This window comes from Phacochoerus africanus, chromosome 8 (assembly GCF_016906955.1).
Source record: "Phacochoerus africanus isolate WHEZ1 chromosome 8, ROS_Pafr_v1, whole genome shotgun sequence".
Taxonomy (NCBI): domain Eukaryota; kingdom Metazoa; phylum Chordata; class Mammalia; order Artiodactyla; family Suidae; genus Phacochoerus; species Phacochoerus africanus.
In genome coordinates this window covers 69,625,607-69,841,303 of record NC_062551.1, presented here as the reverse complement: position 1 = coordinate 69,841,303, position 215,697 = coordinate 69,625,607, and the positions used below count along the sequence as shown (strand labels likewise).

Sequence of the window (215,697 nt, the reverse complement as noted above, 5' to 3'; positions counted from 1 at the left end):
CTGGGTAGCTAAGTGTTAACCTGAAAAGGCCATTGATCCCCAGGAGATGAGGACTGAGCAGGGGCCTGAGAGCATCTTCCTCCAGGAGGGGCAGTGCGGGCACACACACACACACTGACACACACACTCACTTCTAGCTCAGCGGCCTGCAACTCCAGCAGAGCCCCTGGGGAAAAGTGAGTTTTTTCACTCTCCCCCCCCCCGCCCCCCACCAGGCTGTAACATCTGTTGTCAGGCGGCCGTGCTGGTGTTGCCAGCTGCCCCCTCTCCTGGTACCTGTAGGTCCTATAAAGGACCCATGTCCTAGCCTGCAGTCTATCTATCCCTGCCCCAGCCTGTCCTTGTCAAGGTCATGGGCCTCCCTCTTGTAACTGTGATGGCCCTGATCTGTCTCATCTTCTGAAGGAGAAAAGTAAAAATGTTGCTGTGGCTTCATATTTCAACTAAAAATATATCTGTTGGAGGGAAAAAAATTAACAATAAAGATTTTTAATAGTTTGGCGCGTGAGCTGAATTTCTTCTCATGCAGCGTTGGGTGCGTTCGCTGATTGCCTGGCATCATCTGGTCTCTGCCGCTGGGCGCCCCCCCCTAAGAAGGGGCAAAAGCAACGTGTTTGCTGGTTGAATTGTCTGTGATCTGGAGTGGAACTTTGGGCCTGGAAGAATGTCTCAGATCGACCCACCGGAGCTGACATGTGCGGGAAGGCTGAGCCCCCCTTCTGACCTGAGGTTCCAGGTACCATCCTAGATCGGGCTGAGGTCAGAAATGGTCAGATATGACTTTCCACCCCCCACCCCTGCCTCGCCAAACTCCTGAGCACATGCTGAGTGCCCCGTCTGTCCTAGGTACTCCAGCATGATGTGTGAGGCCAGTGGTCCAGAGTGTCCTTCCCTTCCATCCTCCCAGAAACAAGATTTGTTGGCATTCAGCTGTATATTCAAGTCTGGAAGCTGAAATCACTTCTGCTTTAGGAATTTTTGCTTTGGAAGCGTTTTCTAGAATTTTCCATTTCTACCCTTCCCTGTCCTATTTTAGGCCTTCTTTTTTTTTTTTTTTTTTTTCCTGCTTCCATGAACTCATTGCTTCTCTTTCCTTTTCAAAGATGTTTCACTGGGTGCCAAGTGCTATGAGGTTTGTAGAATCTGGGGCCTGATGGCACCACTGGCATCATTAAATCTTAGGGCTGGAAGAGGTGCTGGAGGTTGTCTAGCAGTCCATGGAGGAGCTAGATGCGTGAGTCCCCTCTGAAACATCTCTGAAAGGGCTTGTGCAGCCTTTGCTTGAATACCCTCCAGGACTGGGGTCTCACCACCTCATGCAATAGCCCATTCTCCCTTCAGGTAATTTATGCTCAGCCTTACGTCGGCCTGCCCTTCTCTGTAGCTTCCTTTTCCAGGAAGGAAAAGAAAGGCAAAAAGTAAAAAAAAAAATAAAAAATAAAACCCCACAAAAAAACAACAGGTTATCCAGATGACATAGAGACACGTATCAAGGGGCTCAAGTTAAGGAAATTATGTATAGAATCTCCCCGCCCCCAGCCTGTGTTCCCAGTGGCAGTCAGTTTGTTAACCTTGGACTTAGTCGGCTCTTCTAAACTGGGCGTTGTGCAGAGGGAGGGGTTGGCTGGCCCGGGTCCCACCTGCCCAGCCCCCAGCAGAGAGCCTGCCCTGGAGCCCCAAGTCTAATGGAAATTAGTGTCCAGGAGGAGGATGAGTCGGGCACTTCAGCAGGTGAGGGGAAACACTGGGGGCAGGACCAGGTCTTTCAGGGTCCCTCAGCCCCCACAGCAGGCCACCTTCTGGGTAAAGGGGCACAGGGCCAGTAAAGACCCCAACAGCAGGATTGGGACAGCTGGGGGCTGGGCTGAGCCTGGGGGAGCCCGGGATGGGCTGAGGAGGGAGGCTGGGCACCCTGCCTTTCCTTGACGTTTCCCAGGCCTGGGGGGAGGGTGGCTGAGACTGAATGGAGGTTTGTGTCCCTGGCTCCCTCCCTGGCCCGCGGCGGCGCAGGTGAATAACACCTGTGAGAAGCCAGGCTGCCTCCAGCCTTTGAACAGGGCCCTTGTAAGCAGGAAAAACAATCCCACTGTGACACCTGGCTCAGTGGTGGCAGTTCCGGAGAGGGAGCTCTGTGAGTCCCCGGGGACGGCACCATCATCCACCTGCCCTCTCCCCTCCCCCTCTCCCTCCCTCTCTCTCATGGATGTTCACTCCTTTCCTAGAGAATGAACTAGGCCCTGACTAACGTGAGGCCATGTTTAGAAAACACTTCTCAGAGTTCCTGTGGTGGCTCAGTGGAAACGAATCTGACTAGCATCCATGAGGACACAGGTTCGATCCCTGGCCTTGCTCAGTGGGTTGAGGATCCGGCGTTGCCATGAGCTGTGGTGTAGGTTGCAGACGTGGCTCGGATCCCATGTTGCTGTGGCTGTGGTGTAGGCTGGCAGCTGTAGCTCCGATTCGACTCCTGGCCTGAGAACCTCCATGTGCCACGGGTGTGGCCCTAGAAATACCAAAAAAAAAAAAAAGTGAGAAAGAAAGAAAAAACATTTCTCATCCAACCAAACAACTTACTCTTCTGGGGTAACGATTGCTGTTCAGAAGATCCGGGGGCCTGAGGCACCGTGGCAGCTGGTCCCGACTGAAAGAGAGGCCTCCTCGAAGGACAAGGGCAGTAAAATGCCTTTGGAAAATCAGCCAGCACCTTGCCTCCCTTGGAACTGCCCCTTGGGGGTGGTCTCCTAGGGCCAGGAAAGTGGGACGCCGTGGAGCCCCACCCTGCCTGGCCTTCTTCCTGGGTCCCCAGGGAAGGAGAGAGTGCAGCAGGTGGCCTCCCTAAGGGCACACCTGCGGGAGCCCCCAGCCCAGCCCCTGCACAGCCCCAGAGCCTCCAAGAGTTCCGCCTCTGGGCCCTTGGCCTTGGCAGTGGAAGGAGGTGGGTTTTCTGCAGGCGTCACCATGTCCCAGTCTTAATAACACTGAACGTGTATTGAGTGCTACGTGTGTGCTGGTGCCTCGCACGTCATCTTCGCTGTCTTCAGTCACATGTGAGCTGTGTTATTATTCCCATTTTACAGATGAGGAAGTGGGGGTTGCATGGTTTGTCGAAGGTCAGCGTGGTACAGCCAGACCTTGGACCCAGGTTGTCTGACCCCAGACACATGCATATAGCCTCTACCTCCGGCTTTGGCGAGAGGGGTTGGTGGAGATGGAGAGTCAACCTTGCCCAACTGGGTCACCCTGAACCTTCTCCCAGGCCAGCTCTGGGGCCTCAGGGCCAGCCTGGTGTTTGCCTCTGTTCCCCAAGACTTTGTGTCTGACTACAGCCAGTTGTTAACACAGATTTTTCAGGCAGGGTAGCCTGTTGCTGGGTCCTCGGTCCAGCCCTGTCCCCAGAAGGAAGCTGCTGTCCTCCTAGCCTACACGGGAAGCTGGTGCCACAGCAGCATCCTGACTCCCGCGCCTCGCCTTTCACTCACTCTGCTGCCTCCTCCTGTGGACCTGGCCATTCTCCAGGCTAAGCAGGTTTTTCTAGAATAAGTTCCTCTTCCACTTTGCCCTACCTCTTCCTCCTCATGGCCCCCAGCCAGCATCTGGTGGTCCAACCTTGAAGCACACCTGAGCCCAAGTGAGGTCAGCGAGAGAAAGAGCTCTCGAGTTTGGGGACAGGCGACCGGGTTTAGAACTCTGCCTCCCCAACTGTGACCTCTGTATATGTGGGCAGGTCTCAACCTGAACATTCTCATCTATAAAATGGGAATAATAATAGAAACACTTGCAGTTCCTGTCATGGCTCAGTGGCAATGAACCCCACTAGTAGCCATGAGGACACAGGTTTCATCCCTGGCCTGTATCACTGGGTTAAGAATGCGGTGTTGCTGTGAGCTATGGTGTAGGTCACTGACGCGGCTCGGATCTGGCATTGCTGTGGCTGGGGTGTAGGCCGGCAGCTACAGCTCCAATTCGACCCCTAGCCTGGGAACTTTGATGCGTGCTGCCCTAAAAAGACAAATACTAGTAATAGAAAGCCTTGTACCTTTGACAAACTCTGCACAGAAATGCTTTGAACCCAGCATCGTTCTCTCCTGACCTCGTTATGCTGTTTACTCCCACCGTATAAACCTTTATGTCTTCGTGTATTTGGGGGGCTGGGGAGACATCTCGGTTCAGAACAAGACCTCTGGAGGCTGCTTGGTGGAGTTGGAGTCTGGATCTGTCACTTGGCAGCTGTATGGCTTGGGGCAAATTATCCACCATTGGAAAAACAGGGGGGTGGGGGTGGGAGAGCATCTATCCTATAAGGCTGTTGCTAAGAATTAATGAGATAAGGCCTATGACAAGCTTAGCTGAGTGACCTGCCCACAGGGGGTGGTCAGCACATATGGTCACCATGAAACTGCCCCCCCCCCATCCTCCCTGCTTCTAAATCATGCTGAGCATGGCTGGGGCTGCAGCTCCTGGTGTGCGTGGGGGGAACAAGCTTCGAGTCCAATCAGGTGATTGTTAAACGCTCTTTTGATGAGGATGAAAGAGCCGAGAGGCTTCCTCGTTGAGGCCAGAGCTGCCTCCTGCTCCCCCCACCCCCACCCCCAGCCCCACCCCGGGCCTCCCTCTCTGCTAAGCAGCTTTGCTCAGAGAAGAGCGATCATTAGAGCGGCGTCCCTTGGCCTTCTGGAACCTGCAGAGCTGAGGGGGTCCCCCAGATGGACCTTGTCATGGCTGGACAGACAAGGAGGGGGCCTCACAGAGCCCGGGGGTGAGGGGAGCTCCGCCAGTGTTCCAAGGACCCCCAGCTCACGAGCTGGTGCTTCAACTCCAAATAGAATCAGAGCCAGCCAGGGAAGGGGATAAAATTAAAGCCTTGATCATGATCAAGTGGTTAAAAAAAACCCATCACAGCCAGAGGCTCCTTCCCGCTGCAGCCGTTCTGCCTCTGAGCAAACAGGAGGAGGAGGCGGAGGACCGAGCTGCCAGCTCTGAGCGCCCAGCCCCCTCCCTCCCTCCCTCTCCCTCCTGCTCCCTCCCTGGTCACAGATCCCAGCCCCCCAGGGCCTGAGGGTCTGTCCATCCCCCAGAGCCATGGCGTGGAACAAAGCCCCTGTCTAGGCCTCCAGGGTGGCCACTGGCAGGGGAGGCCCTCCTGGACTCTGGCCTGAGGAGCCGCACAGATCCGGGTTCCAAACCAGACTCCACCAGTCACGAGTTGTGTGACGCAGGCACATCCCAAGGTTTCCAAGCCTCTGCTTCCTAATCTGGAACATGGGGAGAGTGAAGGCACCTGCCTGGTGGCTGCGGTCTGCATGCAGGGTGTGACACCAGCAGTGACGTGCCCAGGGTGGGGCATCCCAGGGAGCAGCCTGCCTGGGGTCTGGTTGGCCAGAGAGGATTTCAAAACAGTAAAACTGGCTAAAGGTCTGGTCTGCATTTTTTTGTTTGTTTTTTAGGGCCACACCCGCCACATATGGAAATTCCCAGGCTGGGGGTCCAATCGGAGCTGTAACTGCTGGCCTGTGCCAGAGCCACAGCCACACCAGATCCCAGTCGAGCCCATCTGCCACCTACACTGCAGCTCACAGCAACGCCGGATCCTTAGCCCACTGGGCGGGGCCGGGGATTGAACCTCAAGGATGCTAGTGGCCTGTTACCGCTGAGCCTCAAGGGGAATTCTTTTTTGTTTTTTTCTTTGTCTCCACGCACCATCATCTCAAACCCTGGGACTGAGGGGGGTCTGCCTCCAACCTTTGACCACCCCGCTCCAGGTGGGAGTCGGGCTGCTGCCTCTGCTCTGGGGCCTCTGCTAAGCAGGCCATGGGTCTGAGGGGGAGACTCAGCCGAGATGCCCATCCAGGCGATGGGCCTCCCAGGCCTGGCTCTGGCGCCCTCAGTGCACTTTCCCCAGCCTCACAGCCACCATCTGCAGCCCAGCAACAGCCGTGCCTGTCCTCAGCCCTCGGCCTGGCCTGTTCCGAGGCGCTTGCCCCGCAGGAGACACGGTGGCCAAGCTGCTGGCACCTGGTAGCGCGTGTGAGGAGAGGGGCCGAGGTGCACCCGCGCAGGGAGCTTGGACGTGGAGAGGAGAAACAATGAGGGAGTAAAAATAGCCTTTTGTTTACCATCAGCTGCACATCCTCCTGTGTCCTTGTTCAAAAGCAAAGCACAGACCACCCTAGGGGAGCCGGAGCCGGGGCAGCACAGGCCTGGGGTGGGAGGGAGCCAGGCCATGAGTGGGGAAGGGGCCCTCATGAGGGGGAGGCCAGGCAGGTCCCAGGGGGGCCAGACTTACCCTCGGCTCGTTGCCTAGACCCTCCCAGGGCCCCCTCCCCACCCCCTCAAAGCCCCACACAGCCTCCACCGGGCCTCCCCGGCCTGGGTTGGCCACTCCCCGCTAGGCCTGTTGTGCAAACCACTGTCCCCCAGACTCAAGCCCAGGGGAGGCCTCGGGTGGCTGGCGGGGCCTGGCTGCCCCCTTCTCTGCCAGACTGCTCCTGCTGCTTGCCCCTTTGGGAATTCGTCCTGGGGACAGTCCAGCATCTCAGGGCAAGGTGCTCTGAGGGCTTTTTTCTAGTTAAATCACCCCCTCCCAACACCCCATCTGAAACTGCGGGGGCTGCAGGGAGGCCAGACCCTGGGAGAAGCAGCCTGAACTCTGGCCCCACCCGGTTTCTATCCAGAACCTTCTTTGGTGGCCCTCACAGGTCCTCCCAGCTCAGGTGGCCCTTCCAATGGGGAGCCCTGAGTCATGGGCTCGCCCGCAGGATGTCTTCAGACTTCTGAAGAGTTAACCCAGCCTAGCTGCCCCAGTTGGGCCCCTGTCAGGAAACAGGGGCTGAGAAGCCACGGTGCGCGAGCTGGAAGGTAATACGACAGAGACCCAGCCCCGCCCTGCGGTGGCCGGGGCCGCTGGGACAGACCGATTTGGAAGCAGGCCACAGTGCAGTGTCCTGGGGGAGCGCAAAAGCCCTGATGGAGGAGCCGGATCCGGAGCTGGCGGACTCAGGCCTGTGGCCGGGAGCCCGGGGCTCAGGAGGGACGCTGGGAGCTCCGGCCCCGGCACCTGCCCGTGGGGATGTCTTCCTTGGGTCATGGGGGCCAGGATGGTGGCAGAAGCCTGAGGGTCCACAGGGGCTGCTGGTCCCTGGCTCCTCTCCAGCAGCCAGACCCAGAGAGGGCAGCGGAGGAGCCCAGGGAAGTGCTTCCGGAGGAGGAAACATTTGGGGGGATGCGTCAGGGCAAGCCTGGCAGTTGCAGGAGAGCCACGGGCGCACCGTGACCTGCCCAGCCTGGCAGATTCCTGCCGCTGCTGCTGGCTGGGCAGCTGCCAGCACTAGCTGGGGCCTGCTCTGGCCACACCTTCTCCAGGCAGCAGGATCCCACTCAGGGCCCAGGCATTTGTCCTGGGGGAGATGATGGGTCCTTGAACCCCATCCCTCCTCTGAGATATTGGGAGGAGGAGCTTGAGCTTGTGGGTGGAGAGCACCGCTTCCAAGGTTAATCTCTTAAAGGTCATTGGGCAGAAGAGAGAGGCTGGGGGCGTGGGGGGTGGGGAGGATTGCAGAGAGAACCCAGGACCACCACCAGGGGCTCTGTGTGTGTGTGTGTGTGTGTGTGTGTGTGTGTGTGTGTGTGTGTGTTGCACCTGTGATCTCAAGCCTTTGAAGCCGTGTGGCATCCTGACTCTTGCTGTATCAAGGAATGTTCCATTCTGCTCTCTGCCCAAGAGCTTCCCTGAAGGCTTATGTCTGGGTGCCCCGCCTGCTTTTCTGGGACCTGAGAAAACACACATAAAGCTGCCCACATTTCCATTCTGAACCCTGCCAGGCAGCGGCTACCCTTTGCACACAGGATCACGTCTCCCCTCCCTTTCCTAGGCAGCCCAAGGCCCTGGGGACCTGGCTCCCACTAACCTCTTTCACCCTCCCCTGCCCTCCTTTCATCCCTCAGACACCCTGAGCCTGCCCCCACCGAGGGCTCGGGTGCAAGCTCTTCCTTCTGCCTGCAGTTCTCTTCCACACGGTTGAATCCTCAGTTTTCAGATGTCAGCTCAAATGTCACCCCCTGTCTTAGTCTGTTCAGGCTGCTATAACAAAATACCACAGACTGGGTGGCTTATAAACAACAGCTATTTATTTCTCAAAGTTCTGGAGGCTGGATGTCCAAGATCAGGGTGCCAGCATGGTCAGGTTCGGGGTGGGGGGCCCTTTCTGGGATGAAGACAGCCAGCTTCTCACTGTGCCCATGAGGTGGACCGGGGGGGGGGGAGGGGGAGGGGAGAGCACTGCAGGGTCTCTTTTTCAGGAGCTCTAACCCCATTCACGAGTCTCCATCCTCACGACCTGATCACCTCCGCCATCGCACTGGGTGTTAGGATCGCAGCACCTGAACTTTGGGGGAGGGGGCAGGCCCAAACTTTCAGGCTACAGGACCCCCTCAGAGGGCCTCCAACGACCACCCTATTTTGCTTTCCACTCCCTGACATGCTCTACTCCATTGTTCTGTTTATTTTTTTCATCCGAAATAATCTTACTTATGCATTTCTTTGCTTGTTTATCTCTCATTCCTCCCACGAGAAGGTAAGCTCATAGGAACAGGAACAACTTGTGGCCTCTGCACTGCCGTGTCCCCAGGACCTGATATATTGTAGGCTCTCAGTAAAGTTTTGTTAAATGGATGAATAACCTTGACCTTGAAATGACTGCTCTGCTGAGCCCTCTGTGACCCATGGGTACAGTGACCCTGTTTCTGCACTAAAAACAAGGAAACCTAGGGTCTATGGAGTAGAGGGTATTGTCTGTTTCTCTGGCTGAAGCCTTGGGGCATGTTTGGGGGGGGGCTGGGCCATGGCACACCCCCACACATGGGCCTGTTGGACCCATCTTGCTTGGTAAAGCGATCCCAGGCTATGCAAGGGGCTCAGGACTTGCCATGGTCAGGACCTTCTGACCTGCAGGCAGCCAAACCCCATCTCCAACTGGCTCCTGTCACTGGGGAGGCTCTTGGGGCAGCACCCAGGATGAGGGCAGTGGCTGCAGGAACGAGGGCCTCAAGGACCGGAACTGGAGGCTCAGTGCTTCTGAGAGGACCCTCTTCTACATCTGCCTCTGCTTGTTTCCACTGGATCTTGTCTTTGGGTCTCATTATTTTCAGACTGACCTTGTCCTCTTACAGCTGCCTCAGTGCCCCAAACAATCCCTGGGACATCTCTGATTGGCCCTGCTTGGGTATTATGCCACCTCCTGGACCAATCACAGTGGCTGGAGCATTAGCCACACCCCCTTCCTATGACCGGGGTGGAACAGGCTATTGAGAGTGTCATCACCACCAGGGCCGCAAGTATCAGAGGAGCCTAAGGGGAATGATGCTATGTGATTGGGGACAAGCTGTCCACCACTGGGCTCTGGTGTTGGCTGAACCCCAGGAGGTAAGAAATCCCATGGTGACATCAACCCTGGGTACTCAGCTCACCCACCACGGGGGTGGGAAGGGGACCTGCCCCTTGAAGGCGGAGTTTTCTTCTTCCCCATGGACACCTGGTTTTGCCATCCTAGGGAAGCACTGTGCTGTCATGCAGCCCTGCCTAGAATGGCAGGTGTCCCACAAAAGTAAGAGAAGGCTGGAAAATGCTGCATGCTATAGGCATTCTTTTGGAGGGTCACAGTAGACTAAGTTTCTGAGAAGGCCTGCAATAAAAACATGCATTTCATTTTATCTTTTCATTTATCTTTTCCCTTGTCTACCTGAACCTAGAGCTCTTAAGTTCTGAGCCCTACTGCTTGTGGGTGGTGTGTGACTTCTCCAAGCCTCAGTTTCCCCCACCTGCGAAATGAGTGACAATACCAACCCCCACTGGGTTGTCCTAAGTGTGGAATGGAAACCCCCAGAGGGTTCTTGTAAGTGTGGATACTCTCCTAAGTAGCTTGTGAGCCTGAAAACACTATGCAGATACCCTACCATTTCCTGGTTTAACCCAGGAAATAATACATACCCTGCTCACCTTGCAAGGTAAGTAACCCCCTGTCATCAAGATTAGGGGTGACAAAGGGAAAGGAAGTGACACATCCAGGATTGGCCAGCCAGATGACTAATTAGAGGTGGGTGCAGAGGGAAGGAGGAGTTCCAGCAGCAGTGCTATGGAGAACAAAGGCCCAGGGCCAGAAGAACAGAGGCCACAGTGATGAGCAGTCACTGGTGTCCCCTCCCCAGGCCTTCCTTGTCCATCCCAGGAAACTCTGCCTGGGACCAGAGGGAGGGGGTCTATGGGTTTGCTTGGGCTGCCTTAACAAACACCATAAGTGAATTACCAGAAATTCAGTTTCTCACAGTTCTGGAGGCTAGAAGTCCAAAGTCAAGGTGCTGGCAGGGTTGTTCCTTCTGAGGACGGTGAAGGAGAAATTCGTCCCAGGTCTCTTTCCTTTGCTTGGTGACAGCTGTCTTCTCCCGCGTCTCTTCCGCATCCTTTTCCTGCTCTGTGGCTAAATCCCCCCCCCTTTATTTTTTTGTCTTTTTGCCTTTTCTAGGGCCGCTCCCACGGCATATGGAGGTTCCCAGGCTAGGGGTCTAATTGGAGCTGTAGCCAACGGCCTACACCACAGCCACAGCAACATGGGATCCGAGCCACGTCTGCAACCTACACCACAGCTCATGCAACGCCAGATCCTTAACCCACTGATCGAGGCCAGGGATCGAACCCGTGACCTCATCGTTTTCCTAGTCGGATTTGTTACCCATTGAGCCACGACAAGAACTCCTAAATTTCCCCTTTTTATGAGGACAGCAGCCATACTGGATCAGGGCCAAGCCCATGACCTCATTTTAACTTGGTTACTTCTGTCGCGACTCCATCTCCACGCAAGGTCTCATTCTGAGGCCCTGGGGGTTACGATTTCAACATACACATTTTGGGGAGACACATTCAACCCCTAACAGTGGGCATTCTCCCGAGTGGGACTCTCCAGCCCAAGTCCTTGGCCAACAGCATGTGGACCATGGCCTCCTGGAAGAGAGAGCGAGGCCGTGATTGTGTTAATTGCCACAGTACCAGATCTACAATTAATGTGCCATAGGAACAAAGAGCAAATGCACTAATAGCATATAATTGGACCTAAACTACACTCTCGGCAGGGCTGTGCAACTGAGCTCCACTGTTTATGCTCCTTTTCAAATTAGCAAAGACAAGCAAATTAACATCCATTTCCCCCTCACCCCACTCAGAGGGGAGCTGTGGGGGAGCCTCGGGGATGGGGGGTGCTGGCGGGAACCTGTCTGGAGCCGGGCCCCCAGGCTGGTCTTTGGATCTGTGGGTAAGAGGAGACATTGAAGGAGTGAGGAATCCAGACCTTTCCACAAGTCCTGACACTGGGGCCTTGGTAGATCCCGCCCCTTAGGGCGGCAGGGCTTCTGGTGACTGGGGCATGTGTATGATTCATGCGCAGGTGGCAACTATTTGGGGCCCAGGGCAGGACTGGTTGGGATTTAGAAAGTGCTGGGACCTCACCTCTTCCAGGTGGTGGAGGTCAAGTCCAGGGGCAGATCGCAGCCCCCTCAGAAGAGCACATAAAAGCTTCTTCTGCCCTCTCAGTATGCAGGCCTGACTGCCCTGTGTGTCCACGGCCCTGGGGACAGCGGTCTGGGGCCTGCCACCCACGCTTGCCTCCTCTAGCTGCAGGGCGCCCTACTCAGGCCTGGAGGCACCTGGCTTGAGCTTCAGCCCCTGCCCGGCTGGTGCCAGCCAGAGCCTCCCCACCCCCACTGTGTGACTGGGGCTCCCCATCCATCCTCAGCCACCTCATCTGCCTCCTCCTTCCTCCTCCAGCTCCCACGTCTTTCCTCAGACACACAGGGATGGACGGAGCCTGTGGTTCAGGTGGTCTTCCCTGGCCCACCTGTCAGGGCTCCTAGCTGGGCCTGTGCAGCAGGGGGGTCCCCAGGGGTGGGAGTGGGATTAACAGACCCCGTGGAGTTCCATTGTTGTTCAGCAGTAACAAACCCAACTGGTAGCCATGAGGATGCGGGTTTGATCCCTGGTCTTGCTCAGTGGGTTAAAGATCCGGTGTTGCCATGAGCTATGGTGTAGAACACAGACACGGCTCGGATCTGGCGTTGCTGTGGCTGTGGCAGAGGTCGGCAGCTGCAGCTCTGATTCAATCCCTAGCCTAGGAACCTCCATAAGCTGAGGGTGAAGCCCTAAGAAGAAGGAAAAAAAACCCAAACCCAAAACAAAAAAGCAGACTCCTCAGCTGGGTCCCCTTCCCTCCCCTCCACGCCACTAGGGTGCCCTGCCTCCCAGGGCCTGGGCAGAGGGGGAGGGAGGCCCTTCTAATCCAGTGCCTTCCTGAAGTTGGCCTGCCTGCCCTTCCCAGGCTGCGCAGGGCCTCCTGTCTGGCTCCTGCTAAGCCAGCCGGCAGGGCTCACTGAGAATTCTTGGGTCCTCTCTGCGGTCGGTCCACGGGCTGGTGGCAAGAGACTGTCTTCCTCTGACTGGCAGCCTCCTCATGTGCATCAAGGCCCTTGAATGATGGAAGCCCAGTGCTGCGGCTTCAATGGGGCTGCAGTGGGGAGAGGAGAAAGGGCTTACTGCTGCTCCTTGGGGCTCTGGAGGAAGTGGAACAAGAGGCCCTTGGGAGTCTACGAAGGGACAGGAGCACAACTCCCTTCCTAGGTAAGTGTTCTTCCTGCCTGCTGGCTGGAAAAGGGGCAGCGCCAGGCCTGTTGCCGTAAGGCTTGCTGAGATGCTCCAGGCCCTAAAGACGCCTAAGCCCTGACCCAGGACCAATCCTGATCATCTCCCACGCACTCCCAGAGCTGGAAGAGGTATCAGACAGGACGGAGATGAGCCAAGCCGTTCTCCCATCTTTTGTGTGCGTGTGTGTGTGTGTGTGTGTGTGTGTGTGTGTGTGTGTGTGTGTGTGTGTCTTTTAGGGCTGCACCTGTGGCACATGGAAGTTCCCAGGCTAGGGGTTAAATCAAAAGGTGTTAAATCGGAGCTGCAGCCGCCAGCCTATGCCACAGCCATGGCAACGCAGGATCAGCTCACAACACCACCACATCCTTAACCCACTGAGGGCGTCCAGGGATCGACCCTGCATCCTCATGGATACTAGTCGGGTTCGTTTCCTCTGAGCCACGGCGGGAACTCCCTGTTCTCCCATCTTAATACCTCTCCGACTTTTCCTGGCAGAATTAACCATCGGAGCCGTTTCTAGGCGATAGTAATGTGGTGGGTCAGAGCTTCAGCTGCAGGCCAGACAGATCTAAGTTCAAATCCTGACTCTACCACTGAGCTTTGCGACCTTGGGCAAGTCACTGAACCTCTCTCATCCCCAGCATCATCTTCTGTTGAAAGGGGACAATCGCTGTGCTCAACGCCTATGACTGCTGCTGGCCGTGAAATCAGACAATGCACAGAACGGCTTCCTGCTCTGCAAACACTCACTATGTAAGTTGGGCTTGTTAGTTCTTGATCTCTGGGGGGTGATTAATCCCTGCTACACAGATGAGGAAGGAAGAAAAAATGTAGCCCTGAAAGCAATTAAATGAGCTGGAGGCTTGAGCAAGTGAGAAATTCTGAAATCTGGCTCTTGATTTTTATTGGTGTTTGTTGGCCTGGGGAGCTTCAGGGTCAAGGAAGTTGTGGCATGGTGGGTTAAGCATCCAACATCGCTGCAGCTGTGGCACAGCTTTGGCTTGGATTTGATCCCTAACCCAGGAACTTCCTTATGCCGAGGGCGTGAACCCTCCTGTCCCCGCCCCCAAAAAAACCTATGAAGGGGGAGTTCCTGTTGTGGTGTAGCAGAAACAAACCCAACTAGGGACCATGAGGTTGTGGGTTTGATCCCTGGGTTCACTCAATGGGTTAAGGATCTGGCGTTGCCGTGAGCTGTGGTGTAGGTTGCAGACGCAGCTTGGATCCTGTGTTGCTGTGGCTGTGGTGTAGGCCGGCAGCTGTAGCTCCAATTCGACCCCTAGCCTGGGCACTTCCGTATGGCCACACCTGCCCTAAAAAGAAAAAAAAAAAAAGAGGGAGGTTGTTGCAAGTCCCAAATGCGTCAGATGCCCTTGAGAAAGGACGTACGCTAAACAAAGGTGAGGTCTAGAGGGCTGCCTGCGGTAGTTATTGTAACCACCTTCGACTCCTTGGACATCTCGAGTGCATTCATGTGTATCATCACCGTTGCCAGAATTACCCTCTTCCTGGGAGCACTTTCCACTAACTGAGCATCTGCAATGGGTCTTAGATTGAACTAAACTTTTGTGGGGTTTTTTTTTTGGCCACGTCCATAGTATGTGGACATTCCCTGGGCCAGGGATCAAAACTGCACCACAGCACTGACCTGAGCTGCTGCAGAGACAACACTGGATCCTTAACTCGCTGAGCCACAGAGGGATTCCAGACAAATGGCAATCTTAAAGGGGCAGAAAGGACAGAAAGGAAGAGGTAGGGATGGAACTAGACTTCCATGAGCATCTTGCTTTCTAGATTTGCCTTTGGACCCATGCAAATATTTAATATTACCATACAACAAGATTAAATGGAAGGAGTTCCTATTGTGGCTCAGTGGGTTATGAACCCGACTAGTATCCATGAGGATAGGGGTTCAATTCCTGGCCTCGCTCAGTGGGTTAGGGATCAAGCGTTGCCATGATGTGGCTCAGATCCTGTGTTGCTGTGGCTGCGGTGTAAGCTGGCTGCTGCAGCCTGGAAACTTCCATATGCCACAGGTGTGGCACTACTGAAAAAAAAAATGGAGTTCCCCTTGTGGCTTAGCGGGTTACAAACCCAACTAGTATTCACAAGGATGCAGGTTTGATCCCTGGGCTCATTCAGTGGGTTAAGGACCTGGCATGGCTGTGGCTGTGGCATAGGTTGGCAGCAGCAGCTCTGATGTGACCCCTAGCCTGCTGCAAGTGCGGCCAAAAAAAAAAAAAAAAAAGATTACATGGAAATTTTACAAAAGGGAAGCACTCCTGGGCATACACCAAGACGCAACTGTAATTTGAAAAGATGCACATGCACCCCTATGTTCATTGCAGCACTATTTACAATAGTCAAGACATGAGAACAACTTAACTGTCCATCAACAGGTGAATGGATAAAGAAGATGTGCTTTAGGAGTTCCCTCGTGGCTCAGTGGGTTCAAGATCTAGCATTGTCACTGCTGTGGCTCAAGTTGCTGCTGTGTCAGTATCATTAATGTAGCCTAATATTGTTCAGACCCTAGAAGTTCCCATGTGGTGCAACAGGTTAAGGGTCTGGGGTTGCTGCAACTGTGGCGCAGGTTGCCATGACAGTGCAGGTTCAGTCCCTGGCCGGGGAACTTCCGCATGCCAAGCGCGTGGCCAAAAAAAAAAAAAAAAAAGATGTGGTAAACATATGCAATAGAATACTACGTAGCCCTAATAAGAATGAAATGCCATTTGTAGCAACATGGACGGACCTAGAGATTCTCCTACTAAGCAAAGTATGTCAGACAGAGAAAGACAAATACCATATGATATCACTTATATGTGAAATCTAAAATAGGACACGAATGAACATATCTATGAAACAGAAACAAACTCAGACACAGAGAACAGACTTTTGGTTGCCAAGGGGGAGGAGGATGAGGGAGGGAAGGACTGGGCGTTTGGGATCCGCAGATGCCAACTATTATATATAGAAATGGATAAACAACAAGGTCCTACTGTACAGCACACGGGACTATATTCAATATCCTGTGTGTGATAAACCATAATGGAAAAGAGTCTGAGAAAGAATATATACACATGTACAACTGAGTCACTTTGCCGCACAGCAGAAATTAACACAGCATTGTGAATCAACTATACTTCAATCATAGTTTTTTTAAAAAGTTATAAAAGGGAAGGAAGTGGATAGATATGGGTTTCACTCAGGTCTGTTGAACCAGAGTTTTTGCTGCAAGCACACATCATCCCACCCCTCATTAAGCATCCCTTCTTTTTTTTCTTTCTTTTTGTCTTTTTAGGGCCGCACCCGTGGCATATGGAGACCCCCGTGGCCAGGGGACCAATCGGAGCTGCAGCTGCCAGCCTACACCACAGCCACAGCAATGCGGGATCGGACCCTCTTCTGCAACCTACACCACAGCTCATGGCAACGCCAGATCCTTAACCTACTGAGTGAGGCCAAGGATTGAACCGGTGTCCTCATGGATGCTAGTCGGGTTTGTTAACTGCTGAGCCACGATGGGAACTCCAAGCATCCCTTTTAATAGCAATGGAGTGACCTGGCCAGAGAAGGCAGAGATGGGGCCAGACCCCAGGGGCTCCAGGGGACCCTGGCAGTGGTGCTGGGGACTGTGGTTTTAGTACTTTCTGGAATTTGTTATCAGTGGCTCCAAGAGTGTCACAACCTTCTGCCCCACAGGCCTGAAGTGGGTTTGCCCCCCAACACATCATGAGGAGAGCAGCCACAACCATGGCTTACCTGCCTCCAGCTGGGGTCTGCAAACACTGGCCCAGCAGCACACCCTGTGTGAACAGCGATAGCTTGCTCACCAACCAAGGGCTTGGTTCCCAGGCAAAGAGCATCCTCATAGCAACTCTTGACCTGGGAAGGAACAATCATTGAGAAACCCCAGCCTGGTTGTGGACTGCCTCCCATGGCTTCATACAGCCTCAGGGTCTGATGTGGTGGAGCAGGTGGCTCCAAGCTGTGGGATCCTGTGCAGGGCATTTTTTGTTTTTTTTTGGTAGCTGGGGTGTAATTTCACATGGGGCAAAGGCAATTGTGTGGGTTCAGATGTGAAATTGAATCTCAGGTGTCCTTCCTAGCAATGAGTTCTTGAGCAAATTTTACATTTTTCTCACCTGGAACCATAAAGTACCTTCCGGAAACAGTTACTGGAGGTATAAATGCTATGTCACTTTCAGGTAAAGAGCTTAGTACAGAGGCTGCTGTTATTAGCTAAAGTCATTTCAAAAGATGCAGTACTGGAATTCCCTGGTGGCCCAGTGGTTAAGGATCTGGTGTTGTCATTGCTGTGGCTCAGGTTCAATCCCTGGCCCAAGAACTTCTGCATGCCATGGGCATGGCCAAAAAAAGTTCAAAAAGTTGAAATCTTCCTTGCGTGGCTGATAAAGCCACCTCTTTATTCTCTCAGTGGCCCCCTAGGGATGGGCTTGGGTGGAGCCTCTCCCCCCCCCACCCCCTTTCCCCTGCAAGGGAAGCTCTGGAAGATGCCTCTCAGTCAGCAGTTGGCTAGGCTCAGGCTAGGAGCCTTCTCTGCCACCCAGAGCCAAAGTCCGGCTCCATCCCCACTTCAGGGTCATTTTGAGGATGATCTAATCCGTCACGTGGAGACCTTTGAGAAGTCATCAATAGGGCCTAGGACGCTTTTTTTTTTTTTGGTCTTTTTGCCTTTTCTAGTGCTGCTCCCTCGGCATATGGAGGTTCCCAGGCTAGGGGTCTAATCAGAGCTGTAGCTGCCAAGCCTATGCCAGAGCCACAGCAACATGGGATCCAAGCCATGTCTGCAACCTACACCACAGCTCACAGCAATGCTGGATCCTTAACCCACTGAGCAAGGCCAGGGATCGAACCCGAATCCTCATGGTTACTAGTCGGATTCGTTAACCACTGCGCCACGACGGGAAATTCCCAGACACCAAAGAGCTTTTGTTTGTGTTTCTCACAGAAATGAATACATTACATTTTTCCTCTTGGCATCAGCCTGTTCCTTCAAAACAACAGTTCTGAGATTATACCTTTCTGATTTTGTGTTTTTATAAATCTCCAAAGTCCCTGGAAACCTACAGGGTATGTTATTGAGATGTGATCTCCATAATGAAAAAAAAAAAAGAAACAACTAATACAGCAATTCATTTAGTTCATCACCGAGTATGTATTGAGTCCCTACTGTGCATTCAGCAGCACCCACTAGGAGCTCAGAAGCCTCCTGAGGGAAAGGAGAAGCGATCGTACATTTAGATCTACTGTACATGAGCAGGCACTTCAATTGCATCATCTCATTGAATTCTCACAACACTAGGAAATAGGTGTCATTATCCATTTCACAGGTGAGGAAAGAGAGTCAGAAGGTTCTGTAATTTGTCCAAGGTTATTTGTAGTAGCAGGAGCCAGAATTCCCATCCAGTGCTGTCTGTCTGTACCATCTGGGTCCTTTCCACTAGAATAGTGTGGAAGAGAAAAGGACATGCATGGAGTAGTCAATCGGCAGCACCAAGTAGCAGATTATGAAGCCTGGATGGTTGGGTTAAGAGCATGTATGTTTGGGGAGAGAGGACCTGATAATCTGGAGGACTTCCTGGAGGAGGCATCCCCAGAAATGCACTGGTAGGACCTGAGGCTCAGGGCAGAGGCTGGGGACGTTGGACCATGGGATGCTGGACCATGGGAAGGAATGAACTTGAGCTCAGAGAGTGGTGAGATAATGGGCTCTGAGGTCAGCTGGGTGGTGCCCAGGCATGAAGGGTGGGAAGCCTAGCAGGGTTGTCTAGACTGGACGAGGTTGCAGCAGGGAGCCATTGGGAACCTGGGAGGGCTGGAAGCAACAGCAGTGCCTGGAGAGGATGACTCTGCAGTGCTGCCTGGAAGGAGGGAGGGTGTGTGTGGCCTGGAGATGGCAAGGGCCAGGCAGGTGCCTTGGGAGGGGTCCACCCAAAGGCTTCTAGACCTCTTGGACCGAGGGGAGGGATGGGCAGGGGGACTGGAGGTGAACCTTTCGGGCTTTGGTGGAGAATGTCTTTGAGGAACAAAGGACAGGGAAAAGCATATTCATCACTGATTGCTTCGAAACCCTCTCCAAGGTTATGTCGTGCCTCTGTTCACTGCTGCTCAAGGTCCTCTTGTGGCCTGCGGGATTAGGTCCAAATCCCTCATCCTGACATTTCAGGCATCTCACAATGTCCTCAACCTACCTTTTTGGGCTTCTCACCCACTACTCTTCTAAATAAGTCCTCTGCTCCCCACAAAGTGACTCATTTTCCTCCCAGCCTCAGAGGCTGCCCACCCCCCTTCACCCCACCCCAAGCTGGTCTCCACAATTCCCACCAGCCAGCCGGGCCCTCTCAGTAAACATCAGAAGGACAATCATTGTGCAGTGAATCACCTTTGATAGCTCTCCCAGCCGAGTCCTGAATAATTCACACTTTATTGTTGTTTAACTTTTCCCATGGGTGTCTCCCTAATGCCAGCCTGGTCCTTGAAGGCTGAATTGGGGACGTCATTTGGCCTTAGTTTTCTTGTCTGCACAATGGAGCTAGTGAGGTCAGCTCACCCGCACAGTGCCTGGTGCCTAGCAGACCATCCCTAACTGTTCTCTGGCATAAGGTGGCCCTGGGGGTTGGCGGGGCGGGGCGGGGGTGAGGCTGGACAGGAGGAAAAGCAGAGACCCAAGAGCCCTGAAGGGATCCTTCTCCAATCGTTTGGATTTCTGCGTTAGCATCACAGTAAGATCTAGAAAGGGCACCTGATCCACCCGCCTTTAAAAAGCCACGAATGGATTTCTTCAGTAAATGCAGGGATCTTGGGTTACAAATTCAGGACCCTGGCGGGGAAAAGCAAGTCCCCTCCCTGGGCCAGAACCACTGCAGCACGTGCTGCGCAGCCCTTGACTGTTTACAAAGCGCTGACCGCGTCTCCCTAAACACCTTTCACAACCCCGCAAGCTCCCTCTCATCACCTCTACGTGGTAGAAGAGGACACCGAGGTTCTGGGAGGCGACGTGACTCGTCTGAAGTGGCACAGGGTGTTGGCACTCAGGGGCTCTGGGCTGCACGGTCCGTCGGGGTCTGCACTCCCTGGGGGCGGGGGTGGGAAGGGGAGAAGGGGGAGGCACGGGCCCCAGGGTGCCGCGCGCTCGGCTCCGGAGCCTGGGAGCGCGCGTGGGGATGAGGTGATGCTCTCGGCTACCTCAGCGGACCGGCGGTGCAGCCCCCGGGGTTTCTTTCAGCCTCTCGGGAGCCACCCTCCCCCGGCGCGCCCCCGCGGAGCGCGCTCCGGGCTCCGCCGGCGGGTTCGGAGGCGCGCGCCCCGCCCCCACCCCACGCCCCGCGCGCTCCCCGGGGCCGCCGCGCGCGCGCCGCGCCGTCGCTCCCCTCCCCGCCCCTCCCGCCGCCACCCCGCCCCCGGCCGGGTACCCTCGCCGGACCCGAGAGAGAGCGCCGCCGCCATCTTAGTTGCTGTCGCTGCCTCCAGCGAAGCGCTGCCTCCGCCGAGGGGAGGGCGCCCGCGGCCCAGCGTCACGGCGGCGGCTCCTCCTCGGACCCCGGTGTTCGCCGCGGCGCCAAGCGGCCGGCCCCGGGTCTCGAGAGCCCCGCTCGGCGCCCCGCGCGCCTCCCTGCCGCTCCCGCCTCGGGCCGGCCGCGGCGCCGGGAGCCGGAGCGATGCTGCGCCGCCCTGCGCCCGCGCTGGCCCCGGCCGCCTGGCTGCTGCAGCTGCTGCTGGCCGGGCTGCTGTGCGGCGGCGAGGTCTGGGCCGCGCGAGGTAAGCGGCAGGGCCGGGTCGGGGCGCGGGGAGTCGGGTCGGGGCGCAAGGGCCGAACGCCAGGAGCCGGGTCGGGGCGCCGGAGGCCCCGGGCGCGCGCTGCAGGCGCAGCGGGAGAAGCCAGGCTCTGTCCCGGGCGCGGCACCACGGCCCTGGCCGCCCCCATCCCACCCTCGCCGGGGTGGTGGCTGTGCGGATTCAGGGGCCGCTGCAGACGAGCCGAAGGGTCGGTCCGCCTTCCTCAGCAGCTCGGCGGGCTGGGGCTGCATCCTTGGGGTGAGGTGCCTTGTACGTGTGTTGTGTGCTCAGATGTGCATCAGGCTGGGGGTGCACGCACCGTTTTTTGCTGTATGCTTACATAAGAGCCCACTCCTCCGCATGCCTTTCCCAGATCCCGATTATCTGCTGCTGCAGCTGCACCGCGGACGCGGCATCTTCGCCCTTTTCCACCTCCTCCCAGGGTCTTTTAAACCTCGTTTTCAAACGAGCCAAGACTGAAACTTCTTGCTCCCTTCCCACCTTTTCACCCAAAGGTGAAATTTTGTTGGGGTTTATGACCATGGTCTCACCCTGTGTTAGAAATCTTCCTCTCCTACACCCCCGACGCCTTAGTGCAGTTTTTCTGACAGTAATTTAGATCGTGCCAAAACGAAAAACCCTTCTTTGGTTCCTTAGGGCCGAAATCATTTTATGGTTACTTGGCAAACAATATTTCTTAGTGAATCAGTTTTGTTGTTGTTTTAACCTTCAACCACTTAACCTTTTAAACGTTACTCGCTCTCTGGTATTGACCGATCTTGCCAACGAAAAGCTTACGCATTGCAGATATATGCTTCCGAGTGGATCTTGGAATCGTAAACATTTTCCTCGGCCTTGGAGCAAAGTAATCCAGGTGTAGTCTATAGGGTACTTGGATCTACTTGGATCTATTCTTCTGATTTTTTTTTTAATCAAAAAAAATTCCGGAGGGTAGGGCCAATGGATGGCGAGATGAAATGGTAATATTTCAATTTCGCCAGCTCTTAAAATACCGTGTTCACAAATTAAAGGGCAGGAGAGGCAAATGCATCTTTTGTTCCTTTCTTCACATCGAAGATGATCAACTTTGAATACTTCATTTATTTCATGTCTGACATTCTCTAGACTCTGTCATATTCAGATCTTAGTCATTTAAGTATCTAATTGCTCTCACTTTGATTTTTAAAAGTTACATCAGGCTAAGTTTGGAAGGGTCTTTCCAGATGTGGGATGGAGGTCTGTAAGTCTAATATATCCACGAAAAAAAAAATGTCAAAGTTTACTTCTCTTGGGGAAAACCCACACAGCTTAAAAATATGTGCTGGGATCGGATATTTGGGGAAACAGTTCAAGTATATTTAGTCAGTGGTAATATTTCTTGTTGGAATCCGTATTTTCTTGTTTGTCCATTCACCTACATTTGCTGTTCATTATTGAATTAGCAAATGGGCTAATTAATTAATTAATGGGCTAATTAATTGGTTAGCCCATTAGCAATACTGGAATGCCAAACAGTGTGATTTCAGCTGTCAGATATCTTCGTTATGGGCAACTAAACAGAACTCTCCTGTGAAAGAAACATTAAGCACTTGAGTCCTTTGTAGTTTACTAAGTTTCCCTAAGCTTTTCTGGGTGTATTTATAGCACTTAAGAGTTCTTCATCTTCAAAATAAAAACACATTTTAAATATCAGCTGTTCTGTTGTGTTTGTTCTCTTTTTTCTCAGCTTGCAAGTTAGACACTGTCATCATGAGTGTTAGATGAAATGCTAATAAAGTGATTTCATTTTCAGATGCTACAATAAATTTTGTATGTAGATAGCAACTTGTAGAGACACTTTCTATGGGCTCATTTTACTTAAAAGAGAATTGGGAGTTCCTGTCATGGCACAGTGGAAACGAATCCGACTAGGAACCATGAGGTTGCAGGTTGGATCCCTGGCCTTGCTCAGTTGGGTTAAGGATCTGGCATTGCCGTGAGCTCTGGTGTAGGTAGTAGTTTGTAGGCTTGTAGTTTGCACACAGACTCCTCATTGGGCCCTCTCTTCACCATCCTGGTTGAAATTTCATCTCTCTGAACCCCTGAATCCTCCTTGTACCCCTTCGTTTTTCTTTTCTCCATGGCGCTTAGCCCATTGTAACACGATTTACTTACTCTTTTTTTTTGCCTGTCTCTTCTCCCTAGATCCTACCCAGCGTGGCAGGGTATCTGGTCTGTGTTGTTCACATGTGTGTCCTGTCACGGGCACACAGCAGGCACTCGGTGTTGTGTGAACAAATCGGTAACCGCATTCCAGAGTAGGCAGCATTGGGTCTTCACATCCTCATTCTCACCTGATGGGTAAATGTTACATACTGAGAAGAGCGTCACAGACGCGGAGTGCAAAACAGCTTAAATCCTACAACATGGATATAAAAATTCATTAGTAGATAATTTCTCAAAATTAGCTCTGTGGCTAACACTTTGAGTTCATTTCTCAAAAATACTGTAATTCTTGGAGTTCCCATTGTGGCTCAGCAGGTAACAAACCTGACTAGTAACCATGAGGACAAGGTTCGATCCCTGGCCTCGCTCAGTGGGTTAAGGATCCGGCGTTGCTGAGAGCTGTGGTGTGGGTCTCAGATGCGGTTCGGCTCCCGTGTGGCTCTGGCTGTGGCTGTGGGGTAGGTGTAGGCCAGCAGCTGCAGCTCTGATTCGACCCCTAGCCTGGGAACCTCCATGTGATGGGGGTGTGGCCCCCAAAAGACAAAAAAAAAACAAAAAAAACCCCAAAAAACTAATTCTAAGCTTTTTGGAAAAATGGTTTTGTTTCTCTTTTCTTTTTTTCTTTAATTTTCACCTTTTATTTATTTATTTATTTATTTATTTATTTATTTTTTCCCCACTGTACAGCAAGGGGATCAAGTTATCCTTACATGTATACATTTTTTTCCCACCCTTTGTTCTGTTGCAACACGAGTATCTCTCTTTTCTTTTCTTGCCTCATTCACAGCATGCAAAATTTCCCAGGCCAGGGATCAAACTCACACCACAGCAGTGACCCAAGCCACAGCAGTGATGCCAGGTCCTTACCTATGAGCCACCAGGGAACTCTGGGAAAATGGTTTCTTAATTTGTTACCTTGTTTTTCAGAAGCAGCTTTGAGGAAAAATAATTTTATTACAGAATTCAATTTTATATTTAATATTTTTATTGCTGAAAGTAAATATTTATTTCACATAAGAGACCTATAGAAAGAAATAACAAAGTATTCGTAATTCTGAATGTATTCCAACTTAAGAGCTGTAACGTGATTAACTGGAACCCTCAGCTAACTGGAATCCAGATTTGGGCTGCATACTACTTTTAGGAAAAAAAGCATAAAATAAAGCAGTTTCCTAGAAATTCTTTTTCATAAGGAAGTTTTAGGCATTCTCATTATGTATTATCTGGGTCAGTACTATTTCATTTTTGAGCCAAAAAAATCAATCAGGTTTTAGGTATGAGGAATATCACCTATAACTGATTTTCTGTGAAACATGATTACTTTTTATTAAAACACGGTTTTTGTATTGAAATTAGAAAATGCTGTAATTCCATGACACTAGTTTCAGAACTCGGTTAAGTTTACTAGACTAAATCCTTTTTTTTTTTAGGTTTCTGTTTTTTCTATTATAGTTGATTTACATTGTCTATGTAGACCAATTCTTAATGTTTAAAATGAGGAACCCGAGGGATGTTAAATATTTAAGACATGAAAAAAAAAGGATTGAATTATTTTTATTATTGCTTTCTAAGACAGGAGAATGTCATTTTTTGGATAGAGTTTTCATTTATAAGTGTTGAAACAGAATAGATTTGGCTCTTCTGAAAATCACCAAGAGTCCTATTTCTCACCCATTCTGGTTAAGTGAGGTTTTAAGTCATTATGCTTTTTAAAATATACCTTGCTTTTTCTGTGGTGGTGATTTGGTAAGATACATTAAGAGATGTATCTTTTCTAACTGAAATTGAAGATACATTTGAATTGATTTGTGACAAAATACAGATTTTAGTAGAGCTTCAGGAGTTCGAGGCTGGTAGAAATGATTTACCCAGTGTCATGTCCTGGCACTGTTAAAAACAACAACAGCAGTCTTCAGAAGTGACATTTTGACCCCACTGGAGGCTGTGCCAAGGCTGGAGTTAGAAACCTTCAGACTAGGACAGCCCCGGCCCCCATGTCTGGCTGATGCAGGCACCTGTTTTTCCGTAGAGCTACCAGCACCTAGGAGTTGGGGGCACAGCATTCAGTTGTCCCCTGTTTAGCAGAGCCTTTCTTTTTTTCCCCTGTTTTAGAGAGATTTTTGTTCATTTTCTCATTTAGCTGTAGGATAATATTATTATTGGATTAAACATTTTCACAATCTGTTGCTAAGGCTTTTTTTGTTTTTAAAGTTCTAGGCAAAGATTCGGTTACCTCAAAGTCCCTGAATGTAGGACATCCTAAAACACCTGTAAGACACACCTGGAAGTTCATGTCTTTCCATTCCAGAACCCCAGTGAGAAGTGTGTGGTAGCATAGTAGAAGAAGAATCTTGTTTTTCTTTTTTACCTTTGGTCAGACAGGCGTATGTTTTGAACCAGTCTGATCCTCTCGTGACAAGAACTCCTCTTAGGTCTGCTGCTTTTCGAGTCTCTACCTTGATCTGTACTTTCTGGAACGTAATTGTTTTAGGGCAAAAGAAGACTTTGTTTTCTTACATCCATTCCTTTTCAATTTTTTTTTTTTTTTTAAATGGTGCACCCGAGGCGTGTGGAGTTCCCAGGCCAGGGATGGAATCTGAGCTGCAGCTGAGACCTATGCTTCAGCTGTAGCGGTGTTGGATCCTTTAACCCCCTGCTCTGGGCCAGGGATTAAACCCAAGCCTCTTCAGTACTTGAGCCGCTGCAGTCAGATTCTTAACCCACGTGTGCCACAGCAGGAATGCCTACTCTTTTTTAATTTTTAAAACAAGTTTATTGAAGTAAAATTCATATATCATAAAATTCACACTTTTAATGTTTACAATTCAGTGATTTTTAGTATATTCACAAAGTTGTGCAGCCGTCATCAGGATCTGATTTTAGCAAATTTTCTTCACCCCTCCCCCGCAAAATCCTATGTCCCTTAGCAGTCACACAAATTCCCCTTTTCTCCCACCCCATGGCAAGCACCAATCCACTTTTTGTCTCTATGGCCTTGCCTGTTCCGGACATTTCCTATCCGTGGAATCACATAATATGTGGCCTTTGGGATTAGCATCTTTCACTTAGCATGATGTTTTCAAGGTCCATCCATGTGGGTATCAGTGCTTCATTTCTTCTTGTGGCTGAGTAATATCTGCTATAGGCTGAATGTTTGTGTCCCTTCAAAATTCATGTGTTGAAACCTAATCTCCAATGCGATGGTAGTTTGAGGTGGGGGATTTGGGGAAGTGATGAAGCCGTGAGGCTGGAGCCCTTGTGGCTGGGATTCGTGCCCTCGTCTGTTCTGCTGCCAATGGGCACGCGGAGAAGATGACCGTGAGGGAAGTGGGCACCAGACACCGAATCCACTGGTACCTTGATCTTGCGTTTCCCAGCCTCTATGATTATGAGAAATAAATTTCTGTTATAAGACACCCAGTCTGTGCATTTCGTTACAGAGCCCAGAGTAAGACAGGAGTCTGTGCTGTGTGCATGGACCACGTCTTGTTTATCCATTCATTGGTTGATGGCCGTTTGGGTTGTTTTCCATTTTGTGGCAACTATGAATAATGCCGCTGTGAACATTTGTGTGCAGGTGTTTGTGTTCATGTATTTTCAGTTCTCTTGAGTGTGTGTGTGTGTATGACTGAATTGGAATTGCTGAGTCTTGTGACTCTGTTTAACATTTGGAGGAACTGCCAAACTGTTTCCCACAGTGGCTGTGCCGTTCTCCATTCACTCTTGACCTCTGTAATCAGTCCCAGGAGCATCTTTCTAATCAGACACGTGTCTCACAATTGTCTAAGAGTGTTCTTATGACAGTTTTAAGCTGATGATTTCCCCCCCCCTTCTCTGGGGATAAATTGGCATCTCATCGACCCAGCTCCTTCCTTCCCCACTATCTCCCATCTCATTTCTGCCCGGGACCTTAGACTTTGAATTGAAAGGAACTTTGAAAAGTCCATCCTCTGCACCTAAGTAGGCTTCCCTGTAAAACAGACATTTCTTCACACGCCCCTGACAGGTAGTTGGTCCTTCAGCCTGGGCACTTGCTCATTCACCACGCAACCCTTTTCTTCCCAACACTGTTTGGGCTTTCAGTCCGCCTTCCTTCGGACTGGATCTCATCAGCCCTTCTAATCCTTCCCGGCGTCCAGCCCTGCAGCTCTCGGTTTTTGCCACTTTAAGAAAGGCTGGGAGCATCTGCGGCCCAGCATCCACCCCCCAGGCCCTAATTTCTGCCCTTGATCTGAGGAATGAGCCAGTGCAGTGTGCAACCCTCCCCGCCCCCAGGCCCAGGCAGCGTCAGTATTTAAGGCTTCACCCTATGAAAGGGACTGTGAGAAACTCTAGAATTTTAAAACTATGACTAGTTTACAAAATGACATTTCTTCATTCGTTACATTTTTGTTATGTTAATTGGCTGAAAAGAACTCTTAAAGTAAACTATTTTGTCTGGTTCTTTGATTTATTTAATTAACTATTCGTTATCTAACCAGCCTCCAATCAGGATAAAACACTCAGAAATATGTCTTTAGATTGAAAGTGAATTTTAAAACAGTAAAAATGAATATCATCTTTGTTTAATACACTGTTTAGCGTGTAGTGAAGGCATATTTATTCTGAGCTCTTCCTAAATCTTAAAAATGCTTTCTTACTACAGTACCTTCTTTTTAAGGACGACCAAGAAAAAAAATTAAGGGTCATAAACTTAAATCGTAGATAGTGTAAAACTTGAGAATGATTTGTGCGAGGTTGTCTGTTAAGTGGCTTCTAAAAAGCAAAATTCATTCCATCTGAAATGCAGACTCCAGGCACATTTAATTTTGCATATTTCAGGCGTAGTTAATGATGAATATTGATAGGACCAGCTGCATAATCGAAGTGTGGGGCTCCTTTGTTCAAAAATTATTAGGAATTTCAAGACGGCAGCTGAGCATTTAAACCAAAGCGTGGGGCTTGGCACACCCAGGGACCTGGTCCTGCGTATTGATAGGCTTGATATGGCCAAGGTATCAATAGAATGGGCCTGACCCTGAGATTGTAGCCAGAGCCCTCGGTCCTCTGGGCACCCTCTCAGATGAAGCAGCAGACCCCCCCCGCCATGCCCCTCCTCTCACTGGAAGGCTTCTGTTCTCTGGGGGCCTCAGGGAGGAGGCTGCGCTGCTGTCTGCTCTGTGCCCCAGCACCTGGGGAAGGACAGACTCTACTGGGTTCAAGATAAACAGCTCGGAGGTGGAGGCTGATTGAGGAAAAGGGGGTTTGGGTTTTGGGGATTAAAGCCTTTGTGTCAAGCAGATTTACGTTTACCTTTAAAACGCCTTGACCAATTCATGCCAGCTTCCTATTACTCGTGGCATTAGTAACAAGGATGACAGAAATGATTAAAATTCTTGAATAATGCCTAATCTTTTTTTCGCCGTGTGATTCAGAGTGGCTAGTAAGTAGCAGGATGTGCTGGCCTGAATTCAGTTTTCTCCTCAGGCTGCTCTCACTTTGAGCCCCGGTTACTAAGAAGGGTGGGAAGGCTGAAAGCAGGCAGCAGCCGTTCTCAGCATTTGGGCACCTCCAACACTGGTGCTGTATTAACAGCAGGGTCCCCGATACTCCCTCCACCTGAATTACAAAGCCCCGAATTGGTGATATTTCTGCTCTTGCTTCTGAGTTGTTTATAAATATCCACTAATATCTGCCCATGATTCCTGAACAAAGCACTTTCATTTGGCAAGAGTTTTAAAAAAAGTCCATGCCCAAGTGTACACAGCCTTCTCTTGCTTAATTAAGAGAAGCAGCTTATAAGTATCTTAGAAACATTCAAAGCCTAGAATAGAAAGTGAATTAAATGCTTTTTTATACAAAATCTGACATTTTAAAACCTTTTCTTTTTCTTTTCTTTTTTTTTTTTTCTGGCTTTTTAGGGCTGCACCTGCAGCATATGGAAGTTCTCAGGGTGGTCGAATTGGAGCCGTAGCTGCCAGCCTACACCACAGCCACAGCAAGGCCCCATCCAGAGCAGTGTCCTCGACCTACCCCACAGCTCATGGCAACGCTGGATCCTTAACCCTGAGGCCAGGGTCGAATCCACATCCTTGTGGATACTAGTTGGATTCGTTACCCCTGAGCCAAGACAGGAACTCCTTAAAACCTTTTCTAATTGGAGGAGGATGTGCCAGTGGGATAATTTAATAACATAGCATCTCCTTTCCCCCAGTGATGACTTCAGTTAATAATAACTGCAACGTTAATATTTGTTTGATGAACTGTTTTACAAAGGTCACAGATGCCAGTAATGAATATGTATTTCCTTATTCAGTCAGTGAAGTTTATGAACCTGGTTTTTTCTAGACTTGGTCTATCTGAGTATTGAAAGCTTTGATATACTTATGCATAAGGCAAATGTGTCTTCATTGCCCTTTTTCCTTTTCTGTTCAAATGGTATGTGCTTATGTGGTTTTCAGTGCCCACGGACAGAGTGGAGCCAGGGACAGTGAGAAAGCACACCTGGGCCCCTCGGGCCAGGCTTTGGTGTTTAAGCCTGGAGGGAGGAGGCCCAAAGGGTTTTCTGAAGTTTCCTTCTTATCTAGAAGCTCAGCTCAGGGGGGTGAGAGAGCAGATAGGGATGTAGAGCGAAAGCCCTGCCTTGGAATGGAGCAGTCCTGACTGTGCCTTCTTATCCTCTGGAAACCCAAGTATAGACAGGTGAACTGAGGCAAGCTGGTGCAGTGGGCAGTGATGGAACCCCGGCCTCTGAGAAACCCCCAGTGGCGGCTAGCAAAGGTCAGTCCGTGTCTGGTTATGGTGAGATTGAGATCTTGTCTCCTGCAGTGCTCAGGCTTGTTCTATTTCCCTGCGCTCAGATTCCCTGGGTCCCGTGAACTCACCTGAGCTGAGATGCCTTGACTCAGTTCTGTGCTGTTTTCTCGTGCCCTCTCTTCAGCTGCCTTAACCCACAGCTTTGCCTTGATGTCTTGTTTCCTGGGACCTATTTCTGATCCCCAGATGACCCGAAAAGGCAATTCCTGTTGCTCTGTTCGGGATTCACACTGGAACTTCAGTTTTATTTTTCCCCAGACACACATTGTTACAAACTCCTTGGGCTCCATAAGTGATGGTCAGAAACCTGTTTAACCCATCATGAAGGGAAACCAGGCAAGCGTGCAGGAAAACACAGCACACACACCATTGTAATATTAATAATCATCACATAATCCAGTGATGACGTGCCAGTTAAAGTTTTGCGATAAGTAGGTCTTGAAATAGTAGAGTAGCTTAAAAGATTTTGTGGAGTTCCCTGGTGGCTCAGTGGGCTAAGGATCTGATATTGCCCCTGCCATAGTTCAGGTATGACCTCCAGCCTGGGGACTCCTGTATGCTGCTGGCAGGGCCAGAAAACCAAAACCCGAAACCCAAAACAAAACAAAAATACTGGATTAAAAGTAAAGTTAAAAAAAACCCAAAAGTATTTAAAAAAACAAAAAAAACAGGCTGTGAGCCCCCCCCCCCCCCCCCCGGCTCAGCCGCCATCCGTCATTGTTTGGCTCGTGCCTGGAATAAAGAGGAGCCTGAAGGAAGAGACAGGTTGAGAGGAAGGAGGAGCCCGGTGATCTGAGTGACCCAGCCTGCAGGAGGAAAAGCAGGGAGTGTGTGGCCCATTCACTGTGATCCTGAAAAGGAAGAGGGGCGGCCGAAGGGAGGAGACACGGGCCAGCCAGCCCCGGTGCCCAGGTGGCAGCACGGCGGATGCGGTGGGGGAGAGGCTGGGGGGCAGCTGGTGCTCTTCGGCTTGCATGTCGGCCACGCCAGGAACTGCCTGCATGTGCAGGTCATGCCTTCAGGGGAATACTTCCTGCCTCACATCATTTAAAGGAATGACTTACGGTCCCATCACCAAATTTTTTTTTGTCTTTTTGTCTTTTCTAGGGCCCCACCTGCAGCATATGGAGGTTCCCAGGCTAGGGGTCCAATTGGATCTGTAGCCACCTGCCTATGCCACAGCAACTTGGGATCCAAGCCGCATCTGTGACCTACACCACAGCTCACGGCAATGCCGGATCCTTAAACCCACTGAGGGAGGATTCATTAACCCCAGAGCCTCGATGGTAACTCCAGGAAATGCTGTTTAAACAGGTTCCACTGCTGCAGGACTTCCCAGTTTGTAGTCACGTGTGTCAAAGAAATTGCTGAGTGGGGGTATAATCAACATTTATCAGGAGTTCCGGAGTTCCCGTCGTGGCGCAGTGGTTAACGAATCCGACTAGGAACCATGAGGTTGCGGGTTTGATCCCTGGCCTCGCTCAGGGGGTTAAGGATCCAGCATTGCCGTGAGCTGTGGTGTAGGTTGCAGATGCGGCTGGGATCCCACGTTGCTGTGGCTGTGGTGTAGGCCGGCGGCTACAGCTCTGATTCGACCCCTAGCCTGGGAACCTCCATATGCCACGGGAGTGGTCCTCAAAAGGCAAAAAGACAAAATAAATAAATAAATTAAAAAACCCCATTTATCCAACTCCCTTGACCACGGCTCTTCCTGGAGCATGTTGTGGCACCAGTGTTCCAGGGAATACACTTTGGGAAATGCTGCTCCAGGTTGTCCCCCAACCCTACTCCCTTCCTGTAGAAAATGGAAAAGGCAATTTAGTACAAAAAAGAAAAAGTTAAAATGACCTAAAATACTGTGTTTATGCGATCCTTAGTCTTGAGACTTGTGTGTGTATCTCTAGATTTTTTTTCCCTGTAAAAAATATATCTAAGGGGGGGAGGGGGGGAGTGGGATGGACTGGGAATCTGGGGTTAACAGATGCAAACTATTGCATTTGGAGTGGATCAGCAATGAGATCCTGCTGTATAGCACCGGGAGATATATCCAGTCACTTGTGATGGAGCACGGTGGAGGATAGTGTGAGAAAAAGAATGTGTATATATATGTGTGTGGTGTGACTGGGTCCCTTTGCTGTACAGTAGAAAACTGACAGAACACTGTAAACCAACTAGAATGGAAAAAGTAAAAACCATTAAAATACATATATATATCTACGTAGTGAAGGTTTTAAGCAAAATGAGTTTATTTTATATAGAGTGTCTTGTTACTTTCTCTGTGTCATTCACTAAACATATGTCCCAGGTATGGTGGGTCTAATGGTCCATTAGCAAGATGTAGTAGGATCTATTTCACTAATTCTTTAGGATTTCCAGACTGTTTGGATTCAGGACTCTTGTGTTCTCAAAAATTACTGAGGACCTCAAAGAGCTTATGTTTATGTGGATTTTTTGTTTTTTGTTTTGGGTGCTCCCATGGCATATGGAAGTTCCCAGGCCAGGGCTTGAACCCGAGCCACAGTAGCAGCCTGTATTGCTGCAGTGACAATGCCGGATCCTTAACCCACTGCAGCACACTCGAATTCCTAATAGAGTAAATATTGGTTGATAAAACCTACTTTGGAGTTCTCTGGTGGTTCCTCAGTAAATTAAACATAAAATTACTATCTGATCCACCAATCCCATTCCTAGGTATACACCCAAAAGAATTTAAAGCAGGAAAAAAAAAAAAAAGGGGGAGTTCCCGTCGTGGCGCAGAGGTTAACGAATCCGACTAGGAACCATGAGGTTGCGGGTTCGGTTCCTGTCCTTGCTCAGTGGGTTAACGATCCGGCGTTGCCATGAGCTGTGGTGTAGGTTGCAGATGCGGCTCAGATCCCACGTTGCTGTGGCTCTGGCGTAGGCCGGTGGCTACGGCTCCAATTAGACCCCTAGCCTGGGAACCTCCATATGCCATGAGAGTGGCCCAAGAAACAGCAAAAAGACAAAAAAAAAAAAAAAAATTTAAAGCAGGTACTCAGGGGGTTTCCTTGGGGCACAGTGGGTTAAGGATCTGGTGTGGGTTTGAGCCCTGCCCTGGGAACTTAAACATGCCGTGGGAAGACAAAAAAAAATTTTTTTTCACTTTATTAGAAATTAAACTGAGAACCTATTAAAATATTTAACTATTAATTTATTTTTGAATAGCAATAATAACCCATTAAGTGGTAACTTTATTTTTTGGCTGGACCCATGGCATGCAGAAGTTCTTGGGCCAGGGATTGAACCCGCACCACAGCAGTGACCCAAGCTGCAGCAGTGACCATGCTAGGCCACAAGAGAACTCTCCCCTGCTTTCGTGAATGTAGGTGGTGGGAGTGGCGTTGTGGCCCTCGTTACTGGCCTCTTGAGAACTGCGTGGTCTACTGCCGTCACCTTCCAAGTATGGAGTCAGAGGCTTGTGAGCGTGTGCATTATTACTTTGGTTTTCTTCTTAATTTCACTATAGGACAGGGTTCCCGTCATGGCGCTGTGGTTAACAAATCCGACTGGGAACCATGAGGTTGCGGGTTTGATCCCTGGCCTTGCTCAGTGGGTTAAGGATCTGGTGTGGCTGTGGTGTAGGCCGGCAGCTATAGCTACGATTAGACCCCTAGCGTGGGAACCTTGATATGCTGCGGGAGTGGCCCTAGAAAAGGCAAAAAAAAAAAAATTCACCATAGGACAAATTTTTAATGAGGGAGAAGGCAAGACTAGGTGAGAAAGTATAAGCTGATGTTAAAATCAGATTTATTTGGGCTTTTTTTTTCTTTTGAAAGTACTCATTAGCACTTTCTGTGGAATGAGATCTGGGGGAAAAATGTCTTTTTAAAAAAGGTTCAGTATTCTAAAAAAAAAGTTACTCTTTGTTTTTCCTCACAAGATGGCCCCTTTGAGACCTTTAAGTGGCTGATTTCATTGTAAAAAAAAATTTATAATTACCACAATCAAAGGAGTCTGTTTTGCTTTATTTTCCTGAAAAATCTTTTGGGGTTTTCTCAGAACCTAGAGTAAGTTGTGCATGAGCATGTACACCTCCCGTTTGTCCTGATGGGGATGGTGAGTTTTTTTGTTTGTTTTGGTGTTTCCTTTGATCACCAGTGAAAACCAGCTGGTTCTCAGCTCGGCTATATTCCATAAATCCAGTTTCCCCTTGAGAGGTCATCTGATCCTTTCTCCCCTTTCATGATAAAATACTTTACTTTTAAAATCTGGCAGTTTGGAGTTCCCATCGTGGCGCAGCGGAAACGAATCTGACTAGTATCCATGGGGATGCACGTTCGATCCCTGGCCTCGCTCAGTGGGTTAAGGATCTGTCTGGCATTGCCATGAGCTGTGGTGTAGGTCACAGACTCGGCTCGGATCTGGCATGGCTGTGGCTGTGGTGTAGGCCGGCAGCTGTAGCTCTGATTTGACCCTTCGCCTGGGAACTTACATATGTTGTGGGCGTGGCCCTAAAAAGCAGGAAAAAAAAATCTGGCAGTTCGTCTTCTCACTTAAATAATCTCTGATTACTTGAATAACATTGCATAGAACATTAAGTATTTTTATTTTATTATTTATTTTTTTTGTCTTTTTGCCTTTTCTTTCTTTCTTTTTTTTTTTTTTTGGTCTTTTTGCTATTTCTTGGGCCGCTCCCGCGGTATATGGAGGTTCCCAGGCTAGGGGTCCAATTGGAGCTGTAGCCGCTGGCCTGTGCCAGAGCCACAGCAATGTGGGATCATTAACCTGCTGAGGGGGGCTAGGGATCGAACCCGCAACCTCATGGTTCCTAGTCAGATTCGTTAACCACTGCGCCAAAACGGGTACTCCAACATTAAGTATTTTTAAACCACTAAATTAAAAATATCTCCTAATCTATCTAAAAAAATCAGCTGAAAATCAGCTGAATTAGTATGGCTAGAATTCTAGGAAATAAGGTATTTTAGAACTCATTTTGTTTACTCAACCCATTTTATCGTAGAGGAATCAAGTGGAGTTGTTATTCTTGTCAGTATGGTATATATATATATATATATATATATATTTAAACATATATATTATATAGAGAGCATATATTTTAAATTTTTGTTATATTTTATATATTAAAAAAATATTTTGTCTTTTGTCTTTTTAGGGCCGCACCCACTGCATACGGAAGTTCCCAGGCTAGGGGTCGAATCAGAGCTGTAGCTGCCAGTCTGTACCACAGCTCACAGCAACTTGGGATCTGAGCCACATCTGCGACCTACACCACAGCTCACAGTAATGCTGGATCCTTAACTCACTGAGCAAGGCCTGGGATTGAACCCATGTCCTCATGGATATGAGTCGGGTTTGTTAACCACTGAGCCATGATGGGAACTCCAATATATATATATATTTTTTTAAGTTTTATTGAAGTATAGTTGATTTATAATGTTAGGGTCATTTCCACTATGCAACAGAGTGGTGCAGTTACACACATACACACATCCATTCCTGCAGTATGATGATTTTGTAGCTCAAAATAGGAAACTTAGGAAACAGTGGAGACCAGTCAAGAGTATCTTTAACCTGCTTCATTCTGTAATAAATAATACTCAGAAAGTGTAAATTTGAGTAACTTGTTAGGAAACGTTCATGTTCGGTTGAGTGGGGAGAGATGATAAAATTGGAGTAGAGTTTTCGAAGTTCTGCAGACAGGGTACATTGTATGACAAAGGGATGTTCTTGGACGTTTTGTAGCACTTTTTACGGGAACATCTCAGAAATCTGCACACTGTGCTGGAATCAAGTTTCGGAGCTGACAAGAGCTTTAGAAATGACCTTGTGTGGCTCTTGATGTGACCTTCCCTGGCATGGGTTGCCCTGTCCCCACTGGAGTCATCTGATTGGGGGACTCCTTCCATCTCGGAGGGCAATGTTCCTTGTCGGAAAGTCCTTGTTCTTCCTTCTGCCTCTGATCCCACAGGGTAAATCCTGGTGCTGCAGGAGTTGGTGGATTGAACCCTGTGGCCAAATGGCTGGGCTTCGCGCCCCAGCTCTGGCTCACCAGCCGGCCCCTTCATCTCTCCATGCCTCATTTCCTCCTCTGTAAAAGGGCCATAGTAGTACCTGTCTTACAGGCTTGTTAGGATGAAACAGATTTTGTTGGTTTTTAGAACACTATACATCTTGTGTTTGCTGGTTTTTTTTAACTCAATTCCATGTAACCCTCCCCTCCCTTTTTAAAAGTCGAGGTGACATTCACATAGCATGAAATAAACAGAACATTTTAAAAAAGTAATCAACTTGATTTTTTTATGCCAGTTTGGGGTTCATAGCAAAATGGAATGGAAAGTACGGAGAGTTTCCATCGACCCTGGTCCCCACTCAGGCACAACCCCCCACTACTGATATCCTGCACGTGGTGGCACGGTTATTAAAACGGAGGGACCTACGCTGACACGTCATTGTCACCCCAAGTCCTTGTAGTTCCTTCTTCAGTGTTGGGCATCCTGTGGTTTTGACAAATGTATGACCTGTCTGCCGTCGTGTTGCCACATGGGTCGTTTCTGCCCTGGGTCTTCTCTGCTCCTCCCTTCACCTCCTTCCACCCGACCTCCTGGCCACCCCTGATTCTTTAAACAGTCTCCATGGTTTTGCTTTTTCCAGAATGTCATATAGTTGGAATCACGCAGCACCTAGCCTTTTCTTTTTCTTTTTTTTTGTCTTTTCTAGGGCCGCACCCAAGGCATATGGAGGTTCCCAGGCGAGGGGTCGAATCGGAGCTGTAGCCGCCGGCCTATGCCACAGCCACAGCAACACGGGATCCAAGCTGTGTCTGTGACCCACACCACAGCTCACAGCAATGCTGGATCCTTAACCCAGGAGGCCAGGGATCAGAACCCGCAGCCTCAGCCTCATGGTTCCTCGGCGGATTCCTTCACCACCGGTGCCATGACGGGAACTCCACACATAGCCTTTTCACTTAGAGTAATGCATTTAAGTTTCTTCCAGGTCTTTTCATGGCTTCGTAGCTCATTTCCTTTCAGCACTGAGTAATAGTACCCTGTTTGGGTGCCTTGCACTGTGTTTATCCGTTTGCCTCCTGAAGGACCGCTTGGTGACTTCCACGTTTGGAACCATTTGGGTAAAGCTGCTATAAACATCTATGTGCAGGTTTTTGCATGGACCTATGTTTTCCACTCCTTTTGGTAAATACCTTACCAGCAGCATGGTTGCTGGCCCACATGGTAAGCATCTCTTTGGTTTTATAAGACGCTGCCAAACTGTCTCCTAACGTGGCCACACCATTTTCCTTTGCCCCCAGCAATGAATGAGCGCTCCTGTTGTTAGACAGCCTCACCATCATTTGGCGTTTTGGAATTTGGCTGTTCCAATGGATGCGTGGTGGTATCGTCGTCTTGATTTGTAATTCTCTAAAGACATTTGATGTTGGTCATCTTTTCCTTGCTGTCCTTCCATCTGTATATCTTTATTGATGAGATGTATCTTCAGATCTTTAGCCCATTTAAAAAATTGTATTGTTGTCTTATTGTTAAGTTTTAAGAGTTTTTCTTTCTTTCTTTTTTTTTTGTTAGGGCCGCACCCATGGCATATGGAGGTTCCCAGGCGAGGGGTCGAATCAGAGCTGTAACCACCAGCCTACACCACAGCCACAGCAACGCCAGATCCTTAACCCACTGAGTGAGGCCAGGAATCAAACCTGCAAGATCATGGTTCCTAGTCCGATTGGTTTCTGCTGTGCCACGACGGGGACTCCCAAGAGTTTTCCATATACTTTGGATAACAGTCCTTTATCAGACTCTGGTTCTGATGCTTGTTCAATCTCTTAAAAATGTGTTTTTGGTTTTTAGTATGCCTTTTAATTTTTTGTTGCAAGGTAGACGCGATGCACTGGGGGAGGAACTGTGGTAACTAGGTCTTTATCGATGCAGCAGTACGTGTGGGAGAGGCAGTGTTCTGGAGACCAGTGATTATTAGGTCCTGGTCTTTCGGTGAACCTGTGTCCTTGGGCTGTGACCTTCACCAGGGCTTCTTAGGCCACCTCCCATCCTGAAGTGGGAGGAGTTGGGTATTTCCCTTCCCGGGTAGGTTAGGTTCCTATGAAACCCCAGTAGGTTAGGCTCTGGTTAAATAGTTAACCTGTTAAGAAGAGAATGCTTTGGAGTATTTCACAATTGTTCGTTTTTCCCTCCCCCTTGCTGGAAGCACAAGGGTTTTTTCCCCACGTATTCACCTTAAGGTCCTGGTAGGGCTCCTGGAGATAAAACGCACAAAAGTAGGTGGACCCCCAATGTCCTGTCCCCCCCTCCCCCGGAGTTTTTAGCTCTGAGAGTTGTCTACACCGAGCCTCTAGCAGTTCATCACTTTACAGTTTAGGTTTTCGTACCCTGGCGCTGGCTCCCTGGGTTCCGCCGCTGGGTTCCTGCTCTGGAAAGTTGTGATTCTCTGCGTTGCCCTGCCTCTACCATTTTCGGGGCAGCAGTTTGCCCTGCAACCTCACTTAAGTTGTGTTGTTGATATTTCAGTCTCTTCAGCTTTTCCCCTGTTAGCATGGAATAGTGGCTGCTAAGCTCCTTACATGCTGGACTGGAAGCCAGAAGTTCTCAATATACCATTTTAAAGTATATGGATAATTCAGTGACTTGTAGCCTGGTCCCAGCGTTGTTGTGCAGCCACCAGCTCTGGGTGGTTCCAAAAGATTTCATCACCAAAAAGAAAACTTCGTGCCCATTAAATAGTCAGTCCCCACTCTCCTCTCCTCTAACCCCTGGCAGCCACTAATCTGCTTTCTGGGTTTAAGTGTTCTGAATATTTCATGCAAGGGGAGTCGTACAGTATGAGACCATTTGTGTATGACTTTTTTTTAATGATTTTTATTTTTTCCATTATAGTTGGTTTACAGTGTTGTGTCAATTTTCTGTTGTACAGCAAAGTGACCCAGTCTCTCTCTCTCTCTCTCTCTCTCTCTCTCACACACACACACACACACACATTCTTTTCTCACATTATCCTCCATCATGTTCCATCCCTCTGCTATAGCAGGACCTCAAATGAACCTTTCCACAGAAAAGAAACACATGGACTTAGAGAACAGACTTGTGGTTGCCGAGGGGGAAGGAGTGGGATGGATTGGGAGTCTGGGGTTAATACATGCAAACTATTGCATTTGGAGTGGATAAGCAATATGTATAGCTTCTTTCACTTACTGTCTTTGAGGTTCGTCCCCATTGAAGCCTGTATCGTGTTTCGTTCATTTTTATGGCTGAATAATATTCCATTGCATGTGTCGGCCACATTTTGTTTATCCTTCCATCTGCTGGTGGACATTTGGGTTGTTTCCACCTGTTGACTATTGTGAATGGTGTTTCCATGAATATTCACATACGGGTATTTGAGCACCTGTTTTTTGTTTTTGTCTTTGTTTTTGGCCACACCTCTGTGACATGTGGAAGTTCCTTGGCCAGGAATCGAACCCATGCCACAGCAGTGCAGTGACAACACCAGATCCTTAACCTGCTGTACCACAAGGGAAGCCCCTGAGTACCTGTTTTGAATTCTTTTGGGTGTATACCTAGGAGTGGGATTGTTTGATCAGATGGTAATTCTGTGTTAATTTACCGAGGACCCACCAAGCAATGGCTGAACTTGCATCCCCGCCCACAGCAGGAGTTACCATCCCCTCCCCTCCCCACACCAGCTTTTTTTTTTTTCTTTTTCTTTCTACGGCCATACCTGTGGCATATGGAAGTTCCTGGGTAAGAGTTCTAATCGGAGCTACAGTTGCTGGCCTTTGCCGGAGCCATAGCAGTGGCGATCTGAGCATCTGCGATTTACCTCTCAGCTCGCAGCAATGCCGGATCCTTAACCTGCTGAGCGAGGCCATGGACTGAACTCGCATCCTCACAGAGACAACACTGGGTCCTTAACCTCCTGAGCTACAGCGGAAACTCCTTTTTTAAAACTTTATTTTTTAACAATTATTTTAATTTTTTTCACACCAACTTTTTTGTACCAACTTGTTCTTCATGTGACATTTCCCCGGAATCCCTGCCAGCCTGCCTCGTTTTTTCTCCTTAGGGGCTCCAGGGTGTAGATCCCACCTTTCCGCCAGGGCAGGACGTTTGGTGGAGTTGCACGCCCAGGAGCGGAGTTGGGGTGGCCTGCGGCTGGTGCCCCCCACTCCTGTCTAAGCTTCTCAGCTGATGAGCCCAGCCCCCCCCCCATTGGCGGGGGGCCCTAACCCGACACCCTGTGCTGCCAAAGGTGTTCACAGTCCCGTTCACGATGGTTCCTCGGGCTGCAGGTGCCCCGCCTCTCGGGGCCGTGGGGCGGTTTGGAATCCTGACTCCGTCTCCGTCTGTCCCTTCTGGCTTCACAGCCTTCTCCACTTTGATGTGAAGGTTGAAAGGTGCCGGCCAGGAACGAGCCTTTGAAAAGTTACCAGGGTCCAGTCCAGGTTGCCCGGGTGCATCTACTCTGTGCCCTCTTTTCCTTTTTCCCACTGTTTCCATCTCGCCGTCTTGTTCTCGGTCACGGGGGAGTGAGAGAGTCCTCGTCAAAGGCCTTTTCAAGGTTTAATACACTCTTTCTCGAGGTTCACGTAGATTGAAGTGACCTGTTTTTCAGGGTGCTTCCTAAATCGTAGCTGATGTAATTCTCCCAGATGTCCTGTGTCTTTCCCAATAACCCTCCCAAAGGAGAAGATGTTTAATGCCTGGTTCTCGCGAACCAGGCACCCGCTCATTGTGATTTCCGTCCTTCTCTCAGGGCACAGCAACCAACCGGGAATTTTGCCCATGATCAGTGTCAGACTCATTAAAATATCATTTAAAATGTCCATCTTCCCATTTTTGATAGTTTTTTTTTTTTGGACTGCGTCCATGGCATGTGGAGGTTCTGGGGCCAGGGATTGAACCCTAGCCACAGCAGCAACCCAAGCTGCTGCAGTGACGACCCCAGAGCTTAACCTGCTGCAGCACAAGAAAACTCCTGTGTAGTCTCTCTCTGTCTTGTTGTTGTTGTTGGCCCTGCCTGCCACGTGTGCAAATTCCGGGGCCAGGGGTCCCCATCTTTCCACCTTGAACCAGGTATTTCAGATCCTTGAGAGACTCCTTAAAGATCAGCCATGGTGTAGGTTAGCGGTTCTGTCTGTAAGTTTTCTCAGTACCCCGGGGTTTAAAACCCCCCGAATAACTTAGGGGAACCATGTCCTTGTCCTCTTTCTTCCTGTCTCTCTCCGTCTGGGGCTTTAATTCTCTCATCATTACACTGATTCTCCTCTTCTTAACACATCTATGCTTCCTGAGAAACTCAGCGGCAAAAGAAGATTGAGCTGTTTCATGTTCTGTATTTATCACACACCCTTGACATTTATTTTATAAATAATGTAAGAACTCTATATAAAAGCCTTCATCGTGCTAGCATTAGTTTTGTGAGAATGTAAGGTATAAAGGAGCAAAAAATAGAGAAGCTCGAACAGAATCTTGATTTTATTTTTTTTCTGATCAGCGACCCTGGATGTATTAGACAGCTAATAAATCTAGTCTAGTCAGCTTTTGGCACTACTTGGGGTAACAGCTGTTAAGAACGTTGCATTTGATAGTGAATTTCAGAAGGTCTTGAATACTACTGTGCGGCCTTTTTCAAACTGTATATGATAGGAGTTCCCGTCGTGGCTCAGCAGTAACGAACCCGACGAGTATCCATGAGGACAAGGGTTCCATCGCTGGCCTCACTCAGTGGGTTAAGGATCCAGCATTGCCTTGAGCTGTGGTGTAGGTCGAAGACGTGGCTTGGATCCTATGGGCTGTGGCTGTGGCTGTGGTGTAGGCCAGCAGTCGAAGCTCCAATTCTACCCTTGGCCTGGGAACTTCCATGTGCCTTGGGTGCAGCCCTAAAAAGACAAAAAAAAAAAACCCAAAAACCATGTATGATAAAGTTTCCCATTGTATATGAAGGTCAGGAGACTAAAAAAAAAAACACATAGAACTTGGAAATTACCACTGGACTATTATGTTGTGATTCTGGTCAGCGCCCTGTCCTGTTTTAATTCAAGACAAATGTGATAATGATAAAGAAGAAAGAAAAGGGCAAACCTGGCCTGTATTTTCTGATAACATTGCAAAATATGAAATTGAAGGAAATCATGGCATGTGTTTTTTTTGCGTAACTAGATTTTTGATTGACTTGCGTCGTAAGAGTTAACTGATAAATGGATGTGTGCACATCAACAACTTGAAATGTTCTGAGAGTGGTTTGGCAGTAGATTTGTTCCTGTCATGCTAGATATTTAATTCTGTAGGAAGTTGCATAAAAATATATGTACTCTGAATAATTTCCATGCACAGAAGATGCGAACTGAGAGGCGTTAAAGGGCTCTGTTCCAAAAATATTTTCCTCCACCAGCTGGGTGGCTGCCTGCATTTCTTACCTTAGTTTCTAGTTTTGTATGAAATCATTGAAGATCTTTGCAAAATGCAAGCGTGGGTATCTTGTCATATCCTTCGTTTGAACCCCACTCAAATGAGTTTCCCAGACTAGCTGACCAGTCCTGGCAGGATTGGGAGGAAATGGGGAGTTGGAGTAGGTAAGTTTTTGATTTGGTGCAAATGAAGAGGTCAGGCAAATCTGGACACGTACACGGATGGGGCGGGGGTGGGGTGGGAGGGAGGTGTGTACCCTGGAGCCCATGGCCTTCCAGGGGAGGCTCTAGGAACCCAGTAGCAGCATTTACAGAAAGGCGGTGTAGTGACCTGAAGATGAAGTTCAAAGTTCTACATTGCCTTCCCCGGGAAAAATGCTGTTCATTACATTTCAGAGAAGTAAGTCATGCATGAGATGCATTGCTTAATAAAGAGGGCTCTTGTGCTAAAACAAAAGCAGTAGCCATAGCTGATACCCATTATAAGTATCCAGAAGCGAAGCCAAAGACAAGCCCCTACCAAAATGGCTCTCTAGGGGGTGCGGGTGGCTCGGGGTTAGGTGGGTGTACAGAAGGCAAGAAAGCATTTAAGGGAGTTCCCTATGTGACTCAGTGGTTAACTAACCTGTCTTGGATCCATGAGGATGCATGTTCGATCCCTGGCCTCGCTCAGTGGATTTAGGATCCGGCGTAGCCGTGAGCTGTGGTGTAGGTCGCAGACGTGGCTCTCGGATCCCATGTTGCTGTGGCTGTGACATGGGCCAGCAGCTCTGGCTCCAATTCCACTCCTAGTCTAGGTGCTTGCGTATGCTGCAGGTGTGGCTCTAAAAAACAAAAAAGAGAAAGCATTTAAGAGAGCAAAAGTGAAAATTGCCCAGATCTCTTAATGAGGACTTTCCACGCCTCTGTTCACGAGCCTCATCCGATCTGCTTGTTCATTGCTGGGGAGACTCTCCTGGGTGACATTCCGTTCCAGACCTGCCCAGCCCCAGGTCAGTCTGCCTGACTCAGACCCTAGGCTGCGGCCTGGGGGTGTAGCTGGGGGACGAGGTCTAGAACATTCTGCCCCGCACCGAAGCCATGGAGCAGGGCTCTGGTGCGTGAGTTGAGGCATATTCTGTGCCCTCTGTGGTTTGGGTTCCTTTCCTCTGTTAGGAAACTTTTTTTTTTTAATTGGAGTATAATTGACTTACAACATTCTGTTAATTTCTGCTGTATGGCGAAGTGACTCAGTTATGCATATACGTGTATGTATACACACATATATATGGATACATTCTCTTTAAAAAATATTCTTTTCCCTTATAGTTTATCATAGGACGTTGAATGTAGCTCTCTGTGCTGTTCAGTGGGACCTCGTTGTTGATCTGTGTGTAATAGCTTACACCTGCTAACCCCAGCCCCCCACGCCATCCCTCCTCCAACCCCCTCCCCCGGCAACCTAAGCCTGCTCTCCTTGTGAGAGTTCTTTTTCTGTTTCATAGGTAGGTTCTTTTGTGCCATTTTTTTTTAGATTCCGCATGCAAGTGCCATCACATGGTATTTGTCTTTCTCTTTCTGACTGACCTCACTTAGTATGATAATCTCTAGTTCCGTCTGTGTTGGTGCACATGGCATTGTTTCATTCTTTTTTATGGCTGAGTAGTATTCCATTGTGTGTATGGACCACATCTTCTGTGTCCATTCATCTGCGGATGGACACTTAGATTGTTTCCCTGTCTTGGGTATTGTGGATAGTGCTGCTATGAACATACAGGGCACATGTGTCTTTCTGAATTATAGTCTGGATCTTTGCCAGGAGTGGGATTGCTGGATCATGTGGTAACACCATCCTTAGTTTCCTGTGGAACCTCCATGCCATTCTCCAAGGTGGCTGCACCAACTGACATCTTCATCAACCGTGTAAGCAGGGTCCCTCTTCTCCACATAGGATACTAATTTTAATAAGTGGAGTTTCTCCAGTTTCCCACCTCTTCTTCCCCTCGCAAAGCTGCGTTCTGAAATACCTCAATATTCGTGCATTAACAGCTACCGCCAGGGAAACAGAGGTTGAGAACAACTCATAGGACCCCCTGAATCTCACCTGAGCACCTGTCTGCGTTTGTCAGAGAAGATCCAAGTTCCCTGGGATGTGTGCCTGCAGACACCCTCACGCGTCACCTGGGGGGTGGGGGGGGTGTGAGGTTCAGGCCAGGTGCCTCCTCTTTTCCCAGGGGTACTGTAGCTGAGGGCGGACGGAGCTCCCAGCACAGGGGTCCAGGGTGGCTGCAGGGGCTTGGTTTCCAGGACCCGAGATGAGCCCTGTGACTCCGGAGCTCTTCCACCTGGACCCCTGCCCACGCAGATCCCGAGGGAGACCCCTTATTTCCCAGAAGCTTAAGGACTGTCCGCCCTGTGCACTGTGCTCGCTGCTTCTGGAAGAGTTGGTGGAGAACTTTTGCCATTGGAAATTATGTTGTAACTGGACACGAGACTCCCACACTGGGGTGGCTGCCACGTCACATTTGTGACCTTCAAGAGGGGCTCTCAGTTACTGCCTGAGATAGAGGATGGAACACGGCTGTTGGTGACACCTGCAGGTTATGTTTGGGTTGGAGCCTGGCCTGTTCCTTCGAAGGGAACTCCTAATCCTAATTTTAAAAGCATGTTTGTATTATCACACCCCGATTTCTCAAAAATAGCAATGTGACTGTTGCTGTCACCTGCGTCATCATGTAGCTGAATCTTTTAGAAAGTCAGTCTCAGGGGACAATGTAATTGAGCAAACACTGTGCCCGGCCTGTAATCAGTCCTCAGGAAATACGGGTTCTATGTGATACTGAAATTACAAAATTGGATATATTCAAGCCAGTAGAATTTTCACAGGAAGCAGAAGTGAATTGAAATACACTGACAAATTTTTTTAATGACAATCTCAATAAACGTAACATAAAAATCTTCAGTAAAACATCAGCAAATCTAACCCAACAATGTGTATCGAAACAATTATGCACCATGATCAAATAGAATTTATTCTCTGTGCACAAGACAATTTCAACATTCAAAAATCAATAATCCCCTATATTGGTAGGTTCAAGAAAAATCATATGATTATATCCATTAATGCAGAAACAGCATTTGGTAAAAATCTAACATCCTGGAATTCCTGTCGTGGCTCCGAGGTTAATAAACTCTACGAGTATCCATAAGGATGCGGGTTCGATCCCTGGCCTCACTCTGGTTTAAGGATCCGGTGTTGCCATGAGCTATGGTGTAGGTCGCAGACGTGGCTTAGATCCCGCGTTGCTGTGGCTGTGGTGTAGGCCAGTGGCTACAGCTCTGATTGGCCACCTAGCCTGGGAACCTCCATGTGCTGAGGGTGTGGCCCTAAAAAGACAACAACTGCAAAAAATCTAATATCCATTCATGATAAAAACTCCAGCAAGTTAAGGATAGAGGGAAACTCTGTGGACCTGACAAAGAACGTCGACAAAAACCCTACATAACAGACATATTTAATGGTGAAACAAAACAGAACTTGAGAAGTTGTGGAAACCATTAAAGCATTACTGCTTAAGGGTGACCAACGGTGTTAAGTTTTTTCTTTCACAGCAGTAGAATTCATGATGAAACGTCACAAAAATGAGAGATATATTGAGTTAAATTTATTTCTTTATTTTTTATTTTTTTTGTCTTTTTGCCTTTTCTAGGACCGCTCCCGGGGCATATGGAGGTTCCCAGGCTAAGGGTCTAATTGGAGCTGTAGCCGCTGGCCTACACCAGAGCCACAGCAATGTGGGATCCGAGCCGCGTCTGTGATCTACACCACAGCTCACGGCAACACCAGATCCTTAACCCACTGAGCAAGGCCAGGAATCAAACGTGCAACCTCATGGTTCCTAGTCGGATTCATTAACCACTGAGCCACGATGGGAATTCCAAGTTAAATTTAGATATACTAAAACAGTCAGATAAATATGAATCCTATATGGGTATTTGATGATACTAAATAATTACTCTGAATTTTTCGGTGTTACTGCCATTGTGGTTAATTTCCAAAAAGAGTCATTCTCTTTTCGAGATGAATGTTGACATGGTGAGGGGTGAAGTTATATTGAATTTGGTAGTAGGAATGGGAGTATGTAAATCAAACAAGATTGACCCTGTGTGGAGAATTGTAGTGGATGAATCGTGGGTCTGTGGGGTTCTTTATTCTCTTCTGTCTGCTTTTACGTATTACTTGACATAAAAAGATAAAATTGCATGATATAAAACGTGATCGGTCTCACCTATTAGGATGGCTGCTGTCAAAAACCAGAAAGTGGAGTTCCCTGGTAGCCTTGTGGTTAAGGGCAGGGCATTGTCACTGCTGTGGCTCAGGTCCCTGCTGTGGTGTGGGTGCAACCCCTGGCCCAGGAACCTCTACAAGCCGTGGGCATGGCCCCCAAACAAAAACAAACCAGGAAGGGAGTTCCCTTCGAGGAGCCTCGGTTGTTAGTGAAACCGACTGGTATGCATGAGGATTCAGGTTTGATCCCCGGCCTCGCTCAGTGGGTCGGGGGATCTGGTGTTGCTGTGAGCTGTGGTGTGGATCGCAGGGTTGCTTGGATCCCACATTGCTCTGGCTGTGGCATAGGCCAGCAGTTGTGGCTCCAATTCAGCCCCTAGCCTGGGAACCTCCATATGCCTTGGATGCGGCCCTGAAAAGCAAAAAAAAAAAAACACCACCAAAACCCCAGGAGTAACAAGTGTTGGTATGGATGTGGCGAAATGGGCACTCTGTGCATTGGTGGTGGGAATGTAAAGCCGTGGCCACATGGAAAACGGTGTGGCAGTTTGTCAAAAAATAAAAAAATAGAATGACCGTATGATCCATCCATCCCATTTCTGGGTGTGTAGCCAAAATAATTGAAAGCAGGGTCTCGAGAAGATATTTGTTCGCCCACGTTCATGACAGTATAATTAATAATGTCCAGAAGATGGCAGCAACCCAAGGGTCTATTTTTTTTCTTTTTATGGCCACACCTGCAGCACCACATGTCTGTGGATGGATGCGTGGATAAACGAAAGTGTGGCGTGTACATACAGTGGGATATTATTCAGCCTTAAAAGGAATCCTGACGTGTGCTACAAGGTCAGTGACCCTCGAGGACATTATGCGAACTGAAACAAAGCAGTTAGAAAAGGACAAATAACTGCTCATCTGAGGTCCCCAGAGGAGACAGGTTCATAAGAGACAGAAAGTGGACTGGTAGTTCCCGGGGGCTGGAATGAGGAAGAATGACTGTTTCATGAGGAGAGGGGTCCAGTTAGTGGGACGGAAAGAGTTCTGGAGAGGAATGCACTTAATGCCATGGAATGGTATATACTTAAAAACGCTTAAGGTGGTAGATTTTGTGTTGTGTATTTTACAACAGTTAAAAAAAAAAAAAACTTGTTTGGAATCGGAGGAATATGAGAAGGCCCACTTTAAGCTGGGAAAAGTTGGAATCATAGAGGGATTTTGCTGCCTTTGCAAATACCCTTGCAGAATGTGCTTCAAATGAATATTTCCCTCAACCATAAACTCCGTGAGGGTCAGGAGTCTGTTCATTCTCGGTTTCTCAGCACTTAGAAGACTACCTGGGGCTCAGTAAAGATAGATGGATGATGGATGGGTGGGTGATGGATGGATGGATGCCGATAGAAGGAAGGGAAGAGAAAGAAGCTCCGTTCCCTGGATTCTCCCAGCCCTGTGTTCCCTCCTTAACTGGGTCCAGGATGGAAACAGCGTCCTGTCTTCGGTCACACGCTCCATCAGATCTCTCCCTTGCTTCTGTCTGCATTGCCTCCCACCTCGGCATTTGGAACTTGGGAGAAGGGCACTAAGGCTCCTCCCCATTTCACTCTTGCTTACTCTCTGGTCTCACCTCGTGACACGCATCTTCTTCCCCAACACGAGGAACTACGGGTACCACGGGCAGGTCACCATGCTCTACTCTTATAGGATGGCACCACTTATAAGGGCGTGCATGTTCAAGGCAGGTGAAATGCTTGTCCTGAGCAAAGTAAAGAAACACAAGCTGCGTTTCACTGTACCATTAAGGAGATGAATGGCTCTTTTGCTTAATTTAAGAATTTATTTTACACTGAGATACGATTTCATTCTGTTTTTATGTATTTATTTTTTAGGGACGTACCCACAGCATATGGAAGTTCCCAGCCTAGGGGTCGAATCGGAGCAGCCGCTGCCGGCCTACACCACAGCTCACAGCAACGCTGGCCAGAGATGGAACCGGCATCCTCATGGATACTAGTTGGGTTTGTTACCACTGAGCCATGACGGGAACGCCTGATTTTATTTTAAAGATAAAATTCGCATGGATGTAATTCACACAAATTGTAAAGTTGGCTGTTTTCGAAGTCTTCAGATGATTTTGGTATGGACAACCTTGGTTTTCCTTAACGAGGTGGATCTTAGTCAGTGGCTGTAGGGGAGCTGGTGGGGTCTTGGCGGCGTCTGGAGACGTTTTTGGTTGTCAGGGCCAGGGAGGTGCTCCTGGCGCTTAGTGGATGGAGGCCAGGGGTGCTGCCGAACATCCTGCAGTGCGCAGGGCAGCCCCCACGTACAAATTATCTGGCTCAGAACGTCATACCTAATACATACAGCTTTTTCAAACACTTGCACATTAAATTTATTTGGGATTTTGATGACAAGGCCCTTAAACCTGCTTATAATTTGTCTAGAGACTCTGTGGAAGAGTTCAGTATTAGAAAAACATGAATAGGTTTTTTGGGGTTTTGGGGTTTTTTTTGGTTTTTTGTTTTTAATTTTTTTTTTTTTTAGCTGCACCCAAAGCAGATGGAAGTTCCCAGGCTAGGGGTCTAGTCAGAGCTACAGCTGCCAGCCTACACCACAGCCACAGCAACTCAGGATCCGAGCTGCGTCTTCGACCTACACCACAGCTCACGGCAATGCTGGATCCTTCGCCCACTGAGTGGAGCCAGGGATCAAACCTACATCCTCATGGATACTAGCCGGGTTTGTTACTGCTGAGCCACAACGGGAACTCCAAAGAGCAGTTTTAAAAATGTATTTTACAGAATCAGAGGAAACTGATTAGCCAAGTATATTAGCTATATTAGCCAAACTCATGCCCAGGAATAACCTCAGCTGAAAAGGAGAGCTGCTGTTGGTTGATTTCATGCAGTGTTGCTTTGGTTGATTGACGTTTCCTATTTTGGTTAAAAACTAAAAGCCGTTTTTTTGTTTGTTTGTTTGCTTTTTGTTTTACACATAACAGTATCATCACAAGATATATAACACTACTTCTGTCTTTTGCCAAAGAAAGGGGATGATGTCAGGGTCTGCGGCCTGGGGGTTTCCTCTTGCTGTGGGTTGTATTCCGGAAGATGAGGATGGGAAGGCCAGGGCTGAGTCTCCCAAGCTCTGGTCTTTCTGCCCTCAGTTATGTCTAAAACAGCTCTTGCTTATGATTCCTTATCTGCAGGGAATTGTTGGATGCCCTGTGACAGGCCGGGCGGCGGGCCTTTCACTTCTGCCCTTTCTGATCCTCAGCACAAGGTTGTGGCCGGTGGTCTCCTTCTCCACTTATGAGGCAGGAGTGGGCACCTGCCCCTCGTTGCAGAGCGAGTGGGCAACAGAATTCATTTATTAACTGAGTTCTGCTCAATCCCAAAGTTTCTGCCATTTCTGCCAGACCACACTGTTTATAGCTCTTAACAGCTTCTTGCTCTCCAAGGAATCGCAAGAGCGCCCTGGTGTAACCCAAGAGAGGGCGGCTCACCGCTTCCCTAAGGAACAGCCCAGCCCCTCTCTGGCCGCACCTCCTTATACTCCAGAGGCTTGTGTTTGTCAGTCTTGTTAGTCCAAGGATGAACCAGATATTTTTCTACCTTTATACTTTATATGTATTTTTTAAAAATGAAGTGTAGTTAATTTACCGTGCTGTGTTAGCTTCAGGTATACAGCAAAGCAATTCATATATATATAGAGAGAGAAGGAGATAGATGCATATCTATCTATATGTTTTTTCATATTCTTTTCCATTATAGGCTATTACACGATACTGAATATAGTTCCCCGAGCTGACAGTAGGTCCTCGTTGGTTATCTGTTTTATTTACAGTCGTGTACATTTTAATCCCAAGCTCCTAGTTTATCCCCCCCACCCCCTTCCCTGTGGCAACCATAGGTGTGTCTGTGAGTCTCTTTCTGTTTTGTAAATTTAAGTTCATTTGTACCATTTATTTTTTATTTTTTATTTTTTGCTATTTCTTGGGCCGCTCCCGCGGCATATGGAGATTCCCAGGCTAGGGGTCTAATCGGAGCCGTAGCCATCAGCCTACGCCAGAGCCACAGCAACGTGGGATCCGAGCTGCGTCTGCAACCTACACCACAGCTCACGGCAACGCCGGATCGTTAACCCATTGAGCAAGGGCAGGGACCGAACCCGCAACCTCATGGTTCCTAGTCGGATTCGTTAACCACTGCGCCACAACGGGAACTCCCCGAAAAAACGTTTTAAAGAGAAAAACCTCTTTACATTCTTCCGCCCCTTGTGTGTCCTGTCACATGATACATGTCTTTGACTTCACTTAATATGATAATCTCTATTTGCTGCAGATGACATTATTTCACCTTTTTTTGTTTTTGTTTTTGCTCTTTAGGGCCACACCCTTAGGATTTGGAAGTTCCCAGGCTAGGGGTTGAATGAGAGCTGCAGCTGCCGGCCTACACCACAGGTCACAGCAACTCAGGATCCCTGACCCACTGAGCGAGGCCAGGGATCCAGCCTGCATCCTCATGGGTACTAGTTGGGTTCGTTACTGCTGAGCCACAATGGGAACTCCACATTATTTCATTTTTTATGGCCAGTGTTCCATCGTGTGTATATATGAACACCACATGTTCTTTATCCATTCATCTGATGATGGACATTTAAGTTGCTTCTGTGTCTTGGTTATTGAAAATAGTGCTACTGTGGAGTTCCTGTCATGGCGCAGTGGTTAATGAATCCAACTAGGAACCGTGAGGTTGCAGGTTCAATGCCTGGCCTTGCTTAGTGGGTTAAGGATCTGGCATTGCCATAAGCTGTGGTGTAGGTTGCAGACGTGGCTTGGATCCTGCATTTTTGTGGCTCTGGGGTAGGCTGGCGGCTACAGCTCTGATTCGACCCCTAGCCTGGGAACCTCCATATGCCGTGAGAGCGGCCCAAGAAATAGCAAAAAAAAGCCAAAAAAAAAAAAATAGTGCCACTATGAACATTGGGGTGCATGTATCTTTTTTTCCTTTTGGCCGTGGCGTGCAGTGGATTGATGTGGAATCTCAGTTTCCAGACCAGGGATTGAACCCGGGCTGCACTGGTGAAAAAGTGCCAAGTCCTAACCACTAGGCCACCAGGGACCTCTCAGCATGTATCTTTTTGAATTAAAATTTTGTCTGGATATATGCCCAGGGGTGGGATTGCTAGATAGTATGGTAATTCTATTTTTAGGTTTTGTTTTGTTTTGCTTGGCTTTTTGTCTTGTCAGGGCTGCACTGGAGGCATATGGAGGTTCCCAGGCTAGGGGTCCACCACAGCCACAGCAACGTGGGATCCAAGCCGAATCTGTGGCCTACACCACAGCTCATGGCAATGCCGGATCCTTAACTCACCGAGTGAAGGCAGGGATCGAACCCACAACCTCATGAGTTCCTAATCGGATTTGTTTCTGCTGTGCCAGAACGGGAACTCCCTATTTTTAGTTTTTCGAAGAACACTTGTATGTATTTTTCTTCTGTTTAAAATATCCCCTCACACCTGAGAAACCTGTTATCCTTTAGAGGTATCCCTGGTGGCGGGGTGGGGGTGGGGGTCTCCTCTTGTTTCTCTAGGTGGTCCCTAGAACTGACCTCAGGTTTTCCAGCTCTCCTTTCCAGCCACATGCTAGACCTGCACTTCCCCTCCCCAGGAAATTGGGATGGGGCCGTGGGACTAGTTCTAGCAGAAGTGACTCCAGTCCCTTCTGGGTGGAAGGTTGAGCTCCCACTGGGAGACCCTCCGGAGTTCTCCTTCCCTCTGACGGGGGCGTGGCCACATTTGGGTGGGTGGCTCCTTGTTCCTCTTGCTGTCTGCTCACTGATGACGTCCCAGCCCCGGGTGCACTGTTCAGCAGCCCATCTCCTAAGCCCTTGGTTCAAGCCATATCATTTAGACTGTAGAGGGTCAAGGACATGTTTGTTCTCCAGGAGCCCAGCACCTTGCAGCGCGCTCATGCCTAGTAGGTGTTCAGGGAAGGTCTCTTGGCTCAAACGCCAAGTCAGTGATGAAGTGAGGACCTTTGCTGTGAAGCTGCTGTGAAGAACCAGGCATGGTCTGAGCTAAATAAGACTTTATGACCAGGCGCCATGCCTAGAGAGTCCCAAAGACCATATGTATGCCTTTTATATTCAATATAATACGTATATTAATATTTTATAAAATTGTAAGTACAAATATGTTTTGGGGGATTATGAATATTTTCTAAATTGTTTTTGAGAAAAAATCAGCTGGAGATTTTATAGTCATATAATTTAAGACACTTTTCTATGCATATCATTTTTAACAAACGGCCTACTAAGATGAACGTTCTGCTGCTTTGGTCAGAAAAGAGCTGGATTTTTAAGTCAAAGTCTGGAATCCAAGGCACCTGTCGCCACCTAGTGGCGGTGTTCCTTAGTTGCCGATTCTTTGGATGGACTGAGGTTAAACATTCTGTCTGCAAACAAAACGTGTCACATCATGTAGGATTTACCAGTGAAATGTCTACAGTCTGTCTCCCCTGCTCCCCCCTCCTTTTTTTGGCTATGGAATGCAATGGCTTGATGTGGGATCTAGACCAGGGATTTGAACCTGGGCCACAGTGGTGAAAGCACCAAGTCCTAACCACTAGACCACCAGGGAACTTCCCAATCTCTTATAATGTAGTCTCCTGTCATTATTTATTATGGTGTCAATGTTGGCCCAGTATGACCAATCTGGGGTCCTGGAATGAGGAGAGGCACACATCAAACAGTGGTTTCTGAAAACAGTGGGTTTCTCTGTATAACCAAATAAGAAAGGAATTGTTGGTGGTGCTGGATTGATGTCCAGGCCACCGTGCACCTCACCTTGCCTGGGGCTGTGACTTATGTGACTTGGACAAGGGGCCATCCCCTTTTTAGTCCAGGGAGCTGGGATGTGCTAGGGAGATGTAAGTTTTCTTTTCTTTCTTTTTTTTTTTGTCTTTTGTCTTTTTGTTGTTGTTGTTGCTATTTCTTGGGCCGCTCCCACGGCATATGGAGGTTCCCAGGCTAGGGGTTGAATCGGAGCTGTAGCCACCGGCCTACACCAGAGCCACAGCAACAAGGGATCCGAGCCGTGTCTGCAACCTACACCACAGCTCACGGCAATGCCGGATCGTTAACCCACTGAGCAAGGGCAGGGACCGAACCCCCAACCTCATGGTTCCTAGTCGGATTCGTTAACCACTGCGCCACAACGGGAACTCCGAGATGTAAGTTTTCTATCTCAAGTTAACCCTGAAGTGAACTGTTATATTCTTTTCATGTTGATTTCTAAATTGGTGGGAATTTCTAATGATTAAAATCTACCACAACCTCAAAAACTAGCCAGGTCCTAAAATAATAGGGATATACCCCAGATATAACCTACACTCGGAGAAGGTTTGATTGCTAGCCTTGCTATTCTCTGGTTTGATTTAATGCTATGCCATTCAAAACTTAGTTGGCTTATTTATGATCCAGAATGTGATGAAATGAATCTGGTAAAGACTTTGAACATGGGTGACCTGCTTCTAGACTTCTGGCCAGCAGTCTCCTGTCTTTATTTTTGATTTTCTTGGGGGGGGGAATGATTATAGAAACATCAGTCACTTGTGTTCATAAATGTTTTATAATGCCAATTGAATGTGATGAAATATTGAAAATATCATTGATTAAATATTTAAAAGCTCAGCTTTCGGAACTGGCCAAATCTCTTCATTCTCCTGCCAGCTTAAGGAGCAATTTAGAAATCTTGAATTATAAAATTAGAATCATGGGGGGGAGAATAAAAGAGCTGGGATGGTAGCTGTTCAGTCATTATTCCCCTTGAACCATTAGCCATTTTCAGCTGCAGGCCTTTCCATTAGGGTGGGCAGAAATCCATCACAGATTTTCTGCAGTTTGCTTAGCCTGGTATTTCTACTTTCCTGCTGGGTTAAGTAAATCCTGTTTGCTAGAGTCCCATGAGTTTTATGGGCTCACATACTGGAATAGTCTCCTTCAGTTTTTACTGCTTATAATTTTGTTAATAAAATCTTAAATATGATAAAAAAATTGAAATTGAATATGGCTGTTAATAGTCCTTTATTAATAGTGAATTGCATGAGTAACCGCTGTGTTTTAAAATAGATTAGGAGTTCCCACTGTGGCACCATGGAATAAGAATCCAACTGCAGCAGCTTGGGTCGCTGTGCAGGCGTGGGTTTGATCCCCAGCTGGGCACCGTGGGTTTAAAGGATCTGGCATTGCTGTGGCTGCAATGTAGGTCACAGCTGTAGCTTGGATTCAACCCCTGGCCTGGGAACTTCAATGCCATGGGTGTGGCCATAAAATAAACATAAATAAATAAAATGAGAGGTTAGAGGAGTTCCCTGGTGGCTCAGTGGATTAAGGATTCAGCATTGTCACTGCTGTAGCTCGGCTCACTGCTGTGGGGTGGGTTTGATCCCTGGCCTGGGAACTTCTGCATGCTGCTGATGTGGCCCAAAAACTAAAGATAAAATGAGCAATTATTATCAAGTAATGGAGGCTTTGGAGTACTTTCTTTAAAATGGCCTGTTTCTCTGTTTAAGTGCTACACCTCCTGGCAGTGTTCCAGCCTATCCCATAGCACAGTTTTAATAAGACACCTGGAGAGGATGGGAGTTTCAGCAATTAAGTAAAACATTCGGGGTTCCCGTCGGGGCTCAGTGGTTAACGAGTCTGACTAGCATCCATGAGGACACACACTTTATCCCTGGCCTTGCTCAGTGGGTTGAGAATCCGGCGTTGCCGTGAGCTGTGGTGTAGGTCGCAGACGTGGCTCGGATCCTGCGTTGCTGTGGCTGTGGTGCAGGCTGGCGGCTACAGCTCCAATTCGATCCCTAGCCTGGGAACCTCCATGTGCCGCGGGAGTGGGCCTAAAAAGCAATAGAGAAACAGATGGATAGGTAGATAGATAGTAAAACATTCGACCCGACTGCAAAGTGTGTTGGCTGCAACCCTCTCTGATCAAAGGCCACAGCCAGTCAGATGACCCTGCAGGGCACAGCACCAGCTGACTCCCCACTGGCCTGGGGGTGCTTCTGAAGGAGACGGGCAGATGGACCACAGCGTCTGAATTCTCTTTACCGAATCTTTTGTCCCCGGAGCAGTGTTTGTGGGGGGAGGAGACGTTTTTCCGGACGAGGCACTGAGCTTTTGGTCTTTGTGACCTGGGTTTGGTTTCACATCCGTTCTCTGCCCAGTCCAAGCCGGGCGCACCTTTCCAGACAGACCCTCAGTGTTTTCAAGCTCGCAGTGTCTCCAGATTCTCATCGCCTTTGCTTGGATCATCCACCTGCCAGAAACGAAAAATAAAAACATCTTTCCAGTGTCTAAAACACCAGCTTGTACCTTTTTTTTTTCCTCCCCCAGCTCTCAGCACCAAAACTTTCCTTTCTGTGAGAAAACTTATAAACCGGGGCACTGATTTTTTTTTTTTTCTTTTGGCTACACCTCCAGCATTTGGAAATTCCCAGGCCAGGGGTTGCACTCAAGCCATAGCAGGGACCTGAGCCACCGCCGTGACACCAGCTCCTTAACCCTCTGAGCCACCAGGGTGCTGATTTTATTTGTACTGCACATGTGGTTCCTATATACTCGCCAGATGGTTCCTGAGGGGTAGCGGGAATGAGCAGTCAGTCACCAAAAGGCCATGCTCTGGGAACCTCTTTTGGCACCTGTCCGTGCAGGAGGAGAAGTCACAACAGCACAACCCCTTGTGGCCTCTGCTAAGTGCCTGGCCCTGTCCGGGGTGTCTTATACATGCCTGGTTTGGTCACACAGCAGCCTGTGAGGAGGGTGTAGGAGCTGTCCCCAGTGACTTGAGAGGAACGAAGTAACCCCAGGTCCCAGGCTGACTGCCCTTGGCGGTGGGGGTGGGGGGTCACAGAGGAAAGAGGAGGGAGGTGGGGCAGGGCAGAGCCGTGGACGCTGTCGTTAGTTGGAGGAGGGGACGAAGTGGGGGACCTTGTCAGGACATTCGAGAGATCAGAGCTCTTTGAATGAGACTGAGACGGGATTGGCCTCTTCCTCCTTTTCTCTCGAGCGTACAACAGAGTTTTCTGGAGACGGTGGGATGTGTACGAACGCAGGAGCATGTTGGCTGCAGCAGTGGTACTGAGAGCCCCCCCTGCCTGCTACTGAGCCAGGCCCTGAAGGGATTTGTAAAATTGTAAAACATTGCCATCCTTCTTAGTAGAATTTATCTTTAAAAGGGGTTATTTTCTGAGTTCCCAGGTGGCCTCATGGTTAAAGGACCTGGTGGTGTCACTTTTGGCTCAGGTCACCACTGTGGCGCAGGTTTGAACTCTGGCCTGGGAACTTCTGTATGCTGTGGGTGTGGCCCCCCCAAATAGTGATTTTCCTTAAAATATTTAAGGAGTTCCCAAGAAGGCTCAGTGGTTAATGAATCCGACTAGGAAGCATGAGGTTGCAGGTTCAATCCCTGGCCTCGCTCAGTGGGTTAAGGATCTGGTGTTGCCGTGAGCTGTAGTGTATGTTGCAGACGCGGCTCAGATCTCGCATTGCTGTGGCTGTGGCGTAGGCCGGTGGCTACAGCTCTCATTTGACCCCTAGCCTGAGAACCTCCATATGCTGCGGGAGCAGCCCTAGAAAAGGCAAAAAGACAGACAAAAAAAAAATTAAGTTACAGTGGGTTTGTGTTTTTAAGATGAATGAATAAACACTAACATTTTTCTTGGTTTTAATTTCCAGTACAGTGACTACTAATGGATGGATCCCACGTGAGCCAAAGCTGTTTGGGGTCTTCAGTAATTTTGGTTCTGAGAGCACAGGGTTTGAACCACCCCTATGTTAGAAGCATCCCACGGCCGCTTTGGGAAGAGTCCATATAGGAGGCAAGGATGAGGCTTTCTTAATAGGCCTAAGTGGGCGGCAGAGAGGATGAGAAATGGCTGTGTCTGGGTTTATTTTGTGGGTGTGGATTTTTCAAAAATGTCGCACATTGCATATAACATAAAATTTCCCATCATAACCATTTTTAAGTGTGAGCAGTGTTGAGTTCATTCATTTGTGCTGTTGTACAACCAACCCCTGGAACTCTTTTCATCTTGCAAAACCAAAATGCTATGGCCATTCCTCAGCGCCCCGTGGGTCTGGGTTAACTTTGATAGTGAAGGTGGAAGGATTTGCGGTTGGTTTGGATGCTGCTTGTGTAGAATGAGGCGTCATTCATTCGAGAGAGGGTAGCTTGTTTCTGCATGCAAACCTAGGCCCACGCATGCCTGTTGGTTCAGAATTTCACACATGTAAGTGCAGGTGAGGGGGGATGCTTCTGAGCCTCACCTCCTGTTGTCCTATAAGGGCAAAAAAAAAAAAAAAAAAAGTATCACATCACGGTAACATTGTACTAAAGATGCTGAAACATTTAAATTTAGTTTCAGATACTCCTGGTTTGACTTACCCTTAGGGAAGAGACTCTGGATAGTTCCCTTGTGGTGCAGTGGGTTAAGGATCCAGTGTTGTCACTGAAGTGGCTTGGGCCACTATTGTGGCACCACTCGATCCCTGGCCTGGGAACTTCTACATGCCTTGGGGATGCCACCCCCCACCCCCCGCAAAAAGAATAATAATAGGAAAAAGAAATAGGCACTGAGATTAAGTTTGAAATAAAGTTTCATAAGTTCCTTTTAATCACATCATCCATGATTAAGGGGTAGAGACATACCCTGAGTTGAAATTCCAACACTCAGAAAGTGAAAGGAAAATGGAAGAGTTCTAAGTGTGAGATGAGCCTAAATGGGCTGGTGGATCCAGGAACCCGGGGGAGGGGCTGGGGAAGTCTTAGCAGAGACCCCTGGGGAGAGGGGGCAGGAGCCCTGAGCAAAACAAAAGGGACCAAAGCTACTAATGCATTTTCTCAGGGAAGCAGACTGCCAGGCCAGCAGTTCTTACCTTAAAAACAGAGGTAGCCATTCTCGTGCCCCGATTGTCTCGTGCCCAATTGAGAAGAAGCGCCACTTCTCCAGCCATCCACCCCAGCCCCTGGGGGTTGTGGGGCATGGCTGGTTCACAGAGGAGGGGATGGAGGTCACGAGGCCAGTCACCTGCTCCAGGTGACACGGCCCCGGGCTGGCCTGACCCCAAAGGGGCAATTGTCGAACCCTGTGTTTTCAGACAGGTTTTCCCCAAGCTTTACGTTTCGTTTTCTTTTAATACCTTATATTTGTGTTTTTATATTCAAGTCTATTTGCCTCTTTCTTTTATGTGTTTGCATGCTAATTTTATTTTTTTTCTTTTTTCTTTTTTTTTTTTGTCTTTTTGTCTTTTGTTGTTGTTGTTGTTGCTATTTCTTGGGCCGCTCCAGCGGCATATGGAGGTTCCCAGGCTAGGGGTTGAATCGGAGCTGTAGCCACCAGCCTACGCCAGAGCCACAACAACGTGGGATCCGAGCCGCGTCTGCAACCTACACCACAGCTCACGGCAATGCCGGATTGTTAACCCACTGAGCAAGGGCAGGGACCGAACCGGCAACCTCATGGTTCCTAGTCGGATTCGTTAACCACTGCGCCACGACGGGAACTCCTGCATGCTAATTTTAAATAGGTAATTTTATTGTACTGTTATTGTTGTAAAGAAGTATCGTTAGGGAGTTCCCGTGGTGGTGCAGTGGTTAACGAATCCGACTAGGAACCATGAGGTTGCGGGTTCGATCCCTGCCCTTGCTCAGTGGGTTAACGATCCGGCATTGCCGTGAGCTGTGGTGTAGGTCGCAGATGCGGCTCGGATCCCGCATTGCTGTGGCTCTGGCGTAGGCTGGTGGCTACGGCTCCGATTAGACCCCTAGCCTGGGAACCTCCATATGCCGCGGGAGTGGCCCAAGACATGGCAAAAAGACAAAAAAAAAAGTATCGTGAAAAATTGAAGTATAGTTGATTTACAATATTATGTTAGTTTCAGGTGTACGACATAGCGATTCAACATTTTTATAGATTATACTCCATTTAAAGCTATTATGACATAATGGCTCTATTTCTCTGTGCTCTAGTATATCCTTGTGGTTTATCTATTTTATATATAGTAATTTGTATCTCGTAATCCAAGAAATACCATATTTTGATTTGTAACTTTTCTAGGATAGGCTGAAAAAAGCAGAGGTGGCATGAGTGTGTCTAAGATACTGCCCATAACCACTGGTCTTTTTCCTTTCTTTCAATTCCTAGAGCAGTTTATTGCATGTTTTTGGTTACAGTGTATTTATTTTTGAACTCAGATAATTTCTTCATTACCTACTCTAGAATTTAGAATTTGATCCCATTTGGGTCTTGATACCAACTTATAGCAACAACAACAAAACCACAAGCGTGGCCTCCCAGACTCACGAGAGTTGTATTGTTTGAAAAGTGGGTGTGTGTCCTCAAAAGCAGTTGGGTGGAAAATAACCATTCTGACTTGGCCCCTGGCCCTTCTCCTTCTGTCTTTGAACACAGTTAACAAGCACAAGCCATGGCTCGAGCCGACGTATCACGGCTTAGTCACCGAGAGCGACAGCGCCGTGCTCCTCGACCCCCCGCTGATCGCCCTGGACAAAGACGCGCCGCTGCGCTTTGCAGGTAGGCTCCCTGTCTGAGTCCACTCCCCGTGACTTTGGCCTGGGGGGAGGCACCTCACACATCCTGTTTGGGTTGTTTCTGAGCCTTTCTGAGAACGTGTTGACAGCTAAGGGTGGTTTGTGGCCCCCGTGTGCCACATTTTAGTTGTAAGAGTTGGAGTCCCTGTCCGCCTCCCCCCCAAAAAAAGCCTGTACTTGTAGGAAAGCAGAATATTTAATTGCATCACTGTGTTCCTTGTCTTGATGTAACCAGAGAGAGAGCGTCTAGACCAGTGTGTCTCTGCCTCGAGGGTTCGTGCAGAGCATCGGGGATCGTATTAAAATGCAGGCGTGGATCCAGTGGGTCTGGGCGGATGGGGGATTTTGCCTTTCTGACCTGTTCTCTGGTGCCCCTGGTCCCTGAGTGGCAAAGACCTAGGTACTCACAGCTCAAGATTCTCCTTGTACAACCTAGGTTTCAGTTACCTGCAAAGACTTCCTTGGAGACATGGAGCAATCTTTTATAGATGAATTCTTTGGGCTTAGATTTTACGTTCAATAAATTTTTAACTTGAATTTATTTTATAAGATTGCAAGCTCATCGCTTATAGAGATGCATTTCTAAGGTTGCTTTGGAGATTTTCTGCTTGGCTAACAACCTGGCACGTTCCAGATGAGAACGGTTCTTGCTTTACATCAAGGCCTTAACTGGTGGAGGGAGGCGCTGCTTCACCCTGTCTTTGCCTCAGAGTCAAAATTGACCTTGTGAAGTTATTTATTTATTTATTTAGTCTTTTCTAGGGCCACACCGGAGGCATATGGAGATTCCCAGGCTAGGGGTCCAATCGGAGCTGTAGCCACTGGCCTACACCACAGCCACAGCCACACCAGATCTGAGCCATGTCTGCAATCTATACCACAGCTCACAGCAACGCCAGATCCTTAACCCACTGAGCGAGGCCAGGGATTGAACCTGCAACCTCATGCTTCCTAGTCGGATTTGTTAACCACCGAGCCACGATGAGAACTCCTAGTTTTTTTTTTTTATTTTTGGCCGCAGCTGTGGCATGTGGAAGTTCCCGGAGCCAGGGATCGAACCCATGCCACAGCAGTGACAACGCTGGACCCCCCCCAACCTGCTGAGCCGCTAGGGAACTCCACACTTTTAGATACTAGTTTCTGCATGCTATTTTTCCAGGACAAAATTTCTTCCTATTAAAATAAAGAGTGCTCTTTTGCCTAAGGACAAATGAGAAAAATCTAACTAGCCCATATAGATCATACCATACATGAAATCGCCTGGGACACAGAGGAGGAGGTGAGTGAGAGGCTGTCTCTGAAGAGCAGTTTTAAAAATGAATCCCTTCTTCATTCTACTTGAGAGCCGCATCCCATTTCCAGAAAAGAAACCCGAGAACCATCTTGGGCTAATGGAGTCAGTGGTGGAGACAGACCTTTCCAATTAGTTTTACTTGTTTATTGGTTTTTAGAGAGAAATCCAATTAGGTGGTGGGTGGGGGAAGTGCTCTGTGCGAGGAACACACAGCATTTGTCCAGTAGCCAAAGTGCCTCTTTTTTTTTTTTTTTTTGGCTGTTACCCCTCCCCTGATTTAAAATTATTTTTAGCATTGCCTGTCAGTTTTCCCTGTGCATTTCTGATTTTTGAGTGTTTGCGTGCACATGGACACACGCTTTGCCCCTGATGCCTTCGGCTATTATGTACGCGTCCCCCTTGAGGGTGTGCCGTTTCAGGGCCGTGTAAATAAACTTTGTGGGGTTATCGAGCCCGTGTTTCTGAGCGGACTGCACGGTTCTGACATCGCATGCGTTATAAGGCGTGCTTGCAGTCAGGAGTCCCTCAGTGCCCTCTTTACTGTACGAACATCAGGGATATCAGCCGTCTACAGTCCTGTTGGTGGTAGAGCTCTGAGCTCCCACGAGGCTCACGTGCACAGCGCTTACAGCGCATCTCGTGTCCCGCTTGCTGTTCTAAGCGCTCCGCAAATACACATCAGTGTTTAATCCTCAGCACCGTTTGAGGAAAGTATGCTCCCTGCCATCCCCATTTTAAAGAAGGGAGGCTGGGGCACAGAGCCGTTAACTTACCTGCTCATACGTGACACAGGCCAGGTTCCAGCCCAGGCAGGATGGCTCTTGACGGTGATGCTGAGTTAGGCACCACGGGAAGTTACAAAGGAAGGGATGTAGGAAATGAAATGCATCGAGTACTGACTTTGAAGGGAAACGTCGTATTAATAAAGTGTCCCTTATTTTTTCTTTCTCGATGGATTTAATTTTGTGTCATTGATCACAAGTTAATGTATTATCGGGAATGAGATAATACCTGTAAAGTTTGATGTTTTCAGAGATTCTCAGGTTTTTTGTTTTAATTGGTGGGCAAAAGTTATATATTGGGATTTTTAATTTTATTTGTTTTTTTTTATTTTTTTGGTCCTTTTAGGGATGCCCCTGTGGCATATGGAGGTTCCCAGGCTAGGGGTCAAATCGGAGCTATAGCTGCTGGCCTGCGCCACAGCCACAGTAGCGTGGGATCCAAGTCACAGCTCACGGCAACGCCAGATTCTTTTTTTTTTTTTTTTGTCTTTTGCTATTTCTTTGGGCGGCTCCTGCGGCATATGGAGGTTCCCAGGCTAGGGGTCCAGTCGGAGCTGTAGCCATTGGCCTACGCCAGAGCCACAGCAACACGGGATCCAAGCCGCGTCTGCAACCTACACCACAGCTCACGGCAACGCCGGATCGTTAACCCACTGAGCAAGGGCAGAGACCGAACCCGCAACCTCATGGTTCCTAGTCGGATTCGTTAACCACTGCGCCACGATGGGAACTCCAACAACGCCAGATTCTTAACCCACTTAGCAAGGCCAGGGATCAAACCTGTGTCCTCATAGATGTTAGGTTCATTTCCACTGAGCCACGACGGGAACTCTTATATTGGGATTTTTTTAAAACCTACATAGAGAAGCAGTTTAGAGCCAGGCCTAGTGTAACTTGGTTGTCAAAGTGGACAGAAAAAGCAAGTCTTTTCCTCGCAGAGATTTTCATGGGGGAGCACAGTTGCTCTTACAGTCTTCCAAAAAATAGAATTCATGTACCATGAAGTTTACAGTTCACCGGTTTTTATTAACATTCATTCAACCACCAGCCACTAAGTTGAGAACATTTCACCTCCCCCCAGAGAAACCCGTGCACCTGTGGGCAGTCACTCCTGCTGGCAACCACGAGCCCACCATGTGTCAGTGGATTTGCCTGTTCTGGACGTTTCATATCTGTACAACATGTGGCCTTTTGTGACTAACATCTTTCACTTAGCGTGAAGATTGGAAGGTTCCCCCATACTGTAAACGTGTATCCATCCTTCATTCCTTTTTATTGCTGAATAGTATTTCATCATACGGATGGACCACATTTCGTGTATTCATTCATTAGCAGTGGGCATCAGAACTGTTTCCATGTGGTGGCGATTGTGGTTAATGCTGCTGTGAACATTTGTGTGCGAGTCTGTGTGTGGATGGTTTTTGGTTCCCTTGGTTACACACCAAGGGGTGGAACTGATGCTCATCTGCACTTGCCTGGAGCCTGGTCCTCACCCTACCAAAATGAGTAGCTGCACAGCGCAGGGAAGGAAGTACCTCTGCCCCCGCACCCCCTTTCTGTTGCCATGGTACCTGTCCTGCTACCCACCCAGCCACCACACAGAACACTGCCCCCGTGAGCCACAGCAGACAAATACATCAGGAACACAAACCCTAGAGCCAACCAGCTTGTGCTTAAATCCTGGCTCTGAAACTTATTGGCTGTGTGGCCTTAAGCAAATTACTTAACATCTCTGTGCCTCACATTCATCATTTGTAAAATAAGGATAATGACATCACATACCTTATAGACTTTGGGGAATTCAGCTTGTTTCTAAATATGAAGAGCTTAAAACAATGCCTAGTACATAGTAAGCGCCATATACAGTGTTTATTGCTACTGTTATGAATCTTTTAAAAATAACCTTTTTGGGAGTTCCCGTCATGGCTCAGCGATTAACAAATCTGACTAGGAACCAAGAGGTTGCGAGTTCGATCCCTGGCCTTGCTCAGTGGGTTAAGGATTCAGCGTTGCCGTGAGCTGTGGTGTAGGTCGCAGACACAGATCCTGCATTGCTGTGGCTCTGGCGCAGGCTGGCGGCTACAGCTCTGATTAGACCCCTAGCCTGGGAACCTCCATATGCCTCAGGAGCAGCCCAAGAAATGGCAAAAAGACAAAAAAATAAAAATAAAGATAAAAAAAATAAAAATAACGTTTTTACCTAACATTCCATGAAGACTATTTTTCCATCTTTCTGTAATGGTCTTCAGAGTGTGCCATCTTCCCACCACGTTTCTTAAAGAATTTTTGAGTGAAACAGAGGCCAGATCTGGAGCCTTATTTTGATCTGAGGTTGGTTTGGTGGTGACATTGAGTTTAGTTTAGCGCCGTGATGATGCTGGCGGTGGTGCTGGCATCTGGCAGTCGTGGCGCTCTCACAGGGCAGCAGGGGGTGTTCTCAGGGCTCTGCGTGCTCACTTTATCTGATTCCTTCCAGCCGTCACATGCGCTAGCTAGGTGCTCTCACATCCCCATTTTCCAGATGAGGAAACAGAGGCTCAGCAGCTTGACTGCCCTGCTCTCCACTTAATTCCCAGTCCCTAGTCTGGCATCTGGGGCCAGTCGCTGCTCCATAAATATTTGTAGAAGGAGTGAATGAGTCTGTCCAAGATCAGAGTGCACAGACGGTAGGGCTGCCTTTAAGCCAGACAGTCTGCCTCCAGTGCAGTTCTTACAACATCGTAAGCATCCTGGTTCACTGTCTTAGCCCATCCCAGGACCTGCATGTGGGCCCCCACCGGAGATCGCTCATCCGAGCTCCGAATAAATACCCGTGTCCTGTGGGAAGCCTGGTCACCAAAGTGTGCTGTGCATTGTCACTCATCAGACATTCCTGTGGGACGCACAGGGGCTGGCCCAGGCTGCTTTCTTAGAGCGAAGCTAAGAAAACGAAGTCTTGCCTGTATCACAAGCTCAGCACCCCTCACCCCTCCCCCACTTTTTTGAAGCTCTTCCCTTTAGTAGGTGGTTCCAGAAGCATTCTTTTCCCTCCCTTCCCAGAATGAGTCCCAGTATTTTACAAGATTAAACACATACGATAAGAATAGAATCCCAAAGAAATTTCAGGGCAAGAACAGGAACTTACTTTTTTTTTTTGGTCTTTTTTTTTTTTTGTCTTTTCTAGGCCCGCACCTGCAGCATATGGAGGTTCCCAGGCTAGGGGTCCAATCGGAGCTGTAGCTGCCGGCTGCTGGCCTACACCACAGTTCACAGCAACGCCGAATCCTTAACCCTCTCAGTGAGACCAGGGATTGAACGCGCAACCTCGTGGTTCCTAGTTGGATTCGCTAACCACTGAGCCACTACGGGAACTCCAGGAACTTACTTTTGATATTGATATTTCCTTAGGTATTTAATGGCACAACTCAGATCTGTGCTATTTTTCTCCATATTCTTTGTAGGTTATGGGACTCACAGCCCTGAAGATGGCTGACCAGGTTCACTACCACACATCTCCGCCCAGTTTTGCTTTTTCAGCGTGTGCACTTGGGCGGGTGTTGTGTTTGCAGCAGTGAGTTGGATGTATCAGGTTAGGCGGCATGAATTTGCCATTTTTGTACGTTGAAGATGTCAAAATATCTGAAAAAATGGAATGTCAGAAATTCCATGTGATTCAGCCTCCTCTAAGGCAGTAGTTGAATAGCAGTTTTAAATAAGTAAGGATCAGATGTCAGGACAGAAACGTCCTGCTGACAGTGACTGCCTAGAGTGAGCTCAGGTTAGAGGCCTTTGCTGCCAGGAAAGGTTTGAGATCAATAATCACTAAATATTCCATAGCTTTTCTAGGTCTTCCAGAGGATGCAGCACAGAAACGTTGGTCCCTGTTCTCAAAGCACTGATCCTCCAGGTGGGGAGGCGAAGCCAGCACTGACAGAGGTAGCCGGGGTACCAGGACTTGTGTAGTTCAGGGCCAGCTGAACGTGGCAGGCGGTGGGGGTAGAAGAAGGCAGGAGGTGATTGCCCGAGGCAGGCTCCATCCAGCTCCCGCTCAGGATGGGAGATGCCAATGGGAGGAGGAGGGCCAACAGGGCAGAGGCTCCGGAGGGTCCAAAGTCGGCTCCTGCTGCATGGCGCGTCTGTTGCCAGGCTGAATGGACAGGACGTCACCTCATGGTTTTCCAGCACTGTGTCCAGATGGTTCTGGGGCCCATCCATTGCGTGCCGGTTCCTGGGTTCCACTCTTTGCTGTTTGCGTCTGTGCTTCCAGGAGTACAGCTGAAGACACCTGCAGCCAGCCCCTGAGGTTTGGAAACCACTGATGGGCCAGTTTCTCTAATGCAGGCCGCAGCCCAAATGCATCAGAGCTACCTGGCAGGGCTTGTTCAAAACACAGACTATTAGGCTCTGCCCCAGAGCTGCTGAGTGAGGATTTCTGGGAATGGGCTTGGCAGACGGCATGTTCAGCAAGCTTCTCAAGCAGTTCTTGGCACACCGACATTTGCGAGCCATTGCGGTCGTTGGCTTGGAGGGGATGCCTGGGCTGTTAGGGTGTGTGCTTTTTGTTACTGGATATTTAAGGCATCTCAAAAAACTGTTGTGATTAGAGCCACACGTGAACTTGTCCCAGAAACCAGCCTAGACCCGTGGGCAAGGAATTCGAAGTCACTATAAAGAAGGGTCAGCCTGGATGTCCCGCTGTGGGCAGGAGTGCCACGGCAGGGAGAAGGAAGTGGGTCCACAGGGGCCTTTGTTGTGGACGCTTGCTGCTCAGGCGATGGCCATGGTCGCCTAACAGCCCCTGGCCTCTGACCAACTGGGTCCAAATTGGTGGGTCTCCAGCGGAGCGCACGCACCACCCACGCCAGGCTGACCAGATGCTCCCTCCTGGAATGTGGACAGAGGTGCTGATACCAGCTGTGGTCGCATGCCTTCTGTCCAGGCCCTTTTGCCAGGGGACTCCGGTGACTCCTCCCTTGCTGGTCTCTTGAGCTGCCTTGGTTTCTCACCGTCTCCAAGTCCCTTTCTCTGGCCTGCAGTCAATTCTGGGAGTTCCCGGTGGCTCTTCAATGAAGTCCCTTTTGCCTGAGGGACCCTCAAGTGTTGGAGGGGTTGCTGGTGACCTCCCTAGGGGTGTGGTATGAGGACACAGGACCACGCCTGAGCCTTGGAGACACCCCTCTCATCTGGGGAAGAGTTTGTGACCAAACTCAGATTTGGAAGAAGACAGAAAGAATGCCAAGCCAGCCGGCAGCCAGGGGACAGAGGAGGAGATGAGGGCCAGACACTCTCAGCTGAGAACTCTGGTGCAGCTGGACATCGGGAAGTCAGGTCTATACTTTGCTGGGTTCATTCCTTGTTATATTTTTATGTTTTTCTTTTTAAAAACATCTTTTTTTTTTTTTTTGGCTGTGCTTGTGGCACATGGAAGTTCCCCAGTCTGGGATCAAAGCCAAGCCACAGCTGTGACCCGAGCTGCTGCAGTGACAATGCCGAATCCTTAACCCACTATCCTACCAGGGAACTCCAAAAAAAATCTTGTGGAAAGTTCCTTTTGAGTACTTAGGTGATCCGAGGGAAATGAAGAGTGGAGAGAGAGGGGGAAAGGTTTGGTCCATCCCGAGGCGAGCAGAGCTGGAGAGGTTGCGGGGGAACCTGGTGGGGCCTTTCAGACGTGGCGAGAGCAGACTCGTGTGGCGGAGCGATGGTGCATCGTCTGAGCTGAGAGGTCCTTCCTTGCGAGTCAAGGGAAGGCTGTGTCTAGGAGGGCAAACTGCAGGCAGAGGTGCTCTTTCTTTGTTGCCACTGTGGTGTAGCTCCACATACATGTAACTGCTGTGTAACCACATGTCTGTAATTATCACATGTGTCACTAGTAGAAGGGGACATCCGGGTATGAAGGACAGGGAAGAGGAATAAATCAACGACAACTTTAAAAGCTTAGAAAAATCAGCTCCTGGGAGACCGAATGTTAAAGAAACGGGTGCCCGGTTTGGAGGAGGAAGATCCTAAACTGAGTGTAATTTCAGAGGCAGTAGGATATTCACTGTGAAAACATCTGAAGAATTATTGTTGGAGTTCCTGTCGTGGCGCAGTCGAAACGAATCCGACTAGGAACCATGAGGTGGCAGGTGCGATCCCTGGTCTTGCTCAGTGGGTTAAGGATCCTGCGTTGCTATGAGCTGTGATGTAGGTCACAGACACAGCTTGGAGCTGGCGTTGCTGTGGCTCTGGTGTAGGCCGGCAGGTGTAGCTCCGATTAGACCCCTAGCCTGAGAACCTCCATGTGCCACAGGTATGGCCCTAAAAAGACAAAAAAAAAAAAAAAAAAGAATTATTGTGAGTTTCGTTGGCCACATGATACAGTATAAAAGGTCATTACCTGTATCCAGTGAGTTTTGTGTGGATGAAGCAGATTAACATCTGGCTTTTAAGATCCTCCAGCAACAAACAAGCAAGAAGTTGTCAGGGATAAACAAACCAAACACCTGACCCCATCACCTTCTCCCAAGTCTTTGCCACTTTTATCTGCTGTTAGTTCCCTAAATGACAGCGTCAGCTGAAAACCGAGGGGTTACTCCTGCCTCTTTTTTTTTTTTTTTCTTTTTAGGGCTGCATCTGCAGCCTGTGGAGGTTTGCAGGCTAGGGGTCGAATCAGAGCCATAGCCACTGGCCTACATCACAGCCACAGCAACTCGGGATCCAGGCCACGTCTGCAACCTGTATTGCAGCTCGCGGCAACACTGGATCCTTAACCCACTGATCGGGGCCAGGCATGGAACCCGCATCCTCATGGATACTGGTTGAGCCACGACGGGAACCTCACCCCGCCTCTTTCACATTTTCCATTCAGTTGGTCACCAAGTCCTGTCCTGCTCCTGAAATCCCTTGGGTGTTTCCTGCTGACATGGCTTTAGTCTGGCCCCCGTCATATCCCACCTGAAACATGGCAATCATTTTAACTTGTTCACTCGCCCCTTGCCCGCTCCAGTCTCGGACCCACCTCCCCCAGTAAAATTGGGGTCCCTGTTGAATGGGTCCCAGAAGTGGGTGTACCGGCTGGTCTGCAGACACGGCAGAGACATGCAGGGCCGTGCAGCTGGTACCAGAAACCCAGGTCTGCCCGGCGTGAATTGGCGCTGCTCCTGGTGGTTTGGGCTGCCGCCTGCCAAGATGCTTTTTAAGTCATCACAGGCAGAAGGACCCAGTTGATCTAGCTGTGTGCTGAGCTCTTGTGGATTTGAGGCACTAAACCCTGTGGGTGCAGCTCACTCAGGCAGCAACTTAAGTACAATTGGTGGGGTCTTCAGAAAAGATAAATGTGCATGGTTTTGCTGCTCTCAATTATAAATGGATCCAGTCAGAGAGCAGCCCGGAAATATGTGAATGTCAAAGTAATTGTCTATTATTTTAATTTAAATTTAAATCTTATATTTCATTTGTATTTATTTATTTGGCTGCACCCATGGCATCTGGACGTTTCTGGGCTAGGGTTTGTATCCAAGCCACCGCTGTGATCTATGCCACAGCTTCGGCAACACTCAGTCTTTAACCTCCTGCGTCGCAGCAGGAACTACTAAATTTTTTTTTTTTAATTTTATTGGCGTAGAGTTTCCTTTTAATGTTATATTAGTTTCAGGTGCACAGCAAAGTGAATCTGTTCTACATATATATATATATGTCTATTCTTTTTTTCCCATACGGGTTATTGTAGAATATTGAGATTTTCCTGTGCTATGCAGTAGGTCCTTGTTATCTATTTCATCCGTCTTGTTAGTTACCCATTTTATACATAGTAGCGCATGTGTTAATCCCATCTCCCTGATTTATTCCTCCCCCAATAATGTTTATTCCTTTTTTTTTTTTTTAAATCTTTTTGCCTTTTCTAGGGCCACACTCGCGGCATATGGAGGTTCCCTGGCTAGGGGTCGAATTGGAGCTGTAGCCACTGGCCTCTGCCAGAGCCACAGCAACACGGGATCCGAGCCACGTCTGCGACCTACACCACAGCTCACGGCAACGCCACATCCTTAACCCACTGAGCAAGGCCAGGGATCAAACCCACAACTTCATGGTTCCTAGTCAGATTCGTTAACCACTGAGCCATGACAGGAACTCCAATAATGTTTATTCTTATATTAGATAATCATTCCTTTGAGATGTGATTTCATAACAAATTGTCATCCAGACATATGTTCAGAGCAAATGTACAAACTCCCCTTCCTTCCTCCCGCCCTTCCTTCCCCAGTTTCTCCCATGTTTGCTGCAGGCAGCATCATTCTTGCCGTTCCTCACTCATAATCCCTCAGCCTTTGCCTTATTTTCAACCACACCCTGCATCTGGCCACTTCTCACCCTTCCATGTGCCTCTGGTTCTGTCCTTCAGCATCTCTATCTGGATGCCTCTGGTATTGTCTATGCCCTCTTCACGACTTACTTGCAGCACAGCAGTCAGGTGATTTCTTTGAGAAGTTCCCTGGTGGCTCAGCGGGTTAAGGACTCCTCTCCATTTGCCTTGCTGTGGCTCTGGTTACCGCTGTGTCTCAGGTCTATTCCCCAGCCCGGGAATTTCTGTATGTTGTGGGTGCAGCCAAAAAAAAAAAAAAGCGAAGTCTTTCAGAATATAAGCCGTATTTATTGATTTTTCTGCTCAAAACTTTCCAGTCATCTCCTTCTCACTTGGAGGAAAAGTTGCAATGCTGTAGTAGCCACTGTAGCTGCAGGTTAGTTGTGTGTGTCTGAATTTCATCTCTTGTTCCTCCACCCCACCCCCGCCTTTGCTCAGCTGCTCCAGCAGACAGGCCTCTTTGTTCCTGAGCTGGGTGAGGCCCTGGTCTGCCTCAGGACCTTTGCATGTGCTGTTCCTTCTGTCGAAACTTCCCCAGATGAGCACGTGGTTTGCTCACCTAGTTTCCTGGGTTTCTGCTCTGACATCATCTTACCAATGTGGCCTCCCCCAAATGCCTAAAGTCTAAAGTGGAAACACACCAGTCCCTTCCTACCCTCCGGTTCTCCCTCTCCCTCCTCCCAGCCTGACAGCTTGAAGGGAGCCATTGAAGGAGTTTACAGCTACTGGCAAACAGTTCCATCCCCCCTATAATCTCATGGTTGGGAACAGTCTCAAGGACCCTGCCTGAATGGTGAGCGTCTTTAAACTCTTAGCAACGCACCCTGTAGGCGGCGTTAATCAGATCAGACACTTTATCCCAGGGTCTTAAATCTCATTTCCCTATGCAATGGCCTTGACCTTGTCAGGAGAGCACATGCTGTCACTCTGAGTTACGGGGGAATGGCCTCACCATTGTCTCTTCACAACAGTAAATTCCAAGTCAAAAACGAAAACATTTTCTCAGAGTTAAAGCTGGGCAGCTTGATTTATCTTTTCTTTCCTTTTTTTTTTTTTTTTTTTTTTGGTCACACCCGCATTGTGTGCAAGTTCCCAGGCCAGGGATCGAACCTGCACCACAGTCGTAACCAACACCACAGCTGCAGCAACGCCAGGTCCTTAACCCACTGCACCACAGGGAACCCTCGAACTGAGTTTTTGATATGACTCACCTTTAGTATGAATTTTAGTTCACTTTTAAACAGCCCCACGTGGCTAGTGGACAGCACAGGTCTGGACAGAGCCAGCGTGTGCGCCCAGGAAGCTCAGACAGAAAGATCCACAATAGCCTTCTGTCCATAGACGGCAGGATGCTGGAAGGACGGCGTGTTCACACAGGGGACTATCAGTATGGTGAGAGCCGGCGATCCTTGAGTGCTTTCTTTACTCTGGGCAGTGGTTTCAGCTTGAACTTGAACTTGACATGCATTAACTCATCAGGTTCTCGGTGTGTGTCGCATTGAGAGTGGATGAATTCTCTAGCTGCGTGTGCCAACAAAGACGAATGACTCTTAGACACACATGGTTGGGAGAGGTTGAGTGAGAGAGCAAGCCGCAAAGATTGCCACCATCGGGTGCTATTTTTTAAAACACAAAACCAAAATGAAACAACACTGTTCAGGGATATATAAACATGTGGTGAAACTTAAAAAAAAAAAAAAAAGGCCAGGAATTCAGGCTGGGTAGCCTGTTGGGGAGAGAGGGTTTCCCCAGGGAGGCCACTCTGAGTCTGGGGAGAGGGACTCCTGGCCTGGTTGTGGAGCGAGAGGAGCAGGGTTTCTATTGACTGGGGAGAACAGCTGTTTTCCTGAAATAAAAACGATCTGGTAGATCCCTACTGTGAGTATCAAATGTGGTTTCAGTTCACGTTTAAGCAGATGTTCCATTAAAAGAGGCATTTGTAACTGTTGCCTTGGTTGAGCAGTGGTGTTGAGAAAACATTGCTATTTATTCTGCTCAGGAACTAAGGGTTAAAATAAAACCCTTTGTTCCAACTGTTTGGTTAAATCTAATGATGAATTGAATGTTACCAGAATCTAGCCCTGAGAATTTAGCTTGAAATGAACATCCCAAACCTGGAAACTAACAAGTAAACTGTTACTTATAAAGGGTTATCATCAAAGTATTCATTAAAAAGAAAAATCCCTGTGACACCTGAGGATGTGTTAGGAAACTTTATAGCAGTATTTCCTCCCTAGGCTAGAGTAATTCCTGGTAAGTTGGGTTCAGAGAGACACTTTGTTATCGGAAGATCCAGTGTTGCTATAGCAGTTCTAGCAACCGGCTACTGAGTTTATTGTGAAATTATGTCAAGCTTTTGTATGTAATATGTGCATCTCTGACTTTTTTTTATTTTCTTATTGTTTTGGCTTCATTCTTTCCTGAATTACTGACATGGGTTTATCTTTTCTCCCTTTAGAGAGTTTTGAGGTGACAGTCACCAAAGAAGGTGATAAAGGGTTCTTTCTATCCCTCTTACAAACATTAACCCACTAACTTTGTTTATAAAATTGGGAATCAGCCCTTAAACAGAAGAAACTGTCATGCTCTTTTTACCCCTATTTATTCTCCTACTTTGTTTCTATTTTTTAGTATATGGATGGAAATTGTATGTAACCAAACCCTTGGTTAGAAATATCTGGAAATCAGACATCCATTTGAACTGTATGGATAATCCCGTTCCTTTCCGTAAAATTGAATTTGAGAGATTGACTTCGTAACCGTTTTCTACTAGTTGTCATTTTGGAAGAATTCAGTTTCATTTTTATGTGAAATATATTCTGTGAAGCTTTATAGGCACATCACAATATTCGTATGTCTTCTCCCATGGGAAAGAATGGAAACCTAGATTTTAACTCCCGATTAAACTTGTAAAACCAACTCGGATGTCCTTATGTTCCCAGGCAGGCTTCTTTTTCAGGTTTGATAGGGTTAAAGGCTGACACAAAGGCAAGTCTAGCAAACCCCTCCCCGAGTGGAAACTGCATCTTAATCGTAGATGATAGCTGTTGAAATGGATGCCTGAAAAGTTGGTATTTCTACCTTTTGCTCATTCAGTAGTTTGTTTTGATTCCCTAATTTTAGCCAGGCTCATTGCACAGGAAGACTTGTTTCTTCGATCTTTTTTTTCTTTTTTCTTTCTTTTTTTTTTTTTTTTGGACAGACTCTGCAATTATGGTGCTGAACCTGTATCTCACACCTCTTCCTCTCTCAATACTTAACTGTGCCTTGTAGCCTCCTCAGTGGTCCAAATCAAAGTAGCTGCCCAGCCCTCCCAGGAAGCTGGGCAGTCTCTCTGTGTTATCAGGCCTTAGCTGTTTGCTAATAAAACTACTTGACCCTGGAGCTCTCCTAAGTACTCCTGTGAAATGCCTGTCTATGTTTTCTCTTTCTCTCTTTTGTATTCCTGCATGAATGGATGCAAAGTTAAACAAGTTGCTTGGAAAGCCAGAGCGTGCTTCTTTTTTACTAAAGCCCCAGAACTTACCCCCCACCCCATCAAAGCACAGTGCCCTTGCTTTGTCCACAGACCCTCTAAACCCCTGGCTGCCGAATTGTTGTCATTTATTTTCTTTGGGGGAGGAGGGGAGCGTGTCCCGGGTTTATGTGGCAGAACCTCTAACCCACACTACTTTGACTCCCCAGGTGAGATTTGTGGATTTAAAATTCACGGGCAGAATGTCCCCTTTGACGCAGTGGTCGTGGATAAGTCCACTGGCGAGGGAATCATTCGCTCCAAAGAGAAACTGGACTGTGAGCTTCAGAAAGACTACACATTCACCATCCAGGCCTACGACTGCGGGAAGGGACCAGATGGGGCCAACGTGAAAAAGTCTCATAAGTAAGTGAGCTGGACAGAGAACCTGTGCTAAGGACATAGTGAGGGCTGCCGCTGTCCCCACAACTTCCTGTTTCTGAAACGTGAGGCAGAGGATAGGTCCCGATCGTCCCCAGGGAGATCATAAGCTCCCTGAGGTCAAGAGTCACGACTGTGTGCTCGCGTGTGGCCCCCAGCAAGGGTCTGGTGAGTATTAGGTGTTGAAGAAATGAATGAAGGAGTCATTTTGTCCCACCAGATACTTGAGAACCAAGAGCCTTACACTGAAAATTCGAAAAGCTTCCTTTTTCCAGAGGAAGATCTTTCGTCGTTAGGTTTATCTTTCCTTCTGTAAATGTTAAGGACGTGAAATGCTTTTGAGCTGATGGAAGAAAGCCGTGGGGCTTCAGCCCACCACCCGGCTTTGTTCACAGGCTGCCCTCCAGTTGAGGGCTACTGGGGGAGAAAACTGAACCAGGCGGAGATCAAGCACACGAGTCCTTTCTCCGCCACTCACTAGCCCTTCCACGTGGGGCAAATTTAAATTTGTTGGGTACTCATTTTCTGCTTAGTGCATGGGCCAAAGAGAGAGGGTGCACGGGTGAGGTGAGGTCCTGCAGCCGTCGTCGTTCTGAGGGTCAGGATGAATGGGGAGCGTTGGGTGTTGGGGTCTTGGTGAACCGCAGCAGGGGGCCGGTGCGCAGCAGGGAATCCCGCCTCACCTGCTCCCTACACGGTGATGTTACTGTTTTCCTTGAAAAAGACCTCCTATCAATCAGGGGCCTTGTCTGATTCAGAAACACACCCTGATCATTAGCACTTGAGTCTGCCGGTTTCCTTTTTGTCGGCTGGTCTGTTGATGCCCTAGTTTTCTGGGGCCCAGGCCGGGGAGATGGGACGAGGCTCCCAGGAAGGGCAAGTCCAGGCCCTTCCCTTATTCATTGCCTCGCCCCTGGGTGGCCTTCTGGCACAGGCACCGGGTTACTCATGGTCTCGAGTCCTTAGAAGCAGGATGGATCTTGTTTTACTGCTCCTCATTTCCCGTCTCCTATTTCTGCTTCCTGAATTTTTTCTGGATTTTGCAAGAAAATATTTTTAACTTTTTGATTGGAGAGCAAACATGTTGGATAGAGTTTATCTCCCTGCTGCAGGCCCTTTTCCACACTGTCAAGAAAATCCCAAGTGTCCCATTTCATGTCACTGCCTCTTTTTTTTTTGGCCACGTGGTGCCCGTGGCATGCAGAAGTTCCCAGGCCAGGGATGGGACCCACACCACAGCAGTGACAACGCCAGATTTCTAACCCCCTGAGCCACCAGGGGACTCCTACGTGATTGCCTTTGACCCGCTGCCTTACTCGCTGGGACTTGGAAGAAATAAACCCACATTTCTGTTTTAACTTTCTGCTGTTTCCACTCCAAATTAAAAACAGTGGGATTTCCCACTGTGGGGCAGGGGGTTAAGAATCCGACTGTAGCTGCTCAGGTCACTACAGAGTAGCAGATTTAGTCCCCAGCCTGGCACACTGGATTCAAAGGATCCGACGTTGCCACAGCTGTGGCTCAGATTCATGCCCTCACCTGGGAACTTCCATGTACCATGGGTGCTAGCATTCAAGAAGAATCACAGTAAAGTAAAAGAAAACGAGGTAGCAGCAAAAGGACATTTAAGAACAGGGGAGAATTTTATCCTAAGGGTGAAAAAAAAAAAAACAAGCAGAAGGCACAGCTTTTTCCCCCTCCTCCTTCCAGAGCAACCGTCCACATTCAGGTGAACGACGTGAATGAATACGCCCCCGTGTTCAAGGAGAAATCCTACAAGGCCACGGTCGTGGAGGGGAAGCAGTACGACAGCATCCTGCGGGTGGAGGCGGTGGACGCAGACTGCTCCCCGCAGTTCAGCCAGATTTGCAGCTACGACATCGTCACGCCGGATGTGCCCTTCACCGTCGACAAAGACGGTGAGAACCCTGGAGGGAGCCCTTTCCTCACCACGGGTGGGGCGGGGTGGGGCGGGGAGCTCCCTCTCTGCCCCTGAGCTTCAGCCCAAACTCTGTCTGTGCTTCCGTGAACCTCACCGTCCGTCCGTTCAGGCCGCTCTAATGAAACAGCATAAACAGGGGGCTACACCCCTACACACTGACTGACACCTCCCAGGTTGGGAGGCTGAGAAGTCCAAGATCAAGGTGCTGGATTCATTGTCACTGAGGACCTGCTGCTTACTTAGATCTGGCGTCCTCTCACCTCGCATGCACATGGCAGAGAGTCAGAGCTCGAGTCTCTTCCTCCTGTAAGGACTCTAATCCCATGCGGAGCACACTGCCCTCCTGACCTCCTCCACACCCCCCAGCTTCCAAGGCCCCACCTCCTAGTACCATCAAGACTTAGGACTGCAACCTAATATGGCGGCAGCGGGGGGCAATTTAAAAAAAAATTTTTATTTTTATTTTATATTGGAGTTAGTGGATTTACAATATTGTGTCAGTTTCTGTGTATAGCAAAGTGATTCAGATATGTGCATAAATATATCTCCATTCTTTTTCAGATTCTTTCCCCTTATAGGTTATTGCAGAATATTGAGTAGACGTCCCCGTGCTATGCAGGAGGTCTTTGCTGATTTTTGCATTTTATATATGGTAGTGTGGGTATGTTAATCCCCCCCACCCAACTTCTCCCCTTGGGCAACTAGAAGTTTCTTTTCAAAGTCGGTTTCTGTTTTGTAAATAAGTTCATTTGTATCTGTTTTTTGGATTCTACTACTTATAAGTGATATCCCACAATATTTGTCTTTCTCCGTCTGACTTGACTTCACTTAGTATCATAATCTCTAGGTCCATCCGTATTGCTGCAAATGGCATCATTGCATTCTTTTTTATGGCTGAGTCATATATATGCGCCTCATCTTCTTTATGTCTTACTCTGTTGATGGACATTGAGGTGGCTTCCATGTCTTGGCTGTTGTGAACGGTGCTGCAGTGACCATTGGGTGCATGTCTCTTTCTGAATCATGGTTTTCTCTAGATATATGCCTGGGAGGGGAATTGCCAAATCACATGGTAGTTCCATTTTTAGTTTTTTTTTTTTTTTTTTGGTCTTTTGTTGTTGTTATTGTTGTTGTTGTTGTTGCTATTTCTTGGGCCGCTCCCGTGGCATATGGAGGTTCCCAGGCTAGGGGTTGAATCGGAGCTATAGCCACCGGCCTACGCCAGAGCCACAGCAACGCGGGATCCGAGCCACGTCTGCAACCTACACCACAGCTCACGGCAACGCCGGATCGTTAACCCACTGAGCAAGGGCAGGGACCGAACCCGCAACCTCATGGTTCCTAGTCGGATTCGTTAACCACTGCGCCATGACGGGAACTCCCCATTTTTAGTTTTTTAAGGAACCTCCATACTATTCTCCATAGTGGTTGTACCAATTTATACTCCCACCAGCAGTGCAGGAGGGTTCCCTTTTCTCCATAACCTCTCCAGAATTTATTGTTTAGAGATTTTTTGATGACCATTCTGACTGGTGTGCGATGATACCTCATTGTAGTTTCGATTTGCCTTTCTCTAATAATTAGTGACACTGAGCATCTTTTCATGTGCTTTTTGGCCAACTCTGTCTTCTTTGGAGAAATGTCTATTTAGATCTTTGGCCCATTTTTTTGATTGGGTTGTTTGTTTTCTTGATATGGAGTTGTGTGAGATGTTTTTGTATTTTGGAGATTAATGTCTTGTCGATTGCTTCATTTGCAAGTATTTTCTCTCATTCTGTAGGTTGTTGGTTTGGTTTGTTTATGGTTTCCTTTGCTGTGTGAAAGCTTTTAAGTTTAATTAGGCCCCATTTGTTTATTTTTATTTTCATTACTCTAGGAGGTGGAGCCAAAAATATATTGCTGTGAGTTATATTAAAGAGTGTTCTGCCTATGTTTTCCTCTAAGAGTTTTATAGTATCTGGTCCTACATTGAAGTCTTTAATTCATTTTGAGTTTATTTTTGTGTATAATGTTAGAGAGTGTTCTGATTTCATTCTTTGGCATGGGGCTATCCAGATTTCCCAGAATCACTTATTGAGGAGTCTAGCTTTTCTCCATTGTATATTCTCACCTCCTTTGTCATAGATTAATTGACCATAGTGCATGAGTTTATTTCTGGTCTTTCTATCTTGTTTTATCCTGTATTTCTGTGTGGTGTGTGTGTGTGTGTGTGTGTGTGTGTGTGTGCCAGTATCATACTGCTTTGATTTCTGTAGCTTTGTAGGGTAGTCTGAAGTCAGGGAGCCTGATTCCTCCAGCTCCATTTTTCTTTCTCAGGATGGCTTTGGCTATTCAGGGTCTTTTGTGTGTCTATACAGATTAAAAATTTTTCTTTTAGGTCTCTGAAAAATGCCATTGGTAATTTGATAGGGATTTCATTAAATCTGTAGATTGCATTGGGTAATACAGTCATCTTGCCAATATTCATTCTTCCAATCCAAAAACATGGTTTCATCTTGAATTTCATCTTTGATTCCTTTCATCAGCATCTTAGAGTTTTCAGAGTGTAGATCCTTTGCCTCCTTTGGTAGTTTTATTTCTAGGTATTTTATTCTTTTGTTGTTGTTGTTGTTGTTGTTGTTGTTGAGCTGCTGCAGTGACAAGGCCAGATCCTTAACCTGCTGCATGACAGGGGAACTCCTTCTTCTTTTTTTTTTTTTAATGGCTGCACCCGCAGTATATGGAAGTTCCCTGGCTAGGGGTCAAATCCAAGCCACAGTTGTTACTTATGCCACAGCTGTGGCAATGCCAGATCCTTCACCCACTGAGGGGGGCCAGGGATCGAGCAACCTCATGGTTACTAGTTGGATTCATTTCCACTGCACCACAACGGGAACTCCTGTAGTCGGATTCTTAACCCACTGCGCCATGGTGGTAACTCCAGCTCCTTATTCTTCTTGATATGGTGGTAAGTGGGATTGTTTCTTTAATGTTTCTTTCTAATCTTTCATTGTTAGTGTATAGAAACGCAAGAGGTTTCTGTGTATCAGTTTTGTATCCTGCAAGTTTACTGAATTCATTGATGAGCTCTAGTGGCTTCCTGGTAGCATCTTTAGGATTTTCTAGGTATAGTATCATGTCATCTGCAAACAGTGGCAGTTTTTACTTCTTTTCCAATTTAGATTCCTTTTATTTCCTTTTCCTCTCTGATTGCCATTGGTAGAACGTCCAAAGCTATGTTGAATCAAAGTGGTGAGAATGGGCATCCTTAGAGGAAATGCTTTTAGCTTTTCGCCATTGAGTATGATGTTAGCCCTAAATGGTCTTTATTATGTTGAGGTAGGTTCCCTCTCTGCCCACTTTCTGGAGGGTTTTTATCATAAAATGGATGTCTAAAATCCTCTTTTCTGGCACCAAAATCTTGTGTTCCTGTGTCAGACTGTCCTCTTTTTTTCCTTTCCCACCCAAATCTAATAAAGATCCTGCACCTCTGGTGTTTTTATTCTTTTTTAAATGTTCCCACCTTTCAACCAGTGTGCATCTGAATAAGACTGCCTTTTAGTCAGTCTCGCTTTCTATTCTCCCTGAGATTTGAGTCTTCTGCTTCAACTTGAAGATGCTGTCGCCAACCCCCCTTCTTAGTTACCGAGCAAAATTAACTTATTCTGGAGCTCAACTTCTTTATTAGATCATGGCTTCTTGATGATGCCGTTGTGTCTCCATTGTTAGCTCATTGTGCAGTCCAGAATGTTCGAGGAAATTATAGACATTGCAAATGCTTTGCAGACAGCTGCACTCAGGTTCGAAAAGCAGGCTTCTGTTCTCCTGGGTGAGGGTAGGAAATCTTTCTCTAACAAAGTAAGTTTAAAACCATAAGAATAAATGGAGGTTGACTTGTGTAGACTCATTCTTCTGCTTAAAGGTGGATTCAGGGTGTGTTCAAGTTCAGGAAAGCCAGGCCAAGTGTTAATTATCTTGAGCATCAGGGTGTTTCTATGTTAGTATTTCCAGGGCTGAAAGCATGTGCATTCCATGTGTCAGCACAGGACGACAGATGTTAGAGACAGCAAGCGTTTGAAAATAACCTGAAAAAATATATATATATGTATATAACGGAGTCACTTTGCTTTACACCTGAAGCGAATACAGTATTCTAAATTAACTATATTTCAGTATTTTAAAAAAAAAACGTCAGGAGGAGAAAAGTGGCATGGGTTGGGCGGCTCACTGTTGTTTTTCCCCCGGAAAGGCTACATAAAAAACACGGAGAAGCTGACTTACGGGAAGGAACGCCAGTACAAGCTGACCGTCACCGCCTATGACTGCGGGAAGAAACGGGCCACAGAAGATGTTCTGGTGAAGATCAGCATCAAGCCCACCTGCGCCCCCGGGTGGCAAGGTGAGCCCCCCTCTCCCGCTCTCACACCCGCCCTCACAGCTGGCTCCCCAAGACCCCTGACAGGCGTGTCCTCCTCTCCCCCCTTCGGTCCGTGGGCCCCGCAGGATGGAACAACAGGGTCGAGTACGAGCCTGGCACCGGCGCTTTGGCCCTCTTCCCAAACGTCCACCTGGAGACGTGTGACGCATCGGTGGCCTCGGTACAGGTGGCCGTGGAGCTGGAGACCAGCCACATAGGGAAGGGCTGTGACCGCGACACCTACTCCGAGAAGTCCCTTCACCGGCTCTGTGGTAAGGAGGGACCCTCCCCGCCAGAAGTCCGTTTAAAAGGTCCTGTTGTGTATGTGTGCATTTTAGGAACCACTGATTTGAGGCCAGTTCTTTTTCTGACATATGTTGAGAGTCCTCGAAATAGGGGTTATGTAAGCTGAGTGAGTTTTAAGTGAAATGAGATGTTTATTTAAGGGCTGATTTTTTTTTTTTTTTTTTTGCTTTTTAGGGCCACACCTGCGGCATATGGAGGTTCCCAGGCTAGGGGTCCAGTCGGAGCTGTAGCCGCCGGCCTACAGCACAGCCATAGCAACGCAGGATCCGAGCCACATCTGCAACAAACACCACAGCCCACAGCAACATTGGATCTTTAACCCACTGAGCAAGGCCAGGGATCGAACCTGTGACCTCATGGGATACTAGTTAGGTTTGTTACCACAGAGCCACGATGGGAACTCCTAAGGACTGAATTAAAAAACAGCAACAACCCATCAGTAATGCACTAGCTTTTGTCAGAGGTGAAGTGGACAATCAAAACTAAGGAAGCCACTTCTCACTTATAGTCTCACAGACTTTATGTCCCCGAGACCAGGGGAGGAGGTGGCACAGCTGAGAGACAGAAGATGGCGGAGCTGCCCCAGGGCCAGCTCTCCGTCTCACCTCTGTTCGGATGTGTGTCTGGTTTATCTCAATGAGGTAAAGGTGAGGTATGGGGGCCCTCGCAGGGAAAATGCCGAGGAAGGGTGTTTTACTCTCCAGTGGTAAAAAGTGGGAACGGAAATGGCCTCTTCAGGATTGGGAGGGTCTTTCGTGTTTCAAGAGCTTCTCAGCAACAGCTTTGCAGGGAGTGTTTTCTGATGGTCATCTGTCTTTTCCGTAGCCTGACAAAAACAATTGGATCCAGACAAAGGGTATTCTTACCTCATTGGCAGTTGTTACCTGGTAACTAAGTGAAAGGGAAAAAGTATACTCTCTGCTGGCTCATCCTGATGGCGCATATGCTTCGGTATTTTATGGCTCTGAGTCCAAATACTCACAGTCTTGTACCTAAATAGATGGAAGTTAAGAGATCCAGAATATTTCCGATTTTAAATTCTATAAGTGTAGGGCATAAAACTTATTTTCTTGTAATGCCATTATTTTTTATGGTAGCAAATGAACAGTTTCTCAGCAGAACCGTTTAAAGGTGGAAGGGAAAGAACTCCATGTTTGAGCGCTTACTGTATGCTGGGGACCTCCACATGTGTTATTTCATTTAACCATCCCGTCAGGTCTGCAAAGGCGGTAGCGTTGACCTTGTTTTTTTGGAGGAATTAATTGAGGCGGAGGGAGGCCGAGTTGCTTGCCCTAGGTCACACGTTTAGGAAGCGGCCAAGCTTGGATTTGGACCAAGATCCTAGGATATTTGAAAGACCAGGCAGTTCCAGCCAAGACGGGCTGCCCCCGGGAATGGAGAAGTTGGGAGAGGTTGCAGAATCTTCTGGGGACGAATTTAAAAGAAGGTCGAGCCTGGCAATGTGCAACAACAGTTGTGAAAGTGTTTTATGTTCTTTGGCTTAGCATTCCATTTCTAGGAGTTTATCCTAAGGGAATAATCACGGAGGCACGGAGGTCATCATCAAGGCAAGGCTTAATCCTGAGAAAAATTAGGGATGAGTCAGTGGGCACAGGACAAAATCAGTGAATAAATTACAGCATAAATTCTATGCAGTGAAATGCTGTGCAGACATTTTAAATCATGCTATGAAGAGTTTGAATGGGAATATATGAATATAAGTACATAGCAGGACTCTTTTTTTTTTTTTTTTCTTTACAGCCACATCTGCTGCATATGGAAGTTCTTGGACCAGGGGTCAAATTGGAGCTGCAGCTGCTGCTGCCTATGCCACAGGCACTGAGCAAGTTGAACCTGCATCCCTACAGACACTGTGACAGGTTCTTAACCTGCTGAGCCAAGGCAGGACTTCTGTGGACTCTTTTTGTAATAGATATTTTCGTATATATTTTGTAATATATATTCCTATGTATTAAACATTTTACAACATGTATATATTTGTAAAGACAGGACTAGAAGTATTTATACTCAGATGTTAATAGTGGGTGTATTTGGATGGGATCACAAGTAATGCTTCTTTTTTTTTAACTTTTTTTTTTTTTTTGCTTTTTAGGGCCACACTCACGGCCTATGGAGTTTCCTAGGCTAGGGGTCCAATTGGAGCTATAGCTGCAGGCCTACACCACAGCCACAGCAACGCAGAATCCAAGCCATATCTGTGACCTATACCACAGCTCACGGCAACACTGGATCCTTAACCCGCTGAGTGAGGCCAGGGTTTGAAGCTGCATCCTCATGGATACTCAGTTAGATTCGTTTCCACTGCACCACAATGGGAACTACTCTTTTTCTTTATTTTATTTTATTTTTTGTCTTTTTAGGGCTCCCGTGGCATATGGAGGTTCCCAGGCTAGGGGTCGAATCGGAGCTGTAGCCGCTGGCCTACGCCACAGCATCAGCAACGTGGGATCAGAGCCACGTCTCTGACCTACACCACAGCTCACGGCAATGCCGGATCCTTAACCCACTGAGCGAGGCCAGGGATCGAACCCATGTCCTCATGGATGCTAGTTGGTTGGGTTCATTAACCACTGAGCCACGATGGGAACTCCATTCTTCCCTTTTTTAATTGAAGTGTAGTTGGTATACAACATAGTGATTCACAGTTTTTAAAGGTTATATCCCCTTTTCTTCTTCCTTCCTTTTAGAATAATCCATGTTATTGATGAATCTTTTTAAAAACAAAACCCCTGCTTTTTGAAGACAAGTGAGCGAGAGCTAGCAAATGGTTAGGCTATGGATGGCACCTTAGCACGGGTTCGAAATGCTCATACTGGGTTACCTTCGTCACGTGATGCCTACAAAATGTGGCTGTGTTGTTTCAGGTGCCTCGTCTGGCACCGCAGAGCTGCTGCCTTCGCCCAGCGGCTCCTTGAACTGGACTGTCAGCCTCCCCACCGACAACGGCCACGACAGTGACCAGGTCTTCGAGTTCAACGGCACCCAAGCCGTGAGGATCCCAGATGGCGTGGTTTCCATCGATCCCAAGGAGCCGTTCACGATTTCCGTGTGGATGAGACATGGGCCGTTTGGCCGGAAGAAGGAGACGGTTCTTTGCAGCTCAGACAAAACAGGTAGGTGAGCTTCACCGGCCCTGGCGTCCGCTGCAGTGGTTCCTGGAGGCCAGCGCCTCGTCCTTCCCACAGAGGCTCCCGTGGGCTGTCGGTGACACACATCGTGCGGTGACCAAGGTACAGCGCGGGATTTGGGCGTTTGTAGGTTTGACTCCGTGGATCGGGCCCCACTTCTTAGAAAACCCGCATCTGTTCATTTCTACACCCTGCCTCAGCCCGCCCCGGGGAGTTCACTTAGGCTGGTAAAACTGTCTTCAAAATCTGTTAAAGAAACAACTTTCAGCAGTTCTCTGGTGGCCCAGCGGGTTTAAGACCCAGCGTTGTCCTTCCTGTGGCACGGGTTCGACCCCGGGCCCCCCCAACGTCCCCAAGCCACGGCAAAGAAAGAAACAGCCTTTATGTCTCCTCGAGGGCTTCGGCTGGCAGTTTAGCAGTAGAACTTCTCTTTGCAGACATGAACCGGCACCATTACTCCCTGTACATCCACGGCTGCCGGCTTATTTTCCTCCTGCGTCAGGATCCCTCCGAGGAGAAGAAATACAAACCTGCGGAATTCCACTGGAAGCTGCACCAGGTGAGTGAGTGGAAGACGCACTGATGATGGATTTTTCAGAGAGCTTAACGAGGCACTGCAACCTTGCACAGGGCCCGCTGTTTATGGGGAGGGTGTGTTTAAGAGTGTAGGATTTCGGATGTTCCCGTCGTGGAGCAGCAGAAATGAGTCCGACTAGGAACCATGAGGTGGCAGGTTCCATCCCCGGCCTCACTCAGTGGGTTAAGGATCTGGCGTTGCCGTGAGCTGTGGTGTAGGTTGCAGACGCGGCTCGGATCCCGCGTTGCTGTGGCTGTGGTGTAGGCTGGTGGGTACAGCTCCAGTTCGACCCCTAGCCTGGGAACCTCCATACACCATGGGTGCGGCCCTAGAAAAGGCAAAAATAAATAAATAAATAAAATTGCAAGGCACCACTATTCGTGACGTCTTCCCAACATCACATGAACTCCTCGCTTGTGGACGTGCACAGTTTCAACATCAGATCCCATCACACTCACTGTGATGTCGTCCTGTCTTTGCAGAGCCGATTTCCTAAGGTCCCCATGCTGTGAGTGTGGCCAAAAGGAAGGAAACTTTTGGCCTGAGCTTAATTTATTTGTCTCACGGAGTTGGTAGATAAGAGCCGTGGCGACATAGTGTAGATGTGGCTGCAGTCGGTCAAATACAACATTGTCTGAAGCAGTTACAGGGTCCAGACGCAAGAGCACCCACGAGAAGGGAGACGAGATCACCACCATCCGTGCAAGGATGAGGTGACTGTTCCTAGCTGACATTTGTATTTACATCCATCGGTTCTTTTTTTTTCTTTTTTTTGCTATTTCTTGGGCCGCTCCCGTGGCATATGGAGGTTCCCAGGCTAGGGGTCAAATCGGAGCTGTAGCCACCGGCCTACACCAGAGCCACAGCAACGCGGGATCCAAGCCGAGTCTGCAACCTACACCACAGCTCACGGCAACGCTGGATCCTTAACCCACTGAGCAAGGGCAGGGACCGAACCCACAACCTCATGGTTCCCAGTCGGATTCGTTAACCACTGCGCCACGACGGGAACTCCTACATCCATCGGTTCTTTCTCAGAAACCCTTACAAGTTTTTGCAAGACACTAAGAAATGTGTTATCCAGGAAAAAATGCTTTGCCACGTAGGTAGATGTGGTAGGTGCAGTTCTGTTTTCGTCACCATAGTCGGTATTCACACATGGAGTTTCTCCTGGTCACATGTTTTAGAAACTTTATGATGGAAAATTTCAAACATCTGAACACATAGAGTCGTGTAAGGAACAAGCCCACACACCCTTCCCCTAGTTCAGTCATTATCAACTCTTGGTCAGTCTTGTCTTATTGTTACCTCCCATGTTAATGATTTTGTGGTCTCCATCCAGTGGTCATGTTGTCTCATAGATTTTTGTGTTCACACTTTGTTTGTTGGCATCAGAATCCAAGTAAGGGCCATACATTGTAATCAGTAGGTCTTTTGTGTTTCTTTCAGCCTATATAGGTTTTTCTCTTCTTTCCTGGCATTTACTTAGTGACAAGATCAGACTTTTGTCCCACAGAGTTTCCCGTAGTTCAGATTTGGCTGCTTACTTCCCAGAGGGGTCATTTAACACGCTCCTCTTTCTTCTTTATACCTTGTAAATGGGGTGTGAGCTCTACAGGCTCCACTAGGATGGGGTGTCTGTGATTCTGATCTGCTTGAGCTCTGTGTCTGCTTTGTGATTTAAGGAGCTGTCAGTGGTCAGTGTCACCATCCTTGTAGCACTTGATCTTTGGTCATTTGGATCCTAGGAAGTGTGTTCCCAGGAAGGGCTCATGGCAGCAGTTAATGCCTGAGTTCTTACCTGTTGTTTGAATATTGTCTGTGGCCTTTATATGAAGGTCACTCTGGCTGGATGTCACCTCTCGGGCTCAGATTTAAGGTTTCCAAGAACAGAAAATTTCTCTCTTCATTGACTTCCTTAAAATGTTGCTATTGGAGTTCCCTGGTGGCTCAGTGGGGTGAGAATCTAGCATTGTCACTGCTGTCACTGCTATGGTGTGTGTTCAATCCCTGGCCTGAAAATTTCTTTGTGCTGAGGGTGCAGCTAGAAAATAAATGTTGCTATTAAAAGCTGATGGCAGTTGACACAACACTGTAAATCAACTATACTCTGATTAAAAAAAAAAAAGAGTGACAGTTACTATGGCTACCTTCTGAGAAGCATCGAAGATTAAAAATAAGAACATTTTTAAAAGGTTAAAAAAAAAAATCTGATGCCAACTCGATTCTCTTTCCTTAATGAAATGCTTAGTCTTTTTGTTTGGATGACCGTAGGATTTTTTTTTCTTTTCTTTCTCTCTCTCTCTCTCTTTTTTTTTTTTTGGCCGCACCAGTGGCATGTGAGAGTTCCTGGACCAGGGATCACACCTGCGCCACAGCAGTGACCTGAGCCACTGCAGTGACACCCCAGATCCTTAACCCACTGCACCAGCAGGGAATTCCATTTTTTTCCTCCTTTGTTTTAAGGTTGTTTAATTTTTAGGAATATGTCTCTGTTGTTTGGCGGGAGGTGTTTCCCAAATACGTGGTCTGCCCTTTTGGTATAAGGTTTCAAACAGTTTGGTGGTTCAGGATAGATTTTGTTGGAGTTTTCAGTATTCTCTTTTCCTGTCTGGGGACGCCTTTTGTCTTTTGTTGATTTTCTTCATCTGTTTTCTGTATCTGTCTCATCCCTGTGTTTTGTCATCTCATTTCTGAGTTGCTCTAATTATGTACCAAGTTCTTTGCTGGTTTATATCATTTTCCCACTGTCTTTTAGCATGTCTTGATATCCTAGGTTATCGTTCTTATCTCTTGTGTTCCCTGTGTCTTTCAGGTATGTTTTCATTATCCGAAGGGATTATTCCCTTGGAGGGTCCTTTTCTTTTTCTTTTAAAAACTCTGTGGGGAGTTCCCACCATAGTGCATTGGGTTAAGAATCTGACTGCAGGAGTTCCCATCGTGGCGCAGTGGTTAACGACTCCAACTAGGAACCATGAAGTTGTGGGTTTGATCCCTGGCCTTGCTCAGTGGGTTAAGGATGTGGTGTTGCCGTGAACTGTGGTGTAGGTTGCAGACGCGGCTCAGATCCTGTGTTGCTGTGGCTCTGGCGTAGGCCGGTGGCTACAGCTCCGATTCGACCCCTAGCCTGGGAACCTCCATATGCCTCGGGAGCGGCCCAAGAAATAGCAAAAAGACAAAAAAAAAAAAAAAAACAAGTTCTGGGGAGTTTCCATAGTGGCTCAGTGGCAACGAACCTGACTAGTATCCACGAGGATGTGGGTTTGATTCCTGGCCTCGTTCAGTGGACTAAGGATCTGGCATTGCCGTGAGCTGTGGTGCAGGTCAAGACAGGGCTCGGATCTGGCGTTGCTGTGGCTGTGGTGTAGCCTGGCGGCTACAGCTCTGATTTGACCCCTAGCCTGGGAACTTTCCATATGCTGTGGGTGCGACCCTAAAAAGAAAAAACCCAAATTCTGTAATAATAAGCTCCTTCAGAAAGTAATTTATATTACACCCCCAGCTGGTGTTTTTTTTTTTTTTTTTTTTTTGGCCGTACCCATGGCATGCAAAAACGCCTGGGCCGGGGATCAAACCTGACCCACAGGAGTGACAATGCTGGATCCTTAACCCACTAGGCCATCCGGGAACTATTCCCAGTTTTTAAAAATGTTGCAGGTTTCTAGGGTATTAGTAGAATAACACTGCATTTATATGTCAGTAGTATTTGGTCAAAATCCATGAGTATATTCTGAGAATTTCTGCATACTATGAGTATGGCCAAAAAAAGAAAGAAAAATTAGAGTTAGCATAATTTTCTTGAAAACATGGTGATTCGGAGAGTAAAACCCCAAACCACAGACAACACCCACAACAATGCTGTTGGCAGGGTTAAGTACGTGAAAGCTGAAAGTCAGGTGGAAAAAAGCAACAGGTTCTAATCCAGGAGATACCAGAGGGTGTGAGGCCACATTTTTTTTTTCAACACTTTATGAAAACAACAAAAGGGAGAGATGGAAACCTAAAGCCGGGGGGGAAAAATTTCACGTTGACCAACTTTCTTTGCCAATTGTAGGAAAGCCAATTCCACGTAAAACTGAGGGAGGAGAGTTCCCGTCGTGGCGCAGCGGAAACGAATCTGACTAGTATCCATGAGGACGCAGGTTTGATCCCTGGTCTCGCTCAGTGGGTTAAGGATCTGCCATCGCCATGAGCTGTGGTGTAGGTGGCAGATGCGGCTTGGATCTGATGTTGTTGTGGCTGTGGTGTAGGCTGGCAGCTACAGCTCCAATTCGACCCCTAACCTGGGAACCTCCATATGCCGCCGGTGCGACCCTAAAAGCCAAAAAACAAAAACAAAAACAGAAACAAAACTGAGGGGGGAAATGACTGCAGCTCAACCCCCCACAAAAGTTTGGGGTATTTTGTTTGTTTAATGGCTGCACCCTCGGCACACAGAAGTTTCCAGGTCAGAGACTGAATCTAAGCCATGGCTGCAACAGCGCCGAATCCTTTAAAACCCAATGCACTGGGCCAGGGATCAAACCCGAGCTGCTGCAGTCAGATTCTTTTTTTTTTTTTTTTGGTCTTTTTTGCTATTTCTTTGGGCCGCTCCCATGGCATATGGAGGTTCCCAGGCTAGGGGTCGAATCGGAGCTGTAATCACTGGCCTACGCCAGAGCCACAGCAATGCAGGATCCGAGCCGCGTCTGCGACCTACACCACAGCTCACGGCAACGCAGGGTCCTTAACCCACTCAGCAAGGGCAGGGACCGAACCCTCAACCTCATGGTTCCTAGTCGGATTCGTTAACCACTGCGCCACAATGGGAACTCCCCCCAGAACTTGTTTTAAATAAAGACTTAAACTAAAGTTAAGATCTTATCTGTCCGAAGTGAATTACTGTACAATTCCTTTATTTAGAAATATGTGATTATACATTTATATACACACGTATTGTTCGTATGTGAGAAACATATTTGTAATGTTAGAGGTTTGGATTTTTCCTCAAGCTCATAGGGAGCAATTTTCCTTTGGTAATTGCTTCATTCATTTTGATGTCTCTGGTCTGTTGAAGCTCTCAATTTCTCCTTGCTTCAGTTTCTTCGAATTTGGAGGGAAATTAGGCAAGCTTTTTGGAGATAACATTTTTAGAAATGTCATATCCCAGAGCATCCCCTTCTCTGCCTGGCCCTGTTCTTGCCCGCCTGCGTCTTTCCCCAAAGCCAGCAGTCAGGGAATCCAGACCCGACGGGAGCCTTGGAGACTGCAGCCCCCCACCCGCAGCCTAGCACTCTTCTCTAGATAGGGCAAAGGAGGGTCTGGTCTGCCTCCGGCTCCGTGTGCACCGGTGGTTTGCAGGGGGTCTGTGACGGGATGCTGCTCCTTTGTGATGGGAGAGGAGCGTGGTTTCATTTGGGCATCTGCACAGTGTGTCCTATTTGTCTAGACCAGCCATCACCTTTGAACTGAAAAAGAAAATGCACCTGCCCCAGTGGGCCCCGCTGTGAGGCTGGAGGCCTTTTGCATTTTGAACCAGAAGAGGACAGGCCAGCCCAGTGGGTGGCGTCCCTCTAGCCGATGCTTGAAGTTCCTGGGGCCCCACCCTTGGCAGAAGAGCTGCCTGTTTGGGGCCTTGTCACGTGACCCCCACCCCCCACCCTGGGTCGGAGATGTCCCCGAGATGGTGGTGTCGCCTCGGCCCTTTGGGGAGAGATGTGCGATGGATGTTGTCCTTGTTTTGAATCTTTTCGTTCGTAGGAAGACGGAGATTCCTCTCGGGTGCTTTTCACTGTGTCCAGTTGTGTGGCTGTCATTGGGTGAGCGGGAAGGTGACATTTCACACTTATGCCCTTGGCCTCGTAGGTCTGTGACGAGGAGTGGCACCACTATGTCCTCAACGTGGACATCCCAAGCGTGGTGCTCTACGTGGACGGCACTTCTCACGAGCCCTTCTCTGTGACTGAGGATTACCCGCTTCACCCGTCCAGTATTGAAACGCAGCTTGTGGTCGGGGCTTGCTGGCAAGGTACAGTCATGGTCACTGGCCCTGGGTTGCCCTCGGGTCTCAGGAATCCTGTCACTCGTCTCTGCTGTGTTGGTGCCAACAGGCTCTTCCGAGCATCTCCAGTGCACTCCCCCACCCCCACCCCACCCCCGCCCCGCCGTCCTGTCCTCTCCTTTATCTTTTTATCCCCTTGCCCCGTGCCTTTCTGGGGGCACTGCTACTGTCTGGCAGCGGGGCAGCTCTGGGGAGCCTTGCAGAGAGGGGACAATGTCACAGAGGAACTGTTCTTAGGTTAATCTGTTTGTTGGAAAGTTTACAAAAACAAAGAGGCAGCCCTCAGGCACAGGCGTGTGAGTTGTTTGGGTCCTGAGGGCTGGTCCGAGTACTGAGCACTCGATCGTCTGGTGGGAGCACCTTCACCTGCAGCGAGGCCTGCGATGGGGAGGGTCCCACAGGCGGGGAGCAGGACCAGATGTGACGACAGGCACCAGCGAGATAAGACCTTTTATTCTTGTTTTCATTGGCAGGCTGTGTGCTGATGACTTTACTACGCACACTGTCTCGTTAAGTCTAACAATAAATAATAAATCCGTGGGCAGAGCTGAAAAGCTAAGGAGCAAACCACGTTACCCGCTGGGATTTGAACCCGGGCCGATGGCCCACCGAGCTGGGGTGTCGACCTTTTCTGTGCCATGGAGCCATTGATTGGGACCCCTTCTCAGGAAAAGTTCTTATTAATCTATAAAATAAAACATAGAGGACTTCAAAAGCATCAAATCAAATGGAAATACAAGTACAAAGTACTAAATTTGTAACCATAAAAGACCCAGACTTGCCAAAGCAATCCTGAGGAAAAAGAACAAAGCCAGAGGCATAGCCCTCCCAGACCTCAGGCAGCACTACAAAGCTGCCATCATCTAAACAAACAGCATGGTTATTGGCACTAAAGCAGCCCTATGGACCAATGGGACAGAATACAGAGAGCCTAGAAATAAATCCACACACCTGTGGACAGTGACTCTTCAACAGAGGAGGCAAGACAGTCTCTTCAGCAGGTGGTGTTGGAAACGCAGGACGGCCACATTCCTGGAAATCAATGAACCTAGAAAACACCCCACACCACACACAAATATAAACTCAGGGAAGTTCCCCTGTGGTGCAGCAGGTTAAGGATCTGGTATTACCACAGCTGTGGCACAGGTTGCAACTGCAGTGCAGGTTCGATCCCTGGCCTGGGAGCTTCCACATGCAGTGGGTAAAATAAATACATAAAATAAACTCCAAATGTCCCAAAGTGCTGAATTTGTAAAGCGATAATAATACCTGTGCTGCTTTATTAGCACATGAAGATCCGGCAAGTCCATCACCTGCCAAGCGTAGCGAGGGCCTCTGTGACAGTGCTTGTCACAAAGATGGGCAATGATCTCTGTTGGCAAAGTCAGTTTCTGCTCCTAGTCCTATGGTTTGCAGCTGGCATTTATAACCAAGGGGAAAGACTAGATTTCGATAGTAATTTTTCCCATCCGCGTTCACGGACGTCTCGTCTTCCCTCAAGGTTCGTGGGCCTCCCCTCCACCCTTGCCCTTGACGCTGCATCGGGTCCCTTCACAGTGTTGCCATCACTGCATGCACCTGCTGAATAGGCCTGCTTTCTCCCTTCCTATGAAAACATTGTACTTTGTATCAGGTTAGAAATTGATTAAAGAGCCGAATTTCCAAGACAGCTTTGCCACTTTTAGAATTTGAATTTCATCATGTTCTTGCAGGTCCTTTTAAATGAAAGGGAATGAGACAGCATTTCACAGTGAACCACTTGAACGAATTTCCAGTTTTAATTCTGGTGGTGGTTCACCCATGAGAAAGTAGATCGTGAGACAAGGAATGAGGAATAAATTATCAAGCACATAGGAATTTTTTAGTTGTTATTCTTTTATTTGATTATTTTTGGCCACACCCAAAGCGAGTTCCTAGGCCAGGGATTGAACCTATGTCATAGCAGTGACAATGCCGAGTCCTTAAACCACTAGGCCACCAGGGAATTCCTTTTGTTGTTGTTCTTAAAATTTCAGTTCAGGAGTTCCCTTGTGGTGCAGTGGGTTAAGGATCCACACTGTCACTGCAGCAACTCAGGTCGCTGCTGTGGCTCAGGTTTGATCCATGGCCCGGGAACTTCCACATGCCATGGGCACAAACCCCAGCCCACCCCCAAAAAAGTAAAATTTCAGTTCAAATTAGCTTCCTAATTTACATAATGATTTTAAAAGTAAGAATAAGAATACAAGGGTGAAGGTAACTGTTGTTTGGGGTTCTGGGAATTTGGCTGCATGGCGTCGCATAAATCCCCATGTTCCATCCTGCCCCCCCCCCCTTCAGGTCACAGTGTCTCTGCTGGCAAGTGGCAGCTCCTTTCACCCCCTCTCATCTCCTCTTCCTACCTCTGCCTCTCAGGATCCTTAGCCAGAAAAATATGCCTGCACTTCCAAGCCAAACACAAGTTTATAAAAATTTTAAAGAGGAGGAAGGTCTTGCTTCTCCCTGTAGCCTGGGCCGTAGGCCCCACTCAGGGCAACAGCTACAGCGCCAGTTCTGTGTGTGGAAGGGACGTAGGTGCCGCGGGCTCTGGGCTCACCTGCGCCCGCCTGGCCTCGTCCCCAGCACGTCCCCACGAGGCTGCAGCACACAGTGGAGAGGCCTGTGCCGTGGGGCTGGAAAGTAGAGAATCTATAACCCATCGCTGGGCCGTGCCTCTGCCCAGGACATGGGGTTGGGAGCCGCAGCCCCTGTGAGACTTCGTGTCCCCAGGCCCGTCACCAATTGAGTAGGTTTCTCTGGGTGAGTTCCTCAACCCCAGACTCTCCCTTCTTGTTCAGAAAAAGTGGTTAAAAATGCCTTCTTTCCTCTGTCACTTAGAGGTCAAAGTCTAGACCGATGTGAACTCGTTTTGAACCTTCAAAAAAGACACACCTGTTCACTCCATCCCAGGCTCTGGATGCTCCCACATGGGTCCCGTTTCATTGGTATAAGGTCTTCCCCTTGCTGTGGCCCAGGGTGGGTGAAGCTTATGCCGGGGACGTCGGCCACCACCTCGAATTGTCCTGCCTGACAGCACAGGCTGAGGAGATCAGTACATTCAGTGCCAGCTTTTACTCATCTTGTTTTATTATTATATTTAATTATTATTATTATTGCTTTTTAGGGATGCCCCTGCGGCAAAGGGAAGTGCCCAGGCTAGGGGTCCAATCAGAGCCACACCACAGCCACAGCAACGCTGGATCCTTAACCCACTGAGCAAGGCCAGGGATCAAACCCCGCACCCTCATGGATACTAGTTGGGTTCGTTACTGCTCAGCTACAACGGGAGCTCCCTCCTCTTATTTTAAATCCAACCTGATGGAGTTCCTGTTGTGGCTTAGCAGTGACAAACCCAACTAGCATCCATGAGGATATAGGTTTGAGGCCTGGCCTTGCTCAGTGGGTTAAAGGATCTGGTGTTGCTGTGAGCTGTGGTGTAGATTGCAGATGCTGCTCGGATCCCGAGTTGCTGTGGCTGTGGGGTAGGCCGGCAGCTACAGCTCCGATTCGACCCCTAGCCTGGGAATCTCCATATGCCTCGGGTGCAGCCCTAAAAAAAAAGACAAATAAATGAATAAATCCAACCTGTGCTTTGGCAAGGAGGCCTCTGGAAGGTGGAATAAAAGGAGGGAAAGAAGCCTGGGTGTGGTGAGTATCTCTTCGGGGAAAGGGTGACCAAGTCCAGGCTCTATCCAGGTCGAGTATGTCCCCAGGAGGGACGAGAGGGGACCTTTTCTCTTTGTGTTTGTGTTTGGTAGCTTTTCAAAACTAATTTTCAAGGTCCAGTTTGAAGAGCCTAATAACCTCTTGGTCCTTTTCTATTGTCTGTCTTGCTTTTCTACAGAATATTCAGGAGTTGAAAATGACAATGAAACTGAGCCTGAGCCTATGGCCTCTGCAGGTTCCTGGACTTTTTTGCCTACGGTTCACTATTGTGTTTCATTTAAAAACGAGACATCAATTCATTGCACATTTCGCATGAGATGCCCACATTGCATTTTGGTCCCAGACTCTGTTTGAGCTGCTGCTTTGCCTTATGCTGCCCCCATTGCATCGTGGGATTTCCCTTTTCTGCCCATTCTGACCCCAGTTGAAGTGTGAGCGTCTGATGCGTTAACGCAGTGCACTAATGGGAATCTTTTTTATCCACATCAAGTTTTACCCCATCCCACTGCCTGAGGTACCCCCCTGACATCTCATGGCAGGTTTGGGAGGCCACCTCCTGCTTCTCATGTGTCTGAACCACGAGACAGGAAAAGATTCGTGTCTGGATCGCCTGTCCTGACTGACGATACATGTTGAATCGTGTTTCTCAGCCGTCTCGATCCCCAGCGGTGGGTTACTGTCCTCTGTCCTTATCAGGACTGGACGTGCTGCTAGGCTTCTCCTCCTTCCGTGTACAGACAGCCTTTAGTTCCACCTGGTCTTGGCTCTTCGTTACCGTCTGTCAACGGCCCCTTTTTTGGGTTTTTCTTACGTCTTCACTTCCCATTTCTCCGCAGCGGTGGAGACAGGCATGCTGGGTCTCCACAAAATAGCCACCTGGGCGGCCGTGACCTGAGGTTCCTAAGTGCAGGGTGGGGCTTGAAGCATCCCTTTGCCTCTCTGGTCCTGTGTGTGTGCTTGCCCCGGGTTTGTATGCAGCCCCAAGTTAGGAAAAGCAGCCCAGCGCCTGACCTAGCTGACTGTCAAGGCAGCAGTTGAGGAGGCTGGCACCGGTATAATGTCACTTGTGCATCATAGTGGCAGGTGCAGCAGAGGCCACCCTTACCAGGGACACTCATGGGGCCTCTTAGCTTCTGGGCTTTGGGCGAGGGACCCCCAGCTCCTCTCTTCTCTAGGCCACATGCATGACCATAAACCATTTAATTTCCTCATTGTGCTTTCATGTCGATCGCAAGCCTAACAGGATCTGGTAGGAACTAACCCGCATGTCCACCCATCAAGCTGCCACCACCGGTAACACTGCATTGAAAAGTGACGGTGAGCGCCACCCTGGGCTGCGCTCATGACTGCTCTTCCCTCCCCCCAACCCCGTTCTGAAGGTGGCGACCTGCACATGACCCAGTTTTTCCGAGGTAATCTGGCCGGCCTGACAATCCGTTCCGGGAAGCTGGCGGATAAGAAGGTGATTGACTGTCTGTATACCTGCAAAGAGGGGCTGGAGCTGCACGTCCCCGAAGACAGCGGCAGAGGCGTCAAGGTAACAGCCTCTAACCTGCTGCTGTGCACTCACCTGCCCGGCACCCACAACTCCTTGACCACAAGAACAATGGCTGTTGGCACAGGCTGGTCTGTGATGGGTCCTGAGCTCTTTTCACTCCCAGCTCCTCCAACACCACAGGTGGGGTTTTTTCCTGCACCCATTCTCCAGCTCTCTGGACGGCAACTCCTGGAGCGTCCTGCAGTCTCGTTCAGTCCTGACACTGACGGGACACCAGATCCCACTGCCCACCAGACACCTGCCCCTCGGCTGCCAGCTGCAACTCTTGAGCCCCCAATACTCACACTTCCGTCCAGCATGGCTGAAAGTCAAGGGTGCCCACAATCCCACCCTCTTTTCAGGTTCAGTCTTTTGTTAAAACTGCTCTGAAAACCCCAGAAAACACTTCACTTGCTATTCCTGGTTTATTGTAAAGGATACAGCTCAGGAACAAGCAAGCAGAAGAGGTGCCCCGAGCAAGGGGTGCGGGAGGGTGCACGGGGCTCCCACACCCCTCCACATGCACCTGCTCCGGGCAGCTGCGTGTGTCCTGCAGTCCATCGTGTAGATACTGACCAGTGTCTCCATCTCCAGCCTCTCTTCCCGCCGCAGAGTTCAGGGCGTGGGGCCGAAGGGCCAGTCTAACCATGTGGTTGGTTCCTCTGGCAACCAGCCCCCATCCAGAACGTATCGAGGGCCTCACCAAGGGCCACCTCCTTGCGGTAAACTGAAAGGAGCTTGGGGGGAATAACAATAGATGCTCCTGTGACTCAGAAAATCCCAAGGGTCTTAGGAGCTGTGTGCCAGAAACCAGGAACAAAGACTAAATGAGGTATTTCTTACTCTATCACAGACGTGTTTGCACCTTAGGTGTTCGCCCTCGGATGACAGGGTCACCGTCGCTCGAATTATATGTGCTCTTCTTCTCCAAGTTGCCAGTTCCAGTCAATCCCAAGCTAATCCTCTCTGCCAGAGGGTTTGTGGTTTTGAGCTTCTTGCCATGAGAACCTTCTTCCTCTCCTCTCTTCCTCTTTGGCACCATTTCAGATCCATGCCACCCCCAGCCAGTCAGTGTTGACCTTGGAGGGAGAGGACGTCGGGGACTTGGATAAGGCCATGCAGCACATTGCCTACCTGAATTCGCGACAGTTCCCCACCCCTGGGATCCGCAGGCTCAAAATCACCACCACAGTCACGTACGTACCGACGCTTAACAGTAAACCTGACTTTGCTTCGTGACCCCGGGGAAGAAAATGTGTGTGTTTAGGTTTTTAAGACAGCCCAGCCTTCCTTCTGTAAAGCAAGGTCACCCATCACTACCTACCAGAAAGCCTGAGTGGTGCTTATTAATGACGTCTGGGGAGCCTGCCGACACCTGCCCACAGGCAGTCGTGGAGCCCCCACCCTCCCCACTCCACCTCCATGCACCTTCGCCTGCGTGGCCTGCGCAGCTGCCTCCTAAAGCCCGGACCCCTCCCCTCCCTTCCTGGTTGGCAGGTGTTTCAGCGAGGCCACCTGCATCTCCATCCCCCCGCTGGATGGCTACGTGATGGTCTTGCAGCCGGAGGAGCCCAAGATCAGCCTGAGTGGCATCCACCACTTTGCTCGAGCAGCTTCTGAATTTGAAAGCTCGGAGGGCGTTTTCCTTTTCCCGGAGCTTCGGATCATCAGCACCATCACGCGAGAAGTGGAGCCCGAAGGGGAAGGGGACGAGGACCCCACAGGTACCAGCCCCTCTCCCTGGGATGGCCACCTTTGCCTGGGCGTGAAACTGGGCACCCGAAACCCCCTGCCGCCACTGACCCCCTGGCCCCTTTCCTCTGTGGTGTTGGAGACTTGATTGCTGAACGCTGTTCTTGGGTCTGCTTCTGGACTCTGACCTGTGGACCTGCGTTGGCATCTTTGGAAACCCACCTGGAGGGTCCTTTCCTCTTTTTCCGCTTGACGGCAGCGTCTAGGATGATCTTGTGGGTGGAGACCCGGGCAGACGATGCTGTCGGGGTGCTCCTGCTGGCTGCGTGGCCACAGCAGGACAGGCGCCCCCTCGCCCATTCCCAGGCCTTCCCAGCGGCCATCCTCCTAGACGCTTAAAGCACCCCTGCTTCTGGAAGGCGACGGTCCCGCACCTCTGTCTGTGGTCCCTGAAGGGGCTCTGAGTTGAGGCCGAGCAGGTGGGCCGGTGGCCGTGACCTGTCTCCCTGGGCTCCGCAGTCTCAGCTATTTCCCGTTTGGGCCTTTTTGCAGTTCAAGAGTCACTGGTGTCTGAGGAGATCGTGCACGACCTGGACACCTGCGAGGTCACGGTGGAGGGAGAGGAGCTGAACCGTGAGCAGGAGACCCTGGAGGTGGACACGGCCCGCCTGCAGCAGAAGGGCATCGAAGTGAGCAGCTCTGACCTGGGCGTGGTCTTCACAGGTGAGTGGCCGAGCGGCCAGACCTGGAGGGTGAAAGCCCAGGCTCTGCACGTCTCCTGCCATCACAGAGCCTGCAGAGACCCTGGAGCAGGTGGGAAGGGGCATGTGCTGGCTGCCCGCCCGCTCTCCCAGACCAGACAGGAAGGGGTCCTGTCTTCAGAAGAGGGGTGGTTCCGGCGTGTGGCCGGTGGCTCTGGGCCAGCCTGCAGCCTCCCTCGGCCGGCAGCCAGTGCTCCGGGCCCCAGCCACGGCGTCTTCCCTCCTGCGCAGGCGTCGACACGATGGCCAGCTACGAGGAGGTCTTGCACCTCCTGCGCTATCGGAACTGGCACACCAGGTCTTTGCTGGACCGCAAGTTCAAGCTCGTCTGCTCCGAGCTGAATGGCCGCTATGTCAGCAACGAATTCCAGGTGGAGGTGAGTGCAGGGCTCGGCTGCGCAGGGCCAGCAGCACAGGGCCGGGCCTCCCCGACGGCCCTGAGGCTGGCAGACGCCAAGTTTTCGAGCATTCGTGGTGGCTGCCGTTTGGGTTCATCCTGGGGAGGGTTGCCTTTTCTAGCCGAGGGGCTGCTCCAGGTCAGACCTGCAGGGGTTTGGGGTGACAGGTTCTGCCTGGTTGGGCTGAGGCTACAGGGCAGTGCCCCCCTTTTACTGCCTGCCTCAGCCTAAGAGGGGCCTTTAGAGGGAGGCAGGCAAGAGCACGTGGCAGGCAGTGCCCCGGGGGGTGGGGCGGGGCAAGGTCACTTCTTGAGATTTGACGCTGCTTTCAAAAGAGTGGCACCCAGGGAACCAGGGGTTCTTCGTAGATGGCTGGCCCTGCTGTAAACCAATCCTGGGCCCGGGGCGAGGGGCGGCTGGCCCCTGAGCCTGGTCACGGTGACTCAGGCCATGATGGCCAGAGGGCACTCGTCCTGCTCTGAAACCTTTCCTGCCACCCAGAGCTTCTGTGTCGGGGGACGTGGCCCCAGGGTTCTGCTCGGCAATTGAACGCTCCACTGTGACCCCGTAGCAGCAGGGCGCTGAACTCAGGGCCGAAGCATCCTTGAGTGTTTGGTTTGAAGCAAAGGGTGGCCGATTGGAAAGCAAATAGAGGCCAAGCCGCACCCTCTTTCATGCGGCTGCGCTGTGGGGAAAAGGTGAAATGGTCTGTGTCTGGGTCTTTCCAAGGGACCCGTGGTGGTGACGGGCCAGCGGTGGTGCTGGCTTTTCTCCTCCCATCTGTTGCGGCTGAGTTATTTGATGAGGTACAATAAAACTGAGCTCTGAGGACAGCGGGGCGTCTTGCGGACAACAGGACGGTTGTCACCACAGTCTCCTGGGCTTCTCCTGACCTTTTCCCACCCACGAGCAAACCCACTGCGGGGGCGCTCGCCCTGTCAGCGGCTCAGGTGCAGTGCCACCTCCCGGACCCACGTAGGCTGCCCTCTGTCTCTGCCCAGGTGAACGTGATCCACACGGCCAACCCCGTGGACCATGCCAGCCACATGGCCGCGCAGCCGCAGTTTGTCCACCCCGAGCACCGCTCCTTCATTGATCTCTCGGGTCACAACCTGGCCAATCCCCACCCGTTCGCAGGTAGGACTGTGGGGAGAAGCCCCGTGACCTCTGCCGTCCCTGCAGGCGACGGTGGACGCCCCTCCCCCCTCCGGCCAGCCTGGCTCTCCCTCCACATCACCCACAAGGCAACCGAGGTGCCGGCAGAGGGCAGCGTCCCTGACCCCCGGCCACAGGGCAGGGAGGGCCCGAACCCACATTTGCACCTGGGCTGAGCCTTTCCCTGTGTGTCTGCCTGTTCCCTGGGGGCGGAGGCCGCGATCCGTGTGCGGGGGCGGGGGGGAGGACGTCGGGGGCCCACCGGGAGCCCCGGGTCAGGGCTTGCTGTCCCAGCTGTCCCGTCCCCTCCTCCCCGCAGTCGTCCCCAGCACCGCCACAGTGGTCATCGTCGTGTGTGTCAGCTTCCTGGTTTTCATGATCATCCTGGGGGTGTTCCGGATCCGGGCGGCCCACCAGAGGACCATGCGGGACCAGGACAGCGGGAAGGAGAACGAGATGGACTGGGACGACTCCGCCTTGACCATCACAGTGAACCCCATGGAGGTAGGTGCAGGCGGGGGACACCTGCAGGCCCCCTTCACGCTCCTGTGCGTCGCGTGGCCCGTCCGCTGACTGTGTGGGGACACTGAGAACCCCGAGGACCCGGTTCGCCCTCGGTGAGGCCAGCAGACGCTGCTGGGTGGTGAGCCGGGGCAGGGGCTGGAGTCACCGGCCCCGGGGCATTTCTTCGCCAGACGTACGAGGACCAGCACAGCAGCGAGGAGGAGGAGGAGGAGGAGGAAGAGGAGAGCGAGGACGGGGACGAGGAGGATGACATCACCAGCGCCGAGTCGGAGAGCAGCGAGGAGGAGGAGGGGGAGCACGGCGACCAGCAGACGGCCAGCAGGCAGCAGCAGCTGGAGTGGGACGACTCCACCCTCAGCTACTGAGCCGGCCGCCCCTCCGTCCCCCCCTTTCCTGCTTCAAGAGACTCCGCTGTCATCTCTGCGCTCGCCCCGAGGGTCCACGGTGTACAAAGTCATTCTGGCCAGTCGGTCTGCCGACCCGCCCCCCGCCTCTGCCCCCACTTGGTGTGTAGGACTGTAGGCCCCCCTGCTCCCGCCGCCGCCGCCGCCGCCGCTGCCACCACCCCCAGGTCTCTTAAGTTATGTGAGGAGCTGACACTCCCTGTCTCGCCGCCGGAGATGCGCGGTGCCTGGACTCCTTGACAAAGGTTTAGAATTGCTCACTCCCACCTGCTAATCCTTTTTTTCCCTTTTTTTTTTTAAAGAAAAAGTTTTTATTTTTTCCAAACTAGTGCATGTACAAAATGGCAGAATGGGGGTTCATATGTAGATGAACTGACTTTTTAATATTTTGTAAATAAATTGGGACTCCTCGTGTCTTCTGTGCTAGTGTAATCCAGGGCTGGATGCAAAGTGAAGGGGCGACACTGAGCCTGGGAGGGACCAAGGCCCCTGCCCTCTCCGTCCCCCGCGGAGGTGAGGAAGGGGTGCGTCCTTCTCACAGCCCAGTGACCTCCTGGTCTCGGCGTCGGGCCTCGGCATGTGGCCGGGCCAGCAGGGGCGTGCACATCGGTGTGCTGCCTGGCAGGACGGGACCAGATCAGGGACCCTCTTGGGAGGCTGAGATGGCCAGTCTTTTCTTTGGGATTCTGCCCATTCCTGCCTTGGCGGGAGGGGAGAGGGGGAGCTGGGGTCCCTGGCCTTGTTGCTCGCTTCTCCGAGGACTGGCAGCTCCTTGTACAGGAGCCTGGACTCAGGTGCAGCCTGGGGCTTCACCCCGAGCCCCTGTCCACCTCCTTGCCGTGGGAGCACACGGCAATCTCACAGTCAGTGCAGACCCTCTGAGCGCTTGGTTTGGAGACGCCAGCAGGCCTGAGGGATCTGCAGATTTGCTGAAACGACACCCCATGGCCCCAAGGCAGTGCTCGACTCCCCGTCCTCCGCAGAGTCCTGGGGTCAAGCCCACGCCCAGCAGGTGGGGTAGGGCAAGGGAAGCTAAAACCCCTAAAGCCCTCGGGTTTTCAGTTACATGTAAAACTTTAATTTCTAAAACGGGGGGAGATAATTTTGAACACTGTTCTGTGATCATAACTGCTAGTTTCGAGGACACTGCCAGCTGTCCTGCATCCTGTGTGGCCATCCCCCCATGTGCTGTCGCTGTAGCTGCTCTGTTTAGACAATGGGTAGACGCTCTGTGGAGGCGGGCCCGTCTATAGCCGCCGTGGTGTCACTTTTCAGATGTGTATATTGATGATAGGTCAGAAAGTGTATACACTACAATAAAGTCTGGTTCTAACTCCAGTGAGAGAGTGGGTTGTTTTTTGCCTTGTTTTCTTTGTCTGGTCCTACCCATGGCACATGGAAGTTCCCAGGCCAGGAGTGAAGTCCTGGTGACGATGCCAAATCCTTAACCCCCTAAGCCACCAAGGAACTCCCTCTTGTTTTTATTTTATTTTATTTTTTGTCTTTTTAGGGCCACACTCATGGCACATGGAGGGTCCCAGGCTAGGGCTAGAATCGGAGCCACAGCTGCCGGCCTACACCACAGCCACAGTAATGCCAGATCCGAGCCGCGTCTGCGACCTATACCACAGCTCACAGCAACCCGGATCCGAACCTGCGTCCTCATGGATGCTCGTCAGATTCATTTCTGCTGTGCCACCTTGGGAACTCCTTGCTTTCATTTTAACCCTGTCCTCTTACTCCCTTGTTTCTTTTAGAGCCAAGAACATAACATACAAAGGCTTTTATTTCTTTTAATCCGTTTTGCCTTCTCTTTCAAGGTTTTTCAGCGTGCCAGTCTCAACCTATGTCAGTTATGTTGAACTGGCCTTTCCCATACAGAAACAGCAATGATTTAAAAAAAAAAAAATAGAAAACATTCTTCTCGCCAGGCACACAGGCTGTGCGCACAAACCAGGAATTGCTGTGTGTATGCAGCGTGCTGCCCATTCCGAGAAGCACAGGCTCATTTAAATAAATAACAGACATACCCTCGGCTTTTCCTATTTCCAAACAGGTGAAGTGGGCCTGATGAATGGAGCAGTTGATTGGGAACCGGGGTGGCCCGTGGGGCTCAGGATGGCAGGGATTGCTCTCGGCCATGCCCCTTACCCAAAAACAGTTGGCCCCTGGGCTTTTCTGCAGGCCATGCACCTGGGCTCAAGACAGCAGCTACCTCTGGATCTGCTGAGCCCCGCAAGGCCTTGAGAGGTAAACCGTGTAGCTCGGGGGAGCCTGAGTCGGCTGCTAATGTGGTAAGCTCACCTGGGGGCTTCTGCAAGCCCAGATCCTTGGCCCCATCTCCAGAGTTGGCTTCAGAAGGCTGGGGGAGGCCCGGGAAGTTGCATTTCTCAAGCTCAGATGCACCTAAGGCTGAGCCTGAACCACTGCAAGCTAGTTACTGGCAGAGGAGAAGACGCCACCTCACCCCCCAACCCTCACGCTTCTGGTACGTGGGTCCTTGGGGCAGGTTCTCAAAGGTGAGTGGGAGAGAGTGGGTCCTGCACCACCTCTAAACCCACCTTCAGAGGAGGTTACTCATAATTGCACAAACTACTCGCACCTGTCTGCATCTTGCTCCGCGACCAGGATGAGCTCAGTCAAGTTCAGATCTTTTTCACGTGTCTCAAGGACCAGGGTGCCCTGTACTTGACGGGGGCTGGAGCTGTTCTCCTTAGCCATAGAGGTTGAATAAGTAGTTCGGCAATTTTTTTTCTTACCCGCTATAACAAAATCGCTTTACAGCAGAGATGAGAGAATTCCCGTACCCAAGAGTCCCTTTACAAGTGGAAGCATCCCTGAATCTAGAGGGTACCTGGGCATCCTCCAGGAGTGGCGAGAACTCAGTCAACAGAGGGCCCAGAGGTGGAGGGGCGAAGACGCGTGGGCGCCCTGTCTGGGCAGAGGCACCAGGTAGCTGCCAGGCCCCAAGACCTGTGTGGTCCAGCGGGAGCCCGGGGAAACTCCTCCATGGGAGAACAGTCCTTGCTGGCTCCAGATCCACCAGCTGGAAGACTTGAGGTTACAAATCCTCGGCAAGATGCAGCTTCAAAGTGCCCAGGGCTCCGACGGGGGACAGTGCCCCTGCCCTGCGCGAAGGGCGCGTTTCCGTTTATGGCTGTTGGGTTCCTGAAACGTTTCAAGTCATAAATAAATAACCAGTGTAAACAAAAGGCGATTGTGTAGGTTCTTTTCCAAGGATGCGGTTCAGGCTTTTAGACCCCGGAGGGTGGCTGAGGGTGCCTGGCTCCCAAGACAGGTGGCTTGCATGTCTCCGGACCCAGGGCTTGGAGGGGCTGCTACTGCCTGTTATCTTTGGACACGTTGTGGGCCAGCCAGTTCACTTTGGTTTTCCAGCTCTCCCGGAGGGCTTCGTTAAACTTCACCCGGAAGTGCTTTAGCGCCTCCTCCTCCGTTTTCCCCAAGGCCAGAGAGTCCTGAGGCAAAATCAAAGCAGTGGGCGTCCACACTGAGGGGCTCCACCGGGACCCCTCCTGCCCCCCTGCACCTCCGCCCTCTGGGCAGCTCAAGCTCCGTCCTCGCAGAACCGCACGGAGGGAGACAGGTGGCCACGCAGCAGCTCCCCTGGGAAGAGCTCGTCCTTCTGCTCCTCAACCAAGGCAGGCCCCTGACCCATCCTCAAAATAAGATGCCAGCTCGTGCCAAGAGGTCTTGGCCCTGTGGTGGACGGGCAGCCTGGCCTTCTCCTTTGGAGCTGGCAGGAGGGGTAAGTGGGGAGCAGCTTCATCCCAGGACCTGGGCTCCAAAGAGGACACCCGGCAGGGGCTGCGGCCTCCACCCTCACTCCCTGCCCGGAGTCTCACAAACTGAAAAGATGCAGGAAGGAAAAATGTTTCCTTTCTGTCTTTCTAGGGCCACACCGGCGGCTTACGGAGGTTTCCGGGCTAGGGGTTGAATCAGAGCTGCAGCTGCCAGCCTACACCACAGCCACAGCAACACAGGATCTGAGCCACACCTGCAACCTACACTGTAGTTCATGGCAGTGCCAGATCCTTAACCCACTGAGCGAGGCCAGGGATCGAACCTGCGTCCTCATGGATACTAGTTGGGTTCGTTAACCCCTGAGCCCAGACGGGAACTCCGGGGATAAACATTATTTAACCTTGGAGGGAGCCCTAGTTGAATCTGGCCTCTTGTACAACTGGAAACACCCATGGCCTGCGGTGGGGGGGTGAGGCGGGGTGGGGCCCATCCACTGCAGAACCGGGGCTCGAACCCCCCCAACCCAGGTCCCAGGCTGGTGTGAGGACGTGCGAGTCACGAGGGACATCTGGGGCCACCTGGTCTCCTAGCGGGGCCCCGCCCTGGCATTTACCTTGAGGTACTGGATGTCTTTGGAGCAGCTGAGCTCAGGCAGGCCTGCTGCCCGCATCAGGGCGAAGAGGTGGAGGAAGAGCAGCCCGTGGCGCCGCAGGATGGCGTAGGCTCGTTCACAGTAGCCCCGGAACCTGTGGTGGAGGCAGCGGGAGGGTCTGGGTCCTCCTAGCTGCTCCCACAGGGACCCGCCGGCCAGCCTGCCCTCTGCCCTGGAAATAGCCCTGTGCCCAGAGCCCTGGCCTCGCTAACTGGCCCCCCACTCTGCCCCCTCCGGGGTGTACTTTGAGCTGAGGCCCGTCCCTGCACCCAGTCTGGGGCTCCCCTGACCAGGCAGCATCCGGGAGCCTGGGGCACCCTCACCTTTCAAATTTCTCACTATTATTCGTCTTCCCCTGCTGGATCACGTGGACAAAGTCATAGGTAAGGATGAACGGGACTCGCTCACGGTTGATTCCAAACTTGGTTTTGAAATTTCCCAGGAAGTGGCCAAAATCAATGTGGAACAGCTAAGGGGAGGGAAGAGCGGACTGAAGAGGAATCGGAAAGGGGGGCGCTGGGGAGGGAGAGGACACCGGCAGGGCTCCGAGCGCTGCATCTGCGTGCAGCGCGGGAGGGCCAGCGCCGCCCTCGTGGCAGCCCCCGCTCTGCCCTACCTGCCCGTTCTCGCGGATCATGATGTTGTCGCTGTGCCGATCCCCGATGCCCAGCACGTACGTGGCCACGCAGTAGCCAGCGCATGACAGGGTGAACTCCTCGATGGCTCGATCCAGAGCCTCCCTGGAGGGCGGGACAGAAACCACAACCACACCATTTTGCAGCTCCTTCTACCAAGGGCTGGGGTCCTGACGGCCCCTCCCCTTGAACCCGGCCTTGTGACCTGCTTGGAGCAACAGAACAATGGAGGAAGTGGTGCTGGGCTCCTTCCAGAGCCCGGACCTTAAGACGCCTTGCAGCTCCCGAGCCTTCCCTACCGCCACGGAGGGAAGCTGAGGCCAGAATGGAGGCTGTGGGCAGGAGCAGCAGCCCTCCAGGCCCAGCCAAGCGACCTGAGGAGGGCAGCTGTGTGAGTGGTTCCAGCAGGAGAACCTCAGCAGAGCCAGCTCAAGCAGCAGATTTGTGACGTAGGCCCCAAAGTTCAGGGGGGGTGTTACTAACTAACTGACTGACATGTGGGGGGCCAGAGACCCGACCACCCCTCAGCAGTGCCTGTAGGATGGTCCTCGGCTGAGCCAGGAAGCCACGGAGACTGTCACAGGCCCGCTCCTTGCTTTCGGCTCCCAGACGGTAGCTCTTGGGAAGGCGAGGGCGTCCATCCCTCGGGCCCGCCACCTACCCGGGGTTCTTGGACTTGAGCCAGTTGAGCAGAGCATCCTTGTTGAAGGCTGCCGTGGCCGCCATGTTGCTCTTGTTCAGCTGGATGTTGGCGATGGTGTCCGAGTGGAGCACCACCTCGATGAGGCCTGTGCGGTCCCCGGTGGAGAGGCAGCCGTAGGGAGTCATCCTAGCCAGGGGGGAGGAGGGGCGGGCGGGCACAGCGGTCAAGGGCTGTCTCTGAGGCCGCCTGACCCCGAGAAGCAGAACCCCAAAAAGCCACTGGAGATGCTACTCAAGTCACTGAAAAAGAGGAGACAGGGGCTGGGGAGACAGAGCCCTTGACTCCGAGGGCCCCACGGAAGGCCCCTTGGACAGGTCGCACCAGCATCCAAGATGCAGAGAGGAAAACTCCGAGCCTTGGCTGAGCTTCTGTTTGCTCAGAGAGAACAATCTAGCTGGTTTGGAAGACGATGGGGAGCAGGAAGCCAGGGATGCTTGGAGCGAAGGAGACAACGGCGTGAGACTGGCTCAAAGGGCCAGGACTGGCTTTTGCCGCCTTCATTCTGCCGCTCTCACCTCCCTGACCCCCAGCTTTAAACTGGTCACTGCTCTTCTTAGAATGGCCAGTCTTTTTTCCAGCCGAGGTGGAAATGTCAGCTTCGACAGAGGGTCCCCCCAAAGGGACCGGGTCCTAGGCATGGCGCAGGCACAGATGGAGGACAGGAGGGCCTCTCACCTCAGGTCCAGCCCCTCCTGCTTCCACAGAACATCCATGAGCTGGATCATCTGCAAGGTCAGCATGTCCTGCCGGAGGTCTGTGCGGCCAGCCCAGTGGGGGGAAAGGATGCGTTTCTGGTGGGTCCTCCAACCCCAGCCACGCCCGTGCCCCTGCGTCCCAAGACTCTGCCTTTCGTCAGCTCACCCTTCAGGAGCGGCCGTCCCCAGGCCCCCCCCCCACCCCAAGGGCCATACAGCATGATGGGGGGAAGGGAAGCCAAGGCCCGAGTGGCCCCTCCCTGGGGCCCTCCCTGGGGCCCGGCTGGCTCACCGTCCCCGTTCTTAAAGATGATGCCCACGCTGCCGTCACTGCCTGCCTCCTCGTTGCTGTACATGACCCACAGCGGCTTCATCTTGGAGTCCATGAACGTGCACTGCTCCACGCTGCCGGGCGCACAGCTGTCAGCGGCAGGGCCTCCGCAAGGCCCGGGGTGCGGGGAGCCCTGGCGGGGGGCCCCGGGGGCTCACCAGACTTCAGCCAGCAGGATGCTGGGGTCAAGCGGGGACTGCAGGTGGGAGAGGGCCTCCAGGTAGGTCTCCTGGCGCATGCACAGGTGCATCAGCTCCTTGGTCTGGGGCTTCGTGGTCTTCTGGGAGCTCACCTTGACGACGTCATTCAGGGCCTTCAGCTTGCTCAGCGCTTCCCCCTGGCGGGGAGGATGGGAGGGCAGTGTGGGCAGGCGGGGAGAGGCAGGCTCCGAGCCTCGGGCCAGCTCCTGGGGGTTCTGCCCGGCCTGGAAGCGGGGCCCTGCACCTCACCTGCTTCATCAGCACCTTCATGTGGTGGGTGCTGCCCCTGCAGTAGGCCTCCATGATGAGGCCGAAGCGCAGGGCCACCGACGGCACGTGCATCTCGGAACTGGAGGGAGGGAGAGGGGGCTGAGCCTCGCCTGGGGGGCCACACAGCCCCTCCCGGCCCGGCTGGACCCCAGTGCCGGGGCACCCCGGAGGCCAGCCGGCAAGAGGGTCCTCCTCCCCCCGGCCTTCCAGGTGAATCCAGCTACCGGAGGTGCCAGAAGAGGAAGTGGCCGATCTTGCGATTGGCCAGGGCCCGGTCCAGCAGGAATTTGGTCAGCTCACAGTCGAGGTAGGACTCGTACTTGAGCACCTGCACCAGCTGCAGCAGGTATTGGAAAAGCTCGTCGTCCCTGCAAAGAAGGAAGGCCTTCCGGCTGGGCAGGAGCTTCATGGCTGGTGGGGCGGGGGGCTCTGTCACTGGCCAGGGGTGGGGGGGCAGGGCAGGAGCGGGGGGGTGAGGTGGCGCCTCACCTGAGCAGGCCCCCAGGAAAGGCCGAGCCCCCCACCCAGCACCCTGGTCCCGGGCTATCAGGCCAAAGCTGCCCTCTGAGGATAAGCCAGGCCCAGGGACTCACGTCAGTTTCCTCAGGGACTTGATGGCGAAGGAGCCCACGTGGCGGTCAGGGAAGCTGAAGTCCAGCAGCTCCAGGGCACTCAGGACGGGCAGCTCGGGCCAGGAGCACAGCAGATAGAGCATCTGGGGGAGCAGGTGGTCAGGGCAGGGGGCAGGGGATGTCATTGCCATCTGGCTCCGGGTTCTGCCCCTCCCTGGGCCCACCCTTGTCACCCACCTGGGCCACGTCCTCGTGCCTGTTCCACTTGGTGACCAGCAGCAGCCGGGCCAGTGCCTCGGGGAAGTGCTCCTGGACCTCGTGCCGCATCTTCCACACCAGGTCCTTCTCGTGCTCGTACAGCTCCCCGGACCCCCGCCGCTCCAGGATCTCCCGCAGCTGCAGTTGCTGGAGGGCGCAGGCGGGGGTGAGGGCTGCGGCCGGGTCCCCACCGCACGGCTGCCCATGGCCCCCAGCTCACCTCCTCCTCCGTGAAGCGCCCGTGCTCTCCGTGCCGCCCCAGCTCCAGGATCTGCAACAGCAACCCTGCTCTCAGAGGTGCCCCTGGGGACCTGGGCCAGCCTGGCAGGGCCCCCAGGGCGGGTGTGAACACCCTGGCATGGCTGGCCTTGTGGGCCAGTGACTCAGTGGTGGGGACAGTCCCCCACACTGCAGGGCATTTAGCAGCACGCCTGGCCTCCACCCCGATGCCAGGAGCACTTCTCCCAGTAGACGTGACAAAGGAAAATGTCTTTGGACACTGCCCGAAGTCCCCTGAGGGGCAACGTGGCCCCTGGTTGAGAAGCACTGCTCTAGGGCACATGAGGACTCCAGGGTAAAGGAAGCCCCCAGGTGTGCCCAGCCCCCAGGTGTGCCCAACTCCAGGGTCAAGGAAGCTCCCAGGTGTGCCCAGCCCCAGGCAGCTCACAGGGTGCAGGGACCAGGACCTGGGGGGCCCCCCGAGGCAGGATCAGGAATGTCAGCCTTTAGCTTCAAGGTTTCTGGGAAGGGTGGGTCCTGGACATTTGGGAAGGTCAAGGGGCCCCTCACTGACCTTGTCCAGGGAAGGGTAGTACACAGGGTGCGGGGCCACCTCGGGCAGAAAGATGACCAGGGCAGCCGCGCTCTCAGTGTTGGGGTTACTCCGCACGGTCCCCGCGGGGTTCAGTAGCTCGCCTTTCTCATCTGGACACAGACAGATGGAGTTGCAAGGGGAATGGTACCATCCATGTCTGGGACCCCAACCCCCCACTCACCCCATCCCCACCCCCGGGGCCTGGGCTGACCTGGGACCGAGGGCCACATATAGAGGCAGCGCTCGCCTGTCTTGAGCTGGTCCTTGTAGTCAAACAGCATGAGGTTGGCCCAGGCGATGGGGCAGTCCTAGGAAAGAAGCCAGGCAGGTCAGGGCCCGCCGCTGAAAAGCCTCAGTTTGCTCATCTGCAGGATAGGCCCAGCCAGGCCAAGCTTCCTTACCCTCGCCCAGACTCCCCACGAGACAGCCAGCAGGGCCGGCCACCCCTCAGCTCCCCTCTGCTGCCGGACACATCCCACTCTTGGCTTCTTAAGAAAGCCTCAAACAAACCGCGTTGGCCCCAAGAGCCGGCCCAGCTTGGCTGTGAGTGAGTCAGCGTGGCTTGGGGGCCAGTCACATCCTGGGCCCCGTGACTCAGTGGCCGACCACCACTCGGTCCCCAGTTGGCTGCTGACTCAGGCCACCTGCTCCCTGTGAGGACACCGTGTTTGTCCTCCCACCCCAGGGAGCTGCCTCCAGGTTCCCGTGAGGACCAAGGGCCCCGTGGCCCAGCTATTCTGGGCCATCACTGCTCACGAGCCCAGGAACCCAGCACTGTCCCGGGCAGGGCGGAGGCCAGCATGGGACGGGTGGGGAGGCTGGGGTCCGCAGGCCCTCCTGGACGCCGTCCCCAGGCTGCATGCCTGCTAGGACTGGGGGAGTGGGACAGGCAGTGGCCCCGGGGGGCTGTAGGATGGGGTTGGTCCGGCACAGGCTGCCCGAGGTCCGCCTCCCAACCGGTGCCACACACCGCCTTCTTGGACTTCTTCTTGGTGGAACGAGCCTTCTTGGCCTTCTCAATCACGGCGTAGAGGGCGAAGCAGAGGCGGGCCATGCGCGGCAGGTCGCAGACATTGATGTCGAACTCCAGCCTCTGCTTCCAAACTGGGTCCGAGCACACGCTCACCTCCGAGCTGGACACTGTCTTGCACAGCGTCTCGTTGCCATGGAACAGCCCGGCCTGCACCACCAGCTGGGGAAGGTGCGGGTGCGGGTGACAGGTGGCCGAGGCCCAGCCTCCCTCTCCCCTCCCCTCCCAGCCGTCCTGCCCAAGGCTCGAAGCTCCTGCAGAAACACCCTCATTTCATGGGGATCTGAACCCCACTCCCCGCCTGGAAGAAGGCAGTCCGGTAGAGGAATGGATGCAGGGGATGGGGGGCCCCTGGGGTGAAGGAGAGGGCATCGAGGCGGGACCCCAGGGCATGTCCCTCCCCTGCTCTGGGCCTCAGTTTCCCCATCGGGGCTCGGGAGCTCCAGGGGCCCTTCTGGCTCAGGCACCCAAGCGCTCCCGCATGGCTGAGGATCATCTGAGCCGCGGTAAGGAGGGAAGGATTTAAGGTCGCCTGCATACCCTGCCCTGCCTCCTCCAACTCCACCGCATCACCTAGCCGAAATCTGTCTCCATCCAACCCTCCATGATTCGTCTATGGGAAGCCAGACCTGCCCTGCTTGTGAAGTTACCCCAACAAAAAAACTGCTCCCTAAAGAGCCCTAACCTCCTCGGACCCTGTCCTGCAAAAACTTCCTCAAATCAGGTCATCTCGAGGCCAGAGGAGGTGGGTGCGTGAATGACCCAGAAGTGGGCTTGGCCCCGAGGCTGAAGCCTGTGCTGCACACGCCCCCCGACCCCAGGTGCTCCCTGGGAGCTCCAAGGCCCTTGGCCCAGCTGGAGCCGTGCCTCTTCTGCTCCTGTCACCTCCCAGACTCTGTGGTTCCCACATCCCTGGGCTGGGCCCGGCCCCACAGCCTCCACCAAAGTCAATACCCAGAACTCACTGGGCCTGGTTTCTCCGAATCGGCTCCCTGGCAGGCCGGTCTGCTCCCTCCCCGCTTCCTGTTTTGAATCAGCTCACAGCCACCCCAGGCAGGGATGCTGGGTAATGTGGTCAGGTGGCTTTCGTGTGACCCCCCTTCTTCCTCTGCCACCCCCCCAGGCCACAGCCACCGTGTTTGTGCAAAAAACACACGTCCCCGTCCCCTTCCCAGCCCAGGAGCCCTACCTTCATCCGCTCGTCGGCATTCACTTTGCTGCCCTGGATCAGCTCGATGCAGAAGGGCTGCTCCAGGGACCACAGGGACACGGAGGAGGGCTGGGTGTGGAGGTGGACAGAGAAGCAGGGCCATTGAAGCAGAGGAATTCTGAGGAGGCTGGCCCCCGTGACAAGGCCCTTGGTCATGGGGGGGGGTGGTTTTGCAGGTTTACGGTAAAGCTCTGTAGAGCCCACAACACCAGCGGTTACCGGTAAACCTGCTGCGCAGGTGCCCGAGGGGTCCCGAGACCTCTGAGCTCCCCAGGGAATGGAATTCTGCTAATCCTGCAGGAAGCAGGTCCTGCGAGGAGAGGGGTGGCCTGAGGGCCCCACCCCCGCACACCAGTGCTGTTGGCCACGGATGCTCAAAGGCCCGACTCTGAACATGGACCAACCAAGGGGCTTGGGTGAGGGGCCCTGGCCCTGCCCCTGGCCCCGCCCCTGGCCCAGTGTGCTGCCCAATAGGCTCTCGAGTTGGACGACAACGGCGGGAGGAAGGGCTGGAGGGGAGAGGAAGCGCGAGGCGCTGGCTCACCTTCTTCATGGGAATGGGGGGTGGTTTGGTGCGGGGCTTTTGGACTTGGGGGGCGGGGTTGCTCTGTTCGTCCCGCATGGCGAGGATGGAGGAGGAGTGCACCATGGTCAGGTGGGGCGTCAGCCCGCTGTGCAGGCAGCTGCAGATGTACTGAGATGGGGGTGCAGTGAGCAGACCAGTGGGGTGGCCCCAACTCTTCCAGGACCGCTGGCCATCCAGGGACTCCCCCAGGCCGACCACTGCCTATGCCAGGCCTTCTGGGGTCTCTCCTGCCCCTACCCACCTCCCCGTGCTCATGGGGAGAGCCTCCCCAGCCAGGGGACACTCTCACTGTGACCCACAAAGTCCGGCTTGGGGGCTCACAGGAGGCCAGGGACCAGCTTCCCTGCCCCAACTCAGGCCCCCCGGGAAGGGCTGTGGGGAACCCCGGCGCCCAGGGCCCCTCCCAGCCCCTGGCCCTCACCTGGAACTGGCAGAGCGGGTAGCTGCCATACAGGTACTCATGCTTGCCGTTCACCTGTAGCGTATAGTCCTCCGGCTGCTCCACCAGCGGCTGCCGGAACACCGTGGCCTTCTTCCGCAGGGCACAGGCCATCAGGGCCAGGGGCACATCCTTGGTCGATACCTGGAAGGTGAAGCTCTCCTAGGGGAGGGGGAGGGGAGGTCAGCCCTCCGTGGCCAGAGCCCACAGGGCTCTAGGGCACAGGGGGTGGGTTGCCCATCAGCATGATGTAGGCCCCTCCTGTGCCCCCCAGTGCGAGCTCCGCGAGGGCACGTGGCCAACTGCTGGATGAATGAATGGACTAAGGACCAAAGACACATGCTCACTCTGCCTCGTGGAACTCGCCTGGTTGGACCTGCGGCCCAGCCCCTGGCATGCATGGACACGCCACGAATGCCGCCTGCTGTCGTGGGAGGGTGAACTGGGGGGGCTGGTGGGTGACCCGGAGTCTCACAGGGGAAACGTGCCCATGGACACGGCAGCCTGCGCACAGCACAGGGGCCGGCGGGGGCCACGGCTCACCTCACTGCCCTCGAACTTGACGTTGACCAGGAGGGCGCGGTTGGGGACGCGCAGGGTGCCGGGCCCCCAGCTCCGCGCGGAGGGCTCCAGCTGCAGCGGGAAGCTGTACTGCAGCCAGGCCTCCCAGCCCAGCTGCTGCCGGCGGGCGGCCGCCTCCTCACAGAACTGGCGCATTTTGGCTCGAAAGTCATTCACCTCCGGGTCGTGCAAGGAGTCGAACTCGTGGAGCCCTGAGAGGCAGGGGAAGTCGGGTCAGCCTGGGGGTCGGGGTAGGGGTCGGGATGGGGAGGGGCAGGGGGTCAGGGGTGGGAGTTGAGGGTGGGGCGGGGCAGAACGGAACGGGGGCGTGTGTGCGCGCGTGTGCGTGTGCGCAGGTGCGTGTGTGTGCGCGGGTCCAGCGGAGGTAGGACCGCCTGGCCCCAGCAGGGCACCTTTGCCTATGAGCAGGCTGATTTGCGAGTTGATGAGCTTCTTCACCCTGTCACCCTCGCGGGCCACCAGGCGCAGGACCGGCAGGAAGGGCTGGATGTCGCACAGCCGCCGCTGCTCGTCCTCCAGCTCCTGCTGCTCCGCAGTCTGGTTGACGCAGGTGAACACGTAGGCCTCGGGGTCGCTGAGCATGTGGAAGAGTGGCTCATACTGGGCTCGGTGCCACAACACCTGCGAGGGACAGTCGCTGGTCAGCCCCTCCTCCAAAGCAGGCATGGCCACAGAGAAGCGGGAGGCAGGGGAAGTCTGGCCTCAAGACCCTGACAAGGGGGCAGAGGCAAGATCCCAGCACAGCCATCCCTTCCATCCCTTGAGCACTGACCAGTGGGTCACCAGGAGGCTCCGCCACTGCCTTTCTATAAAGGGGGCCAGGTATGCACAAAAATGTGAAGCTGAGCGGTTGGTCCTACGGTTTCCCTTGTAGTTCTCCTGGGATCTGGGTCCACCAGATGGGACCTCCACACACCCAGCTAATTGTTCTGGGGTTCGGCACCCTAATCTTTAAATATTGGTGACGAATTCAGAAAAGGGGCACACGGAGTTTCTGTCGTGGCTCAGCGGAAATGAATCCAACTAGCATCCTTGAGGACACAGGTTCGATCCCTGGCCTTGCTCAGTGGGTTAAGGATCCGGCGTTGCCGTGAGCTGTGGTGTAGGTTGCAGATGCAGCTCAGGTCCTGAGTTGCTGTGGCTGTGGCGTAGGTAAGCCAGCAGCTACAGCTCCAATTTGACGCCTAGCCTGGGAAATTCCATGTGCCACCGATGCAGCCCTAAAAAGACCAAAAAAAAAAAAAAAAAGGGCACACACTGAGGGGGCCATAAACGCCTCTGCGGGACAGGTTCAGCTAAGGCTGCCAGTGTGGGGCCTTGGGGGAGAGGTGTCCCCAGAGATCACCACTAACAAATTTTAGTGCAGCGGTGTTCACAGCAGTCACAGAGAAGATGGAAAAGGAGAAAACAGCCCTATTTTTCTGCCACAGGGGGATGGATAATTATGGTCCATCCGTGCAAAGGGAGGGCACGGGGCATGACCCAGAATCTAAGGATAGATTGGGGGGCGGAGTCTGATCCAAGATACAGCATCACGTGGGAAAAAAAAAAAAAACCTAGTAGAAAAGCAGCTGTAATGCAAGCCCATTCCCATAAAAGAATAATAAATGTATTAATTACTGCAGCCCGTGACTTGGCAAGCTAGGGTTTGCCAAATTATCAGAAGACAGCCAGGCCCCTTCACCTCCACACCATCTTTAGTGGCGTTCACCCTACAATGGCAGCGCTGGGGAGTTGCAACAAGAACTGTTTTCTATTTTGTTTTTGTGTGTTTGTGACAATTCTGATTATAAATTTTTATATCTTTCTGAATTAACATTATAACATCTTTTTCATGTTGTTAACTATGTAAATATCAAGTTAATAAGTTAATCTTATTTTTCAGCTTACAGAGCTATACATGCAGGTTATTAAAATTCCAACACCTCGTATATCCTAATTCAATTTCAGTTTCTTCTTCTTCTTCTTCTTTTTTTTTTTTTTGCCTTTTTAGGGCCACATTGACTATGGAGGTTCCCAAGCTAGGGGTCTAATTGGAGCTGTAGCCACCAGCCTAGGCCGGAGCCACAACAATGCCAGATCCAAGCCACGTCTGTGACCTACACCACAGCTCACAGGAACGCCAGATCCTTAACCCACTGAGCAAGGCCAGGAATCCAACCTTTGTCCTCATGGATGCAAGTCAGATTCGTTTTCCACTGAGCCACGATGGGAACTCCAGTTTCTTCATATTTTTATTTATACCAGGGACCAGAGGGTAACTTTTCTCTTATGGCTGGATCTTAATTTTTTTCTTTCTACTTTTTCTTTTCTCCTTTCCTTTCCTTTTCTTCCTTCCTTCCTCCTTCCCTTCCTTCCTTCCTTCCTTCCTTTATTTATTTATTTATTTATTTATTTATTTATTTATTTATTTATTTATTTATTTACTTTTATGGCCACACCAGCAGCATATGGAAGCTATGGATCAAATCCAAAGCTGCAGCAATACCAGATTCCTTAAACCCACCACTGTGCTGGGCTGGGGATTGAACCCACGCCTCCACAGAGACCCAAGCTGCTGCAGTCGGATTCTCAACCCACTGTGCCCCAGAGGGAACTCTGCCTTCTACTTTTTCTTATTCTCTTAAATTTCAAAGGGTCAACATCACTTTTGAAATGTAAAAAAAGAAATTTAATTTTTAAAGAAACACCCAGGAAGGGAAAATTTAAAAAACAAACAAAAAACAAACAAACAAACAAAAATCCAGGATGGCCCACTGTTCTCTTCTTTCTTTTCTGTTCTCAAGTATAGCTTTTCAAACCCCAGGGCTTGTTCTCTAGTATGACCCATGAAACCCACATGGTGCAAGTGGGACACACCCTTTGAAAGGTCACAAGACAATATCTACCACATACCATCCCGATGTTTAATCCTTTGACTCCATAAGCCACCCCGAAAATTATCCAACGAAGCCAAAAACCACTTCCAAAGGTGATGTTTACTATGACGACAGCTCTAAAGACAAAAGGCTGGTAAAACGCCTCAGTGGCCATGGATGAGATGTGGTTTCAAACATGACAGCACAGAGACGGAGAGGAAGAAAGAGCACCCTGAGAACCAGCGCCCCAAAGCTCTGGCTGGAATCTAGGGAAGGCAAACACAAACTGATACAGGCGGGGGCGGGGGAGCCGAAAACTGGAACCTCGGTGGGTTCTCAGGGTGACTGTTCAAACAATGCTGGATATTGGAATTCCCTGGTTAGCTCAGTGGCTTAAGGATCCAGCGTGGTCACTGCTGCGACTCGGCTGCCATGGCGTGGGTGTGATCCCTGGCCCAGGAACTTCTGCATGCCATGGGCGCAGCGAAATAGATAAATAAATAAAATTCTTGGATATGATTTTTATCTTTTCATATTCACAGCTGAGGATCTCATATCTGAGAAACTATGCCTGAGACTGTGAGTGTCTGCCTGCCTGTCGGTCTGAGTTCCAAGCTCTGAGAGGGAGCTTTAAGGTCAAGATTGTACCTTCTTGGAGTTCCCGTCGTGGCGCAGTGGTTAATGAATCCGACTAGGAACCATGAGGTTGCGGGTTCGGTCCCTGCCCTTGCTCAGTGGGTTAACGATCCGGCGTTGCCATGAGCTGTGGTGTAGGTTGCAGATGCGGCTCGGATCCCGCGTTGCTGTGGCTCTGGCGTAGGCCAGTGGCTACAGCTCCAATTGGACCCCTAGCCTGGGAACCTCCTTATGCCGCGGGAGCGGCCCAAAGAAATAGCAAAAAGACAAAAAAAAAAATCGTACCTTCTTGATGGTGCTGAGGTTGGCATTTCGGGACACGGGGAAGTTCAGGTAGACCCCCGTGGGCAGCAAGAAGTCCACGTCTACGCTCTGATTCTCCTCCTTGGTCCAGAATTCCATGGGGCAGTCAACCCCTGGGGGCATCCTGCTCTCTTACTTCTCAGATACCAGTCGTCCTGCAAAGGAAGCACAGGCAGAATGAGGCCTTCAGATGTGCTGGGCGAGTCCTATTTATGTATTTATTTTTATTTTTTGTCTTTTTGGGGCCACACTCGCAGCATATGGAGATTCCCAGGCTAGGGGTTGAATCGGAGCTGCATCTGCGACCTACACCACAGCTCACAGCAACGCCACGTCCTTAACCCACTGAGCCAGGCAAGGGATTGAACCTGTGTCCTCATGGATGCTAGTTGGATTCATTTCTGCTGAGCCACGATGGGAACGCCTGCTGGGTGAGTCCTTTAAAAGGACCTTTGGAAAAACAGGCTGTCCGGACCTTGGCCAGCAGGTGGCTTGGGAGGGAGTCCCAGGCAGGGGCTGCTAGTGGCTGGCTCCTGCTGCCCCAGGTCGCCGGCTAGGCTGAACTGCCTTCTCACTGCAGGGGAGCACTCTGTCTGCATCCCTCACAGCAGCACCCCCAGTTCAAGACACCAACAGACCCAAGTCAAATCATTTCTTCTCAGGGACACAAACACACAGAAGCCTCGCCATGGACACCAGCTGGCAAAGATGGGAAAGGGCACCATCACTGGGCAGACAGCCCCAGACCTAAGACGCCCCAACGGCTGGAGTTCTTTGAAACTTTTCTTTTCTCTTTGGCTGCACCCGCAGCATATGGAAGTTCCTGGGACAGGAATCGAACCCATGCCACGGCAGCAACAGGAGCCAGAGCAATGACAATGCCGGATCCTTAATCTGCTGAGCCACAGGAAACTTCTCTTTGAAACTTTATGAGCAGAAACTAAACGGCCTAAAAATGGCTTTGGCTGTCAAACAAGTTGTTGAAATAGCTCCATCAGCCAAACTCTCTCCCCAGTAAGAAACAAAATGTTACAGACACAACTGGAAGCCCTGGAGTATTTTTGTCCACTTCAGGTTACCACCACCTGGATTCTGGTTGTTTATAGTTTCCATGCATGTTTTTATCCTTTTATTCTACTAATACATATCCACGAACAATTCCTAATATTTTTCCATGCTTTAAAACATTGTATGACTAATGAGTCTTCTGCAGCTTGTTTTTTTGCCACTCGGCATCCTCAGCTTTAGATTAGATTTGTCCATGATGATACATGGAACTCTAGTTCATTCATTTCAACTCTTGGGTGGTATTTCACTGTGTAAATAAAGCATAATTTATTCACGCCCCCTCTCTTGTTGAAGAACCTCAAGGTTTGTGTCTATTCATTTTGGTTATTACAAATGATGCTACAATGTATATTCTCACACACATCTCCTTGTGTACAAATCAGAGCCTTGATAACTGCAGTCTAAGGGAAATACAATGTGACCCACGTGTCAATGTCAAAGTTACCAGCAGTCGCATTTTTAAAAAGGAAGAAGAGGAGTTTGGCACAGCCAGTTAAGGATCCAGCGTTGTCTCTACCGCAGCCCAGCTCGCTGTTGAGGAGAGGGTTTGATCTCTGGCCTGGAAGCTTCCATATGCCACAGGTGCGGCCAAAAAAAAAGAAAAGAAAAAGTAAAAAGACACAGATAAAATTAAGTTAGTAACCTATTTAACTTAATATAGCCAAACCATGGTCATTTCAACTGTTATCAGTAGAGAAAAACTACTAATAAGCTATCTGACTTTTTTTGGTATTAAGTCTTCAAAATCTGGTGTGTATTTTACACTTACAGTATGTTGCAATTTAGACTCTAGATTTTCTTTTTTTCTTTCCATTTTTGGCTACACCCATGGCATATGGGAGTTCCCAGGCCAGGGATCAAATCCGAGCACATCTGAGACCTATACCACAGCTGTGGCAACACCGAGTCCCTAACCCACTGTACCACACTGGGAACTCCTGGACTCTAGATTTTCATTAGAAATATTTCATCTTTATGTAGATTTCATACAACTTACAGGTTAAAAAAGTAGGTTCACAGACTCAAGCTGTTCTATAATATACTTAAAAGTTTTCCGTTACATGGAGTTCCCCTTGTGGTGCAGTGGAAATCAATCTGATGAGCATCCATGAGGACACAGGTTCGATCCCTGGCCTCGCTCAGTGGGTGAAAAGACATGGTGTTGCCACGAGCTGTGGTGTAGGTTGCAAAGGCGGCTTGGATCCGGCACTGCTGTGGCTGTGGTGTAAACCAGGGGCTACAGCTCCAATTCAACCCCTGGCCTGGGACCCTCCATACGCTGAGGGTGTGGCCCTTAAAAAGACAAAAAATGAAAAAGAAAAAAGAAAGTTTCCCATTACAAGCGATCAATTCTTACATTTAAGTGAATTAAAGTTAAATATAACGTTTAAAAATGCCATTCCTCAATCACACTCTCCACATTCCGAATGTTCAAGGAATCTGTGTGGCTCGTGGCTGCCATGCTGGACGGGGCAGGAGTAGAGAGGGTCCACTTGGAGTGGAGGTGCTGGATCACTGGTACCACCTATGTCAGTACAGTCACGTGGTTAACTTGACTAAAGTGATGAGGCGGTGGCCCATTAGCAACGGGCTTCATCTTCACTTCTTTCTTTCTTTTTTTTGCTTTTCTTTTTTTTGTTTGCTTTTTAGGGCTGCATCTGCAGCATAGGGAGGTTCCCAGGATAGGGGTTGAACCGGAGCTACAGCTGCCAGCCTACACCACAGCTCACGGCAACGCTGGATCCTTAACCCACTGAGCGAGGCCAGGGATCGAACCCACACCCTCAAGGTTCCTAGTCGGATTCGTTAACCACTGAGCCACGAAAGGAACTCTTTCACTTGTTATTGTCTAATGTACTCATTTCTGCCAATCTGGTCAGCATTAAATGCTCTCTTGTTTTAATCGAATGTCTCTCATTATCTGGAAAATGTTTTTACTTTCTGCAAATAGCCAGCTTATAAACTCATCCATTTTTCTGTGGGAGTTGTCTTTTTTTTTTTTTCCCTTTCTTTTTAGGGCCTCCCCTGCAGCATATGGAAGTTCCCAGGCTAGGGGTCAAATCGGAGTTGCAGCTGCCGTCCTAAGCCACAGATACAACAAAACCAGACCCGAATTGCATTTGAAACTACACTGCAGCTTTCGGCAAAGCTGGATCCTTAACCCACTGAGTGAGGCCAGGGATCAAACCTGCATCCTCATGGATACTAGTCAGATTCATTTCCATTGCACCACAACGGGAACTCTATAATTTTTTTTTAGAATAAATTTTTTTTTAGAATAATTTTTATTCTTTCGACATACTTCCCCACCCGAAGGTCACAAAGATTTAAATGACTTTTAAAAACAGTGGAAAGGAAATGTTTAGTTTGAGAGAGACATTCTTCTGGTGGCTCTGCCAGCTGGGCCCAGGCCTCGCCCTCACTTAGATGCAGAAGCTGCTCCGAGAAACTGGACAGCGTGTCACCCGGAGCCACCATGTTACCACTGCTGGGATCCACTTCCTCTGATTGTAAAACCACATCCTACTTTGGGTTCCTCTTTCTGAGAATGAGAATTTTTTTTTGTACTCAAAATGTGAAGGACAGTCAGAAATTCTGGAAAACCCACTGACAAGGCCTTGGCCGAGCTCAGGAAGTCAGGGGCATCCTTGTCCACTCGGTTCTGAGGCTGAGATGAGCAGGTGCGGCAGGTGCTCCCCAGGTCTCTAGCTGAAGGGATGGATGGGGCTCCGAGAGAGATGCGCCCCTTGGCGCTGCGGCAATGAAGCTTTCGACTACACGCATGCATCGTCTCGAAGGCAGCGAAACACTTTGAAATCAAGAACTCATTCCTGGAGTTCCTGCTGTGGCTCCATGAGTTAAGAACCCAACATAGCGTCCATGAGGATGCAGATTTGATCCCTGGCCTCGCTCCGTGGGTTAAGGATCCGCCTTCGCTGAAAGCTGCATCATAGGTCACAGATGCGGCTCAGATCCCGAGTTGCTGTGGCTGTGGTGTAGGCCGGCAGCGGAAGCTCTGATTTGATCCCTAGCCTGGGAACCTCCATATGCTTCAGAGAGGCCCTAAAAAGAAAATAGAAAAAAAAAAATCACTCCTAAAAGAGGAAGAGTTGGGATGGTGTGGGAAGGACACAATCAAATGCCAGAGATGAGACAGGAAAAAGCAAAAATTCTTTCCCTCCTCGTGCACCCATGACCAAGGGTGTAGCTGCTAACAAGCCCCGACTCTCTGTGAAGCCGACTCACCACTCTCAGTATGTATGGGATACAGATACCAGCTAATCCAGAGACTTTTTTTTTTTTTGGCCACGCTGGAGGGCAAGTGGGAGTTCCTTGGAGAGGAAGCCTCAACACACAAGCAACCCAAGCCACAACAGTGACAATACTGGATCCTTAACCCACTGAGCCACCAGGGAACTCCAAATCCAGAGACTTTAGAACTGCCCCCAGTAGGCAGATGGGTACAACCAGCCTGGAAAACTCTAGCAGCACCTCCTAAAGCTGAACACTTGTGCCCTGCGACCCAGCAATTAATTCCATTCCTAGGTACACATTCACCAGAAACTCCAGGAAGACAGGCACACGAACAGAGCATCGCTATTCATAACAAGCCCCAAACAGAAACATCCCCAAATGCACATCAGCAGAAGAATGGAAAAATAAATTGTGGTTTCCTCTCTCTACGGAATGCTATCTGGCAATGAGAGTGACCGCTCTCCAAAGACCAACGTAAATGAATCTCACGAACATAAAGCTGAGTCAGGAACCAAAGAGTATGGGCGCGGGATCCCATTTATATGGAGAATAAGCATTTGCAGAAGGATCTATGCAGGTAGAAGAAGAGATAGGGATGATGGGAGAGGGGCAGCTATGGGGGGGGGGGGCGGTGCTGAGGGGCTTCTGGATGCTGGAACTTTGGGTTTCTTGACCTGGGAGCCGGGGACCTTGCACTAACTCAATCCACCCTCAGTCCAAGTGGCTCGGCTGGGTTGACATCACTCCTGGCTACTGGAGTGGCCCTGAGACCCAGGCCCAGCCAATCAGAGCTCTGCATTTCCTCACCAATGGGGACTGAATTAGAAGCAGGAATGGGAAAAAAAAAAAGAAGCAGGAATGGGATTTAGGCCCAACTAATCACCTCTCTGACTGCAGTGATTCCAGAATGAGCATATGACTATCAAGGCAATCCAGTGGGTTTTGACATCTGGACTGCTTTGGGGACTTCCTCTTGGGGGGCGGGGGGGGGCAGAAAAGATAGAATATCTATCTAGAGCTCCTGGGGAGCACCTGCTCCCCTGAGGGGTGGAACATGAGAAAGGACCAACGTGGAGAAAAGCAGAGCTTAGTGTGGAGAGCGAAGCAAAGTCCCGAGGACATCCTTTGATCCTCTAGATCCAGCCATGCCTGAAGCTCCACTCTGCTGCTGGATTTTCCATTCTATCAGAAAAAAAAAAAAAAAATTCCTCCTGGCCTTTTTTGTTGTTAACTTAAGAGTAGTTTGAGTTGAATTTTCTGCCACTTGCAGCTGAAAGAATCTATTTCCATTCATAGGGCAGCACATTGCATTTCTGGAAGCTTCTAGTGTTTAGAAAGTTCTTCCCTTGGAAAATGGCCTGCCTCTAAGAGTCAACCCCTGTCCTTTGTGCTGCCTTCTAGAGGCACATGGAGTTTTTATTTTTATTTTATCTTTTTAGGGCCTCACCAGCAGCAAATGGGGGTTCCCAGGCTAGGGGTCAAATTGGAGCTGTAGCTGCCAGCCTACACCACAGCCACAGCCACAGCCACATGGAATCCGAAATGAATTTGTAACCCACACCACAGCTCACAGCAATGCCGGGTCCTTACTTAACCCACGAAGCGGGGTCAGGGATCGAACCCACAATCTCATGGATGCTAGCCAGATTCGTTTTTACTGAGCCACGAAAGGAAATCCTGGAGTTTTTAATCTGATGGTTCTTTCTGCTGGATCATGGCCCCAGCACTTCTGTTCCTTTTCAATGCAGATTTAGCCCTTTTTTTTTTTTTTTTTTTGCCAGTTTGGTACTTCAAGAAAACAAGATATTCCAGATGGGACCTGGCAGAACAATTGTAGAAGAATGTTCTGGAGTTCCCGCAGTGGCTCAGTGGTTAATGAACCTGACTAGTGACAATGAGGTTGTGGGTTAGAACCCTGGCTTCACTCAGTGGGTTAAGGATCCAGCGTTGCCATGAGCTGTGGTGTAGGTCACAGATGCGCCTGGGATCTGGTGTGGCTGTGGCTGTGGCCGGCAACTGTAGCTCCGATTTGACCCCTAGCCTGGGAACTTCCATATGCCTCAGATGCAACCCTAAAAAGCAAAAACAAACGAACAAAAAGAATGTTCTGGGCACCCAATTCCCATGCGTTTGGCTCTCCACTGAAACCTGAAAGTTCTTTGGTGGCCATGTCACCGAGCCTGTTGGCTGCCAACCGTCCAGATAGTTCTCACAGTAAACCAGGGTCTCCCAGCCTGTAGGGAAACACTCACTTCCTACAGCTCAATGCGGGAACTCAACCATTATTCTTGGTCATTTCATCTGACAGATGTACCCAGCGCTCGTGTATTACTGGAGTGGCCATTATGTACTATCACTCCGTTTGAGATTTATCAGTTTATTCAACCAGTACTTATTAAGTTCCAGGAATCGGGTGAGGAGCTGGGAACACAGTGGTGAAGGAGACAGAGGGTCCCTCCCACAAGGCACTCACACACCAGTGGGAGAGACGGAGCCGTTCCCGCGCGGTATCCATGCGGCGAAGGGCAGCGTGTTAAGCCATGATGGGATGCAGGACAGCAGGAGCGGCCACTGCAGGAGGGAGGCCAAGAAAGGCCCCTCTGAGGGGAGGACACTGGAGAGGAGGGCCAGGGTGAGCCATGGCATCCAGAGGTGATGGAAGACGAGCCCTTGCTGCTGGAGCACATGGGAGCGTGTGGGAGGAAACGGGCTGGGGAGGTGGGCAGGGACCAGTCCTGCAGAGCCTTTACAGGGGAAGCACCTGCCACTCCAGCAGCGATGCACAGCCAGCCCCAGGGTTTTAGGCCAGGGAGCCACAGGATCTGAGCTGCATCTGAAAGGTTACTGCTGGCTATGGAAGGGCTCCAGAGTTGCAAGCACACAAGTGGGAGAGCGCAGGGTGGCTTACGCCGCAGCTGACAGTAGCTTGATCCCAAAGAAAAGGAATCAAGATATATCTGAGTTCAAGTGGATCAGAGGGGGGACAGTGAGGGAAGCAGTGAGGATGACAGGCAGGTTTGGGCTCGGGAGACTGGATGAGTGGTGGATATTTACAGAGACGGGAAAGAATGAGGGAGAAACAGATCTGGGGAGGGAGTGGGGGGACAGCAAGAGCTCCAGGTCGGACATAGTGAATCTGAGCTGCTTAACGCAGCCTCTCAGTGAATACAGCCAAGAGGCAAAGTCTAGATCGGAGCTCAGGAGAGCTGTGGAGTCACAGAAGTAGAACTTGGGATCGCTGGGCTGCCCACAGTTGTGGAGCCAGGGGACAAGTGAGACAGGCTAGAGACAGCGGGTGAGGGCCAGGACCTCCCACTGAAGTGGGATCAGCCAGTGCAGAACCATGAGCCGTCCTTCTCGCTCCTGGTCATCCAGAATCCCGAGAGGACTTAGGCTGTCTACTTCCGAATCATTAACAAAATATCCAAGAAAACTGGACCAGAAGGCGCTCAGTTCCTTTCCCCTTCCCACTTCCGGGCCAGCACAATCCACAGAAGAGCTGCGTGCCCGCAGCACCAGCCTGGCGCAATCCACAGAAGAGCTGCGTGCCCGCAGCACCAGCCTGGCTTGCGGATCTCAGTCACCATCCCTTTGAAAGCTGTCCCCGCATGTTCCCAGTTAGACGCACTTCCTCTGGCCTGAAGCTGCAGAACAGTTTCTCAACTGGGAAGGTCGGAGGGGGTCTGACCTGAGTCCTGAGCAGCCAGCAGAGGAGTTTCTCCAAAATTTTCTTTTTCTCTCTTTCTTTGGGCCATGCCTGCAGCATGTGGGAGTTCCCAGGTCGGGGATCGAACCCACACCACAGCAGCGACCCGAGCTGCTGCAGAGACAATGCCGGATCCTTAACCCGCTGTGCCACAAAGGAACTCCCTCTCCAAAGAGTCGATAAAAGTACATCCTTACTTGCCAGCAAGCTTCAGGAGACCCTAAGTTATTGTTTAAAGACTGAGAAAGGGATGTGGAATCCCAGAGGCACATATGCTTCTTCCAGCCTGGAAATGGGCTTGCAGCCCACGTGGTCCCCTCTGGGCTGGCTGACCCGCCAGCTGGTGGCCTGTGCCAGGCTCAGGACTGCCGAAAGCTCTCCTTCATTCCTGTTCAAACTCCATCCTCCCGGGGCTCTGAGCTGGCAGGTCCCGGTCTCTTAATTTCTACCTCTTTCCAGGGGCCATCATGAACGTGACCGACGCTCGGAGCAGGTGCTGCTGCCCAGCCTGTCAACGTAAAGACAGGCTCTCTGGTGCTGCAGTCACATGCCCAGGGGATCAGCTTCCCAAGGGAACATGAGTCAGTCCCCGAAGGTCTGTGCAGGGGACAGGCAGAGGGGGGACAAAGGGGAATTGTGCCCTGCTTATCTGAGTGATAAACACCCTCCTCCCCAATGGGTGCCCTGGGCAAAACGTGCCTGGGACCTTTGCCTGTTATTCTAAAGCAAGAGTCTAGAGGCCGGCCCGGGATACACCTACGAACCTGTGTCTAGAGAGAGACATGTGTGTTCTTAACCTGAGGACAAAGCATCTGTCCAATGCCTGGACTTCAGAGCCTGAAGTGACAACCCAGTTAGCCCAAGAGGAGGAGCTTCAGGCACAGAAACGTGTAGAAGGTGATTTCATACATAGTCTAAGCAGCTAGCAACCACCCAGGCTGGGAGGATCCAAGACCAGCAGCTGGGGCCACATGGCGCAGGGGCCACACAGACCCTTCTGCATCATGCTGATCAAAGCAGAGTTTTTTGGAGTTTTTTTTTTTTTTTTTTTTTTAAGGGCTGCACCTGCGGCATATGGAGGTTCCCAGACTAGAAGCTGAATTGGAGCTACAGCTGCCAGCTTACACCACAGCCACAGCCACACAGGATCCAAGCTGCGTCTGCGACCTACAACACAGCTCATGGCAACGCTGGATCCTTAACCCACTGAGGGAGGCCAGGGATCGAACCTGCGACCTCAGAGATACTAGTCAGGTTCATTTCCACTGAGCCATGATGGGAACTCCCTCAAAGCAGAGCCTTTATTGGCCCTTGTTTGTTGGCTACAGCAAGCAGTGGCTTGATGTGGGATCTCAGTTCCCAGACCACCGGACTGCAGTGGTGAAAGCACCGCGTCCTCACCTCTAAGCTGCCGGGGAACTCTCTCACATTGGGCCTCTGGACCGGGGTTTATTCTCAGGACTTCTCAGCCTCAAGGAGTCCTCCTCATCAGGTGTTGTCTCCCAGCCACTCTCCCACGGGGAAGGAAACGGCACTTTGCTGTCGTCCAACTTAAGCAGAAAGTGAGAGCGAGGGAGCCTCTCAGAAACCGAGCGGAAGATGCTTTACCCGGAGGACCTGCCTCCAGGGGCATCTCCTGCAGGTTCACCTCAAAGGAGCTTTCCAGAAACCACCACCCTTTGCTGGCTGTCAGATCCTTCAACCAGCACGTCCTCCCAGAGACCCTCGAGAAAAAGAACGTGGGGCCCCTCCTCCGCCCAGAAGGCTGAGGGTCTCAAGTCCTATCATTCATTCACTCACTCACTCACTCATTCAATCAGCAAATATTTATTTGAGCACTCTCTATATGCCCATCAGGGACGGGGACAGGTACCATCCTTGCCCTTAGGAGTTTTTAGTCCACCAGGAAAAGACAAAAAAAAAAGAAAGAAAGAAAAGAAACAATTCAATAAAGAAGATGATTTCAGACAGTCAAGGAGTTGGAATAGGATAAAACAGGGGTTTGCAAGGAGGGTCTCCTTTGGGTGGCAGGTCAGAGAAGGGTCTTCAGGTGACATAATGGAGTGGAGGCCTAAATGATGAGAAGGATCCAGCAAAGACCTATGCAATAAGGTTCTGGGGGCCTGGAACGGTAAGTGCAAAGGCCCTGAGGCAGGAGACCAGGTGATGGGAGTCAAGGGTTAAAGAGGAGATTGGGAGAAACCAGAAGGCTGATCCTGTAGGGCCTCGTAGCCTTGGTGAGGAGCCAGGCTTTGTCACCACCGCAGTGGGAAGTCACTGGAGGGTCTGAGCAGGGGACAGAGGTGGCCTGACTGTATGCTTTGTGAAGAAGCCTGCTTTGGCTGCTGTGGGGAAAACAGAAGGAAGGGAAGCAAGACAGGAGGTGGGAAACCGGTGGGGCCAGGGCCCAGGTCAGGGCTGCAAGGCAGACTAATGAGGGAAGGTGCTGAGCCCCACGGGCCACAAAACACCCCAACCCTCTGCTCCTAACAATCTGGGGATCAGGCATGCCAGCAGCCCAGCCTTGCAGCCTGCATCCGTCACCTTCTTAAACGAATGACCACAGGACAGAAGGGGACCGCATGGCCCAGGGCCCCCAACAGGTACAGTTTTAGGACAGATGTGCCGGTCTTCCAAATGACAAAGGGGCTTTTTTTTTTTCTTTCTTTCTTCTTCTTGTCCAGGCAAGTAGGACATGCTGAAGACCATGCCCAGGACAAGGAAGGAAGGGCTGTCGGACACCCCAGCTCCCGCCATGAGAAAAAGGGGTTGGAGGGGGAAGGAGGAGACTGGATGAAACAACAAAGTAAGGGGACATCATGCAGAAGGCCTGGTGTCTGCCTGGAAGGTGAGTTGGGGACACGAACGGCCCGACTCCCTGGTTTCTGTGTCTACACCCGTGTCTGCTTCTCTCATTTCTTTTTCTTCTTCTTTTTTTCTTTTTAAACTCGCTCCCATTTTAAGTGTGTTTCCTTTGAGTCCACACTGTTCAACAGGACATAACTTTTTTTTTCTTTCTTTCATTCCTTTTTGTCTTTTTTCCTTTTCTAGGGCCACACCTGCGGCATATGGAGGTTCCCAGGCTAGGGGCTGATTCAGAGCTGTTGCTGCCGTCCTACACCACAGCAACGCCAGATCCAAGCCACCTCTGGGATCTACACCACAGCTCAAGGCAACGCTGGATCTTTAACCCACCAAGCGAGGCCAGGGATCGAACCCGAAACCTCATGATTCCTAGTCAGATTCAGGCATCCAACCCGCATCCTCACAGACACTGAGAACACACTGAGCCACAATGGGAACTCCAATAGGACAGTATCTTCTAATTTGAATATTTAAAAAGGAAAAAAATCCTCAGGGGGATATCCAAGACAGACACCAAAGGAGAGGTGTGGGTCTTTGGAAATTCTGTTCTGTATGAAAAAAAAAAAAAAAAAAAGGGAGTTCCCGTAGCGGCGCAGTGGTTAATGAATCCGACTAGGAACCATGAGGTTGCGGGTTCGGTCCCTGCCCTTGCTCAGTGGGTTAACGATCCGGCGTTGCCGTGAGCTGTGGTGTAGGTTGTAGACGCGGCTTGGATCCCGCGTTGCTGTGGCTCTGGCGTAGGCCAGCGGCTACAGCTCTGATTCGACGCCTAGCCTGGGAACCTCCATATGCCATGGGAGCAGCCCAAGAAAAAGCAAAAAGACAAAAAAAGAAAGAGACTTCTGCCTCCTGCTGCTGCCATCAGAAACAAATGAGCCAACTACCCTGCTACAGAATTGACCCCAATGATCTCCGGTGATGCTCAGGGCATGGCCCATCCTGGGAACCTTGAGCCTGCACCCAAGCAGAATCTCCCAACACTGCACAGCAAAATCAAGAGAAAGATCCATGGTTTCAGATCCGGTGATTTGGGGGATTTGGGAACTTGTCCTAAGGAAGCAATTCAAAAGTGAAAAAAAAAAAAGCAAAGCTATATGCACAAAGATACTCATTGTGACGTTGTTTGTGAAAGTTGTAAATCAAAAATAATGAAAGAGGCGCTCCCATCGTGGCTTAGCAGTTAACGAACCCGACTAGCATCCTAGAGGATGCGGGTTCAATCCCTGGCCTTGCTCAGTGGGTTAAGGATCCAGAGTTGCCATGGGCTGTGATGTAGATCGAAGATGCGGCTTGGATCCCGAGTTGCTGTGGCTCTGGCATAGGCAGGTGGCTATAGCTCCGGTTGGACCCCTAGCCAGGGAACCTCCATATCCCGTGGGTGCAGCCCTAGAAAGACAAATAATAATAATAATAAAAGAAATGTCTGAGTGGATGATCATAGAAACGACAAGAGTGAATATAATCATTATGACAATTCATAATGCAAATAATCCCATTAAATGAAACCAATAATGGCCCATACATTTATCCTGGCAACATGTTTACAGGGAAAACATTTCAAAAAGACAAAGAAAATAAACAGAAATTGAAGAAACATTGTAAATCAACTATACATTAAAAAATCTTGCATTAAAAAAAAGAGAAAATAAAAACAGCTGAATGTCACAATACTTTTATATTTTAATATCTCTGAAAGTTATGGAAGCACACAATTTTAAAAATTAAAACTAGGAATTCCTGTCATGGCTCAGTGGTAACGAACCCAACTAGGATCCACGAGGATGCAGGTTCAATCCCTGGCCTCACTCAGTGGGTTAAGGATCCGGTGTTGCTGTGAGCTGTGGTGTAGGTCGCAGACATGGCTTGGATCTGGCCTGGCTGTGGCTGTGGTGTAGGCCGACAGCTGCAGCTCTGATTCGACCCCTAGCCTAGGAACCTTCATGTGCTGCACCTGGGGCCCTAAAGAAACATAAATAAATTAATTAAAACTCACATGTTTGCAGTCTGCAATAATGCCATTCGCAGCAACACAGATGCAACTAGAGATTCTCATACTAAGTGAAGTAAGTCAGAAAGAGAAAGACAAATACCCTATGATATCACTTCTATGTGGAATTTAAAATATGGCACAAATGACCTTATCTGCAAAACAGAAACAGACTCACAGTCATGGAGAGCAGACGTGTAGTTGCCAAGGGGGAGGGGGTAGGGAGTGAGATGGGCTGGGAGTTTGGGGTTAGATGCCAGCTATTACGTTTAGAATGGACGGACAACAAGGCCCTCCTGCATAGCACAGGGAACTCTATCAATCTCCTGGGATACAAATGTGTAACTGAGTCACTTTGCTGGACAGCAGAAACTGCCACAATGGCCAATCAACTATACTGTAATAAAATTTTTTAATTAAAAATGCTTTAAAAAATAAAATAAACAAACAAAAATTAATTAAAAATGCTTGTAGCAAAAAATTAGCAGTCCCCTGACCTACATATCCAAACATACCACCCCCAGTTTCAGTTGGTTTTTTTGGGTATTTATCTCTACATTTCTTTTTTCTTTTTTTTGGCTGCACCTGTGGCATGTGGAAATTCCCAGGCCAGGAATCAAACCCACAACAGTAACCAGAGTCTCAGCAGTAACCAGAGCCACAGCCGTGACAACAGCAGATCTTTAACCCATTGAACCACCAGGAAACTCCTGCATTTCTTAATAATGGATTTAGATGGAGATATATATATATATATATATTTTTTTTTTTAGGGCTACACCTGGGGCATATGAAAGTTCCTGGGCTAGGCATCAAATCAGAGTTTCAGCTGCTGGCCTACACCACAGCCACAACAATGCCAGATCCTAGCTGCATCAGCGACCTATCCTGCAGCTCATAGCAATCCCAGATCCTTAACCCACTGAGCGAGGCCAGGGATAAAACCCGAGTCCCCATGGATACTAGCTGAGTTCTTTTTTCCGTTTCTTGGGCTGCTCCCTCGGCATGTGGAGGTTCCCAGGCTAGGGGTCTAATCAGAGCTGTAGCCACCGGCCTACACCAGAGCCACAGCAACGCGGGATCCAAGCTGCGTCTGTGACCTACACCACAGCTTACGGCAACGCCGGATCATTAACCCACTGAGCAAGGGCAGGGATCGAACCTGCAACCTCATGGTTCCTAGTCGGATTCGCTAACCACTGCGCCATGATGGGAGCTCCACTAGCTGAGTTCTTAACCCACTAAGCCACAACAGGAACTCCTAGACTGATATTTCTTGACCTTCAACTCTTTTTTTTTGACCTTCAACTTTTAACTTCTTTCCTTAGGAAATGAATGTGTGCTTTCCTGCGCGCACACGCGCACACACACACACACACAAGCGATGTGATCATTTTTTGTTAGTCATATTTTAGGAGTTCCTACCATGGCACAGTGGGTTAAGAATCCAACTGTAGCAGCTCGGGTCCCTGCAGAGACAAGGGTTTGATCCCCTGCCCTCGCAGTGGGTTAAAGGATCTGGTGTTGCCGCAGCTGCAACTCATTCAATCCCTGGCCCAGGAACTTCATAAGCCTCAGGTGTGGCCATTAAAAAAAAAAAAAAATCACACTTTAGTGCTTCCATCATTGTAACTATGTAAATATTGTTCAAAGATAAGCCACATGCTATCCCATGATTTCTTTCCTTGTTCAACTTTTTGTTACTCCTGTAGTTGATTGTTGCCTTATATTTAATTATCTTTTTTTAATGTATGATATGTAATTCTTCCCTCAACTCTCCAACTATAAACCAAAAAAATCCTTAAAATACAGCAAATATGTCAGATAATCCATCAGATCCATTTTATTTGTAGAGATATTCCTCTAAGGCCCCTGAGCCAACTTGCTCTAAATTGGGCTGGCTGCTCTCTAGAGCAGCTGCACAGCTGTGGTATTGGGACTTTTCACTATCCTCCAAGGAATTTCCTTCCCCTTCTCTCCACCAGTCAGGGTTCTGTATTGCAAGGGACGAAGCTGACTGTCACTGATTTTTTTTTTTCTCCTTTTCTAGGGCCACTCCTGCAGCATATGGAGGTTCCCAGGCTGGGGTCTAATCGGAGCTGTAGCCTCCAGCCTATACCACAGCCACAGCAACTTGGGATCTGAGCTGTGTCTTTGACCTACAGCACAGCTCACGGCAACACTGGATCCTTAACCCACTAACCGAGGCCAAGGATCAAACCTGCAACCTCATGGTTCCTAGACAGATTCGTTAACCACTGAGCCACAATGGGAACTCCCTGACTCTCACTGATTAATCAGGGAAGGAGCTGACAGATTATTTGACACATTTGCTGCATTGCAGGAAGGTTATTAGTCCTGCTGGAGAGTTTGGGGAAGAGTTAGTGATTAGTACACTGAAAACAAAACAGATAAAAATCTGAGGCAACTATTAACTCCAGGGAAAACAAAAAGTTGAACACAAAAAGAAATGTAATTGTCATACATTGTGTGGCCTCTATAATTCAGAATCACGTCTGATGGCAAAACTGTTGGTATTGCCACTGAGTACTGGGTGCTACTTTGTAACCCTGCCACTTCTGGGCCAAGAACTCAAACTTGCAGCCCATCTCTGCTGGCACCAGAAATGACAGCTGTCACATGCTTCATCCCTCTCTTCTCTGCCGGAATATAGCATAGGTACATCTCATCAATGGAGCCTACATCACAGGTCCTGGCTGCAGGGGAGGCTTGGAGGAGGGTACTTTTCAGGTCCCATGGTGGAGTGGGTGCTTTTTTTCTCTCCCCACTCCCAAGACTCAAAGTAAGACAACAGCTGGAGTTCCCATCATGGTGCAGTGGTTAACAAATCTGACTAGGAATCATGAGGTTGCAGGTTCGATCCCTGCCCTTGCTCAGTGGGTTAAGGATCCGGCGTTGCCGTGAGCTGTGCTGTAGGTCACAGACATGGCTTGGACCCCACATTGTTGTGGCTGTGGTGTAGGCCAGAGGCTACAGCTCCTATTAGACTCGTAGCCTGGGAACCTCCATATGCCGTGGAAGTGGCCCTAGAAAAGACCAAAAAAAAAAAAGAAAGTAACACAACAGCTGAAACACAGAAAGACAATTGCACAGGGTACCACTGGTTCCTCTTTGCTGGTTTACCCTTTCACCTTAGTGGCGCCCATCCTCCAGTAGCTTTCTTGAAAAGAGACACAAGGGTTCGGAGCTCCCGTCGTGGCTCAGTGGTTAACGAATCTGACTAAGAACTAGTGCAAGGGAGAGAAATGGAGAAGGGAAAGTTACTAAAGAAACTCTAGTTGTAGTGCAGTGGAATGAATCCGACTAGTATCCATGAGGACGTAGGTTCCATCCCTGGCCTGGCTTCATGGGTTAAGGATCCGGCATTGCCATGAGCTGTGGTGTAGGTTGCAGACACAGCTCAGATCCCACATTGCTGTGGCTGTGGTATAGGCCGGCGGCTACAGCTCTGATTCGCCCCCTAGCCTGAGAACATCCATGTGCCTTGGGAGCAGCTCTAGAAAAAGACAAAAAGACCGGGGGGAAAAAAAAAGAAAAAGAAAAGGGATATGGGGTGGGGGTGGGGTTGAAGATTCACAGTCTGAAAAAAATGTGTTCAGTCTATTCTTTTGCTTGAATGACGATTACAGAATTCTGGGTTGGGAATTAATTTCCCCTGGACATTTAAAAGAGTTGCTCCATTGTCCTGTGGCTTCTGGTGTTGCTTTTGCAAAGGCCAGTGCCACTCTGTTCTCTGATCTTCTCTGCGCAGTCGGGATTCCCTGTGCTGGCTTTTAGTAACTTCTCTCTGGAGTTTTCAAAGTTCACAATGATGTCCCATAGAACACCTTTTACTTTGACACAGTGTATCTTTTATTATTCATTAGGCGAGTAGGACACAGAGACTCTTTTTTTTGTTTTTGTTTTTTTTGCTGAGCCTACAGCACATGGAAATTCCCAGGCCAGGGGTCGAATCAGAGCTGCACCTGCCAACCTACACCACAACCACAGCAACACCGGATCCTTAACCCCCTGAGCGAGGCCAGGGATTGAACCTGCGTCCTCATGGGTACTAGTCGAATTCGTTTCTACTACACTACAACGGGAACTCCCCTAGAGTTTCTTTAATAACTTTCCCTTCTCCATTTCTCTCCCTCGTGCTCCTATGAGATGGATACTGGGTCTCCCACACTAATATTCTTATCTTTTCTTTCTCATTTTCCATCTCTCAAGTCTTTTTGTCCTACTTTCTAGAAATTCTTTATTCAATCTTCCAACTCTATTCTATTGAAAGTTTTTTTTTTGGCTGAGCCCAGGGCATGTGGAAGTTCCAGGCCAGGGTTTTAACTTGTGCCGCAGCAGCGATCCAAGCTGCTGCAGTGACAATGCCAGGTCCTTAACCCACTGCACCACAAGGAAACTCCTGAAAGTTTTAGTCATGCTATTTTAGTTTTAATAACCAAGGGCTTATTGCTGTTTCATTAATACACTTTTTAAAAAAGCAACCATGCTTATGCTTCTGAGCCCCCTTTTTTCTATTTGTTTGGGTCTCTGTGTTTCATGCTAAAAGACTCATTCAATGTGTGATGATCCATGGCTGCCCATTCAAATTGGAGAGAAGCACTGAAAGCTCTTTGTGCAAGGCTAGTTGCTTGGTAGGTGTCGCTGTAAAGTGACAAAGTCGCATTTTTCATGTGAGGTCAGTTTCCTCAGAGAGTTCTTTAATGCCCTGCCGGAGGATGGGTAGAAGCCAGGCTGCCATGTTCTGGGAGCCAACTAGGACAGGGTCTCTATATATGAATGCACATATATAAGTATACACACTTTCCCTGAATCCTTCCGTTCTCAATACAGTGCCTCCTCTGCCCTGGGCTGCTCTGGCTGCATCCTCTGCTGGAGGGGGTTGGGGGGAGCCACCTGGCTATGCAGGCTGAGAAAGGGGTCTGTGGCTCCAACACCCACTTCCAACCTATCTTCCTGCTTCCAGCCACCATCCCCATATGCCATCACAGGGACACTCTGTAGCCCTTCTTTGGATCATGTGTACACATCAGCTCACTTCCCTCACAGCCATGACATTCATCACTCTAAGCTTTGCTCCTCTTTCATTCGCCTGCTTCCCATCTTTCCCAAAGTCTCACATCCCTCCTCTTCGATCACCTACTTTTCCGTTTCCTAAAGGATTTATATCTTCCTAGTCCTTTACTCTCATTTTAGCAGGGTTTTGAAACAGAGCAGAGATATGCATTCAGTTATGTTTATGTGGAAGTTCATGATAATATTTAACAGTAAATAGAGTTCCCTGGTGGTGCAGCAGTTAAGGATCTGACATTGTCACTGCAGCAGCTCGGGTCACTGCTGTGGCATGGGTTTGACCCCTGGCCCAGGAACTTCTACCTGCTATGGGTGTGGCCCAAAAAATTAACAATGAATAAAAATCAAGTCTCCAAAGATACACACAGAAGACTCTCTAGGGAATGGGGGGAGAATACTCTAATAAGGAAACAGTGGTTCTTTTGGAGGAGGTAGGATTATAGAAGAGATATGCTTGCAAGGTGGGGTTTGTTTTGTTTTTTTTTTTTTTTTTTTGTATTTTGTAAATTTTCAACAGTAAGTAGGTATCCTTTACAAGTAAAAAAGTACGAGAGTTTGGAGTTCCCATCATGGCGCAGTGGTTAACGAATCCGACTAGGAACCATGAGGTTGCGGGTTCGATCCCTGCCCTTGCTCAGTGGGTTAAGGATCCAGCGTTGCCATGAGCTGTGGTGTAGGTTACAGATGCTGCTCGGATCCCGCGTTGCTGTGGCTCTGGTGTAGGCCGGTGGCTACAGCTCTGATTAGACCCCTAGCCTGGGAACCTCCACATGTCGCAGGGGCGGCCCTAGAAAAGGCAAAAAGACTGAAAAAAAAAAGTATGACAGTTAAAAATCATTATTAAAAGGCATCTTCTGAAACACAACTCAAGATATGCACACAGATAACAAATGCTGGGTGTGGAGAAGAGGGAAGTCTCCTATGTTGTTGGTGGGAGTGTAAGTTGTAGCCACTATAAGAAACCGTACAGAGGTTCCTCAAAAAACTAAAAATAGAACTACCATATGACCCAGATGCCCTGGGCATTTATCTGGACAAAACTATGATTCAAAAAGGTACATGCACCCCTGTATTCATATCAGCACAACTGACAATAGGCAAGACATGCAAACAACCTAAAAGTCCATTGACAGATGAATGGATACAGAAGATATGGTATGTATACACACACACACACACACACACACACACCCCACACACAATGGAATACAACTCAGCCATAAAAAAGAATAATATAATGCCATTTGCAGCAACATGGATGGACCCAGAGATTCTCATACTGAGCGAAGTAAGTCTTGACAGAAAAAGAAAATACCACTAGAAAGCCACTTACTGGTGGAATCTAAAATACGCCGCAAAGGAACTTATCTATGAAAGAGACTCACATGGAGAATAGACTTATGTTTGCCAAGGGGGATGGACTGGGGAAGGAAGTGGAGCAGGCGTTTGGTGTTAGCAGACGCCAAGTGTATACATATACTGTAGAGCCCTGGGAACTATACTCAATAGCCTGTGATAAACCATAATGGAAAAGAACGTAGGAGCTCCCTGGTGGCCCAACAGTCTAAAGGTCTGGTGTTGTCACCGCTGTGGCTCAGGTCACTGCTGTGGCATAGAGTCAATCCTTAGCCCAGGAACTTCCGAATGCCATAGGCGTGGCCAAAAAAAGAGAGAGACTGTATAAAAGAATGTATATATGTGTAACTGAATCACTCTGCCGTACACGAGAAATTAACACAACACTGTAAGTCAACTGTACTTCAATTAAAAAAAAAAAAAAGAGCATAAACAGGTATGTAGAAGAAACTCTAATCCCCCAAAGCAGGTCTACATAATCCATGGTTTTTGCCTATGTTCCAGGGTTTTCTGGGGTTCCACAGAAGTACCCCAAAGCCTTGAGAAGGTGTCAGGAGTGGGACAGGGGGCTGAGTGGAAGTTCCAGTCCAGTCTCACTTATACCACAGTGGCACTCTTTCAGTTGGCCTTAGAGGTTAAAATTCTGCTTACTACTTTGACATTTTTTTTTTTTTTTGGGCCATACCTGCAGCACATGGAAACTCCTGGTCCAGGGATCGAATCCGAACTGCAGCTGTGACCTATGCTACAGCTGCAGCAACACCAGGTCTTTAACCCAATGTGCCAGGCTGGGGATGGAACCCACACCTGTGCAGCCACCGCCGCTGCAGAGACAACGCCGTATATCCATAACCCACTGTGGCACAATGGGAACTCCAATATTTTGATCTTTTTACAGAGATCCAAACTAACAAAAAGTTTGAAAGTACCAGTGAAGATCTAGAAAAAATGAGGTTGGGGGTAGTGGGGAAGCTCTAACTCTGAGCCCCACTGGAACCATCAACAATGAGAGTAGATGCTCCAGCATCTGTATAAGGAGGACAAGGCTGTGCATCCACAGAATACAGGTGAACCTCACGGCTCACTAACGGAGCTGCTGGCCTACCAACCTGGGAGTGTGCTCGCCATCCCCAGTTACTGCCAAACACCAAAGGGGGGTATTTTGCCAACGTCAGCCTCTGGCCTCAGTTTCCTCATTTGCACAATGCAAGGACTACATTCATCATCCAAGCTAATGTCCTAGAAGTTCCAAGGAGCAGCCTCTTACTGATACAGTGACTGCCAACTCTCCAGAGAAACAATGTCCCTAAGGACTCCTTGAGAAGTAATATCGAGTTATGAAACTCCAATCCATTTCCTTTGGAAGAATATTTTAATTTTTCTCTCGCCAAAGAGGCCAGCCCAACTCTACCATGAATGGACCAAGTCAAATACCAAATGGTGCAGCTTAACAATGGGCTCCAGGGCTCCTTGGAGCAAAGCCATCCCTTCTTTCCCATCCTTCCCAGGCAGCAGCATCCTTCTCTTGGGAGGCTGGCCCGGATCTAGTTCACATCCCCCTCCATCAGCTCCCAGAACAAATGTGGGTCACTGTCTTCCTTTTAGCATTCCAGTCCTACAGAGATGTTCTCCTTTGGCTAGATAGTTACGGAGGAGGGATTCCATTCAAATTCCTAGCCTATCTAAAAAATAACATCTCTTCTTCCCCCTCCCCACTTGTTTCCTTTGCCCAACCTACCTCTCTGGAATGGTCCAAGAAAGACCAACAGCAAAGGGCCCTCTGCCTGGTAGGTGAAAGATGCTTTGGAACCGACGAGTGTCATTCCGCCCTTGCCTGACTCTGAGCTCCTTATCTGTCTGAAAACAAAAAGAAAGAAAGAAAGAGGGGGAAAGAAGGAAAGAAAGAAGGAGGGAAGGAAGGAAGGATGGGAGGGAGGAAGGAAGAAAGAAAGAAAGGGAATCATTAAAAAGAGAAAGCCTCAGAAAAGTTCTGTGCATTCTCTTACAGGACTTTAGCTCAAAAGCAACTATTTGACTGAGGCTCTCTTTTTGCAAACCAGTCACATCGTGCTTGACGGGCCTTTTTCTCCATCTGTGTCAACGCCACCCCCAGCTCCCTTTGGTGGTACTGAAACAAACCACAGGAGCATTGCCAGTGCCCGAAGTGGGAATTTATATACATACAGATGACTCAGATCGTTTTTAGAGTTGTTTGTTGGTTTTGTTTGGTTTTTGAAAGCAAAGCAAGTGATCTGAGCCAAGCCTACGTTGGAGTCCCATTCAATGGCTGCAAAAAGCAGGTCTGTGAACTCGAGTTCCCCATTCAAGACCCAAATCGCATCATAAAGGGAGATGCATCCCTGCTTGCTAGAGATGAGAAGGAAGGATGTGTGGGGAGGGGTCCACCCACTCACTGCATCTGTGGTGCTTCTCTCCCCACTGTGGGCAGCTCCTGGAAATAATCTGACCCCAGAGAGAGAAAGACACCTGAGTTCCGGAAGCCCAGGCGCCTGGGTTCCAGCAGCAGGACCCAACCTACCCCCTAACTACCTGCCCATCAAGAGACTCCCATCTGGATCCCCCCAGGCTCCTGAAAAGCAGGAAACTTAAACCACTGGCTTCTCCATGAGTGAAAAAGCAGTTCTAGGAAAACATTGGAAAAGGTGCCATTCTAAGAACACATTTCCCAAGGTTCAAGCTGGAAGGCTCGTGGTCAGCCCAATCCCTGGAATGATACTCTGTGGAGGACCCTGCTCCAGGAGCCCAGGAACACGGGCTTGGTGGTCCCTCCACTCAGCATCCAGGGAAGAATGACAAGGACTTCCCAAGGCAATGCCGGCAGAGACGTGGGAGATCAGCAGCAAGAGTTAAGAAAGAAATAACTTCCATTGCTGACCAACAGAGTTTATCAACAAGAGGACAAAAAAACACCAGCTCAGTCACAGGGAAATGAGACGCTATCATAGAGGAAGCACTTTCAAAACGAGGAAAGACAAAGCAGAAAGCATGATGGAGCTGAGGGAATGAACAGTTAGAAAAGGCAAGGAAGGAATTCGTCCCTGGGAATTCAGGTCAGGAAATAGGGAGCCGGGACGGAATGCACAAGAGGGCGGCCAGGGAGGAGACTCTTCCCGGGAGGAAGATGCGTCTTCTGCTCTGGCCCTCATGCTGGCCGGGACCTCAGGAGCTGAGTCTGCCGCCCTCTAGCCTTCTGGGTTCAAGGGCAAAGCTTTGGGAGCCAACGCTAGGAAGAGCCGGAGCTCAGGATGCTCTGTCCCGAAATCGGGGGCAGGGGGAGGGGAGGGCGCGCAAGGCAACTGCTCGGTCCCTGACAAGTAAACAGCTTGCCCTGAACAGGCGCGCGTCCTCTGCCGGAGCCCGGCTGAGAGCCGTGCTCTCTTCCATCAAGGGCGGTGGCGGGACACCCCGGATTCCCAGCCCCCCCGCAACCATAAAGGAGATGCAATATGATCAGAAAACAAGGAGAGTATAAATCAGCCCACATCGGAGACCACAACGCGAGAGCAGCCCGCCGCCTTGGCCTCCCCATAGGGGTCCGGTCCGCCCAGGGAACGCGTCTGCCTCCCCCAGCCCCCACGCCCTGGACCCTGGATCGCCCCAGGCGGACAAAGCCCGGAGCCGGGTAGGGCGTGGGCGGGGGCACTGGGACCCCGCAGACGCCCGCACAGGTGGGCTCCGTACCGGGTGTCGGTGCCGGGGGCGGGGCCCGGTCTCCCTGGAGACGGTTGCCCAGGGGACGCGGCAGGAGGGCCCCGGAGCAACTGGAGGGCGCGAGCCTCCTGGCGGCGACGCGGCGCCCGCGGGGGCCTGAGGGCAGGCCCGCGGCTGGGAGCCGGTGAACGGGGCATCAGCGGAGGGGCGCGGCCCTGGGCGGGGCCCGGACAACGGCCCGGCGCGGGCAGGGCCAGGGGGCGGGGCTTCCCCGGGGCTGGGGCGGAGCCAGCCGCAGCGCGGGCACCGTCGGCAAATTCTCATAGCCCCATCCAGGCGAAGCTCTGGAGAACAGGCGACCACTCTGTGCTTCGCGAACGCCGCGGCAAATCCTCCGCGATCCCCGCTCCTCCTGGCTGGCCAGTGGGGTTTGCGCCCGGAACCCGGAGACCCGGGCTACCTCGGGACGCCGGGCCACTTGCACACGCTGCCGCCCCCCCCCCCCGTGCTGCCTCGTAATCAGAGGACAAAAAATGCCATTTGCAAAGTGAGCGAGGGCTGGTCGGCTGCCAAAAGGCTTTCCGTTCCCGGGCTCCCAGGGAATCACCAGAAAGGGCGGGGCACTGGACCAGTGTCACTGGTCGGGAGCCGGGGTCGCCGGGGTAATTGGCCATCCTGGGCTCTGAGGTCAAATTCAGTGTGCGAGCTCTTCCCCTCCTTTTCAACGGAATTCCCCTTACATGCTGGATTTAGAAAATAAACTGGTTAACCCGGGACTTTCACCACACACCTCTTCATTACAATGAATTATGCTTGCTGGCAGAGCGTCTGTGCGGAAGCGCGGTAATCCTCCTGCACTTTGCACAGCTGCTCGTTTTTACCCAGGCAACCCACTGTACGGTGGGTACTGTTTTTCCCTCGGGTTGTAAATAAAGCCGAAACTCGGAAAGCAAGGAACTTACACGTCCGCATCCAATCTCACAGCCTCTCAGCAGCAGAGCTTTGGAACCACTTTGGTTTGGTACCGGATCGTACACTCCTTCCCCTGCAATGTCCCAGGTCCCCTCGAATGTTCTCTCGGGTCCACAGACCAGGACTTCAACCTTTGCCACGTGGAGCGCAAGAGGAGGAGGGGAGTGGGAGGTTTAGAGTGACCCCAGGGTGTCCCACCCGGGTGGAGCAGACCCGGGACGGAAGAAGCGGTGCGAGGAACAGCCCTCGCTGGGCCTCTCTGCCCCGCCCATCTCGGCCTCCATCGGGAGTTCCAGGTGAGGCGTCCAAAAGCGCCTCCCTCCGCCCCAGCGTCGAGGAAGACAGCAAAGAAAAAACTCGTCCAGAGGCCCCCAGGAATCTTGAAGAAGCCCGGGATGCACGGACCAGGCGTCTGGGTCCTGGGAGGTCCCGCGAACCTTTGCGTCTTGGCCCCCAGGACGCTTGTCAGGGCCGGGGATCCGAGCGTCGCAGGGCATCTCAGAGAAGATAAAGGGGGTCCAGGATGGGAGGACCCCCTCCGTATCCCGTCCCCGGATGTCGCACACAGACACACTCACAAAGACAAGCACTCGCAGGCACGTACACGCACACACCCGGCACGGTTATGTAAACTGATACATACAGTGACGCACTGTCACATACTTCCGCACTAGTGCTCTGACAGACTGAATACACACACACACACACACACACACACACACACACACACACTCCTGTATGTAAACACACCATGACACGGACGCTGAGACCACACACTCACACGCACTTGTACGGGTTCACACTGAACCTCATACCTCTACCCACACAGCCCAGGGCTGTGCACTTCGACCAGACACTCTAGAGAAGGCGGAGCCTGGGCCACTGGGTGGGGACCGCCTGCACCCTTCCCAGGGCTCCAACCTCTGGCTTCCTCCACTTCCATCTTCACTCCTAGGCCGGGATGGGGGTGGGGGTCATGGTGGGGTGGTTGTGGGGGGAACAGTACAGCAGAAGCAGAAGACATTCGGCTGGTGGCTCAGACCCAGACTCAGCCTGGGGAAGGGGTGGGTACTGGCGGTGAGGGTGGGGGTGGTGATGGGGCCCACAAGACGGCCCTGGACAGGGTATCCCAGGATGAGAACAAGGTCACAGCTGGACCTTGGGTGAGCAGAAGCTGGGAGGGGTTCTCTGACAGCCATCCTGACTGGGGAGGGGTGGTATCCCTAACAAGCCCAACCAGAAAAGGATAATGACCCCACAGGGTCAGGCCACCGAAGAGATTTTTCCAAGGGTCAGTCCATCGTCACAGGCTGGAGCACCTCTCCCCAGGAGCCCTGTCCTGCAGACTTCCTTTCTCTCCAGCTTGGGTCTGATTGAAAGTCAAACTCAAAGACAGGGTCCCCATCAGCAATGTTCAAACTGGGGTGTTATCTTTCTCTGGAACCAAGAGAAAAACCTGAGATTCTTTGAAATGGCAAAAGCCCCAAAGGCATCCTGTCTGTATCCACAGATATACCGGGGACTGCACGGACAAACTCCAGAAAGATATGTGACGGTATCAGTTGTTTGAGCGAGAATGAAGTGAATTAATATAGACACATGGAAGGTCTAGAACAGTGCCTGGTATGTAAAGTAAATGCTCAAAAGGGTTTGCTCTCACAGATGGCAAACAGACACAAAATGATGCGGTGCCCTGTTCAATGTCACATAACTAGTTAGTGGCAGAGAGGGAAGAAAAATCAAAGTCTCCTGACTTCCTCCTTTCAAGTTCAGGTATATTAAGTCCTTTCTGAAATACGAGTGAGGGTATAAATAAATTAATTTAACAGATAGATGAATTAGTTTCACCACTGTCGAAAAGAATAAATAGGGAAGTGAGATTCCCACTCTTTGACTAGCTATGGCCAAAAGGAGAAAGTCCTCGAGTTCCCGCTGTGTTGCAGTGGGTTAAGGATCTGCTGTTGCCACAGCTGGCACACGTTGCTGCTGGGGCTCTGATTCCATCCCTGGCATGGGAGCTTTCATATGCTGCAGGTGTGGCCAACAAAGAAGGAGAAAAAGAAAGAGAGGGAGCACATTCCTCCTTCTACGTTCCTGAGCCTAAGAAATCACATGAGCCTCTGCTTCCGCCCCCGCCCAGAGCCCTTGTTACACTCAACAGGCTTGTCAGAGGGACGTTTATTTGCTCCGTTAATCACTCCTTCTTCTCCCTCTCCTGACACTTCCAGGTAAGATCACGGTGAGAAAGGTCAGCTTCTCTCAGCTACCCACCGATATCCCAACTCCCCACCTTCCTGGAATTCTGCTTGGCTCTTCCTACTCACGCATGACGTGACCAGGGGTCAGAATACGCCAACCCCAAACATGCCATTTGGACATACCATTATTTTGAATTAAAAGGAGGTGAGAAACAGCCAGGGGAAAAAGGACACTCTGAACCTGAACCCCTAAAAGCGGACACCCATCTCCCTTGTGAGAGGTACTCTCCCTGTACCCGGAGGTTGAAGGCATCCTTACTGCCTGAGACAGGGCATTTGGGGCCACGGAGGTTGTATAAACCATCCTTGCTAACATCTTCACTGTCTTACTACTCCCCTAGCCCCAACCCCTTTGTCTTGTCAAGCCTTCATCAGTTGCTTCTTTGTCTAAAAGGTAGAAAAGCTCCCTGCTCTGGTGACATCTTTGAGTCTCAAATCTTTGGGGGGCTTGCATGCCTGTATGCATGTATTTAAATTTGTTTTTCTCCTGTTAATCTTTTTTTTTTTTTTTGGCTGCACCTGCAGCATACAGAAGTTCTGGGGCCAGGAATCAAACCCACGGCAGGGCAGCAACCCAAGCCACGGCAGTGACAATGCTGGATCTTTAACCCTTTGACCCACCAGGGAACTCCTAATATGTCTTTTTATATAAGGCAGGAGGGGGGGGTGTCTCAGCCAAGAACTTAGAAGGGTAGAAGGAAAATAATTTTCCTTTCCCTGGAGCATTTTTAGGCATGGTCAGGTAAGAAAGTTGAGGAGGGACAAGACCTGAGGCTATAGTCAGAAAAAAAAAATACGATGAGACTAACAACAACCCCCCCCCAAAAAAAAAACAGTTAAATATCTGTCTTAAGTTCTGTTAGGAAAATCAGAAGGACCCTGGAAAGTAATCCTTCTCAAAGTGGGGAGACAATATCCACAGTTATTCACAGAATCCCCCCTCCTTTTTCTGGCTTGATCATTTTACTCTCAAGGCGCAAGGATACAGGAACCTAATTACAGAAGCTTCTGCCTCCTGCTCTCCTGCCATCTTTACATATTTTCATTAATCTTTGAGACGCTCACTCCCTAGTCAACTCAAAAAGTGGCTCATCTGTAGTTAAAAGGGAAAGTTAATTAGAATCTGGAGCTTCTTTCTTTTGCCAATTCCCAAGCATAGACCAAAAAACTCTGCCTTAACTGAGGCTTTTAGAGTTTGTGACCTGGAGGTGGGGATGGGGGCGTGTGGGATTTAAAAAAATGATTAAAAAACAGATTTAAAAAAGGATGCTCGTGTCTGCAAGCCTCATTCTTTCGAGTGTCAACCTCAGAAGCATCGTGGTTGCAAAGAATCTCCCAGCAAAAGGTAAGGAGCACCAGCCCTGGAGTTAGATCTGGATTTGGGTGAGTTTTCTCATTTCTCCACAGCTGTTTCCTCCTCTGTAAAAAGAACAGACAGGAGTTTCTGCTGTGCCGCAGCGGAGGCAAATCTGACTAGTGACCATGAGGTTTCGGGTTCAATCCCTGGCCTCACTCAGTGGGTTGAGGATCCAGTGTTGCCATGAGCTGTGATGTAGGTTGCAGACGTGGCTCGGAAACTTTTGTTGCTGTGGCTGTGGTATAGGCCGGCGGCTACAGCTCCAATTTAACCCCTAGCCTGGGAATTTCCATGTGCCTCGGTGTGGCCCTAAAAAGAAAAAAAAAAAAAAAAAAGAAGAAGAAGAAGAAGATCCAGCCAGCACATACAGCTCCAGCTTGGCCAGTGGCACTAAGGGTCACAGGTAGGGGCTTTGCATCTCGAGTGGAGATGAGGCACCTGGTTATACCCTGCATCCACCAGTTTCCTGGGAGTCTTAGGTCTCCAATTCCAGCATGTGATCCTTGTGGGCGAACAGCATGTCTTAGACTTTTTTATACACTTTAGAGGAGAAAAACTATTCCTCTGTGTGGAAAAGGTCAATTGTGAATTTTCGTTCCGAAAAAAAAAAAATGAGAGGAAGGGGATACATTGGGTGCCTGGAACAACAGGGGGTTGTGTGAGTCCCACGTCAAGGCTTACGCAAGATACCCTGGGGGCTCGAAGAACCCATCTTCTAGAATGTCCTCGTGAAACCTCTAGATGTGTCGGGAAAAGCCACTGAGGGTAAGAAAATTCAAAACTAGGAACTTTTTTAAAGTTGAGCCCCAACTTGAAGAAGGTAAAAAGAATGAATCAGGCAACATTAATCGTATTTACAGAGCTGCAGCTTAAAGATTATTTTGTTAAGACGGGGGCAAGGGGCTTGCCTGAGTCAATCAGACCCACAGCAGTCAGTGCCTAAGAGATACCGAAATGGACAGCAGCAGAGGGAACGGCAGCTCACATTTTCTGGCCGGTCCAACATGGCTATCCTCATGCTAAAGGCTTTTATGTTTATCATGAAGATTTAAAACATGGCGGCCAGGGAGTTCCCGGCGTGGCGCAGTGGTTAACGAATCCGACTAGGAACCATGAGGTTGCGGGTTCAGTCCCTGGCCTTGCTCAGTGGGTTAACGATCCGGCGTTGCCGTGAGCTGTGGTGTAGGTTGCAGACACGGCTCGGATCCTGCGTTGCTGTGGCTCTGGCGTAGGCCGGTGGCTACAGCTCCGATTGGACCCCTAGCCTGGGAACCTCCATATGCCGCAGGGGCAGCCCAAGAAATAGCAAAAAGACAAAAAAAATAAAAATAAAAAATAAAAAAAAAACATGGCGGCCAACTTGCACAGGGAGGAGGCGTCTATGTCTCCTCCCCTTAAATCTAGGTGGGCTTGTGACTTCCTTGACCAAGAGAGTAGAGCGGGAGTGATGATAAGGGACTTGAGAGTTGAGGTCATAAAAGGTCATACTGCTCCCATCTGGCTTTGGAACTTGGAGCTCTGAGCATCAGGAGCTCTGAGATCAGAAAGCATCTGTGACTACTCAGAACCGCCATGCTGGGAGGAAGCCCAAGCCAGAAACACAAGCCACTGCAGGCACTCAGGTTGACAGTCCCATCTGAGCCCAGCCTTTGAGTCTTCCTGCCCAGGCAAGCAGACAAATGAAGAAACCTCCAGGCGATTCCAACCCCCCCAACTCTGATGGTCAAGTAAGCAGCTCGATGGGGGCCCCCATCCCCGGAGCAGAGAACACGCTAAGGGCTCAGAGAGGCTAGCCAATGCCTTGGGAGCCATGGTGTGGGGTACTCAATGCCAGCACCCCCACACAGTGAAAAGGGGTCTGTGGGCTAATCTTACAGGGTCTCGAGCCACCTGGAGCCCAACATGTGGGGCCTGGACACGGCCCTAACGTCCCCTCCCCAACAGAGCATTCCACCTGCCCATGACCTACTGCTCTCCTGGATTTGATTTCCCACCTGTCCGAGCCAAGGCCCTTCACGCAGAAGGGGGGCCACAAAAGCCACAGGCTGCCACTGCCCAATGGATTGGCGGCCTCTGCGAATGAGCCGATCTTACAGTCCCCCTGGAGCAGTGAATTCAGGGCAAAGAAACGGACTTCAATGGCCCAGAGTACACTTGCACATTGTATGAAAGAGGCAGCCAAGAGCGGAAATAGAAACAGCTTCAAAGCAGACTTGGAACCTGTGGTTGGACAAGGGTGTCTCATGTGGGCCTCGGGGGCTCGGACTCGTCCATCCTTCTCCAGCCTTTTGAGCTTGGTTTCGGGAGTCGGAACCTCCCAATGCGGAGAAGCCGGAGGTTGGACCCAAAGAGCTCTCGGTGCACCCTCCCAGAGCTTAGGATGAACCTGGAAGCACCCAAGAGCCCAAAGAAAGTATATGCTAAAATGCGGGAGCCTTTTTCTGGGGGGAAGGTCTGTTATTTTTCAGCGGATTTTCAAAAGGATTGAAAATCTGAAAATGGTGAGAAAGCATCGAATGGTAGAATCTAGGGCAGGTGGACGGCCTTGCTTTTCCCTTTGGCAGATCTGTATTTTGCACAAATTTCATAGCTAGCTTCTATTGATTCTATACAATTGAGTACATATAGTATGTAGACATACACTCATAAAACATATAGCACATGTATTAAAAACACATGCATGCCTGGAGTTCCCCAGTGGCTCAGTGGGTTCGAGATCTGGCGAGATCTGGCATTGTCACTGCTGTGATGTGGGTTCAGTCCCTGGCCCGGGAACTTTCGCATGCCATGTGCACAGCCAAAACAAAACAGAACATGTGTGCGCAAAATCTAGGAAAATCACAACCGATGAGGCCCGGAAGATGTGGGCTACCCTCATCTCGAGACCCCCAAATAATATCTTTTAAAACTGCAAACTCTACTTCCTCTCTTCTGTCCTGACCAGCCCCCAAATCACTTACACAACACACACACACACACACACACACACGCGCACACACACGCACACGCACAATGGAGATGCGTCCCCCTCACAAAGCTCTGAGCTCCTTGGCAGTCTACTCCATTCTTCTGGGTACCCCCTGCTCAGGCTCAGCCCCCAGGCTCCTTCCCCACCTGGCCAGGGGCTTTCACAGCCACATTCTCTCCTGCTGTCAAGAAAGCCCAGCCGGGCAGATAACCTATAACCCTGGGGGACAAGGCCATCATTAAGTCTGTCCTTGGCAGGTGTCCCATGCCTCCTCCTTCCACACCAGGTCTCCAGGCTGCCTCTGCTCTGGGAGCCTCCAGGATAAGTTTAGAACCACCGCCTCTTCTTCCGCTAGGAGGCCCGCCTTTGGGGCTACGGCAAGAACCACCGTCACCAAGCACCTGCCATGAACTTGCACCTTTTAGGTGCCTCATGTCCATGTTCACGTGTAATCATCCCAACAAGCCCCTAAGGCAGGCCCCCTGCTTCACAGAGGAGGAGAGCGAGGCTCAAGGAGGTTACAGCTGCACAGCCAGCAATGACAGAGGCAGAGGGGAACCCAGGTTGACTCCCAAGACTGCTTTTACCACTGTACACACTGCCTCTCCTGGGTCAGTGCAAAGGAACCAGGTCTGGGCCACTGGCCAAGAAGACACTTGAGTCCTATTGCCCTGACGGTGTCACCCATTAGCTTGAGGACATTTAGGTGGACTTCCCGCAAAAGGTTCAAGAGTTGGGCAAGAAGGCAATTGAGAATTCACAGAGCCCAGGCCCTGCTTCCTCTGGACAGAGGGGGAGAATGGGCACCGCCTGGGCAGCCTGGGGCTGGACTGGGTACAAGTAGCTGCACCTTCCTGGCACTTCGCTCTGTAGAGGAAAGGAATCCAGGAAGCCAATTCCAAGAGACAAAGGACTAGCAAAAACAGAAAGGCTGCCCAGACCCCAGTTAAGTCCTGGAGACAGAGGAGACAGGTGAGAATGGGGTAGGGAAGCCCCCCCCCCCGCCCCCCGCATAGCCAAGGGATTCCCAGAGGCCTCGACCTCCTCCCACCTGGGATCCAGATCCTCTGCCCCAACTCCATGCTTCCTCCTGGGAAACAAGTGGCCACGTTTAGAGACAGCACAGGACGGGGATCAGGGATGGACTCTGACACTTCCTAGCTGGTAATTCCCAGGTAAATTACTAAACCTTTCTGTGCCTCAGTTCCCACTTTTGGAAAATAGAGATCACACTAGTGCTTAAAAGAGTAAATCAGTGTCAGTGCTCAAAAGAATGAATTAGTATTCTTTTTTTTTTGTCTTTTTAGCGCCGCACCCGAGGCATATGAAGATTCTCCAGGCTAGGGGTCTAATCAGAGCTGTAGCTGCTGACCTACACCACAGCCACAGCCACGCCAGATCCGAGCCGCATCTGCGACCTTCACCACCACTCATGGCAACGCCAGATCCTTAACCCACTGCGCGAGACCAGGGATCGAACCCGCAACCTCATGGCTACTAGTCAGATTCATTTCCACTGTGCCACAATGGGAACTCCTAAATTAGTATTTTCAAAGTGCCCAGAACATTACCTGGCACAGAGTGGGTGCTACAAAAGTGTTCGTTGTTGTTATTATTAGACAAAGACACAGCAAGCTAGGTTAACGAAGTTGGCGATTCTTTTTCATTTTTCTTTTTAGGGCCACACCTGCGGCATATGGAAGTTCCCAGGTCAGGGGTCGAATCAGAGCCACAGCTGCTGGTCTACACCACAGCCACAGCAATGCTGGATCTGAGCTGCATCTGTGACCTACACTGCAGCTTGAAGCAATGTTGGATCTTTAACCCACTGAGTGAGGCCAGGGATTGAACCTGCAACCTCCCGGACCCTAGTTGGGTTCTCAACCAGCTGAGCCACAATGGGAATTCCAAAGGTGGCAGTTCTGAGCTGGCCAGCAGCAAAGCTCCTGCAAATGCTGCTGATTGGATCTGCATAAAAAGAAACCGTGCGGAAAAAGCCTCCCTTCTAGGGCTTGTCGTGCTCATCCTCAGGGCGAGAGGCTGGCAGCGTCTAGACAGGAGCTCTCAGTCACCCCGCCTCCTGCCCAGGCTCCGTGATTCCCATGTCTTTCCTCACCCCTGGTCCAGCAGAGTCGGGGGAACCGTGCTCTCCATCTCCTCTTCCACACATCCTGACCCACGACCTTAGATCGCCAACCACTCGGGGTGCCGGGGTGCCAGGCTGCCAGGTCCAAGCAAGAGTTGGCTGTGCCTGTGCCCACAGACGCCCAGTGCAGCTGTCACCTTTCTAATTACACAATGTGGTAAGTGGATGAAATACAGGTGTGAAAAGAAAAGCGTTGCTTCCGTGAAAACAGAGCCAAATGCTTTAGAAACAGCAAAGACGAGTCACTAAAACAAAGTTTCCACTAAATGAGACTGGGCAAAACAACCCCTAAAAGAGAAGAATTGGGGTTCCCTGGTGGCCTCGCAGTTAAGAATCTGGAGTTCAGTCTCTGGCCTGGGAACTTCGCATCCTGCAGGTGCAGCCAGAAAGGGGGAGGAGGGAATAATAAAAATCTATGAGGACTATACACCTTATATAAGAATGATGAACACGAGAGTTCCCATCATGGCACAGTGGTTAACGAATCTGACTAGGAACCATGAGGTGGCGGGTTCAATCCCTGGCCTTGCTCAGTGGGTTGAGGATCTGGCGTTGCCGTGAACTGTGGTGTAGGTCGCAAATGTGGCTCGGATCCTGCGTTGCTGTGGCTGTGGTGTAGGCTGGCAGCTACAGCTCCGATTAGACCCCTAGCCTGGGAACCTCCATATGCCGCGGGAGTGGCCCTACAAAAGGCAAAAAGACAAAAAAAAAAAAAAAGAATGATGAACAAGTCTTACTGTACAACATGGGGAACTCTAGCCAATCTCTTGGGCTAGAACATTATGGAAGATAATATGAGAAAAAGAATGTATATATATATATATGGATGACTGGGCCACTTTGCTGTATAGCAAGAATTGGCACATTGTAAATCAACTATGATTTTTAAAAATAATTTTAAAAAGAATGATGAACAGATCAAACAGAACCTTTTGGCCTTATATGAATACACCAATGTTTTACACTGATATGTTCTAAGTTAAAATGTTTAGTTTTTTTTTTTTTTGCTTTTTAGGGCCACTCCCATGGCATATGGCATTTCCCAGGCTAGAGGGTCCAGTCAAAGCTGCAGCTGCCAGCCTACACTACAGCTCGTGGCAATGCCAGATCCTTAACCCACAGAGTGAGGCCAGGGATCAAACCCATATCCTCATGGACACTAGTCCGGTTCATAACCTGCTAAGCCACATGGGAACTCCGAGGTGTAGCATTTTAATAATTATCCACCTAAGCCAAAGTTTCAGTTACCCAACCAACAAATCACATAGGATAAAAGGGCTTCTAGGAAGCCAGGCATTTCTTGTCACAATTATGTCTAATCTAATCATGATTTTGCCTTAATCCATGTTTTTTGAACTGTAGTTGGAGACACTGGGCTGGGAGAAGCGGAAGCCACAGAAAAAAACATAAACATCTTCCCAGGGCATCCATCTGACTCAAAAGTAAAGGAGAAATATTCCTCATAACAAAATAAACATGGATTATCATGGAATAGGATGTAAAATTAAGGCTAGCCTTAAAAACAAAACTTGAAGCTTCAAAGCAGGGTCACGGTTGGGGTGGGCTGCTGCAGGCTAGGGCTGTCATCCCAGCTTCTGTCCGGAGCAGCGGGTGGGAATGCTGGAGAAGCATGGCCCGTGGGGGTCAAGGTCACTGCCAGCTGCCCAGACATCTCCCAAGCACTTTCCCACAAACCTGCAGCACAAGGGCTCCAGGGACAGCGGCCTCCAGAGCAGACTCCATGCTCAGGAGCCCCTGACTCACTGCAGCAACTTGCAGGCAGGAGGACGTGCAAGCCAGCGTCCACTGCCACAGCCAAGGTCATAGGGGCTGCTCCTGCCACCACCTAGGGGAAGGAAGGAAATAGCCTGGAAAAGCCCTCACCCTCCACCATGTTGAGCCCCGTCTTCCAAGCTCCTTTAGACTTTGAAGAGTTCGAAAAAAGCTGAAAAGACAAAACCTTTGGCTTTAACACATCTGAGAGGAACAGGCTGATAACCAGGGACAAAGCAAGTCCAACTTTTATCTGTAAAAATGGGGTACTTATGGACACACACCCTGTGCTTTCTGGAAGGATCATTCATGGGAAGTCAAGTAAGATGGTGGAGAAATCAACCCCCTCACACAAGCAACCTCAACGACTTATGACCAAAGTACCTGTCCCTGAAAATCCACTCTCCCCTGGACCTCCTGTCGTGGCTCAGTGGAAACAAATCCGACTAGCATCCACGAGGACACAGGTATGACCCCTGGCCTCGCTCAGTGGGTTAAGGATCTGGTGTGGCCGTGAGCTGTGGTGTGGGTCGCAGGTGCGGCTCGGATCCCGAGTCGCTGTGGCGTAGGCCAGTGGCTATAGCTCCCATTTGATCCCTAGCCTGGAAGCATACATATGCCGTGGATGTGGCCCTAAAAAGACAGACAGGAAGGAAGGAAGGAAGAAACTCCACTCTCTCCTACAGCTACAGCATGGGCTGCAAAGATTGATCCATCCAATGGCAAAAACAGCAACTTTTTGAGCGCCCATGACCAACTACAGGTCTTTCCCTATTTCCAATCCTCAGGACGATCCAGCAAAAAGAGGCAGTAACATCTCAATCTTCAGAGACAAAACCCGGAGGCTCAGGATGTGAAACAACTTGCAAGGCACCTGTGTGTTAAGGGTCAAAGCCGAGATCTGAACTTCTGTCCAGCTGCAAAGCTCTTGCTTTGGGGGTTGGTTTGGTTGTGTTTTTTGTTTGTTTGTTTTTCGGCCACAGCTACCGCATGCAAAAGTTCCCCGGCCAGGGAACCCATGCTACAGCTGTGACAACACCAGTTCCTTAACCTGCTGAGCCACCAGGGAACTCCTTTGTTGTTGTTGTTGAAGCTCCTGCTTTTGATGCTAACATTGGGCTCCCTTTCTGCTCATTCTCCAAACTCTGCCTTTGCACCACGCGTCCTGCTGGAAATAGGAAGCCACGCACATCTTAAGAGGCCACCACGTATTAAATGTGCTGCTGCACTGAAATTAAAAATAGGCCACACTTCATCACTGGTTTCCGAATGACAGCAGATGGCCTGTATTATTCAAATATTCGTTACACCACTCAATAGGGGGGAAAAAAATCATGACGTGGTGAGGTGAGCTGGCTCCTGGACCCAGGAGCCATCAGACACAGGAGGTGTGGTTTGGCTCATCTCTTCATTGGCTGTGAACACGAGAAATGTTTTTTTAATGGAATTTTTCGAGAGGGTCAGGTGAGAGGGGAAAGTTGGGGGGTTTTGGTGTTTTTTCCCCTAGAAGAAATTTCTCATGAAGCTGTTTATTAGAGACCAAGACCCTGGTTTTATTAACTTCCTCCTCAGACAGAGGTCAGCAGCAAAGAGGAAAATGCATGCCTCAAACAATCGGTGTGCTGGACTTACACCCTCCCCTGAAGCCACCTGAGGCCCACTTGAGAGGCAGGAGGAGGCCCCGTTAAGGGGCTGCAAAAGCAGCCTTCGTGGGCAGCAACCCCAGCTGGTGCCAAAGCCCCTGGGGTCCTGCCCCTTGAAAGTTTCTTTCCCCATCTGCATGAAGGAGCATCCGGATGGCCACAGCAGAACCGTCACCAAGACATATTCTGGACTCAACCATTGGTAAGCCTTTACCCCCATTTCCATGCTTCGGAGACTATGGGACCACAGGCAGCGCATCACGGCCTTGCTTCACCTCTCAGAAAGGGAAGCATCACCCAGCACCCATTCTTGTATTTGCTCCAGGGAGGCTCACACCCAAATCCAGGCCCACTGCTGGAAAAAAGGTCCATTTCGACAGAGGAAGGCTGTCGGCTCCCTCCAGGTCCATTAGGTTTTTTCTTTTTTCTTTTTTCTTTTTTTGCCACCCCACGGTGTATGGAGCTCTTGGGCCAGGGATCAGATGCAAGCTGCAGGTAGGACCTACGCTATAGCTGCGGTAACGCCAGATCCCTTAACCCACTGTGCCCGGTCTGGGATCAAGCCTGCGACCTAGCACTGCAGAGATGCCGCCAATCCCATTGCACCACAACGGGAACTCCCAGGATCATCCAGCTTTCAGATAGAAAAATGGATTCCAAACTGAAAAGCTTTTGCACAGCAAAGGAAACCAAAAAGAAAACAAAAAGACAACTTTCAGAATGGGAGAAAATAATTTCAAATGATGCAACCGACAGGGCTTAATCTCTAGAATATATAAACAACTTATACAATCCAACAGCAAAAAAGCCACCAACGCAATGGAAAAATGGACAAAAGACCTGAATAGACATTTCTCCAAGGAAGATATACAGATGGCCAACAAACACATGAAAAAATGCTCAACATCGTTGATTATAAGAAAAATGCAAATCAAAACTACCACAAGATACCACCTCACACCAGTCAGAATGGCCATCATTAATAAATCCATAAATAACAAGTGCTGGAGGGGCTGTGGAGAAAAGGGAACCCTCCTGCACTGCTGGTGGGAATGTAAACTGGTACAGCCACTATGGAGAATAGTTTGGAGATACCTTAGAAATCTATACATGGAACTTCCACATGACCCCTCAATCCCACTCTTGGGCATCTATCCAGACAAAACTCTACTTAAAAGAGACACATGCACCCGCATGTTCATTGCAGCACTATTCACAATAGCCAGGACATGGAAACAACCCAAATGTTCATCGACAGATGACTGGATTCGGAAGAGGTGGTATATATACACAATGGAATACTACTAAGCCATAAAAAAGAATGACATAATGCCATTTGCAGCAACATGGATGGAACTAGAGAATCTCATACTGAGTGAAATGAGCCAGAAAGACAAAGACAAATACCATATGATATCACTTATAACTGGAATCTAATATCCAGCACAAATGAGCATCTCCTCAGAAAAGAAAATCATGGACTTGGAGAAGAGACTTGTGGCTGCCTGATGGGAGGGGGAGGGAGTGGGAGGGATCGGGAGCTTGGGCTTATCAGACACAACTTAGAATAGATTGACAAGGAGATCCTGCTGAGTAGCATTGAGAACTTTGTCTAGATACTCATGTTGCAACACAACAAAGGGTGGGGGAAAAAATGTAATTGTAATGTATACATGTAAGGATAACTTGATCCCCTTGCTGTACAGTGGGAAAATAAATTTAAAAAAAAATGGATTCCTGTGCTTCACCCAAAATCCCTTTGGCTTAAGTGTAAACCATTCCTCTCGTAGAAAGAAGATGAATCTTGAGGATGAACGGAGACTTGCTAACTTAATATAACGACCAATATTTACTGAGGAGCAACTATGTGGGAGGTGATGTTCATTGCCTCGTTTATCTCATTTAATCCTGAAGACAACTCTAGGAATAGGTTCTATTAGTTTCATTTTACAGAAGAGGAAACCCAGGATCAGAGATGGCACGTAATCTACCCAAGGTCACACAGCAGGGACCTGGGGAAGCCATGGTTTGAATCAGAATCCGTCTAACTCCAGAGTTCAAGGGTTTCACTGCTCATGACACTGCAGCAAGGGTCAGCCTCTACATAGAGCTAGCCCCCAAAAAGAAAGCTATTTAGCCTCATGAGCAATTAAAAAACAACAACACGTTTAAGCTGACCAGCTTTCAGGCCTCTTAGTAAAACATTTTTTCCAATATTATTCAAGGCTAGCAGGAGTGTCATGAAGCTATCATAGGATGAACTGGTCCAATCTGTCTTGCAAAGCTACTTAGCTTCAAGAGCCATAAAATGGGAGTTCCCTTCATGGCTCAGCGGTTAACGAACCCGACCAGGATCCATGAGGATACGGGCTCAATCCCTGGCCTTGTTCAGTGGGTTAAGGATCGGGCATGGCCGTGAGCTGTGGTGTAGGTAGCAGACACGGTTCGGATCCTGAGTTGCTGTGGCTGTGGTGTAGGCCGGCAGCTGTAGCTCCAATTCGACCCCGAGTTTGGGAACTTCCATATGCCGAGTGTGCAGCCGTAAAAACCCAAGTCAAAACAAACAAACAAACAAACAAAAAAGAGCCATAAAAATGGTCAGTGTCTTTGATGCAATAATTTCTAAATATGGGGTAAGTCTAGAAATGTCTATTACAGTATTTCAAAAGAAGAGTGTGTGTGTGTGTGTGTGTGTGTGTATAAGCAACATAAATGTCCCCCAATAGAGGACGCTGGAGAAAATGATGGTATCCCTGCTGTAGGACACTTATACGGCCACTATAAAGGGTAGCTAGGTTATGAAACAACGTGGAAAATGCTGACATGCTAATGTTAAGTGAAAAAGAAAGTTACAAAAGCACATCCTTCACAAAAAAAGAAGAAAGAAAAAAAAAGTGCAAAATGTGGTCCCATCCATACAGTGGAATATTATTCAGCCCTAAAAAAGAAGGGGATTCAGGCATATGATGCAACGTGGGTGAATCTAGAGGAGCTATGCTCAGGGAAATAAGTCAGTCACAGAAGGACCAATACTGTGTGACCCCACTTATATAAGGTGACAAGGGTAGTCAAATTCAGAGACGAAGTTGAAAGGTGGGTTCCAGGGGCTGAGGGGAGAGGGGAATGGGGAGTTAGTGTTTAATGGGCAGAGTTTCAATTCTGATCTGGAGTTGCTGTGGCTGTGGCGTAGGCTGGCAGCTGTAGCTCTGATTTGACCCCTAGCCTGGGAACCTCCATATGCCGTGGGTGTGGCCCTAAAAAGACAAAAGACCAAAAAAAAAAAAAAAAAGACCAGGGGTGATATTGCTGTTCCAAGGTGATAACTGGGGATTCTGAGGCTTGCGATGGTTGGCAATTTGCCAGAGTTCACCCAGCAGATCAAAAGTGGGTGGGAGAAAAAGCTAGTCCGGCTGCCTCCAAAGCCGAGACTTCTTCCTTGTGGCGCCCTCCCCCCATCGCCACCTCCACACCCTTCCCCACCCCACCCATGCATAAAGGACTTTTTTCTGCTGCTTTTTTTTTTTAGGGCCACACCCGCAGCATCTGGAAATTCCCAGGCTAGGGATTGAGTCGAGCTGCAGCTGCCGGCCAACACCACAACCACAGCAACACCAGATCTGAGCCGCATCCAGGACCTATACCGCAGCTCGTGGCAACGCGGGATCCTTAACCCACTGAGCGAGGCCAGGGATGAAACCCACATCCTCATGGATACAATGCCGGGTTCTGACACTGAGCCACAGCAGGAACTCCCACAAAGGACTTTAAAAGTTTCAATATCAGAGTTATGATCTTGCTTCCCTATTGATAAGAAAGCCTTTCTCCCAGATTTCACAACCAAAACAAAGAAAGGCAAGGTCCCATTACGCCCCAACCCAGGAGGGGGCGGCAGGAGGGGGGTCCTTGTCCTTCCAGAGAGCCTGCACCTCCTCCAAGCTTCAGTGATGGGGGCTGTGCCTAGGGGGAGCCCCTCAAATCCCTTCCAGCACCAGCAGCCCTGCCCCATGGAGGTGGCCCCTCTGAAGGATGTAGGGACACGGCAGCAAAACAGAGCCCAGGGGGCTGCGCAGCAGAGGAAACTCCAAAACGGGAGGGGCTGTGAGGCCCCAGACAGAGGAGAGGCTCCCTGGCTGGGAGGGGGCCCTGAGCAGAAAAGGGACTGTCCTGGAAGACCAGACAGGAGGAAGGGGGCCCAGAGCAGTTCTCTGCAGGTGAAGACCTGGGTTTCAGGCCCTTCGAACACCCAGGAGTTTTCTTTTATGTCACTGGGACCCTGGGGAGGGGGAAACTGCTGGCAGCAGAGCCCCTACGAAGGCGGCTGCCATGGAGGTGTGTCTGTGTGTAACCGAATCTCTCTTCTCACAACAGCAAATCAATGCAACTTTAAAAAAGGAAAGAAAAGAGAAAATAAGGTGGCTGCCAGTTCACAAAACTGGGGAAAAGGAAGCAAGAGAGAAGAGAGGGGCTGAAGAAGTCGGGACCTCAGGGGACTCTGAAATCTTTGCTTAATGTCACCTACGGGGAGGTGCAGGACCCAGAAGCAGGGCGTGCTCTGTTCCCTGCAAAGATAACGATGCTCCGAGCTCAAAGCTCCCCCAGAAAATACCAGAAGAAGCACGCTCCTGTCCATCTGCAGTGGGCTGAACGGTGGCCCCTCAAAGATACTATCTGTCTTCACTCCCCAGAACCTGTGAATTATTTGGAAAAATAATTATATGGGAAAAGGGTCTTTGCAGATGTCATTAAGGATCTAGAGATGAATCCATCCTGGATTACCCAGGCGGGCCCCAGATCCAATGACAAGGGTCCCTCTAAGGGACAGGAGAGAAGGCACGGCACAGAGAAGCCGTGTGAAGATGCAGGCGGAGATTGGAGTGAGGAGGTCCAGAGCCTCTAGAAGCTGGAAGGGCCCTGGAGGGAGGAAGGCCCTGTGCTCACTTTGAACTTCTGGGCCCCAGAACTGCGAAAGAGTACACTTCTGCCGTTTGAAGCCACAGAAACGGTGGCAATTCGTTACAAGAGCCGGAGGAAACAAATACAGCATCCCTCTAGGACGGAAAAGCCACCTCGGGCAGCACACGCCCCTCCCCCGGGTCCCCTTCACCCTGGCATTTCTCAAAGTGGAAAAGCAATTTCCCCACGGTGAGCGAAACAGAAGCGAACTGAAATACCACTTTAGAGCAGCCACACCCATCACTCAGATCACTCTCTCTCGGCTCAGAAAGTAGGCGGCCTTGGAAAAAGCACCCATGGGAGAAGCCCAGAGAACCCTTCTCTGAGCCGGTGAGCTCACCACAGCCGGGGCAGGAGCAGAGGGCTCTTGCACACACTGAGCCGGTGCAGCTGGAAGGAAAACTTTCAGGGCGCCAACCTCAGGCCCCAGGGAGGCGCTGGCCCCCAGGGAGGGGAGAGCGGGCTGTATTTTGGTACAACCCAAAGACAGTCGGTCTGTAAGGAAAGAGTGAGGAGGGAGGTTCCCGGGTTTAAAAAAAAAAAAATGTTGTTTTTTCCATCTTGAAACTGGCAGCTTTTCTGATATGATTGCAGGGGATTTCCATCACCCAAGTTAAAGAAAAGTCAGTTTTTGCATTAACTGCAAGGAGAGAGGAGTTTTGCAAGCTCTGTCATTTGTGAAACGCTGGCATTGGCACATGAGGGCGCTTCCCTCCCTCCCAAACCAGTCGGGCTCCTGCCATCCTCCTCTGGCCGGAGGTTAATTACCACATACATCTGACCCTGACGCTGGCCAGTGGGGCGCCGGCCCTCCTGAGATCCCCCTACAGCCTAGGTCCCTCTGGACCTGCTCCTGCAACAGCTTTGCTGGGAAATGCGTTTGTCCCCGAAGAGTGGCTGAAAGAGCTTCTCTAAGGCTCCGCAGTAAGGAAACATTTGGTGGGGCCCCACCATCAGACCCACAGAAACAGCTGGAGGGCGGGAAGCAGAACTGTGCCTCTAAACAAAAATGGTTCTGAAAAATAAGCCAGCCAAAGGGGAATTGCTTCAGAAGTTGCACATTCACTTCTCCCTTTAACTGTGCAATTGAAGAAAAGCAAGGTGAAGCAGGAACTGACCCCTCACACGCCCCCCCACTCATACCCCCACTATCGCCCTCCACCCAACAGTGCTGCCAGGCAGATAAGCTCCCTGTGTCTGAGGCTGATCTCTCTTTGTGGATTGTCTGTGCCCTGTAAGCCCCCTCCCGGGGGGGGGACTGGTACCCTCCCGGCCTGCCTGCCTTGTTCTTAGCACAGCCCCTTGGCCCCCGTGGGATCTCAGTAACCACTTGCTAAACGTGATAAAGAGAAAAGATGGGAGTAGCATGCTTTACGCGCCCTTCCTGGGCACGGACTGAGGCTGCAGAAATGCAGCTTGTCCTGCTGGAAGGGGACAGCAGCATGGCCAGGAGTGCCTCTGGGGCAGTTTCCCTAATTCCAGAAACATCTACATTCGCAGAGGGGCCAGCATCGTTTCTAAACGTGAGTGGGGCTCAGAAGGAGGTAAGCTTGGCTTTCTGGGCAACTGCCAACTAGGTTTTAAGAGCACCCTCCATCCCCACCCCCCTTGCATCCTAGAGTGACTTCTGTTACTCCGGGGAATGTGTGACAGCACCAAAAGAGACTCACCCTCAGTACGTCCTGGGCAGCGCTCTCATGAGCCAGGATGGGCACGGGAAGGCTAAGGGGTGGGCAATTTCTGCTCTAGAGAGAGCAGAAGAGAAAGCTCTACTCCTGTCTCCTTGTGCTGGGGGGCAGGCTTCTACGGGCAGCAGAATCTTCACCCCCCTTAACTCATCAGTCAGACCTGGGAGTTAATGGTACTAGGGTAGTATCAAGATGGGTACCTCAGATGCTGTGGCTCTGAAACAACACCCCAAGTGGCCCATCCCCACCCCAAGAGAACTCTTAGGAAATAGTATCCTTCATTTGCAAGCAACAGCACCCCCCCCATGAGGAAATGCCTTGGCATCTGAAGGAACCAGGACTCTGGATCAGCTCATTGTAAACTCGGTGGGTCGGCAAGTCTCTTTTCTGAGCCTAAGTTTCCTCCAGTGAAAATGGAGACCACTCAGCTGCTACGGTTAACCCAAAACTCCTAGGTAAAAACGATCGATTCTTTGGAGGGAAAAAGTCCCCTATGGTACCTTCACTAGACAAGAACACCGAGGCACTCCAGCGGGGGCGCTGCCTTTCTGCAAGTGGGCAGTGGGACTAGTCCTCGGTTTCAAAGTCTCTTTGGAGCAATGAACCTTTCCCTAGGAGACTCCTAAGAGAGGAACCCGCTCCCTGCCCCAAGGCACAGCACGCCCCCTCCCCCCCACATGACCAGGCAGGACACTTCTGAGAGCAGCGTCCAATGGGGTTTCTGCAGGAGACCAAGGGAAGAAACCCCACTTAATAATCCCGTGGGGCTCGAGACTTGCAGGTCCCTCCTTCCAGGGTCACCTCAACGAAGAGAAAACTGCCCAATCCACCGACGGCTCCACACCTCTCCATCCGCAAACTGAGCGGATCCCAAGGATGCTGCGCGAGGACCTGGTACGTGGGCTGCCAGCACCTGCTGCCCCAGGGCGCCCCCCCATCCGACCCCGGAAATCCCATCCGCACTCGCTTCCCCTCCAGGAGCAGCTTTCATCAGCGCTTTCCTGGCTCTCCATCTCCTCACTAAAGCACAAGATCGATGGCTAAGCAGTGCCCCCTCCCTGGTCCCCAAGAAAGGTCTCCCTGTCTCCCTCTCCTTGATCTCCAAGAAGGAGGTGCAGAGGACGAAGCCTAAATAAAAACAGGAAACGCAACTTAAAAAAAAAAAAAAAAAAGAGGAAGGCTCATTCAGGCTGAATTACGGGTAGGAGTATTAAAAAGAAGAAAGAAAGAAAAAAAAAAAGAGTCCGGAAATGCAAAGCTGGAGGCGGTTTTGCCGCCGTAACCCCGGCTCAGCCGCAGATCCGGGGGTTGATTGCCTCGCGGCGGCAGTAAACACGCGGTGAGCGGCGCCCGCGGTCGGAGCCCCGCCGGGGCGGGCCGGAGAGGGACGGGCCGCAGGTTCACAAGCCCGGTCACGTCCACCCCAGCCTCTCTCCAGCCTGGGACCCGGCTCGCCAGGGCTGCGGCGGGCGCTCGGGGCCAGGGCGCTGAGGCGGTGTGCGCGCCCCTCTCCTCGCGGGTCGACCCGGCAGCCCTGCCGTTGGGAGCGCATCCTGTTCCCCGCGGCGCAGCAGGGACGCCCCCTGGTCCGGCTCGCCAGCTCCCGGGGCAGGGCGCACGGGGCTGAACCGCGGCCAGGCTCCCCGCACCTCGGCGGGTGCACGCGAGGCCGCACCGCCGCTGGAAGCGCAGCGCGTACCCGGGAGCTCCCCGTACCGCTCCGCGGGGCAAGCAGTCTAGGCGCAGGGGAACAGTGCGCGCCTCTCTCGGCGGACTCTCCGGGGGCGGTCCGAGCCCCACGCGCAACCTCGGCTCGGGTCCGGGGGGCTCGGCTCGGGTCCGGGGGGCCCACCCCGGGAGACGCCCCTTGCCGAGCTCGCTGGAAGCGGCGGGCGCACCGGCCCGGGGCGCACCGGCTGTACGCGCCAGGAGATGTCCGCGGTTCCCGAGGTCCCCCGAAGCCCCTGGCCCCGGCCCTCGCCCCTACATCCCAGTCACAACCAGAGGCGAGCGCTTACCGGTCCCGGCGAGGCTGGCAGGGGCTGGGGCGGCTCGGCCCGGCGGCCGCTGGCAGCGACGGCGCTGGGCGCGACTGAGCCTCGAGAGAAAGAGGCGGGGCGCGGCGGGGGCGCCCCGCCTGCTGACAGTCCGCACACTCCACTTCCCACTTTGTTTCCTTTTTACTTGCAACAGGAAAAACAACAGGTCCTCCCGCCGCTTCTTCTGCCCCTGCTCCCTCCCCCCGCCCTCCCAGGTCTCCGCCCGCCTGGTCTGCGGCTGGAGGGGCATCAGCCCAGCTGCCTCTGGAAGCTGCACCTTGTCCTTCTTCGAAACAAGCTTATGTGTTTATAAAGAAAACAACCGAACGAAGGTCCTAAGAGCCCGTAAATCTCCACGCCTTCCACATTCACACACCAAAGGATTTTAACAATGGCCAGAGAAAAGCTGGAGGCTTCTAAGAGCACCCCCAGGCCAAGTTCAGGGACCTGGGCCCCAGGGAAAGCCGGTGGCCTCCAGACTTTGGGGAGTCAAAAGCATGGGGACTAGGGGGTCGGGCAATCTCCAAGATCCTTCTAGGATGTGACCGGGGTGAGCCAGTCAATAGCTTAGTCAATGACTTAAGGACCCTCTCCAACCCAGCCTGGCAGGTAAATCACCTGTTTTGGTCCCTTGGACAGATGGGAACACTGAGGCTTGAAGTGGGGCTCTTTCTATCCAAGACTCTCTGGGCCTCCCAGGACCAGCTTGGGCCCAGTACTGGCTGCAGCAACGGGAGGAGCAGAGGCTCTTCTGTGCCTAGCCAGCAAAGGGGAGAGAATTGCGGCAAGACGAACGGGTTACTAAGTGGTCCTAGTTTTCTAAGATCTAGGCCGCAGGCTCTGGTCTCTCAAATGGGGTACATGTGGAGGAGCCGGGAGGGACCATGGGTCCCTTTGGGGAATATTGGGTCTGTCCCCAGGAGGGTACATCCTTCCCATCAGAACGTCTGAGGCTCAATCTCACTCCAACCCCAGGCCAGGACCACTGCAGGGCGATATTGTCAAAAGCCAGAAGAGAAAAAGACCTTTCAAAGAGAAAATCTGATGGCAGGTCCTGATGTTTCCGAGCACCGGTCCTAGCCCTGCTTTAGCCAGGTTGCTGTGTAAACACTATTCCCTGATTTTCAGAGTTGGTTGTGAGAAAGTCAGATGAGGAGGACTTTTTTTTTTTGTCTTTTGTCTTTTTAGGGCTGCACCCGCAGCATATGGAGGTTCCCCGGCTAGGGGTCTAATCAGAGCTACAGCTGCCGGCCTGCACCACAGCCACAGCAACGCCAGATCTGAGCCATGTCTGTGACTACACCACAGCTCACGGCCACGCCGGATCCTTAACCCACTGAGCGAGGCCAAGGATCGAACCCGCCACCTCATGGTTCCTAGTTGGATTCGTTTCTGCTGTGCCACGACGGGAACTCCAGGAAGACTTTTGCAACACCCAGAGAACTCTTCATTGACTATGCCTTTGCTGCCATTCAAATCATGTTTTGGATTCTCTCCTGGTGCAGTGGGTTTAGGATCCAGCATTGTCACCACAGCGGCTCAGGTCTCTGCTGTGACCCATGATCCATCCCTGGACAGGGAACATCTGTGTGCCACCAGCATGGCCAAAAAAAAAAAAGAGAAAAAGAAAAAAAAATCAAACAAACATGCTTTGTAATAAGCAAAACAGGAGGCCTGCCAAGGGCTCAAATATAGTTCACACCTTGTTATCTCTGATCTCCACAATAGCCTCCTGAGAGAAATCTTATCATCCCCACTTTACAGATAAGAAAACTGAGGCTCAAGATGGTTGAATCATTTTGAAAGACCACACAGTCTGTGTCTAACTTCTGGGTCCACGCTTCTCTGCAGGGGCCATGCTGCTTGTGCCCCATCGCCGAAGAAGTTTCACTTTCCCGAAACCCCAACACACTTCCTTTCTGAAACGAAACCCTAGGACTTGTCTCCCTCTTATGCCTGAAGTGCCAGGAAACTCGGGCTATCTGTGGCACCAGGGACAATGTGGCCCCTGAAGTTACCGGTAGACTTGCCTTCTGCTTTCCTCTCTACAGTTTCTGGTGTCTCTTTCTCACTTTATTTTTAACTGTTGTCATGTGCGTCTTGGAGGAAGTGACTTCAAGTTCCTTTTGACTCGTGAGTGAAATGGACCAGCCGTGGTGGAGAATTGACAGCAGTGCTGGAAGAAAAGCCGCACCTTGGCTGTAAGGAAAGCAACCTAAGGAGTTCCCTGGTGGCTCAGGGGCCTGAAGAAGGCAACACGTATGAATCACGTGGCCTCCCGACTGGGCGATCCTTTGGCCCTGTTTAAAGAAGAGAGAGGAGGTCTTGAGTGTAAGGGGGAGATGGTGGGAGGAGGGCAGCTTGCCCCAACAGGAGGCTCGCTGCGGGCGACTCAGATGCGAATGCACGGCCCCCAGGCCTGCTTCCTTCGGAGCCTGTCACCATCTCCTGCAGAACATCCGCCTCCCAAAGCTGCCCTGCCTCTGCAGCTTCTCACGGATGCAGTGAGCATCCTACCTCTGCTCCACCTTGAGTGGTTTTACCACTGCCACCCACACATGCCCACAAGCAAGGTTAACTCAGGGCAACCAGAGCCAAGCTGAGCACCCACTGCAGGGGTACAAGTGTGAGGAGCCCACTTCCTCAGTCCTCCCCCCAAGGGCTCCAGACACCTGCCTCCATGCCCTGTCCTGGCAGGAAGCCCACTTTGCTGAGGGGCTTTTCCTTCCAGGCAGGGCCAAAATGATCCAGCTCAAACCCTTGCCCATTTGCCTTGGCCAGGGAAAGTGTGGGGAACATGTGCAATGACGAGCAGCTTCCCTGCAGCCAGAGAGGCCGGCACTGCCCCTGTGGAGCTGTGTGACCTCGGGTAAGTGGCTTAACCTCTCTGCTTTCATTTCCTCATCTGATAAACAAAGATGCTAAAAATGGCTTGCAACTTTTAGGCTTGTTGTTAGGATTAAATGAGTTAATACATGTGAAATGGTTGTAAGAGTCGCTGACACAGAGTGAACCCCTAGAAAATGTTAGTTTTTGATGCCAGGACCAAATCTTTCTACTTTGCGGGATTGGCTGCTTCTGCTCCAGAACAGTATTTGTCATTACCAGCAACAGCAGGTTTTGACAGCCTAATCCAATGGTGTAACCCGTTGTAGCTCAGTGGTTTACAAACCCTACTAGTATCCATGAGGTTGTGGGTCAATCCCAGGCCTCGATCATTGGGTTAAGGATCCCGAGTTGTTGTGGCTGTGGTGTAGGCCGGCAGCTGGACCCCTAACCTGGGAGCCTCCATATGCCACAGGTGCGGCCCTAGAAAAAAACAAAAAGCCAAAATAAATAAATAAATAAATAAATAAATAAATCAACAGTAAGAGTTCCCACTATGGCACAACGGGATCGGTGACATCTTGGGAGCACTGGGATGCAGTTTCATCCCCAGCCCGGCACAAGGGGTTAAGGATCCGGCGTTGCTGCAGCTGTGGCTTAGGTCACACCTGTGGCTCAGATCAGATCTTGGGCCAGGGACGTCCCTAGGCCACGGGGAGGCCAAAAAAGGGGGAAAAAAATTAATAAATGCATTCCCCCAGCAGGTCCAGTCACCACAGCTAGAAAGCACCTGACTTCTGTGGATGACAACATCATGGTAATGGTGGCGGAAGGGCAGCACAGATGGGCAGAGAACTAGGTCAAGGTCAGACTTAACTCCTGGAAAGTCTGACTCTGGAGGACACGGGCTCCTCTGCGTGCCAGGAGGTGGCCAGGTGGGAGGCTGAGGAAGAAAAGCCAGGGCTCCCGGCTGTGCCTGCCGCTTTCGGGGCAATCAGAGGGGTGGATGGTTTGTGCACGTGCATTTCATTGCAGGTCAAAAGACCCAGGCAGCTGAGGGGTCTCTGGGGCCAGGGCTGAACTGCCGGACACTGAATTTCTGGGCTTATCTGAAGAGGTAGCTCCAAATGGAAGCAGGGTTAATCTAAAAGATGGCATGCTCCAAACACAGGCTGCCTGGATTCAAATTCCCGCTCTGCAACCCTGGGGGAGTCATGTCAGCACTTCCTGACACCGCACAGGGGAGGGTTCCATTTGGATGGTTCTGCCCCTGGTGCAAAGTCAATGTTCCAGAAACAGCAGTTGGCTTGAAACAAGTCCTCTAAGGTTCTTGCTAATTCAGGGGGTGCGGGAATTGTGGGAAGGGGGTGGTGGGGAGCAGTGGGGCTTGGGGTCATGAGGGTGGCTCCAACCCCACCCCTCCATACACAGGGTGACCCCAGCTTTGCAACACTGATTCATTCAGCAGGTTCTGGGTTTTGGCACACAGCACTGTACGAGCCAAAAACCCGCCCTCCCAGGGCTTACACTCCAGTGAGAAGAGAAACTAAGAAGAATGAAAATAGGATACAGTGTCATGAATGCTGCAAAGAAATATTGGGCAGGTTAGGAGGGGAGGGAGAGGTAGGAGGTGCTGCTGGAGGTCAGGACCTTCCAGCAGAGCGAGGATCTGAATAAGGTGAGGGAGAGGCCCTGCTGGTGTTGGAGGGAAGAGCATCGAAGGCGGAGGGAACAGCCAGTGCAAAGGTGCCGAGCAGTAGCACGTTGGAAGACCAGGAAGCAGGCCAGGGAGGTTGGTGGGGGCTGGGGGGGGGATAGAAATAGCAAAAGAGGAGGATCTAGGGAGAGGCAGTGAGGAATCCGGGCTTTGGCTGAAAGAGTGATGAGGAGCAGAGGGAGGGTTCTAAGCTGAGCCGGGGAGTGGCAGGCTGTGATTTACATGTTGAAAAGTCTGCAATATACATGTATACACTTCCTTGCTCTGTCAACCCTAAAGTCCTAGAAATAGTAAACCCCAAGAAGCAAAGAGGACACACCCAGCACCCCAGCACCCAGATCTGGGTCTTTAATCCCGTTGCCTTCAATAAAGGGGGCCTAAGGCTCCTGGGAGCAATGGCTGATCCGTTTGATGGGGGCAGGAAATTGACAAGATGAGCCTGGAGCATCTCACAATGCTGGAAAGAAGAGAAAGCCACGAAAACAACAAAACAAAAGGCCACAGTGACGGGGCTGGTCTGAGGGACACGAGAGTGAACGCAGTAGGTTTCCAGTGGCCAAAGGGGACAGTTCAAGCAATGACATGCAGCAGCATTAGATGAGACCTCAAGGTGTAAAGCAAATATCTATGAGTCCAGACTGACGTAAGCCAATGAATAGTTAAATAAACGAGAGAGACGAAAAGCTCCTGCGCAAAAGAACACCAGGGGAGTTCCCTGATGGTGCAGGGGGTTAAGGAGTTGGTGTTGTCCCTGCAGCAGCTTGGGTCACTGCTGTGGTGGGGTTTGATCCCTGGCCCCAGAACTGCCACATGCCGCAGGTGCAGTTAAAAAAAAAAAAAAGGAACACACCAGCTGATTTGGGATGAGACTTAACCTGCCCTCCCGGAGGGGAGCTCCACTCCTCATGCCTTCAGTGTAGGCTGCCTCTAGTGACTCCTTCCAGAGGAGGCAGCAGAAGAGGGGACCAAGAGGGACTTCCCAGTGGAGACACCTGGCAGATACCACCTCAGCCAGGTGGCCAAGGTCTGCCTCATCAGGGGTGAGTCATCTCGATGGGTGGCACCCTTGCCTGGACATGATGAGAATGACACTTCACCTCTGTGATCTTCCTCGTCAGTACCCATAAACACAAAATCAAAAAACAAACAAACGAAAAAACCCACCACACACCCAATGAGGGATGGTCTACAAAAATACCCAGCCAGTCCCCGAAACCCTCAAGATGATCCAAGACAAGGAAACGCTGAGAACCTGTCACAGCCTAAGGTGACACACGACAACCAAATGTCATATGATGCCCTGGGTGAGATCCTGGAACAGAAAAAGGACATAGGGTAAAAGCTAAGGTAGCCTGGGAGTTCCCATTGTGGCTCAGTGGTTAACGAACCCAACTAGGAACCATGAGGTTCCAGGTTCAACCCCTGGCCTCGCTCAGCAGGTTAAGGGTCCAGCGTTGCTGTGAGCTCTGGTGTGGGTCGCAGACGCGGCTCGGATCCCGAGTTGCTGTGGCTGTAGTGTAGGCCAGCGGCTATAGCTCCAATTCGACCCCTAGCCTGGGAACCTCCATATGCCGAGGAAGCAGCCCAAGCAATGGCAGAAAGACAAAAAAAAAAAAAAAAAACCACAAAATGAACAAACACACAAAAAAAAATCTAAGGTAGTCTGGATGAAGTACGAACTTTAGTTAATAACCATGTGGTGGAGTCCCTGCTGTGGCTCAGTGGTGACAAACCTGGCTAGTATCCATGAAGATCTGGGGTTGATCCCTGGTCCTATTCAGTGGGTTAAGGATCCAGCGTTGCTGTGGCTGTGGCTTAAGCCGGCGGCTGCAGCTAAGCTGGCGGCTGCAGCTCTGATTGGACCCCTAGCCTGGGAACTTCCATGTGCCACAGGTACGGCTGTAAAAAAAAAAAAAAGAAAGAAAGAAAGAAAATTAAAGAAAAAATATTAGAATGAGGCCGGGGGGTTGGGGGGAGAGGAGAAGAACCAGGTTGAATCCCTTGGGGCCAGGAAGGGCATGTTAAAAGCCTGGTGTACAATGGTATGGGGGGGTGGGGGTGGGGGTGGGCAGAGCCCCGACAGGGGTGTGTGTGCAGCAAGTACAAAGTCAAGGCCTTGATTCTCAGCCTGGAGATTCCCCTTGGAGGGAGAGGGGGGTGGGGTGGGTATTTTTGAACCTTCGCCTCTGGGAACCCGGAGACCCAGCCTTGCCCTCACATCCTTCAGTGTGTCCACTCCTCTGTAAAATGATAATAAAAAGTTGGGAACCCAATTTCAGCGAGCTTATGAGACTGAAAAGATGCGTTTCAGTGAAAGTGCTGGAAACACTTTGCAAACAGAAGGTCCAGTGCTGGATGGAGCCGGACCTTTCCTGCCCCGCATCCCAGCACACACTTTACTGCCGCCCTAAGAGCTTCGATCTACCTAGGAAATGCCCTCTAGAGAGATATTTACTTATTTATTTATTTTGCCTTTTAGGGCCACACCCGCGGCATATGGAGGGTCCCAGGCTAGGGGTCCAAACGGAGCTGTAGCCACCAGCCTACACCACAGCCACAGCAACACGGAATCTGAGCTGCATCTGCGACCTACACCACAGCTCACGGCAACGCCGGATCCTTAACCCACCGAGCAGGGGACCAGGGATCTTCATGGATACTAGTTGCGTTCATTACTGCTGAGCCACAACAGGAACTCCTTGAGAGATATTTATTTTTAAAAGCACCCATTCTAAGGAGCACCCCCATGTGAAACCCCAAAAACCTCAGTGAGAAAGCACACAGCTGGTTTCTTTTCCCCCAGACTGCAAAACGACAATGAAAAAGTGTCATTAAGGGACATTCAAGACAGACAGGAGGACACAGGGATAGGAGAGAGAGACTGGAGGGGTGGGGCTACCAGCCAAGGACCTCCCAGAAGCTGGAGAAAGCCAGGAAGCAGCACCCCCCAGGAGCCTAGGAAGGGGGCACCCTATTGACATCTTGATTTTGAATTTCTGGTCTCCTGAACTCTGAAAAAAAAAAAATCCTGTGTTTTATTTCATTCATTCATTCATTCATTCATTCATTCAGGTCACACCCCAGCCTATGGAAATTCCCTGGCCAGGTATTGAACCCACGCCAGCGCCAGATCCCCAACCCGCTAGGCCACCAGGAAACTCCAATTTCTGGAGTTTTAAGCCACACAACTGGTGGCAGTTTGGAACAGCAGCCACAGGACACTCATACACACCCATTTCTTCTCTGGGTCGGTATACAACCAGCAAAGTGGTGATTAGATGAGGCCTCGTGGAAAGGGCCTGGGCTACATGAGCAAATGATACAGGCAGAAATATTTTGAGCAGTTAGCCTGTGCATCATCCCATAATAGCCATGTTATCATGGGTGTTATCATTATCCTCATTTTATTTTATTTTTTGCTTTTTAGGGCCACACTCGTGGCATATGGAGGTTCCCAGGCCAGGGGTCTAATCGGAGGTACAGCTGCTGGCCTACACCACAGCCACAGAAATGCAGATTCCCTAACCCACTGAGCAAGGCCAGGGATTGAACCCGAAACCTCATGGTTCCTAGTCGGATTCGTTAACCACTGCGCCGCAACAGGAACTCCCCCATTATCCCCATTTTACAGAGGAAGAAACTGAGGCAGTGCCCAGAGTACTCACCAAGGCCCCTCAACCCAGTTGGCAGATGGGGGGGTGGCTGACCCTATCGGCCTGTCAATAGCTTCACCGAGAGGTGGCAGCCTTCCTAATCCCCAGTTGTGATGGGAAGGGTGTGGGGGTCTAGTGTGTAAGGAGGTGGCAATAAGTTGGCCCACGAACCAAAAACGGAAGGAAGAAAATGTGCCACCTCAATGTTGCGGAGGGTCTGCTTTCTCCCTTTGGCCAGAACTGTTCAGAGGACGGCACAGGACGGCCGCTTGATGGAATAGTACGCAGCAGTGAAAATGGTGATTCTGAAGACCTGCGGCATTACGGGAAGTGATCCCGTCATCACGTGAGAAGGGCTCAGTGTAGAATTGTTCCTGGGCTGGGTCACCACTGCATGTCACACACACGCACGTACACGGTAGGAGGTGACTTACAAGAGTGAAAGCTGTGTGGGAGGAGGGTTACAGAGGTTTTTCTTTCCATTTCATTTTCTATTCAAGTTTTGTCAAATGTGTCAAAAAAATGCAAAATTGTGGGAGTTCCCATTGTGGTGCGGCGGTAACGAACCTGATACTATCCATGTGGATGCCGGTTTGATCCCTGGCCTCGCTCAGTGGGTTAAGGATCCGGTGCTGCTGTGAGCTGTGGTGTAGGCTGCAGATGCAGCTTGGATCTGGCGTTGCTGTGGCTGTGGTTAGGCCGGCAGCTACAGCTCTGATTCGACCCCTAGTCCGGGAACTTCCTTCCATATGCCACAGGTGGAGCCCTAAAAAAGACAAAAAAAAAAGCAAAAATGTAAAATTTTATTTCCTCTCCCCAAGTAAGAGCTAATCTCGCTAACCACTCGGTTTTTTTTTTTTTTTTTTGCGAGGCTGGGGGCATGCCTGCCACATGCAGAAGTTCCCAGGCCAGAGATTGAACCCCCACCCACAGCAGAGACCTGAGCCACAGTAGTGACAATGCCAGACCCTTAACCCACAGAGCCACCAGGGAACTCCTATGTTTGTGTCTTTGTCTGAATTTCCCTCTTATGAGGACACCCTAATCCAGTATGACCTCATCGTAACTTACTAGATCTTCGAAAATCTATTTCCAATTAAGATCACATTTTTTTTTCTTTTTTTGTTTTTGTTTTTTTGTCTTTTTGCCTTTTTCCAGGGCCGCTCCCGAAGCATATGGAGGTTCCCAGGCTAGGGGTCTAATCGGAGCTGTAGCCGCCAGCCTATACCACAGCCACAGCAACACCAGATCCGAGCCGTGTCTGCGACCTACACCACAGCTCATGGCAACGCCAGATCCTTAACCCACTGAGCAAGGGCAGGGATCAAACCTGAAACCTCATGGTTCCTAGTCGGATTCATTAACCACTGCGCCATGATAGGAACTCCTAAGATCACATTCTGAGGTCTCAGATGGGCATGAATTTCCGGAGGACAACAGTCAACTCAGTTCAAACCCTCTTGAGCTTGTTTCTGAGGATTTATTTCTGTATTTGAAACAAATAAATCCCAGTTCATATAGAAATCGTTATATGAAGTGGGGGTGTTGAAAGAAATGGTTTTTCAAAGATGTCTTGAGGCAGAGGGAGGAGCAGTGAGGATTCTCAATCCTGGTACAGGACCCTGCAGTTTCTAACTATGTGATAACAGATCAGCTAAGTTCGGAGTTCCCGGGCGGCTCTGTGGATTAAGGACCTTGTCACTGTTGCGGCATGGGTTTGATCTCTGGGTCGGGAACTTCTGCAGGCAAGGCCCAAAAAAAGAAAGAAAGATCAGTGAAATTATTTTCAGTGGCTCATGAGACCCAGAACATGGGCCAGTCAAGACTGAGACTTTAGGAATCTTGGTAGCAAAATGTCCAGGCCATCAGTGTATGAGTCACATCTGGCAATCTTCAGAAGCTGCTCCAAGATGAGTTTCATGCTGCTCAAGATCAGGAAAAAGCAGGGCAAGTGTTTAAGGGAAATTCCTCTTCCCGGTGTCTACCCAAGGTCAGCCAATCATGCACCTGCTGTACAGCCATGGCCACACCCTCTGGCTCACCCTGCTTCTACCACGCAGCCTGGCACCTGGAGCAGAAGAGTCTGTGAGCTCAGCAGTTGACATGGGGATAACCAGGTTGGGAAAAGCCACAGGAATGAACGCTCCCTCCCTCTGGTCCCTCTGAAGCCTCCCATTGTCAAGTGGCACGCGGGCAGATGGGGTAACCTTCCCAGAGAAATTAGAGAAAAAAATCTTTCTTGCACCTCAAGTCAGATAATGATGCCTCTTCTCAGCCTTAGGCTGAAAGAAGAAACTAGCCTCGTGCCTGCGTCTTAGAAACCCCAGCCCGGGGCACGGCCACGTCTAAGGCTGATTATTGAACTGGATGGCATTTTATGGAATTGGGTATATTGGTAAACTATGTACCCCCGGCTACTGCAGCAGGTGCGTCCCCTTCTACAAAAAGCCCTCCCAAGAACCTCTCAAGGGCAGGCCTGGAAGACCCCAGACAAGGCGTCTCTTCCTGGTGGGCAGAACCTGAAGCGCCCATGTTACCAACAGAGGAGGCAAGGAAGGTACCGAGCAGAGCGAACCTACGTGATCTCTTGCTCCTTTTTTTTTTTTTACTTTTTTTTTGGTCTTTTTGCTATTTCTTGGGCCGCTCCTGCGGCAATGGAGCTTCCCAGGCTAGGGGTCGAATCGGAGATGTAGCCGCCAGCCTATGCCAGAGCCACAGCAACACCAGATCCGAGCCGTGTCTGCGACCTACACCACAGCTCATGGCAACACCGGATCCTTAACCCACTGAGCAAGGCCAGGGATCAAACCTGTGTCCTCATGGATGCTAGTCAGGTTTCTTTCCACTGAGCCACAGCAGGAACTCTTGTTCCTCTCTTTTTTTTCTTTTTTTCTTTTTTTTTTGGCCACAGTCATGCAGAAATTCCTGGGCCAGGGATCTGACCTGTGCCACAGCAATGACCTGAAGCACAGCAGTGACAATGCCAGATCCTTAACCCCTTGAGCCACCAGGGAACTCCTGATAGCTTGTTCCCAACATTTCACTTGCCCGTCTAGAAGACCATGCTGTTTGCTCTCTATGTGCTTTCCTTTCTTGCATCTACAGATCAGGAAAGCTTACCTTGATCATTCAGTGTATCGATGGGGGCGGTGTCCCCAGGAGCCACCTTAGAGGAGATGCAGCAGAAAAGGAGGGGGGTGGGAACCTGCTGGAAATGGCAGTTCTGAGAATGGAGCCTGAGGAGCGACAATTTGGCAGGACTTGGATGGCCACAGAGTGGCAGGAAGTGGGGCATCAGTGGTGGAGTTTGTGGGGTCCAGGTTAAGCAAGGCAATAGGGACAGAGATTCCCGGGGAAAGCCCGAGGAGTCGGGCCAGGGCGTGCGTGCTGGGCGGGACAGACTATTTGGCTGTGCATCTGGCCCCCTTCTCTGGTCACCCTCCTCGCATGGTCACAAGGACAGGCAACTGGGCACAGAAACCTGACCACTAGCCATAGCTCTATGGGCCGGAAGGGAGGCCCCCATCCAAGAGAAGACGCCAGGTTCTTCCCAGGAACATGAATGTGGCACCTGGAAATGGTTTTCTTTGGGTGATGGGATCCAGGTGCATCAGCTCGGCAGGTGCGATGCAGGTGGGCAAATGGGGATGGACCGGCAGTGCTGAGGGTCCAGGGCTGTGTGGTTCCGGCACCCAAGGCTGGGCTGCATGTCTGGGTTCCACGGATGCACCCTATACCCGTGCCTGGAGCCCCCCTTCCTCCTCGAGCTGACAGGTCTGATTTCTGATCCTCGGAACCACTCGTGTGCTGGAAGAGCAGCCTGTGCTGGGGTATCGGGTAAGGCTGGGGCTTGAGATGGTGTCATTCACGGGGTAACCAAGGGAGCCAGCCCGGCTAGGCCCCTGGGGTGGCTGCCCCCACTTCCCCCACCCTGCCCCTCACACTGCACCACGAGCTCCGGATCACTATGGGCTCTGACTCTGGTGCTGGTCCCAGCCAGTGTGGGAACAGCTCTTCCATTTCCTTCCAGCAGGAGCCTGACACCCAGTGACACTGGAACCAGATGCTCAGAGGCCTGACAGCCTCTGGGAGGCAGGCAGGCTGGACTCACCTTTCAGAGCGGCTCCTCCACCCCTCATATCACCAGAGATGTGGCTTCAGCGCGGATCAGTCCATCCCTAGGTCCTGCCCCAGGCCTAGGAACAAACCAGTTACCCCCCTGCAGCTGAGAACCAGGACCCCTCTGCCCCTTCCATCAGGCAGCTTCCCAGCCTCCCCCCTCCAGTCTCCCAGCCCCGAGCATCACTGTCTACTCTGAGCAGGAGCCCGCAGACTCCAGAGCTTGGCAGCCGGGTGGCAGGCCCATCCTGCACACACACTCCATCTCTCCAGCTTCCCCGGGTCACCTTCCCAGGCGGGCCTCCGCCTTCACCTCCCCCCCCCCCCACCGCCCCCCGCCCGCCCTGATGAAAGAGCGATGGTGCAAAATTCGTTGGGGAGAAAAACAGGAAGTGGAGCCTGAGAGCAAAGGCTGCAGCAGCCCTACCCGGGGCGGGGAGTGTGGCAGCCCCCTCCCCCCCCCCCCGCAGCCTTACGGGAAAGTGGTCAGGGGGCAGCCCCAGCCTGAGCAGGGGGCAGGGGGTCAGGGGAGAGGAGAACCCGGTATGGACCCTTTAACCACGAGGGGGTTTATTTTTAGATCAAACCTCACCCTCGGCTCTGGCATTTCACATCTTCTCTCACCTGCTCACATCAACTCCTCAAGGTTGGCACCATTACCCCCATTTTCCCGGTAAGCGAAGAAACCCAGAGAAGTTAAGCGACTTGGCCGAGGCCACACAGCTTTTCCCACGGCTGGGTCACGGCTCCTTGATTCTTTCTCAGACTTTGATTTCTATTTGTGGCGTGTTTTTGTTCCGGGCCTGTGAGCACGCAGGGGGTGAGGGGAGGCAGGGGAGGCGGGACGGTGCAGGGGGAGGGGGCTTTCTCTGGCTTCTGCCTCTGGCACATCCGAGCTAGCCGCAAGACAGGCAGCATGGCCAGCCATCGAGAGCCCGTCCCTAGAGGTCCTGGTTCCTGGAATGCATGAGCAGGAAGGGCCAGGAGGAGGGGAGAGGGAGCCAGGGAGGGGAAGGCAGCCAGATGACAGCCAAGGAGGAAGGGTGCCCTCCCCCCAAATACAGAAGCAAGTATCTATGACCTCAACTGGCCAACGACCATCCCAAGGACTCAGAAATTCAGGTGAGTTCAGAACCCGCTTTCCCTCCCGGGTCTGGAACTCAGGGTGGCCCCAATTTTCTCTCTATGTGTACCTCCAAAAAATCATCAGAATGAGGGCCCAGGAAACAGAAGTGGACTTGAGGCGGCCTGACGGCAGTGAGGTGATGGAAGAGGATACCCCCCAGAGGCCGCTCCCCTTCCAGGCCCCTGCCCTCGCCTGGACCCCAGCTCTCCCCCACCCCACGGTCAGGAAGCCCGCCTCGCCCTGTTTGCCCCACCCTGGGACAGACCCTGCAAGCAAACAGGGGCTTCTGGGGACCCTCCCCGCAGAGTCCCCACCCAAAGACCTCTCCCTCCCCGAGGCGGGGGAGGGCGGGGGAGGGTGGCTCCCCAGATCTCAGGCCTTGATCCCTTTGCCATAGGCACGACTTCCTGGCCACCCCCTCTGCCTTCGACTGCCACCCCCTCATCCCCCCAACATTCCACAGCCCCCCCCCCAGCAGAAGGCACTGCTGCCCCATCATCCCTGCGGTGGAAACCGCCCTATCATGCCGTGGCCTTCGCTCACTGCCACACGCCCCCCGGCATCCTCTACCCCCACAGGGGTGCCTTTCCCAGAAGCATCTGGGCTGTCAGACCGCACGGAGCCACGTGGGGACAGGACCGGGCGCCGGCTGCCTTGGTGGGGCCTCTGCTGCTCTCCCGTGGGCTGCAGGCAAGAGAGCCCCTGGCCCTTGGCATCAAAGGTGTTGCCTCCTCTCCCTGCCCCCTGGGGGTAGAGCTAACCCCCCCCCCGCCGGCAGCACCTAGGGGTCTCCTTTCCTCTGTGGGTATAAGACGGTTCTGTGTAAGGGAAGTGCTCAGAACAATGCCTGGTCCTTAGGGAGAGCTCGATATATGTTAATATCACCCTCTAAATTAATCCTCATAGCATCCCTGTGAGGTCAGCTTTATGCGCCTACTTAACTGGTGGGGAAACCGAGGCAGAGAGAGGCAAAGCCAACGGCCCGAGTTTAGCAGCACTAACCGGCTGATCAGGGATTTGAACCCAAGTCACTCACACACACACACACACACCCTGTACCCCCACCCCGCGGGAGGGCCCCAGCCTCCCGTTCGGGCTCCAGAGCAGCACGCGCGCCACCTGGTGGCCATGGTAGGTAAATGCCACCTCAGTCCCAGTCTACCCCTCCCTGCCTGCAGCCTGGCGCTTCCTGCGGCCCCTGGGGCTAAGGGGTGTGCTGATTCTGCAGAGCTGATTCTGCAGAGCTGTTGCGTCCCAGGTTAGGCCCCCAAACCAGGGCAGACTGGAAAGCCCCAGGCCTGGTGGCTGAGAGCACAGCTTCCAATAGACTTGGGATTTGGTTCAAATCCCTGCAGGACACGGAAGTCGGTTTCCTTTCCACTGAGCTTCCTCCAGGGATGGAGAAATGAGCCATCCCCGTGTTGCTGTGCTTGGGCTGCTGGTGGTTTGGGACAGGTGTTGCAGCAGAAAGCTCATTTTGCTGAAAATACATCGTATATTTCCCCCAAATGCCTATTCTAGTTAATATTCTTTTTCTTTTTTGGCTGCACCTGAGACATGCAGAAGTTCCCAGGCCAGAGATCAAACCTGCACCACAGGAGTGACCTGAGCCGCTGCAGTGACAAGGCTGGATCCTTAACCTGCTGCACCAAAAGAGAACTCCCCTATTCTTTTCCTGATTCCTTTATGCAAGTAACAGGTTATTCCAGAGGCGCTTTCCCCACTTAGCCTGGTGCTGGCGGCTCAACCCAGCTCTTCCTCCTCCTCCCAGCTCGCTCTGCTCCTGGGTCTGGGGGCGCCCGGCTGCATCTCCCTCCCAGGCTTTCCTCCCAAGCTGCCGCACTGCCTCTTCAGCAGCCTGGAGGCCTCCCCACCAGGGCACGTGGTGGTCCCCTCCAAGGGACCTGCCTCCAACGTGACTTCCCACCTACCTGCTCCCACGGTTGTAAGCAACCCTCATCCAGTTAACTTACTCAGGTTTAACTACAATTTCCACAGCACAGGTGAAAGTTGGGGGTGCAGGGAGGGGTCTGAGGGTTTGGACAACCTGGAGCCGGAAGCCAGACCCCGGCTGACTTGGTCCAGAAGCTGCAGGGGCCCATGGAGCTGGATGGCCCAGGAGGACGGTTGGGGGCAGGATGGGACCTAATGTGCAACAGGAAATGAGGATTTCCAGATGACTTTTCACGTGGGCAGTAAACCAAGCATTGGGCCCCTTGGAGCACCTGGGTCAGGTCGGACAGGAGGTGAAGGAAGCCAGGTGGGACTGTGGCTCCGGGCCTCTTCAGCCAGGTCCAGGGTAGGTTGTAGGAGATGTGCCTGCTGCCTTCCCACAAGGCGACCCCCTCCCCAGCCTCCCAGGGGCCCCTTGTTGACAGTAGAAAGGCCCCTTGGGTCCTGAGGGCCAGAAAGCAGGGGCGACAGAGAGGGGGCACTGCTGCTTTCTCTCCTTTGACCAGATCCCTCCTCCCTGTCAATCCTCGTCTCTGACCTCAAAATCCCCAGACAGGAGCTCCCGTCATAGCTCAGCAGAAATCCATGAGGACGCAGGTTCGATCCCTGGCCTCTCTCAGTGGGTTAAGGATCTGGCGTGGCCGTGAGCTGTGGTGTAGATTGCAGATGCGGTTCAAATCTGGTGTTGCTGTGACTGTGGTGTAGGCTGGTAGCTGTAGCTCCGATTCAACCCCTAGCCTGGGAACCTCCATATGCCGAGGGGATGGCCCTAAAAAGCAGAAAAATAAAATAAAATTAAATTAAATTAAAAAATAAATAAAATAAAATAAAATAGGGAGTTCCCGCCATGGCTCAGTGGAAACAAACCTGACTAGCATCCATGAGGATGCAGGTTCGATCCCTTGCCTTGCTCAGCGGGTTAAGGATTCGGCGCTGCCCTGCGCTGCGGTGTAGCTCACAGACTCAACTCTGATCCTGCATCATTGTGGCTATGGTGAAGGCCGGCAGCTGCAGCTCCGACACAACCCCTAGCCTGAGAATCTCCATGTGCTGCGGGTGTGACCCTGAAAAGACAAAAAATAAAATAAACAAAGCTCCCAGACAACCCAGAGGGATTCTCATATCAGGACCAGTAGCTTCCCCACCCCCCCACGTCTCCCCACACTAGGTCCCTGGGCCAGGAGCATTTAAAATGTGCGGGAGGAGTTCCCTGGGGGCTCAGTGGGTTAAGGATCCAGCGTTGTCACTGCTGTGGCTCTGGTTACCTCTGTGGCACGGGTTCACTCACTGGCCTGAGAACTTCCACATGCCACAGATATGGGCAAAAAAAGAAATAAAATAAAATAAAATGAAATAAAAATTTTAAAAATGTGCTATGAGCATCATTCACACACAGGACGTGCTGTAACTCGTCTTCCCTCCTGCTGAGCCCAGAGCTGCCCACTGTAATGAAAGCTGACTCTCAACAGCAGGAGGTCATTTTTAAGAAGTTATGGTACCAAAGATGAAAAAGGGTGACATCGGCAGGACTCATGTAGAGGAATACTTACTGAAAAGGAAAATGCTCAAGATATGAGAGTTTTTTTAAAAACCTGCCTTAAAAAAACCCCAACCCAGCACGTCCAAATGACGCCAGTTTTGTTAAACAGTTCTTCACATTTTCACTTGTTGTTCTGTCAACCCCGGATGGGCCTCCTGGGTGCCAAGCCTCACCTGATGGGGTGGGTGTGAGGAAGCCCCCTTGCTCCAGACCTCACCGGTGAGTCGCAGTCTTGGCTGCCCGCAGGAAGCGCCAGGGGCTAAGGGAAAGCTTGAAGGCTTCCTGGAGGAAGCGGCTTTGGGAGGAGTGAGGGTTGGCTGAGCAGAAGGGCGAGGGAGACCCAGAGGCTCCAGAGGAGGGCTCACCAGCTTGGGAACCGGCCCGATAGAGCCCAGGCAGCACTCAGGGCTGAAATGGAGTCCTGACCAGGCACCAGAACGGGAACTGCCCAGGGGTCTGGGTCCACCCAGCTCCCACTCCTGACACACAGTCTTGCAAAGTAAATAAAAACGGAGGGGAACAGCACTTCCCGTTGTGGCTCAGGGGGTTAAGAACCCAACATAGTGTCCATGAGGATGTGGATTTGATCCCCGCCTCACTCAGTGGGTTAAGGACCCAGCATTGCTCTGGCTGGGGTGGAGGTCACAGATGTGGCTTGGATTTGACCCCTAGCCTGGAAACTTCCATACGCTGCAGGTGTGGCCCTAAAAAGAAAGAATAAGAAAAACAAGAAAAGAGAAAAGAAGGCATGAACTGCCCTCTTTGTAGCCCCTGCTGGCTTGCCTGGCCACCCAGTGAGCGCAGCGCCCCAATGCACCAGGGGACAAATGTGGCAGCGGGTCTGCTCCTCCCTGCCCAGTGGGCTCTTTGATTTGTTGTTGACAATCCTGATAAAATGCCACCATCGGGAGACTCAGAGATTTCATGTATGTTGTCCCCCCAGATGATGGGGTCAGGAAGATTTGAGCCCAAAGTCATCTGATGACACCGAGGAATAAGACCCAAGAACCTTCCTCGTGGGTCAACGCTATGGACTTAGCGATGCTCCACCTCTGCCCCCCTGCGTGGTGTCTAGACCTTGCCACAGCTCTGGGGGAGTCACAGATGCACTGTTACAGCCGCTGGGGGTCCAGAGGGAGCCCCATTATCAAACCCTTGAGTAATTCTGCAGTGAAATGTGTGGTTTACTACAAATGGGGGGGGGCAGGGTGGAGGGCTGAGAATTGAGATCACGGTCTCATCTCAGTTCAGGTCAGAGATTTAACCAAGAGAATTTGTGCCCAACTTGAACAATCTCTGTTTTCAGAGCTCGGGGGGCTTCGGAACCGATGATTAAGGGATGGGGAGCCTCTACGGACCCCATTTTATAGATGATGAAACTGAGGGACATAAAGGATCCAATGTTGTGGGAAGTGGCTGAGTGTCGGGATTTAAATCAGGCCGAGCTGTCAACTTCCGTGCTCCCCCGTCCACTGTGTCCCCAACACCGTAACCATGTAACAGGCAGCTGTTTGTTTTCAGGTGTTAATAGAGGAAGCACATTTCTTTCTTTTTCTTTCTTTCTTTCTTTCTTTCTTTCTTTCTTTCTTTCTTCTTGTTCTTCTTTCTTCTTCTTCTGGCGAGGTCGTCATTTCTTCTTTCTGGAGGCGTAGGGTTCTGCTGTCGGGCTTATGTTATGAGTTCTCTCTCGCTATTTCTCTTTAGTCTTTCTTCTTGCTTTCTTTATTCTTTCTTTCTTTTTCTTCTTTCTTTCTTTCTTTTTCTTTCTTCTTTCTCTCTCTCTCTCTCTCTCTCTCTTCTTCTTTCGTTCTTTGTCTTTTTAGAGCCACATATGGAAGTTTCTGGGCCAGGGGTTGAATTGGAGCTGCAGCTGCAGGTCTATACCACAGCCACAGCCCCACTGTTTTGCACCTGTGACCTATGTCATAGCTTGCAGCTGGATCTTTAACCCATTGAGCGAGGCCAGGGATCGAACCCCCATCTCACAGAGATCATGTCAGGCTCTTAACCCACTGAGACACAGCAGGAACTCCACGAGGCACCTTTATACTATAGACTCATTTAATCTTACACCAGAGAGGTAGAACAGAAGTAGAAAACTGATCCCCAGTTTTTCCAGGAGGAAACTCTCAGGAGAGTAATTAATTTATCCAAAGTGAGCAGCCTAGGCGGTCCAGGCGATCCAGTGGGCTAAGGATCTGGCATTGTCACTGCAGTGGCTTGGGTTGCTGCTATGGCGGGGATTTGATCCCTTTCCCAAGAACGTCCATATGCAACAGGGGCAGCCAAAATAAATAAATACCCAAAGTGAACAGGCCAGTAACTGACTGATAGAAGCAGAATTCCACCCAGGTCCACCCACTTCAAGTCCACAATGGACTGCTAGATTTTCCCTGAACACACAGACATAAGTTACAAAAGAATAAATACAGGAGGAGTTACCGTCATGGCACAGTGGTTAACGAATCTGACTAGGAACCATGAGGTTGAACGTTTGATCCCTGGCCCCGCTCAGTGGGTTAAGGATCTGGGTTGCCATGAGCTGTGGTGTAGGTCACAGACGTGGCTCGGATCCCACACTGTGGTGTAGGCTGGCTGCTGTAGCTCCGATTTGACCCCTAGCCTGGGAACCTCCATGTGCCGCAAAAAGACATACAGACACACACACACACACACACACACACACACACACACACACAAAACAAGGGTAAATGCTTGGAGTTCCTGCTGTGGCACAGTGAGTTAAGACTCTGACTGCAGCTGCTCTGGTCACTAAGGAGGTGTGGGTTCGATCCCGGGCCAGGCACAGTGAGTTAGAGAATCTTGTGTTGCTGCAGCTGCTGGAACACCAGGCAGCTCCTCAAAGGCAGGAGACTGTGTGCAGACCTGGAAATTGGCCCATCGTCCAAAGTCCCCACATCAGAGTGACAAGGGAGAAGCTGGGAGGACAAACCAGACCAAACGTGTCTGCAAAGCCTCCATCCTCCACTTCCTCTGTGGCCTTGGACAATTCTCTTGGACCTGTCCCGCGGTTCCCTCATCTGTTGTAACGGGGATAGCAGTAGCTTATCCCGTGACCTGTAACACCTACCACACTGGCGCTGACAATGAGATAAGCGTCTGAAATGCTTAGCACAGAGCCCGGGACGTGGTGTTATGTGTTTCTCTCCATGAGAATGCACTCATTTCAAAAATTTAGCTGGAGTGTTTCTAATGATGATTTAGGGACCAAGCAAAAGATTAGGGGTGTTTATTGGAGGGGAAGTGCGTAAGAAAAATAATTAAAGCAACTGGCCTCTTAAGCAGGGTTGTTATGGGGAGTTACCATCATGGCTCAGTGGTTAAGGACCCCAACTACTATCCATGAGGACATGGGTTCGATCCCTGGCCTCCCTCAGTAAGTTAAGGATCCCGGGTTGCCGTGAGCTGCGGTGTAGTTTGCAGATGCGGCTCAGATCCTGCATTCCTGTGGCTGTGGTGTAGGCCGGTGGCAACAGCTCCAATTTTAAACCCCTAGCCTGGGAACCTCCACATGCCAAGGGTGCGGCCCTAGATAAAAAAGACAAAAAAATTAAAAAAACAGTGTTGTTATAAGGACCAAGGATCCCCCAAGTTCTGTGAATAAGAATTGTATGTATGTATGTATGTATGTATGTATTATGTATTTATTTATTTTTTGTCTTTTTTTGTTGTTGTTGTTGCTATTTCTTGGGCCGCTCCCACGGCATATGGAGGTTCCCAGGCTAGGGGTTGAATCGGAGCTGTAGCCACTGGCCTACACCAGAGCCACAGCAACGCGGGATCCAAGCCGCGTCTGCAACCTACACCACAGCTCACGGCAACGCCGGATCGTTAACCCACTGAGCAAGGGCAGGGACGGAACCCGCAACCTCATGGTTCCTAGTCGGATTTGTTAACCACTGCGCCGCGACGGGAACTCCAATGTATGTATTTATTTATGTCTTTTCAGGGTCACATCTGAGGCATGTGGAGGTTCCCAGGCTAAGAGCTGAGTAGGGGCTGCAACTGCTGGCGTACACCACAGCCACACCTATATCACAGCTCATCACCACGCTGGATTCTTAACCCAACAAGTGGGGCCAGGGATCAAACCCGCATCCTCATGGATACTAGTCAAGTTCTTAGCCACTGAGCCATGAGGGGAACTCCAAAAACAATTTTTTTTTTTTGGTACAATTTTAAATTTAGAGACAGTACAGAGAATTCCTCTCTGCCCTACAGCTGATCTCCCCCTACTGCTAGCATTTCGCATAATTATGGTACAATCTTCACAATGAATGAATTGCTATTTCTAATTAGATAAACTCTATAATAAGGCTTTGTTCTTACAAAGGTTAATGTTTAGGAAATCTATACTAATTACATGTACTCTAGAGATTTTGTGGGGGAAAAAATACAAGTTCAGCAAGATGTGTTTTAAAAACAACTTCGGGAGTTCCCTTCATGGCGCAATGGTTAACGAATCTGACTAGGAACCATGAGGTTGCGGGTTTGATCCCTGCCCTTGCTCAGTGGGTTAAGGATCCAGCGTTGCCGTGAGCTGTGGTGTAGGTTGCAGACGTGGCTCGGATCCCGCGTTGCTGTGACCATGGTGTAGGCCGGCAGCTATGGCTTCAACTAGACCCCTAGCCTGGAAACCTCCATATGCCGAGGGAGCAGCCCAAGAAATGGCAAAAAGACAAAAAACAACAACAAAAAAAGCAACTTGAGGCTGATTCCTGAGGTTCCTCCCACTCAGCACGGAAGCAGAAAAAGGGACCTGCTAATTTGGTATCTTCCTCTACTGCTCGGTTGTGCCAGGGGTCACTTGGGGCCATTTGTGCCAGCACTTCTGTAAAGTCATCAGCTAATGCTGTTGGTGATTTGGCAGGCTGGAGTGAAGGAGCCAAATGAAAGTGAACGATGGACTCCAAGCCCCTCCCCCTGTATTATTTCTAAGGTCCAAATGAAGATCCAAGTCTCTCGGGCTCCACCCCAGTGAATTTGGAAGCTGCAAGTTCATGACAAGCTGTCAGTGTCTCTGAAAAAAAGAAAATCAAATCTCTAGACAAAGTCCTGGCTCAGCAAACCTCTCAGCAGCTGCAGGGAAGCCTCAAGTTCATAATGGATCGCCAGGCCTGGCCATAAAATCAGCTTCAGAAAGCCATGAGCTTTTCCTTAACCCCATTAAGTCCTTCTGCATTACGTCTGTGGGAGGCTGAAAAGGGGAAATCCTGGAGTTACCATTGTGGCTCAGTGGTTAACAAATCTGACCAGTATCCATGAGGACACAGGTTTGATCCCTGGCCTCGCTCAGTGGATTAGGGATCTCGTGTTGCTGTGAGCTGTGGGGTAGGTCACAGACACAGCTTGGATCCTGTGTTGCTGTGCCTGTGGTACGGGCCAGCAGCTGTAGCTCTGATTTGCCCCCTAGCCTGGCAACCTCCATATGCTGTGGGTGTAGCCCTAAACACCAAAAAAAAAAAAAAAAAAAAAAGAAAGAAAGAAAAGGGGAAACCCCACATCTTCTCACTGCTAGGCAGCCCCTAGCAGTTCTTGGGGAAAGTTCTGGCTATTTAGTGGGCACGTGAGGGCTATGTTACCTGGGATTTGTGCTAATGCATGTAATTTGGATGGATTACTTGGAAAGGTCTGCTTGTATTAAAAAGGAAAAATTCACGTTTTTTTAAGAAATTCTTTCTACAAAAGGCACCAAGGGGCCCCAGCAGCCTGCCTGTCACAGTCTGATCCTGACTAAGATGCCTCGGGCAGTCAGGAAACCCTTACGTATGTATTAAGCATTAATTTCCACTTGCAATTCAAGCTAAGTAGCAAATAATTCCCTTAAGCAGAGGAAAACACCAAACAAAAAATACTGCTATGCTCAGAAATCTTGGATTCAGATCTTACTTCGTTCTCGGAAACCTGAACAACGTTTAGTTTTAAAAAAAAAAAAGGAGGAGTTCCCATTGTAGCTCAGTGGGTTGAGAACCCGGCTAGTATCCATGAGCATGTGGTTCGATCCCAGGCCTTGCTCAGTGGGTTAATGACCCAGTGTAGCTGTGAGCTGTGGTGTAGGTTGCAGACGTGGCTGGCTCAGATCTGGTGTTGCTGTGGCTGTGGTGTAGGCTGGCAGCTGTAGCTCCAATATGACCCTTAGCCTGGGAACCTCCATATGCTGTGGTTGCAGCTCTAAAAAAAAAAAGAAAGAAAGAAGAAAGGAAACCACCATGAGAAAATTCTTTCCATCTTTGAAGGGATCATGAAAGGACCCCAATACATTTTCACCTGCCCCCTTAGCCCGGAGCAGTTGGGCACTTAATGCACTGAGTGGGGCAGATAACCCCCTCTGGGATTCACACCCAGAATTGCTTTCTGTAACCCCAAAGCTTGTAGTAGAAGCGCCACCATTCCTGTCCCGGAGAACGATTTATGTGACATCACACATACTTTGTCTGGGCAGCCGGAGCCACTGCCCTCGGTGTGGTGTCCAAGCCCAGCACCGAGTCATTTGAGGTTTTCCCCTCCGACCCCAGAGCTTGCACCCTGCACACGATTAATGGTCTTTATCTGGTTGAGGGGGCAGGACTAATATCCCTGGTCACCTGCAGCATCATCCCTGTTTCTGCCCAAGCGACTCTGCCCTCCACCCCTGCCCATGGCCTGTGCATCCCCTGAGGTCAAAGGTTCCAACCTTGGGACAATGGTCATGACCTTGGGCACGTTGTCCCGTTGTCCCCGTGAGGTCCTTCCCGGAAGCCCCCAGATCCAGCTGGGCCCCTGGTTGGAGTCAAGGCAGGTTGGCAGGGTCATACCAGGCAAGACATTGACAAATGCCGCCATCCTTCTCCTGTGAGACTACTCGGCTTAGCCCGACCCCCCGCCCAGCCTAAACCTCAGAGCGGGAGGCACACACCTTCTTCCAGACGGATCCCAGGAGGCAAAACTCCTGAATCAGGCCTGTTCCCCAGCGACTTCCAGCATGAGACTAGAGGTGGGCTTCTCACTCCCCCACAAGCCCGCCCGGCCTTCACAAGGACCCTCTAGCATCTTGACTCAGCTCAGGGAGGAGGGTCAGAGCTTGTGTCTCTCAGACCGGAAGTGCCACGGAACCCACAGGACCCCCTCTTTTAGCAGTGGCCCTCTGTTACCTTCTCCCCCTCCCCGCTCCTAAGTAGCCCTCCCAACCCCCGTCAGGGTCATGGATTTTCTAGGTGGGAAGGGGCTTTGGATGGCTCCCGGCCTCTGCTCTCCTCTACGACTGACCGTAGTGATTAGTCACTGTGACCTTTCTTTAATGCTCTCTCCCTTCCCCCCAGCTCAGCACCCCCTGGGGGGCCAGGGATTGTTCCCTCCTCTCCAGCAGAGATGGGATTGCTCTGACCCTTGCAGCTTCCCTGGGGATCTGGTCTCAGCGGGCTGCCTGCCCTGCCCACAAGCTGGCTCTGGTCTCATCTTTGCTCCTGGTCTACCCTCCAGGTCCGTGAAGACCCTCCACCAAGGCTCTCGGGCCTGGCATCTGGCAGCCTCCCCCAGCTTTGAGGAGCCCCAATGGGTGTCCCCTCTGACACCTGTCCTCGAGGCTGAGATGTGGACATACCTGCACACTGGAGGATGGATATTTCTTTCATTCATTCATTAGTGTCTTAATGAGCCTCAACAACAAGCCAAGGTCTCTGCTCTTCTGGAAATTGTGTCCTAAAGAGGGAGACAGCTGAGCAAATAATCTCAGGGCCATCGCTTGTGATTCATGGAACAACATAGGCTATTGAGGGAGAGTAATGGGGAACCCATCAGAGCAGGCCTCTCAAGGGGCCTCTTAGTGGGCCTGAAGCTGTGCCCTTAGGGGAGGAGGGCTCCAGGCAGGAGCACATCTGTCTCCAAAGCACCCCCTGCAGGTGCTCAAAACAGAATTTGAAACCTCTGCTCCACCTCTGCCTAGTTTCCCTAGGTCGGGGGGACCCCTCCATCCAGCCAACTGTGCGCCCAAAGCCTGGAGGTCCAGCCAGACGCTCCTCTGGCCCACACCTCCAGTCACCAAGTCCCGAGGGTTGTCCCTGGAACTTGACAGCGTCACTCTGCCTCCACCCTGTCCCAGATGCCACCTTCTCTCTCCCCCCACCCCCACTGGTTCCCTGGTTTCGTTCTTGTGCTCTTCCCATCCAGCGCCTGCTGGGAGTGCCACAATCGCTATAGCCCCAGTCTGGCTGGCGACGGATAAAGGGAGATGTGGCAGAAACCGGCTCTCCCCCTCCGTCCGCTGTGCTCCAGCTCAACCCCACCTGCCAGGCCCTCGGGGGCTGAGAACAGTTCTCTCCGCTTCTACCTCCTGCAGCAAACTGTCCTCAGAACTGCTGCCACACAAAGCATTTTGCAGCGGTGGAGCCACTCTAGAATCCCCCCAAACACCCCCTAATAGGGGGCTCCCTCTGCTTGGCCCACAGAAGAGAGGGAGGTCCTCTAGTCCCGCTCTTATTGCACGAAGAGGTCAGCACGTCATCAGCTAGCTGGTGAGGAAGCTGGGGTGCTAGCGGTGATTTTCCAAACTTTTTAAATCAGCAGATTTTTTTCCCCTTGACATACAACCTTGAGCACATGAGAACTGAGCTTGGAGCTCCCGTCGTGGCTAAGAGGAAACGAATCTGACTAGTATCCACGGGGACACAGGTTCGATCCCTGGGCTCCCTCAGTGGGTTAAGGATCCCGCGTTGCTGTGGCTGTGGCGTAAGCCGGCGGCTATGGTTCTGACCCCTAGCCTGGGAACCTCCATATGCTACAAGTGGGGCCCTCAAAACAAAAAAAGATAAAAGACAACTGAACTTTTCTGCTAGAAGCGCTGCTGGGTACCCTAATCACCGCCTTTCACCCGCCCCTCTGAAGTTGTGGGGGGAAGGGGGACAGAATGAAAATCATTTCTTTCTTTTTTTCTTCCTTTCTTCTTCCCTTCTCCCTCCCTTCCTAAGAGATAGCTAATAAACCCTTTATTTTAGAATCATTTTTGATGTGTGCTCTCTCTTTTTTTTAAGGGCTGCATCTGCAGCATATGGAGGATCCCAAGCTATGGGTTGAATCAGAGCTTCAGCTGCCAGCCTACACCACAGCCACGGCAAGGCCAGATCTGAGCCACGTCTGTGACCTACTTGTCAGCTTGAGGGAATGCCGGATCCTTAACCCACTGAGTGAGGCCAGGGATCAAACCTTTGTCCACGCAGATACTAGTCGGATTCTTAACCTACTGAGCCACAACGGGAACTCAAACCATCTCTTATAAAGGTGACCAGGACAGCTTGGAGCTTCTGATCATCTTTCACCCCACAATGGTAACCAGGTGAAGGCTTCCAAAGCAAAAGCAGGACTCTTAAAAAATAAACCAAATCTAGATCTTTTCTGTACCTTTCTAGAACGCAAGCAGACAACGCATATAAAAAGCTTTAGGGGCTCCCTTGTGGTACAGCAGGTTAAGGACCCAGTGTTGTCACAGTACAGGCTCAGGTTACTGCTGAGATGCTGGCTGAATCCCCCACTCCCAGGAACTCACACACGTTCTGGGTGTGGCCCCCCAAAAAAGCTTTAGAATTCTCATAAACCTCTGATAGAATGACTCAAGTCTTAAAAACATCCTAGGAAAAGCCTTAAGTACAGAAGAGAGATTCCTAAAAGACGTTGACCACCGTCCCAGCCATAAAAGCGGGGAGAACTGACCAGCCTCCGGGATGCGCACCTGCTCATGTTCACGGGAAGGCAGCCTTTAAGAGGGATGCGGACGCACACCTGATGCGGAAATAGGTCCAGGAGGTGAGAAACCGAGTGACAAAACGTTGTGGACAGAAAAATCCCATGTGTAGAAAAAAAAAGAGTAAACACCAATATTTTCATGGCAGGATTACGGGAAATTTTCTTTTTAACTTACTTCTATTTCTCAATTTCCTACAATAAACATGTCACCCTCTCATAAGCAGCAGATGACATTAGCAGGGTGACACAGACACAGCTAAGGGGAAAAATCCCTCAGAGATGACGCAGTTGGCGTCTGGTCTCCCCGCACCCCCCTCAGCTGAGTTCCCTCCTCAGAGTTCGGGGCTGGGTGGGAGCCTTGAGCAAAGGAATGGGGTGACTTCCGAGGGCACCTCGGGTTCTTCCTGGACACGTGCCTCATAGGCTCGCTGGAGGAGAGGGCTCCTCAGAAGTGGGATTTCTTTGGACCCCCAGAGGACATCACAGGATCCCCCTGAGGTCAGTGAGCTCAGAGGTGTCTGTGGCTCCGCCTGTGGGCAGCTTGGCCCTGCTGCCCAGGTCAGATGTGACCTGTGTGGGGTGGGAGTGAGCGGCCACACCCTGTCCCTTCCCTAATGCCCACAGGGTCAGCTTAGGTGGCCAGCACGGGGGAGCCCAGCACCCACCACCCTCCCTGCCCAGGGGTGCTGGGCCAGAACGAGTCCCTCTGCACCGGGTGGTTGGTCATCCCCACACCAGCCCCGGAGGGTGGGCCTGCAGAAATGGAGAGTCCACAGCCAGCAGGCAGCCTGGGCTCAGAATACTCAGGGGGCTGCCCCTGGGGGCCCCACCTGGGCTCCGGGCCAGAAGCGCAGCACCTCCAGGGCTGTCCGTCTCAGCGCACACCCTGGGCCAGGGGTCCACCTGCACACTGGAGGGGCTGCTGCCAAGCCCAGCTGCTGGGGGGACCAGTGGTCCACTCTGAGGGGACTCAGGTGGCAACAAGCCTGTCATGTGGGTGACCCTGGCCCCCCGCAGCCCTGGGGCCAGGTCAGGGGTCCCTGGTTGGGATGGGCTCTTCTCAAGAGATGGCTGGACCCCTGCCCATGCTCTCTGCCCAGAACGTCCTTTCTCTGCTCAGGAGATGGGTTTGCCCTGACCCAGGCAGCTAGTCTCCCATGTGATCCCTTAGCCCTCTGGGGACATGGCACCTACCACCTGACACCAAGAATCCCGGGATGCCACCCCAAGCTCTGTACTGAAGACACAGCGAGCTCCCACTTCCACCGGAGCAGGGACCCTTCTCGTGCCGGCCTGGGCTGCCTGAGTCCACGGAATAAAGACAAGACAGATCGAGTTATAGTTCAAAGGTTGGTATCTTTTTTGGTTTCCTTTTTTGCTTTTGTAAAGAAAAATAAGGTTGTGTTTCTTGTTTGAAAGAAAATATAAGTAAACCCCCTCCCCGCCTGGCCTCTCCCGTGACCCTGTGGGCTGGAGGGACCACTGGCCCCGGGCCGGGGGGGGCAGGCTGGCCCGGGCATGAGAGGGGGCACTGGGCACTGTCAGGGCTTCCTCATAGCCAGAGAGGAAGGGCATTCAGGAATGGAGTTTGGCTTGGTTAAGGGCAAAAAGTAAATTAAAAACTTGACACACATGCCCGCTATACCACTGGAGGCCAAGAGGCACCACCTCCGAGTTGGAACCATCTCTGGCTGTTGGATTCAGGGACCTGGCGTGGCCCCTGGGCCCCCAATTCCCCGTGTTCTGGGGCAGGGGGCAGGGCAGGAAACAGTAGCTCTCAGGTGTGGGGGGAAGTCAGAGCCATTGCCTTCCCCACGTAGTAAAAAAAAAAAAAAATCACTAAAAAAGCACCCAAAGCTTAAAAAAACTAAACCTCCCTGGCTGGGAGAACTGGGGACATCCTGCTTATCAGCAGAATGCCTTACCTGGCAAAAATGTGTAGAAAAATAAAATTAAACTTTATCCCTGAATGACAGAGTGAAGACCCTTCCCCTGCCCTCATGATCCCCCCCCCCCCCCCCCGCAGCGAGTCTCAGAATTCACCGAGGCCACTGCTTCCTCCCCAAGCGGCACAAATGCGTGCTCTCTCTCTCACACACACACACACACACACACACACACACGCACGCTGCCCCACACCTGTGTCCAGGGCCCAGGGCAGCAGGATGGGGGTTCTGACACCCACAGACTCAGTCTCTCATCTCTCCTAACCTTATGAGGGCCCCCTTGCCAGCCCGAGGCCCCTCTTTCTCCCCCAGGGGGCAGGGGTTGGGAGCCACCTGCAGAATCAGCTGGCAGGGCAGTGGCAGGACCGAGGGGCACGGGTCAGGAAGTGGGCCTGCCACAGTGGCTAGAGACAGAAGTCATGCTGAGCTCCTGTGACAGAAGCATGAAAGGGAGGGAAGCAGGGTCTCAGTGGCTGAGAGGAGCTGGGTTCACAGCAGGGTCGGGGGGGGGGGGCGGTCTCACCTGAGACTTGCAGGCTGAGGGGTCGGGCGAGGCCCCTGTGGGCAGTGCAGAGGGAGGAAAATGGGGTGGGCAGCCCGGACAGGGTTCTCCGGGTCACAGAGGTAATAAAATGGGGGCGCACGCAGGCAGAGAGGAGCCGGGGGTGGGGGTTGCTTACACTAGTCCAGCGGGGCTGAGAGACCCCGGCGCTCAGGAGCTCTGGGCGGGGAAACTCCCCTGCTCTCCCTGGAGTCGGAGCCCACAGGAAGGGGCAGGAGAGGGCAGAGGGTAACGGTCCTCCAGGGGGCCTGCCAGGCCAGGTGTGCCCTCCACCAGGCTGGGCCTGGGGGGTGACACCCGGACGCTCCCCCCTCCCCACAGGGAGCCGGAGGCGCCGGCAGGACCTGGAGTACAGTACAAAGATGTGATCGCGGCCCCCGCGGGCGCGGGGTCAGGGGGCAGCCCAGCTCCTGCTCCCGTTACAGTAGTAGAGGCAGTCCTGCCAGGCAGGGCTGGATGGTGGGGAGGGGACCCGAGGGTCACGCAGCCCCTCGGGGATCCCTGGCTTCAGGATCAGAGTGTCAGCACCAAACACACAACTGATATCAGCCAAGGGTAGGGTGGGGAGGAGCGCGACCCCAAGCCCGCACCCTGCCCCACGGCCCGGCGGGCAGGGAGAAGTGTCCGGGAAGCGGGCTCCCTGGAGGCCACGGGCCCTGGAGAGGAGGGCGGAGGCGGCAGCCCCTGCGGAGGGCCGAGGCCGGCAGTGGTGGAAGCGGCGTGCACCGGGGCGCACCCTCCGGGACTCCGGGTGCGGGAGGCTGCAGAGGCTGCGGAGGCTGGGTCAGCGCAGGCTCTGGTACAGGTAGGCGGAGGTGAAGAGGGCGTTGGCGGCCAGGCTCACGGCCAGGAGGCCTCGGACCACGGAGGGACCAAAATGACCTTACAGAGAGAAAACCCAGAGACCCGGTCAAAGGCGCAAAGGTCAAGGGGAACCGAATGCCCGCCCCGCCCCCCAGAAACGCAGCTGCCCAGGCCCCGCCCCCGGGCTGAGGCCCCGCCCCAGTCCCTTCCAGCGCCTAGACGCCTCCCCACCGAGAAAGACCCGGGGACCCGGGGTCACCTGGTTAGGTCCCGGCTCCCTGAACTGCCTCCTTTCCTGACCCCGTGCCACCAGGCAGGTACCAGGCTAGGGCGGTACACACTGGCACCCAGCGGGGGATGAGGTTGGGTGGAGCTGGGAGGCGACACTAAACTTCATGGACCGGTCACGACACAGGGGCTTCAGGAAGATGAGTCCTGCCCGGGGCCTCAAGGGTCATGGGCTGCTGACTGGGGTCCCCCACCCCAAGCCGATGCTGCCAGGTCACATCCCAGACCCCACCTGATTTGGGGACAGCACCCGTTTCCACTCAGGCCAAAGGTCATTCCAAGAAAACTCTTCATCACCGTAGATGTCTCCCACACGCCCCCGTGGGCGGACTGGGGCCGACCCCAGCTCTTGCACAGCACTGCCTAGTGAGCTCACACCCTGCCCCGCAGCCCAGCCCGCAAGCAGAGGAGCCAAGACTTGAACCCAGGTGACGCAGTGCTGCCTTTGCCCCCCTGGTGCGCCCAGGCTCTCCCAGCCAACCCCCTTCCAAGGAATCTTCTGTAACAGCGCAAACATTCTGCACCGTTCTGAGGGAGCAGCCATGGGCCATACGTGGCACCAGAGCACCTGCAATGTGGCTGGTGCAGCTAAGCCACTCTATCTTTACTGTTACTTTTTTTTTTTTTGTCTGTTGCCTTTTCTAGGGCCGCTCCCGTGGCATGTGGAGGCTCCCAGGCTAGGGGTCTAATCAGAGCTATAGCTGCTGGCCTACGCCAGAGCCACAGCAACGCGGGATCCGAGCCGTGTCTGCGACCTACACCACAGCTCACGGCAACGCTGGATCCTTACCCACTGAGCAAGGGCCGGGATCGAACCTGCAACCTTATGGTTCCTAGTCAGATTCGTTAACCACTGCGCCATGATGGGAACTCCTTTACTGTTATGACTTTCAACTGTTAAATTTAAATAGCCGCTTGGGGCCAGAGGCTACTGAGACAGAAGGTGCCTGCTGAACGCCATCCAGGTCAGAAGGGATCCAGAGGCACCGTCCTGTGATGGACGGGCCTGCTCGCTGCCCGCCCTCCTCCCGCACAGCACGTGGGCGCACAGACCTCGCCAGGCAGTGGCCTCCTCCGCGCAGCCTCTGGTGGTGGTGTCCACCACGCAGGAGGATGATTGGGACGAGTCGTCCTCTTTCTTGATGGAACCACTGCTGCAGGTGCTGTCTCTTTCCGGCACCGACTTCATGTCTGCAGGGAGAAGGGGTGTTTCAGTGGGAGCTCACCACTCAGCCCCAGGGAAGACACGGGGCGGCTCCACCTCCAATCCCAGGTCGGTCCTCCCTGTGCCCAGAGAGCCAGGCCTGCCTGTTCCAAGTCACCTGGCCTGCCCTGGGCAGTGGGCAGTGGGAAGCCAGGTCCGCATTGCTGAGAAGGCAGCTGGTTTTAGATCAGGAGCCGCAAACTCCAACGCCACCAGGGCACTGGAAGGCAGCGGTCACAAGCGAGGCTTCAGGGGGAAGCAGGTCCATGGGGCACGGAGCGTGGGGGCTGGGGCCCGGGGCCTCACCTGCCCTTCCGCCTGTCTGGCCAGGTCTTCTGACACCGTAGAAGACACAGAAAATGCACACATCTGTGTGAAAGTTCTAAGTTTTAAAGGTCAGGACCTAATTTAAAAATACTGAAAACGCTCTGCAGATAAATAGCATTTGAGTAGAAAAAATACTTTTGCAACCAGATACAGCCTGATGTGTTGTTGGTCCATCCCAAGGAACAGAGGACCCTCAGGTCGGTCAAGTGCAAAGGAAGAAAAGAAAAGCAGCCCACCAAGGGCAATGTCCTGGAGGGTTCAAGGTCACCAGAAGGCAAGCTGGGGACATCTGGACTTGGGAGAGCGGCCACACTGTCCGAGAAGAGTCAGGACAGGTCCTGGGCAGCATCCTGGTGATGTCCCCACTGCTGCACGCGGACCAGAGGCCTCCCGGGCCCGCTGGGCCTCCCGCCTCTGGGAGGGCGCTCAGAGGGCCATACCCAGAGTGTGCTTCATGTCCCGCGCTGGCTGCTTCTGGGGCACCTGGGGTGGCTCGACGGTGCAGAGGCTGCCGTTGGGGTGCGAGTGCTCATCTGGGCTGCTGGGCGTGCTGGGGGCCTCCCCAGGGGGAGACGGAAACAGCAGCAGCTTCCGCCCCTCCAAGTTGAGCCGGGCAGGGCTGATGAGAGGCCTGCGGTGACGCAGGGAGCCGGAGCTGGAGGCCACCGAGCCAGCCACGGAGGGCGCCGGGGAAGGGACTGGGGAGGAGGGGCAGCTCCCGGAGAGCAGAGAGAAGTAACCTGGGGACGGGCAGGGACACAAACAAAGACAGTGCTGTGTGAATGTCTGCTGTGGTGCAGGGGCAGCTACTTTGTTCCTGGAGCTTCTTCCTCAGAAACCAGGAAGAAAGGCAAGGCTGGTTCCAGCTGAGGGTGGTACGCAGAGGGGAACCCTGCTGGGAACGGAGGGAGGGGGGCCTGTATCCCAACAGGCACTCGAGGGAGTGGAGAGGATGCTAGAGCCTCGGCCACGTCCCCTCTATCCCCTCTGGTTTCTACCAAAGCGGCTGGTACTGCAGCTGAGAGCAAAGCCTGGATAGAAACCAACTCTTGAGACCTCAGGTTGGCTCACTCGAGCCCTGCTGATGGTGGGATCCTGAGTGCCACTTCCATCAGCCACCACCGTGAGGACGACAGCACTGCCTCTAAACCTAGACGCCCTCAGCCCATTTCACAGAAGAGCACACTGAGGCACAGTGGTGTATGGCATCTGCCCAGGGCTCTGCAGCGGGGAGGCACAGGGCTGGGGTTGGAATACCCTGCCCTTGGGGGGCCCACGGACCCACTCGCCATCCTGCCCCACGCTAGGCTCTGCTCCCCCCGACATGCTGCCCTGCCCGAAGCAGCTTCTGCTGCTCTTCCTGGCTCTCTGTCCTCACCTGAAACCGGAACCTCCCCGGATCGGGACACCTGAGACGGTGGGCGGCTCCCGCTGAACAGATACCCGGAGTCTGGACAGGAAAGAGAAAGGTGACCCAAGTCCCTTCGGATGGAGCCCTCCCCCACTCTGCCATCCATGTCACGCTTTTCTGAGGCCACGGGCTCTCAACAACGGTCCCAGGTTCGCCAGGCACATCCCTACTTTGCAGATAAAGAAACCAAATCCCGGAGTTCCTGTCGTGGCGCAGTGGAAACAAATCTGACTGGGAACTATGGGGTTGCGGGTTTGATCCCTGGCCTCGCTCAGGGGGTTAAGGATCTGGTGTTGCTGTGAGCTGTGGCATAGGTGGCAGACACGGCTCGGATCCCGTGTTGCTGTGGCTGTGGTGTAGGCCGGCAGCTGCAGCTCCGATTCGACCCCTAACCTGGGAACTTCCACCTGTGGCAGGTGAGGCCCTAAAAAGAAAAAAGAAAAAAAAGAAAAAAAAAAAAGGAAAGAAACTGAATCTCACAACAGGTCCAGCAGGTCACACAGGAGATCCAGATCGAGCCGGAAGCCTGGTCCGACACCCCTCCTTCCCCAGCAGATCTGGCTTCTTTAGCTGTTCTGGGCCCTGCCCTCTGCCTGTGCTGGACCTCAGCGCAATGAGCACACTGCCTTTCCCGAAGCCAAGGGCACCCCAAGGGCAGGGACTCCATCCCCTTTGTCCCATGTTCCCCCAAGTGTCACACTGAGAGCCAGGCATGGAAAGATCTGACAGCCACCATGTGCCCTGTGCAGACGCTGCTGCTCCGTCAACCACAGAGCACCACCGGCCCCTTGCACCCTCCAGGCCTAGGGACAGAGACCCAGGTCAATCCACGAGACTGGGAGAAGGTGGCCATGTGGCCCAAGCAGAGGTGGAATCCTTTCAAGAACCTGCTCTAGAGATGCTGGGGAGGGGTCTTCCTGCTGGGCCGGAGCTGTGCGGATGCAGGGCCCCTGCACCTGGGCCACCAGGGCCTCCTGACACCTCAGCCAAGGACCTGCCCTGGCACCAGCACCGGCGACTCTGGGACCCCACCCATCACCGGACACTGCAAGACCAGCCTGCGTTCCACAGAGGGCAGCAGGGTGCCTCTTGAGCCCTGGCCTTAGGGCTGCCAGGGTGACTGCCTGGCATCTGCAGCAGGTGGGAGACCCTGCCCCAAGGTCTGAATTGGCTCTGGGACTGCCACCCTCTGCTCCCAAGGGGCTCCTCAGCTTGGCCACTGTGGTCTGGGTGCAGGGCGAGTTCCTGGGGAGTGCCAGGATCCAGGGCAGGGCTGCTCCTGGCACCCTCGGCAGTCTGTCCCCGCCTCCCGCATAAGTTCCACTGAAGAGCCTCAGGAAATAGTGGCCCTCTGCTTAGGAGGAGGGCAGAACCATCCCAACATTAGCTCGGGGTGTGAGCAAAATGGCCTGCCCTTTCACCCCTGGAGGAGCTAAGCCCCTAGCTGTCATTAATCAGCATCCCCCATCCTGTAAGCATAACAGCAGCCACATCTGCTGAGGGCCCTATTCTAGAAGCTCCCTGACCTGCTCTCATATCAAGCCCGGCACAGCCCCAGGGCACAGCCACTTCACTTTAGGAATGAGACTAGGGTGCAGGGAGGCACAGGTACCCATCCAGGGTCACAGAGTGAGGGCCCTGCTTGGCCACCCCCAGGTGACCTGGTGGTCCCCGCACCTTAGTTCCCTGCATGTGTCCACAGTCCCCATGACAAGCCGTACTCAGCGGGTATTAGTCTCGCTTACAGATGGGGACGGAGACGCCAAGAGGTCAGCCCGAGGCCCCATCTCCCCTCCGTCAGACCAGCGCGGTAGACCGGATGGGGTTCTCCCCGGGGCCAGGACTGGGCGGCAGCCGTGCCCTGGGCTCTTGGGTTTTCTGACCCTGCACTTCCTCACGGGGAACACGGGGAGCAGGAATGCTCCCCTCGGAGGTCGGCTTCCTGCCCGTCCCCAGTGGGGTTACTGACCTGAATCACCCCATGTTTTAAAGAACAAGGAAGAGCCCTCCCCGCAGTCAGCACCCTTCCCTCCCCAAGATGCCCGTCGACAGGCTCCTGCAGGGTCCGCAGAGCCTGGGTCCCTGCCCCTCCCCTGGAGGCCTGGAAGCCCATCAGCTCCTGGTAGGGGCAGTGGGGGGGGCGGTGCTCCAGAGAACACCCCTCTGCAGAAGGGCCCAGCTTCAGGGGCCCCCAGGTCCATGTCTACTCCCTTGCCCCCCCCTCTGCTCCAGCTGCTGGTCACAAAGGGCCCACAGAGGCCCTGGCCATCAGCCCCAGGGCCTGAGCTACTTCCAGACAGGGGCAGGGGAGCAGAGGCCAGTCCAGGCCTCATCCCTGCAATCCTGTCCTGAAGGCCTCAAAACATTACCCACCACTCAGCTCAGCTCAGACGCTGTCTCCAGTGACCCACCCTGTGCCAGGGACACTGGGCTGCAGCAGGAAGCAGCCTGGGCTCAAACCCCGGGTCCCGGCAGCATGAACACTGGGCAAGTCACAGAGGAAAGGGGTTCAGAGGGTGCTGGACGGAGTGGGAGCCCCGGCCTGCTCAGGGCAGTGGCTCGGGGCTTAAATGAGACACTACACATGCCCCAGCCCAGCTTAACCAAGATGCTGCCCTAGGGCCCCTTCCACCACCAGGCCTGCCTGCTCCTCAGAGCCATGAGGGTCACCATGGAACACCCCGCGGGGCTTGGGGAAGACCCTGCTGGGAAAAGGGAGGGGTGACACAGCCTCCTGAGACGGGGACCCAGTGCTGGTCACACCAGGGCTCTGCAAGCACGACTGGCCTGAACTGAATCCCTGCCCTCTGGACCAAACAAGAAAAGCTGGGGGCAAACTTTCTAGTCCTCAGGATCTCCGAACAACAGCAGTAATAACCATGGTAAGAACTGTGGTGAAAGACAAGGCCTAGTGGGCATGGAAACTGGCCCCCGGGTGCCCAAGCGCTTTATTTGTCTTTTTCTTTTTAGGGCTGCACCTGCGGCGTATCAAAGTCCCTGGGCCAGGGGTTCAATTGGAGCTGCAGCTGCCGACGGACCGACACCTCAGCCACAGCAGCGAGGGATCTAAGCCCCATCTGCAACCTACACCATAGCTTGGGGCAATGCGGGATCCTTAACCCACTGAGCAAGGCCAGGGTTCTTAACCTGCTGATCCACAACAGGGACTCCACCCAAGCCCTTTCAATACCTCACCTTGTTTAACCCTTACAACAGCCCCAGGGCAGGTTCTGCTACTAGCGTCATTTTTTTTTTTTTTTTGAGAGACACTGAGGCTCAGAACAGTTAAGTCCCCTGGCAAAAGCAACTACTGAGTGGACACACTAGGACTGGAAGCCAGTTCTGCCGTCTCTACAGCAGAAGCACCACCTCCTACCTCGTGCTCAGCCAGGGGCCTCGTGCTCAGCCAGGGGCCCCGTGCCCAGCTGCCCCTAGCCCGTTCTGCCCGCCCGCGCCCGAGCACCACTTACCTGCTCTTGTCAGAGAGGGGATGGTGCCCAGCGAGAGGGCCCGGCTGAGGCGGCCGGGCAGCGAGGAGGGTGAGGCCCGTCGGGGAGACCGGAACAGCTGCTGGTTGGCGAGGGGCAGGAAGCCGGGCGGGGTGGGGACGAACAGAGATGGCGAAGAGCCCGCGATGCTCGGGTACGGGATGGCCAGGCTGGGGCCGGTGGGGAAGAGGCCCGCAGAGTCACCCGGGAAGCACCTGCAAGAGCCCGGTGGGCGGGCGGGGAGAGAGGACCAGCATCAGCCCCCGGGGGCTCAGGAGCGGCCTCCGCGGGTGGGTCCCCTCCCCTCCCCCACAGTGCAAGGTGGGCCTGAGTCGGGTCCCCGAGGAGGCGTGTGTTAGTTGAAGCAGAAAAGCAGTCTGACCACATTCAGGCCATTAGGAGCGGGTGGCTGGGAGGTGCCAGCATGACGCACCCCGCTGCATGCCCCCTGCGATCCCCCTCGGCCTCACAGCAAACCAGCTCCACTACGAGCCTCGGCATTAAAGGGACACTGTCGCCCTTGCCAACCTCACGCCAACCCTTCACCTTGAAGCAAAAATGCTAGCCCTGCGCCAGGTGTTCAATCAGGCCAACGGCCTTGGGCTCCTCTGTGCCCAGAGCCCCCTGAGAGTGGCCGAGCTGGGGGAGCCCCCTGCTCCCCGGGCCCGACTCCAAGAGCCCCACCGCTGCCCTCTGGCCTCAGACACCGGACCCTCCTCGAAAGCCCCTGGCAGACCGGGGGGGGGCGGGGGCGGGGGCTTGGGAGCCCTTGGGGAGAGGCTCTGGCAAGACCCCAGCCAAACTGGAACTTAGACCTGTAAACGACCGCAAGGCTGCCCGGAAGACGGATGGTGACAGTGTCTCTTTAACTCGAGAATGGTACAGATCACACAATGGGGCCTGGTGGCCCCAAGCCAGAATGTCAACCATGCTTCTGATTAAAGCAACTGATTACAGAGGGGGAGGGACAGAGGCAGTTAATACATGATTAGTCCGTCGTCTGGACGGAGCTGCGGGAGGTCCAGCCTTACCTCGGTCCCAAGGGACAACTGAGCCCATGGATAATGTGCTGACGGCCGGGCGGGCTGGCTGAGGCCCTGCAGCAGAGCTAAGGCCAGCTAAGGCACCCACCCCGTGCCCACCACGACTGCACACGGGCCACTGCTGGCCAGGCTTCACTCCACTGATTTCCCTATTTCTCACCCCTGCCCCTCACTTTAAATGGACTTTATGAGGAAAGTGGGGGGGGGGGGTGTCAGCTGATGGCCTCCTGGAGAATCACATGACCTCTTTAATGCCTTCTGAAACACCCTGAACTTCAGAACCAAAGGTGGAGCCCCGGGACTGGGGGACACGAGAAAGCAAGCAAATCTGCCTGGCCCTAGGCTGGATGCGGCTGTGTTCCCCTCACTGACCCATCCTGCCTAAATCTGCCTGCCCCATCCCCTAGCCCTCAAAATGCCTGGGGAGGGGCCTGCCTCTAAATACACCTTTGTGTTGTCATTTTAGAACTGGCAGGACAGCCATGACCTTGGGGAGTGGGCTGAGGTGGAGTCTGGGGAAGGGGGGGACACTTGGGACCACAGGGGCAGTGAAGGCACGCTAGGACCTCCGGACAACTTGCTGCATCAGGCACGAAGCCCTGGCCCCTGCTGGGGCCTGTGCCTCCCAGAGGACCCCAATCTGCCATGTGCAGCAGAGGCCCGATGCAGGGAGGGCGTGTGGGCCTGGGAGCGGACATGCCCTGGGCCTTCCAGCGGGTGCCAGTATGACTCTCTGCTGCTTCCCAAGCTGCCACCCCACGGGCAAGGGCGGGAGTCACCCAAGGGGCCCCCACAGCAACAAGCAAGCAAGAGCAGAGGGTCCGAGGTGGGGTGCCAGGTGGCCAGCTGGGCCCGGAAGCTGGGTCTGGCCAGGCCTTTCCCACTCCTCCCAGATCCTGCTCCCACCTGCAGCTGCCCCACTGCTCATGACCCGAGCCACACTCACCCATCCGGCACAGGTGCTTCCCCAACCTCTGATGCTACTAAAAACGGTGGCACCGAGGGGGAGACAGTTCTTTGGTCTGACCCGTCTCGCCGGGACACACAGTGGCATTACTCGAGTAGCACGGTACCAAGTGTGAGCCCCCGAACCGGGCACAGGAGAGAGTCCCCAGGGAGTCTCCCGTCAAAGGAGCCCTACCTCGTCGGGGCTTGCATCGCATGGGGACCGATGCCTCCCCCCAGCCCGCCTGCGCCCTCAAACCCCTGCTCAGAGAGGCACCTAGCCCGGAACCCGAGTCCACGTGTCCGTGGGGGGGGGAGGGCTGGGGAGGGCTTGGGGCTGGCTGCAGCCTCCTGCCTGACACCGAGGCTGACGTCTGGTCTTCTGACCCAAAGCCCAGTCCAAGCCGGGAGCGGCAGGCGGACCATGGTTTACAGCCGTTTAGAGATGAGGAAAAACTCGGGCCAGCAGGGCACACGAGGACGGTGGGCTCTGAGCCACTTGGCACCCATGTCGCCAGCTCCCAAATCTGACTCCAGTGGGCACCCGTCTCCCGAAGCCCCCACCCTTGGCACAGAAGCCTCTGAAGGAACGTGAAAGAAAAACCAGAAAAGACGCGGTGCCTGACGCCCACCGGTAAAAGCAGGGCCCCGGAGGCATTTATTGAAAATACATCATCAGAAACACTACATCTACGGCCAGGAGTCACGGTTACAGTGAGTAGGGGGTCACTAGACAATCATCCACGTTCTACACAACAGAGGGGACGGGGACACTCGGCCACAGTTGCAAGCAGAAGGGACACGGGCCCTGCGGGCGGGCTCCCGGGCAAGTGTTACGGGGGAGCCTGCCTGGTCGGGGGGAGAAGATGGCCAACTGCACCCCCTCACTTGGCGGGGCGGTCACCCGATCCTGGATGGTCTGACGGTCGTCCCCAGCGGGGCGGGGGGAGGCCCCAGCAGGGCTGACACATCCCCAGGTAATAAGCCACGATCCCAGTGGTGCCCGCACTTCCTCCGCTGTGGCAATAATGTCGGAAGGTGCTGGAATACGCTCCACGTAATGAAACTTTAAGGGACAGGAGGGTGACTTTAAAATATCCCACAAACTCTAAAAAGGCCAGGAAGCCTTTCGAAGAGGCTCCATCTTGATGACATGAAGGTGTCTCTCTGTCCCCACTAGAGGGTAGAAAAGACACCTGCTCAGCAAGGCTCCTGGCCAGCAAGCGCTGGTTCTGGTTATTATAAATAATTTAACTTAAATACACACATACACACAGATGTCCTGCTTCTACTCAATGCCAAGAAAAGCAGTAATTAGCCTTGCGTGGTCAGTTTCCTTGAGAACAGGCGATTCCATAAACCAGGGCACACACGGCCAGCAGACCCTGGACCCCGCCTGGCACCTGCTGCCCCCTCCCCTGGAGGCTGGCTGGCCGGGGAGACAGGCCGGGCACCCCCTCCTCTACCCTGTCAGTGCTTTTCTGCCTCCCCCCACCCAGAGCAAGCTGAGCCCAGCCAGGCGGGGGCCTTGTTGGGGCAGCCCCTGTCCCAGAGGGGCCACCACACCCGGATACCTACGGGGCCATGGCTGCTCCCTACCCACTTGGGAGTGGGGCTTGGCAGCATCTCAGGACCCCAGGAACGTGAGGACGGTGGGGCCTGGGCTTGACTCCTGTGCTCCCTGGGGGCCTGATGAGCACACCTGACTCTCGCACCCTCCACCCTCCTGTGGGCCCAGCGAGTAGGTGGACCCTCCTGAGTGTGACACTCACAGCCACTTGTCCCTTCCCTGGGCTCCGACGTGCAGAGGGAGGAGGAGGCACACTTGGGGCCACACTGGAGGGGGACTTAAGCTCAGAGATGAGCGGCAGGACACAAGAGCCCTGGAGGAACATACAGCCCTCAGTGGGGTCGCCAGAGGGCAGGATGTGGGGCAGGGGACAGCCCAGCTCCACCTCCTGCCGTGGCCCCCAGAGAAAGTCCCCAGGCTAACAACGGCCTCCAAACATGGACAACACCCCAGTTTCCAGAGCCTGTCCACACCAAGACCAGCATTCAGGGCCTGGCCAGGGCCACACGGTTCCCTCCCTGCCTCACCCAGCAACAGTGAGGCTGAGGCCCTGCAGGCTCTGTGGCTGCACCCCAGGGAAGTCAAAAGCATGGGCCTCAGTGCCCTCCATGAGGGGAAGGTCCAGGAGGGTAGTGACAGAGAGGGACAAGGTGACAACGACTTGGTATCATCGTGAACCTGCGTGTCCCTTACTCCATGCTAAGCTGGGGCAGTTAGAACCGTTCCCAGGCATAGCACTGGGGGATGGGGTGAGAGGAGGCAACTAGGGACAGCCCTGTAGGGGGAGAAGCAGGTCAGGCCTCGCACTTCTTGTCAACTGGGGCAGCCCTGGCCCAGGAAGCCTGAACCCCAGACCCTGCAGGGAGCGACTGGAAGGCCTGGCCACAGGGTTGGGGTCCTGCCTTTCCAGGGAAGACCCAGGGGCTTCGCAGGAGCCGGGGCAGAGTGTGTGCCCAAGTTTGTCTGGCTGGCTCAGTGGTGCCCAAAAGAGAGACGCCCTCACCAGCCTGGGCAAACTCCCACCACAGCCTGGCTGTTAAAAAGAAACCTACTGATCCCAGGAGAAGAAGGGTTTTTTACTGTCCACCTTGAGGAGGGCCTCACCGCACAAACTCATGGTCAAGGTGAGCCTGAGCCTCCGAGGAAGGAGGCTGAGGGATACAGGGTCTCAGAAAGGCCTCACAGCAGGGATCCCGGGGGCGGGGGAAGCCCTGTCTTTCCAGTTTCACCAGCTCCTGCAGGGCTGACTAGGCAACAGGGAGGGCCAGAGGGATAGACAGAAAAGGGACAGTGGGACGAGGTAGGGGGTCCGCTCTGGCCCCGGCTCAGCAGCAGTTGTCTACACCAAGCCTGAGCAGTCAGGCCATGCGGCCAAGGGCCTAGCCTGAAGCCACTGTCACCAGCCCATGTTGGGGGCTCAGAGATGGGGCAAGGTGAGAGGAGAAGCAGGCCCGCCCCCCTCTTCCCCTGGTGTCAGAGCCAGGAAAAGGGCTGTGGCCAGCGGGGGTAGGGCGGGTGTGTGCCTGGAGCTGCCAGCAGGAAGCCACAGGGTAGAGGCAGGCAGGCAGGCAGGCCGCAGGTGGGCCACCCGTGTTCCCATCTCGGGGCAGTGAGGGGGTCTTTGGTGGCAGTGGTGAGCAGCTAGGGAGCACTTGGGAGCGCTGGGGTGGGTAATGGCTGGGTGGAGCCAGAGAGGAGAGGCCGCAGAGGGGCCAGAGGGGCCAGAGGGGCCGGGCCAGGACCAGGGGCCCTAGGCTAGGTGGGGGCAGGGCTGAGGCAGGAAAGAAAGATGCGAGACAGAGGTGCCCCGTGCGGGCTGCAGGCAAAGCCCTGGGCCTGTCCGTCCATCTGTCCTCCCCCCGCAGTCACTGCTGCTTCTCTGACCTTCGGGGCCGGAACCTCCGTGGGCCTGTCGCCTTCCTTGTGGCAACGGCTGCTGTGAAGCCCACCAGGCAGCACAGGGACGTGGTGCTGAACTTCAGCGTGTCCAGCCAGCTGGGTGAGGCAGCCTGCAGGTGCTGCTCAGCCAGGTGCAGCCCCAGCAGCAGGGCCCACAGGCCAGTGGAGAAGGCGTCGATCCTCCGGAGCCTGTGGGGAGAGTGGAGTGAGGGCCCCGGGAGGCAGGGCAGGACCCCTCCCGCTCCTGCCACTTCTTCAACCACCCTTGACGCGGCTCAGAGGACAGAAGTCAGGACCAAGAGGACAGTGGGAGCTTCTGAATGCTGCTTCCAAAGCTTACGTGCCACGTGACTCTGAGTCAGTGTTTCTCTGAAGCCTCAGTGCTTTCATCTGTACAATGGGGCTGAAACCCTCCCTCAGAGGCACTGTAAGATGTGGACACTGTTCGGTACGAGGTCTGCAATCACACTTGACCCTCCAACAACCCAGGAGGCGAGGCTATTTAGCATCGCCCCAACTCTGCAGAGGGGCCTGAGCTGGAGAAGCAAGGCCATGTGGCCCCGGTGAGTGGTAAGCGGCGGGCCGGCTCGGATGCCTCTGCCCCTCTAAGGCAAGTCCTCTGGCCCTCGCTGACCCACTGGACTCCCAGCCGCCCGAGAAGAGCAACAGCATCTTGTTGCGGCTGCAACTCAGAGCTCAGCCCAGGGCCACGTGCCCAGCAGGCCCCCTGACTCCAGCCCCAAGCTCTCCTCCCACTGAATCCAGCCTCGAGGCAGGTCCAGGGTGCAGACCCCCCGCCCACCCACCTGGTACCCCACGCACCTGATGCGGCCGGCCAGCAGCATGGCCAACAGGCAGGTGAGCAGGCCCAACGCCACAACGCCCAGCTGGTGGCCCTGCCCAAAGGCCCAGGCCTCGCGCAGCTTCTCTGCCGTGTGCTCAGGAAGCAGGCCCAGCAGCTGCCGCCAGCCCTCCGCCCCAGGGGCTGTGCCATTGTCGGACGTAGCTGAGCCGTTGCTGCCAGGTGGAAGGGCCGGGGGCAGGGGGGCCCCGGGGGCGAAGGGGCTGCCGGTGCCGTACAGCGCGGTGGTCAGCAGGAAGGCGCAGGCCAGGAAGGCGAGGGCACGGAGCGCGATGACCTGGACTGGGGCCTTCACTGCGGACGAGCAGAAGCTCTAGGGGAGGAAGGAAGGCCTGCGGTCAGTGAGGTGACCACGGCCACCGGGAGCCACCCTGGGGCCCACTCTGTGCATGGGTCTGGCCAGGAGCCCAGTTCCAGATGATGGGAGATGCCCTGAATTCTCACAAGCGGCTGTTTCTGCTTTAGCCCTGCGTGCCTAAAAAAATCCGTCCCGTTTCTGGGCCTGCATCCCTCTCGAGAGTTACTGTGTCGGGGGGGCCTGCGCTACCACATTCTTTACAGAAATCCTCTCTGCCACGGTGACCTCGCCTTTCAAATAAATGTTTCAATCATTTTCAAGTTCACATCAAAAACTCTGATTGTTTTGGAGTTCCCATCGTGGCTCAGCGGAAATGAATCTGACTAGCATCCATGAGGACGCAGGTTTGATCCCTGGGCTCCCTCAGTGAGTTAGGATCCAGCGTTGCCATGAGCTGTGGTGTAGGTTGCAGACGCGGCTCGGATCTGGTGTTGCTGTGGCTGTGGTGTAGGCCAGTGGCTGCAGCTCCAATTTGACCCCTAGCCTGGGAACCTCCATGTGCTTCGGGTGCGGCCCCAAAAAGACCAAAAAAAAAAAAAAAAAAAACCCAAACCCATTCCCATGTTTTTAGCTGGAATTGTAATGAGGACACAGATAACCCTGGCCAAAGTTAAGTTAGGAAAAACACAGCAGTAAGTTGTTCAGTCTGGGCACCCGGTGGAGAAGGGAAACCGAGGGGTGAGTGTGCTGCGCGAAGGGGCGTGCGGGCCAGCAGTGTGGCCATGTGGTCAGGGCCCCGGCTGCAGACAGGAAACCACACACCCACTGCTTGGTGAGATGGCCACGACCAGAGGGGCACTCTGGAGACCCAGTAGGGTGGGTGGGAATTTCTTCAGGAGAGATGGATTTTACTTCTTTTTTTTTTGTTGTTGTTGTTGTTGCTATTTCTTGGGCCGCTCCCGCGGCATATGGAGGTTCCCAGGCTAGGGGTTGAATCGGAGCTGTAGCCACTGGCCTACGCCAGAGCCACAGCAACGCGGGATCCGAGCCGCGTCTGCAACCTACACCACAGCTCACGGCAACGCCGGATCGTTAACCCACTGAGCAAGGGCAGGGACCGAACCCACAATCTCATGGTTCCTAGTCGGATTCGTTAACCACTGCGCCACGACGGGAACTCCGGATTTTACTTCTAAAGCCACCTGCTACCATGTCAGATTTTTTCTTTTTAACCAGAACAACCTGTCACCTGAGTATAGTGGTAAAAATTAATGGTTCTGGCTAGCCGGTCCTGGGCCCCAATCCTGGTGACACTGCCCACCCGGTGTGTGGCCTGTGCGAGCTACTTAACCTCCCGAGTCTGGTTTTTACAGCTGTGGGGGCGGGGAGGGGGGTCACAGTGCCCAGAAGGGCACCACCATGAAGGCATGGCAGGGAGCAACACAGGAGGTGGGAAGTGCCCAGGCTTGGCAGGGCAGCCCAGAAACCCCTGCCCAGCACGCAGATGAGACACACCACGATACCAGACCGTCCTCCTCGGGACACCCGCTCCGCTCTGGGTCTGGGGACAGGCTAGGTTGGGGTCCCAGGGGAGAGGTGTTGCCCCAGGAGAAGGGCCTCAGCTCCGAAGAGCTGCCCTCCAGTCACTGGGCCAGCCCCCTGGGCAGGGACCCTCCGTGGACACCCCTGCAGACCTGCGAGTGGGTCTGGTCAGCCTCCCGGCGCTTGAACTGGTGGCTGAGCAGCAGGGCGCGCAGCTGGCGGTTCTGGTGCTTGATGTAGTGCTCGACGGCCGCCTGGCATGGCCGGCACAGCTTGTACATCTGCTCCAGGTGGTGCCGGTACACCTCGATCTCCTCATCGTACCTGCCCTGTGGAGCGGACAGACACTCAGGGTCCTGGGGGCACCCACAGGCAAGTGGCCCCCACACTGCACCTGCCTCCTCTGCTGCCCAACAGGACAAACGGTCTGTAGGGTACCGTGACGCTGGCACCCAGAGCCCGGCACGCAGCAGGGCCCTCGGGGCCAGGAGACGTTTGAGTCCTGCTGCTCCACAGGACACGCCTGGAGGCAGGAGCTTGGGACATGGCCCCTGCTTCAGGCCCCGCTCCTGGAGCGCCAGGAAGGCGGGTGGGTCATGAGGGAGGCAGCTCTGGGCTGACACCATCTGGATGCAGACAGATGGACAACCTAGAGGTGGGCCTGCCCCACTCCTCAAGACCAGAGGTCTAGAAAACACTGACGCCCCCAGCCAAGCCAGGGCCTTAGCAGGAAGCAAAGGGCTTTTGGGAGACTCAAGTCCCACCCATCCTCCCCCAAGAGATGCAGCAACACACCGCTCCCTCCCCGCTTCCACGGAGCCAAACATTTCAGTCCATAGGGGCCAGAAGGGTTATCGGTTTGGTCTCTTGCCTGGATGGAACTTGCCAGAAAAGCCGTCCCTTCTTTCTGCAGCCTCGCCCTCACTCCCCGCCCAACCCCAGCTCACCTCTACTGTTCCCCCGCCCCCTCCCCTCTTTTTCCCAGGCTCAAACTGGGTGAGGTGAGATTAGCTAGATAAGCAGACAGCTGGGCCAGGTCAGGCAGTGTCCTAACAGCAAGCCTCTCAGCAGCACGCATCTCCCCTCCTCGCTCAAGCCAGGGGCCGCCTCCTCAGTCCCAGAGCAAACGGCCCACGGGCAAGACTGACTCAGGGGGACATGAACAGAAGGGTCCAACAGGGCCCCAAGCTAGAGCCCAAGGACCCTAAGTTCCCTTCCTAGGAACAAAGCCCCGGACTGGCAGATGCATGGCTGGGGTTCCCATGATGCTCCGAAGCCTGTGGCCCTGACAGCAGTGACCCTGAGATAGGAAGCGGGAGCAGCTGTGCCAGCTGAGAAGGACCCAATCACATGCATGCCTCCCCTCAGCTGCTTTCAAGCACCTGGCTCCCTCCCCGTGCCCCCTCACCTCGTCACGCGGCGAGAAGGCAGCCAGCTGCTTGATCTTGGTGGTCTGGTGGTGGCTGCACCTCCGGCACAGCAGCACCTGGCTGCTCACCCACTGTGGGGGCTGCGCGGGGGCGCGGGGGCCGGGTGTGCCGCTCACCACATGGTTCAGGTGCTCCAGGTACTGAGCGGGGATCGGCTTGTTGTAGTCACCGTTCTGGGGGAAGAGGAGCCGTGTCAGGGAGGAGCGGGCAAGAGCTGACGCGCCAAGGAGGTGGTGGTGGATCGCTAACACTAGCTTTCTTCACGTGTGACACAGAAGCTCTTCTTACCCAACAGGCCAGAGGCAGAGGGTGCAGCCCGGACCCCGCCCCTCCCCACTCACCAGCCCGGCAATCCCTCCCCAGGACCCGTGGGGTCTGGGACAGTCTGGCCCGAGAGCTGCCCAGCCTGGTCCAGTGCCAAGAAGAGAATGGGCTTCGGAGACAGAAAGATCTGGGTTTGAACCCAAACAAGCCGAGTGGAGCGCTGTGACTTTGCACAAGTCACCCGGGCCCCCTGAGCCTGCTTCCTCATCCTCAAAGGAGGGGCGCAGGGCCAGGCCCGGGGACGGGAGGGACGCGGGGGTGGCCGCACCTCCTGGAAGCCGTTGTACTGCTCGCAGTGGGGGCAGTCCCAGCAGTTGCGGTTCCCGTAGGGCACCACCGTGTCCTGGCTGCAGAACCAGCAGTTGACGACGCTGTGTGTCGGCTTCATCCTGCGGGCAAGGACAGAGTGGAGTCGGTGGGGACACCGCCACCTGTGCGGCGAGAAACTCACGACAGCGTGCGGCAAGCAGGATGCGGGCCCTGAGCTGGAGGTGCAGGCAGGCGGCGGGGGGAGGACACGGCAGAATGGGGACCTTAACGGGACGTGTCCGTGGTAGGACCCGGGCTTCTCCTCAGCCCTCGCAGCAAAGCCTTCCAGGACCCTGGGGGCAGCTTGGCTCCACACAGGGACCCAGGGTCAGCCAGGCCATGGGGCTGACGGTGACCAGGCTCTGGGACTGCCCTCCCTCCCCAAGAGGCCGCAGACCCTGGGCCCGTTCCCAGGCTGCAGGAATGCCGCTCCCTGAGGAGTTGCCAGATGGAGGGAGCCTCCTGTGCTTCACCCAAGTCCCCGGGAGGGCGAGGACCCAAGAGGCCAAGGGGTGGGGATGACGGACAGCTGCTCAGTCCCGGGCCAACCTTCCCCAGCCGGGGGCAGGACAGGCCGGCCACACATGCGGTGACAGGTGGGGTCTGCAGGATAATCCCAGCCCAGACACTGCAGGATCTGTACCCGAGGCCCCTCCATCCCTCTCACTGGCTATGGGGAGAAGGGGGTGTCGGGGGGGGCACCACGACTGCCAGGCAAACCCTTTAAGTCCTGGGACTCTGAAGCAATGTAGGCGACGGCGGCAGCTGCTTGAGCCCTGGGGTCCTGGCCTTGCTGCTCCTGTCCCGCAGTTCACGCCCCAAGTCCGCGGGGGCGTCGTCTGGGCCTCTGCTGGGCAGCCATACCACATAGGGACGCCCCTACTGTCTCCAGCACAGCACAGCCCCAGGCTTCTGGGAGCCAGAGTCCCTTCTCCGCCAACCTCTCCTCTCCCCACCTTGGCCCCGCACCTACAGAGTGGAGTGATCACAGAACCAAGGCATCTGAGTGTGACAAGGACCCAAGGACACAAGAAGCCTCAAGATGCCTCACAATGCAGGGTGCTGGCTCTGTCGTCACCCTGTCCCGGGGTCTTCAGGAGCCTGGAAGAAAGGCTGGTCCTGGAAGCAGAGCTCCAGTTCCTGACACTGCAGCTGCCTCCTGGCTTTGCCCCTCCCGTGATCACGGGCAGGCTATGGAGTTCTCCAAGCCTCAGTCTCACTACCTGTCAGTTGGGACAAGACATGGCAAGTGTGGGAAGAGCTCACAGTGCCTGGCTAAACGCCACCTTCGGTGGGAGAGTGGTGCGGAGGGGGAGGGACCTGGACAGAGAAGAGGACATGGAACCAGACCCTGAAGGGAAGGGTCCAGGGTCCACAGGGGGCACCCTGGCTCGGCCCCAGCAGCCACAGCCCCAGCTCAGGCCAAAGGGTCAAGGGACTGCACGTCTTCAGCATTGCTGAGGCAGAGGGCAAGGCGAGACACAGCGGCACCAGGCAGCACAGCCCCGCGGGCACAGTGAAAACCACGCTACCTCCCGGTGCCTCCACTTCATCCCTTCATCTGGCCAGTGGGGCAGTGATCACCCCTGCCCCAAAGAGGCTGCGGAGAGAATGGACGAGGGATGGAGGAGAGCACTGAGCCGGGCAGGTGGTTGGCAGGAGACGCCCTGAGCACGTTACAGGCTTCCCGCAAAGGCGGTGGGAGGAGGTGGCTAGCAGCCCGGAACCCGCTGGCGGTGTGGGGACCGCTCTTCGGAGAGGCTGGCGCTTGGCATTCCTGGGCAATTAAGCACTTGGCTTTCTCTTTGTTAATGTGTAACTACTTTATGGGCTTCTTTGTAACGGTGCGTGGGGGTGTGTCCAAGGGGGTGAGGATCCAAGAACCTCTCTGTGGCCCTGGCTCCCGCTGTCTTCATGGTGGATGCCTCACCCCTTCACCCCAGAAGCCTGCCGCACCGCACTCAGCCCCTGGAAGAAGCCAGCAGATGAACTGGCAGCCCACAAATAAAGCAAAACAGGAAGAGAATAAAGGCAGTGGCCCCAGGGACAGCAGTGTGGGAGCAGGAACTGAGGCCCTGGTCCACGGGACCGGCACAAAACCCCACCCCACCCTGGGAGTCATCATTTCCATCCCGAGTCTCTGCTCCGCTGCTAGGGCGGCAGGGGGTGGGTGTGGGGATTAGCCCTGGTCCCTGGACGAGCAGCTCCAGCCTGGTGATCCCTGCCCAGGGTCGGCGGGGAGAGGGCCCTCCCCTCGCGGACAGAGAGCTGCCGCCGGCCACAGGGTCCACGTGCTGGGGCGTCACCCCCCACGGCTCCTCTGCAGTGAGCCCTGAAAGTGAGAGCGGGCCTGTGAGCCCCAGACCAGAGACGTGTGGGGAGCAGGGTGTGAACGTCAGCCCCCCCGAGCCCCAGACACGCGGGTGCATGTGAAGCCCACTGCAGTGACGGCTGCCCTCACCTCCAACGGTCTCTCCGGGCACCGGGCGGGGTCTGGCCGGGCCGTACCCACCTGTACGAGGCGCGATGTAGGGGCCTCTGGGTCAGTCTATTCCTAGCCAGCTTAGCCCGAGAGATGCCCCCCACCCTGCTCCCCTCCCAAACCCCTCAACCCGCTTCTCCCCCAAGCCCTCAACCTCCGTCCCCAGTGAGGCCCTGGGTCAAAAAAATCACTCTTGATGGTGGACAAGATCTGAGGTGACAGAACTGCCCTGGGACACAAGCGAGAGTGCGTTAGAGGGACCCAGGTCAGGCTGCCTCAGGTGGAAGGCTGGGAGGGTCTGGAAGGTTCTCCTCCAGCTCCTGCTACCCGCATGCTGAGCTCTGGGCTCTGCTGGGGCCAGAGGAGAGCTGAGGTAGCCGGGGGGCGGCTGCAAGCTCTAGAACCATCCCTTTACAAGCACCCAAAACACAACAGAGGAAAAAAGATAAACACGTGCCCCAAAGAACACTATCACCCCATCTGACCTCAACACGGACAGGTCTCGCGCCCTGCCTGACATCCCACCGTGGCCTACAGGTCTGGTGGGGGGGGACACGGTGCCAGCTCTAGCCCACTGCCAGCCCACCACTCTGAGGCATGCAGCTCCAGGTCCTGGCCCAGCACATGGAAGGGACACCACATGGGACTCAGTTCCTATCTGAGGAGGGGGTGGGACTCAGTGTCACCCAGTCTCCACCAGGCCCTGAGAGGCACTCTGAGTGACCCTGGGTACTGTGTGCAGCCTGGCAGGGTCTGGGGGATGACCTCTCAAAGTCAGGCTGGTTCCCTTGAGGCCGAGGTCAGCCTCTGGCACGGCCCCGAAAGGATATCCCAGGACAGCCTCATAGGGGAGGGGGCCCTGCTGGACCCCTCGCAGCTCTCCACTTTGTGCCCTGAGTGGGCTCCCCATGCTGTCCCATCCACCACGGGGAATCCAAGAAGGTGCCTCCTGGGCTGCAAGAGAGCATCGCCAATAGGCACTTGGTGCCACCAGGACCCAAAAGGCCTCCAGACCACCCACTCCCACCTCAAGGCAAAGCAAACGTCAGCCCACGGCAGTACCGCCAACACCAAGACAGAAAGCCGGATCCGCCTGTGGCGGGCGGCCCAGGTTCCTCGCTCAGCCTGTGCTGGTGGAGCACGTGCTAGGCCTGCAAGGAGGCAGGGACGAGGTCCACTCCTGACCCGGACACGAGGACAAGAATGACAACCTCCCAGGGCAGCTGGTGGCAGATGCCACAGGAGAGAGCCAGCAAGCGGACATTTGCCATCACGCTCCAGAACGGTGGGCCGGCCAGCAGGGCAAAACGAGCAGATGGCCTTCAAACGGACTGCTGGGCAAGGGGAGGGCCCTGGCGCGCGTGCAGGGAGCAGGTCCCGCCAGCAGGAGTGCGCAGCACGGGGAGGGAGGGCACAGCGAGAAGGGAGCAGGAACTCTGGATGCCAGGCTCTGCTCTCGCCCGGAGGCTGCAGCCACTCCTCTCCAAACACCTCTGGGGCCGCGGGAGGTCCCCGAGATCCTGCGCAGGGATGTGCTGGCAGGAGACGGACACGATGATGCCAAGTCCAGGGGTGGGAGTCTGGGCGGGGTAGGCTGCCTGGGTACAGGGCAAGTGGGCCAGGGATGTGGAACCTGGGCTTCCACCCAGCTTCCTGTGGTGCAGGGCAGCCGCCAAGGCAGCAAGGACCCAGAGCACGGGGCCTGGTTTGGAGCAGAAGGGCTGGAGGGAGGCAAGACTCTGCCACTGAACAGCTGGGTGTCACTGAGCAGGAAAGGATCTCTCCACACCTGTTTCCCTTCTGTAGAATGGGGACAACAGCACCGCACCTGCCCACCAGGTCACAGGTGGCCCGGTCAAGAGGACTCCGCAGGTGGGAAACCAGGTTGGCTCTGCCCTCGAGAAGCGCTTTGCAGCCAGTCCTCCATTCGCGTCCCTCCATCTCCGTGCTGAGCACGTAAACACCCACTCGGCCAAGTCCATTTCCAAAAACAACCCTCCTCACATGCCCTCCCAAGGGTCATTCAAAACCTGCACTGCGGCCAAAGCCAACGTTCCTCGCTGTCACTATTCCACCCCGAGAGGGAGAGGGTTCCATCTGTGGGGCTGGTCTTGCTTCTGAGTGGTGACAGCGGCCAATTTATGATCCCCAGACAAAAGCCAGTGCTCTGGGAGGATCACGGAGCCTCTTGGGAAAGGCTGGTCCTTCTCAACAGGTCCCAATGCCACACCACAACTGTACCAGTGCCACACCACTGGTACCCTCCCAGCACCCCTTCAAACCAGCTCACCCAACACTGCACCCAGGCCCAGATGCCTGTCTGCAGCAGCGGGAAAGCTGGGGCTGGCAGCCAGGACCCCTGGGAATGCTGCTACACAAGACGGAGCTCGAGGCACAGTGAGCAAATCTGGTCCTAACCGGGCCACGCCAACCCAAGTAGGGCTGCCAGGCTTGGCAACAATGCCAGTCCAGGCTCCCAGCCCTGGACGGACCTCTCCCGACCCTGGGTTAACTGGAAGGCTGCAGTGTGGGGGAGAAACCAGACGCTGGACGCAGTTCTGCTGTCAACATGCTCTGGGAATCTGAGCAAGCAGCGGGCACTGCTGCGCCTCAGTTCCCTCGTGTATCAAGCGACTGGTTTGAACCAGCTGGTTCTGCCACCCCTCCAGCTTCCAAGAATTGGGCAGAAGCTGGGACACGTAGAGATGTGGCTTGTCAGGGACCCCCTGAGGCCACCCCCTCCTCAGCCTGCCAGTCTGGCTCATCCTGCAGATAGCTGACATCCCTCCCACCCCTTCCTCCTCCAGGAAGCCTGTGACTCAGTCGCCCTCACTTCTCTTCCCCTGGGTGAGAAGCAGTGTACGGTGCTGCCTAAGGAAGAACAGACCAACCCTCTGGGTTCCAATGCCAGCTCCCAGCTCCCTGACTCGCTGCTGGGTGGCCGTGGGCAAGTTCCTTCCTCTCTCCCACCGAAAGAGCTGAGCTTCCCACCTCCCTTGCTGATTCTACAAACCCACTCATTCTGTCCCCAGAATGTTCTCACAACCCCCTCTTTTTCCTTGTTGCCTGGGAAGGTGGATCAAATAAGGACACAGTGGGGCTGCCCCTGAGGCCTTGCTGGAGCAAGAAGCCAGCTCTTCGTATGGGGGGAGGGGGGCGGTCAGCGTATCTTTAAGCCTGGGCCAGGGCAGGGGACACACACTGAACCCCAGCAGCAACCCGGCCCAGTTTTAAACACCTCTGAAGTATGTCAGGTTTTCTGCTCTTGGAGGCAGTAAGGCCAAGGGGTTAGGGATGCAGGCTCCACGGCAAGGATGCTTCAGCTCACACCCTTACTCCTCTGATTAATAACAATTTATGTAGCTCTTTTGTCCCTCCTCTTCTCTAGGGAAGGCAGGGGTTGTGCCTCTGAAATGAGCTAATGTGAGATTAGAAGGACGCCTGAGACAGCGTATACAGACCAGAAACTGCTGGCTGGGATCACGCTACTCCAACGTGCTCCTGAGGACCAGGGATGGGGGCTGAGTCGGAAAAGAGAGCGGCCCGAGCCCCGCTCGGCTCTCCCTCAGGGTCTGGGGGCCCTGAAGACCCTGCGGCTCGGCCATCACAGGTCTCCGCGGGGGAAGGAAGTTCATAGCCCACGCGCTGGCTGTCGCCGCCCGCCCCACATTCCTGGGGACCCTCAACCCGATCCTCAGCCGCTTCCCCACCGAGGATTCGCAGCCCGCTCTTCTTTCCTGAGGCGGGGGCGTGCACGACGGGGCTCAGCGCGGCACACACGGGCCCCACGCCACGCCGCGGCCCCGGGAGGCTCCGGAGCGCCGGGGCGGGAGGGCCGCGAGCGCGGGCCGAGGCCGCGTGGGCCGCGCGCACTCACCTCCGCGCGATCCGGTAGAGCAGCACGCCGGCTGCGGCGCACGCCGTGACCCCCAGGCCGCCGGCCAGGCCGACCGTGGGGCAGCGGGCCAGCAGCGCGCTCACTCCCTCCATGGCTCCTCGCGCAGGCGGTGGGCGGCGGCGGCGGCAGAGCCGAGGGACGCAGGGGGGGACGCGGAGCGGCGGCGCGCGCCTCCCCGCGCCGTGACCTTCGCCGCTTTGTAGCCGGCGCGGGCCCGCCCCCTGACTCGGCGCGCTCCCGCTGCGCAAGCCAATCGGAGCGCCGGGCGAGCTTGGTGGGCGGGGCGCCGGCGGAAGTGGCTGTGCCGCCCTGAGTGCGCCCCCCGGCGGCAGGAGGTGGGAGGCAGCGTGGAGCCCCGCCCGCCCTCCACCGCTTCCTCCGCACTCGCCCGGCGCCTTGCGCAAAGTCGGCTAACTTCAGCATCTCCAGTTACTTGC

General features: G+C 52.2%; 3 protein-coding genes across 13 annotated transcripts; 1 reads left to right on the top strand and 2 right to left on the bottom strand.

The window, feature by feature from the left end:
- Positions 1–20,155: 20,155 nt before the first annotated feature.
- CLSTN1 (calsyntenin 1) lies at positions 20,156–101,961 on the top strand. Of its 4 annotated transcripts, XM_047791670.1 has the most exons (19): positions 20,156–20,461; positions 59,624–59,746; positions 72,621–72,650; positions 73,847–74,042; positions 75,768–75,976; positions 80,228–80,377; positions 80,482–80,667; positions 83,587–83,835; positions 84,288–84,409; positions 90,272–90,434; positions 94,330–94,386; positions 95,531–95,688; positions 96,736–96,884; positions 97,186–97,412; positions 97,933–98,103; positions 98,373–98,518; positions 99,541–99,676; positions 100,014–100,198; positions 100,390–101,961. In XM_047791670.1, the coding sequence occupies exons 1-19, from the start codon at positions 20,362–20,364 to the stop codon at positions 100,582–100,584; spliced, it is 2,952 nt and encodes a 983-aa protein (XP_047647626.1). In that variant the 5' UTR covers positions 20,156–20,361; the 3' UTR covers positions 100,585–101,961. The 4 variants fall into 4 exon arrangements, with proteins under 4 accessions (XP_047647626.1, XP_047647621.1, XP_047647624.1 ...); XM_047791665.1 differs by lacking the exon at positions 72,621–72,650 and having other exon boundaries at positions 20,317–20,461; XM_047791668.1 differs by lacking the exon at positions 94,330–94,386 and having other exon boundaries at positions 20,317–20,461.
- A 441-nt stretch (positions 101,962–102,402) lies between these two features.
- PIK3CD (phosphatidylinositol-4,5-bisphosphate 3-kinase catalytic subunit delta) lies at positions 102,403–162,059 on the bottom strand. Of its 6 annotated transcripts, none has more exons than XM_047791662.1 (24): positions 161,939–162,059; positions 138,229–138,347; positions 117,142–117,314; positions 113,755–113,983; positions 113,324–113,553; positions 112,763–112,942; positions 112,300–112,449; positions 111,735–111,824; positions 110,486–110,707; positions 109,727–109,823; positions 109,495–109,625; positions 108,922–108,972; positions 108,681–108,848; positions 108,465–108,586; positions 108,096–108,239; positions 107,851–107,950; positions 107,560–107,738; positions 107,363–107,475; positions 107,051–107,129; positions 106,334–106,501; positions 105,654–105,777; positions 105,361–105,506; positions 104,999–105,131; positions 102,403–103,791 (listed from the first exon to the last, which is right to left on the bottom strand). In XM_047791662.1, exons 3-24 carry the CDS (start codon positions 117,280–117,282, stop codon positions 103,711–103,713), a joined length of 3,078 nt encoding a protein of 1,025 aa, XP_047647618.1. In that variant the 5' UTR covers positions 117,283–117,314; positions 138,229–138,347; positions 161,939–162,059; the 3' UTR covers positions 102,403–103,710. The 6 variants fall into 6 exon arrangements, with proteins under 6 accessions (XP_047647618.1, XP_047647615.1, XP_047647616.1 ...); XM_047791659.1 differs by having other exon boundaries at positions 103,648–104,099; XM_047791660.1 differs by lacking the exon at positions 161,939–162,059 and adding an exon at positions 140,193–140,373 and having other exon boundaries at positions 103,648–104,099.
- A 26,762-nt stretch (positions 162,060–188,821) lies between these two features.
- On the bottom strand, positions 188,822–215,439 carry TMEM201 (transmembrane protein 201). 3 transcript variants are annotated; one of them, XM_047791653.1, is made up of 11 exons: positions 215,240–215,439; positions 208,840–208,960; positions 208,226–208,420; positions 206,970–207,146; positions 204,938–205,290; positions 204,101–204,304; positions 198,641–198,873; positions 195,138–195,209; positions 194,200–194,499; positions 193,282–193,419; positions 188,822–192,018 (listed from the first exon to the last, which is right to left on the bottom strand). In XM_047791653.1, the coding sequence occupies exons 1-11, from the start codon at positions 215,350–215,352 to the stop codon at positions 191,921–191,923; spliced, it is 2,004 nt and encodes a 667-aa protein (XP_047647609.1). In that variant the 5' UTR covers positions 215,353–215,439; the 3' UTR covers positions 188,822–191,920. The 3 variants fall into 3 exon arrangements, 1 of the variants encoding a protein (XP_047647609.1); XR_007136450.1 differs by lacking the exon at positions 188,822–192,018 and having other exon boundaries at positions 193,284–193,419; positions 193,551–194,499; XR_007136451.1 differs by lacking the exon at positions 188,822–192,018 and having other exon boundaries at positions 193,357–193,419; positions 193,739–194,499.
- Positions 215,440–215,697: the final 258 nt, after the last annotated feature.

Excerpts from the sequence above, each read along its gene's own strand:
- TMEM201 (XM_047791653.1), bottom strand. The coding sequence starts at position 215,352 with ATGGAGGGAGTGAGCGCGCTGCTGGCCCGCTGCCCCACGGTCGGCCTG. Across the intron at positions 205,291-206,969 it reads CTGACCAGACCCACTCGCAG|AGCTTCTGCTCGTCCGCAGT; the intron begins GTCTGCAGGGGT and ends TTCCTCCCCTAG. Across the intron at positions 195,210-198,640 it reads CCCCTCTCTGACAAGAGCAG|ACTCCGGGTATCTGTTCAGC; the intron begins GTAAGTGGTGCT and ends TTTCCTGTCCAG.
- CLSTN1 (XM_047791670.1), top strand. The coding sequence starts at position 20,362 with ATGCTGCGCCGCCCTGCGCCCGCGCTGGCCCCGGCCGCCTGGCTGCTG. Across the intron at positions 84,410-90,271 it reads TCCACTGGAAGCTGCACCAG|GTCTGTGACGAGGAGTGGCA; the intron begins GTGAGTGAGTGG and ends TTGGCCTCGTAG. Across the intron at positions 99,677-100,013 it reads CAATCCCCACCCGTTCGCAG|TCGTCCCCAGCACCGCCACA; the intron begins GTAGGACTGTGG and ends TCCTCCCCGCAG.
- PIK3CD (XM_047791659.1), bottom strand. The coding sequence starts at position 117,282 with ATGCCCCCAGGGGTTGACTGCCCCATGGAATTCTGGACCAAGGAGGAG. Across the intron at positions 108,587-108,680 it reads GGCACGAGGACGTGGCCCAG|ATGCTCTATCTGCTGTGCTC; the intron begins GTGGGTGACAAG and ends CTGCTCCCCCAG. Across the intron at positions 108,240-108,464 it reads AAGTCCCTGAGGAAACTGAC|GGACGACGAGCTTTTCCAAT; the intron begins GTGAGTCCCTGG and ends CCTTCTTTGCAG.